Source organism: Echeneis naucrates, chromosome 15 (genome assembly GCF_900963305.1).
Source record: "Echeneis naucrates chromosome 15, fEcheNa1.1, whole genome shotgun sequence".
Classification (NCBI taxonomy): domain Eukaryota; kingdom Metazoa; phylum Chordata; class Actinopteri; order Carangiformes; family Echeneidae; genus Echeneis; species Echeneis naucrates.
In genome coordinates this window covers 3171392-3403415 of record NC_042525.1, presented here as the reverse complement: position 1 = coordinate 3403415, position 232024 = coordinate 3171392, and the positions used below count along the sequence as shown (strand labels likewise).

The window sequence follows — 232024 nt, the reverse complement described above, 5'->3', positions numbered from 1 at the left end:
AATCAATAGCCATTGTGAAGGATTGCATCCAGTTCTAAGCCTTCATGCTTTCATAAGTCACACTGCAGTTCCATAATATTCACCTGCTCACCCGTGGAGGACCTCGCTACACAACGAGCCAACACTCGCCATCACAAAGCATTTTGTCAGGCTCAATGACAAAGTGCTATTCTAACAGTATATTACATGTGTGATGCATCGCCTCCATTCCTCTCATTGTAATCAAGCAGCTCACTCATCTCTACAGTGACTATGTGGCTTTGTTATTTGTTTCAATTAAAGGCGTATGCGCCATGACAGAGATTTATCTGTGCTGCCTCCGTTTGTGGGCGTGTGGTTGATTACTTAATGACCCCTAATGATGTTTGATGTGTAACGATGATTTCAGGCTTCGAACCCTGCACCTGGCGTCCCTGTTAACTTCCACACTTGGAATCAGCATAATGATAAGACGTGGAGAGGACTAATTGTTAGTGAAGGTGGCAGCTCAGGCTATCGTTATGGCCAATTACTAATCTAACTAACTAACACTGTGCTCCAATAATACGGCAGGAGCTGAAACCCAGACATGCATCTCCTGACTACACCAAGCTGACATGAGGCGCATATACAAGCAGAATTTGATTATCAACCACACTTATCATTCCCTAGTCCCCTCAGCCTATTTATGACGAGCCGTCTTTGTGATGGAAGACAAACAACAGGCAGGAAATCGACGTTTGCTGATAGGCACACGCATTAAAAACGCTAACATTACTCAGAAGACGCAAAAGCATTTAAAGACATTTGAGAGGTTGTCGAAAGCCGCTGTGATTCACCAAATGTCTGGTTCCCATTAGCAGAATATGGTCTTTAACTCCTTTAAGAGTTTATTTTGAGGAATATGTGGAAAGCTCCTTGGTTAAGCAGCACTCATGAATATTTCAAGTTGCATCCATTTCTACAACTTTTTATGGAAGTCTTAAGAAAATCATGTAAAAGCACATCCACTTGGAGCAGCTCCCCGTCACCTCGATCTCCTTTTATTAGAATGTGATCAGAAATACTTGAGGTCTCAAAGGACTGCAGTACACTGCCAGCAGCGCAAATCAGAAACGGGCTGCTTTTCCAAGGCGTTGGATTATGTGCTGAACATTCAATTAATGAATCGAATAATTTACCAGCAAAAAAAAAAAAAAGGTTGAATATCTTAACATCATTCTGGGTTTTTTTTTCTCCTCCTCTGCCATGAATTGCTTCCTCGCTATCTTCAGCGTGATCTAATCAGAATTCAAGAGACATCAGCCTCATATCACCAAATTAAATAAAGTCCAAATTACCCACAGGAGCCAATCATTTATCAGTGGGGGTTTTTATAAGACCAATCAGCAGCTTATCCCTCAAGGCCAACCATCCAATCAACAGAAGACTGGATCAAGAGTCCCTCCACAATCAGCCCACTGACAGCCAAGCTCGGGCGTTTACTGGGCGTGGAGATAAACGCGTTCTTTTCTCCCCATAATCAGTCAGCTGCATAACTTCAATAAGTCCAATATTACTGCCCCACCAACCCCCTTCCTCCCCCATTTTCAATAATAAACACCCTCCACAGATATTTCACGGGGATCAAGATCAAATCAAACGTCTTCACTCTCCTGCCAGTTTTCCAGACTTTAAACAATACAATCGAAAGGTCTCAGGTGCGACTTGAAATTATGTTGTTGTTTTTTTTAACAATTCATTTTGAAGATTAAAGGTCAATTCTGACAAAAAAATAAATGAGAAGTTTGACATCTTTTAACTAATGTCACTGTTCTTCACGCCCCCCCCCCCCCCAAAAAAAAAAAAAAGATACAGCAACTTTTTTTACCTCAAATTTTTGGACAACTTCCCCTCTCTTCATTTCTTGCTTGTATACCAAAATTGTCATAGGACTGTTAGCAATGGCAGGAAGGCAGCCTCTTATGGAAGTGCTGGGTGCAGTCACAATCAACAGATGGTGAGCACTGCCTGCCCCCCTCCCAGGGTAACAGTAAAACTGAGCTTGTGAAATCTGTCACAATCCATGGTGGTAAATGTCTTGCAGTTCCTGCAAATGCTAATGAAGCTCAAGTGAGGTCCAAAACTGAGCAGGGGTGGGCAAGGAGAGATGGAGTCCAATTTAAAAATGACACTGTGTGACAAACTCATCCTTTCAGAGGGCAGAGAGTTTTCTCTGGCCCGCAGATAGACATTCCCAAATGAGTGCCGCTCAAAAATGCTAGTGACATTAAGGTTGCCATTGAGCCCGACTCCTTTGAGGATCGCTCCCAACACGTTCCATCACAGGCCTGGATGAAACCTGCCATTGCTGGCAAACAGTCGGCTCCATTAGATGGGCTATGGCGAGGAAGTTAATTATAATGTGCTGCTTTTCAGTGAAATAGGTCTAGAACAATTGGGCTCATAGTGGTCATTCAAAGGACCTCCTCTCAGCAGGAACTTAATTTGAAAAAGTGCCCTTGACATCAAGCCTTCAGAGGGAGAGCACTGTGTGACATTGGTTTTTTTATCTAATGAAAGCATCCAGAAGTCCCTGAGTTTCACATCGCACAGACACACATTCCACCCTTTGATAACTCAGTCTTTCACTAACTCGAAGTTTCAGATGTGCAGAGTAGTTGATTGAATCTTGTAACTGGGTATAATATTCATTGTGCGCACTGTAAATGTTGTCCACAGCAAATCGTGCGAGTAGCGGAGCGATAATTATGTTGCTAACCCAAATTTCCCCCAAAGTTTCATCACAAATATTATGTGAAATCACTCTGTGATGGGGGGAGTTCTTCAACCTGTCAGTTAATACTGCATCTACTGAAGCTAGATAAACCCAAAGCCAATCATCCACTTGCTATGCAGAAGGTACTGCAGATGTATTCAAATTATAAATTAATGGTCTGAAACAAATGATCTCTTCTTGCGAAAAGTTATATTGCACAATAAACAGATAAGCATTAGCAAATGGCAGCATGAGCTGACGTTTGTGATGGGTGCAGCTAACTGTGGCTGCATCGAGAGAAGAAGCTCAGTAGTTCAGCTTTTTGTGACACATCAGGAAAAAATGACGACAGTAGCATGACAGCAAGACAATATTACATCAAGCCCACCAAAAATCACACAGCTGAGGAGACACAGTCAGAAAGCAGTGCAGGAGTGAGTGTATTTAAGCAAACGCATTGTTTAACAACCAAAGGAAAACCTGCTCTGCCACTATGAAGACTCAAAAACAAATATCAGCAACATTCCCAATAAGCCAGCTACACAGAAACTCACAGTCAATACACAGCTAGAAAATATGCAGCGGCGCAATAACACACACACACGCAGCCTAAATTATTTCTCAATACACAGAAGTGGCAGTAAAATAAATAAATCAAGAACTTGTGGGTTTAATTACGAAATGAATATGAGCCTTGCAGCCAGCAGAAGGTACTAATGTATATGTGAGACAACAGAGCTGCTTCTTGGCAGACACTTTGAGCCAGCAAGGCCTCTTTACCGTTTAGTCTTGCAGTTCCAGACGTGTCAGAGACAGCACGGCGTGTCCCGGCCGGACGTACAGGTACCTCCGGCAGACCTGAGCTATTAATAATGTTTTCAGATGCACCTGTGTCCAAGTCCAGCCAGCCGCTGACGGCGTCACACCTGAGCAGGTAAGCAAACACGCAGGGGAGGCTCACAGGTAATGTCTGCACAGTCCAGCAGCAGCCAGCTTGGCCAAAAAAAAAAAAAAAGGGGGGAGCTTAAATATACACCGTGTGTTCATAAAAGTGTGCGTTAGATTCACTGTGCAGACACGTCGTGTGTAAATGCAGCTGCTCTCCAGTTGGGCTTTATTAGCTCACCGCTGCCCTCCAGCCACTGGGGAATATTGGTTTGCTTTCCTGTTTTAGATTTATTTAAAGCACAGACAAAACACAGAATTTAAAACTCGGCAACAACAAGGCAGAATCAAATTCACAGATGGCCATGACTTTGTGCAAAAGCTTCTCAAACTGCATCGGGCGTGCCTCAAATGAATTGAGTTGCAAATTGCTGGTTTTAAAAGTGTAAAAAAATAAAAGACAAATAAAAAATAAAAAGTCGCAGCTCCTATTATCCCGGCAGCATTTGGTACAGTGGTTTACAAATTACCTTTATCCACACATTGGTTTGCAATTCAGGACAAACTCACCAGCAGCATTATAAATGTACTGTGCTGATCTGCTGGCCTCTTTTCCGTAGGCCTTGAGTTATGGTTAAATTGGAAAGCTAGCCTCTCTGAAAGATTATTTCTTGGCTTAACAAGTTGGACTTTTACACACAAAAAAAAAAAATCATTAATTAGTAGCTCCAAGCTGAAGAAAACCGGAGGGGATGAGGTAGTTTTAGGTTTTGCAAGTCCAAATGAGATTTATCAAAATACATTACATAAACATTGACAGAGTCAATTCAAGCCTTTGCACAGGTTGTGGATTAGCTGTCAAAACCTCTTCAGAAAACAAATCAAATTTTCTGCATTTTTGTGACTACTAGAGGCTGCCAGGATGATGAAGATTGACAAAAATGATTTAGCCCATCTCACAGCTAAGCAGTGACAGAACTGACTGGGTCACGTTCGCATGCTTCCCAAGGAGGAGGTAAACAAATTATCTCGTTATACGCCGTCAATGGCTGTGCTGTTTTAGGGCCGGAGAACCCGGTGGGAAATCACACAGAGTAATGATTAGAGATTCAGAGCCTGCCAGTGGGTATTTATATCTGCAGTCTGAGAGTGAGCACTTCCCCTTAACCAGGCGCCTCATAAGAAGAGCTCTGGTCCACTTCATACATAAACTAGTAAACTCGACACGAGGACCGCCAACGCTTCAACGGGCAAATCCAAAACCAGGTTTTATTCCAGTGAGTTTGTAATTAACCAATACTTTCAAGAACTACTCAATAACCCATAATTTGCATCCTCGCTCCATTGGAAAACAACACAGAGGGTGTCGTGTTTCAGAGCGAGCTTAAAGGTTATTGAGATGTTAGCCAACTGCCTGAAGCCTGCTCCCCCTCATGGCAAGAGAACAATCACTAATGTTCTATATCTCTAATAATCTGGGTTTCATGATATTGGATGGAGAAGCCTGCTGAACCCTCTGTTTCCAAATGCTGCCAGAATCTATGGATTTATCTGCAGGATGACACTGAACGTCTCTCATTCGGCTGCTGATATTAGACCATCCATAACCTCCAAAAATATTTGCAATACATTAGCCTTGATTTAATCTGATGGATCAGCCCACAGAAAATTAAATCCATAATTCTAATCTTCTTTCCTGCAGACTGCCGTCATCAGTTCAGTGTATCTGGTTATGATTTGTCTGCCTTTTGTGTTTTATTCACAGGAATGCATGGTAAACAGAAGCTGCCTTGAATGCTAATTAACCGTCACTAGCAAAAGAGAGAAAAAACAACCCTTTCACATCCCCGAGCTTTGATTGTGGCTCAAAATCTTACCGCTAGGTGTGACGTGTTTTTTTTCCACTCAGGTCCAAATCTCCATCCTTTATGCTGGAGCAGACAAGAGGAGTGATTGAACTATATTGCCCCTATAATTTTCCAGGCTGGATGGGGTCACTTAGTCAAGAGAAGGAGCTGACAGTCTCCAATTCTTTAGATGTGACTCAAACTCTGGCTCTCACTCAGACGCAGGATGATCAAAATATCCAAAATTAAAAGAAGCTCCTCCAGGAGTGAATGATGCTGACCATCAGGTTTTTCTAAATCCACTGAGCAGATATTAACGGTGTGCTCAGAGATCAGCTTGACCTCAGACACCGAAGGGCCGTCTCTTTGGCGGTGGGTGGTTCAGTGACAAGCACTGCACACTGATTCATGCAGAGAGGAAGAGGCTGAGATGTGGTGATATAAAAGTTAACATCAGTAGAGGAGGAAGCAAGGACAGTAAAGAGAGATGATATGAAGACAATATCAGACATTACAGAAAGCAGTGTGATCATCAGTTTGAATTCTTTGTTTTCTCTATCTTAAAAACTAAACTATCAGCTTATCTGTATTTTAACTGGTTTAAAAAAAAAACCCAAAACACTCCAGAGCAGCAGTGGATTTACCTTTTTATTTCTACAAATATATCCAGTTCAAAACAGATATTTTCATATAAAATATTTTAAATTACGAACAAAATGTCTTACACATAATCCACACTTTGAGCAACCATGACAGCAAGATAATTTGGTCAGATCTTTAAAAAAAAAAAAGAAGAAATCTTCAAAAAATATTACAAGACCATTTTTTAATCCTCAATGCTGGAACCGCCAGTCCTTAATTATTTAAAACGTTACACATTAAAGTGCCAAACCACTTTGACAAAAATAATAACAGAGGTGCGGGGGGTAGTGGGTAAAGAACAAAAACAATGCAAGAACAAGGAAATTCAAGTGTTTTAAAGATAAAATATCCATGTACTAAAGCCAAGCAACAATAAAATTACCAAACTGCTAGAGAACCCAATCAATGCACAAACTTCAAAGTGAGTCATAGTTTTCATTGTCATATAACTTAACTTTTTTTTTTTTTCCTTTGAACTATCTGGGATGCAATTTTGCTACGTCTGCCTTTGAGTGAGAGTTTTCAGACTGTGCTGTTCATTATTTGCTCGTCAGTTCTTGATCAAACATTTGACAAGTGTTTAATCAGGCAGGCGGCCTCTGTGGAGCAACTGAAAGTTAATTTCCACACTTCTGGATGCGCGGATGAATTTGAAGCGTGTGCAGGCATGGTGGTAGTCTTAGTCGTGCTTTCAGGGTGACCCTTGGTCTTCACATTCGGCAGGATTACATCCAGTCTGACGGCTCCACGCTTGTCTTCATCATGCACCAGCACACAGCGCACATCGGAGCGCCGGCGAAGAGTTAAATCGTGGAACAGGGGACGGCGAGGCACGATGCTGATGGAGCGTGGAGTCGGGTGAAAGACAGCATCCTCCTGCACCAGACCGATGTGGGTATCTGTAAGTAAAAGCTGGGCAAGAGGCTCGGAGTGTGCGCTGGGGCTGATGCATGCCCTTACACTTGTGAACAACAAGAGCTGTACCTCTCCTACAGGGGCTGTTTTTTCATCCATGTTGCAATGAAGAAGATAAACCAGATCAGCAAGACTCTTCTGGAACTGGCAGCAAACCCTAAAACCGGCATCCAGCAGCAGGTCAGGTACAGAAGCCTGCCAATAAAGAGACAGCTTCATCAGATCTTCCTGGAGCAGCGGGTGCTGAGACACCCGGCTGTCCCCAGGGCAGAGTAAACCAAGGATGGCCCAGCACAGCTCCCTGGTGAGCTTCTGGCTGTAGGTGTAGACACCCAGGACGCTCTCCTCCGTAGTGCCCATCAAACGCACGCTATGGCCCGCGAGGCCTATCTGCATCTCTTTCAGCTGCAACAACGGGAGGTGGTGGAACAAAACCAGGTGCCCAGAGTCAGAGACCAGGGCATAAAGGGCAGACTCTGCGAGGATCAGAAGCGCGGGACGGGGCTCGGGTTGGCTGCACTGAGCCACATTCAGCCAGCAGAGAGCTATAATCTTCTGAGAGGGGAACGAGGAGGTGGAGGTGACAGAACGCAAAACATCCACAGTGTAAAGCAACGGGAGAGTCTGCAGGTGCAAGAGGGGGTCAGGAAATTCCACCAATGTTTGACACAAGATCTGGACGTCGTCTTTACTTTGCAGAGCCACTGAGCTCTCCGGGGCCTGATCTTTGTCACCAGATCGATTGGTGACGTCGCGCTCATTGATGCATTTCACTGGCATCAGTTTGCCGGCCATGTGCTGCTCTTGTGGCAGATCCGCAGCACTCGTATTTCTTGACGTATCGTCCGGGATTAGTGGCATGCCGTCCGTTTTGTTTAAGATTTGGATTGGTGTCACGACTTGTTTGGCGCAGCCCCGGATGATTTGCGCTGCCGCTTTGGGCTGAAGGGGGTGACCTATCTCCATCTGGATGTGCTGCATGAGGGGAAGTTTTTTCACTGCGGAAAACACGTGACTGTCCTTGATCAGAGAGAAGACGAAGCTCCCTTTAACCATGGAGAAGACCTGGCTGTCCGTCACTACAGACACCACATTACTGTGCCTGATCAGGGACACGACACGGCTGGACCAGCGGGCCCCGACAGGCTGCAGTCCCTCCTTCCTGACCTGCTGCAGCACTGTGTGCGCCATCCAAGAAACTCTGCTGACCAAAGAGCCCAACCGAGAGCTGTGGGCTTTGGCCGCTGGGGTTTCCTTCAGACCTCCGGATTCATCCATCTCTTCACCGTTGAACTGGCTCTGGAAGGAAGCTTCCTCAGGTGGACTGTGGGGCACCTGGCTACTGAGAGGCTTTCTGTCGACCTGAGAATGAGAGCGGGTCTGTGGGAGGACAGGCTTGGAGCTGGTTCCTGCACTGCTCTGCAGGTGGGACATGCTGCCTAATGAGCTCCCACCAGAGCAGGGTCTCCCTTTGTAACAGTCAGGCCCAACACCTTGGATCTCGTTAGCATTCCCCTCTGGCTCTGAGCCACATCCATCACTCGGGCCCAGGACACTCGGCTGCTGGAGGCTGGCATCCCCTGACCAAAACTCCTCTCTCTTATAACTCGCAACTTGAGCCTCACTGTGAGCTTTTCTCCACGGCCTCTCAGACACGAGCTCTGGCCTTGATTTATGACACGAGTCCCGCTCCTGGTCACAGCCATCCCCAGCGTTTACCTCACCCTGTAGTGAATCTCCATTCAACTCAAAAATAGTTTGAGCGACGGGATATTTGCCAGGTGTGGCCTAGTTTACGTTGTATAGGTGGAAGGGGGGAAAAAAAAAAAAAGGGGGGGGGGGGGGGGGGAGAAACAATGGAAGGAAATAAATATTCAAGGCCAATATTGAGGAACATTTAACTCAACTGCCTTAAAAAAAATTAATAAAAAATACTTTTTTCAGTTTAGATTAAGAACAGCACGCCACATGTATCAACAGAAAATAGCTCTCATTGCAATATGCTTTCAGAGACTGTGTTACTTTCCTGTAGGGGTTCAAAGAAATGACGGAGTTTGAATATTTATATAAATAGAATAAGCTGAATAAAAAAAAAAAAAAAAAAAAAAGTGTTTCATGATTTGTAGAATACTGTACGTGCGGAGGCAGGTTAGGTTCTGACTTCTGTTCTGGACAAAAGACCAAAAGGCACTAATGCTTCAATTGCATTGTGTCACACTGCGTTTTAGCTTTTTAGCTTCAATGTCCTGAAAACAACTAACATTTAATTTCAGCCGCAGTTTATTAAACGAATAATTGTTTCTTCTATAACCAAGAGAAGGTTTTTGTTGTAGATAACAGGTGAATACTTACTGAAATCATGAGCGCCGCTGATGTGGCAGAAGTAAGACAGCTTCCTGGCACTTCGGACTCCGTGTCCGCAGCCAGTGCATCCATCAGACTGGAGAAGGGAAAAAACAAAACACCACAACAAGAGTGAAGGGCCACATTTCATATTATATCAAAAAGCTATCGGTGCTGATATGTGGAGGTGCTGTCACAATATAGCTGTGGTTACTTTCTCATGCATACTGCCGGGCTCTTTGTTTTCAAAAGCAAATTTAATTATTTGCGACGCTGTGACACTGGAGATTTCAAACAGTTTGAAGGCAAAAGACAAGACTGCTATAACCCCCCCTCACCCATTTTTCACAAAAACCATCCATTAGATTTGAAAAGCAAACAGCCCAAATGGCTGGATGAGATTAGAGCCCCTCTACTAGCTGTGAAATTAAATAGAATCTGTGCATGTTGATTTGAGGATTTACATACAACACTCAGCACTCCGGAGGGGGGAGGCGAAACCAAATATACAGCTTAGAATGATTTCTGACAGTAAACAGCAGCTTTGGCTGAGCTTTGTGCATTGCAGCAGGTTGATGGGGAGGGCGGCGTTGGCTGGAGCACCAACACCATCAACAAGGGGGACACAGTGCAAGTCCTTGTGACGCTTAACAGATTTCTGCTGATCCATAAGATCATCAGAGAGGACTTCTGGTACTCACTGATGTTTGTCTACTTGGATGGCTAAATGGCTACACGCTGATGTTCAATTCCCAGTTCAAGACGCGGACCGATTTTTCTGTTTCTGTCACTCACATGCGGAGGTCGGCGGTATTCGTGCTGCGGAGAGACTGAACGAACAAACAAAGGATTCATTAACATCGCTGCAGAGAGCACAGTTAGCCTCGCTCCAACTTACCCATTACCACTTTCTTCCAACTCTGCCCCCATCTTCTGATCTGCTCTCCGTTGATGGGACGCCCCGCTGCTTTCCTTTGGAAGTCCTTTGATGTCCCGGTTGAGTCTGCTCAGACTTTGTTGGACCTGCTGCCTTGACACCTCCTGCTGGTTGAGCTTCCCCTCTTCTTCTTCCTTTCTCCTACTTGTCACATCCAGATTTTTTTAGTCACCATAGAAATGATACAAGATGCCTTACATCCTTTCCTATACACATCTTATAACCACAGTCAGTTTCAGGAAACTCCAACAACTAGAATGATGACTGAATAAAAAGAACAGCTTTAAGTGGAGCGACACACATACACAAAAAAAAAAGTCAGGCAGGTTTGGAAGTGAAATCTTTGTAGCTGCAGTAAAACTTGGCAGGAGCTTAGAGGGTGATGGATGAAAGTTAACCAGTGAGAAAAACTATTTCAGATGCAGGAGATGCAGTCACCTAAAACCAGCATCTAGGCAGTTTACATGGTCAAGTGGCCACTTGGACCTGTGGCCAAAGATGGGATGTCACATGAGGGCCTTTCAGAGTTAAAGGTGGCCATGAAAAACAGCGTGGGACAGACACCAGCTGGCCCGCTCCATCACTGGGACATTCAGACTCACTGGGTTTGAAAGAGCCGCATGTCACCGTGCCTTCTTTGTTACACAGTCCATTTGTTAGCGAATGGACAAACACAGTGGGCCACCTTTTACTTTAAGTAAAAAAAAAAAAAAAAAAAAGTCTTGTAGCCATGGATTTTTACACAATAGATCAGGATGGGGCCCTGCCATAACAGATAAACAGCTGTTTCTTTCCTCAGCTAATATTTTTAGAAAAGTCCAGCAACTGATTTCAATATTTATCCCCCCCCTCCAAAAAAAAAACCCAAACAAAATATACTAATACTCCCCAAATTGAGCATTAATTGTGCATTTTCTGCTCAACTAACAAATGCTGCATTCAGCTACTACAGCATTGTTACCTGTAACATTCAACCTCTGAAATCTGTATTTCAACCAACCGTCCTTCATTAAACGTTACTTCATTTGTGACCAAAGATGGCAGAATGACCAACAGAAAGCATAAAGAAATAAAGAAATAAAGCATTACAGCTCGCCGTCTTTTCATTTGAATATTATTGTAATGCTGAGGGACAAGGCTGGGTGAGAAAGAGAAAAAAAAAAAATAAAAAAAAATAAATATATATATATATATATCTGACAAATGCACCTGAATATCACATCCACATAAATCGAATCAAAGCGATCTGGATTAATAATAAAGAAAAAATGCTAAGTGGTCCCATGCCCTCAGCGCAGGTCGGACCTTTTGATAATGCAGTCAGCATCTTCCTGTCAGAACTCTCAAGTGAGAAATGTTTTGATCCGACTGATGTAGCTGATAATGGGCTGGTTGCTTTTGTTGCAACGGAGCATCCCTTCAAGCAACTGAAGGTCAGTTCATTGATATCTTGTGCTGCTCCCGGAGCCGAGCCGATACCCACAGTCACTGTTAGAATTCAAATTATTTGCTCCTATTCACCACAGAGAGTTATTTTTTTAAGATGATTGGATAAACTTTAAGATCAATCCTGTCCTTGCTGCGAGGGAGTACTTGCGATGTGAACAACAAACCAAACAAGGATGGAATACATATTTTAAGGAAGAGATGAAAAAGGCCCCCACCCGACTGCCTGTCTCAACTCTTTAACAGAAGCGGGTTTGAGGTAAGGCGAGGTCACACAAAAAAAAAAAAAAAAGTGTCAGCTGAATGCACATTTAATATTTTATGACACATTCAGTAAAAAGCGACACCCTAGAGGAATCAAATGAGGCTTATTCTGCAAAGGGCTGTGCCTCTGTGTATTCTACAGACAGGTGACAAATTAAAAGATAAAACCTGAATAAATGAGGAGAAACACAACAAATTTGGATGTTTCCACACAGAGAGGCTACACGGTATAATTAAGCAATTTGCATCCAATCATGCTCATGCCAATATAAAAATGCTGATCAGGCCGAGTTAATTCTGATTTAGTGTCCTGGCGGGACTGCTCACACCTGGAATTAACACGCATCTTGGGTAAACCGGTACCAGTGTGATTGTACTAAAGATTGCATCGAGGACACAGCAAGACCTGATAGCTTGGACCTCATCTGGAGGCGGTGCAGGTCACATATGGCCTCTTTATTTGGAGCGCGTACAGGGATGAGTTCTGGGCCACGCCGACGGGCCGGCTCCTCAACTCATGTCATCTGCTATAATACAATTAGTCCTGCCATCATTTCAAAATAAACCCAACACAGCTGCACACTTCACTGATTGATTTATTTCTGGTGACCTCCCACAAAGTCAAAATTCACCGCCACATAATTAATATGATTCCCTCCCCCCCGACTGTTCTCTCCCTGATCCATTACTGATCCATTACTCAAAGTTGAACTGGCTAACAACAGCAACGACGACGACAAGAATGCACTGTGGGGTCCAAAAGTCCAAGACCACTTCCTGGTCTGCAAAGAAGTGAGATCCAATAAGAGGTGGTCACCAGGGACGATTACGATGCCAAGCCTGTTAATGTCAGGTCTAAATTTGGGCCCATGGCTGCTCCTGCTGCTGGTGGTTCAATAAAAACAGAGACAAAAGTGACATTTCTATCTGGAGGAGGTAGAACGAGGAGCCCCCTGATTTTTGGTTTGACCCTCAGATCCCTAAAATGGCTCTGTGGCAGAAGTTCTACAAGTACTTTCAGAAAGCACTGTGCCTGGCCTCCGTAGTGTAAAGCCACTCGAGGGCTGATAAGACTGGAAAGATGGTGCAGAAGTACATTTGACGGCGGTGGTACTAGCCCAGTATGAGGGAACACGGTGAGATTTCCAACGTCTCCCTTTGAGGGAACGGACACTGCTCCTCGCCTTTATCCTACGTATCCTCAAAACGGTGTTCATCCTCATGTAGAGTTCAGAGTAACCAAAAAAAAAAAAAGGAGAGGAGCATTAAAACTGTTATGGCAGCATGCGGTGGCCCATCATCTCACCATGACTCTTTGTCGGCCTCTCTTTCCGTTTGTCACCTGTTTGTACGTTTTCTATACTATTAAAACAGTCGGGCTGCCGATCTATCATTAGCACCTACACAAGCTCAGTCCACTCTGTAACATCACTTTAGACTAATGGTGGCATTGTACACTTGCATTCACCCCTTTTATAGCCAGACATAAAAGGCTTCAGGTGTCGGACTGAGAGCAGTATGAACCATCTGAAGCTTTTTGGCGATAAAGCAGTGCGAGGGGAAATTACATGTCAGACAGCTCCACATGCTGTAAAACATTATTGGTTTTCATATTGTGAGAGACCATGGGTGTGTGTCTGAAACTGCTCACTGCTACGTCAGTATGTGGTGAATCAGGATTCTGAACACTAATTCAAAGAGGAGTTGGGGAACTGACAGATCAACGACCTGTCACGCAGCACGGTATGAAGAAGAATATCTCTCAGCGTTTGGTGGAGTACGGAGCTCGGTATCTTAAATCATCCTCGACGTACATTTTATACAAGAACTACACAATGAGTGAAAACAGCCGCAGCTTAGGTTTGCTTTTGTTCCTTAGTGGCTTTAACCTGCAATCTGATCCAATTGCATAAATAAAACCGGCGTCTGTTGGCAGCACTGTCTGCCGGTTGTGACCAAAGATCGTTCCCAGTGCAGAATAGGCTGCGTTTGAATTGAAATTTTCTCAAATTTTAATCCTTAAGTATCCAAATGAATTCATTCAAGTGTATTTAATTTGATTCTCAAGTGCTTTCAACCATGTAAACTGGCACAGCTTTAATTATTATAAATTAGAATTATCATTATATTTACAAAAAAAAAAACAAAACACTTTCTAAACGCTGCCTCCCTTCAAATCAGAGCCTCTTCCGAGGAGCTGGACTTCAGGTGTGCTGTGGTGAATTTAGAAACGGGCAGCTTGCTACCTGCTGAACTATCTCTCGTTTTGGGGACGTCGTAGGAGGAATGCCTGCTGTGATTTCCACTGGCTCAGCATGACGCACTTCACAACGGCTTTTTGCATGCCCCCCCCCACCCCCTCCCCAAATTGAAACGCTGCCTTGATTTATGGCTTTGATTTTGTCTCACACGTCCAGCGAATGCTGCTCAATAAGCAGGCATATTGTGGAGATTGAGGTGGAGTGGGTTCAGTGGTGCTTGTGTCACAGAGTGTGCACATGTCTGCGTTTGTCTCACCCCGGGTTCTGCAGCATCACCTTGGACAGATTCTCGGTAGATTTGGACATGTCAGTCAAGGACAGGCTGGAGGCATACAGCTGCCTGCTCTGCACACAATTGAAAGAGACAGCACAGTAAAATGGAAATCCGGGTATGAATATAAGAAATGCCCGACAGCTGCCAATGTAATATTTGAAATTATACAATGGTCCAATTATTTATACGATGTGTCATCAGGATTCATGCCACAGTTTTTCACACAACATAAGAGAGCAGACTGAAGGATGCTGAGGTTTAAACCAGGAATAATCCTCAATTTAAGCATAAGCAGCAGGAACCTAGTCTATATTAAAATGGGACATACATATATAAATCGAGCAGGAAGGAAAGAACTGAAGGAGCCTGGTGAATTCATGTGGCTCCATAGTTTTCAGAGTTTAAGCACTGTTCTTTCCACATGTTCGCTCTGGCATTAGAATTTGCTTCTATTGAGATCGACCATTTCAAAATCCACTTTTTACAAAACAGTTACACAGCCACGCTCCAAGTGTGCTAGCTCATATTTAGACTGAGCGAATGTGGGACTCTTGAGACCATTTCATTTGGAATCAGTTTAAAAAAAAAAAAAAAAAAAAAAAAAAAAAAAAGGATGACAGACTCTTCTCAGACCTGCAGCCGGACCTGGAAATCTCTACTTTTCTCGGCTGTAATAGTGTGCAACGAGCAGTATAGCAAACAGCTAAAAGCTGTCAAAAAGCAGATGCAGAGCTGTGTGAACCCATTTTACAACATAAAATGTTACGATACACAAGAGCAAATGCTAATAATGGCCTTTTTACAGCAATTTTACTGAAAATATGTGACAGGCCAGAAATTAGCTTTAGTATCACACCATCATCAGGCTCTGTCCAATTAATTCACATTTTCAAAAGCCACTTACTTCAGCGAAGTCTCTTCATAAACAAGTGCTTCAAACAACATCTAAATACATTTTGTTTATAATTTTCTTCAACAGCAACTTTCACTCTACTGTAAAACGGAGTTGTAAAGCACCCTGGGAAACAGAATTTGTATGCAGTGTGTAAAGTCCCAAGAATTGAAGCTTGTAGCTCTTTGTGCACTGAGTCTCCTCTGACACAAAATGACTACATGTATATTTGCAGCTGTAGCAATTTCTGGCATTTTTATGATGCACCGAATTGCACTTTTGTTTCTTTGGCCTGTTCATCACTTTTCAATAATTTGTTTTGTCAAATCATGTTAAAAAAATACATCTAATTACATCTACGTTTATATTTTATTTATTTATTGTTTTTTTAGAACAACTGTACATAAAATCCAAGGCTGGGAATAGTTTTATCCACTACAGATAATTGAATGTTTAAATAGCCTTGGCACAGATTTACTTCCTTTCCTCCGCATCCCTGCAGATAATGTTTGTTGGGATATGAACTTTAGTTCATGTCATAAGTTGAATACCAAAGTTTAGGAATAAAAACACAGGTTATGGCTTCTTTAGGAGAGAAAGCTAACAAAGGCCCAGAGGAATCTGTTGCAAGATGGACAAAAAGCAGAAAGCTGCCGTACCCAGAAAGATGTTTTTTTTGCAGAGAGATGGTTCTTAAGTTGCTTATGTTCAGCTTTTTTGTGAGCTAGTTAACCAGCGTTTCAGGCTTAACAGGCAAAAAAAAAAAAAAAGGAATGGCAGCTAAGCGATTCATTCTGTTCACATCAGAATAAATCTGCGTGGATCAAGCTGTTGTGCTTTGTGGACTTTCAGCTGTGCAGCTAAAATTTCAAATAAATGTTCAACATGAGAAATATTTGCTGAAGGGAGAGAGGGATTACAATTGGTAGTTGTGGTGGGTGCCAACTTGTTTTTGCAAATTTACCATCAGATAAATGCAGTTTTCCGTAAGACTCAAGACAGCTTTACAAAGACTGCAGAACAGTGTAAGAACACAGTGGGGCTCTGCGGTGGTGGAGCTACCATCTGTACCTGGCTTTTCCCTCGTAGCTGGGCTGCTTCAGTTGGGTGGTTAAACTTCAGTATGGTTCCACCGGGTAGCTGCACGATGGCACCTGGAGCAAACCGTGAAAAGAAGAAGTGGCAAATCATCAACTCGTCTGCCATCTTTAGCCTCGCTATTTGGTGCAAGTGCTACAGCAACCGATGAATTATGTATCGCACTGCGCAGCAGACTGGCACGGGCAGATTGTGATGAGTTTCATGTGACAGTAATGGTGCTGCGAGTCTGCCAGGATGCCTTTGTGGGCGTGGCACAGTATACATAATGCATACAAACACTTTGACCATGCGAGTCCTCGTGGCACTGTGGGGCTGCAGTGAACCGTCTCTGCACTGAACTCCAGCAAACTTGACAAATGGCACAAAAATTTTGTCTCTGCTGCAGCAAAGTGAATGAATTGCTGAGAAACACAATCCCCCCCCCCCATGTGATTGGCAGTGACCCAGGCCAGGGAAATGATTTACCAGAGAAAATGGTCCAAGGAAACTTCTGAAGCTGTGTAAAGCTACAGACCTAAAGTTATATTAGAGTTTATAAATCAGAATTGCGCTCATATCGCCATATTTTCTCTGGGTTTCCCTCCGTTCTCCGCCTCAGCTCTCGGCACAGCAAATACTAATCTCGCTGCTCCTAATGACTTCTGACGAGTGACAAAGCACCTGAGAGGCCTGTCTGTGATGGATCCCAGCTGCTTTTGGACTGAAAATTACTATCATTTGTTCAAGAAAGTAGCTTCAGATGTGACCGTTTCTGCAGCGGATATTGGCCAAATTGAAATTGTTATAAAAAGGAGAACGGTGCTGTGATCGGCCCAGTGCTGGCTGGTTCCGTGTGCAATTTTTATCTCTGGAAAGCAAAGCAGCACGGATGAGGAGGCAGTAAGCAGTTCAAGCTCCCGGCGCCATGCAAGCAGGGTCGGCTCAGAGGGGCAGCAGTTTCAGCTCGGCTTGGCTCTGTCCTTTGAAAGGTTAATGATCTGGCCCACTTCAAACCTGTCGGCCCTATCAACTCTATCTGCCAATTAAATGGAGGGCCTGGGGCTTTGTCTGGAGCTTTGTCCAGGGCCTCTCGCCCTTCAAAATGTTTGTAAGAGAAATGGCATCTGCCCTGTGAAGAGCTCTGTTCACAATCCACTCATGTCCTGAGTGCGCTGCCACTGGGGACCCGGGGACATAAAGTGGATTTCATTTGCAGATGTGATGTAGAGATCTCATAACTGAACTCAAAATGGATGGAAGGGCTATTCCCTCCCACGGGTGAGATAATTGTGAATCGGAGAGACAAAAACCTCATTCTTCTTCGTTATTGCAGATATAACTTGCTCCCTCCTCCCGCGTTCATTAAAAGAATATCATGAGCGTATTAGGTTTTAGCAGAAACGCTCACCCTGAGTCAGCTGGCAGGGACGGGTGACCACAGAGCCGTTGACTGAACACAGAGCACCGCCCTGAGGGATCAGAGTCACAGTCCCAGCATGGTTCTCCAGCACACAGTGGTCACCGAGGAACCCGGGCCCGTGGCAAACTACAACGCAATTAAATGTGTGAGCATACAGAGAAATGGGAGGATAACCCAGCAGATGGGAATACACCGCAATGACCTCGACTCACCAATATTCTGACCGCACGATGCTGCGCCACTCCCGATCACGGTCCTCCCCTCCTACAGTGATGATTAAAAGGTCATAATACATTTTTAAGTTTGTATTATTTAATTGTTGTTAAGCAGCAGATAAAAAAAAAAAAGGGAATGGCTCTTGCGTGGCAACAGTTTTACTTTTAAGTAATAAAGGATGATGCCGGTGCTGAGATGATCTTTTTCAATGCCTATCAGATGAGGTAGCTGGCAGTCCAGGATCAGTCCGCTCCCCTCCTTCCTCAGAGCCACCGTCTCCTCCTACAGGACACGAGAGCATGTATAGTGAGATGTTATTTATATATAAATATATAAAATGAAAACTTTCAATAGCCTCTAGGTGGGATGGCACACAATAAAAAATAAAAACGCTGACAGACATTTAATGGCAACCAGCAGAAAACTGAATTCTTTATGACTGCTCTTCCTTGCCTGAAGGCCACGCAGAATAGCGGCATTCCAACCATGTGTCACCACAAAGCAGCAGAGTGGCTAATGGCAAGAGAGACGCCATAAATCATTCAGATTATCCTGGTGAGAGTCAAACTGTACATTGTGTTCAGAGAGTGAAACAGACGCAGTGCCGCCACACACACACACACACACACACACACACACACACACACAGGTGGGTTGTATACCATGCATCATTGCCTTTATTGATACATAGCTATCACTGTATGTTGCTATTAAAATACTCCCAAGCTTGTAAAGAGTGCCAACTTCAACAGCAACAAACTTCAGCTTGGTCCATGTCCCCTAGTGTGTCTCTGAACTGAGGGCTGTGTTGAAGGTCGAACTAGAGTTAAGTCATCAGTCTTATAGACGCACAATAAGCTGTACCAGACTAAGGCTTAAACACCAAACTACAGCCCCATTCAGTGTATTATTAATGGAGTGAAGTCAAGGACTGAGATAAAATGAGTCATTTTACCAAAGTTTCTTTCGTTGGACTTGTTCAGTTGTTCTCTCATGGCTTGAAAACATGACGCGTTTGCATAAATGCCAAATGCTCGTCGGCAAACTGTCTTTTTTCACTGCGGTGACACATTAGAATTAGATGACAGCTCACACGTCAGACTAAAAGGAATGCCCACATAAAAAAAAAAATTAAAAAAAAGTCCAGAAAGCTCTGCTTGATGTGTATTTAATAGTGCTTCAGCACCTTTACACAGAAATGCGATAAGAGGTAGAGAAACTGATTTAATCCTTGAAAGCCGTTTCTAAAGCACAGGTTGGCTACACTCAAACCTCTGATCTGCTTCGTCCACCGCTTCACTGCCTCCGGCAATTGTTGCTGAGCAAATTTAAAGCAAGAGTCACACCATCTTACATCATCTGTGACTGTCAGTGGGGCAATCTTCACTTAACTTAAAAAAAAGGGGGGGGGGGTGGTTCCAGCTTTTCTTTAAAAAACAAACAACAGGCAAGCTGCACAAGTTTGCACAAGTTTGTGAGGCTGTTAATATTCCAATCATACAGCAAGAAATGAAACGATTGGCCTTTGATGACCTGCAAGGTTCAAAAGACGCGCTGGATTAAGGCACCTGAAGAAACGCAGCTCTGTTTTTAAGGCTGGTAACCTCTTCCTGCTTGGGCAAAGGCTGTGGTTCAGTAACCGCAGGGCCTACCAGAGTATGAGTTGTCCTATCAGAAGTATTCTTCCTGTTAAGCTGGTGGACTAATGCCTCACATTGCCACGGATTATCTTAAGTACCTCCCCCCCAAGAGGCAGAGCAGAAAATCTCACATATGGAGGATTCACAACCAGCACGCTGCATAAACTAGTTCCTGCTCTTTCAACCTGCTCCTGCTCCTGAGATGTGTCCACCACCGGCAGAACCTCACTCACTGCGAGATGGGAGAAATCCTTTTTCTAATGAAGAAGGAGAGGCATCGACCCCGGCCCTTGTACTTAATTAAAAGGGATTTTTCACAGACTTCATTAGTAGGTGAGGAGCAGCCTGGCAGATTAATGCACTGTGTCACTTTCTGCAGACATCAGGAACAGATGAGATCCTCTTTTTTTTTTTTTACCCTCACATACCAGGGGAAGCTGCCCTTCACCACACCCAGTCTGTGCATGTGTTTATATAAAGGAAAAAAAGTGCTTGCTTAGAGATTCAGCCAAGCATACTGGTGAACATACTGTAATTAACTGAGGCCTAAACCAGCAGCCAGGATCGGCCCGGTATTTAGGCTTCCATTAAATGCCATCATCTGTGGTTGGCTAGAATATTTAATGGATTTTTCCTCCACTCTTTGACATCTCAGGTTCCCAACTTGGTTTCAAAACACTGCCGAGTCGACCAATGATTCTGTCCCGACTGCCCATCAGACTCGTCAGAGCAACTTTCATAGGGTCTATAGGTTAGAAAGGTTCATTTCTGTGAAAGCTGTTTTTTTTTTGTCGGGGACTGCATGTCTTAAAAGAGTAATGCATGAAGAACAAAAAGCAATTACATGGCCGGTTTTCAAAATGGCACGACGCCTTTTGTTTGAAGCGATTGGTAATACTCCACTAAGTGAACTCTCAGAGAAGAACAGGCATCTTATTAAATGTGTTTCTGTTTTTCCACTTTGTTACTTGTCCTACATTAAGAGAGCAAGTTCCCCTCCAGGAAGATGTTGTTCTGGATGGAATATCAACGTGTTGTTGTAATTAGCACGATAAGCACTTCAGTAATCAGCATTAGGATGCAACTTGGGGTTAAAATCTGGAGAGGGACTCAGCCTGATAAAAGCACTTCTGGACCATTTCTGCGACTTGTTGCACTGAATGCCAATTATGTCAATTAATGGCTGTCATTTCCTGTGGCTGCATAATGTATGCCACAATTTATGTCATTTGTTCAAAGAATGTGAAAAATCAACTTACACCACCTGTAACACGTGCTCACCATGCGTGTTTAAAAGCCCACGAAATTACTCATTGTTGGTGCTTAAACCACAAAAGGAAAGTTAATTTATTTTGGAGCCACTTTTAAGAGTCTGGCATGTGAAGAATCAAAAGGGAAGGCGCCGATAAGAATGCATAAAGGTCATGAAACACTAACGACCACCTATGACCTACAACTGCTGACAGTATGAGCTAAACAGAACATTAAACAGAACAAGGCTCAGAGCACTGAGAGCTTAAATTGTGCCTTTGTGCTGATTGCAGCTTGTTTGGGAAACACAAAGACTAGCAGGATCAAAGACAGCCTGGTTCATTCCAGCTCAGTAAAATGGAGGTTCCTGCCACAGCGCCGTGTCACATGGGGCCCTAAGAGGGAGGCTGAGGGGACACAGCTCCAACTCCACTTGTGAAATAGCACTCACGAATCTCTCTGCATGTGTGTATGTGTATGATAAACCTTGTGTCATTTAGTTTTTTTGTCATACAAGTAAAAGAAAAAAGGCACAAACATGCATACCCCTGCAGTGGAACAAGATTTCACTTTACCCTCTTCCTGCCTTTTTGCTCTCTCAATCTGTTGCCGGCTCTGTCTGGTAAGAGGCTGCTCTGGAATCCATCTTATATTAATTACTTTCTTTTCCCCACATGCCCTGTAACCAATCTGGGAAGCTGACAATGAATATATTTGCATTCTAAATCTGCTTTGAATACAGAATTCAAAATTCTGTTTACACCGCTCTTGGTCAGCTCGTCTCCATACTTCTCTCTTACAGCTCAGGCACAAACTCTCATCTCGCTCTCAGCAACAGAATACACTGAATTAAACAAAATATATGGGGACTTGAAGCGTTATAGAAGACTGCAAAATAAATAAATAATTGAATAATGTGCTACAGATGGAAAACAAGCAGTGTGTGTAACAAACACTTCAAACGGGGCAGTGAGATTATATCAGCACGATTTTGTTGAAACACAACATGCCGCAGGCCATTTGTTAAATTAAAGCCACTTTAAATAAATTCCTGCAATTGATGGAGCTTTTGTATGTCAAGTACATCTGCAGGATTTTCCTATAGCCAAGTTCAAACTGGGGGCTCGATGTGTTTTATACTGAACTGAGCAAAAACACCTTTTTTTTAGCAGCATTCCACGCAGGAACTTCATTTATTTTTTCACTCAGGCAGAATGCAAAGACAAAAAGGAAGACAAATGTCAAATCAATAAAGTCATTCAAACACTTCAGTTTCGGTCACCATTACAGTGGCCTTTTAGCCCAGGTGTCATGTTGAATCATGCATCATAACAGGTGCATTTACATGGATGGGCGGCGTTCCAAATAAGGCGCATTTGTCAGCCCTGGCAGTGGAGGTAGACGACGTCACCTCCGGGCCATAAAGTCATCGCTGCCTGAAGACGCAAACAGATTTACAATACAGTAACTCTAATTAATATGCCGGGCAGTCAGAAACTAAAGTGCCATATGTCAATAATCAAGACCTCTTAATTAGGAGCAGTGACAGCTGGTAATGAGTTCCAATACACAGTCATGAATAAAAGGCCTGTCGAGCCACTAAAATGTCACCTGCTAACCATCATACAGAGCAGAATATTAATTACTCAACATCCACATGTAACCAACACTCATGTATGGCAGATTTAAATTTCCCCCGCCATGTGCTCTGACATTTATAGCCTTGGAAAAAGCAATCTGGCATCTTCCTCTGGTAATCTTGTCCAAGAACAAAACTCAAAAACATCTTTCAAAAGCTACAGCAACAAAACAGCTAAAACAAAACAAAACAACAAAACGAAAAACTGTCAGAGCAAATGTACTGGTAAGCATGTATAATAGAGACGAAAAGTCAACTCCATACTCCTCATGACTGGCACGCTTCACAGTTTAATGCATAATGCAACAGGCTACTTGGCTGAACACGATGATTCCCAAACAGATGACATTTGGTGTTATTTGGGAGGTTGGGCACAAATTCAACAGAGAAAAAGTGTTCAGTGTAAACTCTGTGCTGGCAAACTGTGGCATTTCATTTTTATTTATTTATTTTGTTGCAGTTTGGGGTCTTGAAAGGATGTTTCCACCCCGTCCCAGGCTCAGAGAAACCATCCTGGGTTGGAGGAGGAAGCATACCTTTTCTATTTCTCCTTTCTCCATTCTCCCCAAATACTGTCACGCAATAACTTAACTTACAAGAACTCTGCTGTTGGACACCATTTAAATCTGAATAGATGGGAAATTAAATTTAAATGACAGGTCGACTCTACCGCTCATTACCATTTCCAGTCCATGAAGCCGCCGTGGCTGTTCACAAGACTTACAGTGACACCAGCTGGTAGGACAACAAAACTGCAAGAGGCGACATACTGAATGCTAAAACTGAGCCAGGAGGCTGGCGTTTTGTTGATAGATGTAAAAATTAATGAAGCCTCTGCTGTCTGTGTACTCAGTGGCCTTCTACTTTACTTTTTCTGTTCAAGACTCAAATTGCATAATTTTGCATCATTATTCAGATAAAACACACACAGACAAACAAATGTATTCCTTAGTAAACCTAAAAATTGTGAATCAAGAAGAAACATAAGAAGAAGGAAAAAAAGAGTCCAAAAATGCAACTATCACAAAATTAGACCTGCGCACATTCTACTTACTCTACTTAATATTTACAAAAGTCTGTATGAAAAAAGTTGGGTAGATAAACTACAGAGGTTTTCACAGAATATCTTTGTACCATCGTCTGATTAAATAGAAAACTAAAACATACCGGAACAGCTCACTTCAAAACACTCCTCTCTGGTTACAGTCTTGTTATCCTCTTGTTCATGTCCAAGAATCAAATATACAGTTCCAGAGCTCAGAAAGCCAAACTAATCAATGCAAAAATTGGCTCCGGGATATTTACACAAAAGCTCACTTGGGCTTTTCATCAATGTAATGCAAGAATTATTTGTTTTAACAAAGTCACAGATCAAATTCCTATTGCTTCTGGCAAGGTGACTAATTGCTGGATGAGTCCACAGAATTAAAACAAATGTAGCTCCATCGGTGGACTTACTGATATATGTATGAGACAAATGGAAAGATATTGCAGTTATATGAATAATAAATGTTTGTTCTTTGAATTTTTAAAGACATGAATGAATCTGTGCCGTACCTGCAGGATACTCTGAGTCTCGCCCCACTTGCTGCTCCACTTCTTGGTCAGTGCTAGAACCTGAAGGGAACAGCAGGACTAACAGGTGTGTTATTTTCAAAAGGAAAACATAGAAACACCTGCACTCCATCTTAAAGAGGATGCCTCACCTTTTCCTCATTGTGATGCAAAGCCTCCTCTACTTTCACAGAGGATGTCGGCTCCCCACAGGAGACCTGTGGTAGTAATGAACAGACAGGCCAACACACTATATAGCCTTTGAATAAAACACACGGTCCACAAATATGCTGTGGTGTCCCTGATGGACTTATGTGGGCTCAGACATATGCAGGACCTGACTGGCTTCCTCTAGTAGCTTTCGGAGCCTGGCTACCTCTCCCTGCAGCTCTCTGATAACCTTCACGCTGCCATCTTCATTCACCGTGGGAGAGTTCACTATGTTCTTAGCTCGGCTGGCGTAGCGCAAAGTACTCAGGGTCTCCCCGTAGTTCACATCAGCAGGGGAGACGGCTTTCAGAAGGAAAAAAAAAAAAAAAAAATGGTTGGATGATGGCAAGTGGTGAGATACTACCACATGAAGAACAACTGTGTGTGGTTTTGTTTCATCTTCTTCAATCTTTTGAAGGCAAAAAAAAAAGTGGGAGCAGCATAAATCTTCTGGAGACAGCCAGAAATGTCTTTACAGTACGTACTTGCTATCATAGTAGTTATGGAGTTTCCTCCCAGGCTGTCTTTTAGTAGCCAGGTCAGTACAGAGTCTCGGTAAGGAATGAAGATCTGCTTCTTCTTATTTGTAGACTGTCCTCCTACACCAAGGTTGGCTGGGAGGTGGCACAGAGAGAATAGTTATTCATTTTAAATACACAAACAAAAGAAAATTGACCTCTGCATTTAAACCCATCTGGGGGGCAGCCACAGCGCAGCGCCCGGGGAGCAGGTGAGGGGGGCGCAGGGTGCTAAACGAAAGGGCACTTCAGCCGTGGGTGTTGAGAGAGCAGGAGGCCAGACACATACACACAGACACACACATTCCCGCTGTGCCAATGAGTTCAAACTAACAAACACTTCCTCAGCAGAGTCACAAATGAAACATTTCATTGAAATGTTCCATAGAGCCAGAAAAGGGGGTAATTAACCAGCATAATTTGCACCAAGCGCTCGAGTTTGCCAAGATCCTGAAGAAAATTCAATAATAATTAGTCATTATCAGAGCAGAATGTTTTTGCAAATTCTGCAACAAGAAAAAGTTATTGCTGTAAAACTGACAGATTAGACAATTGACACGCATAGTGTCTTTTTGAAGCGATGAATAAAATTACAGGCCCGTTTATACAATACAATAATATTTCCACGCAGTGTTGAGCCAAATATGCCATAACGAGATAAAGGTGTTAGCTGTTGATTTGTGTCCGTATTTGCAATTGCCATTTACCCAGAGCTGAGATCACACTGCCCAGAGTGACCAGGGATTTGTTGATGTTGGCACCTTCCTTCAGTCTGGAGCCTGAGGCGCCCGTGGCATCGGCTCTCTCACTGCCCGCCAGGTCCACCAGGTGGATCTTGCTCAGCGTCTCATGTGGCAGCTCCGCATCGAACCACGCCTGTAGTCATTACCGAGCAATCTTCGTTTAGTTCAAAAGAGGTAACATCACAGAGGAATACTTGGGGAGCATCGTGACAAAAAGCGCTACTTAGGACGGGAAAAAAAAAAAAAGAAAAAGCCTTTGAAGATGAAGAGACGCGTTTAAAATTATCACTAGACAAAAAAAAAAAAAAGGATACATGGGGATAATTAAAGCTCTTGAGAAATGGCCTTTACTAAACACCCAAAGAGTTCTCAGGGAAACTTAAGAGGAATATTTAACCCATTTCAAAATAACTGATGTAATAATGAGAAGCAGCTGTAGTTCACCTGCGTGTAGCTGATGGTTAAAACGGCATGAGAGCGGCTGCTTAAGTCGTTCATGTCCGTGCTGGCTGTGGTTCGGTTGGCGTTGCCCAGAGATATAAGGTCCTCCATGTCATTGTGGTTATGTACCGAGTGCTTGGACAGATCTACACAAAGATTTCAGGGGTTTTTTGTTTTTGGTTAGATTTTCTGCATTTCATACAAACCCAGTTGAGACCGTTTTGGGATGGAGAATAAAATCCTGACTCACTTTCAACATATGGCCCATCTCTGGGGTGCTCTCTGACTTTCAAACATCCATCTGTAGGCGTTGTTCTCTTCTTCAGAAGGTCCTGCACACGTTCATTGTAGATCTCTAAATAGCTGGCGCCAAGGCAGAAAGAACAAATAAACATCTGATGCGAGGCCACAAAGGCACAAATTAATTAAAGGGTTTCAGTGTTTATGTGCGCATGGCACAGCACCAGGTGAGAACAAAACAAGCTGCAAGTCATTGTTCACGGTGAAAAAACATACACAGCAGGTCTGGATCTAAATTATTGCACTTGCATTGACAATGAATCAAACATATGTAAAGTAGGCTTTGGCATCGAACTTCAATCGCAACGCAGTGGGAGTGTTCTCGCACCCAAAAACAACAAAAAAAAAAACAACAAAAAAAAAAAAAGAGGAGCGGGGACGAGTCTCTCTGGCTGATTCAAAACTAATGCAAGGCGTGAAGCAATTAGGCTTTACGGGAGCATGACAGCAGCGAACTGGCAGAATCTAACCCAGTGGATGCAGCCATGCTGGCTTATCTCTGGCACAGTTTAAAACTCAAAGGGTTACAATATTTGGAGTTTCTAAATGACTAGAGGCAAAGCTTCCATTATAACAACAACAACAACAACAACAACAAAACATGGAGGATTATTAAGCCAGTTTCTTTTGACTGCAGCCATTATAACCTCATTAGGAATTACAAAGTGAAATGATGTTTTACAAACTTTATGTATTCATATCAAGCCAAAAAAAACAAAAAAAACAAATTCCTGTCAGTTTTACTGTTGTGGCACCTCTATGTCAAAAAATTCTGAATTTGAAGCCAGAGAAAATCTTTTTAAAGGATGTTTAACAATAATAATTATTATTATCATCATCATCATCATCATCCAGGCTGCTAGGCTGAAACAAAATTTATACCTTTCATGTAAAGAAACCTTTCAAGCGAAAGGCATTTCCTGTTGCACTGATGATAAACTTGAATTATACTGATAAAAGGTGTGAAACTTATTTGAGTGAGCCCTGTGAAAGCCACGACGCTGCTGGATCTATCCCCATAATTATTGTACAAAAATGTTATTCGCCAAAAACTATTGCTCACTCAGTAACAAGATATTCAGTATTTCTACAGCAAGGCCTGGCAGACCTTGTCAAATAAAATCCTAATTCTAGAGTTGAATTAAACCCAAATTATGTTCCTACAGCACAGATGATAGAAAACGGATGAATAATGGGTTCATAGTAGCTTGACAAGCTGAAAATCCTCAATTTCATCGCTGAGCATATCATTTAAGAGCGAAGCAGAGACATAAAATGGATATTGATGTGACCAGATACCATTTTCCACAATGATTATTGTTCAATTACAGTGATAAAGCTTTAAATTTGTCTTTTTATTGTTTTTTTAAAAGACTTAACTCGAGTTAGGTCAAACAGAATAACAAAGATGAAAAGAAACGTTATTTAGTACATGCTGGTTCCTTACCTCGCCTCTGTACGAATGGACACGGCATCACTCTTGCTTCTTTGAGATATTTCCAGGAACAGGCCTTCACAGATCCGCGGGATTAAACCTTTATCTTCCTTACACATTTAAAAAAAAACAAAAAAACAACAACAACACTGTTGCAGTTAGCGGTCTTACAAAAAAATAAAATAAAAAAATAAAAATTACACAACTGGTGTACATTAAAATGCCAATCTAATTTTGCACCCATTATGTTCTCTTAATTTGACTGTCCATGCTACGCTGTGACCACAAATCAGCACATGCAAAGACTGCTGAACAACACAAACAACAGCTCATCTGATATGGAGTTACTGAAGCATTAAAGCAATTCCACTCCGGGCTGCATGCCCTCTTGTTTTAATTACAAAGTAACAGATAGTAAGCATTAAGAGGCATATATAATTATCCGGGCTGTTGACAGGAGCTCTGCTGATGACCTTGCACAAGTCTCCTGGTAGACGAGCAGAAACCTCGTTGGTAAAATGAAATTTCTATTGCTGTGCAAGGTGAGGACAAAAAAAAAAAAAAAAAAAAAAAGGCGCTATGGGTTGCTGCCTTCATCACATTTTCTGATTAGTTAGGAGAAACATGGAGATAAATGAAGAGAAGAGGAAGGACCTCTGATGAGGTTATCATCAGTCACGTTATACTCCGCTGGGAAGCCTGTGTTATGTGCACACACTGTGTGCACCACGGGGCTGTGTCAGAGATATTCTGCCATCATGTGCAATGGTTCCTCTTGATAGAGGGGATAATGTAAAGGGCATATTCGGCACTCAAGTTAGACACGGCCTAAGAATGATTATAGGGTGGCTAACCTGCAGGATCATTTTTAGAAAGAGGCACTTTAGCTTATAGTGCTCCTGAGAAAGCTGACAGGGCCTTACTTACTGCATGGCCCATCATGGTGTAAGACTTCCCTGAGCCTGTTTGACCGTAGGCAAAAATGCAGGCGTTGAAGCCATCAAAGGCAGCTTTCAGCACATCAGATCCCAAAACCTGAAAAATCTCAATAAGCAGAGGAAAGCACTGATAAAAGACATCAGCTTCTAAAAAAAAAAAAAAAAAAAGGAAAAACACAGAAGAGTCGACTAAAAGCAGATGAAATCAGATACCTTCTCCTGGGATGCAAACGTGGGGCTCCTTCTGTCAGTAGAATCAAAAGAGAAGTCAAAATGAAAGCTTTTCCTGCTGCCTTTCACTTCGTCCCTTCGAACAGGAGGAGGCTGGTGGTGTTTCAACATTAAAAGGGAAAAAAAAAACTCTTGTCTTTTAATAAAAACTTAACGAAGTGTGGCGGATTTTTATGTGGTGATAAAATACCTTATGGATAGTTGCGGTGCTGTCGTCGATGTGAATTATAACCTTAGATGATAACTGCTTTTCTCTGTGGGGATGTTGAACGTCTGGTTAAAATATATTGGGTGTTTGTTTGTTTGTTGTTTTTTTTTTTTTTTTTTTTGGGGGGGGGATAATAAGCGGACGCCCTTCTTACCTCTTATTTAGGGGGCGAACTCGAACTGCAACTCTCACAGAAGCCATTTTTAATCACAATCAGTCGGCACTTCTTCTTCTTCTTCTTCTTCTTCTTCTTCTTCTTCTTCTTCTTAGGAGGAGGAGGAGGAGGAGGAAAAACAATTCAGAGTACTACACACCTAATTATCACACCTGGGCTTTGTCCTCCTGCCCTCTTTGCTCCAGACAGACCTCCTGCTGGCTGGATTGTTAACCTGAAGTCCAAACCCTTTTCTTTATAAAATAAACTGCAGGCTTCACTTCACCATCAAATATTATATTCACTTGTGAAATAAAAAAAATGAGAGGGTCAAACATTACAGTTTCGTTTCCAACTTAAGTATGAAAGAATATAAAACAGTTTTGAATTTTGTTTTTTGATAAATTATTTCATTTTAGAGGGGGTCAAGTATAAAAAGTCAAAATACAAGTCAATTGGAGTTTAATTTGATATTTGATCATAATTTAGATCTAATTTTTGATCATCACCTCACTAAAACAAAAATACTATCTAATGTAATACAAAGTTGACAAGCTAATATAAAGATTAGACCTGAATATATTGAGGTGTCTTAAGAAAGGCTGACCTTGCATTTCTATCTAAATGAATAGAGGACCTTATGAGGGGTTTTGTTCTTAAGTCGGATATCATGCATTGAGGGAAAAGAGAATTACTGATGAAGTAAAATAAAAAAGCAAAACCTACCCTCTCTTTGACGGAACAGGGTGAACAGGACAGCATGAAATAAATATTAACCACAATTCAGAGCCACGGGTGTCTGTGGGATCCATTCAAGTTTGATTAAAAGAAATTGTGCACATCTAGACACCCCCATTACCGAGCTGATTAATCAGTTAATAAGAGACTCAGTTGGTGCCAAATGCATTGATTTAAAAAGCCATTTGATACAGCTGATCTTCCAAGCTGCTGGTTTTTAATGCTTCTCCTGAACTTATCTGATGCTTCTGCAGAGGGTTGGCCCCACCTGAGCAGCAGTCACAGGGCTGGGGGTGACAGGTGACTGGAATATATCACCTGGAGAGTAGTTTTAACCCAAAAATCCATTATAGGTGATTAAAAAACTTTTGTTTTGTAATTTAAACAGCTGATCCACCATGCTGCATTTGAGACACGTGGGAAAACGCAACGCCTCGTAGTTAAATGGATTTTACGAGGTCAAAGTTATCTGAAAATTTGGTTTATGTTGTCCCATTTTTTCCATATACACACAATACAGCGCTAGATCCATCGGTTTCAATAGGAATTTGTATTTTATGACATGAAATAATGCAAAAACGCACATTTCAACGCTTCAGATGGGATAAAATTCAACACGGTGGCAAATTTGAGGCTTTTTCTACGAACCGTAAGACAAACTTGAGAGATTACATCCAGATGAATCCGTGTTTTTAATCGGATGAGCAGGTTTTCTATGAAAACAAAACTAAACTGTCAGGGTTTGAATATTTTTGATGCAACTATGAAGGCAACATTTAAACCGGTTCGCCTTTCCCATGATGCAACGCGGCGAAGAGCCGGCGGGGACATTCAAAAGTATGGCCGAGGTTTCGGACGTGTTTATACCGACATCGAAGTCAGAAGAGCCGGAAAAAAGGTCGGATGTTAACCGGGGAGACCATGAAATACGGAGGCGGCTGTCGTTTTCGTCGGAGAGAGGAGAAATTAGCGGCCTGGACACGTTTAAAGTGTCGGCGTTGCCGAGTCCCGACGGCCCGAAGTCACGTCGAAGCTCCGCGGAAATGGCCGAAGTCGTCTGCCCGCCGCCTGTAAACACAAATCTAAAGGCAAAAAGCGGAGGAGAGGTGAAAGATGTTTCCTCTGGATGTCCACAAAAACCACCAGAGCACAGTCTAGACAAGAGTGAGGACAAGGAAAACACCGCCGAGGCAGTCACTGCGGGTGGGTAAAGCTAAAACAGCCGTCTGTCCGAGTCTCCGTGTTTCCAACATGCAGTTATTCATTTCTAACATGTTTGTGATATTAAACAGAGAAGATGTGTCAACAAAACAAAACAAACTGTGTCACCCCTGAGGTTGTTTACTGAGTACAGTCTGAACCTTTTTGTTGTTGGACTGCATGTAATGTAATGTAAAGGTACTTTGGAGAGAAATATCATGAAACATTAAGGTAAACATTGGCATAAAAAGATAAAAAAAATACAAATCTTTGTCTGCTGCAGGTATAATAAACTAATTGTGCAATTCATATGAGCATAGTATTTCTGATTTGCTGAATACAGCTGATGATATTTAGATGTGTACTAAAGCAAAAATGTTCAGTATTCAGTTTTTATTCTCAAGCAAAAGAATCTTAATTCATTCACCACAGCCAGACAACAGATAAATGAGGTTATAAGGACAAAGTAACAATGGCTTCATTGGGAAAACTGGCCTCCCTAGATTTCCCTCAACATTTAACAAGCTAATATTGAGAAAGACAGGTCCATTACTCACTCTAATGACATTATTCTGGTCCCTGTTTGGACAGATAATACCCAAGAAGATTCTTCTGGTCAGAGAAGTTTGCAAGTTTCCAATGCGACTGCCAGTAAACAACATAGTACAACAGAGGACAGCGATGCTGAGGTGGTGAGAAGAGCGCAGGAGGAAGGCCGTGTGAATGTCGTCTTTCACGGCACTGTTACTCAGGAGGGCTGCTATCGCTTTGTCAGCGAGATCCTCAAGTGCATTCTCTATCAGAGACAGCAACTTCCCATGACGTATGACCAGCTGGTGTACTCCCAAAAAAAACAACAAACTGCAGTGCAGGTGAATTGAAGACATTTTCACGCTGCACATCAAACGGCCACTATGTTGATTTTGAATTAAAGCTGTTTGAATGTTTTGCTTCATCAGGATAAGGACACCGTGCACCAGAGGCCCGTGCAGTCTGCAGACATGGACTGGCGGAAGTGTCATCAAACCCTTCAAGAGCTAGAGGAGGTGCTGCAACAGTTGGAAATGTTATTTTCTCTTAGCAGAGTGCCCCGTGTACTGCTCCTACTGGGTGGCTCCCTGATCCTCCCCAAGGAGCTTTACGAGATCAACATGGATGCGCTGGTATTGGCTGGTGGAGATCAGTGTCTGCGGGTGTCCTCGTGCTTAAGACAACTTTTCCGCACTCTTTTCGTGGCTGACATTTTGTCTGACACCAGACCTGTTCGTTTGATGCCCACCACAGTCTTAGTGCTGGCTCACAGAGATTGCGGCGTAGGTTGGTTCCGCCCTAAACTGCAATTCAAGGTGCCAACTCGTGTAAAGAACAAAGTTATTGCTCTGTCTACTGATCCCAGCACCTGCAAGGAACCACGGGTAGAGGAGTCAGAATGGCAGGATTATGTGTGGTTTCAGGCACCCATGACTATCAAGGGCTTCAGCAACTGACCCAAAACGTTTTGAAAGCATAGTCTGAGACTGGATTCTGTATCTTCCAGTTAAAATTTTAATGGCAGTGGATTTTGAATGGAATTGTGCATATTTTAATGAATTACATTTTTACTACTTGTAATTAAAAGTATGTAAATTCAAACAATGACTTTATTCATACAAGCAGGATGGCATATTTCTTTTTGTAATGTCTTCTGGAATATGTGAGTTTGAAATGCTTTGGCAGGTAACACAATCTGTTTCACAATTGTGTTTATTATTGTTTGTATTCTTAAAGAATGTATCAAATATCACACATTTCTTAACACGTTAAACAGAAAAACCCACATAATAATGGTGCATTATATTTTTAACGAGAATAACTTTTGATTTATAATGATGGTTTTTTATTTTCTGTGGAGACATCGGATTGTAAGTATCGTCTGTGTACATGTTTACAAAAACCATAATCTGTAATGACTTCAGCAGTGCATTCATATCAAGCTATAAAACGTATTGTGGCATGAGAGTAACAAGAATCTGTATGTGTGTCCCATTTAGTGATCGATCTACATCAAACGTAATGATTAAAACAAAAGAACAGCAGCAGCTTTGGCGTTGAATTTGTTGTATTCACAACTTTTCCACTTTTTCGACAAACTGGACAATGTTGTCGGCTAGCAGCTGGGGCTCCTCAAAGGCAGCAAAGTGACCCCCCCGCGGCATGAAAGTGTAGCAGCAGATGTTATGATACTTGCTTTGTGCCCACGATTTGGGGCAGTGCATCAGGTCCCGGGGGAAGGCAGCCAGTCCAACAGGCACGAATACCCCTGTCCTAAATCACAAAGTGAAAATTGAATTAGGACCATCACATGATAGGATAAAAAGGGCCTGTCACAATAAAAGACTGCAGTTGGCCACATACTTTCCATCCACTCTCTGATCAGGATCCGTCTTTAAGTTCTCCTTGTAAAAGCGCATGGAGGACACTATGGAGCCTGTCGTCCAGTAGATCATGACATTTGTCAGGAGGTCGTCCAGACTGAATTTCCTGTGGAAATGCAGTCACTTATGATAAATCACAGTCAGAAAGTGACACAAACCATGTTGCAGCTATCCCCATATCATTTCTTTAGTAGCAATCCTAAAAGGGTGAGAGTGAAAATCTTGTCTTGTACCTCTCCAGTCCGCCGTCGTTCAGATCTCTGTTACTCATATCAGTCCAGGTGGAAAATTTCTCCAGAATGAAGGCGGCCAAACCAACAGGAGAATCATTAAGTCCACAACCTGTGAATGGGACCCATTTAAACTCAAAATAAAATGATGAGATCGCACAGAAGGATCAGCATCTCGTCGACTGTTTCGGGAAGTTTCCCATAAATTCTAGACTGCTTTTCATCCATCGTGTGTCAATATAGAGCGGGTGTGTTTATTTCCTGGTTGTGTTTGTCTTTACCTGCAGTGTCTGGTTTGGTACCCTGAATGTGTAAATAGCCTGTTTCCTCCAAGATGTTCCAGACATTCTTCTGAAAGAATGGGAACAACCTGCGGACATCTTCTCGGGTAAGGCCCACCAGGAAGGGCAGATACTGACCGATTATCAGGGACAGTAGCATTTTGAACCCCCTTCTTATCATGAACATGTTCAAGTGGAGACCTTTCACACATCTGGAGAGGCAGGTTGTGAAACACATAAAAAATCTGTTTAACCTGAGATTATAGGACATCTTAATTTGTATAAATTCATAGAACTATATCTTTTTTCCTGTGGCTAAATATCCTTTTTTTATTTGACGCTCCAGGAATCTGTCTGGTTTTTTTTTTTGGCCAACTTCTGTACTTTGTACACCGCAAACAATTTCACAATTTACCTCGCCCAACTGCTTTAAAAAAAAAAAAAAAAAAACGCAGGTCGAGGGGAATTTAACTCAAGGCGCAGCTTGTTTTCAGCGAGAGTTTGGTTTGCCTTGTCTTACTGTGGCTTCATCTGTGCCATGTTGGTGGTGATCAGGGAGCCCCAGTCGCCTCCCTGCAGATAGAACTGTGAGAATCCTAAACGATCCATGAGTTTCAGGAAAACTCGGGCTGCAGCGAGACTGTCGAATCCTGAGAGGACACAGAGGAGTACCACGTGTAAACATCTGCAGATCAGGGTGAAATACACGTGTTCAGAATCATGTACCTTTTTTATGGGGAGCCTCTGAGAAGCCATAGCCGGGGATGGATGGGCATATGACCTCAAACACAACACCGTCCTGGTTCTCTGTGAGAAGCGGCAGAATCTTGTAGAACTCGTAGAAGGAGCCAGGCCAGCCGTGAACAAGCATAAGAGGCAGAACCTTCTGATTCTCACGGGGTCGCGGCCGAACATGGACGAAGTGCACATCCAGTCCTGAATGAGAGAAAAAGCATCAGAAGGACTGAAAATATAGAAAATGTGGACAAGACTGACAGTCAGATATCCAAACTATCAGGGACATGTACCTTCTATTTTGGTTTTAAAGTGTGAATACTTGTTCAGCACTGCCACTTGACTTTTCCAGTCAAACTTGTGTCTCCAGTAGGAGACCACTTTGGTCAGATGCGTGGACCTGAAGCCGTAGTGGAACCCACTGTCTTCTAAAGGTGCAGTGTATCGGGCTCTGTCAATGCGCTGATAAAGGTCCTGTTGAGTGAGAAAACAGATGATTACTTCATACACATACCAAAACATCCTACTAATTAAACTGTCATTGCTTTTAGTTTTGCAGTTGGTTGGTCGAAATCACCTCAATCTCTTCATCTGAGGTTTGCACTTGAAAGGGGTGGATGTTGTCATCCTCTGTCAGCGGCTGGTCTCCTGCTCCCCACCACCCCTCACCAACAGGGACAGTCCTCACTTCTTTTCTTTTACGCACTAAGTAAACCAGCATGGCCCCCCCAGCTGCCACAGCTGTGCCAATGACAAGCCGCTGCTGGGTGGCTTCCAAGCCGAGGAAAGTTTCCCTGCGAAGTGCGGAAAAAGCACTTAGTGCAGATAATTACAGCTCGCCATAAATATTCTAATCCAAATTAAATTACACAGTCTGCGCCTTCCAGTCTTAAAGTATACTTACTTTAAAACCTGTAATCTTTCCATTGGGAGGGTCCAAAGGTGTGCGCGTGTGAGGTGAGCAGGTTGTAAAAACAAAATAATAAAGTTGGAGTTAAAATAAACGACCTGATGATTTTAAAAGTGTCCACGAGCATAAAATACGCCGTTTTGATGATAACCTAGAGTTAAATGAGCTTTAAAAACAAATAAAAATAATTAAAGTAAAGGAAGATATGGGTGAAGAAAAGGGGCGCGGACGGTTCGACCGAACACGAGTGATTCTCGCGAGATGTTCCAACAGCAGTCCGTGACGTCATTGTTTATATAACACGGGAGGCGACAGCTGCGATTTTTTTTTTTGGTTTGTTGTTTCTCCTCGCTCCGCTCCTCACGTTTCGTCGACGCCGTTTTATTTTATTTTATTTTATTTTATTTCTTTCTGTCTTCTTCTCTCCGCACACCGACGCGATGTGGAAGCTCCCGGTCCTCCCGGTCTTCGCCGCCCTCCTGGCCGTCGGGCTGGCCGGTTTGGTGGGGGCCCCCCAAAGCGTGGACGTCAACGAACCGGCGGTCCAAGAAGCCCTGAAGTTCGCCGTCGTCCAACACAACAAAGGCACCAACGACCTGTACCTGAGCGATGTGGCCCAGGTGATCAGCGCCCAGAGACAGGTCGGTCCGGCCTCCACAAAAGCCCCACAACACTGTACCATCTTATTAAACACTGCTTTGTGTCATTTTTGTGTCTACACAAGATGAAGCTGCACCTTCATGTGTCTTTGCTGGTTAGAGGTGCAATATTTTCATGCCCTCATCACATCATTCTGTTGGTGCGACCGACTTAAGCTGATTATGAGCATTAATGTATTATCAAGGTTTATGCTGATCATTGTGTCTCGCCCTCTTCTTCCTGCAGGTGGTTGCTGGCAGCAAATACACTTTCACTGTGAGAATGGGCAAGACCCCCTGCAGAAAGGGTGCAACTGACCAAGAGTGTAGCGTCCACCAGGACCAGGCACTGGCTCGGGTAATAACTTAAATCAAGGAGGTGGCATCAAGTCTTATTACTTTAGAGGCAGTTTTTAAACGTCACACTGTATTAAACAGTGGATCGAGTGTTTCATCAAATCGGGGAACAACTGTATACTTCCCCTGTGAGTCATCAACAATAAAGAGAAGCTAGAATTTGACAGGACAAAGTGATTAATATGGCTCGCAACAAGCATCAAAAACACATTCTCATATGACACCAAGTCAGTTCTCACACGACCGCAGTGTGTCTGCAATTAATGTGGAGTTCTTTGATAACGACAGTGAAACTAAATTGTGTCATTTTTAAACAGATAATTAGGTCAACATTAGTTTATTAGTCTTTGGTGTGCCTTATTATGAAAATGTTTATTATCCTATTTGAATGAAATTGTTTAGTAAAATGTCTGTGTGTGTTTCCAAACTTTTCTCCACAGCCTTACACATGCAAGTTTGTTGTGTGGAGTCGCCCATGGATGAATGAAATCTCTGTGTTGGAAGAGAAATGCTAGACGGAGATCTGCATGGAGAATCGCCATCATGGGCGTTGTTTCTAAAAGTAAACTTTAGTACAGAAGCAACATGTATTGACAGACCACAAAGTTATTAACCTTTACATTTTTCGCTATGCCATTTCATCGTATACTAAACTGAATAATCTCTAAAAGTCAGAATAACATGCTTTATTGTTGTCATACCAGCTGGGGCAGTTTTATAATGCATAAGCATTGTGTTGCAATACCATAATCAAAAGAACACACTGTTTTTAAAATTAAATTGAAAATTAAATGAAACATAAATGGTTTAATGAATGTGTCAATGTGTGAATTATTATTTTTTTACTCTTAGCAATGGTAAATGTTTTTACATTTTTTAATAAAAAATTTTTTATTTGTTCCTTTCATGATAGTGCAGTTACACAATGTGAATTTTCCATAAATTCATGTTCTTTTCAAATTAACACTTTTCCTGATCAGAAAGGAGCAGAAAGAAGAGATATAATTTGAAGGATGTGAAGAATATAATTTAAGGAGTAACACTTTTACTGCTATCATTAGCTAAATAACAATAATAAAAGCAGATTTTTTTTATAAACAACCTCTTTCTCTTTTTTTGTCTTTTTATACTTAATTCATATAAATTCTTTACACATTTTTGTGTCCATTTCTAAGGCATGCTTTTACAGACATAATGAATTTTTATCTACAGATAGAAGTAGAAACTTCCCTCCCAAAATTTTCTTCTCCGAATCGCACTATGTGCACATTTTATTTTGAAAATCCACAAGTCTTTTATTGTTAAATTGCGCGAAGGGCAGGAAGTAGACTACATAAGGTTGCAAAATGAAACGGAGGACATAAACATAATGAACAGTTTGTCAATGATTGCCAGAGAATGATCTCCTGTCTGAGTTTCAGAGGGGCAGATGACTGTACGCAGATTTAGGCGTTTCAGTCAGTCAGGAGGAAGTCGACCTGTCAAAACATGAAAATCCTTCACAACGATGAGCTGCGTATTGCTGAGCAAGTTCTGCAAAAACACATACCGAAGAGCCTGAAGGTAAACATTTAAGACAGTTCCTTCAATATGTCAGTTTCAATGAGACTGCATGTGGAGTCAAATCTGTTCAACTTCCACTGTGATCCATTTTAAGGTCTATGGCTTCCTGTATGCCATGAACAGGAAAAAACCCACGACACTGGAGGTTGTTGTTGATACTTGGCCTGATTTTAAGGTTATCATCTGTCGACCGGATCCCAAGGTGGGTTCATGTCCTGTTGGAACAGGCACTGTGTGCTGCATGGCAGTTAAATGTTGTGTTTCTTAAACAGAACAAGCAGGTTCATGAATTCAAGAAAAAGGTGGCATACTTCAGCCTGGACGAGCACATTTTGAGGAAACTGCTGACAGAGGAGGATGCAGTTGACTGGACCACCACTACTTTCCAAATTGGAGGTGAGATGAGAAAACCGCAGAGAACAAATGTTTTTTTTTTTTCTCAACCATGATGAGACTTATCTGTAACCCAGGTTTATTGGTGGAGTGTCTCACTCAGTGTTGTTTGGTAATTTACTCACTTAGAATCTGTCCGTGTCTATTTCATATAATACATTTGTCAGAGGTAAATGTCACAGCAGGTACTTAAGTAACATAATGTAGTGGTGTGATAGAATACGAAGCATTTTTATAACTGTATAATTAGTTTATCAGTAATAAACAGTAAGATATTAAAGCTGAATGTTCCCAGAGACTCGTTAGTTTTAATTCGGCCTCTCACACACAAATGAGCAGATTCTGAGTTGAGCTATGAGTATCCAACGCTAAATAATCACCAATCAAGAATAAATGACATCAATAAATTACATGTTCAACTAAAAAAAACAAAAACAAGCTGCATCAAAAAATTGATTTATTTTTCCAACAGGATTGGACTATTCTCATGTGCCCATGCTCAGAGAAGTGTCTGCCAAAAAAGAAGTTAACAACAAATGCTACACTCTGGTGCATCTTCTTTATTTACCAGACAGCAGCTGTCTTCTCTCGCCAAACATCGACAGGTACGCTCAGATAATTCAAACAGATTTAAAAGGATGCACTTCTCCTCTTCTACAATTTAAGTTTGTCAGTAACACTTTCCTCTGCAGTGAGCTTGAATCGAGGATTTCATCTCTGAATGATTCCCACGTTGACTTGGTGAATAAAACCTGGAAGTTCGGAGGCAACGAACAGGGTTACAAAATTGTTAACAACCTCATCAGCAACTTCTTATCATGCTGCATCACTGACAGCCAAGGCCAGCCGGTGTCGTGGATCCTGTTGTACGATTACTGCGCCCTGGGCTTATTGTACACTCTGCCAGAGCACAGAGGGAAAGGCTACGCCAAAGTGTTGATCAGCGTCATGGCCAGAAGGCTCCACGCCGAGGGCTACCCAGTGTACTGCTTCATAGAGGAGGAGAACGTGGGCTCCTTCAGGCTCTTCAAGAACCTGGGCTTCGTGGAGGATCCCACATACAGGGCAGCATGGTTTGAATTCAACTTTTGAATTTGAATTGGCATTTCACCACCATGTGCTTGCAGTATGGTTTGTAAATGAATGGATGTAACAAAAAAAAGTCATTCAAAACCCCTCCTGTAATTGATGTGGCAGTTTATTTTTTATATTAAAGTAATTGTTCAAATCTCATTTATTGACAGCGTGTCATCATATGTGCCATACAGTTTGACTTTAGGCTTCTAAATTGAGCTTAACATGATATTGTTGCAACTCAATGCAATGCTACATCCCACACAGATGTTGCTCCTGTGTATAATTATGACAGAGATGCTGATTTCATGCTCAGCACCTGAAGTGACTTCAGCACATACATTCAGTAACTGTAAAGCTTTTCTACACACGCTGCACAAAAGTCAAAGTGAACGCAGCCCGCATGTCTGCAGAGGTGCAGCCCACTTCCGGTTCCCTGCGCCTTTAAGGCGAAGGACTACCTTCGCTGTGCTTATCTATTATTACATAAGCAGAGACGAAAATGGAAAAAAAAAAAAAACAAAAACTGGTGGCTTATTTGACCTGGGATGTGAAATATTTGGTGAAAAGCACACTAAAGGAAGGAGTGTGGAGGATTTCCAGCGCTGAGCTGGAGCCTGTTTATTGAGCTGTGCAGAGGACGTGGAGGCTCCGCCCACATTCATCTGCTGCTCCGGGTGACGACGCAGGAAGAATTGATGCTGGCGTTAGACATACTTTCTTCTTTTAAAACATCCACCTTCAAAAACCATGGAACTGACCGGAGATCAGCTGGAAAAGGCTGAAGAGGAGCTGAGGAGATATTTACCGAGATCACAACTGGTGTGTGTTTTTTGTGGTATTCTGGAAACTTATGATGGCTGCTGGTCTGCTTTGTCCTCACTGCTGAATGTGCTGTACTTCAGAAATAACTCATCAAACTGTCAGATGGATCATGATGAAGCTGTTTGGTTCATTTCTTCAGGTTTACGGCACCTTGGTCCTCAATAACAGATTCAGAGCAGATCCTGTGAAGTTTATAGTGGACAAATGGCCAGAGTTCAGAGTGTTTATCTGCAAACCACAGTGTTTACAGGTAACTGGACAGATAACTGTCAAAGATTATGTGTATTATGTGTCTTCATACAGGATCTTAAAGTCTTTTCTTTCTTACAGGAGGATGATCTCTTCAGAGACACTGTGATTTTCACAACTGATCCAGCTGCTCTGAAGGAAATCATGGAGAACTCCTCTGTCATTGACTGGACCAAGTACATGCGTTTAGGTAATTTAAAAAACTTTTGTTTTCTTCAGTCTCTCTGACAACAATAATAACATAAGTCAGTTCATTTAACTCCCATTTTTCTGTATGTCCAGTGAAGTATACACCCGTTTGGCACACCCGTCACTAATCTCTAGTTTTCCACCGAGTGATTATTCAACACGTAAAAATAGAGCCAGACCTGATACTCTATTGAACACGATTTGTCACTGCTTTTATCATTACATAGAGTTGTATCTTTAACTTCCCCTTCTATTTCATTTAGTTCAAAGTCCTCTCACTGTTGGTGGTTAATCATTTTATGATCAGAAAAAGATGACAAAAAATTTTGTTGCATAGCTTTTTCTCATTTTGAAAATAAGAATTTTTTTCTTCTGTCCCAGGAATCGATCTTCGCTACATGAATATTCTCACAGGGATGGCCTCAGAAAAGAACATATCCAGCAAAGAAATATCAGTTGCTCACATGATGACACTAGAGGACGTGTCCAGGCTTCCCCCTATAGACAGGTAAAGCCTATTTATGCAGCTGTATCTGATTTCTAGTGTGAGACAAAACAGTTATTACAGGTTTTATTATTGTGTTACTGAAACAGGATGCTGCTCTTTCCTTCCTCTTTTCTCCATCAGTTCAGGGATCTCACTCGGCTCTCTGGATGAATCTCATCTTGACTTGGTGACTCAGACGTGGAAGTTTGGAAAGGGAGGTGCAGCTAAAAACATGATCCGTAACATGGTTGTAAACTTCCCGTCCTGCTGTGCGCTGGATGCAGACAGGAAGCCTGTGTCCTGGATCCTCACCTATTCTATATCTGCCATTGGGGTTTTGCACACTCTTCCAGAGTACAGACAGAAAGGCTACGCAAAAGTCGTGACCAGCATTTTGGCCAGGAGACTCCTTGAAAAGGGCTGCCCAGTCTACTGCCTCATAGAAGAGGGGCATGAGACCAACATCAGAGTTTTAAAAGATTTAGGATTTACTGAAGATCCCTCATACAGGACAGCATGTTTTGAATTCAATTATATTTAGATATTTCAATGAAAGGTAATGTTTAATACAGTCTAATTGACTAATGAGGCCTTAAGGTTGTGAATGAGAGCTAATTAATACACACAAATAATATCAATAACTCAATCAATACAGGGCTTAAGACTCTGGTTCGAACCCACCCCCAGAATATTTGGTGACAATTAGTCATTGAGATTCTGCAGTTCACATTCAGCCCCTACAGGTCAGGTCAAAATACTTTAGTGAGCCTCGACCAGAACACACTGCATCCAATAAGCTTCATGAGTTGTGGCCAATATTTATCAAGCCCTGTCTTGTCCTAAGATACTTCTGTTATTATCACCCATATTTTTAGTGACCTTCCACATGTATATGAGGAATGTGTATCTTAATCCTGTAAGTCTGTCTAACAAATGTATTTAAGTTCAAATTTGCACAGTTTTATGAAATTTTACTGTATTTATTAATGTCCACTTTATCAATAAATGAATAAATAGATAAAATCCAGATGGACTTCAGTGAGTTTAGTCTTGTGTAGAGCAGACTGAGCACCACCATGTGGCCATGTGGCAAGTTGTACTGTTATTTATGGGAAACTGTCCACATGATCTGTAGTTATTGTGCCAAGTGTCATTTCTGAAGGTCATTTCAGCTCCTGGGATTTTCAAAATATCTGACAGAAAAATAAGAATAAATTTGACTTTTCAAAAAGAAATGAAAGTAAAACTTGTGTTTTACAATGCCAAAGCTGATTATTAAATAGTTCATGCTGATGAGTGTGGTTTCGAACATGAAATATAAGAAGAAGCAGGGTCTCAAAAACATTAAAAAAACCAATCGACACAAACATGATCAGAAATTCTTATGGATTCTTCTGCCACTGGCGTCACTGACTGGACCAAGTACATACGTTTAGGTAATTAAAAAACTTTTTTTCATCTAATGTGGACAACTAGTCTGATGCTCAGTATGCTGTTCATCCTTTAATCATGGCAATAATGAAATAAAGAATCATTTATTTCCGTCTTTACCTTTCTCACTTCTTGCTGCACTACAGGAATGGTGTTATTAGCAAGGGAAGTCTGTATAGGTCCTCATGTTACACACTTCTCACATGCAACAGACTGTCAAAAAGAAAAAAGGGACATGAGCTGCCTCAGTTTTAACGATGGACAGTTGGTGATGACCTTTAGTGAGCTGATGAGGGGATGATGGTTGGCAGGCAGAGTGAGTGGAAAAGTACTGAATGGGGAGCTGAGAGTTAATCAGTGTAGGAGGAGGTTTAACAAAGGTCTGTAACAGAACCGGTTCTTCATAAAACTTTACCTGCTGAAGCAGAGAGGAACCGGAAAGTGTAGTTTTGCTGCAAAGACAGATCCGGCAGGACGGGGGAGGAGAGTTTACTGAGTCAACAGGAAGGTGATCACCAGGAGAAGGAGCACAGGTAAAGGGACGGATCATCCTGAAGAAAACACATCTGAAAGTAAATGGAGGAAAGTTACACAGCTGAAAAAGTCGGACTTATCTGACACTGGACTTAAAACACAGAAGACCAAACCGAGCTCAGAAAACACGGAAGAGGTGGTTTACATTCGTCTTTAAATCAGATGATTTAAAAGTGAAACTAAAAACACAGCAGTGAACTTGTGATCTGTTTTTACTGTTTCTGGTCCGGGATCCTTCATGTCTCCAGACCAGGTCGGTATCATCCACAGTCACAGCCATGGAACTGACCGGAGATCAGCTGGAAAAGGCTGAAGAGGAGCTGAGGAGATATTTACCGAAATCACAGATGGTGTGTGTTTTTTGTGTTATTTTGGAAACTTATGATGGCTGCTGGTCTGCTTTGTCCTCACTGCTGAATGTGCTGTACTTCAGAAATAACTCATCAAACTGTCAGATGCATCATGATGAAGCTGTTTGGTTCATTTCTTCAGGTTTACGGCACCTTGGTCCTCAATAAGAGAGTCAGAGCAGATCCTGTGAAGTTTATAGTGGACAAATGGCCAGAGTTCAGAGTGTTTATCTGCAAACCACAGTGTTTACAGGTAACTGGACAGATAACTGTCAAAGATTATGTGTATTATATGTCTTCATACAGGATCTTATCATCTCTCCTTTTTCAGGAGGATGATCTCTTTAAAGATTTAATAATTTTCACAACTGATCCAGCTGCTCTGAAGGAAATCATGGAGAACTCCTCTGTTCTTGACTGGACCAAGTACATGTGTATTGGTATTGTCAAACACTTTCTCTCTTCAGTTTCTCTGACAAAATTAATAACATAAGTCAGTTCATTAACTCACTGCTACACTGTGAAAGGTTATGAGAGCATCCACATTTTCACATTGAAGGTTCCAGTGGAAGGTGGAAATAATTAACTGGAATCATTCATTCTGGTTTAATGAAAGTTTCTCAGTAAAAATGTAAACTACAGTTTCAAACACGTTTTAACAGTTTTTTATTTTCAGAATAATAATTTTTTCTTTTGTCCCAGGAATCGATTTTTGCCACATAGATGTACTCACAGGGATGGCCTCAGAAAAGAACGTATCCAGCAACAAAATAACGGTGTGTCATGTGATGACACTACAGGACATGTCCAGGCTTCCTCCTATAGACAGGTAAAGCCTATTTATGCAGCTGTATCTGAATTCTAGTGTGAGACAAAACAGTTATTACAGGTTTTATTATTGTGTTACTGAAACAGGATGCTGCTCTTTCCTTCTTTTCTCCATCAGTTCAGGGATCTCACTCGGCTCTCTGGATGAATCTCATGTTGACTTGGTGGCTCAAACATGGAAGTTTGGAAAGGGAGGTGCAGCTAAAAACATGATCCGTAACATGATTGTAAACTTCCCGTCCTGCTGTGTGCTGGATGCAGACAGGAAGCCTGTGTCCTGGATCCTCACCTACTCCAGATGTGAAATGGGGATGTTGTACACTCTGCAGGAGCACAGACTGAAAGGTTACGCCAAAGTGGTGACCATCACTTTGGCCAGGAGACTCCATGCTGAGGGTTATCCAGTCTACTGCTCTGTAGAGCAGGAGCATGAGATCAACATCAGGGTGTTAAAAGAACTGGGATTTACTGAAGTTCCCTCATACAGGTTTACCTGGTTTAAATTCAATGATCTTTAGATCCTTCACTGAAGGGTAATGTTTAATACAGTCTGATTGACTAATGAGGCCTCCAGTTGTGAATGAGAGCTAATCAATGTTCAGCTGTAACATAGGAAATAATATCAATCACTCATCAATACAGCACTTAAGACTGTGGAGAAAATTTGTCAGTCAGATTTTCAGGTTCACATTCACCCCCAAGAGGTCGGACTGAAAATGCTTCGGTGAGCCTCGACCAGAACAAATCTGAGAAGTGTTCTGATGACTGATTTAGAGGTGGATGAGTTCTGGCTAATAACCAACCAACTAATCAACTGTGGTGTTTATGAAGGTAAAATCAGAAAGGTTTGATATATTTTCAGTTCTTTCATCAAATTAAAATTTTAAATGCTTGTAATTTACTTTATTTCTTTCGTCATAAAAATTAGGGCTGAACGATTAATTGCATTTGCGATAATATTGCAATATGAAAAAATTCGATTTTCTAATCGCAACGAGTGTGATTGCAATATGGCCACATAAAAAAAAAAGAGGACCACTCGACAACTTTTTATGTTGCACCTTGGCCTGCTGTGCAATGGACCCATCAGAAACTGACTCAACAGCACATCAGCAGAGTGGAAATATTTCAGCTTTAAAAAGGGAGTCCTAAATGGGGATGTCACTCAGGCAATAACTGAGTTCATTTCTAAAGATATGGTGCCTCTCAGCACGGTGACCACGCCTGGCTTCACAGCATTGATAAATGATACAGTATGTGTATTTATCCACCTTTTTTTTTTTTTTTTAGAACTTCATTTAATGTGATTTTCCAAAACGCTTCAGTGGAGGAAAATTGTGTGTTTCAGTTTGTGTGAAATGTTACTGACTTGGGATCAGTAATATAGATGTTATTTAAAAATGTCTTTATTTTGCACAATGTTTAAAAAGTGTGTACAATTAAACAGTACCTTTTTTTCTTTCAAATACATAGAGGTAAAGCCAAAGATTTGTCGCTCTTATGTTTCTGTATTGAGCAGTTAAATAAACATGTTATTTTTTTATTTCAACGCTTGCATCTTATTGTGACCTTTGACCTGTGAACTTTTAATCCTAAAAAGACACCCGGCCTATGGGAAAGAACATTCTACTCGAAATGTGTCTAATATTATTCTTGACGTTTTGTTGGAAAAAAAAGAGGATAAAATAAGAATTTTACCTTTTTCTCGGAAGAAACGGTAAGTTCATCAGTTTTATCTGAATGATTAGTGATATAAAGTCGTGTTAAACCAATTACTGTCACTTCACAGGTCCCGTTTTGCTGCTAACTTTAGCTAAGCTAACCGTACTTTAACTAGCTAGCTTCTCTTCTTCTTCTTCTTCTTCTTCTTCTTCTTCTTCTTCGACGCATTTATTGGCAGATCACATTCCCGCCACCTACCGTACCGGAGTACGTAGAACGGGATCCTGTTCACAGTAACTAACTAAAAAAACTAATAATCAGGAAAGGGAGTTTTATCACCTACTAAATTCTGCTTTTTTCTGTTTCTATTTTTTTGACGTTGTTGTTGTTTTATGGATTTTCTCGGGTTCTACCTGTGTGGTTGATGATTTTCTTACTTCTACAACACTTTTTGGTGGACAAACACACCTTTTCCTCATTCTGAGATCACGCGGACTAAATGGCGGCTCTAGGGGGCGGGGCCACAGGCCCCATCTGAAATCTAATTGGCCCCTTGAAGTGCCTGTCCTGTCACTCATATGTCGTTTTGCTGGAGAATGAGATTGTAGGTGTTAACGCAGTCACCCCATAATAAGAAGACTGCGGGTTTGAGTCTGGCTGTGGGCAGCAGAACGTTTCTAGGTTGATTGGTGACTTGATGTAAACGTGTGGTCACTTGAGCAGCACATGACTTAGTTGCGGGTTCGATTCCCGGTGGGAGTCCAGACCAGACGGGACCCTCCCAGAGACTAGACCAGACTCCCCAGACTCCTCAAGAGACTGAACACTTCATCGCAGAACATACATACTATTCCAAATTTAAATGAAGCAGAATATATTTTGAATTGTGTGGCGCTGCATAAAATGTAATGTATAGAAAAGTAGAAAGGACAATCTGTATCTATTCTAGTGATGTGCATATAGCTGTGAACAGATGTTTTGTCACTTCAGAAAAATAAAGGTGTTAAATTAAAAGGTTGCCTCATTTTTTCAAAGTCATTGTTTCCATAAACAAAAACATTAAGAACAAATGTAAGCAATTAAACTGCAGAAAAATAATGCAAATAGTTACTTAAATATAGTCCATCAATAAGTTAGAAAAAGAATTTACAAATGGTCTTGAAAAGCCATTGGTTTTAGCTGAGATGTTTCAGTTTGATGCAGTCAGTCCAAGTAAAACTTAAGACAGAGAGAGTAAAATTCAATGACCATATTAATAATCATCAGTAGATTAGCTGAGGTTTGCTAGAAAAGAAACTGATATCCACAAGTAGTACAAGTGTACTTCTCCCTTGTAGAATTTACTTACAATTCCTCCAATTTTTACTTACAAAGTGCAAAAACCGTGGTAGGTTTTCCGAAGTACATAACACGTGTATATGAGGAATGTGTATCTTAATCCTCTAAGTCTGTCTAACAAATGTATTTAAGTTCAAATTTGCACAGTTTAATGAAATTTTACAGTACTTAATAATATCCACCTTTTCAATAAATGAATAAATAGATAAAATCCAGATGGACTTCAGTGAGTTTAGTCTTGTGTAGAGCAGACTGAGCACCACCATGTGGCCATGTGGCAAGTTGTACTGTTATTTATGGGAAACTGTCCACATGATCTGTAGTTATTGTGCCAAGTGTCATTTCTGAAGGTCATTTCAGCTCCTGGGATTTTCAAAATATCTGACAGAAAAATAAGAATAAATTTGACTTTTCAAAAAGAAATGAAAGTAAAACTTGTGTTTTACAATGCCAAAGCTGATTATTAAATAGTTCATGCTGATGAATGTGGTTTGGAACATATAAGAAGAAGCAGGGTCACAAAAACACTAAAAAACCAATCAGCCACAAACATGATCAGAATTTCTTATGGATTCTTCTGCCACTGGTGTTTTATGCACTCATTTTGGCCAGAATGGCCAGAGGCAAAGGCAGTTAACTGTTAGGACCACTGGGTCGTGGCTCAGGGCCCAAGACCACCAGAGGACCCGACCGTCTGGTTAAGATCCAGCTCCAGCTGAGTGATGACATTTCTTTGATGGCTGTTGGAACAACTTCTGATACAGTTTTCACTGGTGAAGATTTTTTATTATCTTTTTGTTCAAAGAAAACAAAATGAAAGTGAATTTTAGATCCTGTTGGGAAACATATTTATGCAGAAACCTTTGACCTCCTAACAGGTCTTATCTACACCATATACCAACCTGTGCAACTAAAGTGCCCGTTGACACTGAGACCTGGTTTCCTGCTCTGATATTAACAGACAGACAGAATGAAATTAAGAAAATCCATCTCTATTTAAATTGAGTGAACATTATGTGTTTCATTTGACAAGAATTTTTACAATTCCTCCTCAACTCGTATGGTTGAAGTGAAATTAATTTTAGCGCCGTTTTAAAGTTGAGACTCCGTAGACTGCAGTGGATTTGTCATCCAGTTTCTTGTCTCTGGTCCGGGATCCTTAATGTCTCCAGACCAGATCGGTATCATCCACAGTCACAGCCATGGAACTGACCGGAGATCAGCTGGAAAAGGCTGAAGAGGAGCTGAGGAGATATTTACCGAAATCACTAAATGTAAGTATAGAGGAGGGGCATGAGATCAACATCAGGGCCTCAAAAGAACTGGGATTTACTGAAGATCCCTCATACAGGTTTACCTTTTTTGAATTCAATGAACTTTAGATCCTTCACTGAAGGGTAAAGTTTAATACAGTCTGATTGACTAATGAGGCCCCAAGTTGTGAATGCGAGCTAATTAATGTTCAGCTGTAACATAGGAAATAATATCAATCCCTCATACAGGATAGCCTGGTCTGAATTCAACGTTTTATTGTGGAACTACTGCGATTTCTCAAGTTTTAACTGTATTTCTGACATAATAGCATCAGTGTCAGTGTTTAGATAGATATAAATGAAGAAAATACATTTAAATTGTCTAAAGATCACTTTGGTTTTTTTTAAACAATGACAAGTGCGATCGAAGTTGAACTTATGTGACATTTGATTTGTAATATTTACAATAAGTGAGACCAACTGGACATCAGAAAATACAGAAGAAAATTGGACCGTTCCTCTTTAAGTCAAGTGTCGAAAATGTGAGTGTGAAATCAAGGAAATGTATTTATTTTTCCAAAGAAAGTGAAACTCGGTGGACAGCAGCGACCTTGTGATCAGTTTTTATTGTTTCTGGTCCAGGATCCTTAATTTCTCCAGACTGGGTCGGTATCAGATCGGTATAAAGCAAAATCTCTCCATGCTCTCTCCATCATCCCTTGTGTTACACTTTTCTCACATGAAACTGACTGTCAAAAAGAAATATGACCAACAGGGGGGGCACCTCAGTTTTAACAGGCTTCTATAAGAACCCAAAGAGCGATGGACACTTGGTAATGTTGGTAATGACCCAAATACAGGGCTGGATTGGAGGAGATGAGCTGCAGGTGGGTGCAGACAGATTAAGCTGATGAGGGGATGATGGTTGGCAGGCAGAGTGAGTGGAAAAGTACTGAATGGGGAGCTGAGAGTTAATCAGTGCAGCAGGAGGTTTAACAAAGGTCTGGATTTTGGACCCAAAGGCTCCATTGTAACAGAACCGGTTCTTCGTGTGGCGAGAGCAGGGTGGTAAATGTCCGACAACGCTAGCTGGGGAATTGCACCCCAGGAAATACTAAGCTAAGATTTTAACTAGACAAAGGCACACAGATTCGTAAATACCACGGGGCGAGACGGTTTATAGTTTAAAAGTAAACAAACTTCATTAACTAAACTAAAGAAAAGAAGCCAAAATGTCACACACCACACCATAAAACAGACACTTTGGCAAGAAGGGGGGAATAAGGTCAGAACTGGGGCTTCCCATGTGGCAGGAAACCAAAAAGGCAAAAGGGATCCTCCAAATGAACCACCTGTGACACTACACACACACACATATATAAAAGCAAAGCAGGAGGGGACCGTGAAGAACCCACCACCACCAGGGGTTAAACTGCCGCTGTCAGCCACCGGCACCTGAAACAAAGCAAAAATGTGGGTTAATGAAACATGGTCGAGGGCTTAAACAAAGTGGTGTGGATTAACTAAATACAATGAAAGAAATAGTTTGACAATTAATCAAACAATAATTGAAATCAGATGCAAAAAAACTAAACTAAATGAATTTCACACAATAAATGACAGAAAAAGGAAAATTACTAAACTAATGAAGTCGTAGCAATCAAAGAAAAGAAAAGAAACGAATGAATAAGAGATGTAAAATATATCCATCACTATCAGTAGGCGTGGGTCATCCTATAGGCCCAGAAACAGTCCAGGACCAAACGTGGTCCGCTCCACAGAAACAATGCACAATAAACAAAATCCAAAACAGAAGTCACAAGAAAAACACAACACAACATGGATTTGAGCGAAGTAAAGAGGATCTGTGCGCCTCGATGGCGGTCACAGTCATGAGACGGCAAAACACACCTGCATTTAAAGGTGCGCACTGCACTCCTCAACAATCGGTGGCTGGAAGACAAACAGTGGCCTGGAGGGAGACAACCTCCAGCTACATCTATACATCTTTACCTGCAGAAGCTGAGAGGAACCGGAAAGTGTAGTTTGCTGCAAAGACAGATCCGGCAGGATGGGGGAGAAGAGTTTACTGAGTCAACAGGAAGGTGATCACCAGGAGAAGGAGCACAGGTAAAGGGACGGATCATCCTGAAGAAAACACATCTGTAAGTAAATGGAGGAAAGTTACACAGCTGAAAAAGTCGGACCTATCTGACACTGGACTTAAAACACAGAAGACCAAACCAGACCAAAGCTCAGAAAACACGGAAGAGGTGGTTTACATTCGTCTTTAAATCAGATGATTTAAAAGTTAACCTAAACCCACAGCAGTGAACTTGTGATCTGTTTTTCTTGTCTCCGGTCCGGGATCCTTCATGTCTCCAGACCAGGTCGGTATCATCCACAGTCACAGCCATGGAACTGACCGGAGATCAGCTGGAAAAGGCTGAAGAGGAGCTGAGGAGATATTTACCGAGATCACTAACTGTAAGTATTTACTGAGTTATTCTGTATTCAACATGTGTGATCTCTTTGTCCTCACTGCTGAATGTGCTGTACTTCAGAAATAACTCATCAAACTGTCAGATGGATCATGATGAAGCTGTTTGGTTCATTTCTTCAGGTTTACGGCACCTTGGTCCTCAATAAGAGAGTCAGAGCAGATCCTGTGAAGTTTATAGTGGACAAATGGCCAGAGTTCAGAGTGTTTATCTGCAAACCACAGTGTTTACAGGTAACTGGACAGATAACTGTCAAAGATTATGTGTATTATATGTCTTCATACAGGATCTTAAAGTCTTTTCTTTCTTACAGGAGGATGATCTCTACAGAGACACTGATATTTTCACAACTGATCCAGCTGCTCTGAAGGAAATCGTGGAGAACTCCTCTGTTATTGACTGGACCAAGTTTATGCGTTTAGGTAATTTCAAACACTTTTGTTTTCTTCAGTATCTTCAGTTTCTCTAACAAAAGAATAACATAAGTCAGTTCATATAACTCCTATTTTGGGACATTACTGTGTGATAACATCTGTATGTAACACCAGTTTGGCATTCCTGTCAGTAAGCTCTTGTTAGTTTTCCACCAAGTGATTATTCAACACTTAACAACAAAAAGACCTGATACTCTATTGAACATTATTTGTCACTACTGTTATCAATATATAAATATAATTGTATCTTTTACTTTCCCATCTTTTTAATTTAGTTCAAATTCTTCTCATTGATGGCAGTTAATGATTTCTGATCTGAAGATGAGGAAATTTTTTTTGTTGCATAGCTACACTGTGAAAGGTTATGAGAGCATCCACATTTTCACATTGAAGGTTCCAGTGGAAGGTGGAAATAATAAACTGGAATGCAAAATGCAGATTCAAACATTTAACGGTGTTTCTATTTGCAGAGTAATAATTTTTTCTTCTGTCCCAGCAATTGATCTTTGCCACATAGATGTACTCACAGGGATGGCCTCAGAAAAGAACGTATCCAGCAACAAAGTATCAGTGTGTCAGGTGATGATACTACAGGACGTGTCCAGGCTTCCCCCTATAGACAGGTAAAGCCTATTTATGCAGCTGTATCTGAATTCTAGTGTGAGACAAAACAGTTATTACAGGTTTTATTATTGTGTTATTGAAACAGGATGCTGCTCTTTCCTTCTTTTCTCCATCAGTTCAGGGATCTCACTCGGCTCTCTGGATGAATCTCATGTTGACTTGGTGGCTCAAACATGGAAGTTTGGAAAGGGAGGTGCAGCTAAAAACATGATCCGTAACATGGTTGTAAACTTCCCGTCCTGCTGTGTGCTGGATGCAGACGGGAAGCCTGTGTCCTGGATCCTCACCTATTCCAGATGTGAAATGGGGATGTTGCACACTCTGCCGGAGCACAGACTGAAAGGTTACGCCAAAGTGGTGACCGTCACTTTGGCCAGGAGACTCCATGCTGAGGGTTATCCAGTCTACTGTTTCATAGAGGAGGGACATGAGATCAACATCAGGGTGTTAAAAGAACTGGGATTTACTGAAGTTCCCTCATACAGGGTAACTTGGTTTAAATTCAATGATCTTTAGATCCTTCACTGAAGGGTAATGTTTAATACAGTCTGATTGACTAATAAGGCACCAAGTTGTGAATGAGAGCTAATCAATGTTCAGCTGTAACATAGGAAATAATATCAATCACTCATCAATACAGCACTTAAGACTGTGGAGAAAATTTGTCAGTCAGAATTTTCAGGTTCACATTCACCCCCAAGAGGTCGGACTGAAAATGCTTCGGTGAGCCTCGACCAGAACAAATCTGAGAAGTGTTCTGATGACTGATTTAGGGGTGGATGAGTTCTAGCTAATAACCAACCAACTAATCAACTGTGGTGTTTATGAAGGTAAAATCAGAAAGGATTTATATATTCTCAAAGTTTCCTCATATCATTATCACTGATATTTTATGAAAAAGGTTGTGGCCATGTTGTCACTACGACCAGGAGCAAAGTAAGTCTAACAGAGTGGCTGACTGGCTGTTAGAAAAGCAAATGTTGTGGTACCTCAGCTAATGTGGACAACTAGTCTGATTCTCAGTATGCTGTTCATCCTTTAATCATGGCAATAATGAAATAAAGAATCATTTATTTCCGTCTTTACCTTTCTCACTTCTTGCTGCACTACAGGAATGGTGTTATTAGCAAGGGAAGTCTGTATAGGTCCTCATGTTACACACTTCTCACATGCAACAGACTGTCAAAAAGAAAAAAGGGACATGAGCTGCCTCAGTTTTAACGATGGACAGTTGGTGATGACCTTTAGTGAGCTGATGAGGGGATGATGGTTGGCAGGCAGAGTGAGTGGAAAAGTACTGAATGGGGAGCTGAGAGTTAATCAGTGCAGGAGGAGGTTTAACAAAGGTCTGGATTTGGACCCAAAAGCTCGACTGTAACAGAATCGGTTATTCATACAACTTTACCTGCTGAAGCAGAGAGGAACCAGAAAGTGTTGTTTTGCTGCAAAGACAGATCCAGCAGGACGGGAAAGGACAGTTTACTGAGTCAACAGGAAGGTGATCACCAGGAGAAGGAGCACCGATAAAGGGACGGATCATCCTGAAGAAAACACATCTGTAAGTAAATGGAGGAAAGTTACACAGCTCAAAAAGTCGGACCTATCTGACACTGGACTTAAAACACAGAAGACCAAACCGAGCTCAGAAAACACAGAAGAGGTGGTTTACATTCGTCTTTAAATCAGATGATTTAAAAGTTAACCTAAACCCACAGCAGTGAACTTGTGAACTGTTTTTATTGTCTCCGGTCTGGGATCCTTCATGTCTCCAGACCAGATCGGTATCATCCACAGTCACAGCCATGGAACTGACCGGAGATCAGCTGGAAAAGGCTGAAGAGGAGCTGAGGAGATATTTTCCAAAATCACAACTGGTGTGTGTTTTTTGTGGTATTCTGGAAACTTATGATGGCTGCTGGTCTGCTTTGTCCTCACTGCTGAATGTGCTGTACTTCAGAAATAACTCATCAAACTGTCAGATGGATCATGATGAAGCTGTTTGGTTCATTTCTTCAGGTTTACGGCACCTTGGTCCTCAATAAGAGAGTCAGAGCAGATCCTGTGAAGTTTATAGTGGACAAATGGCCAGAGTTCAGAGTGTTTATCTGCAAACCACAGTGTTTACAGGTAACTGGACAGATAACTGTCAAAGATTATGTGTATTATATGTCTTCATACAGGATCTTAAAGTCTTTTCTTTCTTACAGGAGGATGATCTCTTCAGAGACACTTTGATTTTCACAACTGATCCAGCTGCTCTGAAGGAAATCGTGGAGAACTCCTCTGTTATTGACTGGACCAAGTACATGCGTTTAGGTAATTTCAAACACTTTCTTTCTTCAGTTTCTCTGACAAAAAAATAACATAAGTCAGTTCATTAGCTCACTGCTACACTGTGAAAGGTTATGAGAGCATCCACATTTTCACATTGAAGGTTCCAGTGGAAGGTGGAAATAATAAACTGGAATCATTCATTCTGGTTTAATGAAAGTTTCTCAGTAAAAATGTAAACTACACTTTAAAACATGTTTTAACAGTTTTGTATTTTCAGAATAATCCTTTTTTCTTCTGTCCCAGGAATCGATCTTTGCCACGTAGATGTACTCAAAGGGATGGCCTCAGAAAAGAACGTATCCAGCAACAAAATAACGGTGTGTAATGTGATGACACTACAGGACATGTCCAGGCTTCCCCCTATAGACAGGTAAAGCCTATTTATGCAGCTGTATCTGAATTCTAGTGTGAGACAAAACAGTTATTACAGGTTTTATTATTGTGTTACTGAAACAGGATGCTGCTCTTTCCTTCTTTTCTCCATCAGTTCAGGGATCTCACTCGGCTCTCTGGATGAATCTTATGTTGACTTGGTGGCTCAAACATGGAAGTTTGGAAAGGGAGGTGCAGCTAAAAACATGATCCGTAACATGATTGTAAACTTCCCGTCCTGCTGTGTGCTGGATGCAGACAGGAAGCCTGTGTCCTGGATCCTCACCTTTTCCGATTGTTCCATGGGGATGTTGAACACTCTGCAGGAGCACAGACAGAAAGGTTACGCCAAAGTGGTGACCATCACTTTGGCCAGGAGACTCCATGCTGAGGGTTATCCAGTCTACTGCCTTGTAGAACAGCAGCATGAGAGCAACATCAGGTTGTTAAAAGAAGTGGGATTTACTGAAGATCCCTCATACAGGTTGATCTGGTTTGAATTAAATGATCTTTAGATCCTTCACTGAAGGGTAAAGTTTAATACAGTCTGATTGACTAATGAGGCCCCAAGTTGTGAATGAGAGCTAATCAATGTTCAGCTGTAACATAGGAAATAATATCAATCACTCATCAATACAGCACTTAAGACTGTGGAGAAAATTTGTCAGTCAGAATTTTCAGGTTCACATTCACCCCCAAGAGGTCGGACTGAAAATGCTTCGGTGAGCCTCGACCAGAACAAATCTGAGAAGTGTTCTGATGACTGATTTAGGGGTGGATGAGTTCTGGCTAATAACCAACCAACTAATCAACTGTGGTGTTTATGAAGGTAAAATCAGAAAGGATTTATATATTCTCAAAGTTTCCTCATATCATTATCACTGATATTTTATGAAAAAGGTTGTGGCCATGTTGTCACTACGACCAGGAGCAAAGTAAGTCTAACAGAGTGGCTGACTGGCTGTTAGAAAAGCAAATGTTGTGGTACCTCAGCTAATGTGGACAACTAGTCTGATGCTCAGTATGCTGTTCATCCTTTAATCATGGCAATAATGAAATAAAGAATCATTTATTTCCGTCTTTACCTTTCTCACTTCTTGCTGCACTACAGGAATGGTGTTATTAGCAAGGGAAGTCTGTATAGGTCCTCATGTTACACACTTCTCACATGCAACAGACTGTCAAAAAGAAAAAAGGGACATGAGCTGCCTCAGTTTTAACGATGGACAGTTGGTGATGACCTTTAGTGAGCTGATGAGGGGATGATGGTTGGCAGGCAGAGTGAGTGGAAAAGTACTGAATGGGGAGCTGAGAGTTAATCAGTGCAGGAGGAGGTTTAACAAAGGTCTGGATTTGGACCCAAAAGCTCGACTGTAACAGAATCGGTTATTCATAAAACTTTACCTGCTGAAGCAGAGTGGAACCGGAAAGTGTTGTTTTGCTGCAAAGACAGATCCAGCAGGACGGGACAGGACAGTTTACTGAGTCAACAGGAAGGTGATCACCAGGAGAAGGAGCACCGGTAAAGGGACGGATCATCCTGAAGAAAACACATCTGTAAGTAAATGGAGGAAAGTTACACAGCTGAAAAAGTCGGACCTATCTGACACTGGACTTAAAACACAGAAGACCAAACCGAGCTCAGAAAACACGGAAGAGGTGGTTTACATTCGTCTTTAAATCAGATGATTTAAAAGGGAAGCGAAACTGACTGCAATGAACTTGTGATCTGTTTTTATTGTCTCCGGTCCGGGATCCTTCATGTCTCCAGACCAGATCGGTATCATCCACAGTCACAGCCATGGAACTGACCGGAGATCAGCTGGAAAAGGCTGAAGAGGAGCTGAGGAGATATTTACCGAAATCACAGATGGTGTGTGTTTTTTGTGGTATTCTGGAAACTTATGATGGCTGCTGGTCTGCTTTGCAAGTGAGCTCATTTTACTCTCGTTTTGGTACATTTCTCTGGTGACAATTAGATGATCATTCAGTACATGACAATAGAAAACACAGCTGATATTATGTTGAACATGATTTGTTTCACTCACGTTATCAAAGTATGGATGGAGACATAACTTAAACTTTGCCTTTTATTTCATCATAAAAATATATACATTTATTTTGGAATTGAAGATTTAAATCCAAGGTGGAAATCATTTCTGACACTGGAATCATTCAATAGTTTATTCGTAAAATTATATAAAATACACTTTAGGTAAAATACCAGTCAAAAGTTTTTGAATTTAAAAATCACATTTTTTTTCTACTGTCTCAGGAATCAATGTTCCCTACATGGACATACTCACAGAGATGGCAAGAATATACCCTGCAAAAAGGGAGGCGTTTGTCATGTGATGACACTACAGGACGTGTGCAGGCTTCATCCTATAGACAGGTAGAGCCTCTTCATGCAGCTGTATCTTAATTCTAGTGTGAGACAAAACAGTTTTTACAGGTTTACAGACTCCATGCTGAGGGTTATCCAGTCTACAGCCTCATAGAGGAGGGACATGAGAACAACATCAGGGTCTCAAAAGAACTGGGATTTACTGAAGATTCAATGAACTTTAGATATTTATATATTTTAATGAACTTGTCCATCAGATTTTGAGGTTCACGTTCACACTCAAAATGCTTTGGTGTATGGAGGACCAAAACAGACAGAATGAAACATATATGTGTATATATATATATATATATATATATATATATATATATACATACATCTTTAAATAATTACTTAAATGTTTAATTCATGAATTCAAATGGGAAATAAATAACAGCACCTGAACACAACGAGCATAAGGGGTCTCCATTTACCCAGAGTTTTAGGTTCTGGGGAGTTGGCAAGACATCATATGTTGCCCCTATCAAAAATCTAATCCTACTTTCCTCCATACTCCACAGCTCTTTCCAACTAAGCTTTTTCTTCTCTACACCTTCCCAGTTCAACCACTGTCCTTGCTTAGCTTGAGCCACTGCCCTCGCACCTCTTAATATTTCCTCCTGTCTATGAACCTGCTCTACAATTAGTTTCCTCTTCTCTTTGGGCTCTGCTCTACTCCACACCGGTTTGCCTGAGCCAAGCCTCAAGCCTCCCCGGCCTATCTGTACATTACCCACAATCTCTGTATGCCTAAGAGCTGCTTCTGCTTCCTGCACTGCCATTCTTGGATTCCATTTTCTCCCCTTGGTTGGGTTTGGAACCACCTTACTAACTAACACATCTTTACTCCCAGATAACAGGAGCTCTGTCCTAACCTTAGTACATTTAAACTCCTCCACTAGACTAGATACTGGGAGCTGAAGTACGCCTTTCCCATACAGTGCCACAGTGTTTAAACATCTCGGAACCCCGAGCCACTTCCTAATGTAAAAGCTTACTAGTCTTTCCATTTTCTCTGCAGCCGATATTGGAATCTCATATACTGACAGTGGCCACATCAATCTAGGAAACAATCCAAACTGCAAACACCACAACTTCAACTTTCCTGGAAGTCCTGATTTATCTATTCTATCCAGTCCCTCAGCAACATCCTTCCTAAGCTGCACTACCTGTTCCCCGTCATGCAAATCTGCCTTGTACCACCTACCTAGGCTCTTTACTGGTTTTTCCCTAATTATTGGAATTGCTTCTTCATCTATTACAAACTTTCAATCACTTAATCTCAGGTGCGTTTTCATAGACCCGGTAGGGGACTCCATTTGGCCCTGGGGCCGAAGAAGCCTTCGCACGCCTGAGTACCTCCTCTACCTCCTTCCACCTAGGTGGTCTAACACCATTTCTTGATCTATCTCCCCTAATGGTGGCATGTCAGGTGGAAGTCCTACTACTCTACTCTGCTCTGCTCAGAATCTGAATATTTATTTCTCAGGTACTCTTCTACTTCTATCTTTGTCGCTTTAAGCTGCCCTCCCTTTTCCTGGTTAAATAATCCTTTAACAAACTTGAATGGGTCCCTGTAAAATGCTGTTCTTACATATTCTTTCTTTTTTCTCTTTTTCCTAAGATTTTCGGCCCTTCTGAGCACAGCTAACCTACTTCTCAACCCCTCTTGCAACACATTAATTCCCTCTCTCTCTTCCTCTGTAGCTCTTTTCCACTGCTTTCTTAATTATCTTCTTTCTTTAACTAATTTCTCAATTTCTCTTTGCCGTCTAGACTTAGCTACCTGTACTCTTTCAACCCTCTTTCTATCTTGCACCCCAAATCTTTCAACACCATAAGAGTAAATTATGTCTCCCATTTTTTCTAATCTATCACCTGCGTCTCCTCCTAGTCTACTCAGAATTATTGACAAGTCCCTGTTGACTGTCTCCTATTCCTTGCTACTATTTGCCCGCGGCCATCTAACTCTAGCTTTCTGCTCCATATTTCTCTCTCTAACTGGCCTGTTCACCTCAATGTCAGCTGCATCCCTTCTTATAACCTCCTCCTCCACCTCTGTGGCTGTGTTGTTGATATCCTTCGAACTATGGTTTTCTACCTGTCGCTGGATTTCATCCGACTTACTCAATTGAGTTCTTAAAAAGTTCTGATCGATGCGGCCACACTGCCCTTCCTTTCCCACACATCTCATTCTTCCTTGATGCACTCTAAGGCCTCTGACTGATGTTATTTTCTGCCAACCACAAAGACAAACCTGGAGCATCTTTCCCTCTAATCTACCTTCTTTATTCTCTCCAGCCACACTCGCTATGCCCTTCAAACTATTCTGCCCACTTCTAGTCCTAGAGAATAGGTCTGTGCCCCTATCCTTCACTGAGTCACATATCCAACTCGTAGTCTTATCCATTCCAGTATCTTTTACCATGTAGTCTGCCTGTGAGTCATCTTCCACCCCTGCTCTCGCTGACCCTTGGGGTATTTTCCTTAACTGACTTGTAGCTTGTGCTGGTTGTGACAAAGCTGTTACGCCTTGCCACTGCTACCTTGGATTGCTAGTCCACGGCAGCACCTATGGGGTCTTTGCCTCCTGTCAGCTGTCTATCCAAGCTGTCACATGGTCTTTCCCTTGTTGTCAGCTGCCCTATTCACAGCAGTCACTAGCTATGCTAGTTTGGAATTTAGAGAAAACACAAGAAACACAAAACCCTAGAGAGTGTTGGCGTTGTGGAAGAGAGGGACATATTGCCAGAAACTGTCCAAAAAAGATCTTGCTGCAGGCAGTGCAGCTGCCAAAAGCCGTTGCAATATGTAAATGTACAGCTCACACGACAGGCACAGATAAAGTTTCTCTAGGAAATGCATTTGCATATAAAAGAGCAAAAGCAGCAGCAGCAGGACAGGTTCAAGTGCTAACTGTGGAAGAATGTACAACCTTAGAGGACACTACACTAAAAGACATGCAACAACAAAGTCCTCAATCTGAAAAAGATATATGGTTAAAAAATGGAGCGAAGTTACTAAACGACATGTATGTATGACCAGACGGCAAACCTATCCTACCAAAAAAATGTATACAAGTGGGCGGCAATATTGAGCCATGGTGTAACACGGATACGGAATTCCTGAGAAAATATGTAGTGATAACGGCACACATTTTGTAAATCAGATAGTGAAAAAAATTGGAATAATGTTCCACATCGATTTAAAGAATCATTGTGCTTAAAAAGCAAAAAGTGCAGGCCTGGTAGAAAGAATGAATGGAACTATAAAAAATAGATTAAAGAAATGTATTGAAGAAACAGAAAGATCAACATGGATTCATTTAACGCACTGTAAAAAGGTCATTTCAGTTGAAAGCTCTGAAAGGGGAGGTGAGCCAAAGACTGATAATAGGGTAGATCCAGACGTTTAGAGGCTGGATAGACCTGAAAGTCAGTGAAGTTTTTACAAGACACCAAACCGAGTAGAGGAGACCGATTTTCGACTAAAATGACTCCTAAGTGGTTATCACGGGCCATCGGAGGATGGTTGGCGACCATATTCTTTATAATAATCTTTCTGTTAGTATGGTACCTGTGGAAGCCACCCCAAGGGGATGGAACAGATACAGTACAAACGCTAAATCAGACGAAAGAAGGAATCAGACGTAGTTCAAGATCAGTTCAACGACGATGGCCTAATCTGCCATACAGTCCGTGTAACCGTCCCCATCATGGGGAAAGAATCACAACTGAACTCTATGTCTGTTATAATGCAAGTAAGTTTGTTAGCACTGTATTCATACCCCGGAATTCATTTAAACTGGGGTGTTCCAGATGAATACAAATTAGTAGATCAAGTAGCAGCAGGATTTGAGTCAACTTTATGTTGGTGGTGTACAATCAATAAAAATGTAGACAGGATCAACTACATCCACTACAACGTTCAAAAGTTAGGTAATTGGACACAAAGCGGCTTCGAGGCGGAACATGGACAGTTGTCTGCAACTTCTCTCATGGCTTTCCAGAACAGGATAGCCCTGGACATGTTGTTGGCTGAGAGAGGTGTGTGTGCTATGTTCAGAGAGCAGTGTTGCACGTTCATCCCCAACAACACAGCTGCTGATGGCAGCCTTACTAAGGCCATAGAGGGACTTCGAGCTCTCAATGGCAAGATGAAAGAACACTTTGGGGTTGACACCTCAATGTGGGATTCCTGGATGGATATCTTTGGAAAATATAAAGCTCTAGTGTCCTCTGTTTTGGTCTCTATAGCAGTGTTTGCTGCAATCTTAACCTTGTGTGGATGTTGTTGTGTGCCCTGCCTGCGTTCTCTTCTTAACCGTCTAATTACTACAGCAATTTCACCCATGGAAGATAAAGTGGCTCAAATGTACCCTTTGCTGGATAGTAATTCTCAAACTGATGAGGAGAGTAGTGGGGAAGAAGATTCTATTAAAAATTTACTGGATTTGTTCTCTGATCAAAAGGATTATGAATGTTAAAGACATTACCTCCAAGTGTAAATTTACTTGTGCTCATAAAAATGACCTTGCAGTTGAAAATCTTCATGAAGTGACTGAGCAGAGTGATATGAGAATTTGAGCAAGAATGTGATAAACAGGAGGGAAATGTTAGAATAAATGTACATAAAATGATTATCACAGTATTGCTCTACTTTTACTAACCCTGCAAGAATGCAGAAACTTGTGTTTTTCTAACAGGAGCTGAGATCATACCTCCGGAGATAAGCAACGACCTTCGAAGAGGAACATGAAGACAGGGAGGAGGCGGAACTAGGGACCACCCTAAGGAAATAAAAAGGGAAGAACAGAAGAGATACGTCAGAGCAGGTAGAGAATGTAACTGAACATATCTCTGTCTGTTCTCCTTGCAAGTAAAATGAGCGCTATTTTCCTTTTGTCTTTCTTCCCTGTGTGTTTAATAATGTTCTAGGTGGTTTAAACCTGACAGATGGATTAAATTGATTTAAATGGAATTTAAATGCTGGTGCTCAGGGACATATTGATGTGTTCATGGGAAAAGTGGGAATCAGCTGACTCAGGTAGTTTTTAGAGAAAATAGGCTGAGCATAGACACAAGTACGGTGACACCATCCAACGAAATCAATGATGAAGTTGTTCTTATATGTCCGCGAGGAGTGATTTACATTTCTGTCTGTCAGACACCTCTCAGACTCAAGTTAGTTCCGAGCCATTTTGCCTGACGTTTATTCATTGTCATCATCGTCATTGCATAACCCGTTTTTCAGTTTTTCTTACAGTGTATACTGCTCATCCTTTAATCATGGCAAGAATGTTCAGAGGTATTTGATCAAGTTATGCAAACAAATATTTAATATCTTCATCACTAATTATATTTGTGAAGTTGGAACCACCCCAAAAAAAATAACTTTTGAAGCTATCTGACACTGCATTTGAAACAGGTGAAACCAGTCTGACATCAGAGAAGAAATAGTTTTCATTCCTTTTCAGTTCACATGAAGCTTTGACAGACACAACAGGGTGTGTTTGTTGTTTAGTTTGTTGTGTTTTAAAAGGGAATCTAAACTGACCGCAGTGATCTGGCTTCTTATATGTCTTCATACGGGATCTAAAAATTTTACTGTTCTTACAGGAGGATGATCTCTTCAGAGAGACGGTGATTTTTACAACTGATCCAGCTGCTCTGAAGGAAACTATAGAAAACTCCTCTGTCATTGACTGGACCAAGTACATGCTTATTGGTAATAGCAAGCATCATTCATTCGTTTAATTTTCTCTCACAATAATAATATTAGTCTGTTCATTTAACTCTTATTTTGGCACATTGTTGTCTTATGAGTGATTATTCAACACTGAACAATAGAAAAATCTGTGATATGACAACATTTGTGTTATTGTTTTTGTGTCACAAATATATACACATTTTCATACAGAAGATTTAAATGCAAGATGGAGATAATTAGTTAAATTGGAATATTTCACTCTGGTGAAATGAAACGGATTTCTTGGTGATACAAATTACATTTTCAAAATAATAATTTTTGCTTCTGTCCCAGGAATCGATTGTTGCCACATAGATGTACTCACAGGGATGGCCTCAGAAAAGAACGTATCCAGCAACAAAATATCAGTGTGTCATGACACTCCAGGACATGTCCAGGCTTCCCCCTATAGACAGGTAAAGCCTATTTATGCAGCTGTATCTGAATTCTAGTGTGAGACAAAACAGTTATTACAGGTTTTATTATTGTGTTACTGAAACAGGATGCTGCTCTTTCCTTCTTTTCTCCATCAGTTCAGGGATCTCACTCGGCTCTCTGGATGAATCTCATGTTGACTTGGTGGCTCAAACATGGAAGTTTGGAAAGGGAGGTGCAGCTAAAAACATGATCCGTAACATGGTTGTAAACTTCCCGTCCTGCTGTGTGCTGGATGCAGACAGGAAGCCTGTGTCCTGGATCCTCACCTATTCCAAATGTGAAATGGGGATGTTGTACACTCTGCCGGAGCACAGACAGAAAGGTTACGCCAAAGTGGTGACCGTCACTTTGGCCAGGAGACTCCATGCTGAGGATTATCCAGTCTACTGCTCTGTAGAGCAGGAGCATGAGATCAACATCAGGTTGTTAAAAGAAGTGGGATTTACTGAAGTTCCCTCATACAGGTTGACCTGGTTTGAATTCAATGATCTTTAGATCTTTAGATGTTTTAATGAAACTTGTCCATCAGATTTTGAATGCACATTCACATTCAGGCTCAAAATACTTTGGGGTATGGAGGACCAAAACAGACAGAATGAAATATATGACTACATCTTTAAATAATACACATATATGCAATTATTTAAAGTTTTCTTTAGATATTTCATTCTGTTCGTTTTGGTCCTCCATATTGAACAAAATGTCTCTATTTTGCTTTTCTGTATCATATCTCAGGATTTTGTCCTTTGTTTTTATTGAGTAAAACAAAGTATTATCTTTTTCCTCACATTTGGTTTTTCATTTCTTTTTTTTTGTTTTTTTTTTCTTAGAAGTGATGGATTAAATTGATTTAAATGGAATTTAAATGCTGGTGCTCAGGGACATATTGATGCGTTCATGGGAAAAGTGGGAATCAGCTGACTCAGGTTGTTTTTAGAGAAAATAGGCTGAGCATAGACACAAGTACGGTGACACCATCCAACGAAATCAATGATGAAGTTGTTCTTATGTGTCTGCGAGGAGTGATTTACATTTCCGTCTGTCAGACACCTTTCAGACTCAAGTTAGTTCTGAGCCATTTTGCCTGACGTTTATTCATTCATCATTGTTGTCATTGTGTAATCAGTTTTTCAGTTTTTGTTACAGTGTATACCACTCATCCTTTAATCATGGCAAGAATGTTCAGAGGTATTTGATCAAGTTATGCAAATAAATATTTAATATTTTCATCACAAATTATATTTGTGAAGTTGGAACCGCCCCAAAAAAAGAAACTTTTGAAGCTATCTGACACTGCATTTCAAACAGGTGGAACCAGTCTGACGTCAGAGAAGAAATAGTTTTCATTCCTCTTCAGTTCACATGAAGCTTTGACAGACACAACAGGGTGTGTTTGTTGTTTAGTTTGTTGTGTTTTAAAAGGGAAACTAAACTGACTGCAGTGATCTGGCTTATTGTCTCCGGTCCGGGATCCTTCATGTCTCCAGACCAGGTCGGTATCATCCACAGTCACAGCCATGGAACTGACCGGAGATCAGCTGGAAAAGGCTGAAGAGGAGCTGAGGAGATATTTACCGAGATCACTAACTGTAAGTATTTACTGTGTTATTCTGTATTCAACATGTGTGATCTCTTTGTCCTCACTGCTGAATGTGCTGTACTTCAGAAATAACTCATCAAACTGTCAGATGGATCATGATGAAGCTGTTTGGTTCATTTCTTCAGGTTTACGGCACCTTGGTCCTCAATAAGAGAGTCAGAGCAGATCCTGTGAAGTTTATAGTGGACAAATGGCCAGAGTTCAGAGTGTTTATCTGCAAACCACAGTGTTTACAGGTAACTGGACAGATAACTGTCAAAGATTATGTGTATTATATGTCTTCATACAGGATCTTAAAGTCTTTTCTTTCTTACAGGAGGATGATCTCTTCAGAGACACTGTGATTTTCACAACTGATCCAGCTGCTCTGAAGGAAATCGTGGAGAACTCCTCTGTCATTGACTGGACCAAGTTTATGCGTTTAGGTAATTAAAAAACGTTTGTTTTCTTCAGTTTCTTCAATTTCTCGGACAAAAAATAATAACATAAGTCAGTTCATTAACTTACTGCTACACTGTGAAAGGTTATGAGAGCATCCACATTTTCACATTGAAGGTTCCAGTGGAAGGTGGAAATAATTAACTGGAATCATTCATTCTGGTTTAATGAAAGTTTCTCAGTAAAAATGTAAACTACACTTTCAAACACGTTTCAACGGTGTTTCTATTTTCAGAATAATCCTTTTTTCTTCTGTCCCAGGAATCGATCTTTGCCACATAGATGTACTCACAGGGATGGCCTCAGAAAAGAACGTATCCAGCAACAAAATAGCGGTGTGTCATGTGATGATACTACAGGACGTGTCCAGGCTTCCCCCTATAGACAGGTAAAGCCTATTTATGCAGCTGTATCTGAATTCTAGTGTGAGACAAAACAGTTATTACAGGTTTTATTATTGTGTTATTGAAACAGGATGCTGCTCTTTCCTTCTTTTCTCCATCAGTTCAGGGATCTCACTCGGCTCTCTGGATGAATCTCATGTTGACTTGGTGGCTCAAACATGGAAGTTTGCAAAGGGAGGTGCAGCTAAAAACATGATCCGTAACATGGTTGTAAACTTCCCGTCCTGCTGTGTGCTGGATGCAGACAGGAAACCTGTGTCCTGGATCCTCACCTTTTCCAAATGTGTCATGGGGATGTTGTACACTCTGCCGGAGCACAGACAGAAAGGTTACGCCAAAGTCGTGACCATCACTTTGGCCAGGAGACTCCATGCTGAGGGTTATCCAGTCTACTGTTACATAGAGGAGGGACATGAGAACAAAATTAGGGTCTCAAAAGAACTGGGATTTACTGAAGATCCCTCATACAGGATAACTTGGTTTGAATTCAATGATCTTTAGATCCTTCACTGAAGGGTAATGTTTAATACAGTCTGATTGGCTAATGAGGCCTCAAGTTGTGAATGAGAGCTAATTAATGTTCAGCTGTAACATAGGAAATAATATCAATCACTCATCAATACAGCACTTAAGACTGTGGAGAAAATTTGTCAGTCAGATTTTCAGGTTCACATTCACCCCCAAGAGGTCGGACTGAAAATGCTTCGGTGAGCCTCGACCAGAACAAATCTGAGAAGTGTTCTGATGACTGATTTAGAGGTGGATGAGTTCTGGCTAATAACCAACCAACTAATCAACTGTGGTGTTTATGAAGGTAAAATCAGAAATCAAATTAAAATTTTAAATGATTTACTTTATTTCTTTCGTCATAAAAAGTCGGGCTGAACGATTAATTGCATTTGCGATAATATTGCAATATGACAAAATGTGATTTTCTAATCGCAACGAGTGTGATTGCAATATGGCCACATAAAAAAAAAAAGGACCACTCGACAACTTTTTATGCTGCACCTTGGCCTGCTGTGCAATGGACCCATCAGAAACTGACTTAACAGCACATCAGCAGATTGGAAATATTTCAGCTTTAAAAAGGGAGTCCTAAATGGGGATGTCACTCAGGCAATAACTGAGTTCATTTCTAAAGATATGGTGCCTCTCAGCACGGTGACCACACCTGGCTTCACAGCATTGATAAATGATACAGTATGTGTATTTATCCATCTTTCTTTTTTTTTTTAGAACTTCATTTAATGTGATTTTCCAAAACGCTTCAGTGGAGGAAAATTGTGTGTTTCAGTTTGTGTGAAATGTTACTGACTTGGGATCAGTAATATAGATGTTATTTAAAAATGTCTTTATTTTGCACAATGTTTAAAAAGTGTGTACAATTAAACAGTAACCTTTTTTTCTTTCAAATACATAGAGGTAAAGCCAAAGATTTGTCGCTCTTATGTTTCTGTATTGAGCAGTTAAATAAACATGTTATTTTTTTTATTTCAACGCTTGCATCTTATTGTGACCTTTGACCTGTGAACTTTTAATCCTAAAAAGACACCCGGCCTATGGGAAAGAACATTCTACTCTAAATGTGTCTAATATTATTCTTGACGTTTTGTTGGAAAAAAAAGAGGATAAAATAAGAATTTTACCTTTTTCTCGGAAGAAACGGTAAGTTCATCAGTTTTATCTGAATGATTAGTGATATAAAGTCGTGTTAAACCAATTACTGTCACTTCACAGGTCCCGTTTTGCTGCTAACTTTAGCTAAGCTAACCGTGCTTTAGCTAGCTTCTCTTCTTCTTCTTCTTCTTCTTCTTCTTCTTCTTCTTCTTCTTCTTCTTCTTCTTCGACGCATTTATTGGCAGATCACATTCCCGCCACCTACCGTACCGGAGTACGTAGAACGGGATCCTGTTCACAGTAATTGACTAAAAAAACTAATAATCAGGAAAGGGAGTTTTATCACCTACTAAATTCTGCTTTTTTCTGTTTCTATTTTTTTGACGTTGTTGTTGTTTTCTGGATTTTCTCGGGTTCTACCTGTGTGGTTGATGATTTTCTTACTTCTACAACACTTTTTGGTGGACAAACGCACCTTTTCCTCATTCTGAGATCACGTGGACTAAATGGCGGCTCTAGGGGGCGGGGCCACAGGCCCCATCTGAAATCTAATTGGCCCCTTGAAGTGCCCCTGTCCTGTCACTCATATGTCGTTTTGCTGGAGAATGAGATTGTAGGTGTTAACGCAGTCACCCCATAATAAGAAGACTGCGGGTTTGAGTCTGGCTGTGGGCAGCAGAACGTTTCTAGGTTGATTGGTGACTTGATGTAAACGTGTGGTCACTTGAGCAGCACATGACTTGGTTGCGGGTTCGATTCCCGGTGGGAGTCCAGACCAGACGGGACCCTCCCAGAGACTAGACCAGACTCCCCAGACTCCTCAAGAGACTGAACACTTCATCGCAGAACATACATACTATTCCAAATTTAAATGAAGCAAAATATATTTTGAATTGTGTGGCGCTGCATAAAATGTAATGTATAGAAAAGTAGAAAGGACAATCTGTATCTATTCTAGTGATGTGCATATAGCTGTGAACAGATGTTTTGTCACTTCAGAAAAATAAAGGTGTTAAATTAAAAGGTTGCCTCATTTTTTCAAAGTCATTGTTTTCATAAACAAAAACATTAAGAACAAATGTAAGCAATTAAACTGCAGAAAAATAATGCAAATAGTTACTTAAATATAGTCCATCAATAAGTTAGAAAAAGAATTTACAAATGGTCTTGAAAAGCCATTGGTTTTAGCTGAGATGTTTCAGTTTGATGCAGTCAGTCCAAGTAAAACTTAAGACAGAGAGAGTAAAATTCAATGACCATATTAATAATCATCAGTCGATTAGCTGAGGTTTGCTAGAAAAGAAACTGATATCCACAAGTAGTACAAGTGTACTTCTCCCTTGTAGAATTTACTTACAATTCCTCCAATTTTTACTTACAAAGTGCAAAAACCGTGGTAGGTTTTCCGAAGTACATAACACGTGTATATGAGGAATGTGTATCTTAATCCTGTAAGTCTGTCTAACAAATGTATTTAAGTTCAAATTTGCACAGTTTTATGAAATTTTACAGTATTTAATAATATCCACCTTTTCAATAAATGAATAAATAGATAAAATCCAGATGGACTTCAGTGAGTTTAGTCTTGTGTAGAGCAGACTGAGCACCACCAGTCTGCAAGTGGACCCCTGCTTGGTGTCCTGGATCTCCAACTACCTCACCGACAGACCGCAGTATGTCAGGCTGACGGACACCACGTCTGACACTGTGGTCAGCAGTACAGGAGCACCGCAGGGGACAGTGCTGGCCCCCCTTCTCTTCACCCTATACACCTCAGACTTCTGTTACAGCTCGGAGCTGTGTCACATCCAGAAGTTTGCAGATGACACAGTTATCATGGGGTGTATTAGGGATGATAGAGAAGAAGAGTACAGGAGTCTGGTGAATGACTTTGTTGTCTGGAGCCAAAGGAACCACCTGCACCTCAACACCTCAAAGACTAAAGAGCTAGTCATGGACTTTGGGAAGTCCAGACCGTGTCCACGTCCAGTGCTGGTCAGGGGTGATGAGGTGGAGGTTGTAGGTAACTACAAATACCTTGGGGTTTGGCTGGATAACAAGCTGGACTGGTCATGTAACTCAGAACACCTGTACAAGAGGGGCCAGTGTAGACTGTACTTCCTGAGGAGACTGCGATCTTTTAACATCTGCAGGAAACTGCTGCAGATGTTTTACCAGTCTGTGGTTGCCAGTGCCCTCTTCTATGCTGTGGTGTGTTGGGGTGGCAGTACATCCACAAAGCACTCAAACAGGTTGGACAAGCTGATCAGGCGAGCTAGCTCTGTGGTTGGCACAAAGCTGGACTCTCTGGTGACAGTTGCAGAGAGGAGATCCAGAAACAAACTGCTGGCTATTATGGACAACGCCAGTCACCCTCTGCAGCCTGTCATCAGTGCACAGAAAAGCCTGTTGAGTGACAGACTGCTTCTCCCCAGGTGCAGAACCAACAGATTCAAAGACTCCTTTGTCCCCCGAGCAATAAAACTGTATAACTCTGCACTAGGTGGGAGGGGGAGGAGTGGCAGGAAGAAAGAGGGATTGGAGAAGATGGGACACTAAAAAAACTGAATATTTATGGTTGTACATTTGTTGTTTATATATTTCAAACTGTGTGCTTTCTTTTACTGTTCTTGTCGGTGCTGTACCTGCTGGAACAACAATTTCCCTGACGGAGACCTCCCAAGGGATTAATAAAGTCTATCTTATCTTATCTTATCTTACCAAGTGGCCATGTGGCAAGTTGTACTGTTATTTATGGGAAACTGTCCACATGATCTGTAGTTATTGTGCCAAGTGTCATTTCTGAAGGTCATTTCAGCTCCTGGGATTTTCAAAATATCTGACAGAAAAATAAGAATAAATTTGACTTTTCAAAAAGAAATGAAATTAAAACTTGTGTTTTACAATGCCAAAGCTGATTATTAAATAGTTCATGCTGATGAGTGTGGTTTGGAACATATAAGAAGAAGCAGGGTCACAAAAACACTAAAAAACCAATCAGCCACAAACATGATCAGAATTTCTTATGGATTCTTCTGCCACTGGTGTTTTATGCACTCATTTTGGCCAGAATGGCCAGAGGCAAAGGCAGTTAACTGTTAGGACCACTGGGTCGTGGCTCAGGGCCCAAGACCACCAGAGGACCCGACCGTCTGGTTAAGATCCAGCTCCAGCTGAGTGATGACATTTCTTTGATGGCTGTTGGAACAACTTCTGATACAGTTTTCACTGGTGAAGATTTTTTATTATCTTTTTGTTCTAAGAAAACAAAATGAAAGTGAATTTTATATCCTGTTGGGAAACATATTTATGCAGAAACCTTTGACCTCCTAACAGGTCTTATCTACACCATATACCAACCTGTGCAACTAAAGTGCCCGTTGACACTGAGACCTGGTTTCCTGCTCTGATATTAACAGACAGACAGAATGAAATTAAGAAAATCCATCTCTATTTAAATTGAGTGAACATTATGTGTTTCATTTGACAAGAATTTTTACAATTCCTCCTCAACTCGTATGGTTGAAGTGAAATTAATTTTAGCGCCGTTTTAAAGTTGAGACTCCGTAGACTGCAGTGGATTTGTCATCCAGTTTCTTGTCTCCGGTCCGGGATCCTTAATGTCTCCAGACCGGATCGGTATCATCCACAGTCACAGCCATGGAACTGACCGGAGATCAGCTGGAAAAGGCTGAAGAGGAGCTGAGGAGATATTTACCGAGATCACTAACTGTAAGTATTTACTGTGTTATTCTGTATTCAACATGTGTGATCTCTTTGTCCTCACTGCTGAATGTGCTGTACTTCAGAAATAACTCATCAAACTGTCAGATGGATCATGATGAAGCTGTTTGGTTCATTTCTTCAGGTTTACGGCACCTTGGTCCTCAATAAGAGAGTCAGAGCAGATCCTGTGAAGTTTATAGTGGACAGATGGCCAGAGTTCAGAGTGTTTATCTGCAAACCACAGTGTTTACAGGTAACTGGACAGATAACTGTCAAAGATTATGTGTATTATATGTCTTCATACAGGATCTTAAAGTCTTTTCTTTCTTACAGGAGGATGATCTCTTCAGAGACACTGTGATTTTCACAACTGATCCAGCTGCTCTGAAGGAAATCGTGGAGAACTCCTCTGTTATTGACTGGACCAAGTTTATGCGTTTAGGTAATTAAAAAACGTTTGTTTTCTTCAGTTTCTCGGACAAAAAATAATAACATAAGTCAGTTCATTAACTCACTGCTACACTGTGAAAGGTTATGAGAGCATCCACATTTTCACATTGAAGGTTCCAGTGGAAGGTGGAAATAATTAACTGGAATCATTCATTCTGGTTTAATGAAAGTTTCTCAGTAAAAATGTAAACTACACTTTCAAACACATTTCAACGGTGTTTCTATTTTCAGAATAATCCTTTTTTCTTCTGTCCCAGGAATCGATCTTTGCCACATAGATGTACTCACAGGGATGGCCTCAGAAAAGAACGTATCCAGCAACAAAATAGCGGTGTGTCATGTGATGACACTACAGGACATGTCCAGGCTTCCCCCTATAGACAGGTAAAGCCTATTTATGCAGCTGTATCTGAATTCTAGTGTGAGACAAAACAGTTATTACAGGTTTTATTATTGTGTTACTGAAACAGGATGCTGCTCTTTCCTTCTTTTCTCCATCAGTTCAGGGATCTCACTCGGCTCTCTGGATGAATCTCATGTTGACTTGGTGGCTCAAACATGGAAGTTTGCAAAGGGAGGTGCAGCTAAAAACATGATCCGTAACATGATTGTAAACTTCCCGTCCTGCTGTGTGCTGGATGCAGACAGGAAGCCTGTGTCCTGGATCCTCACCTACTCCAGATGTGTCATGGGGATGTTGTACACTCTGCCGGAGCACAGACAGAAAGGTTACGCCAAAGTCGTGACCGTCACTTTGGCCAGGAGACTCCACTCTGAGGGTTATCCAGTCTACTGTTACATAGAGGAGGGACATGAGAACAACATTAGGGTCTCAAAAGAACTGGGATTTACTGAAGATCCCTCATACAGGATAACTTGGTTTGAATTCAATGATCTTTAGATCCTTCACTGAAGGGTAATGTTTAATACAGTCTGATTGACTAATGAGACCTCAAGTTGTGAATGAGAGCTAATCAATGTTCAGCTGTAACATAGGAAATAATATCAATCCCTCATACAGGATAGCCTGGTCTGAATTCAACGTTTTATTGTGTAACTACTGCGATTTCTCAAGTTTTAACTGTATTTCTGACATAATAGCATCAGTGTCAGTGTTTAGATAGATATAAATGAAGAAAATACATTTAAATTGTCTAAAGATCACTTTGTTTTTTTTTTTAAACAATGACAAGTGTGATCGAAGTTGAACTTATGTGACATTTGATTTGTAATATTTACAATAAGTGAGACCAACCGGACATCAGAAAATACGGAAGAAAACTGGACCATTCCTCGTTAAGTCAAGTGTCGAAAATGTGAGTGTGAAATCAAGGAAATGTATTTATTTTTCCAAAGAAAGTGAAACTCGGTGGACAGCAGCGACCTTGTGATCTGTTTTTCTTGTTTCTGGTCCAGGATCCTTAATTTCTCCAGACTGGGTCGGTATCAGATCGGTATAAAGCAAAATCTCTCCATGCTCTCTCCATCATCCCTTGTGTTACACTTTTCTCACATGAAACTGACTGTCAAAAAGAAATATGACCAACAGGGGGGGCACCTCAGTTTTAACAGGCTTCTAGAAGAACCCAAAGAGCGATGGACACTTGGTAATGTTGGTAATGACCCAAATACAGGGCTGGATTGGAGGAGATGAGCTGCAGGTGGGTGCAGACAGATTAAGCTGATGAGGGGATGATGGTTGGCAGGCTGAGTGAGTGGAAAAGTACTGAATGGGGAGCTGAGAGTTAATCAGTGCAGGAGGAGGTTTAACAAAGGTCTGGATTTGGACCCAAAAGCTCGACTGTAACAGAACCGGTTATTCATAAAACTTTACCTGCAGAAGCAGAGTGGAACCGGAAAGTGTTGTTTTGCTGCAAAGACAGATCCAGCAGGACGGGACAGGACAGTTTACTGAGTCAACAGGAAGGTGATCACCAGGAGAAGGAGCACCGGTAAAGGGACGGATCATCCTGAAGAAAACACATCTGTAAGTAAATGGAGGAAAGTTACACAGCTGAAAAAGTTGGACCTATCTGACACTGGACTTAAAACACAGAAGACCAAACCGAGCTCAGAAAACACAGAAGAGGTGGTTTACATTCGTCTTTAAATCAGATGATTTAAAAGGGAAGCGAAACTGACTGCAATGAACTTGTGATCTGTTTTTATTGTCTCCGGTCCGGGATCCTTCATGTCTCCAGACCAGATCGGTATCATCCACAGTCACAGCCATGGAACTGACCGGAGATCAGCTGGAAAAGGCTGAAGAGGAGCTGAGGAGATATTTACCGAGATCACTAACTGTAAGTATTTACTGAGTTATTCTGTATTCAACATGTGTGATCTCTTTGTCCTCACTGCTGAATGTGCTGTACTTCAGAAATAACTCATCAAACTGTCAGATGGATCATGATGAAGCTGTTTGGTTCATTTCTTCAGGTTTACGGCACCTTGGTCCTCAATAAGAGAGTCAGAGCAGATCCTGTGAAGTTTATAGTGGACAAATGGCCAGAGTTCAGAGTGTTTATCTGCAAACCACAGTGTTTACAGGTAACTGGACAGATAACTGTCAAAGATTATGTGTATTATGTGTCTTCATACAGGATCTTAAAGTCTTTTCTTTCTTACAGGAGGATGATCTCTTCAGAGACACTGTGATTTTCACAACTGATCCAGCTGCTCTGAAGGAAATCATGGAGAACTCCTCTGTCATTGACTGGACCAAGTACACGCGTTTAGGTAATTAAAAAATGTTTGTTTTCTTCAGTTTCTTCAATTTCTCGGACAAAAATTTATAACATAAGTCAGTTCATTAACTTACTGCTACACTGTGAAAGGTTATGAGAGCATCCACATTTTCACATTGAAGGTTCCAGTGGAAGGTGGAAATAATTAACTGGAATCATTCATTCTGGTTTAATGAAAGTTTCTCAGTAAAAATGTAAACTACAGTTTCAAACACGTTTTAACAGTTTTGTATTTTCAGAATAATCCTTTTTTCTTCTGTCCCAGGAATCGATTGTTGCCACATAGATGTACTCACAGGGATGGCCTCAGAAAAGAACGTATCCAGCAACAAAATATCAGTGTGTCATGTGATGACACTACAGGACGTGTCCAGGCTTCCCCCTATAGACAGGTAAAGCCTATTTATGCAGCTGTATCTGAATTCTAGTGTGAGACAAAACAGTTATTACAGGTTTTATTATTGTGTTACTGAAACAGGATGCTGCTCTTTCCTTCTTTTCTCCATCAGTTCAGGGATCTCACTCGGCTCTCTGGATGAATCTCATGTTGACTTGGTGGCTCAAACATGGAAGTTTGCAAAGGGAGGTGCAGCTAAAAACATGATCCGTAACATGATTGTAAACTTCCCGTCCTGCTGTGTGCTGGATGCAGACAGGAAGCCTGTGTCCTGGATCCTCACCTATTCCAGATGTTCCATGGGGATGTTGCACACTCTGCCGGAGCACAGACTGAAAGGTTACGCCAAAGTGGTGACCATCATTTTGGCCAGGAGACTCCATGCTGAGGGTTATCCAGTCTACTGCTTTGTAGAGCAGGAGCATGAGATCAACATCAGGGTGTTAAAAGAAGTGGGATTTACTGAGGTTCCCTCATACAGGTTGATCTGGTTTGAATCAAATGATCTTTAGATCCTTCACTGAAGGGTAATGTTTAATACAGTCTGATTGACTAATAAGGCCCCAAGTTGTGAATGAGAGCTAATCAATGTTCAGCTGTAACATAGGAAATAATATCAATCACTCATCAATACAGCACTTAAGACTGTGGAGAAAATTTGTCAGTCAGATTTTCAGGTTCACATTCACCCCCAAGAGGTCGGACTGAAAATGCTTCGGTGAGCCTCGACCAGAACAAATCTGAGAAGTGTTCTGATGACTGATTTAGAGGTGGATGAGTTCTGGCTAATAACCAACCAACTAATCAACTGTGGTGTTTATGAAGGTAAAATCAGAAAGGATTTATATATTCTCAAAGTTTCCTCATATCATTATCACTGATATTTTATGAAAAAGGTTGTGGCCATGTTGTCACTACGACCAGGAGCAAAGTAAGTCTAACAGAGTGGCTGACTGGCTGTTAGAAAAGCAAATGTTGTGGTACCTCAGCTAATGTGGACAACTAGTCTGATGCTCAGTATGCTGTTCATCCTTTAATCATGGCAATAATGAAATAAAGAATCATTTATTTCCGTCTTTACCTTTCTCACTTCTTGCTGCACTACAGGAATGGTGTTATTAGCAAGGGAAGTCTGTATAGGTCCTCATGTTACACACTTCTCACATGCAACAGACTGTCAAAAAGAAAAAAGGGACATGAGCTGCCTCAGTTTTAACGATGGACAGTTGGTGATGACCTTTAGTGAGCTGATGAGGGGATGATGGTTGGCAGGCAGAGTGAGTGGAAAAGTACTGAATGGGGAAATGGGAGACAGAGCTGTTCGTTTTGAACAAAATATATTGATTTATTTACTGTAACATTCAAGTTTTTAAAAGCTATAAAAAAAACTCACTAACACCAGTTAAAGAAGGGGAAGCTGGCCTGTGCTGTTGTAGCTCCAACCAAACTCAAACGGTGCAGCCACTACTTCCTGACCTGCAACCGGAAGTGGGCGTGCCCTCAAAGCCAAAGAGTGACAGACCGCGAGATGAACACCTCTTTTCTTTATAAGATGGCCTTCTGCTGTCATTGGGCCAGGGGAACCAATGGAGCAGCCCCAATCAGCCGAGCAGGGAAGATATCTATCCTGCTGCATGACTCTGGATTTAAAACAACGGAGACCAACCAGAGCTCAGAAAACACAGAGGAGGAGGTTTACATTCGTCTTTACAGCAGATGATTTAAAAGTGAAACTAAAAACACAGCAGCGATCTTGTGATCTGATTTTATTGTCTCTGGTCCGGGATCCTTAATGTCTCCAGACCAGATCGGTATCATCCACAGTCACAGCCATGGAACTGACCGGAGATCAGCTGGAAAAGGCTGAAGAGGAGCTGAGGAGATATTTACCGAGATCACTAAATGTGTGTGTTTTCTGTGTTATTCTGAAAACTTATGATGGCTGCTGGTCTGCTTTGTCCTCACTGCTGAATGTGCTGTACTTCAGAAATAACTCATCAAACTGTCAGATGGATCATGATGAAGCTGTTTGGTTCATTTCTTCAGGTTTACGGCACCTTGGTCCTCAATAAGAGAGTCAGAGCAGATCCTGTGAAGTTTATAGTGGACAAATGGCCAGAGTTCAGAGTGTTTATCTGCAAACCACAGTGTTTACAGGTAACTGGACAGATAACTGTCAAAGATTATGTGTATTATGTGTCTTCATACAGGATCTTAAAGTCTTTTCTTTCTTACAGGAGGATGATCTCTTCAGAGACACTGATATTTTCACAACTGATCCAGCTGCTCTGAAGGAAATCATGGAGAACTCCTCTGTTCTTGACTGGACCAAGTACATGTGTATTGGTATTGTCAAACACTTTCTCTCTTCAGTTTCTCTGACAAAATTAATAACATAAGTCAGTTCATTAACTTACTGCTACACTGTGAAAGGTTATGAGAGCATCCACATTTTCACACTGAAGGTTCCAGTGGAAGGTGGAAATAATAAACTGGAATCACTCGTTCTGGCTTAGTGGACGTTTCTCAGTAAAAATGTAAACTACAGTTTCAAACACGTTTTAACAGTTTTGTATTTTCAGAATAATCCTTTTTTCTTCTGTCCCAGCAATCGATTTTTGCCACATAGATGTACTCTCAGGGATGGCCTCAGAAAAGAACGTATTCAGCAACAAAATAGCAGTGTGTCATGTGATGACACTACAGGACGTGTCCAGGCTTCCCCCTATAGACAGGTAAAGCCTATTTATGCAGCTGTATCTGAATTCTAGTGTGAGACAAAACAGTTATTACAGGTTTTATTATTGTGTTACTGAAACAGGATGCTGCTCTTTCCTTCTTTTCTCCATCAGTTCAGGGATCTCACTCGGCTCTCTGGATGAATCTCATGTTGACTTGGTGGCTCAAACATGGAAGTTTGGAAAGGGAGGTGCAGCTAAAAACATGATCCGTAACATGATTGTAAACTTCCCGTCCTGCTGTGTGCTGGATACAGACGGGAAGCCTGTGTCCTGGATCCTCACCTATTCCAGATGTTCCATGGGGATGTTGCACACTCTGCCGGAGCACAGACTGAAAGGTTACGCCAAAGTGGTGACCATCACTTTGGCCAGGAGACTCCATGCTGAGGGTTATCCAGTCTACTGTTACATAGAGGAGGGACATGAGAACAACATGAGGGTCTCAAAAGAACTGGGATTTACTGAAGTTCCCTCATACAGGTTTACCTGTTTTGAATTCAATGATCTTTAGATCCTTCACTGAAGGGTAATGTTTAATACAGTCTGATTGACTAATGAGGCCCCAAGTTGTGAATGAGAGCTAATCAATGTTCAGCTGTAACATAGGAAATAATATCAATCACTCATCAATACAGCACTTAAGACTGTGGAGAAAATTTGTCAGTCAGATTTTCAGGTTCACATTCACCCCCAAGAGGTCGGACTGAAAATGCTTCGGTGAGCCTCGACCAGAACAAATCTGAGAAGTGTTCTGATGACTGATTTAGAGGTGGATGAGTTCTGGCTAATAACCAACCAACTAATCAACTGTGGTGTTTATGAAGGTAAAATCAGAAATCAAATTAAAATTCTAAATGATTTACTTTATTTCTTTCGTCATAAAAAGTCGGGCTGAACGATTAATTGCATTTGCAATAATATTGCAATATGACAAAATGTGATTTTCTAATCGCAACGAGTGTGATTGCAATATGGCCACATAAAAAAAAAAGGACCACTCGACAACTTTTTATCCTGCACCTTGGCCTGCTGTGCAATGGACCCATCAGAAACTGACTCAACAGCACATCAGCAGAGTGGAAATATTTCAGCTTTAAAAAGGGAGTCCTAAATGGGGATGTCACTCAGGCAATAACTGAGTTCATTTCTAAAGATATGGTGCCTCTCAGCACGGTGACCACGCCTGGCTTCACAGCATTGATAAATGATACAGTATGTGTATTTATCCACCTTTTTTTTTTTTTTTTTAGAACTTCATTTAATGTGATTTTCCAAAACGCTTCAGTGGAGGAAAATTGTGTGTTTCAGTTTGTGTGAAATGTTACTGACTTGGGATCAGTAAGATAGATGTTATTTAAAAATGTCTTTATTTTGCACAATGTTTAAAAAGTGTGTACAATTAAACAGTAACCTTTTTTTCTTTCAAATACATAGAGGTAAAGCCAAAGATTTGTCGCTCTTATGTTTCTGTATTGAGCAGTTAAATAAACATGTTATTTTTTTATTTCAACGCTTGCATCTTATTGTGACCTTTGACCTGTGAACTTTTAATCCTAAAAAGACACCCGGCCTATGGGAAAGAACATTCTACTCTAAATGTGTCTAATATTATTCTTGACGTTTTGTTGGAAAAAAAAAGAGGATAAAATAAGAATTTTACCTTTTTCTCGGAAGAAACGGTAAGTTCATCAGTTTTATCTGAATGATTAGTGATATAAAGTCGTGTTAAACCAATTACTGTAACTTCACAGGTCCCGTTTTGCTGCTAACTTTAGCTAAGCTAACCGTGCTTTAGCTAGCTTCTCTTCTTCTTCTTCTTCTTCTTCTTCTTCTTCTTCTTCGACGCATTTATTGGCAGATCACATTCCCGCCACCTACCGTACCGGAGTATGTAGAACGGGATCCTGTTCACAGTAATTGACTAAAAAAACTAATAATCAGGAAAGGGAGTTTTATCACCTACTAAATTCTGCTTTTTTCTGTTTCTATTTTTTTGACGTTGTTGTTGTTTTCTGGATTTTCTCGGGCTCTACCTGTGTGGTTGATGATTTTCTTACTTCTACAACACTTTTTGGTGGACAAACACACCTTTTCCTCATTCTGAGATCACGTGGACTAAATGGCGGCTCTAGGGGGCGGGGCCACAGGCCCCATCTGAAATCTAATTGGCCCCTTGAAGTGCCTGTCCTGTCACTCATATGTCGTTTTGCTGGAGAATGAGATTGTAGGTGTTAACGCAGTCACCCCATAATAAGAAGACTGCGGGTTTGAGTCTGGCTGTGGGCAGCAGAACGTTTCTAGGTTGATTGGTGACTTGATGTAAACGTGTGGTCACTTGAGCAGCACATAACTTAATTGCGGGTTCGATTCCCGGTGGGAGTCCAGACCAGACGGGACCCTCCCAGAGACTAGACCAGACTCCCCAGACTCCTCAAGAGACTGAACACTTCATCGCAGAACATACATACTATTCCAAATTTAAATGAAGCAAAATATATTTTGAATTGTGTGGCGCTGCATAAAATGTAATGTATAGAAAAGTAGAAAGGACAATCTGTATCTATTCTAGTGATGTGCATATAGCTGTGAACAGATGTTTTGTCACTTCAGAAAAATAAAGGTGTTAAATTAAAAGGTTGCCTCATTTTTTCAAAGTCATTGTTTCCATAAACAAAAACATTAAGAACAAATGTAAGCAATTAAACTGCAGAAAAATAATGCAAATAGTTACTTAAATATAGTCCATCAATAAGTTAGAAAAAGAATTTACAAATGGTCTTGAAAAGCCATTGGTTTTAGCTGAGATGTTTCAGTTTGATGCAGTCAGTCCAAGTAAAACTTAAGACAGAGAGAGTAAAATTCAATGACCATATTAATAATCATCAGTCGATTAGCTGAGGTTTGCTAGAAAAGAAACTGATATCCACAAGTAGTACAAGTGTACTTCTCCCTTGTAGAATTTACTTACAATTCCTCCAATTTTTACTTACAAAGTGCAAAAACCTTGGTAGGTTTTCCGAAGTACATAACACGTGTATATGAGGAATGTGTATCTTAATCCTGTAAGTCTGTCTAACAAATGTATTTAAGTTCAAATTTGCACAGTTTTATGAAATTTTACAGTATTTAATAATATCCACCTTTTCAATAAATGAATAAATAGATAAAATCCAGATGGACTTCAGTGAGTTTAGTCTTGTGTAGAGCAGACTGAGCACCACCATGTGGCCATGTGGCAAGTTGTACTGTTATTTATGGGAAACTGTCCACATGATCTGTAGTTATTGTGCCAAGTGTCATTTCTGAAGGTCATTTCAGCTCCTGGGATTTTCAAAATATCTGACAGAAAAATAAGAATAAATTTGACTTTTCAAAAAGAAATGAAAGTAAAACTTGTGTTTTACAATGCCAAAGCTGATTATTAAATAGTTCATGCTGATGAGTGTGGTTTGGAACATATAAGAAGAAGCAGGGTCACAAAAACACTAAAAAACCAATCAGCCACAAACATGATCAGAAATTCTTATGGATTCTTCTGCCACTGGTGTTTTATGCACTCATTTTGGCCAGAATGGCCAGAGGCAAAGGCAGTTAACTGTTAGGACCACTGGGTCGTGGCTCAGGGCCCAAGACCACCAGAGGACCCGACCGTCTGGTTAAGATCCAGCTCCAGCTGAGTGATGACATTTCTTTGATGGCTGTTGGAACAACTTCTGATACAGTTTTCACTGGTGAAGATTTTTTATTATCTTTTTGTTCAAAGAAAACAAAATGAAAGTGAATTTTAGATCTTGTTGGGAAACATATTTATGCAGAAACCTTTGACCTCCTAACAGGTCTTATCTACACCATATACCAACCTGTGCAACTAAAGTGCCCGTTGACACTGAGACCTGGTTTCCTGCTCTGATATTAACAGACAGACAGAATGAAATTAAGAAAATCCATCTCTATTTAAATTGAGTGAACATTATGTGTTTCATTTGACAAGAATTTTTACAATTCCTCCTCAACTCGTATGTTTAAAGTGAAATTAATTTTAGCGCCGTTTTAAAGTTGAGACTCCGTAGACTGCAGTGGATTTGTCATCCAGTTTCTTGTCTCCGGTCCGGGATCCTTAATGTCTCCAGACCGGATCGGTATCATCCACAGTCACAGCCATGGAACTGACCGGAGATCAGCTGGAAAAGGCTGAAGAGGAGCTGAGGAGATATTTACCGAGATCACTAACTGTAAGTATTTACTGTGTTATTCTGTATTCAACATGTGTGATCTCTTTGTCCTCACTGCTGAATGTGCTGTACTTCAGAAATAACTCATCAAACTGTCAGATGGATCATGATGAAGCTGTTTGGTTCATTTCTTCAGGTTTACGGCACCTTGGTCCTCAATAAGAGAGTCAGAGCAGATCCTGTGAAGTTTATAGTGGACAGATGGCCAGAGTTCAGAGTGTTTATCTGCAAACCACAGTGTTTACAGGTAACTGGACAGATAACTGTCAAAGATTATGTGTATTATATGTCTTCATACAGGATCTTAAAGTCTTTTCTTTCTTACAGGAGGATGATCTCTTCAGAGACACTGTGATTTTCACAACTGATCCAGCTGCTCTGAAGGAAATCGTGGAGAACTCCTCTGTTATTGACTGGACCAAGTTTATGCGTTTAGGTAATTAAAAAACGTTTGTTTTCTTCAGTTTCTCGGACAAAAAATAATAACATAAGTCAGTTCATTAACTTACTGCTACACTGTGAACGGTTATGAGAGCATCCACATTTTCACATTGAAGGTTCCAGTGGAAGGTGGAAATAATTAACTGGAATCATTCATTCTGGTTTAATGAAAGTTTCTCAGTAAAAATGTAAACTACACTTTCAAACACATTTCAACGGTGTTTCTATTTTCAGAATAATCCTTTTTTCTTCTGTCCCAGGAATCGATCTTTGCCACATAGATGTACTCACAGGGATGGCCTCAGAAAAGAACGTATCCAGCAACAAAATAGCGGTGTGTCATGTGATGACACTAGAGGACGTGTCCAGGCTTCCCCCTATAGACAGGTAAAGCCTATTTATGCAGCTGTATCTGAATTCTAGTGTGAGACAAAACAGTTATTACAGGTTTTATTATTGTGTTACTGAAACAGGATGCTGCTCTTTCCTTCTTTTCTCCATCAGTTCAGGGATCTCACTCGGCTCTCTGGATGAATCTCATGTTGACTTGGTGGCTCAAACATGGAAGTTTGGAAAGGGAGGTGCAGCTAAAAACATGATCCGTAACATGATTGTAAACTTCCCGTCCTGCTGTGTGCTGGATGCAGACAGGAAGCCTGTGTCCTGGATCCTCACCTTTTCCAGATGTTCCATGGGGATGTTGCACACTCTGCCGGAGCACAGACAGAAAGGTTACGCCAAAGTCGTGACCGTCACTTTGGCCAGGAGACTCCATGCTGAGGGTTATCCAGTCTACTGTTACATAGAGGAGGGACATGAGAACAACATTAGGGTCTCAAAAGAACTGGGATTTACTGAAGATCCCTCATACAGGATAACTTGGTTTGAATTCAATGATCTTTAGATCCTTCACTGAAGGGTAAAGTTTAATACAGTCTGATTGACTAATGAGGCCTCAAGTTGTGAATGCGAGCTAATTAATGTTCAGCTGTAACATAGGAAATAATATCAATCCCTCATACAGGATAGCCTGGTCTGAATTCAACGTTTTATTGTGTAACTACTGCGATTTCTCAAGTTTTAACTGTATTTCTGACATAATAGCATCAGTGTCAGTGTTTAGATAGATATAAATGAAGAAAATACATTTAAATTGTCTAAAGATCACTTTGTTTTTTTTTTTAAACAATGACAAGTGTGATCGAAGTTGAACTTATGTGACATTTGATTTGTAATATTTACAATAAGTGAGACCAACCGGACATCAGAAAATACGGAAGAAAACTGGACCATTCCTCGTTAAGTCAAGTGTCGAAAATGTGAGTGTGAAATCAAGGAAATGTATTTATTTTTCCAAAGAAAGTGAAACTCGGTGGACAGCAGCGACCTTGTGATCTGTTTTTATTGTTTCTGGTCCAGGATCCTTAATTTCTCCAGACTGGGTCGGTATCAGATCGGTATAAAGCAAAATCTCTCCATGCTCTCTCCATCATCCCTTGTGTTACACTTTTCTCACATGAAACTGACTGTCAAAAAGAAATATGACCAACAGGGGGGGCACCTCAGTTTTAACAGGCTTCTAGAAGAACCCAAAGAGCGATGGACACTTGGTAATGTTGGTAATGACCCAAATACAGGGCTGGATTGGAGGAGATGAGCTTCAGGTGGGTGCAGACAGATTAAGCTGATGAGGGGATGATGGTTGGCAGGCAGAGTGAGTGGAAAAGTACTGAATGGGGAGCTGAGAGTTAATCAGTGTAGGAGGAGGTTTAACAAAGGTCTGGATTTGGACCCAAAAGCTCGACTGTAACAGAACCGGTTATTCATAAAACTTTACCTGCAGAAGCAGAGTGGAACCGGAAAGTGTTGTTTTGCTGCAAAGACAGATCCAGCAGGACGGGACAGGACAGTTTACTGAGTCAACAGGAAGGTGATCACCAGGAGAAGGAGCACCGGTAAAGGGACGGATCATCCTGAAGAAAACACATCTGTAAGTAAATGGAGGAAAGTTACACAGCTGAAAAAGTTGGACCTATCTGACACTGGACTTAAAACACAGAAGACCAAACCGAGCTCAGAAAACACAGAAGAGGTGGTTTACATTCGTCTTTAAATCAGATGATTTAAAAGGGAAGCGAAACTGACTGCAATGAACTTGTGATCTGTTTTTATTGTCTCCGGTCCGGGATCCTTCATGTCTCCAGACCAGATCGGTATCATCCACAGTCACAGCCATGGAACTGACCGGAGATCAGCTGGAAAAGGCTGAAGAGGAGCTGAGGAGATATTTACCGAGATCACTAACTGTAAGTATTTACTGTGTTATTCTGTATTCAACATGTGTGATCTCTTTGTCCTCACTGCTGAATGTGCTGTACTTCAGAAATAACTCATCAAACTGTCAGATGGATCATGATGAAGCTGTTTGGTTCATTTCTTCAGGTTTACGGCACCTTGGTCCTCAATAAGAGAGTCAGAGCAGATCCTGTGAAGTTTATAGTGGACAAATGGCCAGAGTTCAGAGTGTTTATCTGCAAACCACAGTGTTTACAGGTAACTGGACAGATAACTGTCAAAGATTATGTGTATTATGTGTCTTCATACAGGATCTTAAAGTCTTTTCTTTCTTACAGGAGGATGATCTCTTCAGAGACACTGATATTTTCACAACTGATCCAGCTGCTCTGAAGGAAATCATGGAGAACTCCTCTGTTATTGACTGGACCAAGTACATGCGTTTAGGTAATTAAAAAACGTTTGTTTTCTTCAGTTTCTCGGACAAAAAATAATAACATAAGTCAGTTCATTAACTTACTGCTACACTGTGAAAGGTTATGAGAGCATCCACATTTTCACATTGAAGGTTCCAGTGGAAGGTGGAAATAATTAACTGGAATCATTCATTCTGGTTTAATGAAAGTTTCTCAGTAAAAATGTAAACTACACTTTCAAACACATTTCAACGGTGTTTCTATTTTCAGAATAATCCTTTTTTCTTCTGTCCCAGGAATCGATCTTTGCCACATAGATGTACTCACAGGGATGGCCTCAGAAAAGAACGTATCCAGCAACAAAGTATCAGTGTGTCAGGTGATGATACTACAGGACGTGTCCAGGCTTCCCCCTATAGACAGGTAAAGCCTATTTATGCAGCTGTTTCTGAATTCTAGTGTGAGACAAAACAGTTATTACAGGTTTTATTATTGTGTTACTGAAACAGGATGCTGCTCTTTCCTTCTTTTCTCCATCAGTTCAGGGATCTCACTCGGCTCTCTGGATGAATCTCATGTTGACTTGGTGGCTCAAACATGGAAGTTTGGAAAGGGAGGTGCAGCTAAAAACATGATCCGTAACATGGTTGTAAACTTCCCGTCCTGCTGTGTGCTGGATGCAGACGGGAAGCCTGTGTCCTGGATCCTCACCTTTTCCAGATGTGTCATGGGGATGTTGTACACTCTGCCGGAGCACAGACAGAAAGGTTACGCCAAAGTCGTGACCATCACTTTGGCCAGGAGACTCCATGCTGAGGGTTATCCAGTCTACTGTTACATAGAGGAGGGACATGAGAACAACATTAGGGTCTCAAAAGAACTGGGATTTACTGAAGATCCCTCATACAGGATAACTTGGTTTGAATTCAATGATCTTTAGATCCTTCACTGAAGGGTAAAGTTTAATACAGTCTGATTGACTAATGAGGCCTCAAGTTGTGAATGCGAGCTAATTAATGTTCAGCTGTAACATAGGAAATAATATCAATCCCTCATACAGGAGAGCCTGGTCTGAATTCAACGTTTTATTGTGTAACTACTGCGATTTCTCAAGTTTTAACTGTATTTCTGACATAATAGCATCAGTGTCAGTGTTTAGATAGATATAAATGAAGAAAATACATTTAAATTGTCTAAAGATCACTTTGTTTTTTTTTTAAACAATGACAAGTGTGATCGAAGTTGAACTTATGTGACATTTGATTTGTAATATTTACAATAAGTGAGACCAACCGGACATCAGAAAATACGGAAGAAAACTGGACCATTCCTCGTTAAGTCAAGTGTCGAAAATGTGAGTGTGAAATCAAGGAAATGTATTTATTTTTCCAAAGAAAGTGAAACTCGGTGGACAGCAGCGACCTTGTGATCTGTTTTTATTGTTTCTGGTCCAGGATCCTTAATTTCTCCAGACTGGGTCGGTATCAGATCGGTATAAAGCAAAATCTCTCCATGCTCTCTCCATCATCCCTTGTGTTACACTTTTCTCACATGAAACTGACTGTCAAAAAGAAATATGACCAACAGGGGGGGCACCTCAGTTTTAACAGGCTTCTAGAAGAACCCAAAGAGCGATGGACACTTGGTAATGTTGGTAATGACACAAATACAGGGCTGGATTGGAGGAGATGAGCTGCAGGTGGGTGCAGACACATTAAGCTGATGAGGGGATGATGGTTGGCAGGCAGAGTGAGTGGAAAAGTACTGAATGGGGAGCTGAGAGTTAATCAGTGCAGGAGGAGGTTTAACAAAGGTCTGGATTTGGACCCAAAAGCTCGACTGTAACAGAACCGGTTCTTCATAAAACTTTACCTGCTGAAGCAGAGTGGAACCAGAAAGTGTTGTTTTGCTGCAAAGACAGATCCAGCAGGACGGGACAGGACAGTTTACTGAGTCAACAGGAAGGTGATCACCAGGAGAAGGAGCACCGGTAAAGGGACGGATCATCCTGAATAAAAAAAAACATCTGTAAGTAAATGGAGGAAAGTTACACAGCTGAAAAAGTCAGACCTATCTGACACTGGACTTAAAACACAGAAGACCAAACCGAGCTCAGAAAACACAGAAGAGGTGGTTTACATTCGTCTTTAAATCAGATGATTTAAAAGGGAAGTGAAACTGACTGCAATGAACTTGTGATCTGTTTTTACTGTCTCCGGTCTGGGATCCTTCATGTCTCCAGACCAGATCGGTTTCATCCACAGTCACAGCCATGGAACTGACCGGAGATCAGCTGGAAAAGGCTGAAGAGGAGCTGAGGAGATATTTACCGAGATCACAACTGGTGTGTGTTTTTTGTGTTATTTTGGAAACTTATGATGGCTGCTGGTCTGCTTTGTCCTCACTGCTGAATGTGCTGTACTTCAGAAATAACTCATCAAACTGTCAGATGGATCATGATGAAGCTGTTTGGTTCATTTCTTCAGGTTTACGGCACCTTGGTCCTCAATAAGAGAGTCAGAGCAGATCCTGTGAAGTTTATAGTGGACAAATGGCCAGAGTTCAGAGTGTTTATCTGCAAACCACAGTGTTTACAGGTAACTGGACAGATAACTGTCAAAGATTATGTGTATTATATGTCTTCATACAGGATCTTAAAGTCTTTTCTTTCTTACAGGAGGATGATCTCTTCAGAACCACTGTGATTTTCACAACTGATCCAGCTGCTCTGAAGGAAATCGTGGAGAACTCCTCTGTTATTGACTGGACCAAGTACATGCGTTTAGGTAATTTAAAAATGTTTGTTTTCTTCAGTTTCTTCAATTTCTCGGACAAAAATTAATAACATAAGTCAGTTCATTAACTTACTGCTACACTGTGAAAGGTTATGAGAGCATCCACATTTTCACATTGAAGGTTCCAGTGGAAGGTGGAAATAATTAACTGGAATCATTCATTCTGGTTTAATGAAAGTTTCTCAGTAAAAATGTAAACTACAGTTTCAAACACGTTTTAACAGTTTTGTATTTTCAGAATAATCCTTTTTTCTTCTGTCCCAGGAATCGATTGTTGCCACATAGATGTACTCACAGGGATGGCCTCAGAAAAGAACGTATCCAGCAACAAAATAGCGGTGTGTCATGTGATGATACTACAGGACATGTCCAGGCTTCCCCCTATAGACAGGTAAAGCCTATTTATGCAGCTGTATCTGAATTCTAGTGTGAGACAAAACAGTTATTACAGGTTTTATTATTGTGTTACTGAAACAGGATGCTGCTCTTTCCTTCTTTTCTCCATCAGTTCAGGGATCTCACTCGGCTCTCTGGATGAATCTCATGTTGACTTGGTGGCTCAAACATGGAAGTTTGGAAAGGGAGGTGCAGCTAAAAACATGATCCGTAACATGATTGTAAACTTCCCGTCCTGCTGTGTGCTGGATGCAGACAGGAAGCCTGTGTCCTGGATCCTCACCTACTCCAGATGTGAAATGGGGATGTTGTACACTCTGCCGGAGCACAGACTGAAAGGTTACGCCAAAGTGGTGACCATCACTTTGGCCAGGAGACTCCATGCTGAGGGTTATCCAGTCTACAGCCTCATAGAGGAGGGACATGAGAACAACATCAGGGTCTTTAAAGAACTGGGATTTACTGAAGTTCCCTCATACAGGGTAACTTGGTTTGAATTCAATGATCTTTAGATCCTTCACTGAAGGGTAATGTTTAATACAGTCTGATTGACTAATGAGACCTCAAGTTGTGAATGAGAGCTAATCAATGTTCAGCTGTAACATAGGAAATAATATCAATCACTCATCAATACAGCACTTAAGACTGTGGAGAAAATTTGTCAGTCAGATTTTCAGGTTCACATTCACCCCCAAGAGGTCGGACTGAAAATGCTTCGGTGAGCCTCGACCAGAACAAATCTGAGAAGTGTTCTGATGACTGATTTAGGGGTGGATGAGTTCTGGCTAATAACCAACCAACTAATCAACTGTGGTGTTTATGAAGGTAAAATCAGAAAGGATTTATATATTCTCAAAGTTTCCTCATATCATTATCACTGATATTTTATGAAAAAGGTTGTGGCCATGTTGTCACCACGACCAGGAGCAAAGTAAGTCTAACAGAGTGGCTGACTGGCTGTTAGAAAAGCAAATGTTGTGGTACCTCAGCTAATGTGGACAACTAGTCTGATGCTCAGTATGCTGTTCATCCTTTAATCATGGCAATAATGAAATAAAGAATCATTTATTTCCGTCTTTACCTTTCTCACTTCTTGCTGCACTACAGGAATGGTGTTATTAGCAAGGGAAGTCTGTATAGGTCCTCATGTTACACACTTCTCACATGCAACAGACTGTCAAAAAGAAAAAAGGGACATGAGCTGCCTCAGTTTTAACGATGGACAGTTGGTGATGACCTTTAGTGAGCTGATGAGGGGATGATGGTTGGCAGGCAGAGTGAGTGGAACAGTACTGAATGGGGAAATGGGAGACAGAGCTGTTCGTTTTGAACAAAATATATTGATTTATTTACTGTAACATTCAAGTTCTTAAAAACTATAAAAAAAAACTCACTAACACCAGTTAAAGAAGGGGAAGCTGGCCTGTGCTGTTGTAGCTCCAACCAAACTCAAACGGTGCAGCCACTACTTCCTGATCTGAAACCGGAAGTGGGCGTGCCCTCAAAGCCAAAGAGTGACAGACCGCGAGATGGACACCTCTTCTCTTTATAAGATGGCCTTCTGCTGTCATTGGGCCAGGGGAACCAATGGAGCAGCCCCAATCAGCCGAGCAGGGAAGATATCTATCCTGCTGCATGACTCTGGATTTAAAACAACGGAGACCAACCAGAGCTCAGAAAACACAGAGGAGGAGGTTTACATTCGTCTTTACAGCAGATGATTTAAAAGTGAAACTAAAAACACAGCAGTGAAGTTGTGATCTGTTTTTGCTGTTTCTGGTCCGGGATCCTTAATGTCTCCAGATCAGGTCGGTATCATCCACAGTCACAGCCATGGAACTGACCGGACATCAGCTGGAAAAGGCTGAAGAGGAGCTGAGGAGATATTTACCGAAATCACAGATGGTGTGTGTTTTTTCTGTTTTTCTGGAAACTTATGATGGCTGCTGGTCTGCTTTGTCCTCACTGCTGAATGTGCTGTACTTCAGAAATAACTCATCAAACTGTCAGATGGATCATGATGAAGCTGTTTGGTTCATTTCTTCAGGTTTACGGCACCTTGGTCCTCAATAAGAGAGTCAGAGCAGATCCTGTGAAGTTTATAGTGGACAAATGGCCAGAGTTCAGAGTGTTTATCTGCAAACCACAGTGTTTACAGGTAACTGGACAGATAACTGTCAAAGATTATGTGTATTATGTGTCTTCATTCAGGATCTTAAAGTCTTTTCTTTCTTACAGGAGGATGATCTCTTCAGAGAGACGGTGATTTTCACAACTGATCCAGCTGCTCTGAAGGAAACTATAGAAAACTCCTCTGTCATTGACTGGACCAAGTACATGCTTATTGGTAATAGCAAGCATCATTCATTCGTTTCATTTTCTCTCACAATAATAATATTAGTCCGTTCATTTAACTCTTATTTTTGCACATTGTTGTCTTATGAGTGATTATTCAACACTGAACAATAGAAAAATCTGTGATATGACAACATTTGTGTTATTGTTTTTGTGTCACAAATATATACACATTTTCATACAGAAGATTTAAATGCAAGATGGAGATAATTAGTTAAACTGGAATATTTCACTCTGGTGAAATGAAACGGTTTCTTGGTGATACAAAATACATTTTCAAAATAATAATTTTTGCTTCTGTCCCAGGAACGGACCTTTGCCACATGGATATACTCACAGCGGTGGCCTCAGACAAGAAGATACGGAGCAACAGATTATCGGCTTCTCGCTTGTTGACACTAGAGGACGTGTCCAGGCTTCCCTCTATAGACAGGTAAAGCCTATTTATGCAGCTGTATCTTCAATCTAATTCGAGACAAAAATGTTATCTGGCTTTTATAGTGTGTTGTTCTCCATCAGTTCAGGGATCTCACTCGGCTCTCTGGATGAATCTCACCTCGATTTGTTGAATCAAACATGGAAGTTTGGAAAGGGAGGTGCAGCTAAAAACATGATCCGTAACATGATTGTAAACTTCCCGTCCTGCTGTGTGCTGGATGCAGACAGGAAGCCTGTGTCCTGGATCCTCACCTATTCCAGATGTGGAATGGGGATGTTGCACACTCTGCCGGAGCACAGACTGAAAGGTTACGCCAAAGTGGTGACCATCACTTTGGCCAGGAGACTCCATGCTGAGGGTTATCCAGTCTACTGCTCTGTAGAGCAGGAGCATGAGATCAACATCAGGGTGTTAAAAGAACTGGGATTTACTGAAGTTCCCTCATACAGGTTGACCTGGTTTGAATTCAATGATCTTTAGATCTTTAGATGTTTTAATGAAACTTGTCCATCAGATTTTGAATGCACATTCACATTCAGGCTCAAAATACTTTGGGGTATGGAGGACCAAAACAGACAGAATGAAATATATGACTACATCTTTAAATAATACACATATATGCAATTATTTAAAGTTTTCTTTAGATATTTCATTCTGTTCGTTTTGGTCCTCCATATTGAACAAAATGTCTCTATTTTGCTTTTCTGTATCATATCTCAGGATTTTGTCCTTTGTTTTTATTGAGTAAAACAAAGTATTAACTTTTTCCTCACATTTGGTTTTTCATTTCTTTTTTTTTGTTGTTTTTTTCTTAGAAGTGATGGATTAAATTGATTTAAATGGAATTTAAATGCTGGTGCTCAGGGACATATTGATGCGTTCATGGGAAAAGTGGGAATCAGCTGACTCAGGTTGTTTTTAGAGAAAATAGGCTGAGCATAGACACAAGTACGGTGACACCATCCAACGAAATTAATGATGAAGTTGTTCTTATGTGTCTGCGAGGAGTGATTTACATCTCTGTCTGTCAGACACCTCTCAGACTCAAGTTAGTTCTGAGCCATTTTGCCTGACGTTTATTCATTCATCATTGTTGTCATTGTGTAATCAGTTTTTCAGTTTTTGTTACAGTGTATACCACTCATCCTTTAATCATGGCAAGAATGTTCAGAGGTATTTGATCAAGTTATGCAAATAAATATTTAATATTTTCATCACGAATTATATTTGTGAAGTTGGAACCGCCCCAAAAAAAAAAGACTTTTGAAGCTATCTGACACTGCATTTCAAACAGGTGAAACCAGTCTGACGTCAAACCAAATCAAATCAGATTTATTTGTATAGCGCCAAATCATAACAAAGTTACATGAAGGCACTTTACATATAGAGCAGGTCTAGACCAAACTCTTTATAAATTTATTTAGAGACCCAACAGATCCCCCGATGAGCAAGCACTTGGCAACAGTGGCAAGGAAAAACTTCCTTTAAGAGGCAGAAACCTCGAGCAGAACCAGGCTGTAGGAATGGATGTAGGCAGGAACGTGTTGTTGCATGAAGTTCATGGAGTTGAGCTGTAGTGCAGAATTCATGAAATATGGGACCAGCAGGTGTTGCAGGAACATGGGATGGAGATGAGTCAACACCTGCAGGATGAGGACAGGGAGAGAGAGGAGAGGAACTGGGAGAGACAGAGACTTTGGCAGAACATAGTTAGTAAATGCTGGGAACTGGGTGAAACTGTGTTTTTTAAGAAGGATGGTTCTTATCATTACATGCAAGGGGGGAGGAAGGGAGAGCAAGCGAGAGGGAGGGAGAGAGAAAGAGGGAGAGGGGGAGAGAGGGTAACAGGGAGAGACAGACAGCGAGAGAGAGAGAGAGAGAGAGAAGCTCAGTCTTTCCCCCAGCAGCCTCGGCCTACAGCAGCATAGCTAAAGAGTAGAGGACTTTTACTTTTTAACTATAAGCTCTGTCATACAGGAACGTTTTAAGCCTGGTCTTGAAAATTACTAAAGAGTCCGCCCCCCGGACCGATGCTGGGAGTTGGTTCCATAGAAGAGGAGCCTGATAACTGAACCATCTGCCTCCAGATTTACTCTTGGAGACTCTAGGAACCACAAGTACACCTCCATCTAGAGAGCGGAGTGGCCTGCTAGGACAGTAAGGAACTATGAGCTCTCTGAGATATGATGGAGCTTGGCCACACAGGAGAGATATGATCTCTTTTCCTAGTTCCTGTTAATATTCGTGCAGCAGCGTTCTGAATTAACTGAAGGCCTTTTAGAGATTTGTTTGGACATCCAGATAGTAATGAGTTACAGTAGTCCAGCCTAGAAGTTACAAATGCATGGACTAGTTTTTCTGCATCATCCTGAGAAAGGATGTTTCTGATTTTCCTAATGTTTCTCAGGTTGAAGAAAGCTGCCCGACTAACTTGTTTTATGTGAGGGACAAAGGACATGTCCTGGTCAAAAATTACTCCAAGGTTTCTTACAGTGGAGCTGGAAGCCAAAGTAAGGCTGTCCAGACTGATGAGATGATTAGATTGTATTTTTCTGAGGTGCTTAGGACCGAGTACAATAACTTTTGTTTTGTCAGAGTTAAGAAGTAAAAAATTTCCAGTTATCCAGACTTTTATGTCTTCCAAGACATGCCTGCAGTCTGACTATCTGAGTGACTTCATTTGGCTTCATTGATAGGTACAGGTGAGTATCGTCTGCATAGCAGTGGTAGTTGATGTTGTGTTTCCTGATAATGTTGCCTAGAGGAAGCAGATAAAGCGTAAAGAGGATTGGTCCAAGTACCGAACCCTGCAGGACTCCATGACTGACTACAGTACATGAGGAGGAGCTATTGTTTACATGAACAAACTGATGTCTGTCTGATAAGTAGGATTTGAACCACCTTAGTGCAGTTCCTTTAATTCCAATTTCATGTTCCAGTCTCTGTAGTAAAATATTATGATCTATGGTGTCGAATGCAGCACTAAGATCTCGAAGGAGAAGTATGGAGGCTGATCCATTGTCTGAAGCCATTAGAATGTCATTGGAGACTTTAACCAGCTCTGTTTCTGTGCTATGATGGGCTCTAAATCCTGACTGAAACTCTTCAAACAGACTGTTGAGAATGATTCCAGATGTAAAAGAGGCATTGCAGCTGATTCAGGAGTTGCTGTATTCAGTAGATTTTTATCTAACGTAGGCAAGAGCTGATGAATTCTGTCTCTGATTGTGAGAATTTTATCTGTAAAATAGTTAATAAAATCATCACTGCTTAGAGCTAAGGGGATCACCGGTTCAACTGAGCTATGGCTCTCTGTCAGCCTGGCCACAGTGCTGAAGAGAAACCTGGGGTTGTTCTTGTTTTCTTCTATGAGTGCTGAGTAATATGAACTTCTACCACTGCGGAGAGCTTTTTTATGTTTTTAGGCTGTCTTTCCAGGCTCTGTGAGACTCTTCTGACTTACTGGAACACCAATTTCTTTCTAATTTCCTTGATGTCTGCTTTAAGGCACAGATTTGGTAACTATACCAGGGAGCCAGCCTCCTCAGAATGAATACTTTCTTTTTGAGAGGGGCAGCATTGTCGAGATTCGAACGCAGTGTGGCCATAGTGCTAGTCACAAGGTCATCAACCTGCTTATGGGAGAAATCCTCATTTGAATTTAGATATGGCATTGTTGGGAATGATGACCGAATGCTCTCCTTAAATTTAGCCACAGCAGCTTCAGATAAACATCTTCTATAGCTGAATTTATTCCTCAATGCTGTGGAGCCCATTAAAGTAAACTCAAATGTAATAAGGTAATGGTCAGACAGGAGAGAATTTTGGGGAAGAATCGTTAGCTTGTCAATTTCAATGCCATAAGTTAGAACAAGATCAAGGATATGATTGTAAAAGTGAGTGGGTTCATTCACATGCTGGGAAAAGCCAATTGAGTCTAGTAGGGAAAGAAACCCAGAACTAAGGCCGTCGCTTTCTACATCTACATGTATATTGAAATCTCCCAGAATAATGATTTTATCTGTACTGAGTACTAACTCTGATATAAACTCAGAAAACTCTGATAGGAATTCTGAGTACGGACCAGGTGGACGGTATACTGTAACTAACAGAACTGGTTTTTCACCTTTCCAGTCTGAGTGGGAGAGACTAAGAGTGAGGCTTTCAAAAGACCTGCAGCCAGATTTTGGTCTGGGGTTGATTAATAGGCCTGACTGAAATATTGCAGCCACCCCCCCTCCTCGACCTGTGGTATGAGGGATATGAAAGTTAACATGGGGGGGGGTGTAGCTTCATTAATGCTAACATACTCATCCTGCTGCAGCCACGTTTCAGTTATACAAAATAAATCAATATGATGATCAGCTATGAGATCGTTAACTAGTAGAGATTTTGATGATAATGATCGAATGTTCAACAGTCCACATTTGATCGCAGTGTTATTTGAGACTGACTTTGTGGCTGTTTTAATTTCAGTTAGGTTTTTGTTTTTAGCTCCTCTTCTGTTTAATTTGGGTTTATTAACTTTGCAGTGATCTGTTTTCTTAAAGTCTTTTCTTTCTTACAGGAGGATGATCTCTACAGAGAGACGAACATTTTTTACAACTGATCCAGCTGCTCTGAAGGAAATCGTGGAGAACTCCTCTGTTATTGACTGGACCAAGTTTTTGTGTATTGATCATTTCAAACACTTTTGTTTTCTTCAGTTTCTGTAGGAAAAATAACACAAGTGAGCTCATTTTACTCTCGTTTTGGTACATTTCTCTGGTGACAATTAGATGATCATTCAGTACATGACAATAGAAAACACAGCTGATATTATGTTGAACATGATTTGTTTCACTCACGTTATCAAAGTATGGATGGAGACATAACTTAAACTTTGCCTTTTATTTCATCATAAAAATATATACATTTATTTTGGAATTGAAGATTTAAATCCAAGGTGGAAATCATTTCTGACACTGGAATCATTCATTCATCAATAGTTTATTAGTAAAATTATATAAAATACACTTTAGGTAAAATACCAGTCAAAAGTTCTTTCATTTAAATAACTTTTTCTTTTGTCTCAGGAATCAATGTTCCCTACATGGCGATGCTCACAGAGATGGCATCAAAAAAGAATATAACCTGCAAAAAGGGAGGCGTTTGTCATGTGATGACACTACAGGACGTGTGCAGGCTTCATCCTATAGACAGGTAGAGCCTCTTCACGCAGCTGTATCTTAATTCTAGTGTGAGACAAAACTGCTATCTGGCTTTTATAGTGTGTTGCTCTCCATCAGTTCAGGGATCTCACTCGGCTCTCTGGATGAATCTCATGTTGACTTGGTGGCTCAAACATGGAAGTTTGCAAAGGGAGGTGCAGCTAAAAACATGATCCGTAACATGGTTGTAAACTTCCCGTCCTGCTGTGTGCTGGATGCAGACAGGAAGCCTGTGTCCTGGATCCTCACCTATTCCAGATGTGAAATGGGGATGTTGCACACTCTGCCGGAGCACAGACTGAAAGGTTACGCCAAAGTGGTGACCATCACTTTGGCCAGGAGACTCCATGCTGAGGGTTATCCAGTCTACAGCCTCATAGAGGAGGGACATGAGAACAACATCAGGGTCTTTAAAGAACTGGGATTTACTGAAGTTCCCTCATACAGGATAGACTGGTCTGAATTCAACGTTTGATTGTGTAACTACTGTGATTTTTCACATTTTGACTGTATATCCGAAATAATAGCAATAATTTTCTCTTAAATAAAAATAACAATAAAATGTGATTTACTCAAAAAGAAAGATGAATAAAAATCCTTTCTGGCGTGGCAGTCCAACAATTTTTTTTCTTTGTCTTATTTATTGATAGTGTAAAAATGTTTTTATCGGTTTTAAAGAGTCTAAATCTGAAATACTCTCCAAGAATTTGCTTTCTAATGTGGATTGTTAATTTAGATTAACCCTGAATTATCGGGCATTTACTGATTTTATTCTTTTAATGCTAATGTGACACGTCAGTGTTTAGATAGATATAAATGAAGAAAATACATTTAAATTGTATAAAAATCTCTTTGTCGCTTTTTTTAAACAATGATAAGTGTGATCGAAGTTGAACTTATGTGACATTTGATTTGTAATATTTACAATAAGTGAGACCAACCGGACATCAGAAAATACGGAAGAAAATTGGACCGTTGCTCGTTAAGTCAAGTGTCGAAAGTGCGAGTGTGAAATCAAGGAAATGAATTCCTTTTTCCCGAGAAAGTGAAACTCGGTGGACAGCAGCGATCTTGTGATCTGTTTTTATTGTCTCCGGTCCGGGATCCTTCATGTCTCCAGACCAGATCGGTATCATCCACAGTCACAGCCATGGAACTGACCGGACATCAGCTTGAAAAGGCTGAAGAGGAGCTGAGGAGATATTTACCGAAATCACAGATGGTGTGTGTTTTTTCTGTTATTCTGGAAACTTATGATGGCTGCTGGTCTGCTTTGTCCTCACTGCTGAATGTGCTGTACTTCAGAAATAACTCATCAAACTGTCAGATGGATCATGATGAAGCTGTTTGGTTCATTTCTTCAGGTTTACGGCACCTTGGTCCTCAATAAGAGAGTCAGAGCAGATCCTGTGAAGTTTATAGTGGACAAATGGCCAGAGTTCAGAGTGTTTATCTGCAAACCACAGTGTTTACAGGTAACTGGACAGATAACTGTCAAAGATTATGTGTATTATATGTCTTCATACAGGATCTTAAAGTCTTTTCTTTCTTACAGGAGGGAGATCACTTTAAAGACACGATGATATTTACAACGGATCCAGCTGCTCTGAAGGAAATCATGGAGAACTCCTCTGTTATTGACTGGACCAAATCCATGTGTTTAGGTAATTTCAAACACTTTAACACTCTTCAGTTCTGAAGCAATAATAACACAAGTCAGCTCCTTTTACTCTCGTTTTGGTACATTTCTCTTTGATGACAATTAGTTGATCATTCAGAACATGACAATAGAAAAGACAGCTGATGTTGAACGTGATTTGTTTCACTAATATCAACATATGGATGGAGTTGTATTTTGAACTTTCCCTTTTACTTCACTTCGTTCATAGTCCTCTCTACAAGTTACAAGGGCAAAGATCATTTTAAATTTTTGTGTCACAAATATATACGTTCATATTCACATCGAAGATTTGAGTGTGGAAATAATTTCTGACGCTGAAATCATTCATTCAGGTTTATTAAAACAGTTTATTAGTCCAACACACTTTAAAACATCGGTCTGTAGCTTTTCCATTAAAAAAAATAACATGATGAGATTTGCTTCCGTCCCAGGAATTGATCATCTGTACATGCACATACTCACAGAGAGGGCATCAGAAAAGAAGCTATCAAGCAAGAGGCGAGCACTTTGTCATGTGATGACACTAGAGGACGTGTCCAGGCTTCCCCCTATAGACAGGTAAAGCCTATTTATGCAGCTGTATCTGAATTCTAGTGTGAGACAAAACAGTTATTACAGGTTTTATTATTGTGTTACTGAAACAGGATGCTGCTCTTTCCTTCTTTTCTCCATCAGTTCAGGGATCTCACTCGGCTCTCTGGATGAATCTCATATTGACTTGGTGGCTCAAACATGGAAATTTGCAAAGGGAGGTGCAGCTAAAAGCATGATCCGTAACATGGTTGTAAACTTACCGTCCTGCTGTGTGCTGGATGCAGACAGGAAGCCTGTGTCCTGGATCCTCACCTATTCCACGTGTGCCATGGGGATGTTGTACACTCTGCCGGAGCACAGACTGAAAGGTTACGCCAAAGTCCTGGTCAATGCTTTGGTCAGGAGACTCCATGCTGAGGGCTGCCCAGTCTACTGTTACATAGAGGAGGGGCATGAGATCAACATCAGGGTCTTAAAAGAACTGGGATTTACTGAAGATCCCTCATACAGGATAGACTGGTTTGATTTCAACATTTGACTTTTTAACTGCTGTGACTTCTCACATGTTTTTGGCATTTTATCTGACATATTGACATGCCTTTTCTCTTATATATATATATATATATATATATATATGTAACCGGTGGACTGTTGTCTGCGTTGTGTTGTGATAAAAGGGCCCAAACCATGGATTCTTTGGAGGCAGTCTCCGTTTATTTTTTTTATAGCCGACAAGCAAGAGGTAAAAACAAAATCCTCCGTTAATTACGTCGAAACAACTTGAGTCCCACCTATGGAGACACCCCCTCCATAGGAGGGATACCAACAAAGGTGAACACGGGTGCTGAAGCTGCATATAAAACGTTCCACATAACCATGGAGGTCTAAGCATGTCAGGCAACAACAACAGGAACAAATTTTGTGTAATTATAATATTCAACATTACACCTGTACATCTGACTTCCTTATTTACTTATACAATAATCATGACATGTGATTTCATCGAAATAAAGGATAATTAAAAACACGTCCTGGCTTTGCTGTCCAATAAATTCATGCTGTTTCGCAACATTTCGCTGGTGTTCAAATCTGATGTCCTCTCCAAGATTAATGTGGATTATTAATATAGATTAATCCTGAATTATCTGCATACACTGATTTTATTCTTTTAGTGCTACTGTGACATGTCAGTGTTTAGATAGATATATATTAAAACGTTGAAGAATGTGGAAAAATATATCGATCTATCTGATATTGGGTTAGATTTTCCTTTAAATGAGACCAGCCGGACTTCAGTTCATATGGAAGTCATTTTTCGATTTCCGCTTTAAATCTTTGTGTCGAAAGTGCGTTTGCGAAACCAACGATAGCGTTGTTTTAAAAGCGAAAGTCAGCAGATGGCCGTGAACTTGTGATCTGTTTTTCTTGTCTCCGGTCCGGGATCCTTCATGTCTCCAGACCAGATCGGTATCATCCACAGTCACAGCCATGGAACTGACTGGAGATCAGCTGGAAAAGGCTGAAGAGGAGCTGAGGAGATATTTACCGAGATCACTAACTGTAAGTATTTACTGTGTTATTCTGTATTCAACATGTGTGATCTCTTTGTCCTCACTGCTGAATGTGCTGTACTTCAGAAATAACTCATCAAACTGTCAGATGGATCATGATGAAGCTGTTTGGTTCATTTCTTCAGGTTTACGGCACCTTGGTCCTCAATAAGAGAGTCAGAGCAGATCCTGTGAAGTTTATAGTGGACAAATGGCCAGAGTTCAGAGTGTTTATCTGCAAACCACAGTGTTTACAGGTAACTGGACAGATAACTGTCAAAGATTATGTGTATTATATTTCTTCATACAGGATCTTATCATCTCTCCTTTTTCAGGAGGATGATCTCTTTAAAGATTTAATAATTTTCACAACTGATCCAGCTGCTCTGAAGGAAACCATAAAGATCCCCTCTGTCATTGACTGGACCAAATACATTTGTCTTGGTAAGAGCAAACACCTGAATGTTCAGTGAAATGTTAAGCGTCTGGTCTTTACACTTTCTTATTCATCTGGAATTAATGTTCCACTAAATGATTATCCAACTATAGAAAAGACATTTGAGATTCTATCGGACAATTTTTTTCCACTGCGGTGATCAAGTTACAAACGGAGCTGCATCTTGAACTTCATTTCGTTCAAAGTCCTCCTGTTTTATTATTTCATAATCTGAGGATGATGACTGCATTTTATGTTGTAGTTATACACTACAGGCAAAGGTCAGTTAAAACAATAAGTGAAGTAGGGAAGTAGGGAAGAATGAGACAATGAGAGGGGAGTGATCTCGGACACCATTTTAAAATGCCATTTATTAACTTTCTAGTCAACTAGAATACAGTTGATACTGGAAACATTCATCTTGGTTTAAGAATAATCTCTCCTCAGAAATAGAGATGTTTAATACAGCTTCAAACATTTGTTAACAGCTCTTCCATTTGACAACTCATTATTTTGTGTGTAAGGAACTGATTTTCGCCACATTGAGATCTTCACAAGGATGGCATCAGAAAAACAAGTACCATGTAACCAGCGAGCAGTGTGTCACATGATGACACTAGAGGACGTGTCCAGGCTTCCCTCTATAGACAGGTAAAGCCTATTTGTTTAGTTGTATCTTAATTCTAGTGTGAAACAAACCTGTTATCTGAGTTTTATAGTGCATGAGTAAAAGAGCATGCTGCCCTTTCCCTCCTCTGTTCTGCATCAGTTCAGGGATCTCCCTCAGCTCTCTGAATGAATCTCACATCGACATGGTGAAAGCAAAATGGAAATTTTCAGGAAAGGAAGGTGCAGCTAAGAGCATGATCCGCAACATGATTGTAAACTTCCCGTCCTGCTGCGTGCTGGATGCAGAAGGGAAGCCTGTGTCCTGGATCCTCACCTATTCCTCGTCTGCCATTGGGATGTTGTACACTCTGCCGGAGCACAGAAGGAAAGGCTATGCCAAAGTCTTGGTTCATGCTATGGCCAGGAGATTCCATGCTGAGGCTTATCCAGTCTTCTGCTTCATTGAGGAGGAGAACATTGTGTCCTACAGGCTCTTTAAAAGCTTTGGCTTTACTGAAGACCCCTCATACCGGATAACCTGGTATGGATTTAATAGCCTTTAAGAGTGAAGGCAGTTCAATATTTTCTAATTAACAAATGAGGCCATATTCTTGACAAATTAAGTTCAAAATGATAATTAAGGTGCATTTGTAACACAGAAAAGGGGCGAGATTACTTGAAAGTGCACGTTCAGAGTTAGTGTAAAAAGCTCCTTTTGGAACATATTATATTATCTCTTCAGTTGCATTATTAAAAAGATCCTGCTCTGTGGAAATGCCCTCACAGATCTCTGTTCAAACATCTCATCTCTTTTCTGAGAAAGCACTTGTCACGTGATTTGACCTGAAATTAGAAGAGACAGTTGTAATGTAAAGGTTGCTCTGAAGCTTACTACAATCATTACCTTTTAGTTAAGAGTGCTCACTATCTAATATTTCTTTTCACATCACTGATTGCATAAAAATTGCAGTAACTAGCCATTCCAGTCACTCTAAACCCTCATCCCATTGACTTATTATTTGAATCTTGAATGATGGCAAAATAGTTTCTCTACAATATTTGTAAACTTGTTTTTGCAGCACCAGCATATTTGGCATTTTTTAAATAAATTATCTGATTTCTTAAAAAACAAAGTGCAAATGAAAGTGAAGTTCTTTTAAAAGGAATAAGGAAAATTAATTTTTTTTTTTTACCTCTGTGATTTGAACTCTTCAAGGCGTAACAACCACTTTTTCCAATACTCTAGCAACAGCTCTGAGTTCAGCTGATGGGCGTGGGCAGGTGAGCCGTCCTTGTAGGCCACAACAATGAGCCCATTTTCAACCTGCAGTGACAAGAGATCAGTGAGTAACACGGAAATCTGAAATCAGTTTGAGGGGTAGTTTGGTTAATCTGGGTGAAAATCTGTGAATTTCAGGGTCATGAAATTTATTTTCTTTATACAACACCTGGTATTTGTAGTTGCCATCACTGTTCAAAGCCCCAGTGTAGGCTGCCACTTGAATAGGGTTGTCATAGGTGTTCCCAAGGAATGGTTTGGGCTTCTCTGAGGTCTTCCAGTCAATAACACACAGAACTCCTCTGTGGACAAAAACAGGTCCGTAGTTCAGTGAGTTTTGCGAGAAGTCAAGTCTAGAATGGAAAAACACTATTGTGCAAATCCACCATGTTTACCTGTAACGTGCAACACAATCCACAATTCCCAGATAGTTCAGAGCGTCGTGTTGTACTGTGCTCTCAATAGCTCTCACTGCACTGATGTCCTCCAGTATGTGAGAGACACTCTGCATGTATCCCTGCACCTCAGGCGAATCCTCAGGCGTCTCCGCAGGACTTTTGTCCTTCCATGTTGCACCCAAAGTCAAGAAGTCCTCCAAAACTGAATGGAAGCGCTTTCCTTGTCGAAATAAATCTAATTGAGAGAGAAAGAGAGAGAGCAGGAATATTATAGACATACTAATTTGAAATGACAACACACACACATAAAGTAGGATGACACAGACATTTCTACTCACTCTGGGAGTATTCTTGGAAGCCATCCTCCCCCAGCTCTGCGATCATCCTCCTCTTCCATCTCTCCAGGTGGAAGATCTGCTCTGGGGAAAGTGTCTGCTGAAGGATGCGGCTCACACTCGGTACTAAAGTCCTCCCTTGCTCCCTGTTTAACAAAATCCGGGCTGGAAATCCCAACACCGGCTCCTCTGTTTCTGGAGTCTTGCTGCTGTTTAAGAAGGGATGGGTGGCTTCAGGTTTCGCCGTCCCGGAGCTCTTGGAGGACGGCGGGGATGCGATGACGGGTCCGTAAAGGTGGTCGTCTTCCGCCAGAAGGGACTCTGGGTTTTGGGAGCTGACCCTGAACGACATGACGGATTTCACCAGCGCAGAATATCGCTCACTGTTGCTGAAGTTGTACGGACTTCGTCTCTTTGGGGAGCTGAGGCGGTAACCGGTAAACAGAGTCCTCACCGGGAGGGAGGCGCCTCTAACAAACCACATGCGTTTAAAGACTAACATTTTTCCGACTGTTTTTTTTTTTCCTTAAACTAATAACTTATTAGATGTCTATCTTAAAGTAAACACACTAATTTAGACGTTTTTGACCCATTGCAGTTGAAGTACTTGCCCCAACATGTCCTTCAGTGACTCGTACAAAAAACACACACACACAAAGCGCGCTCAACTGTTTCTAAACGACGCGCCTTTTTGGTTGCACAAACTTCCGTTGCTGGGAGTTGGAGTTTTTGATTTTTATTCTAGAACGTATGTGAAGCCGAAAGAAACTACATTACCCAGAAGGCACAGTGTAGCAGTAAAATACATCCGTGTGCTGATTGGCTAGTCGGTGCTGTTCAGTTTTTTTTTCGCTCACTCGTTTATTTAACGGTAATAAAAGCTACCGTTACGGATTAAAACCATTTTTTATGCTTTTATTAACTCACATACATCAAAGCACAAGTGCAAAAAGTGTACTTTGACCGATTGGGTGACAAACCAATCGCGCCTTTCGTAAATTTGGGATTGTCCAGTAAAAATCCAACGAGGGCGGGATTTGCTCTTAAACGAGCAGGATGGGGACTTGACAGCTAACCAGTCAGCCGCAGAGGGAGAGCTTCCTGCGGGTGGTTTTTCTCGTTCGGCTCGTCGGCCTGTTCTCCACTGCTCCGTCTGTTTTAGCCTCACCATGACATCCGCTTCGGACGAAAACAACAAGGAAAAGGTAACTTAAAGGAGACTTTGGCGTGTTAACAGCAGGAAGACGGGTTAGCAGCGCTGCTAGCATAAATGTTGATAACAGTAACGGTCGTTTTTTTTTGGGAGGGTGGTTGTTTTGTTTTGTTGGGTAAGTTAATAAAGCTAACTTTTCTGTCCACGTAACGTTAGCATTTTGCTAAAGCTAACCATATCGGTAAAATAAATACATAAATAAATGAATAAAAATAGACTCCCAGGAGGTTTGTTAGTTTTATCTTTAATCTAACTGAGTCGTGTCGGTTAGCATGTGTGCAAACAAGTGTCGGTCTGCTAATGTTACCCAACTCAGTGGACGTGTTAAAACATGCCACAGTTCAAGGCCACAGCAGTTTTTACTGGGTCAATTTTAAAGAAAAGTACAAATAAAAGCATTTGTGACATTTGAGTGTCTCTTAAATAATATTGTTTCCCCATTACACTGGTGCATTGTAGAGCTGTGACAGCTCAGTGGACTGAGCTAAAAGGATTAGCATGTTGACATTAACGTCAGCACAGGTTTATTATACTGTGGCCGTTTTATTCTGAGTGATGTAGTGATTTAACACATCTTTTATTTTAGATGTTAAAGTCTCTGAAGCATTTAAAATAAACTGAATCCTTCATCTTCATGGTGGTGGTACCTATTGATGTGGCAGCTGAATGTAAGGTGTATTGTAGCAAGAGACAAAATAGTCAATATTGTGTGTGTGTGTGTATATATATTGTTGGAATTAATCTTTTTATATATATATATATATATTAGCAGTCGTGACAGATCAACAAGGGTGTGGAGGTAGCTCTTAAAACAAACAACTGCAGGCTGTATCAGTGGAAACTATCATCAGAGCTTTTATTCTGAACTCAATGTTCAAAATGTTGCTTTTGCAAGATTACAACAAGTAGCCACAAAAACAGAAAACTTGTGTTTGTGTATCTCAGGTGATCATTACACACACCGTCTGTCAGCTGATTTCTTTTTTTTTTTTCCCCTCCTCCCCCCTGGATTACCCTGGTATGTTTTTCTCTCCGTAGATGCGCTCTGTGTCTGTGGATCTGAACAACGATGCCTCTCTTCTCATTGACATTCCTGATGCACTCTGCGAAAGGGACAAAGTCAAGTTTACTGTCCATACAAAAGTAAAATAAATCTTTGTACTGTAACAACAAACTTACCCAATAAAAACAAAACAAAACACACACACACAATCCAAATTGTCTTTGTAAATCTTGATAATTTTCCTCCCTAAAGTTTATTATTTTCAATCTGTTGCCAGACGACTCTTAGCACTTTCCAGAAGCCAGAGTTCTCTGTCCCCAGGCAGCATGAAGACTTCATCTGGCTACACGACACTCTGGTTGAGACGGAGGACTATGCTGGTCTGATTGTGAGTTGGGCTGTTTGCATATTGACTGTCATACATAGTTGACTCTGAATTTGGAACATATTTGCTCTTGTGTTTTAACTGTCAAAGAAATAAGCAATTCTCCTTTGTTTTCTTTTTTATAAACAAAACATTATTAGAACATTGGACGTAAGGACAATAATCTGTCATGAATCTTTAATGTAACCGATATTCTGTTATCATTCATAGATTCCTCCAGCACCCCCAAAGCCTGATTTTGAGAGCCCAAGAGAGAAGATGCACAAATTGGGTGAGGGTGAAGCCACTATGACCAAAGAGGAGTATGCAAAAATGAAGCAGGAACTGGAAGCGTAAGTGTCAAAGTCCAAGAAAGAATATGAATATGTTAAATGGTTTCTTTTAGATAGTGTAATGTTAGATTCTTTACAAAAGCTCAATTATCAGCCTAATCTATGGTGTTTTATTGTCTTTTCAGTGAATATCTTGCTGTGTTTAAGAAAACAGTCCAAGTGCACGAAATCTTCCTGCAGAGGCTCTCCTCTCATCCCATGTTAAGCAAAGACAGAAACTTCCAGATTTTCTTAGAGTATGATCAGGATGTGAGTTCCTCTAAATGCTGACTTCCTTTTCTATGTCTGTTGGAGCGAGAGGAAGTAGAGTTTACTGGACACTTGTGACACATGGTTTACATCCTGCTGTGATCAGCAGTTATGCTTATCAATGTAGGCTTTGTTGGTTTGTAGCTGTAGTCTTAGTTTCTAGAGCTTAGCTGAGATTTGCACACTTTCAGTATTTTGGTAACAGTTTGATAACAGACTACAAGTGGCGTGTTTTTCTTTAGCACACGCTGAAACATAAGTATTGGTACAATGACAAATGTTTGTTTAGCTGTTGCATCACAGAATAAGCTTAAACAAATAAATCATCTTCCTCTTGTAGATTAAATATGTATTCTTTCTAAATTATATCATTCTAGCTGAGTGTGAGAAGAAAGAACGCCAAAGAAATGTTTGGAGGATTCTTTAAAAACATGGTGAAGTCAGCTGATGAGGTCCTTATCTCCGGAATAAAGGTGTGGTTCCTGTATGACCTGCCGACAGCATATCCATGGCACATTAAATTTGCACTGTTCTTGTCATTTCCATAATTGCCTTTTGATTGTGTGATTGTTTCCCCACATAGGAAGTTGATGACTTCTTTGAGCAGGAGAAGACATTTCTGCTCGACTACTACAGCAAGATAAAAGATTCTACTGCCAAAGCAGAGAAAATGACACGCTCACACAAAAGTACGACATGGAATTTTTTTTATTTATTTATTTTTCTAACTTTAAAACTTGGAGTGATCTGTGCTGTTGGAATTAATCTTTTTATATTTGGTATTTGTTTGATTTTGATTGATTATTGGATTGAATTTCTCTCATCATAGATATTGCGGATGATTATATACACATCTCTGCCACTTTGAACAGTATCTCTGCAGACGATAGCACAGCAAATAAGAAGTGAGTCTAACATGAATTTTAATGTTTGAATTTTTCTTTTTGCAAGACATTACTTTTTGGAGATGAAGCAATGTTTATAATTTTCCCACATCTTATGGACAAACATTCATTTCCAAGTTGTTGGGGTTAATACTTTTGGTTTTAACTTATTATTCAGGGACAAAATTATAGTTTTCTCTCATACCTGTAATTTATTTTTCTCAGACACCTGGAGAAGTTGTCAGACCTTTTCGAGAAGCTCAGAGTAAGTAGAATCTCACATCAGTGTTTATACAATGTAAAAATTGTTTGCTCTGCCTTCGTGGTAACTGCTTTATATATCTGTTTTTCTGTAGAAAGTGGAGGGAAGAGTAGCATCTGACCAAGAGCTGAAACTTACAGAACTGCTAAGATACTACATGAGAGACATTCAGGCTGCTAAGGTGAGACATAATTTATCTGCTACCTTCATGTAAGATGCTCAGACTCACAGCTCTGCTTCTCATCATTGCTTCAAGCACTTTATTCAGGGCCGTTACAACATGACATGATAAAACGCACTGTGATAACTGCTGTTTAACACAGATCAGGGCTCACTATAATTGCTCATTAATTTTTAGAAGTAAATCTGAACTGATTGAAGGGCAAAGATTAGAGAAAATAATCAGCATTACCTAAAGCTGCCAAGCATTAACTTTCAAAGATATTATTTTATTATTTTCATCACAAGAACCAAATTAGTGTTTACTCAAATTTGAATAGTTGCATTTGAGCAGTATTAAGATCTCCTGACATACAAAACAAAAGTCCATGTTTTTACTCAATCACTGTTATTTCCACTTCAGCACAGATTCTGTTCAAATACATGTTTTGCAAACATTAAACTAGATGCTGAGCTCAATGGATTGGGAGATTATTTTTAATGCCAGTGCAAGTGTGGTTTTCTTTAAGTTCCCCATTCTTCTATTTGTCTTAAATCAGCATTCAATGATCTGAAACATGTCTTTTAGGACCTTTTATACAGGCGAGCCCGGGCATTAGCTGACTATGAGAACTCTAACAAGGCTTTGGATAAGGCTCGACTGAAAAGCAAAGACATTCCCCAGGCAGAGGAGCACCAGCAGCAGTGCCTGCACAAGTTTGACAAGCTTTCAGAGTCAGGGAAGAGAGGTTGGTGAGACAGACTCATTCTGTACTTGTTTCTGTCTGTGTAAAATGGTATGCATCAACTACAGACTGCATAATGTTTTTCTTGCAGAGCTCACTGGTTTCAAGGGCAGACGTGTCGTGGCCTTCAGGAAGAATCTCATAGAGATGGCTGAGCTTGAGATAAAACACGCCAAGGTGAGCAACATAATGACAGGCAGCCATGCTGAGAGGTACTCGTACTTTGGGACATGGTCTGGTGATATTTACTTTAATTAAAAACATTTTAATTGCTTTGAGGACACACACTCTCCTTGACTGATACAGAAGATGGCCTCTCTTTGCTCTCAGTTCTTTTGTGGCTTAGGTTTCAGTAGATGTCGGCAAGTGTCTTCTCCACATTAACATGATTGCATGACATCTCTGCAGATTTGTCAACTGCACATTCATGCTGCCAATCTCCTGTTCTCCCACATCCCAAAAGGGTTCTGCTGGATTCATGTGTTGCGTCTGATTTATCAAACAGTACCTGGGATCCATATTAAAAGTGTACATGCTCACAAAAGCTGAAAATAGCAAACCACAAGAACTAATGAGATTCATAATATTCCATGCACACATGCCTTCATCCAATTTCCCTTTTATAAATAGTTTTCAACTTGAAAATTTGCACACTGCAGTGAGACTCATTCTCATGCCTGAAATACTCTCACAATTAAGCAGAAAGGATCAACCCCTCCTGAATACTGATATTATTGTTCCTGGGAAGAATGGAAGACGCCCCCCCCCAGTCTGGTGGCTACAGCAGCCGTTAATGCAATCAACAGGGCAATTCCTGAGAATTTCTGAGCATTGAGACTTGGAATTGGATGATTGCTTTGTTGCTCACTGCCAGCGTGTGGACTGACCAACAGAGGCACAGAAATATTGATGCTCACTGAAGCACCTGTAGACATAATAATGAAAAGTGGAATTTAAACCAAAATCCAACATAAAAGAGGTTTCTCTGATTCTCACAGCTAACTGCGAGTGCAGGCTGTGTAGGATGAGATAACTTAAGAAGGCACAGTGTTCCAGCTCAATGGCTTTGTCATGTGAACTGCAGAGATTTATTTATATTTTAATTTTTTTTTTTAAGTGATAGGGCCTCAGTAATGAACCTTTGAAGCCTCAGTCGTGGACACTTGGGTCCGTCATCTTGTGGTCACCAAAGCGTATTCCAATGATCATTGTACATTCAAAATGTCCGGCGATTTCCTCAAACATGCATCTCAAATAAAAGCTCAGGGCTCAGCAGGTTAATGTATAATATTGGGGAAAGGCATGAAAGGCTTTCCTGAATTTTGCAACATCCTTGCATCATCCTTCTATTTGAACATATGTGGTGTCTCCATAAATCAACATGAAGGTCAAACTCCAGCCCTCTCCTCTTCACTTTGGTTTGGAAGGTGAAGGTGAGGCAGCTCTGATGAAGTACTGGGTGGGGATTTGATTTGAAATGCGAGTTTGGTTTGCAACTGAACAGTGCAGAGGGAATTGTTTCGGCTCACAAGCATGAAACACAATTTCACTGCTGGTTTGAAAGTTTGTGGTGCAGAAAGTCAAGAAGTGAAATGAAATCACACCACATCTGTGCCGCTAATTTCTTGTCATCACAATGTTCAGACACATGGGTCAGAGTGTATGACCGTGAAACCAGTTTGAGGCAACTTTTGCTCTGACGTGATGGAATAGGTGTTTAGAAGATGCAAAATTGTGGCTGTAATGGACTGAACATGGTCATCAGCAATGCTAAGATAGGCTGTGGAATTCAAACAATGACTGATGGGTATGAAATGGTCCAAGAGAGAACATCCCCCACATCATTACACCACTAGTGATGCATTGGTGTTTACGTGCTGTTTCTTTTCAGCCGCAAGCATATGCAGCCCTCAGTTTGTTTCATAACAAATGTATGTTGTTAAGCACATCAGATGTTTGAAGGTGTTGTATTTGTTGAAAATATACACTACTATTTAAAATAAACCCAGACTCTAAAGCACTGTGCTGAAAGCTGAAGAGCCTGTCTGGATGATGTACGCGGTCATTTTTATTGATGTAGTGGGAGTGATACTGTTTCCTTCTGTCTCCACAGAACAATGCAACTCTACTGCAGGGATGCATTGACCTGCTCAAGGGCAACTGACATGTCTGCAGGTGTTCCTGTGCTCCCATCACCAAGTGACCGGTCATTACAAATGGAAACCTGGCATCCCCCTGGGAGCCTTGCATGGATACACAACGAATCCCTGTCTCTGCTCCCACCCAGGGGTCCGATGCCATTTCACAACTCTGCACGAGACACAAGCGTCCTGTGTGGAAAATGTCTTCATGTTTACAGAGTCCCTGTTGTCTGGTCTGTGGTCAATCCTTTTCCTCTAGATATGGATTTCAAACACAATGCGAATGCCTTCTCAGAATGAGGCTGCCAACATTAAGGTCTTCCATATTTTTGCAGCACCCACACAAATTATTTTTCTTTTTCTGCTGTTTTCTTGATTTAAAATTTTTACATTATGCACATCGTAAAAACCTTGCCTTTTTGATCTTTTTTTCCTACCTCCATTAATTCAAACTCCAATTTCCATGCACACTTAAATATTGTTGAGATAATTTTTTTTTTTTTTCTTTATTTGTTGCGGCTTTTATGGTTCTGATGGAACGGTTTAGAGAAGAAAAAGCTAGTGCCTGGGGGAAATAAAAAAAAAAAAAAAAGTCTCTTCTGCATTCCTGAGCTCTGACATTCGTGTGCATCCAAACCAACCCTCTAGCAATCAAACTCGTGACTGACTTTAGAGACAACACAGATCATTTTAATTCTCTGTTCGAAAAAAGCAGCATTTCACCTCAGGAATGGACAGCTGGATGAGTCCCAGCAGTCAGAAGTGGCATCAGATCCCACAGTTATCAAAAATGCACATTTGTTTTAATGTGCATCAAATATGGATAAATTCTACGTGATTCCATTTTGAACATTTTCACAAAGTAATGAGTGCATTTTCTTTCATTTACACAGGGCATACAAACACCTTAGCGATTATGTCCTATTCATGTTTATGTTCTTCCCCTTCTTGTCAGTATGTCATTGTTCTTCTCTAATTTGCCCTGAATTCTTCTGTTACCGACTGGCTCTCGTGTGAAAGACCTGACGTATTTTACCAGATCTTTTAAGCTGTTTATTTGAAACAGTCAGAAGGAGGTTCAGTAAAAGATGGAAAAAAAATACAATCATGTCCAGGCTCAGTGGAGTGTTCAAATGCATTATAGTTTTTTAAGAGATTGAATGTATTTCTAATGGATTCCAGCAGTGTGAATTCCTTTACATGATGCTTTTCTTACAGATCATGAGCATTTTATAAATTTGTAATAGTGGCATTGAATAAATCCTACTTTCCCAAGTATGATCTTTGCTATTTTTTTAATAAAAAAAAAAATGCACAACTGACACATTTTCTATTGTATGAGCAAAAAAAAGAACTCAGTGTTTTGGTCTTTAAAAATTGAACCCATTGTACCACTAGGGGGCATTACCCATCTATCCATTACCACTTGTTGCCACTAGGTCCAGTGTGTGGGCCCTTGAATTTAAACACAGCTGTATGCATGTTTGTGTTAAATCCATTGACCACAGTGTATCCCGGGAAGGGACTGTGTGGTGTGTTAGGTAAGCTTTGAGGAAATGCCAGAGCGCTCATGGGAATCACCACCACGTAAATGCACATTTCTTGACCTACTTTATGAGCAGCACCAAGCAACATGACCCAAACAAATAATCTGCAGGGTAACAACATACAACACAGCTGAGACTTAATATTTGTGTGTGTGTACCACATACCAGTCTCTGCATCGCAGTTGACATGTTGTGTATACAGACCCGTATGAGACGTACGAGGAAAAAAAAAACTGAATGATCTCAACCTCTATGCTGTTCCTTACCTTGTGTATTTGTCAATGCTGACATCACCGGTCACGCACACACTGATTGGATGACAACTTCAGACCAGAGCCAACGAGCTAATAACACACTATCAGTACAAACAGATTGGTTTGCTAACTGCAATGCAACAACGCAAACAGGATTTGAAAGCATGACATGAAAGAGCTAATGGACCCAAATAAAAAGGCTCTTTCTTAGCCCAAGGTTTTTCTTTTAAGGTGTGGCATTTCCTTGGAGAAAACTTATTTCTCTTTGTGAACCAGATACTGATCTAATCAGTATAAAACAGGAAAGCATCCGTCCCCAATTTAGTCCTTTTCGTGTCCTTCTGGTGGAGGTCTCTGTGCTGCTGTGATAAATTACTTTCTCTGCCTTTTGCTCCAATCAGAGAAATGAGGCCTTGATGGCGACAAAGCTGTTTTCATCAGACTCACTTTGCTGTGTTTTTATGGATTTCCTCAGTCACCTAAGACTCACATAGAGGTGATGCACATGCTTTAAATTCATGGTAACAAGTGAATTTGTACACATTTTTAGACATTGTCACTGATAATGTGACTAATGTGTGAAAATCCTCAAACATACCCACTCTTCTCTGACAAAGTGGGCCAGTATTATGTGAATTTATCATGGAAAGCTGTCAGAAGGACAGAACAAAAAGAAGAAATTCAGATGTTTTCCTCTGCCGTGTCATGTCGTGATGTAAGTGTTTCTGAGAACTTTTGCACTTCAGCTGTGGTAATGGCTCGGTGAACTGCCAAGAGTCAACTTATCTATGCTGACTGAGCCTATGAAAGCACCTGCCTTATGTCCCCTGGCTCCATCATTGTTCAACTGGAAAGTCACAATAAGTGCCAACAGAAGCTTAAGAGAAGGACTAGAGGCATTAAGCATGAAACCTCTTTCTGAAGAAACTCGCTACAGAAAATTGCACCTGCATGACTTGTTGACGTGCCCTAACTGGCTGCTCTTCCTTAATGAAACAGAACAGGATGCTATTTCCTGGTACCTATTGGGTCAAATTTTCATACAGATACAGGTTTTAAATTGCATACCCTTTTGTTTCTGCCTCCTGATACTAATGATTTACAGTAATTATGAAGACACTCCCTCATGTGGGCCGTTAATATATACCCTGGCAAGCTTCCTGTTAAGAAACATATAACAGAAATGTTTCTTTCAACATTTTTCTTCTTTGCTGTGAAGAAATATGATAGCTTCCAGGATCTCTACAGATGGGACCATATTTAATTAACATGAGGAAATCACCCATTTTGTCCAGAATATCAATTTCATGGCCAGACAAGGTCTCTAATCCCTTTAATTATGCATTTTTGTCATTAACACCAGACTAAAAAAGGAAAGCAAGGAAAGGTTTTGTAAGTTGTATGCTTTGGCCAAACCTTTCCAAGGTTAATGTGCCCTGCCCTGTGTTTACTATCATGTACATAGTGCAAACACATAATCTCCATTTCTGAGAAATCCAAGAAAAATGTTTTTAAGATCACCACTTTAAATGTAATTTTTGTACTTCACAGATATGTGATCCTATTTAGTATTATTGAAAGGTATTATCATCACATTGTAGAAAGACTGAAGTGAGAGAGGGTTGAGTGTGCAAATTTGACCTATGCTGAACTTTCAGTAGCAGAGAGCAGACATGGTCAGTGTGAGAAAAGGGAGGAACAATGTTACACCTCAGTTACAGCAGCAATGCAAAGTGATGGCAAAGTCATTTCCTCTTAATCAGGTGCATTATAGAAAAAGCATCTGCTGTAAGGTTAAAGTGAGGTTGAGAAACAATTAGCTGTCAGTCATATATTATTTTATTTTATTTCAGTTCATGGTTCATTTCATTGTTCTATTCCCTTTCACTGTTGACTTAGTTTCATATTTTTTTTATATATATATGCATATATTTTTTTTGTCTGCATTTTTCCTCATAGTTTAACAACACAGGGTGTGTCACCTTTTTATGAGATTGAGATGAATATTTTATTGTTTCAGTGCATGTGTGTGACCATCAGCAGCTCTCTGGAAGCTAGTTTGTTGATCTTTATTGAGTGGAATGACCTTTGTGTGGTAGGGAGCGCATTGCTACACCTCAGTGAATACGGGGGGGGGGGGGGTAAAGGACAGAGAAGGTGTGGAAGGATGGACACGGGGAGGGAAGCAGGTGGAACTGGTGGCATGAAGGATGCTGTGCTTTTCCTGTCGCCTCACTCGGGATTAAGAGAGTGCAGAAGGTTACTGTGTAGATCTGTGGAGAAATGGGATAACAAATTGGTGAAGGAGTCCCAACAGAGGAGTTGAGTCAAAGAAAGGGTACATAGTGATGGAATGAAAGAACAGCTCAGCCCATTTTAGGATTCATCAATTCATCAATTCTTCGTGATGTGACCCAACACGAGCTGGCAAGTGACACCACACATGCGTGTGGGCATTCACCAGGGCCCAGAGTCGGGTCAGGGGCCCAGGCTTATGGCCATACTACCCCCATACTACTACTATAAATTAGGCTCTTTATTAAAGGCTGACTAAGTCATCTCCACACAATAAACAAATGTTTTAAGCCTTTTTTGGAACGGTGACAACAGTTAAAAAACTGTTTTGAACTGAAGTGACGTGTGGATGGATGCATTTTCTATTCTTAATGTTGAGGAGCTCCACATTTCAGTGACAGAACTCCTCAAACATCATACTTGATCACTGAGTCAGACAGGTACACATTGTGTTGATGCATTGTATTCACATGGCATTATTGTAAGTTGTTTGTGACAGCTTCTCTGGGCATTCAAACAATGGAGGGTGTGATAAACTGTTTCCCTGAGGAGTGTCAAGTAATATGACCAACATTATCCTGAAGCTTGGAGGTCAGATGACCTCTCAGGTGTGGCTACTGATGTCAATTTGTAGAATACTTGCAAAGCTTATATTTGAATATGAAATTATCCTAAAGCTATATTCTGTCTAGTAAGAAGAAAAAAACACAAAAACACAAACCTCACTAAATATAAAGTGACAACTCTTCTGTTTTCAAGGTACACTGTCTTTATGAATCTGAGAAAATACTTGATAAAGAATGCTGTAATATCATAATGCGGTGAACTTTATTTTAAGTTCAATTATGAATATTAAAAACTCTCAACTTGAATATTTGCTTGGATTCCAGGGTTTGCTCATTTTTCCAAATATCATTCAGTTTCTGAGAACAAGAAAGGTGTTGATACTCAAAGTTTGGATTAGTGTGATTTGTTAGTGTGAACAACCTAATGGTGGTGTGAGGATTACACAGTTTTCAGAAACACAACCTCTACTGTTAGCTTCCTTAAAAAAAAAAAAGAAGCAGCTTCTTATTTGAAAAGTATGACATAGTGCAAAAGAAACGAGAGAGAATAAAAACAAAACAAGACAATCCAATTAAAAAAATGTCTCTAACTTAATTTAACGATTCTCAGTTCGTTTACATTTCAAACAAATCACTTTCGTTTGACTGGAAATAAGCTTGGGGCAAAGCGACGTCTTAAAAAAGAATAATAAAAAAAAGACTACAAATCCCAGGACGCTCACTTCCGGGTTGTAGCGGCTCTCAGCCAATCAGAGAGCCTGCCGGATCAACGGTAGCTATCTGGGGCACGGGGCCAGCACGTCTAGCCAGCTCGAAGTGCCACGACTTCACAGCGGAGCTCGGATCCTCCGGCGGACGGAGAAGCAACGTAGCTGGATAAACGAGCAGCTTTTTTTTTTTTTTTTATAATTTTAATTCAATTAAATCCACACTCATCCTCGTCGCTTTTCCACACCACCACCACCACCACCACATTTATTTATTTATTTTTTTTTTGGAAGAGGAAGGAAACAGACGTAGCTTCATCAAGCAGCGAGGTAAGTCTGGGAATCTGGGAATCTTTTTTTTTTTTTTTAATTCATTGAGCCAACGTTAGCTAGCCCGGGAAGCTAACTCCTGCTAACTCTCAGTAGAAGACAAGACAGCCGATTAAAGTTTGTTTCATATCCCTTTACACCACCGTGTCCTCCTCCTTTCTAGCGGGTCAGTTTGCAGGGGTGTTGTGTGGCTTTTGTTGAGTAAAGCCACACTTTGTGCAGGACGTTAGCTAACTTAATTGATTCTCAGGGCTAGCTCCAGCGCTAGCTTCATTAAACGTTGATATAATATCAGAATCGGACCCCTCTTTTTTCCCTTTGGCTTAATGTTTTCGGTCCAAAGTAGACAATATCTGATTAATCTTCAAGGCTTTTTTCTTTTCCTCTCAGTTGTGGTCTCGGTGTAATAAAGTGTTGAGCGTTAGCTTCATGTTGGAATACCCTGAAAGTTGTTGGAAGAAATTGCCTTTGAATCAAAGTATGAAATAAAAAGGGTTTTTTATTTTTTTTATGACACTCCTTCCCCTCCCCAAAAAAAAAAACGGATCACTCCTTCACTCCATGTCTGAGCAGAGATAAAGCTGACGTATGTATATTTATTTATATTTATTTATATTTATGTGTGTGTACTCCCTCCTCCCCCCATTGCAATGAAAATCAGATCATTTGAATTTATGGGCTGCATAATCTTTAATAACTAACGAACAGTAAGTAAGTAAACCCAGCAGCAGCACCCCCTCCCCCCCCCCCCCCTCCCTTTTTTTTTTTTGGTCTTGGAAAGATGAGGTGTCCTTCTCCAGAGTCACCCAGATCCAGTTCTCCTGGACTCATCTGTCTCTGTTCAGGCTGAGTGGAGATGCAGTGACGTGTGGCATCAGAGATTAGGAGGCAGCACAGACTCTTCCCCTTTGGCTTCTGGTGTTCAGATCCTGCTATGAAAAAGGGGACTCTGGACTCTGAGGCAGCTCAGGGCTTCTCCCCCTCCACCACGTCAGTGTCGGTTTGCTGTAAGACAACAAAGCTCCACACTGTATGTTTTCTGCAAGGATAACATCCTCATCCGTAATATAAACAAGGATACAACTGTGTACTTGCCCCCCCTCAAAAAAAAAAAAAAAACTTTTACTGCCCCTCATCTGTCATCGGCTGCAGGCTAAGCATTCTCCTTTATGACGGGAGACTTTGAGATCTCTTAAAGGGATCATTCAAATAGCTTTAAGGTATGTTTTTTTTTTTTTGTTAACCGGGCAGGAAATTAACAAGAACCACCAGCCAAGAGCTGGAAGTTTTGCCAGTAACCTTGTGTACTTTATCTACTCTTGTTTGTAACTCTTTCTGCCTCTCTGGGTTTAAATTTTTGTTTAAAACTGGAAATAGTTGATGTTTCTTAACTCCCCCTTCAAAAAGCCACTTAACTCAATGAAAAGTCTGATAATTTTAGTAGCTCTATTATATTTGCCAAAGCAGGATATTCTGACCTTTCCATAACTCTGTCAATGGTCGAATATGAATTATAGCAGAAACAGAACACAGGAACTTTAAATATAACCAATATTATTATGGTTATAAATAATAATAATAATCTCATTTATTTGTTAGCTAAAATAATTTTTGGCAACTTGCTCTATGTTTAATCAAACTGATATTGTACAGTGTGACTCTCCTATTAACAAATTTAATATGATCTGCTGAATAAGAGAGTTTTGGAAAAATATTCCAAGTTGTAAATCACTTTTTTTTTTTTTTTTTAAAAGGTTGTCTTCATTGAAAATTCCATGAAAATGGGTTCTCACTCTGGAGCCAGTCTGTTTGTGTTTGTTTTGGCTTAGTTTGTTTGTTTGCTTGTTCTACAGAAGGCTCAGTGCTGGATTTCAAAACTGAGCAATGTATAAGTTTTTACTTTGAGGGCAACTGAGCTGTAAGAACATGTTTTACCGCCGTATGTTTAAGTCCACGTCAAAGACCATATGACGTCGGATTTTGAGCAGCTGCTATTTGCCACACGTTTGGTTTTTAAGTTGTGCTGCTCTGTACTGTGTGGTCAGCCTTAAGGCAACGTTTATGGGCAGAACAGGGACATCTGGAGGCTGTTTAAGGTAAAAGCGGTGGGTTAACAGCAGGCATTTAAATTCTGTCATCAGTCACTACAACAGCTGTTAGTTTCGTTTTGCCAAGCTACAAAGAAATATTGTTGATATTACAGTTTCAACTTGCATATAAATTAGTGTGTGAACTTGTTCTTCTCATTGAAAATTCTGAACTTCTGTTATGTATTTTTCTACTTACTGTACTTTATATTATTTTTTTTATAATTATCCTTTTAGGTTTACTGAAATTGAACAATGGATATCTACGACCCCCAGACCCTTGGCATAGTGGTGTTTGGTGGATTCATGGTAATCTCGGCCGTCGGGATTGCTCTTGTCTCTACCTTCTCCATGAAGGAAACGTCTTATGAGGAGGCCCTGGCAAAACAACGTAGAGAATTAGGCAAAATACAATCTGTTGCTGCAAAGAAGAAGAAGGACAAAGTGTCAGAGAAGAAGAGCCGTGGAAAGAAGAAAGATGAAAAGCCCAATGGAAAGATCCCAGAGCAGGAAAAAGGTGACGATGCCACCGAAGTTGACGCAGCCATTGAGTCTGCTGCTGCTCCTACTCCTGCCCCCGAACCCATCCCTGAAGTTAAGCCCACTGCAGCCCCACTGACAGCAGTTGCCCAGCCCAAGACTGCTGCCGAGCCGAGCCCCGCTGCCGAGCCCTCACCTGCACCCTCGCCAAAGGAGAAGAAGAAGAAGAAGGTGGCCAAGGTCGAGCCAGCGTCAGCCCAATCTGCTCCACTCGTCTCTGCACCAGTCAAGTCCTCCGCAGTCCCTCCATCAACTCAAGCTCCTGTCTCTGCCCCAGCTAAGGCTGCACCTGCATCTACCAAATCTGCACCTGCATCTACCAAATCTGCACCTGCATCAGCTAAATCTGCCCCAGCCCCGGCCAAGTCCGCTCCTGCCCCAGCCCCGGCAAAGTCCGCTCCTGCCCCAGCCCCGGCCAAGTCCGCTCCTGCCCCAGCCCCGGCCAAGTCCGCTCCTGCCCCAGCCCCGGCCAAGTCCGCTCCTGCCCCAGCCCCGGCCAAGTCCGCTCCTGCCCCAGCCCCGGCCAAGTCCGCTCCTGCCCCAGCCCCGGCCAAGTCCGCTCCTGCCCCAGCCCCGGCCAAGTCCGCCCCTGCCCCAGCCCCGGCCAAGTCCGCCCCTGCCCCAGCCCCGGCCAAGTCCGCCCCTGCCCCAGCCCCGGCCAAGTCCGCCCCTGCCCCAGCCCCGGCCAAGTCCGCCCCTGCCCCAGCCCCGGCCAAGTCCGCCCCTGCCCCAGCCCCGGCCAAGTCCGCCCCTGCCCCAGCCCCGGCCAAATCCGCTCCTGCCCCAGCCCCGGCCAAGTCTGCCCCCACGTCAGCGAAATCGGCCCCTTCTACTGTTCCTGCAACAGCTAAGTCTGCCCCTGCCACAGGCAAATCTGCCCCAGCACCAGCAAAGACTGCAGCAGTCCAAGCCAAGTCTTCATCAGCTTCATCCAAGGCTGGCCCAGTGCTAGAAGCTGTCACTAAAGATGTCCCAGTGATGGCAGTGCCCCCTGTGGGATCTCAGCAGGCCCCTGCTGCAGCAAAGGCACAGGAGCCCAAGAAGAAGTCCTCTAAGAAAAAGACAGAGGCTGGTAAGCAAACATGGATTAGAAGTTCAACATTAAATCTCTCAATTTTAACATTTCTGTGATTTTTTTTTTTTTTTTTTTTAAGTAGTTATTAAAGATGATAGTGCCTTCTGACTGCAGTTTATATTCCAAATTGTCGTGTGCTCACCCAAGACTCTTATGGATACCACATAAGGTGCACAAATGCTGGCACAGCACTATAGAGTCTGTTGAATCAGAGAATCAGAGCTCATTAAATCAACGATGTACCAATAATTTAATTGCATTGCATCCTGCAACTCTCACCTCCAACCCCTTTCTGTGCTTATCAAGAGTCAAATTCGCTGCAGGCTTTCAAATGTATATGTTATTTCACTCGAAACATCATTGTTAAAATTAGCCTTCTTCCTTGAATTGATGGAAGTGTTTGTCTCGGCAGGAACTATGTTAGCCATAACACCTTTGATAGTGAGTGTTTTGAGGTGGAATGGGGACGTTTCTGTACAGTCGAGTCTCACACAGATACTCAGAATGTAAGGCAGTAATACCCTGTCAGTACTGATGAACTTCTAGCTGTGTACTTGTGAAAAGCCGTGCCAATTGCAGTGGTGGGTGATGTCTGGCACTCAAGCTCTGGAGGGCATAGAGCAAGCCAGCTTGTGCAAACACGGCTGCCCTGTTTTGTTAACTGACAAAGGCTCTCAGTGCCCTGACAATGGTTAGGAAAGGGGCGGAGGTTTTCCATTGCCTGAGACTTGTCTCTGACTGGTGCCATGGTGCCCAATCATTTTGCCTTCTGAAGCTGCCCAGGGGCCCAGACCCAAAGGATAAGCCGCAATCTTGTCCTTTCCCTAAGGCCATGTGGGAATCCAGACTCGACTGTGTCAAATGTCTGGCTTTCTAAGTTTAAAACATGAATTAATGTCTGACCTCCTTGTGTGAACTGTTTTGTCTGTCTCCTCAGTGGTAGCGGCGGATCCTGCTGATGTGCCACTGTACCTGCCCTACAAGGCTCTGGTATCCACTATCAGTAGCATGGTATTCAGTGAGGGGGAGGCTCATAGACTCATCGAAATCCTGTCTGAGAAAGTTGGCATCATCCAGGACACCTGGCACATGGTATGAAATCCTTCTGTCGACGCTGAGGAAACACAAGGGCAGCAGCCACTAATCGTTCTGAATGTATCTGAGATCTGGAAGGATATTTAACTGAGTTCCCCCCTCCCCCGTCTTTCTGTGTGCATTTTCATTCTCAGGCTACTCAGAAAGGAGACCCAGTGGCTGTGCTGAAGAAACAACTGGAGGAGAGGGAGAAACAGCTGGCGGCAGAACAAGAGGACGCTTCAGCAGCAAAAAACCGTCTGAGAGAACTTAACAAGGTTAGAGTGTGAAGTGTTGCAGACGTTGCCAAATTCCCACCACAATGCGCAAAGCCATGTTGGCAGCCCTGTGAGATTCCAATGCTCATTTTATCTAAAAATAAAAATGTTTGATGGATGAAAATCATACTGACAGTGAAGCAAAAACTAAGATGGGCCTGAAGGTGGCAGGAAATGGAAAAACACCATTACATAAAGTATGTTACACACAATCTCATTATATGTCAGCCTATGAGCAGTGGTGTGGGAAAGGTTGTAGTCCATACCCCCGGCTAAAGCTTGATCTGTATATTTTAAGATATCATGAATATGTAAAAACCACAAAGGTCAGCACCCAGAAAAGGCTAGAAGGGTTATAGTGTGGTCTTGCCTTTAATTACATGCGTGAAAAATTATGTGTAATTGTGAATTCATGGTAATCTCCTCTGAGGGATGATATAAATATGACAACAAAAAAAATTACCACAATTGTGGGGTTATGATAATTCTCTCTCTCTTTGCACATATTACAGTGAAATTGAGTACGACTGACTTTTTTTTTTTTTTTTTTTTTTTTTATCAGGAGCTTTCTGCTGAGAAGTCCAAGGTGGCCAATGTGGAGACAAAGCTGAGTTCCCAACTGAGTAAGAGGGAGCAAGAAATTATTGCTCTGCAAGCCCGCATGCAGGCCAGTTACCAGGACCAAGTAGCCCAGACCCAGAGGCTCAATGCAAAGGTCAGTTCTCATACACAAATATTACACTTTAATTATGTAGTATTAATGGCCCTCATAAAGTCAAATAAGTGCACCTACCACATACCATCCAAGATTCATAAGTCCACAATGTCTAGTTTATTTAAAAAAAAGAATCTTGAAACTTCCTACAGATCCACAGTTTGCAAGATCAGCTGGAAAAAGGCCCTAATGCCCAACTGGCACGTCTACAGCAGGAGAACTCCATTCTCCGAGATGCCCTCAACCAAGCCACCAGTCAGGCTGAGAGCAAGTGAGTCCTTTTGTTAAAGCAACAACTTACCTGCAGTGATGTACGACAACATGCTCTCAGCTTTTTATATTGATATTAATGTGACGTTGGGTGAAAACTGAGTGAAATGTGTACCAGACTAGAGCATTTGATTTATATATTTATGTAGCATGACGACTGTGTTCTCCCGTTCTCTGTCTCTGTGTCTTTCATTCAACCCTCAGACAAAATGCAGAGCTGGCCAAGCTGCGCCAGGAATGCGCAAAGTTAACCAAAGAACTTGGAGAGAAGACAGAAAGTCTCGCTGCTGATGAGCACATCAGGAAAGAACTGGAGGCCAAGGTCTCCGCTGCCGAGAAGCAACTCTCCCAGCTGCAGGTTGGCTTGTCCCACGGGAACACCACATCATCTCCATTTCCACATGGAGGCAAATTATAAAAAAAAAAAAAATAAATTTAAAAAAATGCAGTTTCTTATTTGAGCAGACATTTAGTTATAGGCCTTCCAAAATGCAAGTCCAGACCGTTCCTACCTATCCCCCAACTCCCTGATGTTATGGGAAGTTTAATTGCCTTGTAATCACAGAGCTTGCGGCTGAGCTGGAATGCAGCCATACAATAATGGAGCTGCAAGGGAAATGCTTCACAGCACCAGCTGGAATGTGTATAAGCGTTTGTGTCTGAACATCTCGCCTCTCCAGCCTTCCGTAATTGGCTGTAAAAGAGCAGCAGCAGCCGCTTGATGCTATTTGCAACACGTGACTCTGAGAGATGCAATACTTTCCTGTTTTACATAATCTATAAGACCATCTTACATATCGACTGTCAGCCTACACAAAACCTACCAGAGGAATGCTGTTGGTCTGTTCTATTAGGGGTTATTTGGAGCAAGTGAGTCAGCACTTCCTGACAGTGCTTGTTTGGTTAAATCATTTACTAACACCCCTTCCAGTATTTTAACATGTTATGCAATAGCTCAGCCCTTCAGTCAATATAAATGAAAGAAAGCACTAATTTGTTTGACTTGAGATGAGCTTTGCTGCCTTTGTGAAATTAGTATGTGTTGTTGGTCTGTAATTAGCAGATAACTGCTGACAGAAAGAAGTTGTCATCTCAAAATCCCCTTTGGTTCAAAGTACTTCCTACGAAACACTTCCTTAAACAAATCCAAACAAACTGTCCTTTTATTTTTGTGTTTGCTGGGAGGTTTTCTGGAAGTCCCACAGGTGGATTATCTGATTCTACTGTTGCCTTCTTCTTTAAATGTTTGGCATTATGATATTTCTTTGCAATAATGGGCAATGGACAACAGGCAAAAGGGATTTCCTTTTGAATTATTAGTCTGTGCAGGATAATTTAGTGAATCTTTGCTGCCCCCTGCTGACACACTTCATATTTGTTTTTAGGCCAGCCATACTGAGAGTGATCAAGCATTACAGAGGAGGCTGGAAGAGGTGTGTGAAGAGCTCAGAACAACACAAAGTAAGAACAGCAGCCTGCAGGCCAACCTGGACAAGGCTCAACAGGAGAGCAGCACACACTCAGGTCAGACACCGGGGGTACAAGGTCTGAATGGTTACCACACACAAAGGCATGGGAGTTAACCTGACTGGTTGTGAAAATGATGATAATAAGAAATTTAAATAGCATCGAGAACATATTGTGGTATTATTTTTTTATTTGCATCGCAGAATATAAACTATGGAATAACCTCAATACTGTTGTTCCTGCAGAATATCAAGTGCGTGCAGAGAGATTGGAGGCTGAGAATAGGGAGCGCTCAGCTCAGATAGATGCCCTCACCACACAGCTGGAGGAGACAAAGGCAGAGAAAAGCCAGCTTGTACAGCAGGTGGCCTCCATCAGTTCACTGTTGGAAGCCAGTCAGAACAAAAAGGAGGAGGATAACAATCAGGTACGGCATACTTTATCAGTTTGACAGCTCTGAAATACGGAGACAGCTTGAGACCCCTCATAGTCACCCTAAGGCTTTTTGTCACGTCAACAGGGGCAGGTGAACAGCGGCGAGCTGGAGCAGCTGAAGCTCAGGTAAGGGTTTAATCTTCTTCCCATTTTTCAAGGTTGAATCAGATACAGAGTTTTGTTTATTTATTGTGTATTTTTCTGTTTTTGCAGCCTTCAGGAGAGAGACAGCCAGCTGAACACACTTCACGAGGAACTGAAGCAACTGCAGATGAAGAAGGAAGCTGCTGTGAGTGTTGCAAACGCTCTTTTATTCAATTTATTACCAAATCACTTCTCGATTGCACAAGGAGATAATCATAAATAATCTTCTGTTCTAACAGGATAACACTATTGTTGATCTTGAGCAGAAAAATAAGAGGTATGCTGCTTTTTATCATCATCTATCAGGCTCAGATCTTTGTCTCCCTTTCTTCTTATTTATATAATAATTTTCCTTCCTCAGTGAGGCTAACCTCATCACATCACTTCAGGACGAACTTAAAAACCTCAAAGAAGAAATGGTGCAACTTAAGAGCACACCGGTAAGTGGATCTCCAGATGTGTTGCATAGCTCAGCCTTTATGAAAGAATTATCTCCTTGACTCATTTGCATGTCCTCTCTTGTTTTAGCAGTCAGACAACGCAGTGGAGCAACTCCAGAACAGGTAAATGAGTTGGATGTAAGAAAAGATCGGCCTCACATGTTGTTAGGTCTGTTATTTAGATCTGTCTCGTCTGTTTGGCTCCAGTCTGACTGAGAAGGATGCCCTCATCACATCACTACAACAGAAGCTGACAGCTGTGACAGAGAAGATGGCTGCTGATGCAGTAAGAGTCTCTTCACACACTAGTGGCTTATCGATTTAAAGCGGCCTTTGCTCCTAATCATCTTATTGATTAAGCTGTCCATTGTTTCAGCAGAACACTTTGACACAACTGACAGCTTTACAAACAGAAACCAAAGAAACTCTCCAGACACTCTTCCCACAGATCCCCTTAGAGACAGAGCAGGTGAGAAAAGGGCTGTCTTGCTCATTGTGATGATTTTGGTCTGCAAAATAAAACTCACTTGACCGCTTTCTTTCTTTTAGTCTAACTGGTTACAAATCTTTACACGGAAAGCTCAGGAGACTCTGAGCCAGCAGAGCCAGGAGTCCCAGTCAAGTACAGCATCACAGGTAAATTCAACCAAAGTTAATGATTATAGACTTTCTTTTTTTAAAAGATGTGAGCAAACCGACTGATCCCTTTTCATCTGCCAGTCGACATGGTGTTTCTGTTCAGACTGACATGAACAAACGTGAGGAGCACTGCCATCACATGCAGTTACAGACACAGTGAAGGAAGAATAAGCTGCTAAGCACCGTGTGAACTGTTAAAACTAATCTGTCACGTGCTGTTGCTGCTGTAAACGTGACGGCCCCTCTGTGGGAGACACTTCTGTTATGTTTGTTTTTTTTTGTGTGTGTGTGGCTGAAACTGTGAAACTGGCACACATCACAGGTCTGTATCTGAAGGAATCATTTAACCTGGTTCTTTAACATTACAGATAAAAGCCAGATGTTAATAAGCAGATGTTTTTATATCATTTTCATGTGCTGGTTCGGCCCGGCAGAAGAAGTTCTGACTGAGCTTTGTTTGTTCCAGGAGTTGCTTGAGAAACTGAAGGAGGCTGAGGAGAGCCACGGCTCCCTGCAGGCTGAATGTGAACAGTACAGGACCGTCCTGGGTGAAACAGTAAGTGACATCAGGGCACTGGTTTAATATGAATTAAACCGTCTTTCTCTCAGCAGGGCAGTAGAATATGTGAGTTGTGAGAGTTTATTGCGCCATTTCTTCTGTAGGAAGGAATGTTGAAACATCTGCAGAAGAGTGTGGAGGAGGAGGAGCTGGTATGGAAGTCCAAGATGGCTAACTCAGAGGAACAGCTCAGGGTGGTGCGTTGTAACGTTTCTTTGAAATCCTTGGCTTTCATTTTATTTTTATTTTTTTTGCCATATTTTTTTAAACCCTAACAATAATCCCTCATGCACATTTCCAGGCTTTGGAGAAAGTCAGTAAGCTGGAAGCAGAAAACCAAAGTGTACAACAGGTGGGTATATTTTTCATTACAGACACACACACCACTTAAAATAAATCATTGTGGCAACATGACAGGTTGGAAACTCTTCTTTTTTTTCTGCAGATGAAGGAGCAGATGATGCTTCTGGAAGCTCAGCTGGAAAAGCAGACAGACAACCAGGGGACCTCAGAGGAGATGGAGCAGGTACATGAGCAGGTTAAAGCTGCTGATTAAAGCAGTGTTTTTGTTTTTCTGTCATTTTATGACCTGCTGATGAGGTGAACTGTCATATTTGAATTTTAATCTTATGTTTACAAACAAGGAATTCCACATTTCACATATTAAAAGTTTCAGCATTCTTGTGGTGCTTTTAAAACCAAACCTGTCTGATGTGTGTGCTCTTCAGCTGAAGCTCCAGCTGTCAGCCAGTCAGAGCCAGCTGGATTTGGCCCAGAAGGAATGCCAGGCCCAGAAGGAGGAGCTAACAAAGGTGACTTTAGTTTTGCTATCACGTCTTCCAGACAGTGTTTACTCTTTCATATATCAGAGAAACTGAGGTGAGATGGAGACACTTTCTGTGTGAGATGTCACATATCAAGGAATTTGTTTAACTCCCCGCTGCCTCTAAACCTAAACAGCCAGTTATAAGACGTCAGTGGCATGTAATCCAGAGCGGATTCATGGATGGAGGTTATTGCCGCCAATGACTAGCGACGGCTTCCTGTTTCAGGTCAGAGAGCAGCTGGGCGAGATCACGATGCGGGCTCAGCGCGAACAGAACGGCCCAGCTGAGACTCAACCCAGTCAGGTCAGGGTGCAAAGGTCACAGGGCACCCTTAACTTCCTGTCAGAGGTCACTGGACAGCCACGGGGATGCTTCTTTAAAGAGCTCCTTCTCAAATCGGCCTTTTGAGTTTAACAGAAAAAAAAAAAAAAAGACTAAAGACAGGTGTGCTAAGTTCTTTGTGATCCAGCTTACATCAGCAGAGTGTCTTAAATCGACGATGTGGCCACGAGATCTGGACCCTGGGCAGTAGGTGATGAAGAACTGCTGAATTTCCAGTCTGTCCAGTTCTCCTCTGACACAGAAGGCGTTTATGCTAACCATTATTTGATTTGAGTGGATTAAACTCTAACACGACTCTCTCTCTCACCTTTTTCAGCATGCTTTTTGCTTTCAGGTTTTTTTTGTAGGAATCTTAACAGCAACAGAAATTTTGCCTTTTGATTTGAGCCTTTCACTTGAAATACTCTGAAATGAGACTAACTTGGCTTGTAGGTCAAGCAGCCTGTGTGTGTATATGTGTGTGTATATGTGCGTGTATCTGTGAGTGCAGCACTCCCGCCTCAGCACACAAATGATTGTATGCATGCAGGTTTTTTTTTTTTTTTTTTTTTTTGGTGTGTATGTGTGCTCGTACATTTATTGTAAGTTTGTGTCCCATCAGGTGCAGAACGAATTGAGTCAGACAACTGAGAAGCTGCATGGGGAGGCGGCTCAGAGGCAGCAGCTCTCAGAAGAGTTTGAACAGGTAGCTTAGTTAGTTTTGTCACAACAGACGTTTCCTAATAAACAACAAGGGTGTGACATCACTGTGTTGTCAAACTTTCAGGCCCAGAAAGCCATAACAGAACTTCAGGCTCAGATGGATCTCCTGAAAGCTTCTGCAGAGTCACCTCAGACTGACACAGAGGATGTTGCTCAACTCAAGGTTTGTTCTCAAGCAGCAAGAGAATCAAAGCTCAACTGAGATTGATGCCTTTTATTCATAACAGTGGGTCCAGTTTCAAACACGAAATGAACACACTATGGAAGTTTTACCCATCATGTTTTTAAATAAGGCAGCAGTGCAAGAGTTTAATTACACATTAGGAAGTGACTGAAAATATGGGGTGTCCCTTTGGTCTCGCCTGGCAGAGCTCAGACTCAGTGGGTGATTCATTCTGTTTTTTCCCGGCCCATATTCTCTGTCTCTGAAGGCATTCTACACGTAGCCGTGTTGTTGTTTTGTGTGTACGCTTGCAGAGAAGTGTGTTTGTCCCTCTCTCCGCTGAACGGTGTGAGAAGTAACGCCAGCTGTAGCCGCTGTAAGCTTTATAGTACGTGTGATGAAACTCAAAGTATTGTGCTGTGATGTTGGAAGGAAGAAAAGATGTGTTCACCTACTCCGCCTCTCCTCTTCCGTGTGTGTGAAATTAGCCCGGACTGCTAGTTACCATGGTTACAGCATCAACAAGCCGAGCTACACTGGCGTAAGCTGAGCTAGCTAAAGTGCGGAGCCGCGACTCTAACTCACTGATTCTTGCCTCCATTTTTTTCCGTCATTCTGTATCTGTGTCATAAAAGGAGGCAGAGGAGGAACTAGACATGCACCACACAGGACAGTCTATTAATCAAGGTGAACAGCAGACACAAGGAGCATCTGTACTTTTACTCAAGTAGTGAGGTTGTGTACTCTGTCCACCACTGGATGGGGCAACATTTCATAATAATGGCCTGATTTTTTTTTTTACAAGGTAACAGATTGTTTAGCAATTTTCTGATGAGGCTGTCGTTTCTACAATCCATTCAGTGTCTTTCTAAATGAACATTGAGTGTTTTTCTTGCTGCTTTCTCAACAGGAGCGCCTGGAGAAGGAGAAGAAGCTGTCCAAAGACTTGGGCCAGGCAGCCACCAAGCTCCAGCAGCTTCTCAAAGCCACTCAGGAGCAGCTGACCAAAGAGAGGGACACAGTGAGGACACTACAGGAGCACCTGGAAGGCAAGGTGGGACAACCTGGACAGTATATACAGGATCAGATAATTTAAGATTGAGTATATCAGAAAAATGACGATAAGCTGCCCAAAAAAAAAAATCCTTCATAAAGAAGCTGATATTCACTATTCACATATAAGGATGTGAGTCATCCTCAAAAAAATAAAAATAAATGAATAAATCAAACCAACTTTCTGCTCTAACTGTCCAGTTGAGCTGCAACTCAAAAATGACCCAAGAACAAAGCGGGACAGTTTCCTCTGGACCAAAACAGAATTTACCTCAGAGTTTAGCTGAGTGCCGACAGTTTCACGCTGATCTTTTTCTCTTTTCTGTTTTCAAAGGGGGATTATTCTGAGCTGAAGGAAGGAACATCTGTCTGACAGGAAGTTTGCTGCGGACACTACAGAAAAATGCCAAATATGCCTTATGATTACCATAGTTATGCATTCCAAAACAATTTCTTTTCTCGTACTGTAGTATATTGCATTTGTTGCAACAGTAGGAATCATGTTTGATTAAATATGAGCATTTCAAAGTAAGATTAGAGGAGCCAATCCTGCTGCAATCTTCACTGAAACACATTCCATCAACAATTCTGGCTATGTCAGATGTTACTTATCCCCCCCGCCTTATATTCCAAACATTACCCCATAGTTCAGTGTTAAAAGGGAAACCGATTGTACGTCAAACGTACATCAACCTGTGCAATTACTTTGTATGTCTTTTCTATGTGATTGAATGATGGAAACATTTTGTGGTTCAATGATGCAGTACCTCTATGGGCCTGCTGTCCTCTGTAGCTGGCTGCCAGTAACACACACCGAATTTGTATGAATGAATAAACTACAGTGTCACTCTGTCTGTGGTAGTCTGTGAACGTCTGACAGCCGGTGGGGACTGAACAGTAAATCCACCAGCTGGAGGCCCGCGATGATGATTTAACGCTGAAACTATCCTGTCAGCATCGGAAGCTACGCACAGGAACTGGGTAAAGAGCAGTCCTGCTTTCTGACAGGAAGTGTTCTTACACAGCAGTATATCAAACCGATAAGAGGTGCTCATTTCTCCTGACGGCACACACAGTAGCACATAAAAAAAAAATAAAATAAAATCCATGAACAAGTGTGTGTTCAAACGTGCTGCATTCCTTCAAGTTTTACACACCGTAATGTTCAGGTCGCATCAACCAGCGCAGACACCAGGAAGTGAATGACAAGGTGGAGACTTTTCTGAAAGCCCATTTATGGGTTTGTTTCTGGGGGTGATCTTTATCTCTTTACTCCTCCCAAACACGTACACTTTTTTTTTTTAAGTCAATGAACATAAACAACTTTCAAGTCCCTGTTTTAATAATTAAGGTGACGTGTCTTAATGTGCTCGCTCAGAATTTTTAAACGGAAGCAGAGAAACGTCAGTGCAGCTCTGAGGATTTTGTTTTACCCAGCAGATGGCTCAGATTGTATCATGTATCCAAGTAGCCTTCATATATTGAATTAATTTGTAACATCAAATGTATGACAAAGTAAAATAATTATTCAACTTTATTTTTTTTAAAAGAGGAAACTGATTTCACATTTTGGGGCTCGTGAGAAGAATAGACAAGCATGAAGGAAACAATCTTATTTTGGGAAACCAACTAATTTCCTTCCTGGATGCAGATAAGTCCACATCACAGTAACAATGTTTTTGTTTTATATAAATCATTGGATAAATGTTTTTTGAAGCCAATAAGCCTAAAAGTGATTCTGTGTTTCGGTAGATGGAATGCCATACAAGTTTTCACTATCGCAGAACACAAATCCAGGTGAGTCATTTCAAACTGCTTCATTTGCAGAGCTCGGTTCAATTAAATCAGTCCTTACAGCCTGGCTTAAGCTCGGGGCCATTTTTGGAAACTCCCTAAATTCAGCTTCCAACAGGCTGAAAGCAGAAACCTGACATACTTCCGGGCACATCCCCAGCTGCTACTGATGGCCACCTGATAATTACAGGGTTTAACGTCCATGACTCCTGGCAGCCGTACAATTTTAAAAAAGAAACACAATAGATTGCATTGGATTTATTTGACAATACTCAGACAGTGCATCCACTGCTGCATTTTTATTGAAACATCTGTTTGTTTTTCTTTGTAAAAATCATCTCCATTTGTGAAAGGTCTCCATCAAAGTGCCCCAGGTAAGAAAAACAGGTTTGTCAAACATCCAGGCACAGCCATCTTGACCTACTAAGCTATCAAAAGGTGTTCAGGATATACGCGTTTTCCATCCTAATCTGTGTGTACAGGGACTCCGTTTATGTACATGAATTAAAGTTAAATACCGATTTTAGAAATATACAGGTGCCAAAAAAGTCCAGCCGCAGACAATAGTATCAATGCATGGTCATGTCAAATGAGTGAAACGCCTGTCGAAACCGATTTCGGCTGCACAGTTAACGTCAAGGGTTCGTGTTACAGGACTTAAATCTAATCCACAATCCAAACTGTTTAAGACTTACACTGAACCAATCAAAAAAAAAAAAAACCTTATTTGGACACTTTGCTGTTACCATCTCAGGTCCTTATTTGCCCACAGGGTGGCCCTCAAGTGTGATGACCTCTTTCCCCATTTTATCTATAAATTGTTCCCTGTCTTGGAGTTCTGAGATGTCGTTCATCTGCATCTGGTGTTTGATTCCTGCAAAAGGACAAGAGTTTGTTTAAAAAAAAAAAATAAAAAAATTTAAAGAGTAAAACTGAGCTTCTTAACTTGACCAAATTTACCTGAGAGGATCTTTTTCATGGAATCTTTTGAGCTGGCGTAACTCATTTTCTCTTTGATGGGTGCACTGTCAGGAGCCCTGAGGAGCAAAAGGTTGTTTTATCATCAAGTTCGACACACAGAATCAGAAAGTCTCTTCAAGACGGATGCAGTTGGGAAAAGTTTGGCTTCAGCTGCAGTGAAAGAACCTACCACATCACAAAGACCAGCTCTTCTTTTTTACTAGATTCCTTGGTTTCATAGTGGCAGTCGTACAAGACGTAGCGGCAGATGTTTGATTTCAGCTGAGTCACGAGGAACTTGTATATGTCGTCCACTGAGTCCAGGTCCTTTTGCCGGTAGACTGTCTCCGTTTCGATGAAGCCTTCTTGGATGTGAAATATTGCCAATCTTATGCGCTCATTCTGGTCAGCGTCGTTCTTCACTACTTTCATCTCATTGTAGAGTTCCTTCACCCCATCGGCGACTTTTACCCCAGATGTCTATTATAGGAGAGAAAGATATCTGGATTTAGCACAAAAACACAACCCACCCCCAAACACACACACTGATCACCTTCACATCCATTAGATGGTCTCCTTTGAAAGGGTCGCATAGGTCAGTGAGCTTAAGAATAAAGAAACTGTCTCATTTTGATCTGCCTCAAAAAGATTAATGCAGAAAAAAAAATACAACTTTAATTTACTCAAAAACGTGTAACTTGTGTTATTCTATCCTATTAGAAATTAGAACAGAAGGGGAGACACTGAGGAAACTATCGGGGCATGAGGTCTGTCAGAAGATTTGGTCTCACATTGAAGCAGATGATGTTCACTTGTACTTTAGTTTTTTTTGAGACGGAAAGCAGAACTGAGGGGTGAAGAAACAGGAAGTTCTTCAAAACTAGACTTTGGAAAGTGGTGTTAAAGACTATTTAGCCAATATGCAGATGCTCCCCCCCCCCCTTCAGCCATCACATACCATGACTGGAGCGTCGCAATGACTTTTCAAAGATTTGACTGTCACATTCCAGTCATTGTAGAACAAGTTCGCACAAGAAAGCCCGCCCCAAGGGACTCGCTCAGAACAAGTTTCAAGCACGAACAAAGCTCCCTCCATTTTGGAGGCAAAACCACACCTTGAACAAGTCCTTTCTCTCTCTGTGTCTCACACTCACACACACACACACACACACACACACACACACACTCAGCTTTCACTCAGCAAACCTCCTTTTTCCCCCCCTTAAAATAAAACCCCAGCAAAACAACCTCACACTCTAAATTAAACACACACAACCAGGAGTCTGGGTTTACACATCCACCCACTCCCTCCCTCCTTCCTCCAGAAATGTTGTACAACTGAGGACATGGCATTTCAAAACTCCACATTTCTCATGCAGTTTGTGCACACAAATGACAAATACAATGGAGTGGCTCCACGGCAGGAGTCAAACCAGCCAAACAAGCTCGTGAAAGAGACTCACCATTTTTTTGCTTGTGATGTGTGAAGGAGCAGGCAGTAGAGAAAAATGGCAGCAGCAGTCAAACTGCTGAGGGGTCATAAGGAAGGAGAGCAGGTTGACTCATGGAGGAGGAGCTGTGGCAGCTGAGCACACCTCCACATGTAGGCCCGCCCCCTCCTCCCAGGTGTGACAGATTCAGCTGCAACCTCAGCATATGCACTAAATCTCAATGCATTAGACGCCTAAATCACATTGAATGTATGTGTCTCAGTACCTGGAACGGCTGTCTGCCCCCGTTAACCAGCTCCAGGTGGTCTCGGGGGGAGTCTGTCCTTTTTAGGAGAGAAGCCTCAGGTGAGTCTGAGCCAGTTATGGGCGGGAGCATCACTTGACACCCTTATATGGAGAACAAACCTGTTCATGTTTTTAACTCAACTGCTGCTGAGATGCATCTCAATGACCTTATAAGGTAAAAGGCAGGATGAGTGCACTGATGTGCCAAGAGGATTTTTTATATCCACCTGAGGAAAGAGGACTCTCAGGTCGTCACCCAGGTGTTGACGACCTGAGAACACTTATTCTACAGCATGTCAGTCAGATTCTGGATTCAAATCCAGTTCTTCTGCTGTGTTTATTGGAAACACTGAGAGGAGAAACATTCCCAGTGACTGCAGTCTAATGTCATGTAAAGTACTGAACTTTGCAAATGTAGAAAATGGTGTTCCTCATTGTTTCTTTTGAATTAAGTCCTTTTTCTGGGGAGTAGTACAAAGTAACCTCCTCCTACTTCTACTCTGGCTATTTTTGAATACAAATATTCTGCTTCAGCATCAGAGCAGCTCTGCTTCCTCTGCGATGATTAGACGTTTGCAGAGTCAGAGGCCCGGCCCACATCCTGTTTCAGAGTCAACTGTCAGAGTAGCTCATAGCTCACCAGTTAACACGTACATTGCAGGCATTGGTTGCCATCGATATATGTAAAAATGGTTGAAATTCCCTTTATCAGAATCCCAATAGATCTACCCACTGAATGCTCTCATTTGCTGGATTTCTGTAATGATAACTGTGATGCGAGCAGCTGGTTGCAGCTACTCAGAGCAGTAAAAGGGGAAATATAACCAGAACCACACAGGACAGGAAATGACTGCTGCATAGCTCTGCGTGAGCTGGAAACTTCATGCTGCTGCAAGCACTACGGCAGTTCAGACCACAACCCGGTCAGTGACGTCAAGGCAGCAAATCCAAATCCATGAGAGCTCTGACCTCTGCTGGTTAACAGACTGAAGTAATACAGCTCTTAGTTTGCCCTGCAGTTCACACGTGGCCACACAAATACCGAAGAGCAAGAAAAAAAGAAGATATTTTTCTTTCTCTTCTGATGACATGTTCGTTTTGTTTTCATGGTTGGACATGTTGTGGTTCAGTATTACATTTTCTCTGTGTAAAATATGTAAAAACTTAAAATGCATTTGATTTTGAATTGATATAATATAGTGTGGTCCAAATGTGGTAACACTTGCTGTGCCCCATTAAAAAGTAGACTCACAAAATCCCACAATGCATCAGGAAAAGCAGTGAGCTGAGAAGTGAAGGAGTCAGAGATTTCAGTCACAGAGCTTGTGGCTTTATTATGGTTCTGGATATTCAAACCATCTTTAATAATTGTCTCTGATTATGTTTGTGAAACGGTACAAACTGATATTCATTCAAAAACACGCAGCAGTACATTTGGATATGAGGACCCTCAGACAGAAGTCAGAACTCCTTTAGACCATCGACAGATTCAGCCACTGTTGAAGAAAACAGGCACAGGTCACTTTGTGATGAAACCATCATTTCATGTCAGTTCACGATTGAAAACAATCTCTTACCTCCATGAAACCTAACTCTATCTGACTGTCCTCATCATTGTCCAGGGCCTTGAAGGTGTCTGTTGTAAAAGAAAGCAAAACCAGAAGACCATGTGATGTATGCATGAGCACTGATGTAAAAAAAAAAAATAAATAAATAAATGTGTTGATAGGGACTCACTGAAGAGCGACTCCAGGCGGACCAGGCAGCTCACAAAGTTGTCAAAGTCAATGGTGAGATCTGGTTCGCTGTAGCGGGCCACGATTATCTGATGCAGAGAGTTGTTGAGCGAGAAACCTGTTGAAAAGATCCAGATGATATGTGAGAACACATGACAGCCGGCTGACTGTTTCGGGGAAAACACAACAGGCTCCTCACCAGCTGCTTCTACGGCCGTACGCATCTCAGAGGAGCTCATACAGCCGCTTCGGTCCACGTCTCTCTCTCTGTACAGATCCTGATGGAGAGGCCGGCTCATTAACGTGTGATATCACCATTCTGCTAATAACCCCCTCTGTGTTACACAATGCATGTTCATGTCAGCACAAACAAACGAGCAACACACCAGGAACTTCTCAATCTTCGTCCACAGGATCTTGAACTCCACCAGTCCCAACTTGCCGCTTCCGTCTTTCTTTGAGGCACGTTAAAGAAAATTGCAGAACGATCAACGGACATGACTGAGCTTGTAGGTCACTCAGGAAACAGATCCCAATCTGTCACCTTTCTGCCTAAAATAGTGGGAAGTCCCTCTAAGCAGGTTATGTAATGTTTTGGATAGAGTCTGGCTGGCTGCATTTCACTATCGTCAGTGTTAATGCTAAGCTACGCTAACTGGCTGCTTGGTGCAGTTTTACCAGCTCATCAAACTCTTTATCTAAATTTCAGTAAGGACGCTTAATGGAAAAAGTACGTTAAGTTAAGTGTGTTCCTGGGCATCTCTAAGGATAAGAGGGAAGGATACATCCAGAAGATTGACCATGTTACGGCAGGTCGCCATGCTGAACCCGTTGGTTTTGATGTCATCTCCTGAGAGGGAACGACACCGTCACATTAATGCAAAAGGTGAAAAAGGTCTGAAAGAGGCCGAAGGGATTGTTTCTCTTACGCTTGGTCACCACTCTGTTGAGGATTCTCTGCAGCTCAAACATGCTGATCTCCACGTCCTGAGAGGTGTACAACAGAGACACTGTGTGAAACACAGACGCAACAACTGCCGCACAACAAGCGGACGTATCACATCCTGAGCTTACTCACATGTCCAGCAAGCTGGCCAAACAGTCTCTTGAATCTGTCACTGATGTCATCTTCATCAATGTTGATCTGGAGATGACAATGTGATAGCTTTGTTGGATGCAAGGAAGGGATTCGATCAACCCGAAGTGCATTTTACAACTTTAGGTAAACGGCTCTACCTGCTCGACGTGGCAGTCGACGGGATCGTCAATCTCCCTGAAAGCCAGAAGCCACAGTTCTGTGATCATTTTGAACCCCAGTGATTGTTAACACTTGCATTCATCTGTCAAACAAACATACTGAAAATCAGCCTCCTTCTCCGAGAACACCCGCATGTAAAAGTCTGCGTTCTTGTTGGGCTGGAAGGTGGAGGGGATGATGAGGTATTCTCCGGGAGGAAGGCAGAAGCGGCTGCACACTTCGCGCAGGTTGATGAAGGTCTCGGATCGGGCCGCTGAACAGTTGTACAGGAAGAAGTTTTTCTTCAGGTGTACCTGCCTTTGTCCAGAGTACTGAGGAATGACACAGAAACTGTGTGAACATCTGCAGTCTGAGTTTTTATGGCTGGAAATGTAATAACAATGTTGCTTTGAATACTCATCAGTTGCCTTCCTTTTTGTATACACACCTCCTCAGGCAGCTGGACAGAGGGAGAAATAATAAAATGTAAGAATAGATGAAAATGATCCTCGTACTGTCCGGACCGGCGCTCTCTCAGGTGTGTTTTCTTACCTCATAGATGGCGAAGCCGATGGTCTCCATGTCCTCCCCCATCTTCCTCCTGCGCCGCTTGTCCTTCTGCATCAGGCCCACGATGAAGGTGCAGCCCTCATCACCGTCATCGTCATCGTCCACCTCGTCCAGCTTAATGACAAACTGAGGATTCATCCAGAAGGAGTCTACAACAGGTGAGCAAAAGTCAGTTTGTGACACACCTGAAGACGGGAAAACACGGTCATACCTGGGTAGTTCCTGCAGCCGCCAGCTGACACGCCCCTCCGCCACGTGTCCTCAAACTCCGACTCGGCCCATTTCTTGTACTCGTCTCCCGTGAGAGCGTCAGGAGTGAGGTTGCAGATCTCAAGGCGGGAATATTGGCGGAGGAAGTCAGAAAAGGACATCCTGTGGGAATTGGAAGGAAAAATGGCTGATCTCTTCCTGCTGAGAATCCAGGTTTTTATTTGTGACCTCTGAACTTAACACTCAACACAGGAACTTACAAAAATGTTGTTGTAAAAAGCACCGGATATTGTAGTTGGGTTCACCTGCACCTTTATTCCAGGGCTACTCAGAATAAACCTCGTAGTAAACCTACGTTTGGAGAAGAGATATTTACCAGAACTCCCCGTCCTCTGAACGGTTTGCCAGCCTCTGACGATCATCAGAACTCACATATCTCCATTCAGAAGAACTAAAAAACAACAGAAGGTAAACAAAAATACATTTCACACTTAGTTGGGATCATCAACTAACTGGCACTAATGGACAGCATGCAAAATCTGAACTCAGATTCCAAACGTTTACGACAGAAGCTTTTTTTTTTTTTTTACTCATTGTCAAACGATTCTTAAACTGGCACAAATTTAAGTTTGAGATTTTTCTTTTAGAAATTTAACCGCAGAAGGTGTAAGATAATTATAGAGATCCTACATCCTGATCGTTGCATTTCTGGAATTACACTTCTCCTCTCATGAACTCCTGAGAGATTCACAAACACCACCACTGCTCAGATCATCTGTTTTAATGAGGACAGAGTCATTTAGAGGTTCTGCTGTGGGGTCCAATCTGGTGGCCCCGATGGCCCCTGACCAGCCTGGGGCCCCCAGCTGCCTCCTTCACAGGAGCTCCAGTGAAGCTCCTCCATCCACACAGCCAGCTGAGAACAACAGGAATTACCGGCCTTTCCACTGGGTGTGTGCCGACTCTGTGTGTCTGTATGGGTGCTACATTCGTGATGAAATGACCTTAAAACCTCCAAACAAAGGAGAGAAATATTCCCACTAGGCTGGGTCCTCTCACAGTTACGAACAACACAAGGCGTGAACAGGAAAGAGATGGAGCCGGTACAAATGTGCAGGTCTTTGCACAGGAGGTTCTCCCAGATCCTCGTCCTGTCTGTGTTTATTATTTCTGATTTCCTGTGCAGCACTCACTTGTCACTCCAGGCTCCGTTCCACTCCACCTGACCCCAGGGGTTTCTGATCCTGATCAGCTCCTCCATGCGCCCTCTGTACTCCACCTGACACAGGATCAGCGCTCAGTTACTCGCAGTCAGAGGACAGACATGTGAATGTGAAAAGGGGTAGATTGGCAGCATAGCTACAATGCCCCAGCGGCCTCACCTGGTCAGCTCCTGTCACAGAGTAGGCGTGGCCCTTCACCAGCTTGCGATGGGTGACCGCTTCGGAGTCGGCCGCGCTGGTGATCTGGGATGGAGATGAAAACCGTGTGAGGTGAAAACAACCAGAGGGCAGGAGGCCGCGGTCACGCTACATGACAGTGAACAGAGAAGCCCAAACAAACATCAATGGAGCATCCCAGCAGGGAGCCTCTGTCCAGGGCCTTCTTTATGATTTTGAATAGATGGGGATCCGGATTGCTCAGCTCATGTCTCTCAGCGATGCCTCCGGTGAAATCCTCGAAACCCTCGGTGGTGGAGCCTCCAGACAGAGCCTCGTAGCATCCGTTCAGCCTGCAGGGAAATAGAGATTCATGAAGGACCAGAGCACGGAGAGAAACTCTGAAGCAGACTGAGCTTGATTTCTTACTTGGCGTAGGCCTTCTCCAGCAGTGCACTCCAAAATTCAGAGCCCTCCTCTGAGTGCACGAACAGCAGCTTCCCATCTCTGGTGGGCAGACGGTCGTCCACCACCACATCCACCCAGTCGCCAAACTGCCAGAACTGAGAGGAGTCCACAACACAGATCCAATCAAACCTCTATAAGGGAGGTCTGTTAGGGGTCAGAGGTCTATCTGTTGTTTACATTATACATTAATAATATAATTACTCCTAGTCGATTCTCCTGTTTTATATGCTTCAGGTTTCATCTCAGGCCAGTGTTTGAGCCGATCTACCTCAAAGTGGAAGATACCAGCATAGCTTTCATCGAAGCTTTGATCATGGGGGACTACCCGAGACAAAACCTGTTTGTTGAGCGTCAGGGAGGCGATGGCTGCCAGGAGCCAGCAGTCACCTTGACATAAAGGGAAAAGGACACAAAAGGAACTCCAGTCAAATTTCATGACAAATCCAGGATTCCTTGTGTCGAAGCATGTCCTGTTTTTTTTTTTTTTTTTTTTTTTTTTTCCTTGTCATCGTGACGCATCCCCAAAATATGCAGTTTGCAAAGGTATGCACAAGCAGATATCAGCCGTCCAAAGTTATGACATTGTCTAATGTTGCCCACATTGCAGCTGCAAGCAAACACTCAGCCAGACTGGGTGTAGTCACAGAAGACTGTGTGACTATGACAGTGGAGGACAGGCGGGACAGAGCTGTTAGCTTTGAAGCCTCAGATATGTATGCAAAGCCATTTAAATATTTGTCGAGCATGGAAATGTTTGGAAATAGATGCAGTAACTATATGATTGTGCTATCAAAATATATTTGTGTGTGTGCTTGTTTGTCTCACCGAGGGCTCCTTGACAAATATCAGTCCTGGCTGCATTTTCAACGATGAATTTTGGATTATGACACAACTCCTGTGGAAACAAACAAGGTTCACTGACAGAGCCACGTTACGAAAACAGGTGAGGCACTGCTGGATGTAAAGCCGTAAACACAACGCAACATGCAGATGTCGAATCTGCACCTGCTGGTACCCACCGTGGGTCTCATCCAGGTGATTCCCCGGACTTTGGATGAATGTGGCCCCAGCTCGTTGAAGCCCAAGGAGGAGGCCAGAGGCTCGAAGCACTCATCCTCAAACAGCTGCCCTCTCTCCAGACAGCTGTTCCTCAGAGCCTCGTAGTCCTGGTTCAGGTACTTCACTGCATGGCTGTTGGTTCCGATCCCCTGTGCTTTCTCCCGGCTGTGCTGAAGCTTGGCTGCGATGCCTGACATTTTAGAGAGCTGTAAGATGTCCGTGTTACCTGCAGCTGCCTCTTGTTGGTGTGTCAGTGTGGTTTGACAGGATCTCTGTCATCTATACAGATAACCCGTCTCCACACCCTCGTCAGACCAGATTGCTCGCTTCGTTTCATCCAGTCCTTTAATGGACTATAATTGAGCCCACATCCTGCCAACAGTCTCTGTAGCTCCAAATATAACTATATTATGGTAAAATCTCAACAATACTCCTGCTTCTTACTTACCAACAATCATAAAGTGAGACGTGGACGATGTGAATATTTCATATTTCTGCCATTTCAAACCATTAAAATGTGCAAAACTTCAGAAGTAAGAACAATTCAGGGTCACAATTTTTTGGTTTCTTTATTTTCCACCGTTTGACAGAAGCTTTGCAAAAACTAAAAGAGCATAAACACCAATGCAAAAGAAAAAGGAATAAATTAAAAAAAAAAGAAGAAGAAGAATAGATGCCCAAATAAATGTTAAGCCTTTTGTTCCATTTTAAGCATTTGGAATATAAAGAGCGAATGTAAGATGCATTTATTTTATTGCCAGAATGATATGAGTTACAGTGGACTGATTATAATTTGGTCCTCGCTGGTGTTGGTGTCTCTGGAGCTAGTTGATCGCCAGGCACAGCCACTGTAAAAGGAAAAAGACTTTTCATATCAGGTGTTCAAACAAACCAGCAGCTTCCTTTGTTTTTTTACTCACCTGTTGCACGTCCAGCTCAATCTTCCCGGACTCAGCTCTGTCCAGAGCCTTGAACATTTCTGTTTGAGGTGTAGAAAGCAAATACTGGTTTCACATAGCAATTAATAAGAGATGCATTGTGTTGTGTTGTTTTTCCTGACACTTACTGAAGAGCATTTCCAGCTTAATGAGGCAGCCAACGAAGCTGTCAAAGTCTATGGCGAAGTGGACATCGGCATAACGACTGACTATGGCCTGCAGGACGGGGCTGTTGACGTGGAAACCTCAGCAACAAAAAATAAAACACAATAATCACAATCTTTTATTAGAATTTACTGTTTTGTTTGCAGCATCGCTTTCACGAACGCAGATCATTTTTCTGATCCCGAGGGAGTGGAGGTTTTAAGGGTGTCAGACAGCGGGTCTGTTTTCGTTCACAGCCTCGCCCTGGCTTGTTTTGTTTGTCTGGTAAAGTGTACATGAAGGATATTTATGAGCACGACTGGCTGGCTCATCCAGGTTTGCCATAACTGGCTTGACATGTTACACATGCAAACAAGCCATAAGCTGCTCCAACACACTGCTATTTGTTCCCGCTCAGTGATCGGCATGAGTTATCTGTCCGACATTCTGATTGCAACTTTTACAGCTTGTTATGTGTGAAGTTACTGTGGCACAATCTGAAACGGCACAACCGTCGCAGGACTTTGCAGCAGGGAGTTCCGGTTTTTGCAGAAGAATATCAGGCGGATTTTGCAGCATGAGATTGGCCATGCAACCACGTTCGCTACCTGCCTCGGTGGTGGCGCCCCTCATCTCGTGGGAGCTCATTGTGCCCGAGTTGTCTGTGTCGTGATTCTTGAAAATCTCCTGCATGACCCGAGCAAAATGAAGTTGTGTGAACAGATGCAGGCTGATGTTCCAGCAGGAGATACTCATTTGTTTCAAACCTCAAACCACATTACTCATAACCTACCAGGTATCTCTGGATTTTACTCCAAAGCAGGTGGAATTCCATCAGTCCCAACATGTTGCTTTCATCTTTCTGGCCAACGTTAAGGTTCATTAAATACTCTGACTGATTAGCACACAGCTGGATCAGTGGGGGGGGGGGGGGGGGGGGGGGGGGGGGGGGGGGGGGGGGGTGTTTGCAGATTTGAAGTGCAATTTCTCATTAAAAAAAATTAAATAAATAAATCTTTAATTTAATTTTCCAGAGGATACATCCAGCAGGCTGACGATCAGCCGGCCGGTCTCGAGGCTGAATCCATTTGTCTTGATATCAGACCCTGCAAGAAAGTGACCAACCTTAAGCTTACACTTTCATCCACCAGGCTTCTCAAAGTGCTGCACTCACGGTGAGAGACGACGTTGTTCAGAATTCGCACCAGCTCGAAGGCAGATACCTCCATGTCCTGTTTGAGACCAGAGCACAGGTTTTACTTTGTACTGCAGGTTCAGAGCCACGTGTGTGCTTTTTCTTTCACCTACATTGCCAGCGATCTGCTTGAAGAGATGCTTGAAATGAGGATCCACGTCACTCTCAGATATCTCCTGTGAAGGAAAGACGTATGCATGTTTTCTACTCAAATCATCATATTTCTGCAGCTTAAATTCAACACAGAGCGTTTATTATCTTGATATCCAAAAGATATTTATGATTTACTGTTACTTTAAATCTCTGGTTGGTGAGTCTATCAGAAGAGAGACTCTGAATCCTGATAGATTAAATAAAAATTTAGCTAACTTCAGGCAAATACTCAGAGAAACCAAATCCTGAAAGATTGGACGGATGGATTTGTTCCGATTCTCAGTTTTTGAATGCAGGTTGTGTGCATTTTTCTGTGGACTGATATTTTCATAAAATGGCCCAACATGACCTCCTTTATAATAGATAAATACAACATTCCTATAAACAATGTGACATTTAAAGTAGATTTTCTTACCTCCTCCTCTATCTCAGCACCAATGTCTTCCTCCAGTGGACTAAAAAAATAGAGATACACAGCTTGAGCACTCTGTTGATGTGCAGGAAAATAACAGATTCATGTGTTGAAGAAGGAACCACTGATCTTTGCCCACTAGATGGCTGCAGAGGTTCCTGCTGTAACAGGAGATACCTGGTTGCGGCCTGTTTCTCAGAGAAAACCCTGAGGACGAAGCTGGCGTTCTTGTGAGGGTGGAAGGTTGAGGGAATGATGGCGTATTCGCCCGGAGGAAGCTTGAATCGGTCACACACTTCACGCGTGTTGATGAAGGAGCTGCTCATGGCCACGGCTCTCTGTCGCAGCAGGACTTCAGGGCCGAGGTGGACATTGCTGCGGCCTTTGTACTAAAGATTTGCAGAGAAAGACTTATCGTTATCACTGGAGTGTCAGAAGTCCTCGTGTGTTATCTGTTTTTACGTTTCAAATCTTGACTGACCTGCTCTGGGACCTGTAAAAAAAAAAAAAAAAAAAAGAAGACGAAGGAAACAGACAGTGTTATAGAATATCAGGAATTTGTTACCAGGACTGATCTCATGAAATATCAAATTACTGTCCGACCTCATAAATGGCAAAGCCAATGGTCTCAAGCTCGCGGTCCAGCCTCTTCTGCCGTCGCCCATTCTTTTGCATCAGCCCCACCAGAAATGTGCATCCGTCATCCCCATCCAGAGGATCGTCATCCACATCATCCAGGCGCACCATGAATTGTGGGTTGGATGTGAAAGTGGCTGGAACAGATTGAAAAACATAATTATACCATTTCTGTGAAGCAGAGCAACAAGCACGTCCCTCTCAGACACGCGACGTATGATTCCTTCTCTTACCTGCGTTGTTGCGGCAGCCACCGGCCGTGGAGCCGACTCGCCACATCCCTTCAAACTGGTACTGGTTCCAGTGGCTCATGCTGTCGCTCTTCAGTGAGTCTGGGGTCATGTTACAGATCTCCAGTCTGGAGAAGTGCCGGGTGAAGTCTGAGTAGGACATCCTGAGAAGAAGACGAAGGAAACAGCGTCCTGTCACACGGAGCTGAAAGTTTCTGAGGTGATATGAGAGATCAGATAATCGATGTTTACCAGAACTCGCCATCTTCAGCCACGTGGTTCATTTTTAGTTTCTCTTCTTCGCTGATGTGTTTCCATTCGCTGGATCTGATTTTGACAAACAATCATGCTTTTAGGAAAATCTTGAGGTTGACCAATGGTGATTAGATGATTCTGTGGATTTACCCATCACTCCAAGGCCCTGTCCACTCCACCTGACCCCACGGGTTCCTGATGCGGACCAGCTGAACCGGGCTGCCTAAGTAATGAACCTGAAGGAGAACTCAGCTGTTGGCAAAGTGGCTTTCTTCGTAGTTTCATGCATAATCAGAGACAGAGAAATGTAAACTGTACCTCTTCTGCACCGGTGACCGAGTACGCATGTCCTTTAACCAGTTTGAGAGCTGTAACTGCCTCTGTCTCATAGGAACTGGTTATCTGAAACCATTCAGCAAACATTTTCAGTTGGTGATTATTATTGTTGGCACAAGGATCAGCATGCAAATCAATAGGAAAATGAGACAATACATCAATGGAACAGCCCAGCAGGGAGCCCAGCTTCAGCGCCCTCTGTATGATGTTGAAGAGATTGGCTGGCGCTTTGGCTAAGACGTATATTTCTGCAATTCCTCCGGTGAAATCCTCGAAACCCTCAATAGTGTTTCCACCTGTCAGAGCCTCATAGCAGCCGTTAATCCTGTCAGACACGAAGTGGAGGTGAATACATCTGTAGTCACATTAAATTAAGCTAAAGATGTCACAGGAATAATCGGTACTTGGCGTAGGCCTTCTCCAGCAGCGCGCTCCAAAACTCTGAGCCCTCAGCTGAATGGACGAACAGCAGCTCTCCATCTCTGGTGGGCAGACGGTCGTCAACAACCACATCCATCCACTGACCGAACTGCCAGAACTGAGAGGAAGACAGACCCGTCAGTGGAGAAAGAAAGAAAAACAATCAGTGGAACGTCGGGGTCAAAGGTCGGAGTCTTGGTCTGACCTGGAAGTGAAATATCCCGGCATAACCTTCAGTGAAGCCCTGTCCGGGAGGAATCACGCGAGCCAGGATCTGGTGGTCTAGAGTCAGGGAGGCGATAGCAGCCAGAAGCCAGCAGTCACCTGCACAGCGTGGGCAGATACTCGTTGAGTATCACAGCGCTGTCAGCAGAATGTGGCAACACGGCTCTTCCTTTTGCAATCTCTAAGTGCAAATGGGTGGAGGGTTTGTTCTACGGATATTTGTGGTTCTGTCTGCTTACCCAGAACTCCTTGGCAAATATCCGTCCTCGTGGCTCCATCATCGATGAACTTCGGGTTGGAACACAGCTCCTATAAAAAACACAGGAAGGTTGAAAATGTGCGGGAATGGAAACAGGTTAGTCATAGACAAGAATCAGGTTAAACTGTAGGAAGTAAATTTACCTACATCACACGACTGACTTTCAGGGAGGAAGTATCATTTAATGATGATAATTACTTTTTCAAAACTTTAAATATCAATATGATCCAGAAGCAGAAATTAGGAACCTTATTAACTGTTTGTTCTGGATTTGTGTGTGAGCACTGACACTGAGACAACACAAATTGGCACAATCATATTCCTGTACAGACTGTTTTCCTTTTTTGTTTTCACTGGCTCGTTTAGTTTTTCCTACCGTCGGCCTCTTCCACACCACTCCCCTGGTCTTCGATGAGTACGGCCCCAGCTCATTGTAGCCCAGTGACTTCATCTCAGCTGGAAAACAGTTGTCCTCAAACAGACGTCCACTCTCCAGACACTGCTGCCGCAGAGTTTCATAATCCTGATGGGAGAACTTCACTGCGTGCTGGTTGGTGCCGACGCCTTTCTCCCTCTCCTGCTGACGGGCCAGTCGTTCTGCCGTGGAAGTCATCCTCACCTTTCGCCGGTGCTTTACACAGACCTTGTTCCCTCTTTGCGAGCTGCGTTGGCTGATTTGTGAGCTGATCCTCCACCAGCTGGACACAATCCAGACGTGCTTTTGTTTCCTCTTGCTTTATAGCTGCCACAGGTGAAGAGAAGATAGGGAGGAATCACACAAAAAGAAGGGAGGGGCCTCTGATGGACAGGTGAGGCCAACAGAGCAGACAGCACTAACCCTAAGCAAATCTGTGACAAGATGTCATTGGCCACAGAAATACAAACAGGGACACACCTAAAGGCAAATTGAAGCATTATTCTCATTGCACCATTTCTATTTTGGGTGTGTGTACTTGTGGTGGGCTTTGAATTGTGTTTATTGTCACGCACCATGAAAAGGAACCAGGCAAAAACCATTTGCAAGGTTTGTATTTTTTATAGATGTGGGTGTTACGGTAATTGCGAAATCTATAAATATGAGGTGTTTTTGGAAGCAATTAAATTCATTACGCAAATCTCTGAGTTCAGTGAATGAAGATTTGAATGCTTCCAAAGAAGCTGCTGTTCAATTGTGCAGGACTAAGAGTGGCCTAAGCCTGGAGGATGTCTGAATGAACACACTAGGCTCTGAAGTGTCATCGTGAACATCCTGATTCTTTTCTTACATCCTCGAGGCTGAATAAAGGAAAGGTAGTCCTTAGTAAAACAATTCAGTCAGTTACATCAGTATAACAAGGCCGAGACGACAATGTTTGTTTTAAATTGGGATAAGCCATGTTTAGATATCAGAGGAACCACAAAGAAGCATATCAACTTTGTTTAAGTTACCTCAGAAAGGAGACGGACACAATGAACAACAACAAAAAAAAAAAAGTCACAATATCCTGATATATTGGGGAGTTGATGGTGGCGACTTTCTGATCCAGTACGCAGCTACTGGACACACTGGAGCTAGAAGTGAACAGTCGTCCTTACGAATGCTCTGCTGACACAAACCTCTCTTTGCTCTGAATTGTATTTTTCAGTGTTGACCCTCCACACCCAGCAGACACCTGGGATATCATGTTGGATGACAGTCCAGAGGTCACGCACAGCATCTGCAAAACTCGCTGTGTGAAGCTGGTAGATGGGTGGGTCACGAGCCGCCGTGAGAATGCTGTGACACAGAAGTGTCCTCATCTGGTTTTTATATGCTGGTGAGCATGACCTCTGCTGCTAACTGAAAAAAAAAAAAAAACTGACATGATTTTAGAAAGAAAGTTGAGCAGTTTGGTTTTAAAATGTAGATTCATTATAGAACTCCTTCTTTTTGTTGTTTTTCTTAGTTATTGCTCAAAAAGACTTATAATTGTAATGGCATATACAGAGTTATCATGATTTCTGTGTAACTGCTTCACTGCGGCTTGAATAAAATCCCTGTATTGATAGAATACATTATTATTTTATATTACAAATTATTAATTATACATGCAACATTGCTTTTACCAAACAGTTAACAGACACCATGTGTGTTAAGTAAAAGCTAATGTATCATTGATTTAACGTCAGTATTTGGTTGTTGCTTGTAGCAGTTTTGATTGAATTGTCTGATATTCAATCAGTACTGTGGGTGCAGTTTGATTTCAGACTTAACAATCGAGTATCACTTTTTGGTTTGATAATTATGGTGGCCGATGACCTTTAACCTTTGCCGTCATTTACAGCACATTATCTCTCAGCTGTTTTAGTTGTCAGTGGTTATCAGGGTTATTAACATAGAGGAATGGGAGCTAGTAATTAAATATGAACAAAGATTAACTTTTACTTTGATCTGACTTTATAGTTACTGCAATGTTTTATTGAAGACAGCATATAACAATGCATGATTTATTTTACTATAATGGGTAATCATTACCCGATAATGCTGTTTCACTCAAACACAGGACATTTCTTTTGGTGGTTTATTCATCCAGATCCAACACTTGATAAATAAAATGCAAGTAAGGAAAAATGCCACTCCTTTATCATGTATTGTTACATGAAATACACTTGAATAGGAAGGATTCTGCCATAATGTTGGATTTAAATGGATTTTCTGTACATACAGAAACCACGCACTGAATACAAAAACTAAAACAAAGCATGACGTAGCATTAAAATAGTATATTTTTCATGAAAATAGCTTGTTCATTTACATATTGCCAATATTGTTTGTGTTTACTGTTATTGTTTATTTATTGAGCTGAATAGATAAGAAAAAAATGTCTCATGGCATGATGACATATTTTTGTTTAATTTAAATAAAAAAAAAAAATAATAATAATAAATCAAAGCATTTTATTTTACTTTATCCTCAATCTCTGCCCGGAAGTGAGTGTGAAGGAGGCCCCGCCCCCTGCAGTGTGTGTGTGTGTGTGTGTGTTGGCGGGTACGCCCTGGCGTGCACGCGAAAGAGGGCTGGACCAGCGCTCCGGGCTACCAAAAACCAAACCCCCCCCCCTCCACAGATTTCCACGGCCATCAGCCCCGGATCGGCCCTGAAGGAGCCCACAGCCGCCCGGTAAGATCTGGTGAGTCCCGCTGTTCGGTGATCGGGATCCGGTGGATCTGCAGACCAGACCGGATCCTGCAGGTTCACGGCGCCGCGTGGTTTTACTGCACAGCCCGGGCCTCCGGGGCGGTGCACGACACTGGACTCATAATTATAAGAATAATTATATTTACTCTTCTCATTATAAAAGTCTGCGCGGATACAGCTGCTGTTTTCAGACTGGGAGGTTTTTTCTTTTTATGCCGAGTTCTTGGCGATCTTTGATTTTTGTGAAATCTTAAAAGATCCCAGAGAGAGAGAGAGAGGCCTGGTTTCTACTGAACAGGTGCTGCAAACAGCCTGAGCATGGACTGCATACCTGACATACTGGAGCAGGCCCCTTCATTCATGTCCATTAGATTAAGGGCAGAAATATTATTTACCCCTGAAGAGGGCAGTTGGTTGGTCCAGTGCAGCTACTGTTTGGATTAAGGTTAAAGTAAAAGGCCTGCAGATGACATCATCATCAGAGGACGGTGACTGGGGGCCTCAGAGGAGCGCTGTAGGGGGGTGGGTCGTGTTGACAATGTCCTTGCCAGCAGAATCGTTTCGGTGAGAAGCTTGGCCTGTTTTGCACAGCAACATGTTCTGCCCCCCCCCCCCATCCCCTTTTTCTCTTCCCCCACTGCACCTCTTCAGCTCCATCCAGGTCCCCCCCCCGATAATTTGGACTGCTCATTAAAATTCCTATCATGTGGAGCAAAGCTGCACAAAATGTTTTGTTTTTTTTTTTCTTCTATTGCAGCACTGATTCAGACAACGAAGCAATAACATGAAGTTTCACGCTTTGTTTCTGGGTGCATTTGCTTCTTTATAAATCCTGATTTTCCTCACAGAGCTCTTATGTCTTATGTCTTTGCTGGAGAGTAGACTGACGACTGTGAACTTTCCTCCCTCCATAGAAAAGAAAAATGCTTTCAGGGAAGCGCAGACCCCCAAACACACACACACACACACACCCAGTTGTATACACAATGTCCATTAGTGCCTGCTTTTTCTGGCACAGCTGTGCGAGCTTCATCACCAGGGATCCATCTGAGAAACACATTCTGCTCCACCACTGCCAAAACATCAATGAATGACATTTCTCTCTTTCTCTTTTTTTGTCTCACTCGGCATCCTCAGCCCACCTGTACAGCCAAGGTATCATATTCCTAACATGCTTTGTTGTTCCTGGGTTTGCTGTGTTTAAGGCACTGTGCTGTTTCTCGTCTCATCTTTCTCCGTTATCACTTTTCTTCACTATTTCTCCTCGGGCCTTTTCTGTGTTCTGGTTTTCTTACTTCACTTTCCATATCCCTGCGTTTATTTTGATTTTTTTTATGTAACTACTCCCCTCTCACCGTTACTGTCCACTCATTATTCATATTGTGAAGAAGGATTTGCCTTTTGCTGGATTCTGGTCAGGACTTTGGAAATACTGAGGCCAGAACCGAGATCCTCACATCTTGTTAACTGGATGGACTCTATTCACCTAGTTAACCGCTCAAATATAACTTTTTTTTTTTTTAACTTCCTTCATGAAAATCCAAACTGTTAAGGATAAAAGACATGCTGACTTTGTTTGTTCATTGTTTTACTGACATATGAGTAGTCAGATTTAAACATATTAAGTTTGAAATCGGGTTATAAAATATGTTAGATTCTAACTGTAGAGCCTCAAATTTCCTCAGTTTGCAAAACTTCAACGTCCTGAACCACAAAGTCACAGAATAAATGGGATAGTAAGGACATGGCCTCAGTTTCCTCAGTGACTGCAGCTTTGGCTTTTTGTTGTTTTCCAAAGCTTTGTACTTTTAGAATAGCAGCTGAATGTAGAATTAATATGGATTCTAATTAGACTAATCAGATGAAAGCTGACTCAGTCAAGTCAGCAGGAAAAAAAGCTCAATCTCTATCACTTTGTATGAACATAGATTTTCCACACGCACTCCAGCACTTGATTGGTGCGCTGTAACTCTCAGAAAAGAGTGTGCCACTGATTAGCCTTCTGTTATTTATAGACCACACAGTGCATACCCACTACTGGCATTATTTTTATCTTGCACCAGTATGTATCCAGCCGGAGGGATCTCTGCAACAATATACGCCAACAGGCTGAAGGCAGAAGGCATGGGCTCCAAGGACCAGGCTGTGCACTTTGCCAACCAGGACTATGAGGCTCTGAAACAGGAGTGCGTGGAGTCGGGCTGCCTGTTTGAAGACCCCTCTTTCCCAGCTGAGCCTCCATCCCTGGGCTTCAAGGAGCTGGCCCCCTTCTCATCCAAAACGAGGGATGTGGTGTGGATGAGACCAACGGTGAGAAACCTGAGCAAGAGAAATTGTTATTTGGAAATTCACAGGATTCTTAATGACTTTACTTTATTTTAAACCTCAAGTGTCTTGAGATAACATCTGTCTGCTGTACAAATGGACTTAATACCAATCCAGCTAAGTGACGTTATACATAAGATAATAAAAGTGCTTTATCTACACGAATTACCACATGAAAAGAAGATGTAGATCAAATGTAAAAACCTGGAAATAGCTCACTTATTCTATGAAACTCCTTTTGTTATACATGACAGCAACTTATATTTGTTTATATATGATGCTATGTTAAGTCCAAGTCACCAACAGCCATATCCATGACCCTATCATATTACTTATTTGCAAACTTAGACAGAACAGACAAGTATGAACAGGAACCTCTCAGACCACTGTGTGCAGCTGCCAGCGTGTGGTAGTATCTCCAACCGCCCCCCCCCCCGCTGTGACAATTCTTACAGTCCCTCACTAAAACAGGAAGTCGATGCATCGATACAGGAATAGCAACCTGTTTGGGTTGCAACTTGTTTGAACATGTGTGGCCTTAAAATGTGTTTGCTTCAGCCATACGTTTAAACTTTAATCTCTTCACAGGAACTGACGGACGATCCTCAGTTCATTGTGGGAGGGGCCACCAGAACAGACATCTGTCAGGGAGCGCTGGGTGCGTCCTTGTTTAGCGATGGACATTAAAGTTGTCGTGGAAAATCAGAATGAAGACATGATGTGATGGATATTTTACTAATTGCTGCTTCTCCATCGCAGGTGACTGCTGGCTCCTGGCCGCCATCGCCTCCCTTACCCTGAATGAGAGGCTTCTTCATCGGGTTGTCCCACATGGGCAGTCCTTCCAAGATGACTATGCTGGAATCTTCCACTTTCAGGTACCTCGCCTTCTCGTCCTCGCTACAATTTTCTCAAGAGTAAGGCAAGCAGCTTTGACTGATGGAGCCGCTGTTCGTTGCTCTGTTTTGCAGTTCTGGCAGTTCGGCGAGTGGGTGGATGTTGTGATTGATGACAGATTGCCTGTCAAAGATGGGGAGCTCATGTTTGTCCATTCAGCTGAAGGGAACGAGTTCTGGAGTGCACTCATGGAAAAAGCTTATGCTAAGTATGTATTGAAAGAGCCTGCGCAATTTCTAAATTATTCAGTGTACTGGTATTTGGTAAGATGCTATAAATCATACTCTGATTTTTTTATGTGTTATTAGACTGAATGGCTCTTATGAGGCTTTGTCTGGAGGAAGCACCACTGAAGGATTTGAGGACTTCACGGGCGGTGTATCTGAGATGTACGAGCTCCGTAAGCCTCCAAGGGATCTGTACAGGATAATCGGTAAAGCCCTGGAGAGGGGCTCCCTGTTGGGCTGCTCTATCGATGTGAGTGCTGAACACACCACCAAGCTCAGCCCCAGGATCCAATTACATTAAAAGCACTTCAATTTATTTCTGTGCCAACAGACAAATTATACATACAATACTGAAATAATTTTCTTAATTGAATATAGATCACTAGTGCCTTCGACATGGAGGCTGTAACATTCAAGAAGCTTGTGAAGGGCCACGCTTACTCAGTCACTGGACTCAAGGAGGTCTGTCTGGTCATGAATCTGCTTTCTCCGTTAGATTACCGTTGTGATTAACAGCCACGGCTCTAAGTGTGTTACCCCTCTGCCGTTGTGTAGGTTGATTTCCGTGGCGAAATTGTTCGCCTGATCCGGGTACGTAACCCCTGGGGCCAGGTGGAGTGGACCGGTGCCTGGAGTGACAAGTGAGTACGCCGGAGCGCAAACATCCATGGCCTCCGTCGGTGTCCTATTCCCTCCTCAACATCCACTCCTGTCTCTTTGTGTTGTCCATCGCAGTGCGCCTGAGTGGGATGAGATCGACCCGTCTGAACGGGAGGATTTGCATCTTCAGATGGAAGACGGCGAGTTCTGGTAAGATGTGGCAGGATGCCCGTTCAGTGTACTAAGTTTCACTGGGGATTTGTTTCCTTCTCAAGTGTTCACACGTTTGACCACTTATTATACATTGTCACGTCTGTTTAATCCACACAACAATATTAAATGGGGTGATTGAACTATTCCTTTGGCTGAAGCAGTGACTTATGTTTTCTCAGTCCTTTAAAGCTGGAAATTGTTGCTTTAATGCTTCTGACATAACACATTGTTGTACAGATAAAAAGAGAGTTTAAGTTTTTAAGCAGAATTGATGAAGTGCGTTGTTGAAATGTTTACCTTCCAGGATGTCATTCAGTGAATTCACAAGGCAGTTTTCCCGGATAGAGATCTGTAATCTGACTCCCGATGTTCTGAGTGAGGACACTACCAGCTTCTGGAACACCACAAAGTTCTACGGCACGTGGAGGAGAGGCAGCACCGCAGGGGGCTGCAGGAATCATCCCAGTGAGTCCACAAGTCGACACACTGACACCAAGTGTCATCAAGTGAATATGCAAACTGCAAAACAAACAGGGTGTGTAACGTTACTGTCACAAGGAAACATGCCAACACAACTGACCCATCTGTGCAGATACATTTTGGATCAACCCTCAGTATAAGATCACGCTGCTGGAGGAAGATGATGATCCGGACGATGACGAAGTGGCGTGCAGTTTTTTAGTAGCACTCATGCAGAAGGATCGCCGCAGATATCGTCGCCATGGTCAGGACATGCACACCATTGGCTTTGCTCTCTATGAGGTCAGAAAAGTAAAAATTTCTCTAGAAGTTTTCCTCATGATATAGATTGTAATTTTTTCCTTTTCTTTTTTTGCAGATCCCAGACGAGGTAAGCCGAGTATTAAAAAAACAATTATATCTTATAATATAAGCTTGTAAGAGAACAGCTGGCGTCTGTTCCAGGATGCTTTTAACCAATTACTATGAATGCTGTGTGTTTTGCAATACTGCTGATCATAACACTGTTAAGCTGCCGTAATATCAAGTGAAACATGCACATTCAGCTTGTCTGAAGCTTCATTTCCTACTGCCCTTAGTACAGAGGCTGCCAGAATGTCCACTTGAAGAAAAATTTCTTTTTGAGTCATTCATCATGCGCACGATCTGAGACCTTCATTAATTTAAGAGAGGTGAGCACACGGCTACGTTTGCCTCCAGGAGAATACCTAATCGTCCCCTCCACCTTTGAGCCTGGAAAAGAGGCCGACTTTGTCCTGAGAGTCTTCACAGAAAAGCAGTCTGAAACCGAGTATGTCCTCTTGTCTTCCTTTGTGACATTAATGTCAATTTGAGTATTTCCTTTGTATGTGTAGAAATCTGAAATGTCATACTAATTAATATATTTCGGCCTGTTGCAGAGAATTGGATGATGAAATCTCTGCTGACTTCGGAGAGGATGTACGTATGCAACGACACTTGAGCAACGCTGATGGGACAAAAAAAAAAATCAACAATATGAATATCATATTATTATTAAGTCAGTGCTTTCGTTTTGTTTTCCAACAGGAGGAAATAACTGAAGATGACATCGATGACTCCTTTAAATCCATGTTTGCTCAGCTAGCAGGAGATGTAGGTTCTCAAAAACGTTTACATTTGTACTTAGCAATTCAGTAATAATGGTGGTAATATCATGGTGTGGTATTTTTGGTGGCCTGATATTTAAAGTTTTAAAGCTCCTTTTATTGAGCTGAAAACACGCAAATTCTCTTTCTTTGTCCACTTTGCAGGATATGGAGATTTCTGTTCGTGAGCTTAGGACCATTCTGAACAGAGTCGTCTCTCGACGTGAGTTTTATTTTTAGACGATTCAAAGATTCTGGAAAGTTTACATATTAGTAATACATCTACCACTACTGTGTCAGATTCTGCTGTGGACTGTTCATCGTCCATCCTAACAGACATCTGTGTAACTCAGTGATTGCAGATCAGACTGCTTCAGATGAGTGTTTTTGCTCTTTTTAGACAAGGACCTGAAGACCGATGGCTTCAGTGTGGAATCATGTCGGACCATGGTCAACCTGATGGATGTATCCTCTTGAGCTATCAAGCACAAATTAATCCAAATTGTTAAGAAACAAAAATACATCGTGCATATTGCTTCATAGTCATTTTCCTTGGGTAGTTTCAGTCCTTGACACTGTATCTACCAGAAAGATGGCAGTGCCCGTTTAGGGCTGGTAGAGTTTCAGATCCTCTGGAACAAGATCCGAAACTGGCTGGTAAGAATGAGTCAAATAGCTCTAATGTCAAAAGAACATTGCACACAGAGACTTTCTGTATTTCTATTTACATTTCTTTCTCTCTCTCCCAGGTCCTTTTCAGACAGTTTGACCTTGACAAGTCAGGTGCCATGAGCTCATATGAGATGCGTCTTGCTGTGGAGGGTGCAGGTATCATGCTCTTTTACACCAGTTTCATTTTCACAAACATTACACACACCCTCTGATGAGAGCTACAGCCATTTCTTTTGGTTCTTTCTAGGTTTCAAACTGAATAACAGACTGCACCAGGTTCTGGTAGCCAGGTATGCAGAAAATGAGATGATTGACTTTGACAACTTCATCTGCTGCTTGGTCAAGCTTGAGGCAATGTTCAGTGAGTACTGTTGTAGATTTTCCTGGAAACACCAGTAGTTCATGTGAATTACACCATGAATGATGAATTATGAAAACTTATTTTTAACAGGGTCTTTCAAGCAGTTTGACAAGGAGGGATCAGGAGAGGTTGAGCTGAATCTCACAGAGGTGAGTTGTTTAAAAAAAAAAAAAAAAAAAAGGACTCCAGTTAATGTTGTCACTCCTTACAATACCATCCAACTTTGTCTCTCTTTTATAGTGGCTCTACCTGACAATGTGTGGTTGAAGAGGAGTCTTTACTGGGGGGGAGGTACAGACTGCTATAACCCAGGAGCCATAAAGCCGTAGAGACCCACTGTTTCTTTTTAAGACATCCCACCTCAGCACGGAAACTAGAAAATAGCTGAATTCCCGAAAAACCAAAGTCCAGCCAAGATGTGTTCTTAGAAACTATGCAAACTTGGAAGTATAAAGCAGTCAGATTATGTGCCACATTAATCTGTCATTTAAGTAAAAGCAGCATGGGTCTGTGCATGACAAAAAAAATCACGAGCTGTATTCTGCATTGTAAGTTGATTTTATGTTACCTGTTTAGTTTTACCATCTGTATGACTGTCAGATTTACTAACTTTTTGTTTTTTCTTAAATTGGCACCTTACTAAAAGGACTCTCCTCTAGGGAGGATAAAATATAGATAGAATTTTATGAAGGAATAAGTCTGTTACTGTAGCGCTTTAAGAAGTCTTACAGTTTTATTCAGTCATTCTGGACTTGTATTTCTACCACCAGAAATCGACACGAAAATTGCTAGTAGTTTCATCTTTAACCTGTGGGAGGCAGTACAGACCAATTTGATTGTTCATATTTTATATATTTTAATGTTTGCATTTAACATGAAGTATAGCCTGTTTTCAGTTGAAACTGAAGTAAAGCAAATAACTTGATTTTTTTTTTTTCACTATTATTACTTTGCACTAGGATATCAGTTTTTTTTATAGTTTGTTCAGTTGACCTTTGCAGGGATCACACGATAATAAATGCCTTATACATGACACCATTAAATCAAATTAGAGCTTTTTAAAATGTTCCAGTTGTGTTTTGCGTTGTGTTGTGAATGTCTGTTGTGCCTTCAATAAATATTTACCTCAAGGTTTATGCTTTCTCAGTTTTATCATGTTTACATGTACATGCGCCACATTTGGCTGCTCAGGCTGCATCAGTAAAGGTTATATTTATTGTAAGCATAGAGCGGCCTTGGTCAAAGTCACGTTGACAAAGAGTTGTCTACTACTCACATGAAATAAGACTTAAACTGTGCAGAGATGTACACTTCTGTTTGCTGAAGAAAACAAGCATTCAAGTTTACACTCCAGCAAACATCACATATTCAGAATGCATCTATTAGGAAAAAAAAAAACAAAAAACAAGTGATGCAGTTTTCAAACAAATGTACTGGCAATTGCTAACACCTTGGAGTAGTCCCCTTCCAATTTCCGTAGTTGTGTGGGCAAAGGAACCTTAATCCTTGTTCCTGTAGGGTTTCCATTTTCCTCAATCAGAACGACATTGTTCGAATCAAAGCGTGGAGTCATGCGTTCTCCAGGCATTTTGTGTCCAACGATTAGTGCTTTTTTCTTCTGTCCTTTGATGGCGAGCAACACTTTGTCACCGACCTTCCCCACGCCATTCTTGGTGTAGACATGGATGACTCTTGGTGCACGGTGATGGTGGGCATTTCCAAGAGTGCTGTTGTCCACCACACGGACTCTTGTCATCTTCTGAATGGCTGCTGCGACAGTGGACACACTGTAAAGACATAAAATAAATAGATCATTTTAAACACTGCAAGATCCGGATACTTCCATTTTTCTTCAGAGACCCACGTCAGTGATGATTGAAAAAAATGTGTTTCCCTCCAGGGTAAATTTTTAAAGCAAATAAAAAAATTCAACACATTACTCTGGACTAGTTGCATCACTGTAGTTGTTATCTTCTCTTCACTTTTGCATAGGTCTGTCCTGAAGTAACTCCAAGACAGAGCAACAGCATCCACGGTGAGATTCTATTACTATATCACTATACAGACTCAAGCACCACCTTATTCTTACATCCTATCGTAGCAAGAAGTGTTATTTGACGCATTGAATTGGCTGTGAAGTCGTGGACAACGTTTGTCTCTAACACCGACAAAACTGTCTTACCTAAAGGCCCGCTGCTGGATTATGCTTGATGCTTGGTCCATGAGGAGCCCAGGAAGGGATCTTGAGAGCAGAGGAAGAGCCATAACTTCAGCGATTACAGCTAAAGAGAGGAAAGTATACACGGTTAGCTGCTAATAAGCTAAAGGCTTTCCTGACAGTGTCGTTAACATCTGCGAACAAAATAAAAACACAACTCTGAATGACGGATAAAAATAACTTTTGTTTTCAGACTTTAAGCTCTTCAATATTTCAAATACATAATTGGTTGTGTGCTCAAAGGTTAAATTATAAGTTCAAATCGTCTGTCTTGTTAGCATTACCTTTATATCACGCTCCATGCCAATGTCAAAACGTGCGGCGTCATCAACACGCGACAAGCTATCTTTATCCTCCCTAGCCGCTGTGCAAACATATCCATCAACGTGTTAGACAAGCAAATCACTTTCATTTTAGTAATAACTTGTTATTGAATGTGACATGCTTACGACACCTAAATATTTATTTATGTATTTTTCAGCGAAGAAGCAGTCAACCGTGTTCCAGTTAGTTGTCTCAGACGTCACACAAACGCGCCGATGCGATTGCGTAGAAATTGAGGAGAGTAGAAGCGACACAGCCGGCCACCGTCGTTGGTCCGCGTCATGAGCAGAAGGGCGATGGCGGCTCTATGTGTTTGCGTTCCACTTACGTCACGCTGTAAACCTGCGGGATTGACTGAGCTCCGGTCGCAGGACTGGTCCGGTTAGCGAGAGTTGTTCAACCGGCTGACTGACACAGCCGAAGCGGAGCTGCCCGTCTGTCGCCACCAACAGCTTTTTGGCCGCCTGACCGGCTGACGCCGTTTGGCTTTGGCGTTTTCCAGCCTGGGAGGTTCAACCGAGACGCGCGGTTCGATGCCGGAGCTAGCCACCGGCCGTTAGCCGTCCTCCACCTGTTATCTGCTACCTCGAGGGGCTAAGTTAGCTAACGTCAATGTTACGGCTGGCTGCTAGCTCACGTTAGCTAATTGTGACAGTTTCTGCACCCCCTCACTGCTGCTGCTGCTGCGTATTATACTAAGGTACATTTTTATTTCTTTGTGTTTCAACCTTACTCGTGTTCCGCCCTCCCGGGTGCGTTCAACGTATTTTGTGGCCGGTTACCTTCCAATTCGTTGCCGGTGAACCTTGTTGTTGTTGTTGTTGCTGTTGGAACAATAAACGAGTAAACACGTCCCGTTACCATTAGCGTTAGCCAAGCTTTTTCCAGCTTCAGTAAACATCAACGTGTTTGGGAGATAGTTTTCATCATCTATGAAAGTTATAGTGAATTAAAAAAACTTTTTTTTTTTTTTAATTCGGTGATTGTGGCATCATTTTTTATTTATTAACTCTAACTCCAGATGAAGTTCGCCTGTAGAGCAGATAGATCAGATCGGATCTTTACTTTATTTTTTGCTGATTATATTACTGATAAGGTTGAACAATGAAGGTGAAATGCCAGAATATTTCCCCAAATAATTGTTATTAGGACATGAGGAATCTGCCTTTTTAACCAGCAGGTCATCAGTAATTCCTAACACATCTTAACATTATAGGTAAAGTTGAGTAATGTTGGATTGAGAAGGATGTTTGTTTATTACTGTGGTAATATAAACTGTGCTGCTGCACTACATGAACTATGTCAGAGCTTGGCTGTGACACTTAGTGTTTTCTTTTTTGCACTTTGCCTATAAAGGGGCTTCTAGCAGTCTTACTGTTGTTCATCAGCCACACTATGACTGATGCATATTGATGGGAAGCCATTCAAGGAGAAGCATCAGTCTGAACCAAGCACCTCACTAGCTTCATATCATACAGACTGCTGATGTTATATGAGCAAATGTTTGCAAAGTACTTATTTTTGTGAGCTATCAATCAGTCACTGAATGAAAAGTGATGTGGTAAAACAGTCTGGGTATACTCGTGATGGCAGTGAAATGGATTATCATTAAATAACTCAGTTCTTCACTTTACACTTGAGCCCCATATTTGAAAAGACTGCAGCCTCTCACTCTCAGTGCATGCTATTCTTTTTTTTCCTTTGCAAACCACTAAAGCAATTAATTGATCGAATAGCTGCAGTTATTTATGGACGTTTAGTCCTCAGTCAGATCGGGCTTCTCTTTACACTCAAAAGATTGGATGGAGCACACTTGAAGCCCTTTGAAGATATGGTATGATAGTATTTTCTCCTTTGTCGTCAATTTCATTTTGTAGTCCATCTGTGTTTAATTTAGGGATGGTGTCTTTTATTTTTTGATTTATAAGCTTTCAGTTCCGTAAAAGCAATATTGAGCAATAAATGTTTATTATGGTTTCATGAATCTGCCTCAGAAGGGAAGTAAATCTTTTTAATCTTTACTGACACCTGTTTTTTTTTTTTTTTTTGTTGTTTTGTTTTTTATATAATGTGTACTCTAAATTTGCATGCTTCAACATGATTGGGAAACTGCTCTCACGTCATCTAATCTGTGATAGTGAAAACTCGTGCTCAGGGTATTCGTTAATCATTTACAGGCTAATAGCAACAAAGCTAATAGGTCAATCCTGCTTATCAGGTATCGGCACTGTTGGCTAATTCTGTTTGATATTATCATGAAGTAGAATATATATGTGTTTTTACATGAATATAACGTTGGTTTATGAATGAACAAAATTGAGAAGGCTTACAATAGTCTAGGCTTGTAGGTTGGTACATTAATGTAATGTATATACAATACATACAGTATAAATATTTCTATTTGCAGTGATGTGTGCAGGAATTCTTTGCTTCCTGTTTTCACACTGGTAATAAGTTTATAACCAACCCTTAAAGACGTGCCGATGGAGGCTCGATCATAGTAACACCCATTTATCAAGGCTTATTTAGAGCTGTTTATCGCAATAAAAAACTTAATGGATTTCTCATCTATTTGTCCCAAGGTCATATGATAGTTAACATATGGTTAATATGTCATACCACATAATCATAATTAAGATATCGCATTCAAGGTTTCTCGTCCTTATCTGGATTATACCGTAATGTAAAAAAGTTGTCCAGAACCAATTATAGTTACATAGGCACCTTGTGTGTATCCCTCCTTTGTTAAATTTACAATTGCAGGAAAGCTCGAGCATCTGAAGTTGATGTTGGTTAACCATTGATAATCTAATTCATTATCCACTGTTGATGTTGTGTAAAGCCTATTTAAATATTTAATTTATGAAGAATGAATAAATAATGACTCACATTCCGGTTGGAAGTGGTGCTGGTTTGAACACGCACCGTCATTCATATGTGATCAGTGTTAAATTGCAGATGAAAAGAATGACTTGTGTATTTTCAATTTCATTTATCCATGCATGAAGATGAAGGCACAGTTACCATTGAAAAGACCTGCGTCTGTATTATTAGCATGCAATAAACATGCAGCTGCCTTTAATGAAATTTAATATTGCATTGAATTGCATTGTGTTGACTTTTCCTTTTGATTTGACCTGGTAGATCATTAACTTGGATGTTGTTTGTCTAAGTAAAAACAAAAAGACGGACAATCAGGCAAAGACCGTATTGTTATTCCTTCTCAAGCTATAGAATATGGCAGACACACTGTAGATTGAGTTTCAAATGGACAAGCACAGGATTTTTCCCCCCCGCTGCTTTCATCTCTTTGTTTATTTGTATTGTGTACCAGTCTGATTGTACCATAGCAACTAGGATCAGGTGGAAAAGTGGCACGATATTCCCATGCTGCTGAGTCATTCTGACTATTGCACTGTGCTGTTAGAAATTATTTAAAATATGGAAATCACACTAAAATGTAAATAGTATGAATTTGTTTTGGACACTTGTCGGCAATGGTGTCTATTGGATTTTAAAAACATACTTTTTTTTTTCATAACTATGTCTTGTTCATGCTAAATATTTCTTTCTTTTTTAATCCATGAGAAGCTAATTACAAATTACAGTAGATTTTCAGGACGTATCAATTTGGGGTGAAACATGATGCCAAGTGTTCTCATTCCTGAGTTTCATTCATGACTTCACATGAAATGTTCAGCTTGAATTGTACTTGTTTGTGTTGGCATTCATGGTCCAAATTTGTGCGCCACTCCTTTGATAGCACTTTTGAGAGGCAACATGACTTCCTGTTTTGCTTGGATGTGCATGTGCACAAGGCCAGGCTATGATGGATCTGCCAATATAAAGCACAGTAAAACACTACAAGTAGACCTGCATTTAAATAGATTAGGTTCTTAAGATATTTAAGAAGGTTGGCTATTGCAAATTTTTAGATTTGAATGTCTGCAACACATTTTCGAGACCTTTATTGATACAATGTTTTTGTGAGAAATATTGTGTCAAATGTAGCTGTATGAATTTTGTTTTTATTTTAAAGAAACCCACAGATGGCTTCTTAAATAGCAATAAGAACTAGGCAAATTTAAGTACTGAACAAGATATCTGGACCAGTTAATATAACACTTTGTTATCATGAATGTCACCTTTAAGCTGGAAAATATCCAATTATTGAATTAAAGAACTGCTGACTCAGCTCCTCACAGCCAATTAATTATTGGCTTGTAGTGTGATTGAATAGAAATATTGGTCAATCATTGGTGTTGTTACCTCCTAATTCTGTAGATTCGAAGCAAAAACAGATGACGTAACCATGAAAAATTTACAGGTTTATGCTTAAGAACATATTGTTTTGGTATTTCCATGACACTTAACAAAGGACCCAAGAATGTATATTGTACCCTAAGCAATGTCTATAAATGAAATGTTCTATAAAGTTGTTTTCGACGTGCGCTTAGGTCCTTTTAAAGATGTTGGTGTTGAATCTTAAACAGCTGGAACTGTGGCGATGGGTCCAGGAACTGCAGCAGCGTTGCTGAAGACATAGGGGGGTATGTTGTGTCCTCCTTGGGTTGAGACCAGGCCATTTGAACCCTGTAGTCTCTATCGGCTTATTGTTCAGCTCTGGCTGCGTCCCTCTCCACTGATGTCACAGCATTCCAGGGAACGGATAAATGAGTCAGTGTTAGGGCAGATGAGCAGCATCGTGAATGCTGCTGGTAATAGTGGGTCGAAGGGCACAAGTATAGCAGTGCAACTGTGCAAACACCCTTGCCAATGCTCTGTGGAACACCTACGTGCCTGCTCCAAGTGTTTTGTTTAGCCTAGTGTGAAATCTGACACCTTTTAAAATGTGATAACATGCAGATCAGGATAGAGTTTTTTTGTACCTGAAGATGCTGTAAATGATGCGTATAATGTTGTCTCATCATGTGACTGCTTGTATTGATTTTGTCCATAGTGTTTTATCTGAGCTACACTTCTGCCCTGCCCTCTGTATTTTCTGGTGAGTCTTTTAATGGTCTGTCAGGAAGGTCTGCTTCCTGAATGCCCATCCTCGTCTATGTTGATGAATGTTGACTTGGTGTCACCAAGATGCCGTTTGTCGTTTATGCTCTGGGTTTGGCCACAAGAAAGGGCTATGTGGGCTTATTCGGGATGTTAAAATACACTCCATTATTTCTGGTGTATTGTCTCATACACTATTTATGTATTGTCAATATTTTCCATCACTGGCCTTAGGTAGGCTGTCAGGTCAACTTGTTTCCTGCTCAAATGCATCAGAGATTAGAAGGAAGAGGATACGGTTACTAAATATAAAGATGGCCAATACTGTACTTTTTCCAACAAGCCACATCTGTTACGTCTTAGGGATTTTTCAGGGCAGGACACACCCTATCCAGAAACCTGGTTTATGAGTGAAGTGATTCAGTGCAATGAGAAAGGGTTTCTCTGCAGCTTTTAGCTCATTGCTTTGGTCCTTAATGCCGTTTGCCTGAATGGGTGTGACCACTGAAGAAAGTTTTAAAGTTTATGAAGATATTAATCAATGCAATGGCAGAAACTGATCAAACGTAGTATCTATAACAATTCTGATTTGCTTTTTGTTGCTGGTTGGGATTTTCAGTTCACTCATTGTAATAAGTATTTCTCTTCCAGTCAAAGCAAAGGTAACTATGAGTCATTTCCATATGTATCGGCGATTTCAGTTGTCATGGGGTTCGAGGGAACTTCAGAACATGTGACTTATGACAAGACAGAAATGTCAGTAGTAAGCAACAGCAAGTCAGAGTTCCCTGTAATTTCCATCTTCTCAGCATTTCTCTCAAACTACTGGAGCCTGGCACGCATTAGGATTATTCTGTGGTTATCTTAACAACAGTAATGACTCTCAGACTGGATGTTCTAACAGGTTTGTCTCTTCTTTACAGGTTTTTAACATGCTACAGTGAGTAATGCACCGAGTGTTGATAATAATAATGGTCAGCTGGGCAGCAGAGGCATGCTCTCCCCCCGAGAGCTGCCCGACGATTTTGCCCAATTCCACCAAGGACTTCTGTTACTCAGCCAGGATTCGCAGCACTGTACTCCAGGGCCTGCCTTTTGGGGGAGTACCGACTGTTCTTGCCCTTGATTTTATGTGCTTCTTGGTGAGTGTTTGTTAAATGGAGTTGTTCATTTTTTGTGTTTTTCTTATTAGTCTCAGAACTTTAGTTCTTTTGGTTTCTGTGATGTAAATAAAGGAACTCAACGTGTTGACAGCTGCTGTTTTGTACTAATAGGGGCTGCTGTTTGTGTTCTCCTTCTTGAGAAAAGTAGCATGGGACTACGGGCGCCTTGCTTTGGTGACCGATGCTGACAGGTAATTAGACTCAGACTGGAAGGTCCAGTACAAAGGATTTCTGACTGACTTGTTATGACATGTAAAACAATAACATGATGGCCAGCACTGATGTATCAACTATAAATTGAACCTTTAACATCATCATTTCTTGATGTAAGTAACACATGCTTGGTTAATTCTTAATACTTTATAGATGCAATCACCCAAAGTTAACAGTGTAGCACACGGAACAAAAAAACAAACATATATAACACCCAAATATATTTTCCTGTTGAAATTCATATGAATTGTTAATTTTTATGAGCCATTTTTGTGTGATTTTTTTCATTCTGTATGTCGGTTCACAATGAAAAGTCCTGTATTTGTGTTCTGAGGGCAGAGTTACGTAGTTTGTGACAGAAGCAGACATCACATGGATGGCACTGCGGAGGGGAAGTGGTTGTCAGCAGTTTTCCCTTTTAATTGCATTGAAGCAGACTGACATTTTAATGCTTACTCGTGTGTTAAATTGTCCTTTCACTTTGGAATAGAAAAGCCAAGCTGCTGTTGGAATTTACCCTAAATTGAAGAAACTAATTTATCAATTGAAAAGCCCCTAAAGGTCCATTTCCAAGACCACTTAAAAACCACCGTCTGCATCTAATCCTACTTCCTGTACTTCCCCACTAGTGTATAATGATATCTTTCCAGATACGTTGGGCTAATTTGAGATGGATGTCTGCACACTGATCAAATTAAAAAACAAGAGACAGATGAGACATTGTTACAGACCTATTTTGAGTGTGAACCCTGAAAAGTACATGACACAGTGATCCATCACCTACATTGCCCTGCAGTGTTTGTGTGATGTTGCAGCTACACTATTTTTGCAGCTGCATGTGAGCAGAGGATGGGATTGCAGCATGGTGGGAGATTGGGAGGGGGGTGGCAGCATGGGACACTTTTGTAACACACAGGAAATGTAGTTTGTTGTCTCATGACCCTTAGATGTGACTTTTAAAATTCTTGTCCGTTTTGAAAAGTGACTGAAAAGAATCAAATGATAGGCCATAAATGCAGTTATCTGGCTGGATAATGTACACCAGGATAAACAGAAAACTTCATTGGTATGCCTGTGGGGTAAAATGCTCCCCCAGATTTTCTTTGAACCAGCAACCGTACTGGCCGACAGGCCCATTTCCTCTTAACTGAGCTGAATGGCTTTGTTTTGCTTCTGTTTTCTACCAGACGAATGGATCAACGATACAGTCGCCTGGATGATCGGGAATAGTATGTTATTTCTCCATATTGTTGACTCACTGCCATTTTCTTCTTCTTCTTCTTCTCTCCTCTCTTTGTAGTTAACCTAACTCATAACTCTTGTCCACTCTGCCCAGGCCGCCGCAGGTTTCAGTCTGTTTTTCCCTCTTGATGGTTTAGTCTTTTTTTCCCCCCCGTTCCCTCTCCAGGCGTTTCCCAGTGCCAGACTCCTAATTATTCTGCCTCTCTTTGCCACTCTTGTACTTCTGCTGTTGGGTGTCCCTGTCCTCTCTCACCATCCTAATCAGATCTGTGTGTGCTAATCTGTGTATTGACCTCTTTATGAAGCAGAGACTTCTTCTTCTGTCTGAGCGAACTGCATGAACCGCACAGACAGGCTGCTTACAGGGAGAGGTAATGCTTCCATGATCTGTGGTTGTTCATAGACAGGCCCCAACATGGTGCAACTACAGCATATCCTGTCTACTAGAGCTGAGATGAGTCGTTCCCACTTTTCACAGGAATGTGGGAGTTGGACTGATGGTGGCTTAGAACCACAGGCTTTCTCCTCATTCCATTAGAGACCTTTAAGAGCCCCGGCCTTTCATGTAGTATTCAACACTGAACAATGTTGGAATTCCAGCAGAGCCTGGCGTCTCCTCATATTTTCCAGTTATGTATTGACATGACGTGACCTCCCCGGGGAGTGAATTCAGATGTGTATACAGTACTCTGTCCAGGAGAAGCTGTAGCTCTGCTGGACATTCTCTATAAATCCACCTCCTGATGATCACAGGGTTTGTGTTTTCTTCTCTGTGAATACTCTTAAGCTCCGCCTTCTATCTTTATGGTAACCTTTCCCCCGACAGTGATGGTGTAACTACTTTCTCCTAACACGGCATGAAATGTGGCTGCTGAGAGTGTTCACATGCTCAACTGAAATCCTTGTTGAGCCCTCACAGTAAATGAGGGTGACTCTCTCCAGTCCATTTCAGAGCATGTGTTTTGCCCTGTCAACTTTTCATACTGAAGTAATCCCGCTATCACGAAGCGCAAAGAACTAACATCCCCTTGAGGTATATGTTGATGTTAGCTAGTTGTGTCGCACCATGCAAATACAAAAAGTTATCTTGTTTTCCTTATACAGTGTGGCATCTGCCATGACATCAGAGACTCCTGAACGGTATGAAAGGCTCACCTCAGTTTCCAGCTCTGTGGACATTGATCAGAGAGACACAGTGAGTGTGTTGTTTTTATATTAAAATAAGGTGCAGGACGTGTGTGTGTGTTGCGTGTGAAAACAAGTACAACACGTTCAGTTCTCTGCCATCTTTTTTTCCTTAGGGTTTCTGCTCTTGGCTCACTGCTATCTTCCGCATCAAGTAAGTGAAGCTACTCCAGCTGTGTTGGACAAATTGATGTAATCTGATTGAAATGCATGTTTTTTTTTATGCTTTCAACTGCTTTTAAATTGTTGACTTTCTTGGTGTTCGTTCTCTGTAGGGATGAAGAGATTAGGGAAAAGTGTGGCGAGGATGCAGTCCACTACTTGTCGTTTCAGCGACACATCATTGGCCTGCTGGTAGTGGTCGGCGTACTCTCAGTGGGCATCATTTTGCCCGTTAACTTCTCTGGAAACCTGCTTGGTGAGTTGATTAAAATATAGTAAAAGTAGATGCATATCTACCTCAATTTCCGCCAGTGTTTGTGAGGAGGATACTGTCTTATCAGCATTATGTTTATTTTTGCTTTTGCAGTCTTTCTTCTTTTAAATTCAGATTTTCTTCTTCTCAGTGCTCAAACTGCCTTTACATACTACTGCAACAATCTACAACAGAGCCATGGTTTTGTTTTCTAAAATTGTAAGCACGCCAAGTAAATATGTTGGAAGAAATATACTTGGATTATTACAAATCTGAGGATTTGTGCATAAAAAAAAATAAATTTCCTTTTTCCTTGTGTGACTTAACTGTTCAGTATTGAGTCTGAGAGCTGCCTGCAGCTATAATCTGTTAAAATTATCCGCCCTAAAAATTGATAGTTTATCCTTCCTCTATCTTTTATCAGGCATTCATCATGTCTTTTCTCTGTCATGAATTTGTTCTTAATTTCACCAGAATAAATCATGTTCCACATTCCTTGCTGTATCATGTGAAGTACGGTGCACTATAATGCAATTAATTTATTTTTATTTTTTTGTATTTCCTAGAAAATAATGCCTATAGTTTTGGGCGAACCACTATAGCAAATTTGGATACAGAGTAAGTAGTTGTTTTAGTGACTCCTTTTTTGCTGCTGAAGAGCACATTTGCACCATTGCTGCTGTTAACCCTCCTATTAAACCCATTTTGCCATTTATTTGTTCCCCAGTAATACACTACTATGGCTGCACACCACTTTTGCATTTCTCTACCTGTTACTGACGGTGTACAGCATGAGACGGCACACCTCCAAGATGCACTACAAGGAGGATGACGTGGTGGGTTTCCTGCTTTGAAAAAAGTCCTGCCTTTGCAGACTTAAATCTAAATGTTATCGTTAATTACTCTTTCTTCATTTCCATGCAGGTCAAACGCACTTTATTTGTCAATGGAATCTCCAAATATGCAGAGGAAACTGAAATAAAGCAGCACTTTGAGTAAGCACTTGTCACCAGCGTCCTGGCTCCACAGGGAATTTCCCCCAATGAAAAACGGTATCATGCACTGTAACCTGATAATGAGTTATAACGGAGCAGTAACTGTATTAGGGTGTATGACAGCCACCCCTTTTCTTGTTAAAGGCATCAGTGAATTCTTCATCCTTACATATAGGATCAGACAATGACAGGCCTATGTGTAATTGTCCATAATAGAAGCCAGATGAGCAGTATTATGCAAGTCATGTGCCAAGACCAGAGAGGAAGGGTTTGGAAGAACCATGCCAAATGTCGTTCTAATCATTGTAAACACAATGCTCTTCTTTTCAAGCATGTGTAATTACAGCATTATCTGTACATTTGTGCTGTAAATGTTTTCAGTCTGTCACCTTCTCCTTTCCTGTCTTATAGGCACGCATATGAAAACTGTAGTGTACTGGAGGCTCGAATCTGTTACAATGTGGCCAGGCTCATGTATCTCAACTCTGAAAGGTAACAACATTAAACTGTAAAAGTGTAAGTGTGGCTGTTTGGCCCTTTGTTGAGTCAACGATCAAGATAGTGTTTTACTGGCTTCAGGAACTGAGCGTAGTCCCTCTTTAATCTGGCACCGCTTGTGTTTTGTATGCAGGAAGAAAGCAGAGCGCAACAAGAAATTCTTCCTGGATCTGCAGGCCAAGGAGCACATTACCACCATGATCAATCCGAAACCCTGTGGACACCTTTGCTGTTGCATCATCAAAGGCTGTGAACGGGTCAGTCCTACATATCAACTTTATCTCAGTGTCAGCTTGTAAACAGGGTTTAACAGATTGTTATTCTAACAGCATTTTTCAGAGGAAGATAAGGAGCAACAGAGTTAACGTAGAGATTGTCCATTATAGATGTAATATCTATGGCTAGTATTGACTTTTACATTGAGCAGTTGTTTTTTTTTTTCTGTATTTAAAAAAAAAAAAAAAAAAAAAGGCCGCTTATCTGTTTCTGGGACATGTCGCCAGTCTTACTGGCATACAGAGACAATCACTCACACTCCTCATATGTCACAAACCAAAAGTTAATGTCCTTCTCAGGAGGAAGCAGTGGATTACTACAAAAAGCTGGAGGAACAGCTGAGAGAAGACTACAGGAAAGAGAAGGAGAAGGTTAACAGGAAACCTTTAGGAATGGCCTTCGTCACCTTTCAGAACGAGTCCATAACTGCCATGTAAGTATATGGAAACAATGACAATACGTAAATGAATAAATGTTCCATCCTGCCTCCTCAAAGTCTGACCTCTTTTGTTGGTGTTTGCTGTCAGAATTTTGAAGGACTTTAATGCTTGTAAGTGTCATGGCTGTCACTGTCGTCGGGAGCCCAAGAGCTCTCAGTTCAGCGCTAAACTACACACTCACAACTGGACAGTCAGCTACGCCCCAGATCCACAAAATGTCTACTGGTAAGAGTGCATTCAAGCCACATATTCTTCACTGCATTCTTAACATCAAGCTGAGTTATAATTAAACTTCAGTCCTCTCTCGCACCAGAGGAAAAACCCGCTTTTTGAGCTGCAGTATCAGTTTACTGGCCAGCTGTATCCATAACTGGGGGGTCATCACCCAGTGTTGGCCTAACCGCTACATAACCTTCATCCCACAGGGAGCATCTGTCAGTGGGGGGATTCTCCTGGTGGATCCGCTGCTTCATCATCAACTGTGTCCTCTTCATCCTCCTGTTCTTCCTCACCACTCCAGCCATCATCATCTCCACCATGGACAAGTTCAATGTTACCAAGCCTGTGGAGTACCTCAATGTGAGTCCGTAGGCCTCTGAGTTACTGCCAAGCTGAAATAGAAGAGACACCTTTCAACTCTGTATGCAGGAATTCACCACCATTTTTTTTTTCTTGACACCATATGTCTCTTTCTTTCTGATCTCTCTTCCAGAATCCAATCATCACCCAGTTCTTCCCCACCCTCCTTTTGTGGTCCTTCTCTGCTTTACTTCCTACAATTGTTTACTACTCTGGCTTCTTTGAAGCCCACTGGACCCGGTACAAGTCTAACTTTCTGTTGTTTTTTTTAGCAACATTATCATCATCTTGGGTCATTTGAATGTCTGTTTTTTAATATTTAATAATTTGCTCTTATAGCTCAGGAGAGAACAGGACCACAATGCACAAATGCTACACTTTCTTGATCTTTATGGTCCTGTTGCTGCCCTCTCTAGGACTCAGCAGGTATAGCATATTTTTTCCACTACCTGATATACCCTTAAATGGAAAAGTGAATCAATTCATTTTTGTCTGTCTAAATATTGTGTTTGACTCCTCTCTCATTGTGTCGTTGCAGTTTGGATGTTTTGTTCCGGTGGATTTTTGATAAAAGATTCTTGGCAGACGCTAAAGTCAGATTTGAGTAAGTGGCAGACGTTTATAGATGTTTGGATACAGCCTCTGCTATAATGTTTGGGTTTTTTTTTTTTTTTTTAACTTCTGTGTGCCTTTCCATTTTAGTAACATCCTTTTTCTTCACCTCTACCTTCAGGTGTGTGTTCCTTCCTGACAACGGAGCCTTCTTTGTCAACTATGTCATTGCGTCTGCATTCATTGGAAATGCCATGGACCTGCTGAGGATCCCCGGTCTGTTGATGTACATGATCCGGCTCTGTCTGGCTCGGTCAGCGGCTGAGCGGAGGAACGTCAAGAGGGTTGGTCTCTATTCTGGTGACCAAGTTCAAATCAGTCATGAGTCATAAGATTTAATAGATGGGTAAAAGTGCTCTCCTACAGGAACATCTACTGCCACTGATTGGAGAAATAAGGGTTTTATTGTTGTGTACAGTTTTACAAGCTAAAAATCACATGGACAAAAATGTCGCTGCTTCGATTTTAAGTTGTAAATGTTAATCAGTTACATGTGATGTAGATATCTACATTAGGAAGTCCTCATAATCCTGTCATTACGTCTCCATAGCACCAAGCATATGAGTTTCAATTTGGGGCAGCTTATGCCTGGATGATGTGCGTCTTCACCGTGGTTATGACATACAGCATCACCTGCCCAATCATTGTCCCTTTTGGTAAGTGTCCTGCTTGGTTAGTGCTCTTTCACATCATGATAAAGTGCAGATTGAATGACTGCAGGGGAAACATGCAGAGGGCAGACTGTAAACGGGGGTTCTGGTCTTCATGCAGAAGCTTATCTGGAGGCCTAATTGGATTACTTCCACTGCCTTTCTCTTCTCTGTGCAGGGCTGATGTACATGCTGCTAAAACACTTGGCAGACAGATACAACATGTACTACGCTTATCTACCATCCAAACTGGACAAGAAGATCCACTCAGGGGCCGTAAACCAAGTGGTGGCTGCTCCTATTCTCTGTCTCTTTTGGCTTCTGTTCTTCTCCACTGTCCGCTCGGGTAAGAGCAGGACTCCACCTGCAGGCCATGAACGCCCTGACACCTGCTCAGATTTAATTACAGTTTGTCTGCCTTGTGGAGTGGAAGTGCCTGTTCAATATGTGTCCCTCCCCTTTTGCTCTCCCCCCAGGCTTTTCAGCTGCAACATCCATGTTCACGTTTGTAGTCTTGATAATTACAATCATCGTCTGCCTCTCTCATGTCTGCTTTGGACATTTTAAGTATCTCAGCGCTCACAACTACAAGGTAGCCAAATATTCCCCATTCGCCTTTCACTTCTTTCTTTTTTTTTTTTTATGTATATTTTTTCACACCAGTCTCATACAACAGCTTTATATCCACCTATTAATGCTGAATGTGTGTTTTCTATCCCAGATTGACACCCAGGAGACAGATGGAACTGAAAATGGGGGTCCAACGTGCAATCCAGCTGATTACAGAGCAGGAGTAAGTATTCATTCATGTCAAAATGACTGGGAAACCTGAGTTATATACTTTTCCCAATGTAACGTTTGGACTTTACTCACATCACAACCCATCAAGAATGAAGTCAGACATATCATACATACACAAGAGCACAAAATAGACTCTGCTAAGCACAAAGATTCAATAACATGAGGAGAAGGACGAGATGTGGTGAACGAGCATTGGTCTGTTTTTTTTATAATAAGAATAATTTTTTTTTTTTTTTTAAGGGCCAACTGATTTTAATAATCAATAGAAAAAAATGTATTTTAAGGACAGTGTACAGTGAACTAAATATGACCTCACATCCAGACTTTAACATTTGTTTCGATTTCATTTTCTCCCCTACAGCAAATGTACATTGCTCAGGTACTTCAAGACCCGAATTCAGAGGAGGCCGGTTCAGGTAGCGGCGAGGATGATGGCCAGGGGTCCTCGCAGGACGAGGAAATAATCAATGTTGAAAATGGCCTGAATGAGGATTTCCAGTCTGGTGAGGACAGCCTCATTGATAACGAAGTACACCAGTGATACTCCCTGGAACTTAAAAAAAATAAAAAATCCCCGAAGTTAACTTGAGGAGTGCACTGAACACGTGAATTAAACAAGGAACTGAACCAACAGTTCTCCAAAGCATCTCAGCCTCCATCAAAGGTCCTCAAACTAACATAAGCACACTATCTACTAAAGATTAAATGGATCGTTTCTCAAGGAACTCTTGGTTTGCTTCACCGGCTGTCATCAGACCGCATCATTTTCTGAGTACCTGCAGAACCGATGTGTCCTGACAACAGAAGGGCGGCAACATCTCTCTGCTCTGATGTAGCTGAGGCATGCACCTGGAAACACGGCACATGGACCCACGAAAAAGACACGACCGCACAAACAAACACTAACAAAAATTGTTTGCCTTGTCTTGCACGGGGAGGGATATTCTTTCTGTATTTCCTTAACATTATTGCACTTCAAAGTGAGGACCTGTCTGATAAGCTCAAGTTTCAATAAGGTACTGTAGTACAGCATGCCTTCAATTGCAATGGGTGGAGGGATTTTCCCATAAGCCTTTGTTAGTATCTCTTAATTGTCTGCATTAGATGCTTCCCTTGAATAAGCAGCTTATGAGAGAGGAGCGCAGGAGAAGAGTTTTCCACACCAGATACGCATATACGGTGGTCTTAAAACAGTTCTTCCAATTACGTAGAAGCCTTTCAAAAATCAAAAGAAAACAAAACAAAAACATGGCTACTAACACTCCTGGGTGCTTTGACACTGTACAGCTACAAAACTTTCTATTTGTGAAATAACTTCTTTTTTTTTTTTTTTTTTTTCTTCCTCATGGTATTTATTTTTTGGCATGACGTTTTCAATGCTAACACAAGCTTGATGCAGCATTTAACGGTGGATGAGGATAATTCATATGTTGGTACACTACACTGATGATGATCATTCTTGGTGTTCAGTCCCTGAGCCTGTGTTGGCACTGCTGCTGGACTGCTGCTACTGACACTGCCCCCGGTCGGGGACAAATCCTTGCACAGCTGCTGCAGCAGGACTGGAGGCCAAGACCCTGCTGATCTTTTTGTGTCACTTGGAAGACTGAGAAAAAGGCCTCTTGGTGTTTTTTTTTTTTTTTGGAGTCAGTTTTAGATGATACTCATTGTGACTAGTTATCTTTTTCTGTTGTTTTTCAGTCTGATCTTCTTTTTTTTTTCTCTCTCTCCTCCATGTTTACATATGTATGTAGAGATATTCAAATTAGCGTTCACTTTAGGTGGCTACGGCTATTTTTATGAATGAGGTAATCCACATCTTACCAGCCAGCCCTCTGTCAGGTCCTCCTCAGTCTATTGTGTAGACATGTCATGGTGTAGGTAGCATATTGTAAGTTTGTCTTGAAAGTTGTTACAGTTTCCTCTGCTTTTTCTTTCTTTCTTTTTTTTTTTTTTGCCAGTACTCTGCTGAGTTTTAGGATCTGAGAACTTAAACTGCATTTTGATGACAACATATCAAATCTCGGGCTTGGCAACATGACCGTTCAGCAGATAAACCAGTGGTTGAATTTCAGTTCTATTTATCGTCAGGCTGAATTTCAAACCTTAACTCTACACTGTTGCCGACCCCACGTCCAACCCCCATAGACACCACAATGGAAAATGTACTCTCTACGTTCCTTCATAAGTTTTTATGAAGCAGTTACACACCTCCCTCCACAGTACATTTGATCTGCAAACCCAGCTCTGTAAGAAATGATGGCGCATTGCAACGTTTTCCTGATCTGCCTCAGCTCATATGAAGCAGCGTCTTTTCACTTTCACGAACACGGAGACACAAACACCCGCTCTAACAAAACAAACACCTAGTAACCAAGTCCCACGTGAAACGCCGTGCTCGTACAGTCATGATCTTACTCAGGATTTAAGAAGCCTCTTTTCTCTGTACACTGTGAGCCCCGTTAAACATTAAGATGATTGTCAGAAAAGCAAGGCTGCAGATGAACTACCACTACAGTCTGTCACTGTGGACCAGTTATTATTATTGGACCATTGTATTAAAAAAAAATGTATTATCCAGCTGCTCAGAGAGCCATTATGGGAAATGTGCACTAATCGTACTTTCACTTATATGACTGACAGAGAAGGGCACATCAACGTGGGTGTGACAACAATGGTGAACCTAAACTGTTTCCATAATTTGTCCATGGGTATATTTGGCGTGACACATGGGCCTGTTATTATGGTAATAACAAGAGGATTGTTGGACACCATTGAGTATGGTGCTCTTCTAGTCATGATAAGGTGACTTTTATTTTTTATACCTCTTCATTTTTATACCTCTGAGATGTTGAAATCTCTGAATGTGACCTGTTAAAAATAACATTTACTGTCCAGCTCTGAGGTAGATGCTTAAAAATCTCATCTTGTCTAACAGCTTCAGTTGTTTAAACACTAAATATCGGTTAATTTCTCAACTTTTGGTAAGCTGAAAGTCATTTAAAAAGAAAAACAAAAAGTGTTGGCTGTATTTAAACAGCTTCAGAAGGACGGTTCTTTAACTAACAATACATTGTTTTATACTTAGACCAAATTAACTTAGCGCCACCCCCACGTTGTGGCTTTTCCTTTGACTACACACCTACATTCATCAGTCAGATGATTGCATTGATTTCCAGTGAAGATGTCTGCACAGACGGGAGGACTCCCTGAAAATCAATGCATTCTTCTTGTTACCATCAACGACACTCTAGTTGGATAGTTAGTTTGTGTCTACAAAGTGTGAAATGTTTCTGCATCTCAAAACTGTCCAGTTAGACTGTTTGTCTTTTTTTTTTTTTGTGCTTACTGTTGTTATTATATTTTTTTTTTAAGTTTTCTAGATAGGAAGAGTATCAATAGCAGATCTCAGCGACCGTCTCATTTTTGTTTTTTCCCTTTGATTCTTTCCAAAGGGCCATTTAGACAACAGATATGTTTGTGTGTGCGTGCGTGCGTTTGTGTGTGTGTGTGTGTGTATATCTGCTTCTCCTCCCCCAACAGCTCTTTGAACAATAAATCTGTATTTAATCAAAGTTTATTTGCAGTTGTGGGTTTTAATTGAACAACGCAGGATGTTCTTGCTCCACACAGAGGGAGATGAATGCGGACTCTGATGTTTTGCTGCTGCAGTCCAGCTATGGAGAAGCAGCATTTAGATGTTATGCTGCGAAGAAGTGGAACAAACTGCAGCAGGAGGTTAAATCTGCACCAAATGAAGAAACGTTTCTTTTTTCATGCACCTGCACTGTATTTTAACTTATCCAGACTGCTGCATATTCCTCTAATCATTTTCATTTAGTTATTTTATAGGATTTGTATGCATGCCCTATAAGTTATGTTTGAACATGATCTTCCCTTGTTTCAGCACAGTTTTTATCTCTCTCTGTATGCTCTATTTTTTATTTTTATTTTTTTTTAAACAGCACATTGAATTTAATGTGTTTCTGAAATGCACCATATGAATGAACTTGCCCTGCAGTCTCTGCAGGACCAGGGGAGCATGCAGTTCATAGAGACCGACACTGGGTGCTGCTTGGGAGGGAGGGAGGGGAGAGAAAGGTGCGACGTGGAAACACAGTCTGGCTCTGCTCTCCGCTTCGGTCCAGCATGTAGAACCAGTCAGGTCGGACCGTCGGATCTCTGCAGGATGAGGCCGGGCAGCCGCTGAGGGGACACCGGGGCCATGGACGGAGGGCTGGCTGTTACTTTTATATCCGTCGCGATGTTCGTCGGTTGTTTTCTGCTCGGATTCCTGCCGCTGTTGTTCAGGCTGTCCGAGGTGAGTGGAGCAAACTTTGTCCTCTGCTGTTTGTTTATTTAGTTTAGTTTTTTTTTTTTTTTTTTTGGGGGGGGGGGGGGGGGTAATACGGCCAACAGCAGGATTCAAACTGTTCTCGGTTCTCTCGTGGTTCCTCAGAAAAGCCTGCAGTTTGTCTCCATCCTGGGGGCCGGACTGCTGTGTGGGACCGCACTGGCCATCACCATCCCGGAGGGAGTGGGCTTACTGCTGGAGTCATGGAGAGGTGAGAGGGGGGAGGCTGGATGTGTTCCTGGCAGACCACCTTCCAACATTTACATCTGTCTGACTGAAGCCTTTTGAAAACACTGATGGAGGATCAAAGTGGCTCTGTCATTTAAATGAATCCTCTTTCATGTTGGAGGGATCCAAAGCTCTTCCTGTCCTTCATCCTCCCTCTGCAGCATCCTCCACCTCCAGCCTGAATGGAAGTGAGAGAAACATAACTTCCACAGATGGAGGCCCCGAATCCCGCCTCTTCATCAGCGTGGCTCTTACCTTTGGGTTCATCTTCATGTTTGTGGTGGATCAGATGGGGAACTACATCTTCATGCGTGGCAAGCTGAAGTTGTTACTGACATTTACGATCAGAATGGGAAATAGTTTCTTCTCTATGAAATGTGTACCGTTTTTCTTCCATTTTAAAGTTGTTCACAGGACTTTAACTGCTCCAGTTTGGATGGAAGAATTGAAGTGTTAAACCTTTTCACTGCCACTGTGTCTCATTTCAGATAACAGCGTCGGCATCACGGCCACTTTAGGACTGGTTATTCATGCAGCAGGTATTAACACGTCAATATTTACTGAAAACATTATTGACTTTTCTCAGCAAAGTTCTCAAGTTGTATGTGATGGCTTCAGGGCTTAAGGCTTTTATGGGCTCCAATGGCATCTTTCATTCTTCCTGTTTTTTCATTTCCTGGGTTTAATCCAGATCGAATTTGCCAAAGGGGAAAGAAAACACAGACACACCAAAGTAGATTCCCAGGATAGGTGGATTGTTCTGTATATTAACACACTTCTCATACAGCTGACGGCTTCGCTCTGGGCGCAGCTGTGGCCACGGATCAAGTGACGGTGCAAGTCATCGTGTTTCTGGCTGTTATTCTGCACAAGGTGAGTTTTCCATTGGAAAAGGCCTCAGTGAAATATCCAGCAGCTCTGCTCCCAGACAAACTGCAGCGGGCTAAAGTTTCTCTTCTCTCCTTTAGGCGCCTGCAGCTTTTGGTTTGGTCTCCTTTCTGATGCACGCAGGCCTCGACAATAAGTACATTCAGGGACACTTGCTGGCCTTTTCGGCCGCGTCGCCCATCGTTGCCATCACCACTTACTTCATATTACATGCAGTAAGAGAGCAGCTCAGATATTATATCTAATACAGTACAGTTCTAGTCTATGGTTTGGGTTTTTCTTTTTAATATGACATGTTTGTGTGTGTGTGTGTCTGCAGTCCGGCAGCTCGTCTCAGAACCAGCTCAGTGCCACAGGTGTGGGGATGCTTTTCTCAGCTGGGACTTTCCTGTACGTGGCCACAGTGCACGTTCTCCCTGAGGTAAGCAGCAGCAGCAGCAGCAGCAGCAGCGCAGACCAGCCATCCTCCGACCTCCAGCAGCACACTGGGGCCAAGAGCCACCAGCGGCACCGCCTGGGGCTCTTGGAGAGCCTCACTCTCATCCTTGGGGTTGGGCTGCCCATGGTCCTTGCTCTTGGGCTGCATGACGACTGACATGGGAACATCAGTTCAGAGCAGAGGCACCTGTGTGACTCTTCAGTGCACAAAAATGGCGACGAAAAAAAAAATTGTTGGAAGAGTTATCCTTGGTTTCACTGAAACTTCCTCTTAGTCTAGCTTGTTCGTGCACCAAAAGAGCTTTGCAGGAGGAATAAAGAATTTGATAGCTGATATATTGTCCTCAGTGCAGTCTGGCACGCTCAACAGTGAATTCCAAGAAACTGGATCTACAGGAACTAAAAGATTCTTTTTTTTACTGAAAGAGATGGAGGTCATGCCTCTATAATTCGCTTTTTGTTTGTGTGGTCGAAACTTCTGGTTTGTTAAAGTGCAATAATGCCAATAACAAAAATGGAGGATGAGAAATGTTTCAGTGTAAATTGTTTTCCAAGTGACAAAGCCAGAAACATGGTCGCTGACAGCGGGCACCTTCAATCACAAACTTCTGACAGATTTTAAGTCCCTTTTTTTTTTTTTTTTTTTTTTTTTTTTTTTTTAAATTTTAATAATTCTCGTCTGGTTGTTTTTAAGCAAATGCAGAATTTCATATGAAATAAAATATATCTGCTCATTTCTGTTGCTTAGCTTTGGGCTGTTTTTCATTTCCCACACAACACAACACAACACGGTGCCCTCAATCAACTACCTTCAACAAATTCTGAGATTAAAGCATTTTGTATTTTAAGGTATGGTTTATTAAATTAAAAGAAATGCTAAAATATACAGAACCAGCCATATATGTTAGACATCATCACACCACTAATAGTTTAATTTGCTTCATTACGTTTGGTCCAAAACACTTCATGTCTGATGTAACAGCTATTTGTAGTCTACTCACAGTTTATTCTAGTAAACGTCCGTTCTGCATCGATCTGATCTTGATTCATTTACAAAATAACAAGCTTCTACTGAGATGGGGTGATATGTTTACACCAGACTCAACCTGTGGAAAAGACAACACTGTGGTTAGATAAACATCAAGTGGTACTTTGGCTTCTCACTCCCTCCCAGCTCATGCACAGAGCTGCAGCTTGGCGAGTCTCCAACTCCCAGAAATTCTCCCCAAAGCGCCCCCGGCCTTGACCTCTCTTATCTGCACTCCACCGCTGCTTTTGTCAAACTCCAAACACTGATGTCAGCCTTCAAGCACTGCTGTGACTACAGAGCACAGCTTCATTCTCTGATTCTGTGGATACTCTGCCCATGTGAAAATGACTCTGAGGCAGATGTGTGGCATGTTGTGAGTCACCCCCACCCCCTCAGGGTCAGGATGGGTGGAGATCACGTCGTTCACAGTTTCATGTGGCTCATGGAGGCAGTCAGCTGAGCCTCCAGAGCCATCTGATCAAAGGTCCTTCTGTGTGTCTGCTGTCTCACTCTGTCCCTCATGTGAAAGGAGGCCCGAGCCAAAGTGTGCGCCTCCTCCTGTATCTGCTCTCTCTGCCTCCGCAGCCTCTCCCTCCTCCACTCCTTCATGAGGATGTAGCTCTCTCTGACCTTCCTGACTGCCTCCTCCTCCCTCTGCATCCTCTCCCTGAGTCTCTGGTGGCAGAGCTGCCGGCGTGCGTTGCGTTGGTGCGCCTGCTGCGCTCTGCTCCTGCGCTGGGTCGCGGCGTGCGCGGCGGCCCGCTCCGTCCGCCGCTGGCTGAGCTGGACCAGGATCTGTTTGTGAGTGAGCTTCTGGACGCCCTGCAGCTTGGCCCTCAGCTGGGCCCTCTGGGTCTGCTCCTCCTCCTGGGCCGCCCGCTCCCGCAGCTCCCTCAGCCGGGCCTCTTCGGCTTGGGCACGTTTCTCGGAGGAGCGCTGCAGCTTCTTCTCCAGGCTGCTCCTCATCCGAGCCGCCTCCTCCTCCACCTGCTGCTCCACCTTCTGCTTCAGCAGGACGTGTCGGAGCAGCTCCTTGTGGTTTTCCTCCTGGAGCCTCCTCCTCTCCTTCTTCTCCAGCAGCACCTTGCTCCTCCTGGCCTTCATCTCCTTCTGCACAGCCACCTCTCTCTCCTTCTCTCGCTCCCTCTCCTCCGCCTCCTGCTTCTCTCTCAGCAGCTTCTCCTGGTACTGTTTGTGGGCCTTTGCCTCTCTGTGTGCAGCGTCTATCTTGTCCCTGCGTTGGGCCTCCACCTCCTCTTTCAGCCTCCTGCACCGGTCTTCTTGCAGCAGAACCTCCTGCTGGAGTCGCCCTGTTTTCTCGTTCTCCTGCCGCTCCTTCAGCCTCCTGCGGGCCTCCAGCTCCTCATCCCAGCGTTTCACGCGGTGTTTCAGTTTCCTCCTCCTCTCTCTCTCAGCATGAGCCCGCCGGGCCTCCTCTCGCTTGCGGGCCTCCTCTCGCTGCTCTTGCTCCTGCTGACTGAGCTCCAGCCGGGCCTGCTCCTCCCGGTGCTTCGCCAGCATGAGAGCAGCTATCTTGCGGTCTCTCTGTGACACCGTGACACACATCTCCTTCCCGATTTCACCTGAGAGCCTCTCCAGTTTCATGTCAGTAGCCGGGGAGCTGCTGAAGCTGCAGACCGTCCACCTGTCTGGGTCTCTGTTACCTGCAGCACAGCAGGAGGGCCTGCTGGCAGGTTTCCCCTTCAGGCACAGATCTGCATATGGGACGTCCGGAGCCGGCCACCTGTCCTGGCCCGCCTGGATAATCCTCTCCCTCTCCTCTCGGCACAGTTGTAAAAGCTTCATTCTCTCCTTTTCGTAGGATTCGTGCATAACTTTGACCGCCTCGAAGGGCGAGTCCTGCTGCTCAGCCATCAGCTCGTTCAGCGACTTGATCAGAAGTTCGACAGGTTTGATACCGAGCCGTGCGCAGGACTCCGGGCACCGGGGGCCGGTCAGCACATCCGGACCTCTGTCAAAGTTGTTCGGGTCCGGACGGACCCCGGTCCGGCTGGACTTCGGCTCGGTCATGATAAACAAGCCCGTTAAACCACCGGCAAAGCTCCTGCAGCTCTGAGGTCAGGAGAAGATTAAAGCTGCCGATAAGAGACAGCGAAAGCAACGCTTCAGAAATTCATTTACTAATAAAATTGATTTAATCAAACCTGAGCAGAATCCGCACAACGCGACTCAACTTTGAGTTATATGCTACAGGCTTATTTCAATTGTATGAACTAACTTCATTTTACCATCGGAACTAATGCAGGCCTCCAACTATCGCGTTGCAAAGAATAAAAAAGTACAAATAAATACGTACCGTCTGGGTTATAATAAACAGGAAATCTAAAAAAAAAATAAAAAAACGATAAATATTTTCATCATGTAATAAAAAATTTAAAAATATTGTTTAATAACTATATAAGAGTGTATCTGTAAACAGTGTATAAAACATTTAATTAAATCTGTTTAAACTTACGTCAGACAACACCAGCTGGACGTGGCGGGACGCTCCTTATCACCATGACAACTAGACGACGAATCAGCGCCAAAGAGCGGCTTTCTGACGTCACAAACTTTCCAGCAGCCCCGAGCGCGCCCTCTTCCGTTGGCACGGGACCGAAACGCGCCGCCGGCCCCACCCACCAGGTCCGAGGGAGGCCGACCGTCACTGAAGTTAGTTCCACCTTCGTATGGAAGTGAGCGTTTGTGGCTTTAAACAAAAAAAACACAAAAAAAGAAAATACAAACTCATGGATTATGGTATTTGTGGATTTTAAGTGCACACCAGACAAGATTTCGATTGAATGTTTACCTAATCATTTTGTAATTCTGTGTCGGTATCTAAAAAATTATGTAATGTTCCGGTGAATTCCAGTCAAAATGCTTTTATTTATTTTGTGTGGCGATAATTTTGTATTTCCTAGAATGATGGTTATTGTTATTGTTTTCGTTGTTTACTCTCGGTTTCCATTTCCTTGGCGGAACCTCACCAACGTAGAACCAACTTCGTTTGGATTGACGTTAAGATCCTGGCGGGTCTTGTGTGAGAGTGTCGAGCAGGTACGTTAAAGTTTTTCAAAGCAAAAAGTCGGTAGACTCGGTGGAGCAGACTGACAGTTGACTGCTATAGTGGCCTTCATTTGGACGTGATCGTCAGAGGCTTAAAACTCGGATCTGAACTCAGAACTGATTTTTTTTAGCTAACAACAGCTAGCGTTAGCCCCGACCGAGCACGCAGAAGACGAGAAACGCGATGATACACCCTCCGGTACTTCCGTTTTCGCGTTAGCTCTCCTCCCGGCAGATTTTTGCATCAAATTTTAATAACATGACCTTGTGTTTTGTGTTGTTTGTTTTGCCTTTGTGTGCTTGCTGCTGTGGAGTTTTTCTATGAGCCGTACAGTGATTGATTTTTTTTTTTTACCGACGTCAAGGCTGTACTTTATTGCAAATGGACGTAGCGTTAGCTTAACGCTGAAAACCAGCAGCTCGTTTGGAAACTCTTCGGCATGACAATTTAAGCCAGAACTGACTATAACAATTACTAATAATCACTCCAAATCCAGTTTATCTTGCCGTGCTATTTGTGCAATCACGTTAATTAAACATACCACTCGGAATGGTGCCGGAGTAGGGATATATATCTTGTTTTTTTTTTTTGTTTTTTTTTGGTACTGTGTTTTGCTAAACTTTGAAGCTGAAAACGGGAAAACAACGTTCATCAAACTGACAGAATTCAGGATTCTGTTTTTTGGTTTTTTTTATTCGTTGAAAAAGCTGCAGCGTCTGTATACATTTAATACCGACCAACTGAAAGTCTCTCTCTCTCTTTATTTTGGCTTCAGCGTGTTTCTCCCTGAGCGAAGATGAAGAGAGCCAGGAGCGGCGGGGATGAGGAGGCTCCCCGGCAGAACGGCTCCGGCTCCGGCCGCAGGAGGGGAGACCAGCCGCAGACTGATGGGGACGGCGGGGACTCTGCCATCGGCTCTAATGACCTGCAGGACGACGACAACGACCCGGGACTCCGGAGGGAAATACGGAGCAAGTACAGAGACCTGATCAACTCCGTGCAGCGTGAGTATGATGCACATACAGGTTGTTGTTGTTGTTGTTGTTTGTTGATAAGTATGATATTTGTGCTAATCGTGTTTTGTTTTGTTTTGTTTTTTTTCTTCAGAGAACAGAGAAGACATGCTGAGTCCCTCCAACAACAAACTCACAGAAGTTTTAGAGCAGGCAAACAAGCTGTTCAAAGATGGTAAGTGTGAGGTAAACAACATTTCACCTCATGACCTTCTTTAGCTTCTCTGACACCTGCACGTGACGAGGATGTGAAATAGCACCCTGGGAGCTGCAGGTGATGAATGACCAGCACATACAAGTCACAACAACATAAACAGATCTTTTAAGAATTGCACTGATAGTTAAAACTTACAACAACATAACAGAAAACGTATCACAATATGCTCACCACAATCAAATCTACATGCAATAGGAATTACACATGAAAACACAATATGTGCTGCATCTTCATAGAAAACATGAATGCATATTCATCATTTGTACCATAAACGAGAGACTTCTCTTCAATTCACCCGTATTATACTAGGAATCTGTAATATTGTATGTAATAGGCCTCTCATTGGAGACATTTCTTCTCCTCAATGGTCGCATATCCACCAGGGTACATGTCATCCCCATTTCTGATGATTATGTTTTTCACAGATTCTAATTCTTGCCTCTAACCCCTCCACTTATTCAGTCTCAAAAGGAACATGTTGACCAAAGATGTTAATATAAAAATCAGTGAAGTGGTAAATGATGCAGCATGTGTTTCCTCTGGGTGCACTACAATTAGCAACTCTAATTTTCCTGTTAAAGTTGCTCCTTCACATGTTGTGTGTAGAGTAACAAACCACATGTGAATGAAATATCATTACTGATTCTGTAGATAGGCCGACCTGATTTCTCTGTGATCTCTGGCAGTTCGGCAGGCGAGGGAAGCTGCTCTGGACGCTCAACTCCTGGTTGTAGCCACAGACCTGGGAAAGGAGAAAGCCAGCCAGCTGTTTTCTGAGGGTGCGGCTTTCGACCCAACTGCTTTTGCTGAGCATCTTGTGAGTATATGCACTATGTCCATGTGTGTGAAATGTGTTTTATCCTGCTAAAAGTTGAAATAGGAAAGGAGCAAAACAGCCGAAAGCAGAGCCTTTTTACTTTCATCAGGTGGCTGTGGTATCTCCAAATTAATGGTAATTGCTGTAACTCAGTTGTTTGTTGTAAAATTTAAGAGATTTAAAAGATCTTCACTGGTATTATTATAGTGCTTATGTTGTTTTCCTTACTACCTTTAAACTGTACTATGTTTTGCTATGAACAAAAAATATGGCAGCAGTGTATCAACAGTGTTACTCCTTGTTTTCCAAATTTAAGACCAATGTAAATGTTAATTTCCTCAATAATAAATTGAGCTGAAGATTTTCCTTAACCAGATGCTACATTTTTAAAGACTAGTTTTGTTCACTGGTGTCGAAAAACAAGACAGCAGTAATACCATGTCAAAATATAATAATATATATGTAATCAGAGAGTGCTTTTGTTTGTTTATACGTCAGGACATCATATTTAGGGGTTTCTGCTTCTCTGACAGTTGTCCTTCATGGGGCTAAACCGTCTCGAGGATGGCGATGACGAGCAGAATGGCGTTGATGGGTATCTGCCACAGGACGCCTGGCACAGACTGGCCAGGAGGGCAGACTGGTGTTTCAGGACGGCACCCTCCTTCCATTATATGTGAGTGTTTCAACGTGTTGTACACAGCTGCTTATTATTTTGGTGTCTTCTTTGGTGTTTCAACAACAAACATGTTGTTGCTAATTAAATTCCAGGGTTAAGAATCACAGAAGTGAGTGCATGCAAAGCTTAAAGTCAAAAACTGATGTATTATTTCAGGTTTTATTTTTATCCTAATTACTTCGTCCTTCCCTCAGGAGTAATTTTTTTTCCTTGTTTTGATCAGGATGGGCTCATTCCACGCCGAGCCGCCTCCACCAAAGCAAAGGATTGAAAGGCAAAGGAAAGCACCCAGCAAGGAAGCTAAGAGGATAATGCCCACTCAGGTGGCTGACCTAGATAATGTTTAGGTCCAGATGTTGACATGCAAACAATGAACACAATAAGACACAATTACATCTGCTGCATCTTTTTCATGTTGTCAGCTGAGAAAAATGGAAGAGTCCCATCAAGAAGCAACAGAGAAAGAGGTGGAAAGGATTTTAGGATACCTGAGGGGTTATTACGGAGATGAGCGTGAGTTTAAATTTGGCCCCACAAGACTTTATCGTTTCAGTATTCTACAGTTCTTACTTGGTAACGTGTTTCTGTTTCAGCAACGTCACCGATTTCATATTATGAGTTCGTCATTGACCCCAACTCGTTCTCCCGGACAGTAGAGAACATTTTCCACACATCTTTTCTCATCAGGGTGAGCCACCTCTGCTGAGTTGTGTTTACGTTGAGTTCTTTTGCCCCCTGGTGGTTGTTAGCAGGTCTGACAGTTCTGTCTTTGTTTCAGGACGGCTTGGCGCGGATTTATCTGGATAAAGCCAAACTGCCTTGTATAGGTGAGAAGCTGTGATGCTTAACTGGGTTATTCTAACTGTGAAATAAAGAAGGAAACGTCTCCAGGGGAATTGTTGAGTTTTTTTTTTTTTGTTTGTGTGTCTGTTTGTTTGTTTCAGAACCTGTGGAGGAAGGAGAGGTGGAAGCCGGAGGACCAAGCAGCCGTAAACAATGCATCATCTCAATCAGCCCGAAGATGTGGAGGGTTAGCAAATTTCAACTCTTAACCTTGCAACAGCACAAGACTCTGCTATAAATATTTTAATGTGTTTGATATTTGTATTTTTGTAACTGTCTATTCTTTCCCAGGAGCTCAAAGATGCTTTCAACATCACAGAAACGTTGATTCGGCCATCAGACACAGACTGAAAGAAGGCCTCAGCCGCTCTCCCTTCAGCTGAAACTCAGATAGTTTTTAGGTGTGTTGCTCTTTTATTAGAATTTCTAAATCACAAAATAAAATTGAATTCCTAGAAACTGACACAACCCCCCATGTCCAATTCGAGAGCACACTAACTTTTTCTTTTTATTTTGTTTTTTAATGTTTTTAATAAGATTCAGTAATAAAAATCTAAGAAGAGAAAGCTGTTACTGTTTTTCATTCATCTTGAAGGTGTAACTAGCAGAAACAATGATTTGGCTCAACAAATTTTACTGTTCATAATTCCAATGTCCTTTAATTGTTATTAAAAAACAGAGTGACTGTTGTTTTATTATGTAGCTAATGCCACCTTCCTCCCAAAGAAAGTTTGGCTTATTCATGACAAAAACGGACCACAGATTTGAATGTGAGCTTGAACGGTTGTTTATTCCTACATGTCAGCCTTGTGATGGACTGCTGAGCTGTCCAGTGTGCTCGGAGTGAACCCTGCCGTCAGCTGGGAGTGGTGTAGATAATAACTGCAGATCTCTGGGGAATGCTCCCTCTGTGGATGAACCAGTCAGTTCAGATGTATAGCTGTATTATGTGATGGGTAGATATTTAAAAGAGAGCCTCATTAAGTAGCTGTGGCCCGGTTGTGAATGTGTATCTAGACACTTTTGTCTTTATATCTTCTCCCTAGTTGCTGTTTATATTGCTCAGGTTTAATCTCTTGCAGTTGTGCAGAAAAATTGCCATCCGTTTTGTTTATTTATATTTTTTCCTTTCAAATAAATTGAGGGTGTTCAGAAAAAGCTGTTTAAAATCTATTTATTCATGCAATCACTTTAGTTTCGTCTTGTGATTCATTTCATTGTTATTTTCCCCTCAGCTCTGTTTTGTCTGAGTGAACTGATCACATTGAGTTGGATGGGCATGCTGGTATCTTGTGTGTCGTGTGTTCTTGACATGATGATGTTCCACCATCCTCGCGCTCTCCTGGGTCTTTTAAAGACACAGGCCCCATTTCTGCTGCCTCCCATTTCTCTCTCTCTCTCGCTGAGCTTTTTCTCCCTCCGTGGCATTGCATCGATCTACTCACCCGGCTGCAGTGCTGTGAGTCTAAGCTCCCTTCACATTTGATTAGTTTGCATTTCTTATGTAATGTAGATTTTTTTTTTTCCCCTTTTTTTTATATAACAATGGTTTGAAAATGTATGTCACAGGCAATCCACAGGCAATGCAGTGCAGAGCATTTATTAGTCAGTGAGGCTCACGCTCACACAGACACAGAGGCGTGCTCACTCTCTGTGGCTCCGGCAGAGATCCGCCTGCTTCAGCGATGCTGAGTCTCACTGATAACGATGCAGTTCTGCAGAAAGGTGCTCTGCCAGCCATGTAGTGCCAGAGTTACTTCACCAGAAGAGGACATGGAATACAAGATGGGGAGCTGCATTGGAATCTCACGCAGCCAGGTAAACAAAGGGGGGGGGGGGGGGTCAAGAGCTGAGTCTTAAGTCAGGTGGAGGGAAGGGGGATAATGCACATCCTCATGCTACTCAGAGGCAGCTGAGAAGGAAACTGGGAGGGATGTTGGTGTGTCACAGCTGATCAGATCAGTGTTATTTATAGGGATGATAAGCTCTCTCTGTGTCTCAGCTGTGATGATGTCAGGAAAACCAAAATACATCTCAGATCTGTAGATTCTGCGCCTACTTGTGTGGTTTGTCTTGTCGTTGCTGCAGCAGGTCTGTGGTGATTGTGTGTGTGTGTTCTAACTGCTACATGTCAATCACTGGCAGGATGAGGATGAGGAGCACAGCTTCATGTGGGGGTGAATATCAGAGCGGTGTCTGCAGCCTTTTCCGGGCCCCAGAATGCCTGACGCCTCGTCCTCCTGTCCATATGGGGGTGCCTGTTTGTTGACAGTGTTGCCTTAGATCTGTTGCCCCTCCAGCTGACTGGCTGGCCTGTCAGAGCAGGTGACACAGCCCCCCCTCCCACACAAACACACACATCCACTCATATGCCACTACCCTAAAACAGACATGGCTCCCCCAGCTCCAGTTTGCTTTCCTCTCCTCCCCTCTGGTTCTTGTCCCCACCTCTGCCCCCCGTCCCGTGTCCACCCTCCGTCCTGTCCTGTCCCCTCAACGTGCAATGCAAAAAATAGCAACAGAGAGAGCGGGGCTCCTCAGGAGAGAGGACAGAAACAAACGTTGGCCTTGAGTCTAACCGTAAACAGTTTGAAGGGGGTTTGTCTGAAGCTTGAAGCAGACCCTGAGTAGGAAAAGCCTCTGCAGTGGTGAGTAGTTTGTGAGCTGCAGCACAGATTTTTGGTTATTTCTTGGCTTTGCTGTTGTCTTTCAGATGGAGAGTCAACTTGTGATTGTTAGAACTTGCATTGGCATTTCAATGTTTTTGTGTTATTGTAATGAGATGATGTCAGTGTATTCACTACAAAACTACATCCCAATTCGTTCACCCTCTGTCTTTGGTCTACTATTAAAAAATGACATTAGAAAAGCAGTATTCAGGTTAGCTTGGAGGTTTTGTTCTTGTTGGCTTCTTGTGCCGGTGCAGGGGTCAGACCCCGGGCAGGAAACAGTAACCTCATACTGTAGGTGTCTGATCAAAGACTCAGTGTTCATCCAAACCACAGGGGCTTAAAAGATGGATCATGTTGAGTGATGGACGGGCTGATGACAAGGTGAGAAGAGACCTGGCAGCAGTCTAATCATATGATTTGCCCCTGTGCTTTAGGTGCTGCCAGTTAAAGTGCACACTTGTCCACGGCGTGCAGGCTGAAATTACACTCCATTCACACAAATAGCAAGCAGGCGTCCACCGGTGATGAGCGTCCATACGACAGAATACAAGAGGAAAAACACATTTGTTTCCATGTGTGGTCAATAACTAGAATGTTCTTGATGGTCAATGAAGTGTGAGTGACAAATTGTGCACAAGTCTGGAACTAAATCTGATTGCAGTGGACCGGATTCGTCTCTTTATTTAAGTCTTGCTAATTCAGGTCAGTGCTTTCTGGCTAAACGCAGTCCCTTCGGTCGTACAGCCTTTGCATGGACCTGGATGTTTACGGCTCAGTTGCTCTCTGCTGCGCCCCACCGAGGGGCAGGAAGATGGCCGTCGCTGATAGGGCTGTCAAAGCTGCAGCTTCCTTTTTTCTTTTTAACTAAACAACACGTCTTTAGAAAATACACACACAGATGACAAACTGGATTGATTTTAGCTGCCTTGATCCAACCCTAAGTTCAATAACAGACCCACCCCCCATCCCCCCCCCCAAAAGGATTAATTGACGGGGATTACCCAGCCTCAGTGTCAGTGTGCTAAAGTCACATCCAAAAGTACAAAGTGACAAGCTGCATGCGTAGATCGGAGGGTGGAGGTGGGGGCTGCTGGTCATGCAGGAGTCAAAGCAGTCTGCAGAATCCACTAAAATGACGTTAGTTATTATGTCAGTGAAGATGCTGTTGTTGCCGTTGCTCTTAAGCCCCCCATCAGTGAGGGCAAAGTCTGCACTTTGGTCCTGAGAGGAGGGGGCCGGTCTTGCTTCACAGCTCCCTAATCTCTAAAACTACACCCGCACTTACTATTCTCTCTCCCCACTAGTGCAACCTGTAATCCTGGGAAGCGTGAGTCTGTGACGACTGAGGGACCGCGGCCCCCCTAATCACTCTGCCCGTCTCTCCCCCAGTCTCTCTTTGTTCAGCATTGGGGACGGCTGACTGCTGACGCTCCTTCTGTGCTGGTGTCTTTCAGCCAGCTGATGTGAGGGGCGGTTGTGGCCCCCCGCAGGTGGCTGAGTCATGGGGAACGAAGGCAGCACGCCTGAGGAGCTGGTAAGGCCGAGCTTGGCTGGGCCCCCCCCCCAGTTAGCTACGCTGTACATCCCTTAAACTCCTTAATGCACGGGAGACTAACAAAACTAACACTTACTCGCATGATTACAAACTGCTGGCTTCAGTAAAACACATGGGAGCTATAGACTTTGTGTACATTCCTGCGTTTAATTGAGGCTTGTCTAATAAGCATTTGGATTGAACATACTTTGTTCTCTTTTTCATGATTAACGTGTAGAGCAGACATCAGCGTTGTGTGTTTTATGGCATGATGTGCTTCCACTGCTCCACACTGATATCCATGAATCTGCCTGGATGCTCATTATGTTTGCCTCCAGTCTGCATGTGGAGATACTGCTGCAATTATCTCGTTTGAAGAATCTTTTTTCTTTTCTTTTTGCATCTTATGTCTAAGTGTAGGAGAGCAGTACTTTACACATGTGACTGCAGCAGTGGAATTCAGGATTACTTTAATAGGATTAACATAAACATTTGTCTCATGAGCCCGTAGACTTTACAGACCGTCCACAGCAGAGCACAGTGGCTGTCTTTGCAGAATGAGCTTTAACTTTTCTGCTTTTGCCTCAAAATACAATGAGTGACTTGTGTACAGTTCATTAGGTGCATACCACTGCAGGTATCCACTTAATGCACAGGAGGAATTTAACCAGAAAATATCTGCTGTTGAACTCTGTCGTTCCACATTGCAGCCAGAAGAGGGCTCTCCAGAAAGTGTTGTTCTGTATCCACCACAGGGACATCAAAATGATTCCTCGCAGGTACAACATCTGAGTGAATGTGTGTGTGAAGAGTTTTTTTTTTTTTTTTACAGAACACTAACACGCCAGTCGGATTCTTGTGTTGGTTTCTGAAGAGGAGATAAAAATAAGAAACAAACAGCAGAAAGTGACGTGATGTTGATTGTGTGACCTCTGGTGAGCTTATCTAAAAGTAAAACTGGGTGTTGACGTGGTGTGTTGGAGCTGTCAGGTCCACCTGGTCCACCACGGGGACGGGGTGGGGGGGGCCGTGATGATGTCAGAGTTGGATGAGAGAGGTGCTTTAATGCTGCAGGAGGATGTTGTTTGTCTCAATGTGCATGTAACCGAAGCCTCCTTCAGTGTAACCTGATCCTCTCCGAGGGGGGTCACTGCAGCCCCGACCCTTGGCCTATTTCCCAGCATTCACCTGCAGAGGTAGTGTCAGCCAGTTAGTGCACCCAGCCAGGAAGGCATGGCGGAGGGAGGGAGGTAGTGGAGCAGAGGTGGATAGGGAAGGACTGAGGAAAGAAAAGAAGGGAGATAGAGGAGGCGAAGGGGGAGGGGACAGGGAGGGTAGAGCTGAGTGGAAAGAGTTTGCAGGAGAGGGGGAGGAGATTTGCCGGCACTTCCCTGTGGCCAGCCCAGTCAAGACAGTTAGTCTCAGCAGTCAGGACTGTGCATGCCAGCCAGAGAGTGTGTGTGTGTGTGTGTGTGTGTGTGTGTGTGAGTGATAGTGGTTGTGTTTCTAGATTCCACACACACACGCTCACACTCTGCAAGACACAGAGGTGGTTGATGGAAATTTAACAGGGGAGCGGCAGAGGAGAGGACAGGAGGAGGAGGAACTCAGCTGAGTCAGTACAGGAGAGGAAGAGGAGCGTCAGCAGCATGTGTTGCAGCATGTTTGTGTCAGAGGCTGCCTCCTTCAAAACACAGAGGCTGCCTGCACTCTGAAGAAGCAAAGAGGGGGGGGGGGCAGGAGAGGAGCTGCAGTGCACAGGGGGAGTCACCTTCAGCTCAGTGGAGCTCACTGCTGGGTAAGTGCAGCACACAGATGGTGGGATGAAACTTATATGTGTGTTATTTTACACAGAATAGAGAGGGGAGTGGAAGTGTGTGTGTGTGTGTGTGTGTGTGTGTGTGTGTGTGTGTGTGTGTGTGTGTGTGTGTGTAGGGGGGGGCTGGCAGTCCTCCCTCTGTTTACAGCAGTCATGTTTGAGGCATTACAGCTTTGTTAGCACATGGATACTGACACATTCAATTAACAGTCAGCATTACTCACTGACAGTTTCCAGGCAGCCTCAGTTTCTGTTGTGTTTCTGAAGGTTAATTAATAGCAGACAAGCTTTCTGGGTTTTTTATTCTTTGGAAGGGTGCTCACTTCCACATGGTTTAACAATGGACCCCCCACCATCTCCTTCCCACTGACCTTTTAAAGGGCTAGTGATCAATAAATGGGCTCTTGGGCCACACGTTGAACTTGAGTGAACTTTCCGTAGTGGCCATCGGTGGGGACATTTGTGTGTTTTTATCGTCACGCCACGCTCATCACACCTTAGCACTCTCCAGTTTGACAAGGTGAGAGATGGCAGGAAACAGGAAACCCGACCTGCGTCAACATACAACCATCGTGTGATACAACCGGCTTTATCTCTGTGTGCGTGACTGCTGGGGTGTGGAAGGTTTATTGTTTTTAGGGTAATTATGCAACAATTAAAAAAAAAAAAGAAATTGAGAGCAGGAAGCAGATCACAGCCGTACACAGTGACACTTACATGCAGGTTTCTTTCTCTCCGAGCTTCTTAAATGTTTTATGTTTCTTTTTTCTTTCTGCTACCAAATGTGTCGGCAGGTTTCTTTTGAAGGCCGTTGTGTAAAATAGAACTTTCAAAAATAACTTATTGTGGGTTTGTGCTTTACAGATGGGTAGATGAAGGCTGCACGCAAGGGGCCAACATTTTTCTTTTTCTTTTTTTCAGTTTGGATGTCCGAGTCAAGATTTGTGGTGTGTGTTGGTTTTGAGATTGCGTGAGAGTGTTTGTAGGAGAGCAAAGAGGTTTCTGCATTTGTGCTGAATGTGTAGCACAAAAGAAGCTCTTTGTAGTGGTGACACAGGTGAGGACTGAGTCTCCCTGTTCCTCACACACACATGGTTTGTTCAGGTGAAACAAGAGTTGGAGGTGACCTTTTGGGGAACTTTGATCTTTTAAATTTGATCCACATGATGCAAATTTGTCTTGAAAATATTTAAATGCAAAATAATGACAACAAAATATAAGAGGAAAAAAGCAAAACATGTGTTTGTCTAAAAAAAAAAAAAAAAAAAGCATTTTGTATGTCAAGCATCACATCCGCTTGCCATCACAATCAGCTCTTCTTGTGTGCAGCCATTCTGTCTACTACTGGCCTATAAATAATGAATGAACACAGCCAGCTCTGAATTTCAGCAGGCTCTTGATGGAGCGCGCAGCCACAGCCGTGTTATATCAATCTGCACTGATTTACCGAAAAACAGCCTCTCTCAGGAACAAACAGCTCACACACACACTCCAGATGTTATAGATGTCAAAAGCTCTGCCTCATATCTGCACTTCTGCAGATGTGCTTCCCTGCACCTGAACGTACGGCTGTTTTAATCTGAATGACTTTACAGAGTGAACTGAAACCTGTTAACTGATCAACAGGGGGGTTGAATTCCATCGTGTCTGTGGTTGAATGTTTTGTGTCGTGAGCTACATGATGACACAGCTAAGTGTTGTGGTGTGTTATGGGATTCAGACAGTCTGAAAGGAAAACAGATGAAAATTTCATAAGAGGTGAAGTCATGATTTGTGTTTAGAAAAGTGACCGGCTGAGGTTAATCTGAGTTATTCACACATAATTGGTTGGGGATGATTTTCATCACATATTGTGATAAAAGAAATTATGACAACATAAAGTGATGGAGGTGAATTAAACATTCATCAGGATTAATAGTTGACCAACCAAAGAACAAGGCACATTTCACTCTCTCTGCCACAAGGCTGCAGCAATGTTTGATTTCCAGTGTGGTTCAGTTTGACTCTGCGCCATAACCAACACTTCATGTTTCTTTTATAACAGGGATAATTCCTGCAGATGAAAAAAGAGCCGGATTAAAATAATACAGGAGAAAGAACAGACTGCTTTTATTTATTTTCCTGGAGTTATACAGGGGACCTCATAATTCATAACACCCTTTTTATGATTGACTGTTTTTCATTGAAATTATATTTACTAAAAATCATGTTCCTTTCTGTGACCCAATATTAATCTACCAAAATTTAAAGTAAAATTATTGAACAAATTTAAAATAGAGGAAATACTAGAGGGCGGAAAGTGCTCTGAATATTTATTAAACCGCATGTCTGATTGTAGTTGTCTGGCAGGACTTGTTTGTCCGTAACGATTTTGTTTATAATTGCTGGGTAAAAAGGTTTAAATGCAGCTGGAGGAGACACGCCTGAGGTGTTTTTAAGGTGGAAATAGATCCAACTAGGTACTTTTCCACTTCATTGTAGTACTTATGTGATGCCCAATGGTCCAAGTCCAAACAAAGCTACAGATCTGAAGTTTTATTCACTAACTTTCAGGGTTATATGCTAGAAACAATTCAGAAATTTAAATAAGAGGACAAGAAAGGAGCGCAGTTGAGTCTGTATGACTTATTTGTAGTATGCAAATAATAATTTACTTAATAGTTGAAACATGGGTGGAGTAATTTTGCCAAGATGTTACACACTCCATCATGCGCAGTGCAGCAGGCGCTCCAACATCTGGCTCACTGTGTTTTCTCGTCTCGCAGGCCGACGCTCGAGCCGAGGACCTGACCCAGAGGGACGACAGAGCGCTGCTGTCCGAATCCTCGGCAGCCCAGCAGCCCCCGCTGTCTCCGCCGCTGCTCCTGGACATCCCGGTCATCACAGGGGTGGAGGAGAGCGGAGGTGCAGCTGGAACCCAGGAAGACAAGGAGGAGCTGGAGTTTCCCCACGACCTACTGCCCAGTTTAGACTTCAGCAGTGAGCTCAACATCTGGGAGTCCTCGCTGGGGTAAGTGAAGGGGTTATACACACATCCACACACGCGCAAAATTATACAACTGCATACACAACTGTGCAGGTGAAACCACAAGATAATGGCACCACAAATGATTTACAGTTTACAGTTTTGATTCATCCAAATCACTTAACTTGTTTGCTTTCCTTGTCTGCTGCCTGAAAAGAAAAATTACGGCAGGGAGACAAAAACAGATGTGTCTTATTGGATTCTCTGGTTTCCAGCCACTTTGCAGCTTAACCACTTTTAAAGTCTTTAAAAAAAACAAACAAACAAAAACTATCTCAATCAGCTTCTTCTTGTGAATCCAGCATCTGATGAAAAGTTGAGTTTGTATTTGAATTTCTGGCTTCTAGCCAGAACTGGCCCACTCACAGTTAAGTCAAGCAGGAAGATTCAGGTTTACTGTCAATAACGTGTCCTATTGTCACTGCAAAACTATTTGATGAGGCGTTGTGCGTCTTGTTTTGTTTGTTCTGTGACTGTCAGTGAATAGATTTTGATTTGTTGCGTTATGTGTCAATGTGCACAGAGCGCAGACTCGCTCAGGTGAGCAGGGGAACGCCCTGCTGAGGGGTCTGCAGCATCACATGGAAGTCAGTCCACCTCTGGTGCTTCTAGACCAAAGGTACCACGAGGACTCAGCCTGGTCTGGAGGCGGCTGATTCCTCAATAAAATTAAAATCAACGAGCATGGAGTGGAACAAAAGCCTGATGTGATGATCGACTGCTTCTAACTCAGACTCGGACTTGGCTGCGTTTGGTTGTTGTCTGTCTGAGCAGGCATGTCTTGAGTTGTGGTGCTTTCGTTTTGTTCCTTTCTCGGGTGAATTATCTGTGTTTGGCCTGTGGTTCTGTTTTCTGTCTGAGCGCTGAAGCTAATCTGCTCCTGGCATCCTGACTCACTGCAGTTTAATTGCTTGTTGTGTAAATCTACGGATTTAAGTCCAGGCTTGTGAAAACTTTCACTGTACAGATAAAATTTCAGAGACAGGAGACAGGAGGACAAATAAACAAAGCTCACGCTGTCCTAAAATGTAACACAATGAGAAGCACCTGCTTTTTTCCACCTCAGGTAGATAAGACAGGTAACAGCCAGCAGCGTGGCAAAAAACCTGCCAGCTGTAAAAACTTCAGTCTGTCTTCCAGCGCCGCCTGTTTACAGGAGTGCCAAAGGAGTTAGTGTATCAGACTTGTGTGAGGGAAGTTGTGCTTCAAGGAAATGACAGAGCCTTTATGGAGCAGTCACATGAGGCTCCTGTTTGCCAACCACATGCAGTGGCACTTATTAACAGATGTTTATAACCAGATTTCTTTTTTATTTCTATCTGCACATTGCTGGTGGTTGTTGCATGCGTTAGGGAAACAGATGTGGAGCTGATTTCTGAATCACAGCTGGTGGTGTAGGAGAAGGAGAGCAGGAAACTCAATAATTATGATGGATCTATACACTTAAAGGTTAATATCACCCCAGACGCCTTTCCTGCGCTGCAAGCTAATGGCCAAGCAGTGACTCAGCTGGAAGGTGAAAAGCTAAGCCCCATTGTTAAAGCCATTTATTTATTCCAGGCACTCTGGCATCATGACGTTAACAGTGCATGGTGCAATGTCACTGCTCTGATGTTTTTAAGGCTTAAATTATTCTCACAACATGTTTAACACCCACTATCTTTCACATAAAATTAGTTTTTTTTTTTTTTTTTTTTTTTTAGCATTAAGATAAAAAAAGAAGACATTAATGTGTAGAGACAATCACAGCACACACATCAAGCCATCCTTCATCAATCAAACAATTTCACCTATAATAAATGACTTTTGTTGCTTAAGCTTGGTAAAAGTAGACATTCTGGTTGTCACCTCCACTATCATTGTTTTGGGAGTTTGCAGTAAGTCGGAAACCTGCGTAGGTCTCTGAGGAAGCCTTGTGTTTTGGCTTGTATGAACGGACTTGCATGTTCATTAACAACCATATGCTTGGAAACAGCTGAGACCATGTCTGCATATCTCAGAATAGGCATGCTGAGCACAGTTGTGTGAGTGCTGTGTGAGAGCACGGGTCTCCGCTCTGCCAACAGCAGCGGCCTGTGGCACCGTGGAATGACCAGCTGTCTGCCTGCCAGGCCTAACTCCTTTCCTCTGTCACCCTACCCTCGTCTCAGGCCTCATGATGGTGACCCAGTTCTTACAGATGCCTGGCCCCCAGCTGGGCCTGCCGTCGCACCTTGCCGGGGCGTTAGACCCCCCAGCCCTAACCCACTGGGGCTCATAGACCGTGAGCTCCAAGAGGCTTTCCAGGAATGTGAGGAGCAGATGGCCTCGCTGGGGATTCTTACCCCCACAGAGCAGCAACGCAACACGCAGGAGGTGGCTCATGATGTTGGGAAGAACACCGAAAACGATAATAAGTCCAGTGACTCATTGTCACAAACTCCAGTGGTTGGCCAGCCAAGACGTAGCAACGGGGACCATGGAAACAGGAGTACACATGGAAACAGTGAGGCAGCAAACTGTCAGAAAGATACAGTCGTGTTTAGTTTCAGGAATTACATTCTCGGAAATAGTGCAGCCGAGACGGAGGGTGAGATAGAAACAACACAGAATCTGGATGAATGTCCAGAGATGAAGCCAGAAAAAGAGACAGGGATAGATGAGCAGAAGGAAACACCCCTGCACACACAATTAGAGACTCCAACAAACAACATAGATTCAGTTAAAGAAACCTCGAATGATGCTGCGTTCACGGAGCAGAGTGACAATCTGAGAGAGGAACATGATGAGTCTAACGCAGCCACTGAGGAAAACAGCAGTCAAGATTGTAATACGGTGATTAGGGACAAAGGCGAAGAGGCAAAAACAGAGACTGCAGACACAAAGAAAGAAAACTATAGCGATGAGGGCAGCATTAATGTTTCTAAAGCACCAGGGTGCAGTCATCTTCAGCTAAAAGATGAAGATTCATGTTCAGTCAAGTCACAATCAGAAGCACGGACAGAATTAGGCCAGCAAACAGACAAACAGACCGATTCAACAAGTGACCGACAGGCCGGCCAGGGTAAAGAGTCAAAGAGGAGGGAGAAAAAGAAACAGAAGAGAAAGAAGAAGCTGGAGAAGAAAGAAGAGGCTTCACACAAAGAGAAGACAGCAGCACAGTCTGAAAGTGATCTACAGGCTGCGTCACCCGTAGGTGCAGCCGTTAATGCAGACTCAGAGACAAATGTACAGTCAGCATCGCAGGCGGACGCTCAGGCAGTGATTTGTGGGGAACAGCCTGATAATGGCTTTGATTGTAAACGACAGCTGAGTCCCGCGGGAAAGCGCCGCTCCAGCTCCCCGCCATCATCCTCACATGACGGGCAGGATCATCTTACGGCCTCTGTCTGTTCACCTGCGTCCAGCCGGGCCCCCACACAGGGGCCTCATCAATCAGACAGCCACAGCCGGACAAATGCCCCACGTGGGGTGAATCAGAGCTCAGACGAGAACCCAACCAGAGATGTCATCAGCGACCAAAATACGCCCGCGACATGTGTCCGAGCTGCAGTTATCAATCCACCTGCTTCTGCTGATAAAAGATCAGATGCACTAACACAGGAGGCTTCAGTTACCACAGAGGCAGCAGCTCAGCAGCTAACGCAGGAGAGTCTCAGCCCACTCACCAACGGCCAAACTTGTGTGGGTGAGAGTTGTGCGGCGAGCGCCCTTGAGGAGGCTTTGGTGGTGGTTGCTGCGTTGCCACTGACAACGCCCACGATGCCAGAAGTGAAAGAAAGCAGCGGAGAGGGAGAAAGCGTGAGGTGTGTTTCAGTGGAGGGAGTAGCTGCTGTAGAAATTGAAGAGAGGGAAGAAGCAGAAGGAGAGAAAGCTTCGGGAGGAATAAAGTGCCTCAGTTCTGCGGATGCAGAGAAAGAAGGAGTCCTGAACGGCTCCCCCCAGCTCTCATTAATCTGCTCACAGGCAGATTGCTCTCTTGCGTTCTCGGCCAAAGAGGGACAAGCTTCGCCTGAGAAAAGCTGCAGCAGCAAAATGCCACACAACTCGGCAACTGAGGCTGAAACGAAGGCACAGGGAGACACAAGTGTTCACAGTGCAAACACAGAGATCTCGCCGGCTGGGGAGGGAGGCAGAGAAAAGGAGCCGCTCTGGTCAGAAGCATATATCAATACTTCTCCCCCTGGGCTACTCACTGGTCCTGATTGTCAGGCTCACAGTGCTGTGGGATTGGAGAGAGCGAGAGAGGGAGGAGGAGGAGGAGGAGGAGAGGAGGTAGGAGAGAGAGGGAGGCTGGCTCGAGAACACAGTTCATTCAGCCATCCAGAAGGCTCTGTTAGCGGGGTGTCATCAGCTGAGACTGAGACGTGTCCGCCCACTGATGTTGCCGAGTCACAGCTGAAGTCACAGAGCCGGAGTGAGTCGTTTGCTACCATCACTGGAAGCATCAGCACTGAGCAGGACCGTCTCCCTCACGCCAGCCGGGAGCAGCATGGCGCAGCAAATTCACCTCTCTCCGCTCACCCTGAGCAGAGCTCCAGCAACACCCACGGAGGGAAAAGCGCTGATCTCAAACTGGATCTGATTCCAGAGGAGGCACCATCTTTGGGATGCGCTTCTGAGGAGCCATCCATCACAACGAGGGAGAACAACTACGGACAAATCTCACTGCCTTTAATCAAACCTCAGCCTTCGACTTCCTCGCCGCTAATCCAGGTCGAGCAGGAAGTGAGCAACAATCAAAAAGTCCAGCCTGAAAGTTGCACAGCAGAAGCCGGGACAGCCCAAAGTGCCGCTGGGATCCAGGTTCAGGCTCAGGCTCGGAGCAACAGTGGCAGTCCCACTATGTCTGGAGTGGATGTGTATGTGTGTGGCAGCAAGGGAGGCAGCGGCAGAGTTCACTTTGCAGACACTGTGAAGGGAGAGGGCGAAATCTCTGTGGCTCTCAGGAACAGGCCGGTGCCGACGATGGACTGCGCCTCTTTGCCTCCGCTGACCGTCCATGAGAGTTTGCATCATCCCGTTGTTGAGGCCAGCTACATCTTCACCGACTTCCTTAATCCGAAGAAGCCAGAAATCCCACCAAATGCAGCTCCTACCAAGGCTGAACCAGCAAAACAGAACGCAGCTGACCTCCTAACGCCACAGAAAGATGTCCAGTCGGATAACGCAGATTTGAAGACCAAGGAGAGCATTGATGCAGGTCAGTCAAGTAACCTGGAGATGAACACTGTTGATTCAGAGCCGGTGACCGAGGCCTTCATGAAACAGCTTCCAAGTCCTGGAGAGGAGAATCTGACCAGTGATGAAAACAGTTTTGGCCTTTTACAAAGAGGTGACCGAGTAACAGCAAAGCAGGAAGAGGCAGAAACAGAGAAGGGACTCATAAATCTGCGTTTGTTAAAGGAAGAAGATGTAAATAAGCTCAATGCCGCGTCGACAGGCTCGGCCAAGCCTGTCCAGCCTGAGGAGCCATCTTTAAGTGTCAGAGGTTACCAGTATCTTCCGTCTTCGCACTCTGTGCTTCCAGCTGATGATGTCACCCTCCAGCCTTTAAATGATGTTGGGCAGCTTCCTTCTGACCTCAGCCTCATTTCGAAACGGGAAACTGTCGACTTGACCTGCACAGCTCCTCTTCAGACGAAGACCATTGACCTAAGTTATCAGCATCCCACCCACTTAGATGAAATACCCCCTTGTGGAATAGTTAGCACGGGTCTCATTAAAGCTGACGAAGAGCCTGAGTCAAAAATTCAATCTGCCAATCAGACAAAGGAGGAGTCAATGACTTCAGAAGTGATGGCCTCTGACCAGTCAATTCCTGAAATCGAGAATGGCACCAGTAAGCCTACTTTAGCACTCCGACCTCCTGGGCCACTGTTGAATCACTTGGAGCTCATTACTGATGGTGACAGCACCGAGGTCTGCAGAGAGGTGAACGGCAACAGGAGTGCAGAAATGTCTCAGACATCTTCAGCGCAGGACCCAAGGCTCCTTGATGTCAGCGTCAAAGCGGATGAGACTGATCCAAAACTGGAGGAGAGAAATTATGCTAAGGAGTCAGTCACCGAGCTCAAGAAAGCTGCAGATCAGGATGAAAATATTCTGTTCTCACAAGAGGAAAATCAGCATCCTACTGTGGTGGGCGCTCCCAAAAACGATGAATCCGATGCAATTTCCCTGCCTCAACCTGAGCCAGCCTATAGTGCCATTAAACCTGCTGTTTGTGAAACATCCATGAGTGATGGCCTCATAAATGTTAGCTTCCCACTCAGTTCTGACCTGACTACCAATGGGGCTTTTGACGAAATCAAAAGAGAGAAGATGACGGAGAAACAGAAAATGGGAGTTCAGGGCTCCACATTGTTTGAAGAGGATGTGAAAAAAGGAGTGAAAGAAACAATGGATGAGGAAAAGAAAGGAGCCATCAGCCGCGAGCTACAGGCAGGAAGGATGAGCATTACACCACCTCAGAGTAATGGGCCAGATAAAAAGGCCATCTGGGAAATTGGGGACCAATCGCAGTTGCCACATAAACATAAAGTTGAAATGAGTGAATCAGCAGTCGGGGCTATAGAGGAGGCAGGAGAGAGGATGGGCGAGATTGCATCTCAAACCGAGACTTCCTCTTTATTTCCCCACAGACCTGCAGGGTCATCTGAGGAGACTGAACTCAAGTCAGGTATTGAACCAGAGACTGTTTATGATCAGAGTTTGAGCCAAACTCCAACAGCAACACTGGAGCGCAGCTCCGACAGCCACACGGCACAAGATCTGAGCGTAGCTCTCGGCCAATCCCTGTCCACACCGGATCCAAATTGTTTTGCTCAGCAACAGGAGCAACAACAGCAGCAGCAGCAGCAGCAGCAGCAGCAGCAGTGTCTGGAATCCAGACATCCCACAGAGGAGCTGTTAGGTGTCAGTCTGGAGGGGGCAGAAAAGAGCCCAGAGCAAGTTCCAGGGGTGAAAGGGGTAGCAGAGGGAGGGGGCGGCGCTGCTGAGGCTTCACGTCTGTCAGGAAGCGGGAATGAGGTGACACGTGATGACGGTGGAGGAAATGAACGAACGACAGGTCTGGAAGAAGAAGACAGAGAGGCAGGCCGAGCCATGAAATGTGCTGACAGGGTTTATTTGCCGTCTCAGGCCGGTGATGATTTAAATGAGACTGGAAGTGCTGCTGAGAGAAACGCCTCAGCTGATACAGTGATAGGAACATCTAGCTCACATTTAGGAGAGACAGGACAGGCGAGGGATGAGAATAAAAGCCCCGGGGTCGGGTTTGTCAGTACTGATGCAAATTTAAAGCCTGGCACTGAGTTTGCGAGCGACATGGGCGGTAAAGATCAGCAAAAAAGCTATCTGTCAGCTGCATGTCAAGACCGACACGGCGAGACAGTGACATCAACGAACACTGCTGCGTCTGTTGAGTCGGCATCACAGGAACATGAGACTTCACCTTCCCAAATCGCTGTTGCATCAAAGGTCAGCACAAATAGTCATGAAGAAATTCATGCAGAAACATCCAGTGCACTGGCTGATCCTGTTGGGCAATCAGAGACTGTGGCAAAGGATTTTAGCGCTGTGAAAGGCAGCAGTAGTGACACTGAGGAGTGTGAAATTCTGGATACAGTGTGCGAGCCTCTTGAGCTAAAAAGCCCCAATAAAACCTCGGCCACACAAAGCGACCCGGCAGTTCAAACACCCATAAAAGGCTCTGATGTAGAGGAGATCACAAGAGAGGGCGAGGCAGCTTTAGACGAGAAGAAAGGCAGCAGCAGCCAGGAGAAGGGACAAAGTGAGCTAAAAGCCATAAACAATGAAACTGCAGAAAACCAGGGAGCCATAAATCAAACTCTAAACACAAAAGGAGGAGAAAGTGGATCGACACTTCATGGCACTGAGACAACTGTTGCTCAGTTAAAGGCAGCAGAAAGTGACAGTGATGCAACAGACGGGGTTACTATGTCAAATCTCCCAGTAGATGTAGCAGCGCTGGAGAAGCCGCACGATCAGGCGTCGCCGTCAAAGCCACAAGATGTTGTTGTATTACACCCCATAGTCGCAGATTCCCACGGTGACAGGAAATCAATCGCTCCAGCTCCAGCTCCTCCCTCCCCATCCTCCCCCGTCGGACCACCGGCGCCAGCAGCTGCTGATGTGTTTGGTAGTCCGGCTCCTGGACCAGCAGCCCAGGAGCCGGAAACAAACTGGATACAGGCCCTAAAAGAGGCCGCATCCCAGTCGCAGGGCGAACAAGGGAAGATGGCGGAGAGCTCGAGGTAAACACAAGAGCATGAGGTGGAAGTTATCATATGAGCCAAATGCCTTAAGAATAGGAGACACACAAACACGCACACATACACAAGACCACAGTGTTTTAATGGTAAATAAATGCCTTTCATTGTGACTGAAAGGCCAGTGGAGTCTTCATGTAGTCTTCATCTTAACGAAGCGTGTTAATGCCATCTGCTCCGAGTTCATAACAAACAGAAAGTTAGTCCTGCATAATACGTTTGGGGTTTGTGTCACCAGCCTCAACCGTGACGAGGGGAAAACCGAGGAACTGTGTAGATGCATATTTTTATTTGCCGTCATATTTTAGCGGTTCATAAATCTATGATGTATTTACTTGTCGTTTAGTATTCATGATTTTTTTCTTCTTCCAACGTAGCACTCCAGTAAAACCATGTTCAGCCCTTGTTTGGAGTGATATTACAGAGAGCTGTGTGACAATGAATATGAATGAGGTAAACACAGAGCTGCACTTTGTGTTGACTCGAGCTCGGGTCACATGGCTGCGCCTGTTGAGGTCTAATGGAAGTAATGTGGTCCTTTATATTCAAAGGGTGACATCAGCTGGGACATCGTCCCTGTGCGCCGGGGCAAGAATGAGCCCTTTCTCGCACAAAGCACAATGCTCAGCACAATGTCACAACAACAGCAACAACAACAACAACAACAACAACACACACATGTTCCTGCAGTACTTTGGAAAACACACATACCTTCTTGTAGGACTCAAGCCACCACACACATCTGTCATTTGTCATTCGTCATTCATTGTGCATACGTTGTAGACTAAACAACCACCAACCCCCCTTCCTCTCTTGTATTGTTTTTCCAGAGCCCTTCCCTCTCTGGAGTCTCCTCAGTTAGAGTTTCATACTCCGACTGACGAGGTAGCTGCTCCTCAGATACAAGACGAGATCCCACCACCGGAGCCGGCAGCAGAGATCGCACAGACAAGTCTTCCACTGAAGAAGCCGGTGGACCTTCCTCAACCCTTGAAGAAATCAGAAGTCCTCCCAGAACCAACGCAACAGGTTGCAGAGCTTTCTGAACCAGTTCAAAACAGGAAAGAAGAACCCACCAAACACACCAAAGAAGAAGAACAGGAGTGTCCAGGAGAGCGTCCAGGTGCCAAAGGGGAGCCGGGAACTTCTTCAGAAACCGTAGAGGAGCCAGCTGAGCTGATAAAGCCCCCAACGCCAGTGAGAAATGAAGAACCAGAACCAGAACCAGAACCAGCAAAGGTGACACCAGAGCTCCAAGAACCAGAGAAGGAGCTCATCAGTGAGGAGCTGGTGGAAAAACCCGAGGAGCCAGCTGAGGGACCTGCAGCAGCAGAACCAGTCCAGGAGGCTGCTGAGGAGCTCCAGGACAGCAGGTGAGTGGCTGTAAAAGCATCCTGATGGATCGTTGGTTTTATGGTTAAGGTTGGAACTTGATATCTGCTGTTTCCAGCGAAGCACCAACTTTACCTTTGTGGATGAAGTAATGTCTCTCTGTACAGTCTGCTCTTTCTCAGTGTAAAAAAAATTAAAAAACATCACATTCTTTTAATCCGGAAACCAATGAAATCCACGGGTAATGGCATTTTACCGTTAAGAGCAGCAAGTGATTGTTTTTTCAGAAGGAAACCAGACATCAGAATAATTTTGATTTAGCTGATATTTTTCCCAAAATCTATCATAGCATTTCCATTTCAGTGATCCTTCAGATGCATTTTATTACATCTAACTTATTTGTAAAAAAAAAATTGTGTCTCTTGGGGTGGGTCGCCATGTGCTTTAGAGCTCAGCCACTTCCACACTGTCCTGCCTCACACAGGTTTAAAATGGATTTCCCTGCATCTTAGTGAGTCCCTTCGGTAGTTTTTGAGGGCGTCTGGACGGTTTCTGCTGTCTGCGGCAGTTAAATGGCGTCTGATCAGACAAATCTGCAGGAGTCTTGCGGATTTGCACCGGTCTGTGTTGTAGCAGTGAACCTTTCATGTTGTTGGAACTCCTGACTGAGTTAAACTCACATTGTAAAACAGCATGCAGTGGAGTTAAGACATCTTAACAGCTCTCACTAGACCAACTTTCCGCGTATGCCATTTTTCTGGCTTCATATGTCACTGGAACGTTGACCGCGCGTACGAGGATGTGTTGTGAAAGTACGGGGAGTCACTCCTGACTCTCTCCTGCCGTTTGCTGCACACCCTGGAGCCATCCCACATGCCAGAGCAGCACTTGCTGCCTGTCAGTCACAACACTTGTCCCATCACTGCTGCTGGGGACATAAAGGTTTGTTCAGAGCAGGAATGACGGTGCTGTTTCCACTATTTCATCAATGGATAAAGTTACACTTGCATATATGCGGCCGAGGCAGAAATGTAGACTGTATGGTCAGTGTTGTGTGTGTGTGTGTGTGTGTGTACATGTGGGATTTTTTTTTTTTTTTTTTTTTTTTTTTAAATCCCCGCCTCCCCCCCCCAGAGGCCGTCCTAACTGTCAGTCCGGCTCAGTCTGTGTGGCTTTGTGAACCAAAGTCTGTAGTGGGAGGAATTTGGGCAGGCACTCAGCCCCACTGAAGTCATTCACACGGACCAGACAGAGTGGAACAAAAGCCAGAGTTCAGAGGAAGACTGGTTCATGTGCTGAGGGAAGGACCAGGACGCACAGCCGTCACTGGCGTTGGGTTGCTTCCATCACTTTCTGTAGCTCCCTCTGAATTGGATGTGATGGATCCCACCACAGCAGAAGTCCGGGTGAGTTGGCCAGAGAGAGCTGCCCTGTTGTTTTTTTTATTTGTTTCTTTTCCTCCCGGCGTGTTTCTCCAGCGGCTTTTTGTATTTTAAGCCCCTCCAGGTGGATACAGCAGATGGTCTGTAGGTAACCAGTGCTTATCACGGTGACCTCACCAGATGGGTGGAGGGGAGGGGCCGACGGGAGGTGGAATAGAAGAAGAGAGGTTGAGAAGTGGTGAACTTGAAAAGAAAAATGCAACAGGTTAGAGCATGTTGTGCTGCTTTCCTCTGTGTTATTGAGAAATGTCCTCAGCAGCAGTAAAGCAGTTGAAGAACTTGTTTGTATTGCTGACTTTTGAAGTGAGGATGTGATTTAATCACGGGTCATAAAACCTTGTCAGAAACACATTGACCGTATGGATAAGTAGTTTTCATTTGAAAGATTGTGCCCATTTGACTGAAGAAGCCGGTGAGGGAATGACTGTGAAGCCGGATGTATGATAGCCCACATTGTACTGTAAACAGACTAGTTGCCATGGCGATTGTAGTCTCACAAGCCTTCGCTGGCTCAAATGAAATGGATAATCTGATGTCTGTCGTGGATTTAACCACACTGTGCTGCCTTGAAATGATGATTTGATCAGTGGTGGCAGAAACGAGTCAGTGGGTAATTCATGAAATGTGTGTTTGTAACAGATACTAACAATTAACCAAAGTGTGTGTGTGTTTATAAAATGACTCTGTTTGTCATTTGACGCCCTGCCTGGACTTTCTGCCTTCTGCATCCAGCTGTTTCCTGTAGATTACGCCAAGTGTGTGTGTGTCTGTGTGTGCGTGGCTTGATTACAATCCAGGCAAAGTTACTTTTGTTTCTTTAGTGCTGAGTCATGAAAGATGAGATCCATCTTTTGGGTTTATAATCTTGACCATGGCAGAAAATGACTGCTCTGTATCCGTATGTCCAGACCGGTCTTGTAAAATCTGGATGCACTTATTTTTAAGCTCTGCTCATGAGCTGCACGCTGCTCAGTGGCCAACAGGAAACCACCAGGTGTTAATTCCTGATGTGAGGAGGCGTGTTGCTGAAAAAGAGCACATGTGCTCACTCCAGTTTGTTGCATTCACTCTGTCACGTAAAAAAAATTCAGCGTTAGCTCATACAGATCGTCATCCAGCTGTTAACCTGAGTGGATCAGCTGAAGCTGACTCCACAGAAAAGAGGAAGTACTAATCTTATTGTCTCTTCGCTCTGTCCATCTTTGGAGTCAGCACTCAGTCTTATGACAGCTTCTTCACACTGTGTTGTGACTTGGTCGTTTCTATTTCCAGACTGCATGTGCCAACTTGGCCGCAGATGGCGGCATGTTGTAGCGGCTGGTTGAACTCACTCACTTACTCATTTGTAATAAAAGAAATTGGATCACATAAGAATGCATTGTGTGTTATTGTAGGATGTTTCTTCCTCATGCACCCGTCATGGACCAGAGCAGAAGGAGCCAGACCTGCGTTAGATGTAAACTAGAACTTGAACGCCCTTAAGAAAAGCACACAACCTCATTAAAGGTTATTAAGTTCTTTACTGGAAAGAGAGAGGTGGAGAATAACTGAGCTGGGTTGGAAGAGACGTCTGGAAAGTGTAGCTCAGCAGACAGCTGATCTGATGCTCCAGCGCTCTGAATGTGCTGCTATTGACAGTGGTGTTGTTGAAGAGGCTGCTGGGGTATTTTTAGAGCTAAACAGAAGGCATGCCCCAAGTGGGGAACAGCTGCACGGGCGTCCGTCGCATTGCCCGTCAGATTAGAGAGCCTACTGCTTCCTGATAAGACTGACCTGGATTGGGGCCAAATCCAGTCCACCAGGTGGCCTCTGATGACAGAGCCAGACACCCTCAGATAGGCTACTCCTCTGCAGGGGAGCGAGTTAGAGAAACATGGACTGTCGGGCAAAGGGACGGAGGAGTGGAGCGGCCTTTTCGTTTTCGTGTTATTTAAATGTGAAAGCGTTCTTAGGATGGTCGAAGTGAGCATTTTATTTTTCAAGTCACTGCTCGGCTTAGGCATAGAGCAGAGCGCTCCGTCCTTTCTCGATCTGAGGTAAGGCCCCTTTGTGGTTCATGGGTAGTGGAGTGTGTGTCTTCGGCGGGTTTCCCAAAGTGCAGCCTGGTTTCGCTCGGCCTGTCTGATGTTATGCGTTCCTTCCCCTGCAGGCCCGTCCTCGCTGAGCAGTCAGAGAGAGGCGACCGCCCCCCTGCCTCTCCGCCACCTCTTGCTTTCCAACCCGCCCCGACTCCTCACCTCCACGACACCGCAGAGTTCCCCACTCCTCCTCCGACACCGCCGGAGAGGCATTCACCTGAATTTCTACCGACCCCGCCTGCATCTCCACACCTTCCTCCTCCTCCTCCTCCTCCCCCAGCTCCAGCTGCATCCTCCCCTCCTGCACCTCCTGCTTCCCACTGTGAGGACCCCCGCCCCGCCTCTGCACCCCGTCACCCTGCCTTAAGGTATGAACACAAACTCTACCAGACTCTTTCTGTTCCTGAACCTGCTGCAGTATCATTCCCCATTTCTCCTGAAGCTTTCATCTTTCTGCCGTTGAAACGTTTTATGTGCATGCATGTGTGCGCTCTTTTTCAGGGATGGCACGAGGCCCGTAGGCCTCCTTCATGAAAAGTAGCCACGCCTTTAATCTTTCAACCCCAGTTCAGCTCGACTTACAGAATTAAATGGACGTCTGTCTCATTGAACTAACGTGTGCAGTAGATTCTCAGAGCTCCGAGTTACCATTCAGGTCCTCACTGTAAAATACGGAGCTGGGACAGGCAGGCGGGTGCTTAGCTGAGCTTAGCAGGCGGGGAAACAGCACCTCTTCATGATGGTTCCGTCTGCCTGTCAGCCAGAAGGCGAACAAGCAAATCTGTATAAATGTGGAATTATTATTCTGACAACACATCCTGCAGCTTTATTGCCACCGTGAAATATCCCTAACCCCCCCGCCCCTCCCTTTTTTTTTTTTTTTTTTTTTTAAATCCCACTCTAAAAATGACAGATTAACATTGCTATGTATGTCTACCACATGAACTCAAAGGACACAGGGTTTGCTAATGTATGAACTTAGTGGTCACGGAAACTCATGTGTGTGCTGTATAATTGTGGCTTGTTAATGGCGGACGCAGCAAAAGCACGAAGGTCAAATGTTTATGTGGATCTGTTGGAGGATAACGTACAGCACTTCCTCGCCGCCTTCAGGCCAGAGCACAATGATTTTCATTCACAGTCCTAATGCTGATTGCATTTAAATGCTGTTCATTATTGTGCCATCAGTACAGTTTCCCCACTTATGACGCTTAACAGCCCTCTGCAGGGCTTTTTTCTGCCTTGCTATTTATTTCACGGACTTTTATTCCACAGGAGAGAATGACTCAGCCACTTTAGCAGTGCAGTGCTTTGTACCACCAGCAGATGGTACCTTCCCAGCTTTCTTTTTTTTTTTCATGTTTTGCTTCCAGCCTGATTGTGCACTCCAGCTGCAGTTACCTGGTACACACATGAATGGACACAGACAGACACACCTGCTCCATAGCAGCTCTTTTTGTCTGTGCAGACCGTATTGTTTTCTTTGAAAAATTCCACTTCTTTGCTCAGGCCTTGATGGGGTTCGTCTTTAACCAGCTTGCGGGTTCAGGAAAAGCCAGAAATTATGAGAGGGCTTGGTGAGAATGATGCAGTTATATTATTTATGATCTTTGAGAGCACTGGAGTGGAGGACAAGTTCAGTAACGTGGTCTGTTACTGTGCAGACACACAAAGGCTCCACCATTTGCTATAGTTTTCGGTGTGAAGGTCTCTTTTGAAAGCGCTCTAATCTTTACTGATCATAAACTGATGATGAATCAGTCCCTGCTGAAGCTCAAAGGTGCTCCAGGCACAACACAACATGATCACAGAGAAAATCACACTTAATGTGCTTTTTTCTGAATTATTCAGTTGAGAGTAGCAAGAGTAATAATTAAATCCTCCTGTGAACCAAAAAAGAAGAAAGAGACGTGGCTTCCCTCGTTCTCTACAAATATTTGTTCAACATAATGAATGCTTTCTGTCGTGTACAGTCCCTGACAACTTAAAAAGTTGAGAGTCTTTTGTTTGCTTGGATTCCCATAAAAACCGTCAAAGCCTGTCAGCTCTTCCTCTCTTAATTTGTGACCTTACTAAGAGCTCTGTTCTGTTCTCCTTCTGTTTGAGACTGTAGAGGGAGCCAGATGTCAGGCCCTGCTTCGTCCAAGCTACAATATCCCACCAGCTCAGCCACCTCATGACAAACGTGTTCTCTTCATTATCTTGTTTGACCGTGACACTCTGCATCCGAGATAACGAGCCGATAAGCCTTCGTTTCACCAGATCTTCAGTGGTTAGCTGTCCCCGGTGATGCCACGTTTTTGCTTTTGTCGCTTCCTTTGACAGCTCAAAAGATGTGAGAACACCTCTGAATCTCCAAATATGTCTTCAGGTGATGTGGAGGTAGCAGTTACGCAAACACTTCTAGGGAATATTGATTCCATTAGTGATGGCATGCTATTGAACTGATTGGAAGCAGCGCAGCTTTTTCTTGGCAGATGAAAAAGAATCATAAACCTGCCTGATCAGCAGCTGCACAGCAGGGTGAACGCAGGAGCAGCACAGATACCGAACCCCGGGATTCCCCAGAATCTGCTTCCGAGCTGCTCACTGAGCGTTTCCACCCTTGTTGTAGCATTCAAGCCTGTTTTTCACAAAGCAACAAAGTCTGTCTAACAAATACGCTGCTTTTATATCAACTTATATATACTTATATTATAAAACTATAAACACCCCATAAATCCACATTATCAGTTTCATTTTAGCAACAAAGCTTGCATTGCCCCCTTTTTTTTTTTTTTTTTTTAAAAGCTATGCTCATCAGAAACACATTGTCTCTTCCTTACCATCCATCCATCCAATATCAATACCACTCACCCTCATAGTGGGTGAACAATTGGCCCACGTTTACGTCTTTGGACTAACCCATCAGAGTAAGAACCTATAAAATGAATTGAATACTGCGGCAATCTTTGAGACTGGACCTGTGATCACGCTGAAACCTGAATTGGCACAACCATCATAACCCAAGCTTCACTTCAGCCCTTCAGCCTCCTGCCAGCAGATCCGCGGCAGGTTTGATAAATCTGAGATTGACGGCAGCAGTAAAATGAAAAACAAAACAAAACAACAAACCTATTTAACTCTGAACTGAGATTAAATATATTTTTTAATAACGACTTGAACCCTTTTAGTTTTAATATGATTTATATATAAAAAAAAAAAAAAGTCTTGTAGGATTTATGGAAGTGGATCACAGCGAGTCTCTCTCATCTCGATCTCTATTATGAATCATTCAGAAAAACTGCCAGAGACATTTGTTCCAGTGCCTGACTTTGCTGAATTTTTTATTCCTTCCATTTTCCTTGGTCCACAGTTGAAACTGCGGAGCGAGGCCTCATTTTAAAGCAGCGAAAAAAAGAGGATGTTTGTGTCAGTCATTCAATAGAATGGGAACTTGTACTGAACATGGACTGCTGGCCTAGATACATCTTTGAGCTGGTATGAGGTGGGTGGGTGGGCTCGGTCTGGGTGGTCACATGTAATCAATATTTTTGCTTTAGCAGAGGTCTTTTTTGTGTGTGTGTGCAGTTAATGGACTTCATATTTACATGCAAACACTCCCCCATTCTGAAGGAGGGTGTCAGGTTGCATCTTTTTTCTTTTTTTTTTTCTTTGCTCTTCAATTACATTTCATTGGGCAGAGGTGCGACACCTGAACCCCGCACACAGTGAATTCATGTGCTGTGGGCAGCAGGAGTCTCTGTTGTAGTGAGCCCTCGTTTCCTCACTTTCCCATGAGTCTACAATAGATTTATTCTCCTCATATTTCCAACCCGGGGGAGGGGAGGATGGCTTTTTTTCCCGTTGCTCCTTGACGATCAATGGGAAATTTGGAGAAACTGTTCCTGCTCTTATATCCATCCCACAGGACACGTTCTCTGTGTCTGTCAAAGCAAAATTACTGCTCTTCCGGAGCAATTCACAGTTTGGGGAGAGTGCTGGTAAAAGGTTTTCCTGTCTGCTGCCAGGGACACTTTTCATTTATTTTAATTCACTGATATTATGACAAAAAGGAATTGTCCCTGTCTCTTTGTCTCTGTGTGATAAAGCATTTGAATTCATTTCCTTTCTTTTATTAGAAGTGTGATTTTCGGTGTATAACGTCTGATATGTTGATACGTGCTGGTTCAGAAAGTTAATACTGAAGGGTCAGAGTTGAGTAGTGCACACACAGTCTATTGTTTACCTCACACAACACTTTGGTTGGCTACGCTGAACGCTGGAAGCTTCCATTGTGGAGAAAGGAGGCGCAGAAATTAAAATTTTTCTGTGCAAAATGCAGAGCAAGAGAGGGGAGATCTGGGCAGGACAAAGGCAAAGTGGACAGATTACGGTTACTGCGGAGGAGAGGAAGAGCGAGACAGACAGGGTGAAAGAGAAAGCCCCTTTTAATCAGTTCAGCTTTGGGGGTCTGCTATTGTTTGGCTCCCCTGCATAGTCGCAGTACCCGAGAAAATGCTGCTTGTCTTTTAAAGGCGCAGGAGGTTGGTGTTTGGAGGGGGGGGGGGGGGGGGTGGAGGAGAGAGGGGGGAGGAGGCAGCAATACAGCTCAGCGAAATCAGCAGCCAAACAGAGAGGAGGCACCTCAGACACTCGTGCAAGACAACAAGGAGGCAGGATTGTTTTTCATCCCGCTTGTAGGGGGTTATTCTCTTGTTGTGTATTTTTATTTTTTGTTCCTCCTGGCATCGCCTCGTTTTACGACCAGATGAGCCGCAGGAATATTCAGAGCGTGTAGAGGAGCAGAGGATCAGGGAAGGGATGCTGTGCATAAAGTGAGGAGCCCTGAATCATCCACAGCTTCCCTCCTGATGCGAGCAACACTCGCTCATCCTCTGCACTGCAGCACGGCACACCAGGATCACACTGAAAGCAGAAGGGTCCTTTTTTCTTGTCGGGGGGGAGCAGGTGGATGTGGAGGGTGGCTGGAGAGCAGGAGCAGGCAGGGGGGGACGGTGGGGGAGATCTAGCTGAGGATGGGAGCCAACGAGTCCATGGAACAAGGACAGACCCCCTGTCCCTCTCAAGAGCACATGTGAGTTTAACTTACTGCTGCGTTCCTGCTCCATGTTTCTGTGGAAATGTTCAGATTTGTGATCGAGCACGTTATTAAATCCTGAAGGTCTGAAGAGCCGCTCCAGCTCCAGTTCAAGCTGCTGCTGCTGCTTTCCTGCTGTATGTTGTGTTTTACTTATTTAGAGCTTTAAATTGTCCTTTAATTGCTCTCCCCCCCTGTTTTTTGTTTGTTTGTTTTTTTTTTAATTCCATCTTCATGTTTTCTGCCCTAAAAGCGTTTTAATCTAGAGTGAACAACAGAGCACATCGTTGTTGTTGTTGTTGTTGTTGTTTATTTTTGTGATGTAAATAAGGATGAGAGAATCAGCGCATGTGCGCACATGTGCATCCATGTGCCTCAACTACAATACTGTAGTGATAGATAAAACAGAGTTGTGCTTTAGGGGAGCCAGTGGAAACCAGAATTAGACAATGAGTACAGTAGGTGCCCCTGGGAGGCTGGTGGGGTGATGTTTTGTTCTGTGGGAAGGAGGACGCGTCTGCTGCGCTGGGAACAGGAGCTGGTGACGGTGTGGAAATAGAACATGGTGTGTGGGGGTGGAAGCTCGGGAATATCAGAGGATGACGGAGAGAGAGAGAGAGAGAAAGTTAGAGAGGGGGGAAAGAGACGGAGCAAGATTGCTCCACTTTGCAGGGGTTTTATTTATATCTCAGGCACAGGACAGCAGAGGGGAAGACGGGCCAAAGGAGCAGAGACGGAGGAGGAGGGGGAGGTTGAATTCGCGTGTGTGATGCAGAAATAAATGATTTACAGCATAATACAGTCCTTTCTCATCTCAAGGCTCCACTAAATTCAAAGCCCAGAAGGACGGAGTACAGGCTGTTACTGCAGGAGGGCTGAGTGAGCAGCTGTTTTCCTTCAGGTGTGAAGAACAGAGACAGGCCGCCAGCTCAACCGTTATTAATACAGCTTCTGGAGTTCACACCTACACTGCATAAAGCCTTCACACATCCGTGCATCCATGCATCACAGGCCATCATGAAGTGTTACGGTTCTGTTTACTCTGCAGGGCATTTTGATGATTTTCCTTCTGACGTTATTAAGGAATCTAAAATACGGCCAGTTTGTGCTGTCGTCTGTGTTTGAAGGCGGGATGGGGACCCTTCTGTGTCCCTCCTGCAGTGATTCTGAATGAACCTAGCGTCTGATCTAATCATGAAAATGAGACGTCTTCACCCCCACCCTGGTGGTGCTCTGATTCAAAGACCTGGCTTGTTGTGGTTCAACGTGCCATCTGCTTCCAGTCAGAGTCTCAGATTAGGCTCGATGAGGTATTACACGTTGAGATTATCTTCAGCCTTTTGGGGCCTCATCTTTTGTTTTGGAGCTGGACAGAGCAGAGTTCTTGGGACAAATAATAATATCAGACTGGTTGACATCAGTCCGGATGAGTCAGACGTAGCTAAACATCTGAGGGGGAGAGAGAGAGAGGAAAAAACCTGTTAATATGACCTGCAGAGAGCACAGAGTAATTCTCCATAAGGTTTCATTTCCTGAGACTGAAGAATCATCAACAGAGGATAGAGCAACTTCAGGTTTTTGTCCTGTAACTAAGCCTCTACAAGCTGCTCCCTGCTGGACACACAACATCTGTGTAGGAACTAGTGACGCTCTTGTAAAATCATAATCAGCTGTTGTTGGGATTTGGGTGATTCAAAAACTGCACAGTGTGCTATGATGTAATATTTCATATCCAGACTCTCATTCATCTGGGGGATAAAAGTGCAGGAGCTCCCTCTGTTGGATCCTTCAGCTCCACCTTACAGAGACTGTAACAAAGCGTACTGAATAACAAGCTCTGAGTTTCCACAATACAGAGCAAAACAGACATTTACCTTCAGAAAATGACATGTAATCGGATTCAAATCCTCAATTTACCCGCTCAGGTTTGTAAAGCAGCTGAGAGGGACGGGACTGCTCTATGGGGGGGATGTGGGGGGGGGGGAAGAAAAAAAAAAAAGGATGATGATGAATTGCAGAGGCAGAGCAGGAGAGGTGGAGGGAAATGGAGTGATTTTAAAGGTATGGTAAAGACGGATGGATGGGTGTTTAAAGCTGTCTGACAGCCAGGAGACAATGGAGAGGGAGCGCGTGGCAGCTAATCCATTGAGACTAATCACACCGCTGCTTGGAGACCAGCAGCCAGCCGCCATTCATTCATCTTTCCCTCCATCTTTTTTTTATTTTCCCCATCAACCCTCATCTAATCACAGTGCCACACTTAACATCTTTTTTTATTTTTGCGTTGATTTGCATCATCATCTTCCTTTTATGCATTTTATGTGTGTGTACGATGCGCTTTTATATTTGCATATAGGACGGACAGGTGGTGCTGCATTTACATGTCAGTGTATCCCAGAGTCCTCCTCTTCCCAGGGGCTGGCTGTTTTAAACAGGCTGGCTTGGATTTGGCTTTGGAGGCAGAGACACGTCTGGCTGTCTCCTTACCTCACGCTGCAGCTTCTTGTCTCCAGGCAGTCATTTCAGCCAGTGATAGGCTGTTATTAACTGCCGCTCCCTTTGTTTCTCTATTCGCCCCCGGACCCTGACTGCTCACCCACACGCTGCCGCTGGGTAACTTACAGTAAGACCAAGCTGACGATGCAACAGAAGCAGCACATAGATAGAGAGCTCTGTTAAAAACTTCTTCACTGAACGAATATTTGAATTTTTTTTTTCAGCCAGATCTGGAGATGCGTGCAGGAAGATGCTCATGCTGCAGCTGCGTTTCCTCTACATGTGCTTTCATATTTATCCCCTATGTCATAATACAGCAAACACCCTCAGTTGTGTGCGTTGGACTGTGTGCGCCCAGCCATGCTGTTGTGCTCTCTTTCCATCCACCATGGTGGAACATATGGCAGGGACAACCTCCAGTTACCATGGCAACACAGTGTTTTGCAGTTGCATGAAAAGCGTCCAAGGCAGAGCACCGATATGAGCCCTAATTATCCTCTTTTCACTGCTTTCATTCTCAAAAAAGCTGCAAATTGTATACACTTGACATTGTCACCATTTCTTGTTTGTTTTTGTCGTTATTTCCAAGCATTGGCCTGTGCTGTGGGGACTTATTTGGTCTTTGCAGACTCTATATGAGGGTCCTGTTCTTGGAGTCTGTGGCGTCATTGCCTGTTTTTACCGTCTGACAAGATGATCCTGGTTCCCAAGAGGTGGGCAAGGCACGCTTGTCTTATCCTGCTGCGACATGCAGCCATGTGCTGCTGCTTTTAAAGCTCTTACTTTTCATTTGTCATTTTGTGGCCCTTTGGAGCTTTAACATGCTGACAAATGAGGAGTTGTTTTGATTCATCAGTGGAGCAGATTGTTTCATGTCATATTGTTGGCTTAGAGGAGCCCCCCCCCCCCCCTCTGCTCTGAGATGAAACCGGGGACAGTGGACATATTGACCATCACAATAAAGAAAAAAAAAACATTTACTGCCATCTCCCCCTCCTTATCGTTGTTGCACTGGCCATATTGTCTGTATTGGTGGTGCCGCATTTTGCAGGTGTTGATGATAAAGGAGCCCCACAAGATGCTGAATGGCTTTACCAAAGCCTGGAGGTGAATCCCTGCAGATCAACTAGATCAATACACCTGGAACGGTCATTTCACTGTCCGTGTCCACTTTAATATCAGTGTCTCCTCTGGGCATAGCATTTTATTGTTGTTATTTTTATGGTTTATTTAAAAAAAAAAAAAAAAAAAGTAATTTCATGATGCTTTCCAAAGGTGTGTTGGAGAAGCAATCTCTTTCTCCTCCGTACAATCATGTCTTTACAGGTATTAGATGATGTGATTTATTTCATTTTATTTTATTATTTCCGTTTTGGATTTGTAGAGGGGTTTTTACAAGTGTGTAAATTTTCTTAAAATAATTTAGTCAAGATGAAGAGACACAGGAAGGATGCAGCGAAATTAATGAGCAGGTTTTATCTGAACCGGTTTGGCTGGTGGGTGCCGGACTGGTGTGGATCCAGCAAAGTGGCTCAGAGGCAAAAGAGTGAGGTAGAGGGAGGGAGGGGGGGAGAGAGAGAGGGAGAGAGAGAGAGAGAGAGAGGCTGAGTGAGTGCCAGAATATATAGCATTCAGACGGTGGGCTTCTGCAGCCAGTCTCATTCAGATTGGGCATCAACGCTTCCTGCTGGGGAGGAGAGGAGATGTACTGATATGGATACTGATGGCAAAGGAGAAGAGTGGGAAAGGATGGTAGATTGGAAACAAAGAAAGCTGCATGTCAGAGAGTAGAGATAGGCAGAGCAGAGGAGGAAAGGTTCGATCCGGTGGTTTTAGTCATCATCTGAGGAGGAGGCGGTGGGCGTCTACCTGCGTGTCAGGCAGTAGCAGTCTGGTGAGGAGAGGTGCAGCCCGCCGGCAGCCATGGCAGTGAGTGCGTGGCAGGCGCTGTCTCCACTGCAGTGGGCTCGCTGGGGCTGGGACACGCTGCTGGGAGGGGCAGGAGACGGGGACAGCCCCGGCTCGGATCCGGCTCTGGGCCTCCTCCGGCGTCTCTCCTGGGGGTCGCGTCATGAGAGCATGATCAAGGCTGCCGGGGAGCCGGTCAGGCAGAGGTGAGATGGGACGTGGAGGCTGGGGAGACACCGTCACATTATACACCAATCAATGCAGCCTGGTAGTCAGAACCGTGGGGTGAGCTCTGGTACTGTACATATAAATATGTATGCACGGTGCCGAGGAAGAACAATCAATGTTTCATTTGTGGCTCGATGTTGATTTGTCTATTTGGTCTCTGCATAATTCAAGGACCTTGAGGTGGTCTCGGTTGTGTGCGAGTGTTGGATGTTTGTATGGTCGTTGGGGGATTCTGCGTCTCAGATGTGCTATTATTTGTCACCTCACTGCAGAGCCTTTAACGGCTACTAGAAATGGGAACCAAATTGCACACACATTCTCAGAAATAGACCTCGCTGCCTTTCTTGGTTTGGTGTTTTCAAAAGATGAAGATGCCCTTGACAATTAAGCTGCTTGCTTTGGGAAATCAATGTGCCGTATTTAAGACTGAGCTCAGTTTGGTGTGACGCCGCTGACTCTTGTCATTCAGTTCAAGTGATGTCAGGCTGATTCAGAGCGGCGTTAATTTGGTCTGGCCTTTGCTTTTGTTACAGGAGTTCAGACTCTGATGGAGCATTCGAGACCCCCGAGTCCACAACACCAGTGAAAGCTGTTTCCCCCACAGACCCCCAGACCCAGGACCTGACGTCAGATGACAACATAGGCACAATAGGTGGTAGGTTCTTCCATGATGTGTGCTTAGCTCAGTGCATTACCATACAATGCTATTGTGAGATTAGTATCTAGGCATGAATATAAAAAAGCCTTGTTGCACCCCCTAGTGGAAAGAAGCACATTCCACATCTGCCTTTGTTTGCTGAGACAAGCATCTTCACAGCACAAAACGGAGGCTTTTGGGATGTTGAGGAAAAGCTGACCAATCAGTACAGTCTCTACCGCTCTCCCTGCCTTTCTTATGCGGCTATTTTTCTTGACTTTGTCTCCAGCAGAGAGTCACTAAATTATTTATAGCACACTCATCCCTAATTGGATCTGTCCAAAACCAGCTGCAGGTTCTGTCTCCATAAAGGTTCACCCTGAAAACCACCTTCACAGCAGCTAGAACACACGATCATCCAAATTGACTTCAGATTGGATATCTTTCTCTAATGTTGCAGATGGATAAAGCCTCATGTCACATGACATGACATATGTCTCTCCATGTTTTTGCAGTAGCAGACACCTCAGACACTGATCCCGCCTTTGACTTGACTTCAGAGGATCGACCCTGCCGTTCTCCATCAATAGCTTTTGATGAAAACAAGCCCATTGCAGCCAGTGGTACATACAACATTGAACTATTTGCTGCAGATTCAGCGAGTCACACGCTGACTCGTTCTCTCAGCCTCCAGGGAGGAGAACTAGACAGCTCTGGCCTGTTGGACGGATCCACCACAGGAGGTTTCCGGCCACATTCTGAATCCTTCAGCGTCTGCACTGAGAGCGCTCCGGGGACCGAGAGCGCCCCAGGCACCCTCCACAGGCCCAAGAAAGTTCGTCCTGGGTCTCTAAAGAAGAAACCTCTTCTGAGACAGAACTCCAACCCAGAGAGTCCAAGGCCAGCCTCATCCAGCAGCACCCCGGAAATCAAGAAGCGTGCGAAGCCTCGAACTGCCAGTCCCCTCCAGGCTCCAGAGGAATTAGAAGGGGTATCCGCAACCCCGAGTCCTGGAGGAACTCTCCGCAAGACCAGGAAGAGCCGTGTGGAAACTCCACCACCTCTCCCAGAGGAGACCAATCATACCAGCCCAGAGGAGACCGTTGTCATCCCTGCCTTACCTTTGTGCCACGAGGAGACACCTCTCCCTGGTAGTCCAACAGGCAAAGACGAATCGCCCATCCCCCCTAGTGCCTCCTACAAATGGGATCCAGACAATTTTGAAAATATCGACCCTTTCAAGACTGGAGGTAGTAAAATTGCCAACTCCCCTGTTCTGGGTCGTAAAGATCCTTTGTGCGCCTCCATTGCTGCCGCTGTAGAGAGCCCACCTGTACCTGCTGTGGAACCAAGCCAGCCCAGCCCTCCAGGTCCTCTTGATGAGCCAGTCAGCAACCCTGAAGAGCAACCCATCATCCCCAAGCGTCAGTCGGTAAGGCTGGAGTTTGACTACTCTGAGGAGAGCAGCGAGGCGTCACACCAGGCCTCTCCCCCACCCAAGAAAGTGGGCAAGAAGCCCGGTGCCAAGATGCCTCTGAGAAAACCAAAGCTGGGGCTGAAGAAGGCTCCTCCAGTGCAGATGGAGCAGCTGGACAACGACCCTCCACCAACCCAAAATGGCAACGACAACGAAATCTCTGTCCCCAAAGTGAACTACAACTTTGAAGCCGACAAGTGGGATGATCCAAATTTCAATCCATTCACTTCAAAGAAAGCAATTGCCAACTCCCCCAAACTTCCCCGGCCATCTTACAGCTTCGATCCCAATAACTTCGACGACTCCATAGACCCTTTCAAATCCTCCAATAAGATGGCCAGCTCTCCTCCGAAGGCCTCCGCCTCCTTTGAATTGCCATCCAATGACTATGACAACGAAAATGACAATGACAACATCGGGGAGCTGGAGGACCAGAATCAGAACAAACCAGCAAAGAAGAAGAAAACTCCGATCAAATCGTAAGTTCACACAGTATTTTTTATTTAATTATTTTTTTTTTTGCAGCGCCACGCCTTCGTGGACGAGCCGGCAGTCACTTACGGGATGCTGTTTCCCTGTGTAGGAATGTCTGTCTGTGTGATTTCTTTGAGGGCAGTCTGTTTGTCCACTTGTCTTCGATGCCAGTGTCCTCTGTCTGTCTCTCTGTCACCTGTGTCTGTGTATCTTCATGTGTCGCAGGAAGTCCAGGGGTGTGTCTTCTCTATGTTGTCTGTTGTAAGTACAGGGGGCAACACAGCCGTCCATCCATCTTGACCCTTAGTTCCATCTGGCTCCTTATTCAGTCAGCATGTTGCCCTGTTGGTCCTCTTCCTCCTATTAACAGAAATATCAAACCACCCCATTTTAGCTTTTCTAATTCTGCTCATTTTAACTGGGGGACAAATGTGTGGATCATGTTTTAATTACTGTCGACAGCCTACTTATAATTGTGTGTAATATTCATTTTTCTGGGTCTGCACACACCTAATTTGATGCAGACCCATCTCTCATCGCCTAACTAGCACTTGTCATGCACGTTTCTTTACCTGATCTCCTTGTACGTACACCAAGTGCTCCTACAGCCTTAAGTGGCAAATTGATAAATGTAAATGTTATTATTTGCTTAAATTAGTCTAAATCTGCTGTAATGTTAATATTCCAGTGTGTCGCAGTGTGTCAGGCGTGACATCTTCCACTAGAGGTCAATGCAGCAGAGTTTAATGATGAAGAACTTAAAAAACAGATTTGGTCTGCTGTGCATGTTGTGTTGCTGCCTGTACAATCTAGTTTTGCTTTAAAATGTCATTTTCAGATTTTCTTCTTTATGGAAACAGGCAAAACATCTTTTTTTTTTGAGCAAAGTAGGTGCTTGTGCTCCCTCTTGTGTTCGCTGTTGGCTAGTGTTAAAAAAAATCTTTAACAATCATAATTTTAGAGACATGTGGTTTTCCAGCTGTGATATCCATCCATAATAAATTCAATATTAGTTAAAGACGAGCTCACATCTAACAGATAAGCCCTTTAGAGGAAGATTAATTTGAATAAGCAGGATGATTCCCAACAGCGGCCTCACGAACTCGTCACATCACTAAATACATTCCTGTGCAGGATCAGTGTCACAACGTTCAGCATTCATCTCCCATTCCTCCTCACTCTCCGAGTTACTAAACACATTGAACCCTCAACCCAAAATGTCACTCTTTGGTCACCTCAGCGACACACAGATGTCAGTAAGTCGTGCTGTTACACACATGTCCTGGTCTAGGCAAATAATTTTTGTAATGAGAAGGAATGAATGTTATTTAGAGATGGACCCAACCTGATTTCAGATATTAGCTTTGAGACATGCAGCAGAAAGGAGTGGGTCTATTGTGCACTGAGTGACTCTGGGTCTTTTTTCTCTTTTCAGTAATACTTTCAGAGTGAAGAGGTCACCAAAGAAATCACCACAGTCTGATGCGTCCCAGGTGAGTATCGAATGCTCCGTATTAATACTCACTTGATTTTTTATTTTTTTATTTTTTTCGTCACCGCAACGGCCGTTGTTTTCCAGGATACCACGCCTGCAGACGAAGTTCCCTCCCTCCACCAGCAGGACGACCACGCCACCGATGAGGAGAAGCTGGCCTCCTCCACCAGTCATAAGTGGGCAGCTCTCCACGACATGGAAGCTGATTTGAACGCCGACCAACAAGAGTTCCCTCAGCCGTGTGACCTGACGTCCTTCGTCAATGAGAACAGTCTTCCTCATCAGACTCTCGGTGAGGCGTTGCTGTCTTAAGATATCACATTGAAACTGTGCTGGCAGATAGTGAAATGTCCGTTCACAGGGTTGTTTTTGAACTTAATCGTCACTATAAAAGGTACAGAAATGATGATGTCACATCTTCTTTTACATCTGGACCAAATCATTTGTAAACCAGGTTGAAGCTGTAGCACCACAATGACCCACTGTTGTGACACATTACACCACAATTTTGCTGCCTCTGTGATTTCAAATCCCAATTTTATTTTTGACCAAAAGCGCTGCCTTAGTTGATCTGTCTGACCTTTTTTTGGATCCCTCTTTGTGGCTCTAGTCACCTGAATCCAAGCAGATTCTTGCAGAGATCAAAGCATAGGTGCTGAAATGAAGTTTGAAGCTGTTGTTTGGATGAAGCCTCGTGTACAGCAAACGGCCACTTTATTCATCCGGCAACATTATTGATGTTTTTTTTGTAGCTGTAAAAAAAAAAAAAAAAATGCTGGCCCAGTTCCCTTCTGCCCTTTGACATAGCCACCTCTTCCCAGAGGCTGTCTGGCTCAACCCATCTGGGTCAGAGATGAAACAGAAGAGTTGGCCACGCCTCATCCTCTGATGACATCGGTCCAGAGCCCAACACTGGCTGAAATGTCTCTCCATTTGCTACCCCGCAGTTTAAATCTTTGTTTTGTTTCTCCGTTTCAGTGCAAGACTATGAAATTGAGTACATGGAAAAGATCGGCTCCTCTTCGCCTGTGAGTGTTAGGTTTATATCGTCTGTTTGTCTAAACCTTTCTGCTCTGCTGTCTTCATTCTGCTGCAGCAGCTTTTATAACTGATTAGTGAGTTTGACCGCCAAAGGGAAAATTTTTAACTGGAATTCTTTCTTCATTTTCTTTTGCTGGTTTGTTTCACAGCCTCTGTCCGGGAAGAAGCCATCTTTGTACCTGAAACTGGACTCGGTATCTGACAGTTTGAAGAATTCGTGTGCACATGGATCTGAGCCCAGCTCCCCCTGCACAGGGTACAACACACTTTACCTCTTCTCTCTCTGCGTTTCTTTTTTTTTTTTTTTTTTTTTTGTAAATGTGTTATATGTTCCCTCTCTTTTTTCTTTCTCCCGTTTTGGCGCAGGAGTTTTGAGGAGATGGAGGCCCAGATAACGGCAGGTATGAAGACGCCGGTGCTGAGCTCTCGTCCCGGTCCTGAGGGCTCTGCAGGAGACAAGGGCAGGAAGAGGGAAAGTGAGTCACTCAGCCGGACGCAGAGCGCCGAGCGGGACGAGCAGGTGAGCCAAAGGCTGCTGCTGCTGCTGGATGTTGGCAGTTATCACACATCGTGTGAAGCAAACCTTGTCCGTTTTGATTTTACGCCATTCCATTGTGTAGTCACTAGAGGGCGACAGAGCGTCACGCTGCACGCGCTTCATTGGTGGCGATGATTCGTTCACTGATGTCAAACAGCCAATTCGCCACATTAAATTTCCAGCTTGAATTCAGTGACTCAGCTCCTGATGCTGCCACTCAAACAAACACTCAATGCTTGCTTTGCCATGCTGCCCCCCCCTCTCCCCCCACCTTCCCTGCCCTCTGCCTACTCCTCCTGGTGCTCTCGTAGCCCCCTAGCCAGGGCCCCACGGAGGCCCCGGGCCCTTCCCTGGCCATGCCCCTGTTAGACAGGCTGTCAGAGTGTGATGACCCCCTGCAGTACCTGGAGCCTGACCTGGCTGAGACCAACCCCACCGCATTCGCCCAAAAACTACAGGTGTGTTGACCACAAACGTCCTTAACCTTATAGGTCTCGCCCGTAGGGACCCATTTGTGGCCCAAATGTGTGTGACAGTGTGTGGTTTGTTTTTTTTTTTTTTTTTTTTTGTTTTGCATGAACATTGTTCTAGTTTTGTCACATTAAATTGATTTTCCTTTTATTTTATTTTATTTTTTTTTTTAAGCTCACTTGTGTGAAGTAGATTGATGGTGTGTGAAACGTTGACAACAGCCAGTGTGTGTGCTCAACTTTCTATATGTTCTCCCTTTGCTCTCTCATCCTTGGGCCGCAACCCCCCACCTCCCCTCCCCTTCCCTCCCCTCCCCTCCCCTCCCCTCCCCTCCCCTTCCCTCCCCTCCCCTCCCCTACCTTCCCTTCCCTTCCCTTACCCCTGAATACCATCAACCCCCCCATGAGTGCGGCCCAGGAGGAGCTGGTACTTGCTGCCCTGAGGATAGAGGCTCTGCAGGTAGCCAAAAACATCTCTCAGTGCCCCTCCCTCTCCACTGTAACCCCCCAGGTACTGCGCTGAGTCAGCCTGCACCTGCTGTGTGTCTGTGTGTGTGTGTGTGTGTGTGTGTATGGGCAAAGGTGCATCTTTAATAAGCGACTTCATATTAGCAGATGTGTGTGAAGGCACTTGTGTGTAATCGTCAGGTGTGTGCATGAGTGTCTCGCAGCCTGCTCTCCCCCCCCCCCCCACCCCCCCCCACCTCACACTCCACCCTGAGTGTGACTGTGTGACTGACTGTGATGCCATGGCCGTATCAACTCGGTGGCTGCAAACACTACATCCGCAGTCCTGCCGCATATGAAACCTCTAACATGGCTTAACGCTCCCGGCTCCCCTCCCCAAGTAGCAGTGAGCCCCCCCCCCCCCCCCCCCCCCCGGGTCCACGTCTCAGGAACAGAGTCCCTTCACCTTTTCTCTGCATGTTGGGCAACACCTACGTTGTCTGTTCATGAGAGGCCTACATGAGCACAAACGTGACTGGGACTGTCTCAGCCCAACAGAAGTTTTATGGGTGTAACTCCTCCAGATGTGTTTGTTTGTTTATGCCTGTCATCTCCCTGAATCCCAGTCGCATTCCCGTTCTGCAGTTTGGTCCTTTTCCCAGACTAACAACACTAACTCATTCAGGGGTTCACTTTGAGAATTTGTGTTTGTGTTGAGAGATAGTCAGATTTCTTTCTTGTTTGCGTAACAATCAGCGGTGAATCGGCAGCATGTAGTCAATTGAGGTTCCCAGTCCTCTTCCCTCCCACGTCTCATGCTGCTGTCCCACAAACTTTGCAGTCTCGACTCAAGAAATCCAGCACTCGCCGGTGGAATATCAACGGTTCACCGTTATTCAAAGTAAGAGGTCCACCATGCCCTTGGTGTGAGGTGCCCACGTTTAGATCCCACCACAGTGCAGTCCAAGAATTTGGTTGTAAGCACATTTTTTTGGCGCAGTGCAAACTGGAATTGAATCAACAGCGAGGTTAAAGTCGTGACTTCCACCTCTGTAGTGGACTGAAGGGTGTCTGCATCTTCACTGGTTAAGAACGAAGGAATTGGCCTCCAGTTCCTACACTGCTGATCAAATCTCTGAAATTCAGCTAATGACTAATGACTGCACTGTTAGGTTTATCTCCTTTAGACCCCAGAGCTCCAACATGTGCAGAGTGTGAGAGCCTTTTTTAAGGTCTCCTGACATCTGCTGCCCTCCATAGATGTTTTTTGTCCCTGTGAGTTGTGTTCTCTGTGGCTATATTTAGCTATCTCTATTGTAGATTTTAAACACGCACTACTGGATTATTTTTGTGTTTGACATAGTTTTTGAGTTTTGTTGCTCCTAACTTGTGTCTCACATTAATTAGCCTTTCCACAAGTCTGCGTGAGATTTCTCTGCAGCGGTCCTGAAAGTGTCACTGCCGTTCATTTGTTACCTGCTGCCATTTTTTGCCAGACTTTCTGCTTTGTTTTTTAGTTTTTTCAATTTAATACAATTTTCTTTCTCACCGCTAAAGCAAAGTTGCACACAGATAATTTTTTGTCTGTTTAAAAAAGTGGATGACAGGTTTCATCAGTCTCTGGATCAGGAAGGTAAGTCCTAAAGCAAAAGACTGGACTTTCAGTGAAATAATGGATCTGTAACTCCTGATGGAACAGACACTTCACTCTCTTTTCCACATATTAGTGCTGCTCAGTCTCCTTGTCCCTTCTGAGCCACAACCATTTCACCAAATCCCCCATAATCCTGCTCTCCAAAGGATGACTGAAGCCCTTTTAGAGCAGAAATTTAGGGGACCCGAAACGGCACCAGATTGAGGATTGTTTGTGCATTTTGGTCAGATGTTATCAGTAGTATCAACCTAAGTAGATATATATATATATATATAAGGTTTCCTCTTCAGTGTCTCAGTGCAGTTCAACACCAAACCCAAAATAAGTCTTTCTCATGATACAGCCTGTGGATTTTGCTGCTCGCCTCACACCGAGCTTTTATTGTTATTCAGGTAACAGCAGTTGAGTCCAGTGGTGAATGCTTTAACATGAGACTAACATCTGTGTCCCATGCTGCCCACTTTGCTCCCCTCTCGTCCCTCTCCTGAACACGATGCAGTGCTCGTTGTATCGGCTGCTGCCCTCATTCCCCTCCGCCTTGCCTGGACCCCAGTCGCACTCAAGCAACTGCAGTGAGCGGGCGATCGTCACCGCTCAGCTGGGGGGCAGCATCAGCCAATCACTTGGCTAATACTGTGGCTATGAAGACTGCTTCATCCAATCATGTGGCGGCTGACCAAGTCTTCAGGAACATCAATGCCCTGCCTCATTTACATATTGATTTTGCTGTGTGGTACATTTTGATATAGTTTGATGCTGCCTCGCGGTTTGGTTCAGGAGTCCTGTGGAGAATGTGCGTGCGGGCTTGAGGGTTGAGGGTGTCCCGTCTCCGGCCCAGCTTTGGTTCGTAACTGGCTATGTTTCCTTTCCTCTCCCTCCTTTCCTTTGCTTCCTTGAAGCAGCACAGAGACATCCCATCTCCAGTAGACAGTGCTGTGTCGAAGACCTCACTGTACGCCAGGACCGCCGCCGGCGCCGCCACCACCAGCTACATCGAAGGGGAGAGTCCCCACCTGCCCAGGGACCTGGACCACTCTTTGGGAATTGCACGAGAAGAGGTGTCCTAAAGTTTTTCCTTTTAATCCTTTAGATTTATAAAAACTATAGAGACCTTAGCATAAACGTATATTAATCCTCCTCAGATCGTGTCAAAAGAGAAAGAAGTGCTGGAGTGGCAGCGGAAGTATGAAGACAGCCGACAGGAAGTGGTGGAGATGAGGTAAGTCATAACACCTTGGTTTGTCACCTCTTACCTCACAGCAAGGGCCCGCCCACGTACGCACATGTGGCTTTAACACCTCCCTGAGTTTCTGCTGAATGCCTCTGACACTGACACTGACACACCTATCCGTCACCATCTAACCACAGTTAACATTACAGCTGATAGCCAGTTTTAACATCCACCTTATTTTTGGCATGAGTGTCAGCGGAGGAGAATAGAGGATTAGATAAGGCTTTTTTTTTTTTTTTTTTTTTTTGCATTTTTAAAAGCTTTTAGGTTATAAAAAGTTCGATCTCTAAGAGGATATAAGGTTTGGACCTGGAGTATTGTCGTTTGAATGATACACCATCAACGAACAGCAGCTCAAAGGTGGGATTAAATAGATGGCGTTTTATACCGGCAGATTATCAATCTCTGTTGGATAATTGGCTAACGGCTAATTGGGGAGATATGCCGAACTGAAACCATGTTCCCTGCCAGCAGGTGGGGGGTGCAGGTCCAGCTGGCCATAGTTCAGTTAGTGTGGATAAAACAGAGCTAAGACAGGGCTCAGGATAAGGAGGGACTAAGAGGCTAATCAATCCTCTTACTGCTGGTAACCCGCTTGTCCCAAAACAAGGCTTCCTATTGGGCCCTGCTGGTCTCCGGCTCGGAGGGTAGGAAAAAATCCAACGACACCATGCACAGATAAAAAAAACACAAACTTACTGCAGGTCGGACTTCTTGATGCTGGCAGCATATGAGTGCAATATCGAGATAATGACTAAACACGCAGCTTGTCTGGCTCCCGACTGAACAAGCTCTGTTTTCATGTACACATCTTGCCGATGAGCAGGCAGATCAAACAGGCACACAGATCAGATTTTTTTCTGAAATGGCATGTACGTTTATCCTGATATAAACACCATGCTCTGTATACTGATGGTGCACATCTCGTTCTCAGGAGAATCGTCGCTGAGTATGAGAAGACGATTGCACAGATGATAGGTGAGTTCCACTGAAAGTTGCTCACAGGTTACTCCGCCTTTACAGTGCACATGAATTTTATTTTTAAATGAATCACCTTTGATCCCCGACTTCTGCCACGATTTTTTTTTTTGCTGCACTTGTTTATTTGTCAATCTGAGCAAGTAACATTTAATAAGGCATTTGTGCACCCTAATCCTTCGCCACTGAAGCCAGACAGCAAAATATGTTGGGTTTTATTTTTCAATGCTTTAACACAAGCTAGTGTTGCTGTTTGCTTGCTCTCCGCCGACGTCTTTGGCGGGGGAGGTGTTCACCTCTGCACACTCCAGTCCAGCTTCTCTGGGCTCATTAATTTTCACCACAGGCTACTTTGCTGCATTATTCTTCACCTACATCATTTTTGCCACCTATGGACATCGTTGAAAACATATTTATTTATTTATTTATTTATTTTTTTTATTGCTGCTGTCTAATTTCATTTTCTAGTCTCATTAAAGCACTGTCACACAAAAAAAGGTGGGGGGGGTAGCTCTGTCTCTGCTTGTGTCTTAGCACTCGGCTCTCTCACATGTCTTGCCCTCCCAGCTTGATTTAACACAGTCCCTTCTTTTCTGTTCTGCTCCCATCTTTGCCCCCTTACTATTTGATAACCCTGACAGGCATGCCAGGTGAGTAACGAGGACTTGTCCTTCACTTCTTTGTGTCAGCGCACATCTTTTCGTCCGTCCGTCCGTCCGTCAGAGAGAGAGGGAGCAGCTGTGCTCGCTTTCTTCATCCCATCTAGTGACATTTGTTTTGTCTGTTTTTGTTGCATTTCATCCTGTAAAAAGAACAGAATCATCTGCCATTTTCTTTTGAGCCCTTTACGTCATCTGACAGCGGCTGGTATCCGATGCAACTTTTTACAAATTTGATTAAAATCTTTGATGATACGTTAAACTTTTAGCTGTGCCAAGCTGCTGAGTGTTTCTGTTTGCATGTGACACCGGTTTATCAGGTATCTCATATAGTGTATAATATACTGCTGTTAGGCCATACTGAGTCACAAAGCCATTGTGATTTATCATCAAAAACAAAGTGTTTGTTTGACCTTGTGTGTTATTTTATCTTAAAACCTCGTGTGTACCCACAACAGCTGACTCTACAGTTCGCAGAAGGATCTGATCTACTGTGTGTGCTTGTGTGTGTGTTTGTCAGAGGATGACCAGAAAGAGAAGTCTCTCTCACACCACACCATCCAGCAGCTGATCATGGAGAAGGACCAGGCCTTGGCCGACCTCAACTCTGTGGAAAAGTCTCTGGCCGACCTCTTCCGGCGGTACGAGAAGATGAAAGATGTGCTGGAGGGCTTCCGCAAGGTGACCGAGCGCACACACCCGCATGACATGGCCTTTAAAGTCATCTAACACTCATCTTGAGCAACAATGAAATTATATCTCTCTGCTCAGAATGAAGAGGTTTTGAAGAAGTGTGCTCAGGAGTATCTGTCCAGGGTGCGTAAGGAGGAACAGCGCTACCAAGCTCTGAAGATTCATGCAGAGGAGAAATTAGACAAGTGAGCCGAAGCACAATCACCTTATCTCCTGTTTGCTCTGGGATATGATCAAGTCTCTCACTTTATTACTTGTGTGTTTCCAGAGCCAACACAGAGATAGCTCAAGTACGAGCCAAGGCCAAGCAGGAGCAGGCTGCCTACCAGGCCAGCCTGAGGAAGGAGCAGATGAAGGTGGACTCTCTCGAGCGCACTTTGGAGCAAAAGGTCAGCGGCGGGACGAGCTATAACAAGATATGAAATCAGCAGGGAAAGATTTAATCAAAAATTTCACTTTTATCTTACAGAACAAAGAGATCGAGGAGCTGACAAAGATCTGTGATGAGCTGATTGCCAAGATGGGGAAGAGTTAGCGGCCGCGCCGGCCAACTGCTTGGTCAAGAACTGTTTGGGGGAAAAATGAAACCAATCAGTAGTATTTATCACTTCTCCGAGGACTGATGAACATCTAAGGCCAAAGTGGCCTTGGGAATTTATTTCCTACTGAGTTTATGTATACAGGATCCACAGGAATGGCTTCCTCTTAATCACTCTGTCCATTTTTGATGTGTCAGTGTATCGTACTGTATCAGGGGTCTGGTTTAAAGTTTTAGAGAATTTACCATATCACTAATGAGCGTGTCTGTGTGCGTGGGCGTGTGTATGATAATGAGAAAGTGCGAGTGTTGTTTTGGGGGTTAAATTATCTATAATGATGTTGCCATGACAGCCAGTGCGGGAGAAGACTGTTTATCCACTCCTGTTGTTGTCTCTTCTTTATACAAGAGAGCGGTAGACTTTGAAAAAGAGAACCGGAGAGTTAGATTCATTCAAAAGATGTTGATTACACCACTAAGAGAACACAAACTATCACAATAGCTTATTGCATGTGAGAGGGAAAGAAAAACTTGTAATGTTAACGTTTGTATATAATGTAGGAAACTCTGAGTATCTGCATTTTTGATAGTTATTCTGTCATCCTCAGCCCGCTTCCCCTCATGTAACCTTGTAGATATTTGTCATACTTGTCATCGCTTTCTCGATGAAATCGTGGGACTTTATTTTTTGGATTTTATTTTGATATAAAGCGAACTAATCGTGACCGTATTCAGTTGTGGCCAGGAGTCATTTCATTTTCTGATGGATGTGTCCTAGTCCTGCTATGGTCGTCGCGTCACACTGAGGAATAACTTCTCTGCACACACTACTGTACAGCGTCTGCTTTACAAAGTGCAATAAAAGATGGCAATACAGCATGATCTGCCTTCACTCTGCTTCTTTGGCGTTTGTGGCGTGTTTGTGGTCTTTGTACGTCATAAACCTTTGTTTTCCTTTTCTCTTACTCTGCATCAGTAACTTCCAGTCAGCGGTACACAACGTGGGGAGCATGTGCAGCAGTCGGGGAGAAAAGGTAAAATTCTAATTTGTTAAGATGCACATATTTATCGGCCTATTGGTGTTCAGGAGGAAATACAAATAAGCTGTTTAATACTTCACCTGCCAGCTCGTGTTGGGTCAGATCATAAAGAAGTGATGAATCCTGCCTAAAATGGGCTGAGCTGTTCTTTCAATCTGTCGGCTCCTCTGTTGGGACACCTTCAGTGATCTGGACTCCCATCTCTCCACAGATCTGCACGGAAATAATCTGCACTCTCGTAATCCTGAGTGGCAGGAAAAAGCACAACCTCTTTTACTCCACCGGTTCCCACCTGTCCATCCTTCCACACCTTCTCTGTCCTTTATCCCCCCCCTGTATTCACTGAGGTGTAGCACTGCCCTCCCTACCACACAAAGGTCATTCCACTCAATAAAGATCAGCTAGCTTCCAGGGAGGGCTGCTGATGGTCACACACATGCACTGAAACAATAAAAAAAATATTTAGCTGCAAGATTAAAAGTGCATCAGTCTCATAAAAAGTTGACACACCCTGTGGTGTTGAACGGAGGACAAATGCAAACCAAAAAAAAAAATGAACTGGAAGTGAAGGATAAAATTATTAAAACTTCAATTCTACCGCTTGAAGTAGTCCAAACTTCTTGCTCAAGCCTACACTTGTGGGAAAAAATTTTAACTGAAGGTATTTTGGCATTAAAATAATAACTTGTGTGAAATAACAACCAGTTTAAAATTGGACTAACTCATTTACAGCTTGATGAAAATGTTACAGAGGAGGAACGTGACTTTATAAGAGCCAAAGAAAAAAAACACTCGGAGCGCCATTCGGAGATGAAAGCCCGCCTGAGATGATTTGC

General features: G+C 42.7%; 32 protein-coding genes and 2 pseudogenes across 49 annotated transcripts; 26 read left to right on the top strand and 8 right to left on the bottom strand.

Annotated features, from left to right (window-relative positions):
• Window positions 1-6672: 6672 nt before the first annotated feature.
• kif16bb (kinesin family member 16Bb) lies at window positions 6673-29170 on the bottom strand. Its single transcript, XM_029521775.1, has 18 exons — window positions 29042-29170; window positions 28818-28934; window positions 27903-28000; window positions 26406-26518; window positions 26159-26301; window positions 25679-25847; window positions 24939-25067; window positions 24581-24756; window positions 24396-24461; window positions 24247-24306; window positions 18322-18441; window positions 18156-18207; window positions 17932-18069; window positions 16515-16597; window positions 14534-14622; window positions 10268-10447; window positions 9379-9466; window positions 6673-8814 (listed from the first exon to the last, which is right to left on the bottom strand). Exons 1-18 carry the CDS (start codon window positions 29168-29170, stop codon window positions 6673-6675), a joined length of 4092 nt encoding a protein of 1363 aa, XP_029377635.1.
• Window positions 29171-30984: 1814 nt separating this feature from the next.
• mad2l1bp (MAD2L1 binding protein) lies at window positions 30985-33429 on the top strand. The gene is made up of 3 exons (XM_029521549.1): window positions 30985-31362; window positions 31951-32231; window positions 32319-33429. The coding sequence occupies exons 1-3, from the start codon at window positions 30999-31001 to the stop codon at window positions 32844-32846; spliced, it is 1173 nt and encodes a 390-aa protein (XP_029377409.1). The 5' UTR covers window positions 30985-30998; the 3' UTR covers window positions 32847-33429.
• Window positions 32885-36195, bottom strand: ephx5 (epoxide hydrolase 5). The gene is made up of 9 exons (XM_029521548.1): window positions 35924-36195; window positions 35597-35813; window positions 35313-35493; window positions 35011-35220; window positions 34805-34934; window positions 34285-34496; window positions 34007-34115; window positions 33754-33879; window positions 32885-33663 (listed from the first exon to the last, which is right to left on the bottom strand). The coding sequence occupies exons 1-9, from the start codon at window positions 35944-35946 to the stop codon at window positions 33462-33464; spliced, it is 1410 nt and encodes a 469-aa protein (XP_029377408.1). The 5' UTR covers window positions 35947-36195; the 3' UTR covers window positions 32885-33461.
• Window positions 36196-36234: 39 nt separating this feature from the next.
• cst3 (cystatin C (amyloid angiopathy and cerebral hemorrhage)) lies at window positions 36235-37735 on the top strand. Its single transcript, XM_029521550.1, has 3 exons — window positions 36235-36570; window positions 36815-36925; window positions 37365-37735. Exons 1-3 carry the CDS (start codon window positions 36370-36372, stop codon window positions 37437-37439), a joined length of 387 nt encoding a protein of 128 aa, XP_029377410.1. The 5' UTR covers window positions 36235-36369; the 3' UTR covers window positions 37440-37735.
• Window positions 37736-38248: 513 nt separating this feature from the next.
• LOC115055600 (glycine N-acyltransferase-like protein 3) lies at window positions 38249-40113 on the top strand. The gene is made up of 5 exons (XM_029521530.1): window positions 38249-38487; window positions 38582-38689; window positions 38760-38883; window positions 39353-39485; window positions 39573-40113. Exons 1-5 carry the CDS (start codon window positions 38413-38415, stop codon window positions 39970-39972), a joined length of 840 nt encoding a protein of 279 aa, XP_029377390.1. The 5' UTR covers window positions 38249-38412; the 3' UTR covers window positions 39973-40113.
• Window positions 40114-40422: 309 nt separating this feature from the next.
• LOC115055095 (glycine N-acyltransferase-like) lies at window positions 40423-43236 on the top strand. Its single transcript, XM_029520559.1, has 5 exons — window positions 40423-40776; window positions 40919-41029; window positions 41110-41218; window positions 41599-41725; window positions 41846-43236. The coding sequence occupies exons 1-5, from the start codon at window positions 40705-40707 to the stop codon at window positions 42243-42245; spliced, it is 819 nt and encodes a 272-aa protein (XP_029376419.1). The 5' UTR covers window positions 40423-40704; the 3' UTR covers window positions 42246-43236.
• Window positions 43237-43600: 364 nt separating this feature from the next.
• Window positions 43601-46396, top strand: LOC115055094 (glycine N-acyltransferase-like). Of its 2 annotated transcripts, XM_029520557.1 has the most exons (6): window positions 43602-43805; window positions 43918-44019; window positions 44162-44272; window positions 44351-44459; window positions 44722-44848; window positions 44966-46396. In XM_029520557.1, the coding sequence occupies exons 2-6, from the start codon at window positions 43948-43950 to the stop codon at window positions 45363-45365; spliced, it is 819 nt and encodes a 272-aa protein (XP_029376417.1). In that variant the 5' UTR covers window positions 43602-43805; window positions 43918-43947; the 3' UTR covers window positions 45366-46396. The 2 variants fall into 2 exon arrangements, with proteins under 2 accessions (XP_029376418.1, XP_029376417.1); XM_029520558.1 differs by having other exon boundaries at window positions 43601-44019.
• A 4816-nt stretch (window positions 46397-51212) lies between these two features.
• LOC115055103 (glycine N-acyltransferase-like) lies at window positions 51213-53433 on the top strand. The gene is made up of 6 exons (XM_029520567.1): window positions 51213-51373; window positions 51486-51587; window positions 51724-51834; window positions 51915-52023; window positions 52532-52658; window positions 52776-53433. The coding sequence occupies exons 2-6, from the start codon at window positions 51516-51518 to the stop codon at window positions 53173-53175; spliced, it is 819 nt and encodes a 272-aa protein (XP_029376427.1). The 5' UTR covers window positions 51213-51373; window positions 51486-51515; the 3' UTR covers window positions 53176-53433.
• A 1028-nt stretch (window positions 53434-54461) lies between these two features.
• LOC115055107 (glycine N-acyltransferase-like protein 3) lies at window positions 54462-56003 on the top strand. Its single transcript, XM_029520571.1, has 5 exons — window positions 54462-54533; window positions 54676-54786; window positions 54867-54975; window positions 55237-55360; window positions 55472-56003. The coding sequence occupies exons 1-5, from the start codon at window positions 54462-54464 to the stop codon at window positions 55878-55880; spliced, it is 825 nt and encodes a 274-aa protein (XP_029376431.1). The 3' UTR covers window positions 55881-56003.
• Window positions 56004-56858: 855 nt separating this feature from the next.
• Window positions 56859-67890, top strand: LOC115055097 (glycine N-acyltransferase-like). Its single transcript, XM_029520560.1, has 6 exons — window positions 56859-57024; window positions 65425-65526; window positions 65663-65773; window positions 65854-65962; window positions 66237-66363; window positions 66481-67890. Exons 2-6 carry the CDS (start codon window positions 65455-65457, stop codon window positions 66878-66880), a joined length of 819 nt encoding a protein of 272 aa, XP_029376420.1. The 5' UTR covers window positions 56859-57024; window positions 65425-65454; the 3' UTR covers window positions 66881-67890.
• On the top strand, window positions 63829-65166 carry LOC115055217 (glycine N-acyltransferase-like protein 3; annotated as a pseudogene).
• Window positions 67891-71628: 3738 nt separating the features above from the next.
• LOC115055104 (glycine N-acyltransferase-like) lies at window positions 71629-73076 on the top strand. The gene is made up of 5 exons (XM_029520568.1): window positions 71629-71731; window positions 71868-71978; window positions 72059-72167; window positions 72433-72559; window positions 72677-73076. The coding sequence occupies exons 1-5, from the start codon at window positions 71660-71662 to the stop codon at window positions 73074-73076; spliced, it is 819 nt and encodes a 272-aa protein (XP_029376428.1). The 5' UTR covers window positions 71629-71659.
• Window positions 73077-73811: 735 nt separating this feature from the next.
• LOC115055099 (glycine N-acyltransferase-like) lies at window positions 73812-79570 on the top strand. 2 transcript variants are annotated; one of them, XR_003841654.1, is made up of 7 exons: window positions 73812-73836; window positions 74016-74478; window positions 74615-74725; window positions 74806-74914; window positions 75188-75314; window positions 75432-76144; window positions 78885-79570. XR_003841654.1 is itself a non-coding variant. In XM_029520562.1 (6 exons), exons 2-6 carry the CDS (start codon window positions 74407-74409, stop codon window positions 75829-75831), a joined length of 819 nt encoding a protein of 272 aa, XP_029376422.1. In that variant the 5' UTR covers window positions 73812-73836; window positions 74016-74406; the 3' UTR covers window positions 75832-76434. The 2 variants fall into 2 exon arrangements, 1 of the variants encoding a protein (XP_029376422.1); XM_029520562.1 differs by lacking the exon at window positions 78885-79570 and having other exon boundaries at window positions 75432-76434.
• LOC115055098 (glycine N-acyltransferase-like) lies at window positions 77016-79097 on the top strand. The gene is made up of 5 exons (XM_029520561.1): window positions 77016-77223; window positions 77366-77476; window positions 77557-77665; window positions 77928-78054; window positions 78172-79097. The coding sequence occupies exons 1-5, from the start codon at window positions 77152-77154 to the stop codon at window positions 78569-78571; spliced, it is 819 nt and encodes a 272-aa protein (XP_029376421.1). The 5' UTR covers window positions 77016-77151; the 3' UTR covers window positions 78572-79097.
• Window positions 79571-82189: 2619 nt separating the features above from the next.
• On the top strand, window positions 82190-83677 carry LOC115055102 (glycine N-acyltransferase-like). The gene is made up of 5 exons (XM_029520566.1): window positions 82190-82292; window positions 82429-82539; window positions 82620-82728; window positions 82994-83120; window positions 83238-83677. Exons 1-5 carry the CDS (start codon window positions 82221-82223, stop codon window positions 83635-83637), a joined length of 819 nt encoding a protein of 272 aa, XP_029376426.1. The 5' UTR covers window positions 82190-82220; the 3' UTR covers window positions 83638-83677.
• Window positions 83678-84595: 918 nt separating this feature from the next.
• Window positions 84596-87134, top strand: LOC115055101 (glycine N-acyltransferase-like). The gene is made up of 6 exons (XM_029520565.1): window positions 84596-84723; window positions 84938-85039; window positions 85176-85286; window positions 85367-85475; window positions 85741-85867; window positions 85985-87134. The coding sequence occupies exons 2-6, from the start codon at window positions 84968-84970 to the stop codon at window positions 86382-86384; spliced, it is 819 nt and encodes a 272-aa protein (XP_029376425.1). The 5' UTR covers window positions 84596-84723; window positions 84938-84967; the 3' UTR covers window positions 86385-87134.
• Window positions 87135-87672: 538 nt separating this feature from the next.
• On the top strand, window positions 87673-89744 carry LOC115055093 (glycine N-acyltransferase-like). Of its 2 annotated transcripts, XM_029520556.1 has the most exons (5): window positions 87673-87788; window positions 87931-88041; window positions 88122-88230; window positions 88504-88630; window positions 88748-89744. In XM_029520556.1, the coding sequence occupies exons 1-5, from the start codon at window positions 87717-87719 to the stop codon at window positions 89145-89147; spliced, it is 819 nt and encodes a 272-aa protein (XP_029376416.1). In that variant the 5' UTR covers window positions 87673-87716; the 3' UTR covers window positions 89148-89744. The 2 variants fall into 2 exon arrangements, with proteins under 2 accessions (XP_029376416.1, XP_029376415.1); XM_029520555.1 differs by lacking the exon at window positions 87673-87788 and having other exon boundaries at window positions 87835-88041; window positions 88748-89743.
• Window positions 89745-90377: 633 nt separating this feature from the next.
• On the top strand, window positions 90378-92643 carry LOC115055100 (glycine N-acyltransferase-like protein 3). The gene is made up of 5 exons (XM_029520564.1): window positions 90378-90540; window positions 90683-90793; window positions 90874-90982; window positions 91297-91423; window positions 91510-92643. Exons 1-5 carry the CDS (start codon window positions 90469-90471, stop codon window positions 91907-91909), a joined length of 819 nt encoding a protein of 272 aa, XP_029376424.1. The 5' UTR covers window positions 90378-90468; the 3' UTR covers window positions 91910-92643.
• A 309-nt stretch (window positions 92644-92952) lies between these two features.
• Window positions 92953-97114, top strand: LOC115055759 (glycine N-acyltransferase-like; annotated as a pseudogene).
• Window positions 97115-97725: 611 nt separating this feature from the next.
• On the top strand, window positions 97726-99864 carry LOC115055105 (glycine N-acyltransferase-like). Of its 2 annotated transcripts, none has more exons than XM_029520570.1 (5): window positions 97726-97861; window positions 98004-98114; window positions 98195-98303; window positions 98785-98878; window positions 98996-99864. In XM_029520570.1, exons 1-5 carry the CDS (start codon window positions 97790-97792, stop codon window positions 99390-99392), a joined length of 783 nt encoding a protein of 260 aa, XP_029376430.1. In that variant the 5' UTR covers window positions 97726-97789; the 3' UTR covers window positions 99393-99864. The 2 variants fall into 2 exon arrangements, with proteins under 2 accessions (XP_029376430.1, XP_029376429.1); XM_029520569.1 differs by having other exon boundaries at window positions 98752-98878.
• Window positions 99865-100251: 387 nt separating this feature from the next.
• On the top strand, window positions 100252-104004 carry LOC115055092 (glycine N-acyltransferase-like). The gene is made up of 7 exons (XM_029520554.1): window positions 100252-100414; window positions 100551-100661; window positions 100740-100848; window positions 101365-101491; window positions 101610-101990; window positions 102696-102792; window positions 103532-104004. Exons 1-6 carry the CDS (start codon window positions 100343-100345, stop codon window positions 102715-102717), a joined length of 822 nt encoding a protein of 273 aa, XP_029376414.1. The 5' UTR covers window positions 100252-100342; the 3' UTR covers window positions 102718-102792; window positions 103532-104004.
• Window positions 101192-104072, bottom strand: mgme1 (mitochondrial genome maintenance exonuclease 1). The gene is made up of 5 exons (XM_029520553.1): window positions 103465-104072; window positions 103124-103361; window positions 102898-103030; window positions 102643-102773; window positions 101192-102292 (listed from the first exon to the last, which is right to left on the bottom strand). Exons 1-5 carry the CDS (start codon window positions 103961-103963, stop codon window positions 102253-102255), a joined length of 1041 nt encoding a protein of 346 aa, XP_029376413.1. The 5' UTR covers window positions 103964-104072; the 3' UTR covers window positions 101192-102252.
• Window positions 104073-104489: 417 nt separating this feature from the next.
• On the top strand, window positions 104490-111478 carry snx5 (sorting nexin 5). Its single transcript, XM_029520552.1, has 13 exons — window positions 104490-104666; window positions 105713-105817; window positions 105955-106065; window positions 106273-106394; window positions 106520-106643; window positions 107021-107116; window positions 107227-107332; window positions 107473-107548; window positions 107753-107792; window positions 107884-107970; window positions 108538-108697; window positions 108786-108871; window positions 110808-111478. The coding sequence occupies exons 1-13, from the start codon at window positions 104631-104633 to the stop codon at window positions 110856-110858; spliced, it is 1200 nt and encodes a 399-aa protein (XP_029376412.1). The 5' UTR covers window positions 104490-104630; the 3' UTR covers window positions 110859-111478.
• Window positions 111479-116400: 4922 nt separating this feature from the next.
• rrbp1a (ribosome binding protein 1a) lies at window positions 116401-130618 on the top strand. Of its 3 annotated transcripts, none has more exons than XM_029520859.1 (27): window positions 116401-116534; window positions 118859-120233; window positions 121174-121328; window positions 121466-121588; window positions 122151-122303; window positions 122456-122574; window positions 122778-122931; window positions 123959-124097; window positions 124286-124467; window positions 124561-124601; window positions 124689-124764; window positions 124859-124896; window positions 124981-125059; window positions 125148-125182; window positions 125267-125345; window positions 125439-125528; window positions 125609-125695; window positions 126165-126254; window positions 126362-126454; window positions 126559-126609; window positions 126703-126783; window positions 126986-127069; window positions 127310-127387; window positions 128028-128111; window positions 128193-128291; window positions 129202-129345; window positions 129679-130618. In XM_029520859.1, exons 2-27 carry the CDS (start codon window positions 118877-118879, stop codon window positions 129715-129717), a joined length of 3750 nt encoding a protein of 1249 aa, XP_029376719.1. In that variant the 5' UTR covers window positions 116401-116534; window positions 118859-118876; the 3' UTR covers window positions 129718-130618. The 3 variants fall into 3 exon arrangements, with proteins under 3 accessions (XP_029376719.1, XP_029376718.1, XP_029376720.1); XM_029520858.1 differs by having other exon boundaries at window positions 125436-125528; XM_029520860.1 differs by lacking the exon at window positions 127310-127387 and having other exon boundaries at window positions 125436-125528.
• Window positions 130619-131381: 763 nt separating this feature from the next.
• LOC115055229 (cofilin-1) lies at window positions 131382-133769 on the bottom strand. Its single transcript, XM_075353378.1, is given in 5 exon segments — window positions 131382-132012; window positions 132099-132175; window positions 132289-132578; window positions 133562-133622; window positions 133624-133769. Coding segments are annotated over 5 exon segments (675 nt in total). The 5' UTR covers window positions 133755-133769; the 3' UTR covers window positions 131382-131896.
• Window positions 133770-135146: 1377 nt separating this feature from the next.
• On the bottom strand, window positions 135147-140759 carry LOC115055334 (calpain-2 catalytic subunit-like). The gene is made up of 21 exons (XM_029521058.1): window positions 140454-140759; window positions 140260-140329; window positions 139703-139821; window positions 139396-139529; window positions 139151-139319; window positions 138970-139053; window positions 138781-138866; window positions 137964-138038; window positions 137589-137749; window positions 137360-137526; window positions 137256-137267; window positions 136928-137139; window positions 136807-136843; window positions 136649-136714; window positions 136500-136557; window positions 136356-136420; window positions 135957-136025; window positions 135770-135848; window positions 135572-135688; window positions 135412-135470; window positions 135147-135330 (listed from the first exon to the last, which is right to left on the bottom strand). Exons 1-21 carry the CDS (start codon window positions 140688-140690, stop codon window positions 135307-135309), a joined length of 2100 nt encoding a protein of 699 aa, XP_029376918.1. The 5' UTR covers window positions 140691-140759; the 3' UTR covers window positions 135147-135306.
• A 277-nt stretch (window positions 140760-141036) lies between these two features.
• On the bottom strand, window positions 141037-146453 carry LOC115055333 (calpain-2 catalytic subunit-like). Of its 2 annotated transcripts, XM_029521057.1 has the most exons (21): window positions 146073-146453; window positions 145677-145746; window positions 145418-145536; window positions 145197-145330; window positions 144949-145117; window positions 144775-144858; window positions 144607-144692; window positions 144454-144528; window positions 144205-144365; window positions 143939-144108; window positions 143817-143828; window positions 143513-143724; window positions 143339-143378; window positions 142884-142946; window positions 142750-142807; window positions 142617-142681; window positions 142369-142437; window positions 142184-142262; window positions 141560-141676; window positions 141414-141472; window positions 141037-141341 (listed from the first exon to the last, which is right to left on the bottom strand). In XM_029521057.1, the coding sequence occupies exons 1-21, from the start codon at window positions 146307-146309 to the stop codon at window positions 141318-141320; spliced, it is 2103 nt and encodes a 700-aa protein (XP_029376917.1). In that variant the 5' UTR covers window positions 146310-146453; the 3' UTR covers window positions 141037-141317. The 2 variants fall into 2 exon arrangements, with proteins under 2 accessions (XP_029376917.1, XP_029376916.1); XM_029521056.1 differs by having other exon boundaries at window positions 144775-145117.
• A 2400-nt stretch (window positions 146454-148853) lies between these two features.
• LOC115055642 (calpain-1 catalytic subunit-like) lies at window positions 148854-156864 on the top strand. 2 transcript variants are annotated; one of them, XM_029521588.1, is made up of 23 exons: window positions 148854-149417; window positions 149991-150008; window positions 150917-151163; window positions 151767-151836; window positions 151938-152056; window positions 152150-152283; window positions 152384-152552; window positions 152681-152764; window positions 152858-152943; window positions 153038-153112; window positions 153420-153580; window positions 153708-153877; window positions 153954-153965; window positions 154174-154385; window positions 154495-154534; window positions 154643-154708; window positions 154867-154924; window positions 155102-155166; window positions 155290-155358; window positions 155451-155529; window positions 155621-155734; window positions 155825-155883; window positions 155975-156864. In XM_029521588.1, the coding sequence occupies exons 1-23, from the start codon at window positions 149320-149322 to the stop codon at window positions 155999-156001; spliced, it is 2232 nt and encodes a 743-aa protein (XP_029377448.1). In that variant the 5' UTR covers window positions 148854-149319; the 3' UTR covers window positions 156002-156864. The 2 variants fall into 2 exon arrangements, with proteins under 2 accessions (XP_029377448.1, XP_029377447.1); XM_029521587.1 differs by having other exon boundaries at window positions 154495-154708.
• mrpl14 (mitochondrial ribosomal protein L14) lies at window positions 156465-158665 on the bottom strand. 2 transcript variants are annotated; one of them, XM_029521590.1, is made up of 3 exons: window positions 158605-158665; window positions 157917-158016; window positions 156465-157521 (listed from the first exon to the last, which is right to left on the bottom strand). In XM_029521590.1, the coding sequence occupies exons 2-3, from the start codon at window positions 157997-157999 to the stop codon at window positions 157155-157157; spliced, it is 450 nt and encodes a 149-aa protein (XP_029377450.1). In that variant the 5' UTR covers window positions 158000-158016; window positions 158605-158665; the 3' UTR covers window positions 156465-157154. The 2 variants fall into 2 exon arrangements, with proteins under 2 accessions (XP_029377450.1, XP_029377449.1); XM_029521589.1 differs by lacking the exon at window positions 158605-158665 and adding an exon at window positions 158237-158287 and having other exon boundaries at window positions 156466-157521.
• Window positions 158637-175917, top strand: tmem63ba (transmembrane protein 63Ba). The gene is made up of 24 exons (XM_029521586.1): window positions 158637-158976; window positions 164207-164425; window positions 164558-164637; window positions 165847-165888; window positions 167006-167096; window positions 167203-167240; window positions 167362-167504; window positions 168068-168119; window positions 168229-168337; window positions 168426-168496; window positions 168908-168988; window positions 169128-169251; window positions 169570-169703; window positions 169798-169935; window positions 170136-170289; window positions 170423-170529; window positions 170629-170715; window positions 170828-170893; window positions 171023-171185; window positions 171452-171557; window positions 171730-171897; window positions 172028-172143; window positions 172273-172344; window positions 172714-175917. The coding sequence occupies exons 2-24, from the start codon at window positions 164231-164233 to the stop codon at window positions 172891-172893; spliced, it is 2517 nt and encodes an 838-aa protein (XP_029377446.1). The 5' UTR covers window positions 158637-158976; window positions 164207-164230; the 3' UTR covers window positions 172894-175917.
• Window positions 175918-176469: 552 nt separating this feature from the next.
• On the top strand, window positions 176470-178882 carry LOC115055523 (zinc transporter ZIP9). Its single transcript, XM_029521396.1, has 7 exons — window positions 176470-176673; window positions 176812-176917; window positions 177096-177248; window positions 177423-177473; window positions 177722-177807; window positions 177903-178037; window positions 178142-178882. Exons 1-7 carry the CDS (start codon window positions 176578-176580, stop codon window positions 178415-178417), a joined length of 903 nt encoding a protein of 300 aa, XP_029377256.1. The 5' UTR covers window positions 176470-176577; the 3' UTR covers window positions 178418-178882.
• Window positions 178883-179713: 831 nt separating this feature from the next.
• Window positions 179714-181847, bottom strand: LOC115055738 (coiled-coil domain-containing protein 177). The gene is made up of 3 exons (XM_029521747.1): window positions 181767-181847; window positions 181608-181633; window positions 179714-181363 (listed from the first exon to the last, which is right to left on the bottom strand). Exon 3 carries the CDS (start codon window positions 181319-181321, stop codon window positions 179714-179716), a length of 1608 nt encoding a protein of 535 aa, XP_029377607.1. The 5' UTR covers window positions 181322-181363; window positions 181608-181633; window positions 181767-181847.
• A 426-nt stretch (window positions 181848-182273) lies between these two features.
• Window positions 182274-187081, top strand: nsmce4a (NSE4A component of SMC5/6 complex). Its single transcript, XM_029521434.1, has 11 exons — window positions 182274-182350; window positions 183136-183364; window positions 183468-183548; window positions 184277-184407; window positions 184941-185083; window positions 185310-185409; window positions 185509-185599; window positions 185680-185774; window positions 185865-185913; window positions 186031-186116; window positions 186221-187081. Exons 2-11 carry the CDS (start codon window positions 183157-183159, stop codon window positions 186278-186280), a joined length of 1044 nt encoding a protein of 347 aa, XP_029377294.1. The 5' UTR covers window positions 182274-182350; window positions 183136-183156; the 3' UTR covers window positions 186281-187081.
• Window positions 187082-188484: 1403 nt separating this feature from the next.
• On the top strand, window positions 188485-231030 carry tacc2 (transforming, acidic coiled-coil containing protein 2). Of its 9 annotated transcripts, none has more exons than XM_029520800.1 (24): window positions 188485-188577; window positions 189991-190135; window positions 190846-190914; window positions 194720-194964; window positions 195503-195598; window positions 197130-203237; window positions 204083-204625; window positions 208176-208472; window positions 218350-218471; window positions 218972-220409; window positions 221840-221897; window positions 221984-222191; window positions 222878-222927; window positions 223090-223196; window positions 223307-223460; window positions 223790-223936; window positions 224367-224459; window positions 226949-227107; window positions 227192-227268; window positions 228215-228258; window positions 229438-229598; window positions 229689-229795; window positions 229879-229999; window positions 230080-231030. In XM_029520800.1, exons 2-24 carry the CDS (start codon window positions 190103-190105, stop codon window positions 230143-230145), a joined length of 10503 nt encoding a protein of 3500 aa, XP_029376660.1. In that variant the 5' UTR covers window positions 188485-188577; window positions 189991-190102; the 3' UTR covers window positions 230146-231030. The 9 variants fall into 9 exon arrangements, with proteins under 9 accessions (XP_029376660.1, XP_029376659.1, XP_029376656.1 ...); XM_029520799.1 differs by having other exon boundaries at window positions 218969-220409; window positions 226952-227107; XM_029520796.1 differs by having other exon boundaries at window positions 218969-220409.
• The last annotated feature ends 994 nt before the right edge of the window (window positions 231031-232024 follow it).

Excerpts from the sequence above, each read along its gene's own strand:
- LOC115055107 (XM_029520571.1), top strand. The coding sequence starts at position 54,462 with ATGGAACTGACCGGAGATCAGCTGGAAAAGGCTGAAGAGGAGCTGAGG. Across the intron at positions 54,787-54,866 it reads GCAAACCACAGTGTTTACAG|GAGGATGATCTCTTCAGAGA; the intron begins GTAACTGGACAG and ends TCTTTCTTACAG. Across the intron at positions 55,361-55,471 it reads TCCAGGCTTCCCCCTATAGA|CTCCATCAGTTCAGGGATCT; the intron begins CAGGTAAAGCCT and ends TTTCCTTCTTTT.
- LOC115055642 (XM_029521587.1), top strand. The coding sequence starts at position 149,320 with ATGACATCATCATCAGAGGACGGTGACTGGGGGCCTCAGAGGAGCGCT. Across the intron at positions 152,553-152,680 it reads TGTTGGGCTGCTCTATCGAT|ATCACTAGTGCCTTCGACAT; the intron begins GTGAGTGCTGAA and ends AATTGAATATAG. Across the intron at positions 155,167-155,289 it reads CCATGGTCAACCTGATGGAT|AAAGATGGCAGTGCCCGTTT; the intron begins GTATCCTCTTGA and ends TGTATCTACCAG.
- LOC115055103 (XM_029520567.1), top strand. The coding sequence starts at position 51,516 with ATGGAACTGACCGGAGATCAGCTGGAAAAGGCTGAAGAGGAGCTGAGG. Across the intron at positions 51,588-51,723 it reads ATTTACCGAGATCACTAACT|GTTTACGGCACCTTGGTCCT; the intron begins GTAAGTATTTAC and ends TCATTTCTTCAG. Across the intron at positions 51,835-51,914 it reads GCAAACCACAGTGTTTACAG|GAGGATGATCTCTACAGAGA; the intron begins GTAACTGGACAG and ends TCTTTCTTACAG.
- ephx5 (XM_029521548.1), bottom strand. The coding sequence starts at position 35,946 with ATGGAAAGATTACAGGTTTTAAA. Across the intron at positions 35,814-35,923 it reads GAAAGATTACAGGTTTTAAA|GGAAACTTTCCTCGGCTTGG; the intron begins GTAAGTATACTT and ends CGCACTTCGCAG. Across the intron at positions 33,664-33,753 it reads GATCAGAGAGTGGATGGAAA|GACAGGGGTATTCGTGCCTG; the intron begins GTATGTGGCCAA and ends TTTGTGATTTAG.
- LOC115055099 (XM_029520562.1), top strand. The coding sequence starts at position 74,407 with ATGGAACTGACCGGAGATCAGCTGGAAAAGGCTGAAGAGGAGCTGAGG. Across the intron at positions 74,726-74,805 it reads GCAAACCACAGTGTTTACAG|GAGGATGATCTCTTCAGAGA; the intron begins GTAACTGGACAG and ends TCTTTCTTACAG. Across the intron at positions 75,315-75,431 it reads AGGCTTCCCCCTATAGACAG|TTCAGGGATCTCACTCGGCT; the intron begins GTAAAGCCTATT and ends TTTCTCCATCAG.
- LOC115055600 (XM_029521530.1), top strand. The coding sequence starts at position 38,413 with ATGAAAATCCTTCACAACGATGAGCTGCGTATTGCTGAGCAAGTTCTG. Across the intron at positions 38,488-38,581 it reads ACATACCGAAGAGCCTGAAG|GTCTATGGCTTCCTGTATGC; the intron begins GTAAACATTTAA and ends ATCCATTTTAAG. Across the intron at positions 38,690-38,759 it reads TCTGTCGACCGGATCCCAAG|AACAAGCAGGTTCATGAATT; the intron begins GTGGGTTCATGT and ends TTTCTTAAACAG.
- LOC115055523 (XM_029521396.1), top strand. The coding sequence starts at position 176,578 with ATGGACGGAGGGCTGGCTGTTACTTTTATATCCGTCGCGATGTTCGTC. Across the intron at positions 177,249-177,422 it reads GAACTACATCTTCATGCGTG|ATAACAGCGTCGGCATCACG; the intron begins GCAAGCTGAAGT and ends GTCTCATTTCAG. Across the intron at positions 177,808-177,902 it reads TGGCTGTTATTCTGCACAAG|GCGCCTGCAGCTTTTGGTTT; the intron begins GTGAGTTTTCCA and ends TCTCTCCTTTAG.
- LOC115055104 (XM_029520568.1), top strand. The coding sequence starts at position 71,660 with ATGGAACTGACCGGAGATCAGCTGGAAAAGGCTGAAGAGGAGCTGAGG. Across the intron at positions 72,168-72,432 it reads GACCAAGTTTATGCGTTTAG|GAATCGATCTTTGCCACATA; the intron begins GTAATTAAAAAA and ends CTTCTGTCCCAG. Across the intron at positions 72,560-72,676 it reads AGGCTTCCCCCTATAGACAG|TTCAGGGATCTCACTCGGCT; the intron begins GTAAAGCCTATT and ends TTTCTCCATCAG.
- LOC115055098 (XM_029520561.1), top strand. The coding sequence starts at position 77,152 with ATGGAACTGACCGGAGATCAGCTGGAAAAGGCTGAAGAGGAGCTGAGG. Across the intron at positions 77,477-77,556 it reads GCAAACCACAGTGTTTACAG|GAGGATGATCTCTTCAGAGA; the intron begins GTAACTGGACAG and ends TCTTTCTTACAG. Across the intron at positions 77,666-77,927 it reads GACCAAGTACATGTGTATTG|CAATCGATTTTTGCCACATA; the intron begins GTATTGTCAAAC and ends CTTCTGTCCCAG.
- kif16bb (XM_029521775.1), bottom strand. The coding sequence starts at position 29,170 with ATGTTGAAACACCACCAGCCTCCTCCTGTTCGAAGGGACGAAGTGAAA. Across the intron at positions 26,519-27,902 it reads TCCATTCGTACAGAGGCGAG|CTATTTAGAGATCTACAATG; the intron begins GTAAGGAACCAG and ends CCTTGGCGCCAG. Across the intron at positions 16,598-17,931 it reads TCCCTGCCAGCTGACTCAGG|GTGCCATCGTGCAGCTACCC; the intron begins GTGAGCGTTTCT and ends GGTTTGCTCCAG.
- LOC115055097 (XM_029520560.1), top strand. The coding sequence starts at position 65,455 with ATGGAACTGACCGGAGATCAGCTGGAAAAGGCTGAAGAGGAGCTGAGG. Across the intron at positions 65,527-65,662 it reads ATTTACCGAGATCACTAACT|GTTTACGGCACCTTGGTCCT; the intron begins GTAAGTATTTAC and ends TCATTTCTTCAG. Across the intron at positions 65,774-65,853 it reads GCAAACCACAGTGTTTACAG|GAGGATGATCTCTTCAGAGA; the intron begins GTAACTGGACAG and ends TCTTTCTTACAG.
- nsmce4a (XM_029521434.1), top strand. The coding sequence starts at position 183,157 with ATGAAGAGAGCCAGGAGCGGCGGGGATGAGGAGGCTCCCCGGCAGAAC. Across the intron at positions 183,549-184,276 it reads AAACAAGCTGTTCAAAGATG|TTCGGCAGGCGAGGGAAGCT; the intron begins GTAAGTGTGAGG and ends GATCTCTGGCAG. Across the intron at positions 184,408-184,940 it reads CTGCTTTTGCTGAGCATCTT|TTGTCCTTCATGGGGCTAAA; the intron begins GTGAGTATATGC and ends CTTCTCTGACAG.
- mrpl14 (XM_029521590.1), bottom strand. The coding sequence starts at position 157,999 with ATGGCTCTTCCTCTGCTCTCAAGATCCCTTCCTGGGCTCCTCATGGAC. Across the intron at positions 157,522-157,916 it reads ATCCAGCAGCGGGCCTTTAG|TGTGTCCACTGTCGCAGCAG; the intron begins GTAAGACAGTTT and ends ATGTCTTTACAG.
- tacc2 (XM_029520796.1), top strand. The coding sequence starts at position 190,103 with ATGGGGAACGAAGGCAGCACGCCTGAGGAGCTG. Across the intron at positions 195,599-197,129 it reads CTGGTGCTTCTAGACCAAAG|GCCTCATGATGGTGACCCAG; the intron begins GTACCACGAGGA and ends CCCTCGTCTCAG. Across the intron at positions 220,410-221,839 it reads AAGAAAACTCCGATCAAATC|TAATACTTTCAGAGTGAAGA; the intron begins GTAAGTTCACAC and ends TTCTCTTTTCAG.
- tmem63ba (XM_029521586.1), top strand. The coding sequence starts at position 164,231 with ATGCACCGAGTGTTGATAATAATAATGGTCAGCTGGGCAGCAGAGGCA. Across the intron at positions 164,638-165,846 it reads TTGGTGACCGATGCTGACAG|ACGAATGGATCAACGATACA; the intron begins GTAATTAGACTC and ends GTTTTCTACCAG. Across the intron at positions 170,894-171,022 it reads GACGCTAAAGTCAGATTTGA|GTGTGTGTTCCTTCCTGACA; the intron begins GTAAGTGGCAGA and ends CTCTACCTTCAG.
- LOC115055102 (XM_029520566.1), top strand. The coding sequence starts at position 82,221 with ATGGAACTGACCGGAGATCAGCTGGAAAAGGCTGAAGAGGAGCTGAGG. Across the intron at positions 82,540-82,619 it reads GCAAACCACAGTGTTTACAG|GAGGATGATCTCTTCAGAGA; the intron begins GTAACTGGACAG and ends TCTTTCTTACAG. Across the intron at positions 83,121-83,237 it reads AGGCTTCCCCCTATAGACAG|TTCAGGGATCTCACTCGGCT; the intron begins GTAAAGCCTATT and ends TTTCTCCATCAG.
- mgme1 (XM_029520553.1), bottom strand. The coding sequence starts at position 103,963 with ATGTTAGTCTTTAAACGCATGTGGTTTGTTAGAGGCGCCTCCCTCCCG. Across the intron at positions 103,362-103,464 it reads CTTCCAAGAATACTCCCAGA|ATTTATTTCGACAAGGAAAG; the intron begins GTGAGTAGAAAT and ends TCTCTCAATTAG. Across the intron at positions 103,031-103,123 it reads GATTGTGTTGCACGTTACAG|AGGAGTTCTGTGTGTTATTG; the intron begins GTAAACATGGTG and ends TTTTGTCCACAG.
- LOC115055101 (XM_029520565.1), top strand. The coding sequence starts at position 84,968 with ATGGAACTGACCGGAGATCAGCTGGAAAAGGCTGAAGAGGAGCTGAGG. Across the intron at positions 85,287-85,366 it reads GCAAACCACAGTGTTTACAG|GAGGATGATCTCTTCAGAGA; the intron begins GTAACTGGACAG and ends TCTTTCTTACAG. Across the intron at positions 85,868-85,984 it reads AGGCTTCCCCCTATAGACAG|TTCAGGGATCTCACTCGGCT; the intron begins GTAAAGCCTATT and ends TTTCTCCATCAG.
- cst3 (XM_029521550.1), top strand. The coding sequence starts at position 36,370 with ATGTGGAAGCTCCCGGTCCTCCCGGTCTTCGCCGCCCTCCTGGCCGTC. Across the intron at positions 36,571-36,814 it reads TGATCAGCGCCCAGAGACAG|GTGGTTGCTGGCAGCAAATA; the intron begins GTCGGTCCGGCC and ends TTCTTCCTGCAG. Across the intron at positions 36,926-37,364 it reads AGGACCAGGCACTGGCTCGG|CCTTACACATGCAAGTTTGT; the intron begins GTAATAACTTAA and ends TTTTCTCCACAG.
- LOC115055105 (XM_029520569.1), top strand. The coding sequence starts at position 97,790 with ATGGAACTGACCGGACATCAGCTTGAAAAGGCTGAAGAGGAGCTGAGG. Across the intron at positions 98,304-98,751 it reads GACCAAATCCATGTGTTTAG|GAATTGATCATCTGTACATG; the intron begins GTAATTTCAAAC and ends CTTCCGTCCCAG. Across the intron at positions 98,879-98,995 it reads AGGCTTCCCCCTATAGACAG|TTCAGGGATCTCACTCGGCT; the intron begins GTAAAGCCTATT and ends TTTCTCCATCAG.
- snx5 (XM_029520552.1), top strand. The coding sequence starts at position 104,631 with ATGACATCCGCTTCGGACGAAAACAACAAGGAAAAG. Across the intron at positions 107,971-108,537 it reads GAGACATTCAGGCTGCTAAG|GACCTTTTATACAGGCGAGC; the intron begins GTGAGACATAAT and ends CATGTCTTTTAG. Across the intron at positions 108,698-108,785 it reads TTCAGAGTCAGGGAAGAGAG|AGCTCACTGGTTTCAAGGGC; the intron begins GTTGGTGAGACA and ends TTTTTCTTGCAG.
- LOC115055333 (XM_029521056.1), bottom strand. The coding sequence starts at position 146,309 with ATGACTTCCACGGCAGAACGACTGGCCCGTCAGCAGGAGAGGGAGAAA. Across the intron at positions 144,529-144,606 it reads ACAGGGCCTTGGAGTGATGG|ATCCAGCGAATGGAAACACA; the intron begins GTAAATCCACAG and ends TGTCAAAATCAG. Across the intron at positions 141,677-142,183 it reads GGGCGCCACCACCGAGGCAG|GTTTCCACGTCAACAGCCCC; the intron begins GTAGCGAACGTG and ends TTTGTTGCTGAG.
- LOC115055094 (XM_029520558.1), top strand. The coding sequence starts at position 43,948 with ATGGAACTGACCGGAGATCAGCTGGAAAAGGCTGAAGAGGAGCTGAGG. Across the intron at positions 44,020-44,161 it reads ATTTACCGAAATCACAGATG|GTTTACGGCACCTTGGTCCT; the intron begins GTGTGTGTTTTT and ends TCATTTCTTCAG. Across the intron at positions 44,849-44,965 it reads AGGCTTCCTCCTATAGACAG|TTCAGGGATCTCACTCGGCT; the intron begins GTAAAGCCTATT and ends TTTCTCCATCAG.
- LOC115055095 (XM_029520559.1), top strand. The coding sequence starts at position 40,705 with ATGGAACTGACCGGAGATCAGCTGGAAAAGGCTGAAGAGGAGCTGAGG. Across the intron at positions 40,777-40,918 it reads ATTTACCGAGATCACAACTG|GTTTACGGCACCTTGGTCCT; the intron begins GTGTGTGTTTTT and ends TCATTTCTTCAG. Across the intron at positions 41,030-41,109 it reads GCAAACCACAGTGTTTACAG|GAGGATGATCTCTTCAGAGA; the intron begins GTAACTGGACAG and ends TCTTTCTTACAG.
- LOC115055334 (XM_029521058.1), bottom strand. The coding sequence starts at position 140,690 with ATGTCAGGCATCGCAGCCAAGCTTCAGCACAGCCGGGAGAAAGCACAG. Across the intron at positions 136,558-136,648 it reads TTGGCCAGCTTGCTGGACAT|GACGTGGAGATCAGCATGTT; the intron begins GTGAGTAAGCTC and ends TACACCTCTCAG. Across the intron at positions 136,026-136,355 it reads ACATGGTCAATCTTCTGGAT|AAAGACGGAAGCGGCAAGTT; the intron begins GTATCCTTCCCT and ends CGTGCCTCAAAG.
- LOC115055738 (XM_029521747.1), bottom strand. The coding sequence starts at position 181,321 with ATGACCGAGCCGAAGTCCAGCCGGACCGGGGTCCGTCCGGACCCGAAC.
- LOC115055093 (XM_029520555.1), top strand. The coding sequence starts at position 87,856 with ATGTGCTGTACTTCAGAAATAACTCATCAAACTGTCAGATGGATCATG. Across the intron at positions 88,042-88,121 it reads GCAAACCACAGTGTTTACAG|GAGGATGATCTCTTCAGAAC; the intron begins GTAACTGGACAG and ends TCTTTCTTACAG. Across the intron at positions 88,631-88,747 it reads AGGCTTCCCCCTATAGACAG|TTCAGGGATCTCACTCGGCT; the intron begins GTAAAGCCTATT and ends TTTCTCCATCAG.
- mad2l1bp (XM_029521549.1), top strand. The coding sequence starts at position 30,999 with ATGGCCGAGGTTTCGGACGTGTTTATACCGACATCGAAGTCAGAAGAG. Across the intron at positions 31,363-31,950 it reads CGCCGAGGCAGTCACTGCGG|ATAATACCCAAGAAGATTCT; the intron begins GTGGGTAAAGCT and ends CTGTTTGGACAG. Across the intron at positions 32,232-32,318 it reads AACAACAAACTGCAGTGCAG|GATAAGGACACCGTGCACCA; the intron begins GTGAATTGAAGA and ends TTGCTTCATCAG.
- LOC115055092 (XM_029520554.1), top strand. The coding sequence starts at position 100,343 with ATGGAACTGACTGGAGATCAGCTGGAAAAGGCTGAAGAGGAGCTGAGG. Across the intron at positions 100,415-100,550 it reads ATTTACCGAGATCACTAACT|GTTTACGGCACCTTGGTCCT; the intron begins GTAAGTATTTAC and ends TCATTTCTTCAG. Across the intron at positions 101,492-101,609 it reads AGGCTTCCCTCTATAGACAG|TTCAGGGATCTCCCTCAGCT; the intron begins GTAAAGCCTATT and ends GTTCTGCATCAG.
- LOC115055100 (XM_029520564.1), top strand. The coding sequence starts at position 90,469 with ATGGAACTGACCGGACATCAGCTGGAAAAGGCTGAAGAGGAGCTGAGG. Across the intron at positions 90,541-90,682 it reads ATTTACCGAAATCACAGATG|GTTTACGGCACCTTGGTCCT; the intron begins GTGTGTGTTTTT and ends TCATTTCTTCAG. Across the intron at positions 90,983-91,296 it reads GACCAAGTACATGCTTATTG|GAACGGACCTTTGCCACATG; the intron begins GTAATAGCAAGC and ends CTTCTGTCCCAG.
- rrbp1a (XM_029520858.1), top strand. The coding sequence starts at position 118,877 with ATGGATATCTACGACCCCCAGACCCTTGGCATAGTGGTGTTTGGTGGA. Across the intron at positions 127,070-127,309 it reads AGAAGGAGGAGCTAACAAAG|GTCAGAGAGCAGCTGGGCGA; the intron begins GTGACTTTAGTT and ends TTCCTGTTTCAG. Across the intron at positions 127,388-128,027 it reads CTGAGACTCAACCCAGTCAG|GTGCAGAACGAATTGAGTCA; the intron begins GTCAGGGTGCAA and ends GTGTCCCATCAG.